Source organism: Anthonomus grandis, chromosome 9, assembly GCF_022605725.1.
Source record: "Anthonomus grandis grandis chromosome 9, icAntGran1.3, whole genome shotgun sequence".
NCBI classification, from domain to species: domain Eukaryota; kingdom Metazoa; phylum Arthropoda; class Insecta; order Coleoptera; family Curculionidae; genus Anthonomus; species Anthonomus grandis.
The window spans coordinates 2,377,190-2,665,547 of NC_065554.1; the positions used below are offsets into that span (position 1 = coordinate 2,377,190).

The following is a 288,358-nucleotide window of genomic DNA, read 5'->3' on the forward strand; positions in this document are numbered from 1 at the left end:
GATGAACTTCACGTGTAAAATCAGCACAATCAGGTCATTTGTACAGCTATTAAGGTAAATTCTAAGCTGTCTACATAACCATTTATCATTTTTTTTAATTAAAAAAATTAAAAAACAATTTACACGTAACCACATACAAGCAAAACGACGTCTACCGGAAAAATCCCATTCTTGTTACCAAGCGCCAAGGCCGCCATTTTCGCCAAGTGCATCATCGGTTTGATTGGCTAGATCCATCGAACGTTGCGTCGACGCCCTACGTCACGCGCACCCGGCAGCGGTACATACGCTATCGGATATTAAGTTTTTTCTGTTTAGTAAATAATTTTATTTAGGGATAGGATAGGTAAGTTATTCAGTACAACGGTGATTCGACGTCAAAAATAACATTTTAGTACCCATGCATGTGTTTTTCTTTCAATTCATTTGCATTTTTGTTTTGTACATATTTACGTTTCATGTACTCATTTTATATATTACTGCATTTTTTATTGTTGTTTGGGCTACTAGCAGCAACATTTAAATCATATCACACACATTTTGACCCATTTTATACATTATCACTGTTTATCACATTTTCTGGTATATTTTTTTAAAAAATTATTGATGAGATGGATAAAAATAACCAAGACAAATCATAAGCAGGTTTAAATCAAATTGAAACCAAAATCACAGGGCTTATTTTTGCTCGTCAGAAAATACTTAATGCACTCTCTCGATTTATAAATTTTATAAATGCATTTTCCACTCATCACAAATAGGTCAGTTGCAGGTCAGACTAGAGGGAGCACAATCACTGTGGTATAAATTTGTAACAGTTCAAGGAGATCTTGAACTATTTGATAATACCCAAGATCATATCGAATTGAATTTGAAGATGAATTTTTTGAGTCTTCGGGTTTGGCTAAAACCATTTTAGATCAACATTTTAGAGATCTTTAGAAACAAGAAAATTCACAAATTCCCCAAATTACACCGCAACATACTCAAAGCTGTACAAAATAATACAAGTTTACCCAAAAATTAAGTTGCCAGAATTTTATGGTTCCTATAAACTTTGGCTGCAATTTGCAGACACATACAAATCCCTCATACATAAAAGTATTCTAAATTAATATTCTAAATATCTAACACAAGTTAAAATTATTATCCAAAAGTAAAATTATAAAAACATTTAATCTGCAACCAGTGGTAAACAGCTTTTTTAAATTGGACTGTAGATTCAATGCTTCTAATTTCAGCAGGTAGCATTCTATAAGCCCTGATGGTCATATAATGAGAACCTCTTTCATAGTAAGCTGAATTATGCAATATAATGCGGAGATCGCTTCTATGTCGTGTAATCATAGTTACATCCTCAGCGTACATTGCCCTATTCTCAACAAACAAACGATTGTGTCTCTTCACAAATAACACCAAGGAAGAAAAGTATAAGGAGGGAAGGGTGAGTATTTTTAGTTTGCAGAAGTAAGGTCTACAGGAAGTTCTGTAGGTCATGCCCAATAAACAACGAATGATACGCTTTTGTATTCTAAATATATCTAGAGCTCCTCTTGCTGATCCCCAGAAACAGATACCATATTGTAAGATCGACTGTACCTGTGCGAAATAAAATAGGCAAAGAGATACATCAGACACTACATCCCTTAATCTTCTAATCAATCCGCACAAGCTAGCTAATCTGGAATAAAGGTTTTTAATATGTTTCTCCCAATTTAAATTGGGGTCAATGTGTATTCCTAAGAATTTAATACTATTGGCTACAGGGATTGACTGCCCACCAGACCACACAAGTAGAGATTCTGAGACAATATTGGCCTTCGAAAAATTAATCAGCCCCGTTTTACCAGAGTTCAAAGACAACTTACTGTCCAGACACCAGGTCCTCATGCGCTCGCAGTGGAGCGCATGAGGATGCAGCCCCGTGAAAGATCTGCCACTGTCTTCCTGGCAACTATAACTGATGTGTCGTCGGCGAATTGACAAATCATATCAGAAGGGAACAGCTCAGGCAAGCCATTGACATATAATAGGAAGAGCACAGGCCACAAGATTGAGCCCTGAGGCACACCTCTTCCTATAATTTGGGGGCGGGAAAACGTTGGTGAGCCGGAATGTGTCACACAAACTATTTGTTCTCTTTGCTCTAGATATGAACTGAGTAATTTAGATGCTGCACCCCTGATGCCATACCGTTCCAGGATGTCCAGCAGTAAAGAATGGTCAACCGTGTCAAACGCCTTAGACAAATCGAAATACAGTCGAGCTACACTGGCCTTTCTCTCAAGATTCTCCATTATATATTGTATTGCACTATAAATGGCCATTTCCGTCGATCTTTTGGGAACGAATCCGTATTGGTGTTTACTTATTATTTGATGGTGAGTTAAATAATTCATAACTATTTGATAGATAACCCTTTCAAATACCTTCGATATGGATGGTAATACGGATACTGGCCGATAGTTGGCAATATTCGTTTTTTCTCCCTTCTTAAAAACAGGCACTACTTTTGCCCGCTTAAGAGCAGAAGGAAAAATTTGGGTAGAAAGACTCTCATTGATCACATTGGAAATGGATCCGGCTAAGTGAATCCCAACAAACTTTAAGACGAATACCGGAATTTCATCCAAGCCAGAGGAAAATTTCGCATCACAATCTAAATAATCATTACGGGTTGCATAACATCGCACTCATCAACTTTAATATTCGTAGTAGTGGTTTATCGGATCATGAAACCGTAAAAAGTTTTAAAATAAATAAAAAAGGGAGACAGAGAGGTAACCGGTATCGCAGATTGAATCAAATAGAATTATTAGATTTGTTGGGGTTTATTTTCAATTGGGGCTTAAGCGGGCGCCACACGATGCTGTGAACATTTGGCTCCAACGTTGGACCGAATGTTTCTCAAATAGATTCGACAAAAGATGCGGCAAGTTGATCTGCTATACGGCGTGGCAAATGTTTGATCCAAACTGGTTTGATTCAACGGTTGACAAGAGTGAGTGTAGTTGGAAGTTTGAACAAAATGGATAATGAAGATGCAATTACAGCTGCGTTTGCAATTGTTGTAGCACTGTCCTGTGCCAACTTATTAATTGATACAAAAAAAAACGTAGACGTACTAAAAGGTGGTGGATGTTATCTATACATAAGAGGAGAGATCAGATTAGAGAGGAGAGAATAAGGAAGAGGTAAATACATAATCTCTAACTTAACTAAATCTACCTATACCTACAGAATAATTATTGCTATTACCCTTTTCTGCAGCAAATTTTTTTTAGATATAATGGTTCAGTTATGCTACAAGATTTATTGAAGAAACCTTCAGGAAAGTCTGAGAACTTTTACTAAAGACTTTAAATATCTTTTAAATAAAATTGGACCAAAAATTAAAAAAGAAGATTCCAATATGAGAAAAATGTCCTACAACAAGACCCTTACCCCTTAACCCCCCTAGCAGTTACTCTATGATTTTTGGCTAGTGGCGACACTTTTACCAAGTAAAACCAACTTGGACTCCTATCTAAAATATTATATCACTCCATAAGCCCCATCGCCCCCGATGTTTGTCAGGCTCTATAATTTTTAATTTTGTGGTAAGAGTTGTCAAAGCATCAGTCGCTTGTTTTAAATACTTAGATAAATTTAATTGGAAAGATTTATTTTAGATCCAGAAGTGCTTTGAGGAACTGCAAAAGTTGCGGGTTTCTTCTACATCGCTGCTATTGGATTGACTTATTTCCTATTCTTCTTCGTCATTCGACACCATATGCTTATTCTGGGAATCCTCTTCGATCTGGGTTTCCTGAGAAAAATTATACTCATATATTAACATATAAAAAAAGTAGTTTAAGATAGTTATACAAGTCGTTCTAGTGATGGTAAAATAATTTATATGTTTCGTTGTTCATAAATAGTTGAAATATTCCTTATTTTATTTTCAGTTACCGCAAGCAGAGGAAGATTGGAAAAGATAGCTAATGGATTTTATCAGCGATGGAATTTTCCTCGCTGTGTGGGTTCCATTGATGGCAAACATGTTTTACTGCAAGCTCCGTTTAATAGCAAATCTACATTTTTTAATTATCGAAAAAACGTTCAGCATCATATTTTTAGCATTTTTTTGATGTTGGTGCCCAAGGACGAATGAACGTTGCTGAAGTACGTAAAGAACTGTTACTACCGACAAATGAACCTCTACCAGGGTGTCACAAGGACGTAGTATGTATTTTTGTAGAGGACGACGCATTCCCTTAGTAGCTCTGTCGGCGACTCCAAGTAATACCGTTAACTACGGCAACGGTGCAAAATCCCTTCCCCGGAGGCCGTGCGGTGGCGCGGGCGGTACGCGAGGGATTGACGCTCTCTTTTGAAGCGAGCAGCGAAAGAAGGAAGACAGAAAGAAACAAATTTTATATTTTGTCGTGCAATTTTTTGTAAATACAGTTTATTTTGAAAACGAGTGTTTTTACTGTCTTAATGTACAACAAAGGAAGTCCAATGCGAACTATTCATAATGGTCCTTCGTCCGAATATTAAGTTAAATTAGAACTGGTGTAAAACGTAAACGGGGTGCTAAATAAAACATTGCTGCTCGCTTTGCCACGTTGGGTAAGTTTCCATTAGCCATTTTATTTCCTTCACTCGGTGTTTCTTTGATTTGTTCGATTGCGGTGTGTTCCGTTTCATTTTGTCTATGAATTAAGCGTTGTTTTAAGTTTATATTTGATCATACGGGGCACGGGGATTATTCGTTATTATATCTACGTCCTAATTCGGAAATTCGTAAACGTTTTTTGTGTTTTATTCTTATGCGGGTTAATTTATAACAATAATATTTTATACGTATAGTTTTTTATTTTATGAGCAGACACTTTTCTGTATATGATTTATTCATTTGATGTTTTTTATCGGTATGCGAGACGGACATTTTAGTTAATTAAATTAATAAATTTAAACAAATTTTATCGGTGCAATAATCTTACGGTTTTATAGGTATTTTAAATTTATTTTTTGATATTTTTTGCAAGATAAAAAAAAAATAAAATGTCAGAAGAAGATATAAAAAGGCTTAAGCGGCAAAGAGCCACAATAAAAGCAAAATTAACAATATTCACAAACTTTTTAGCCTCAGTTAAGGAGATTAATGATGAGATTTTTCTTCAACTAGAGTCTCGTTTTGCACAAATACAAGAATTAATTCATGAATTTAACGAAATTCAGGGAAATTTGGAAACTTTAGTTGAGGAAAAAGATTTGCAGAATGAGTTTATCGAACGCGAAACATTCTTTAAATCTTATTACAGCGAAATTGCTAAAGCAAAAAAGGTTATTGCACAACACCAAAAAGATTCTGTTAGCTGCGCCTCAGAAAGTAATTCTGATAATGGTCGCATTCAAAACAATATTAGATTGCCACCTATAGAAGTACCGAAATTCCGCGGCGATTATGAAAGTTGGCTTCAGTTTCGCGAAACATTCGAGTCTTTAATTCACACGAACAATGCCTTAAGCGATACTCAAAAATATCATTATCTAAAAACTTCACTCGTGGGTAATGCTTCAGAAGTCATAGCCTCTCTCGAATTTTCTTCAAATAATTACATCGTAGCTTGGGAGCTTTTATGCGATAGGTTTAATAATTCAAGGCTTCTTATCCAAAACCATGTCAAGGCATTGTTTAATTTGGAAATATCTGGAAAAGAGTCGGCTAAATCAATTCGGGGCGTCCTTGACAGTATCTCAAAACATTTAAAGGCACTTAAACAATTAAAACAACCTACAGATTCCTGGGATACCCTCATCATTTATATTACTACATCCAAATTCGATAATTCCACCGCCCGTGATTGGGAAGAGTACATTTCTTCAAAGGACTGTCCTAGTCTTGATGATTTAAAATCGTTTCTGAAATCCAAGGCCGACCTTTTAGAGACGTTAGAATTAAAACGAGCTGATAATCGAAATAAATTTAATAAAATTAATACAACTAGATCCTTCCTTACTAATGAAACAACCAATGCTGGCACTAATAAGACTTATAATCAAAGCGAAAATCCTCATTCTAAAATAAGTTCAAATATAGCAAATATTACATGTGCATTTTGTAAACAAAATAATCATTACATTCGGAATTGTGCCGATTTTCTTAAACTATCTACGCAGGATAGATTAGACCGCGTCAGACATTTAAACTTGTGTATTAATTGTTTGAGATTCGGTCACAAAAATACGATTTGCAGACTAACCAATTGTAGAAAATGTAACGGGCGTCACAACACTCTTCTTCACCATACGAATCCTGAGAGAAGCACAGAAAATACGGAAAATATTGCTAATACGTCAACTTCTTTAACAACCTTTAGTTCAAATGCTAACCAAGTCCTTTTATCTACTGCGCTTGTTCATATTATTGATACTTTTAATCAAGCTCATACTATTAGAGCTATCTTAGATTCTGGCTCCCAGTCGAGCTTTATTACTTCCGAATTATGTTCAAGGTTGAATTTAGAAACTAAGGTCGTGTCCATGGCCGTCATGGGAATTAATGATGCTTGCTCGGAAATTAAAAATAAATGTGATGTCATTATAGCATCTCAACATGGCCCATTTAAAACGGACATCACTTGTTTTGTCATCAGGCAAATAGCTGGAATCATCCCTAGCTATCCAGTTCATTCGGATAAACTCAATATACCTCAAAACATTGTTTTGGCCGATGCTTCCTTTGCACAACCTGGTCCTATTGAAATGTTGATAGGTGCTGATAAATTCTGGCAACTCATATCTATTGGGCAAATCAAGTTAGGTCCCAATCTTCCAACGTTACAAAAAACAGTTTTAGGGTGGATAGTGTCAGGTCCTTGTGGCCCCAATATAGGCTCTAAAACACTGTGCAATTTTAATAAAAACATTGATATACAAACTCAACTTTCTAAATTTTGGGAGCTTGAGGAGTGTGAATCTAAAGCTAATTTATCTAAAGAAGAAGAGCTCTGCGAGGAACTCTTTGTTAAACATACAACCCGAGACGAACACGGTCGATTTATGGTAGCAATTCCATTCAAGGATTCCTTAAGCAAGCTGGGAGAGTCAAAGGTTCAAGCAAAAAGGCGTTTTTTATCGTTAGAACGAAAGCTGTCTCATGACATAAATTTTCATAATGAATACAGTAATTTTATGCGCGAATACGAAAACCTTGGACATATGCGAAAAATTACAACCGAAGATAATATCACTCAAATTTCTTATTACATGCCTCATCATGGCGTATTCAAGTAAGATAGTTTAACTACACGTTTAAGGGTTGTATTCGATTGTAGTTCAAAAACGACCACCGGTATTGCATTAAACGATATTCAGATGGTTGGGCCGACAATACAGAATGATTTGCTATCAATTCTGCTTAGGTTTAGAACTCATAACTATGTGGTTGCCGCAGACATAGCAAAGATGTATCGGCAAGTTTTAGTAAAGCCTGAACAAAGATCATTGCAAAGGATTTTATGGCGAAATAATCCATCAGATCCAATCGAAACATACGAATTGCAAACTGTCACTTATGGTACGAGTAGCGCTGCATTCCTTGCGATTCGAAGTTTATATCAGCTCGCACTTGACCATGAGAAATCTCACCCTGCTGCGTCCACAATTATAAAAGAGGATTTCTACGTGGATGATCTTTTGTTCAGCAGTGATTCTGTCGAGGAAGCATCTCGAATTGGTTTAGAACTTATGCACATTTTAAGGTCGGGATGTTTCGAACTTAGAAAGTGGCATTCAAATGCTTCCATAATCGTTAAAAACATTACTTCAAAGGCTTCTATTACGGACAACGTTATCGAAATTGGTACAAGTGATTCATCAAAAACTCTGGGCTTGGCTTGGTCTAGTAAAGACGATACTTTAAAGTATAATATAAGTCTAAAACTTCATGAAACTAGGGTCACTAAACGCATCATCCTTTCCTGTGTAAGTCAAATTTTTGATCCACTTGGACTTTTGAGCCCTTGTGTGGTATCAGCAAAAATCCTACTTCAGAAATTGTGGTTGGAAAAACTTAGTTGGGACGAGTCAGTTCCACAATCTATTCATACGGCTTGGCTTAGACTTAGAACCGAAATTTCTCTACTCGACGTTTTCCAAATACCTCGTAATACGGTATGCTGTAATCCAAAATTCATCGAAATTCATTGTTTTTCGGATGCCAGTGAAGCAGCATATGGTGCTTCAATTTATGTTCGCTCCATTAATCAAGATGGACAAACTAGTGTTCATTTGTTGTGCTCTAAAACCAAGGTAGCTCCCCTAAAGGTGATCACTCTTCCCAGATTAGAGTTGTGTGGAGCAGTACTATCCGCTAGACTGGCCAAGAAAGTCCAAACTTCTTTACGTCTTCATGTCAATAATATCATATTTTGGACAGATTCCACCATTGTCTTAGGCTGGATCAGATTGCCCCCAAACGTGTTGAAAACTTTCGTTGCTAATCGTGTCTCCGAAATCCAGCAACTGACGAGTGATCGACCTTGGAGGCATATTTCAAGTAAAAGTAATCCCGCTGACATCCTTTCTCGTGGCATGTCCCCAACAGAATTACAAAATTGTGCTCTTTGGTGGCATGGTCCACAATGGTTAAATGATGACGAATACGCGTGGCCAGATTCAAAGATTATAATCGAAAACACATCAGAATTAAAAACACAAGCTCTCATCTCGCTTAAACACGAAAGTATAATTGACTTTAATAAATTTTCATCATTCAACCGTCTTAGGCATACTGTAGCTTATGTGTTTAGGTTTATACATAACTGTCAAAACTTCAAGGAGAAGCTTACTGGAATTTTATCCGTTGAAGAACTACAAAATGCTTTCTCATTTTTATTAAAAGAATCTCAACGCGACTCTTTTGCGGATGAAATTAATTTTCTTTCAAAAAACAAATCTATCTCTGCCAAAAGTCAAATATTCAATCTAAATCCATTTTTAGATAATTCAGGGTTGTTGAGAGTTTGTGGTCGTTTAAAAAATTCAAATTTTCATCGTGATAAAATACATCCCATCATTATTCATGCGAAACATCCCCTATGCAAATTGATTTTCAAGTATGAGCATGTAAAAATGTTACATGCAGGACCCCAGCTATTACTGTCTAATATTCGAGAAACTCTATGGCCAATAAGAGGTAGAAATTTAGCCAAACTGATTGTGCGAGAGTGCGTTATCTGCTTTAGATTCAATCCCAAATCTATGTCTCCATTAATGGGTCATCTTCCAGAAAGAAGACTAGATGCCGGTTTTCCATTCAAAGTATGCGGAGTGGATTATGCCGGTCCCTTTCTAATAAAAAACAAAGGCGGGCGCAGTGCGATGTTATCAAAGTGCTATTTGGCTTTGTTCGTGTGTTTTTCGACAAAGGCGATCCATCTAGAGTTGGTCTCAGACTTGAGTACTAACGCATTTCTTTTGGCGTTAAAACGTTTTATGAGTAGAAGAGGTAAACCAATCCGAATTTATTCAGATAACGGGACCAACTTCGTAGGCGCGAACGCGGAATTGCGGGACCTTGGTAATTTCATAAAAAATAACGGCGAACAAATGTCCGAATCGTGTGCCGAGGAAGGCATTGAATGGAGATTCATTCCAGTGAATTCGCCTCATTTTGGGGGATTGTGGGAGGCAGGGGTTAAGGCTAGCAAGTATCATTTAAAGCGGGTAATCGGAAGAAATGTATTGACATTTGAGGAAATGTATACCGTTTTTGTGCAAATCGAAGGAATACTAAATTCCCGTCCAATTTCTCCTCTTTCAACCGACCCTAACGACCTCAGTCCTCTCACTCCTGCCCATTTTTTGATGGCCAAGGCAATGACATGGACGCCAGAACCTCCCCTTGAGCATTTACCAGTTAACAGACTTTCACGATATCAGCTCTTAGAGCAAATGAGACAAAATTTCTGGACGCGTTGGTCAAAGGAATACATCTCCGAACTGCAGCAGAGAACGAAATGGCGAGAAACTCAACAGCACGCAGCCCAAGGAACCTTGGTCCTTATTAAAGAGGACAACCTTCCACCATTGAGATGGAAAATGGGCCGAATTGTTTCAATCCACCCAGGGAAGGACGGAATACCCAGAGTTGCTTCCATACGAACCACAAGCGGAATCACCAAACGGGCTTGTCAGAAGCTGTGTCCCTTGCCAATTGAGGACAACGTTGAAAGTGGACCCTTTCAAGGCGGGGGGCATGTCGGCGACTCCAAGTAATACCGTTAACTACGGCAACGGTGCAAAATCCCTTCCCCGGAGGCCGTGCGGTGGCGCGGGCGGTACGCGAGGGATTGACGCTCTCTTTTGAAGCGAGCAGCGAAAGAAGGAAGACAGAAAGAAACAAATTTTATATTTTGTCGTGCAATTTTTTGTAAATACAGTTTATTTTGAAAACGAGTGTTTTTACTGTCTTAATGTACAACAAAGGAAGTCCAATGCGAACTATTCAAGCTCACTTTTAAAACCCTATGCGGAAAATCTTGCTACCTCTTGCGGAAAAAGGCAGCATTGAACGAATATTGAACTACTGTCTGAGTCGCGCACGAAGAATTGTAGAGAACATATTTGAAATCTTGGCTGTTTTCCGTGTTTTTAGAAAACCGATGTTGTTACAGCCTAAACAGCTGCTATAATTTGCATGACATGTGTACTACTTCATAATTTTTTGCGAAGAAGTAATATATCCAGGCAGATATATACCCCATAAGGCAATTTGGATTACGAAGAAGATGGGCTTTTCTACTCAGGAACATGGCGCGAAGATATCAAAACTTCGCTTACCCCACTTTCCAAAATACCCAGAAAACCGTAACAGGATGCATAAGATATTCGAAAAGAATTTGCAGAATGTTTTATAACCAACGGGGCGGTTGAATGGCAAGATTATATTAATTGAATATTAAATTTGTAAAAATAATATTTTATATTTTAAATAAATGGGTCATTAGACTGTAATTATTTCAAAGACAGAAAATAGACTTTTTTGTACTTTTAACATGCTGTAAAATCTAAGCAGTTTAATTTAGTGTACATACCTAATTCACAGATTGCTGTCAAAGAATAGCATATGAATAGTTAAGACAGTTATCACTTTAAATTTTACAGCATGTCAAAAGTGCAAAGGGGTGGATTTACAACTGTTAATACTTAAAAAACAATTAGGTTTAGGTATATAGCATCAGACACGAAATGTGAATTCCAAAAATATTATAAATATACGTGATATGTAATGGGATAATTATAGACTAATGGTACACCCCGTATAAATAATTTTTACTAATAAACATACCAGAATTCATTGACGGTGTTTTCGTTCCTGTGACTCCAATGAAGCGGCCTATAGTAAACCACATCATATGTGAACTACATTGGTTTTTAAAGATCTTTTGCTCGAGATCCAGTTATTTCAGAATCTCGAACTTTTCTTGCCAATGTTCTATACGTTGCCATAAGCGACTCCTTTTTTGTCTTAATTCCCCAACGGCCACATCAATGCTAAATTCATTACTGATCTCTTGCCAAGCGTCATTTAAACGGTTTCGGTTCTTATGATTTGTATGTTTCGGATTGCAAAGTACTGCATATTTTTCATATAAGGAAATAAATTCCATAAGTAATTCATTATTTCATTTCATAGTAAATACAAAAAAAACAATAAACAAGCCAATTAATAGTGATCACTGACCACTCAGACCACGTTGTGCCTGCTGGAAAAATCACTTGCTTCTGAAGAATCGTGTTATTATTTCAGATTGAAAGAGAATTGTATAATTATTTCAAAGTGACCAAACCCGATATAGTATAATATTGCGAGGAGAATAGAGTGATTTAGCATATCAAATGCTCTAGTGTAATCGAGAAGAATCAGAACACTTACTTGACCATCGTCTACTGATTTAATCAAGGCATCATATCCATGGCGAAGACCAAACTGTCTGCAAGGAAGGACATTATATTTGTCAACAAAACGTCTTATTTGCCTTTCTAACACTTTCTCATAAATTTTCGATGAAGATGGAACTATGCTAACAGAACGTGTAGATGACTCATGTCATCTATCGTGGGTTTATCGAATTGACAATTTTATGAATTGACATCAAGGCAAATATTTATATTATACTGAACAGTGAATTGCCATTTCACGTTCTATAAGAGAGAATTATTTATATTTTTAGAAATTAAAAAAAATTAAAACGAACAAACCCTTTAGAAAGTAAAAGTTTAAAGCTATTTAGCCGTGTTAAAATTACCAGTTTTGAAATCTAAACATATTTCGTTAAGATCCAAGGTTAATATCCCGGAAAAGCAGTCTTGCCTTCACCTTGCGATATATGAACCTATTGCAATAAAATAAAGTTCGTTTTTTACTTTACAGAAAGAGAATGAATGAAACACTTCATTTTCTGAAAAAAAAGCTTAAAAATAAAATAAAGCTTTAAATCTTTCTAGTAGTATAAAAAATATTAAACAAAAACTATTTAGGAATGACATATAATACACTTTTTCTAATAAAACTGTTTATATTAGTATCACATATAATTACAGTTTTAAATATTATTTTTAATCCAATGCGTTTATAAAGCTAATTTAAACTCAAATTTTGTATGCATTGTGAAAAAATTTAAAAATCTTATTGAAGATTAATTTCCAACTAGTAAAAATAAAATCTTGGCCACCAATGTCGCCGTGTTTCATATTTTTAATTAAAAATCTAAAATAAATATATATACGTATTTAATGAACGAGAGTTTTTCAGTGTCTATTAATTCTTATGGTTATAAGTCTGTCTCTATAAATTAACTTATATTTAGTTATTTCTAACATTTAGATTATATAAGTTTAATAAATATTTATTTACAAAACATAAAAAAATACAAACTAATTATTTGTTTAAATTAAATATATATAATAAATTTATAGTGGTATTATCATTTGAAATATCTAATACTGAATAATGCGCATTTGTCTTAAAAATCTACAGTTAAAAGTTCGCGTGGCAAGAACAATCTTTTTGTAGTTCTTTGGTTGAAGAGCTACACAGTTACATTCTACAGTTTTTAATCATTAAAACATTTAAATGTATTTAAACGTTTTAATATATAACTGTCTGTCATGTGAACTTAACTTTACCAAACAGAAGAGTTTTAGAATGCTCATTTATTTCTTAGTCAGAGAGCAAATGACGAAAATCTATCAACAGCAAATACATTATACAACTCCCACTATGTAACTTATATTATTTTTTAATGCTTATCAATTTGTAATAGTTTGAACATTATTCTTAATATTCGTCCGTCTTAATAATGGATCGATTTCCACAGGAGTGACAGGAGTTGGCATATCAGCAAGACCCAAATCGTTCTCCGTAACTTTTTCCTTATTTTTGCCGAGTTTTTGTTGTAGTTCGCGTCTAGTGTATTTATTTCCTACACACGCCAGGAATGTTACTACTCCTAAAAAATAAAAATATCCAAAATACTAAATGTAAAACTCGCAAAGAGTTTTTACGCACCTAATGAGGCTTTAATTACATCAATTGCCAAATGGGTTTTTCCAATTTGCTCTGGATCCATCAAGTCCAACAACCAGAAGGCTGCAACGAAGATAATCATGAAGTATGTTCTGGATCTAAAAGAAATATTTTAAATTTAATATGCTAAATTTTAAAGGGGTTATGACTTAAATAATAGGCAGTTAATGGCGATTTTAAATATTATAAAACGATTTATAATACGGAAAAAAATCTATTTAATACTTGGGGTTGCAACTTGTCTCTAAGGTGGATTACACTTATACGAATGCGAATTTAACTCGCCTTTTCAACCGAAATGTCCCCTAAAATATTACCTTAAACTTTTATTTACTATCACAAATTTATTTTTTTAGTTTTTGTGCAAATGCAAACTAAAAATGCAAATCTTGGTAGCAAAATTTAAAAAAACTTTGACAGTTTTCTTTCATTATTGTTTAAAATACTTCTACAAAGTTTTTCGGAACTATTGCTCGTGGTTAAGTTCCAATTTTCCACGTAAAGCGTATAAGTATTTTTTTATATACATGGAATCGTACTAGGGCCTTAAAATCTTAAATAATTACGTTCTACACGAAAGCACAGTAACTATGAGTTAAGTACGACATGTTCCATAATAATATCACCGGCTGCTATATTTATTTACTTTATTACTGATAATGTATCGTCTCCCTGCATTCAATATATAACTTTTGTTTGTCAAACCAACCGAGATGGTTACCGGATAATGTGGCTAACTCTGTGAAATCAGTGTCAACAACAGTTTCATCACAATTGTATCGAACAAACAACCTCTAAAATCACGGTGATTAAAAGTATTAAAAAATCAAATGTTAAAAAAGTCTCCATTTGTTGCTTGTTTTGCAAAAATATCTGGCTGTCTGATTTTCACAAAAAAAAACGCTTCAGCTTTTAAGGATTCATCCTGACCTGCCCCTAGCGGCAACGTAATGCAAAACCAAAAACGTCCTCAGAATTTTTTGTTTTTAAATTTAAATCTGAAAGACAATGAGCCTAAAATCCCACAAATATCTTTCATTTTAAGTGAAATATTAAGACAATAGGAAGCAGTCAGTAGTCTAGAATTGGCAAACGGAATGATAACGGTCATCAGTCTCCAAAAATTACTTTGCCTAACCGTTATTATCGTCAATTGTTTTTAAAAGATAGTAGCAAGGATTCTTGCTATGGGCAGATTTATATTGAAACCTACTATTGCAAAACAACTAACTGAGCTAAAGGCTAGGTTGAACAGACATACAGCTTATGGCAAGAATAACCTAGCTTTAAAAAACGTGAAGGGAATTTTAGTGAATGTTTAAATAAAAACTCACTAAAAACATTTTACTTGTTTATATCGAAATTAGCGTGGTTAATGTACTAAAACTCTGTAGTATATAAAATACTGAAGTATTAATTTTAGTCAACAATCTTCAATGGCCACGAAATAGTTCAAGGTAGTGAAACTTCGACCTAATATTCTAAACAGCTAATTTTTTCAGGTCCGATACCAAAGGTATACCGATGTTATCGAAGAACAAAGAAAACTGGCACCAATAAGGGCGAGGTGTGCTACTTGTCCGAGGTAGTGATGAAGTTTGAGATCTGGTCTGGTTTTATAGTCTGAGTTTAGCTACTAATCTGAGTAAAATGATACTTGAAAATCTTTAGTTATGTTTGCCAGCATCTTTTAATTAAAAAAGCCATGTGTCTCCAGGTGATTCCAATTCTTTATTATTGGTTTGTTGCCACTCTATCAACACAAGCTGCACAACACATGCTCACTGGCAACAAGCGGGTGCATATGCTGGCAACAAGTAAGTTTTAACTTACTTAAATTTTTTCTTTAATTATACGTAAATGGTGCCTGGCTCTGGGGGAAGCTTATGTCGGTGTACTATTAAGTTTAGCTGAACATTTATATTCTTCTTCCCATAAATTTTTTGGATTCCCTGACTTCGCTATTTTTATTCTAACTTATAAAAAATATCCTATTCATTCTTTCAGATTTGCCCTTTGATTGAATGCTGTAGGGTACAGTAATTCATAGAGAACTTATGGGATCAAGTGGAAGTCGGTGTTAGGAGTATAAATAGGGACAAACTTAAAAAAGATATTTTCTTCGTCGCTCTATTAGAAGCTAAGAAGCTCTGAAATAAGATATCTGAGGACGAAATTAAGAAATTAATTGAGTCAATGCCCAAAAGGTGCCATGCAGTCATCAAAAGTAAAGGCTATGCAACCAAATACCGAAACTAGCGCCAAAAAATTTATGAAAATATATCATTTTCCCCATTTTTGTCCCCACAAAAATCTGTATTCGTTTATTTAATTTAATAAAGGCTTTGCCCAAAAACATCTTGAGTACATATTTATGAGATACTTATCCTATGTATAAATACATATGGTTTATAAACATTTTATTACATTAGCAAATAAATATTAAGTTTCTTCATTTTTGGCCAGTACCGTATGAACTGGCAACTGATGCATTGCATTATATTGTCTCGGGTTGTATCTATGTAGGTACATATGTAACGAAATTTTAACGATCTTAATTTTCATTGGTGTGTAAAACTCTGATCAACTTTAAAGCCTAAACTGAAAAGTTTGAAAATAGAATTTAGGTATGTAAAATTAAATTTAAACTTTTTTGAAACTTTGACTGCATTAGGCAAGAAATGAGAAATATTTCAATAATAATCGCTTAAAATATTTCTTCGTCTCACTACTGCTTCAGAATTTTTTTTTATGAGAATCTGAAATCCTAAATACCAATTTAATGACACATTTAAGCGGTCATTATAATATTAAGCCTTTGCTGCTTTAATTTTCTTTCTGTATAGACTACTGCATCTGATGAGAAAAAATAATGTATTTATTAGTTGTATATATTTGCTTAACTTAGTCATTAAAAGAAAACTTAAGATGGACATTTTTTGCAGAATCACAGAGGCCTGCTGTGACGGTTTTATTTTTATTAATTAACCTGAAAAAATTAAGTAAATGCGTAGAAGTCATTGTTTTTGCATTCTAATTTATCCTACATAATGAGAGAAAGACAATCTTAAAAGAAAAGGAATCTTAGCAACAATTGCTTCATGATCAGTAATACCAGAAGAGAGTACTGTACATGCCACATCATTTAAATTTGTACACAAATAATTACTAGTAATTACAGATGAGGATGTTATACGTGTGGGAGAAAGAACATGCATTTTTAAGTGGTAAGACTCCAACATACTTAAAAGAGAAGTACGATTTAGCAAAGTTACGTCACTGAAGTTAATACGAACTCACCAGCCAATATATTATTTATTTAATAACTTTAGAATGTAGGGACCATTGGGATACCAGTAGATGGATTGTAGATACAAAGAACATACAAATTAAAACAAATACAAAAACAAAGGGAGAATTCAAAAACTTTCTGTAACAGAAAATTATCAAACTTTAACAATATCAGGGAAATCGCATGAATAGTAGGGGATATATATTTATATCATCTGCATATTGCTGTGTTTTAGAGTTAAGTAACTGATCTATTCAAATCAGAAACATACATTGAAAATAACAATGGCCTTACTATCGAGCCTTGTGGAACACCCATTTTTAAAGTCAGAAAATCAAAGTGCTGCCTGAATGTACCATTACCACTCAATAATACAGACTGAGATCTATTATTTAAGTATGCTTTAAAAATTTGTGAGTGTTGAGCTGAGGAACCAATATAATTTAATATAGCACAAAAGCATAGCACAGGCAATGGTATCAAACGCCTTGCTAAAGCAGTATAGCCATACAGGTAGTTAATTTATTTTTATTTATTTTTTTATTGCATCTGATATCATTGACCATATTTACCAGAATTCTTATAGTGCTGTAGTTTAAAGCCTGACTGAGATGAGAATAGTTAAATATTATTTTAAGTACCTTATTTTGTATTACTTAAACGTTATTGTGAAGAAATAGAAATCAAAATGAGCCATCTCGGTTTACCTCCATACAAGATACTTTAATTGCAGAGAATATGGACATGTTTTTAAATACTGCCCAAAGCCACGCAACCAGTGTATCTCTTGCAAGCAACACAGCTAAGAGTAGACTTGTTTGGTGCTGATGTATTTGTGGTACCAGACAACTTGCAAATCAAGCCAGTTCCTATTGGCTAGTCAATTTTAAATAAAAACAGGGCCATTACCATTGTACGAGATGGAAATCTTAGAGTAGTTTCCAGTGATGTCACAATTACCACAAATTGACGAATTTTCTCCAAAAGCTCCTACAAATATACCATATGACCTGATATGGTATATTTGTATTGGTTTCGTCAGCTGTATTCCCACGAATAGGATAAAACCTGAAGTCTTTATAGAAATGCGGAGATGTTTGCAGCCAAACAAAGAATATGTTTTACTCAGATGTGTTATATCTTTCGCAACTCCTAAGATTCCGGTTCTCAATTTGTCTAATGAGACAATACATTTCAGACAGCGTCAGGTGAACGCGAGAGGCGTCCCCTGCATATTTGAAGATGAAACTGTAAGTATTTGTCACAAAATTGATATGAAAAGTCTCTTAAAATGAACTAGGTAAAATTTAACAAGCAGAGATGAAAATTCGTTTAACGGACAATAAATTGGTAATATATAGACCATATAGGCTTTCCGCGTGCGAGAGGGATCGTGTTAGGCAACTAGTTAATGAGTTGGCATCAGCTGGTATTCTTCAGGAATTAAATTCGCCTTATTCGAGTACAATTATTTTGGTTAAGAAGAAAAATGGGGAAACTCGAATGTCTGTCGATTATCGTGGCATTAACGCAAAAACACTAAAGAACAGCTACCACTCTTTGTGTAGTAACATGTTTGCTGTAAACATTTTACTACACTGGATATGGCAAGTGGCTATCACCTGATCCCAATGGAAAAGAAATTCAGGGAGAAAACAGCTTTCGTAACTCCAGTTGGACAGTACGAGTATCTAAGGATGCCGTTTGGGTTGGTTAACGTGCCTACAGTTGTCCAAAGAACAATCAATCACATTTTGGGTTTCATGAGTTCTCTACTGCGCTTGCGTACATGGACCATATTTTAGTGCCTTTTTTCAGCGTATCATTAGTTTAATAGCTCTTGGGAAGGTATTACAAACATTCCGAGATACCTGTATTACTTCGCTGTTATCCAAATGTAATTTCTTCGAAGAAAAAATCGACTACTTGGTACATGAAATTAGTGCTGCTGGGATACGTTCTGGTACATCAAAAATTGCCCAGTTATAAAAAAAGGTTCCCAATAAAAATTCCAAGTAGCCGGAGTATTGCAAGTAGATATTACGCAAGATGATTGGGTTTTTTCAGTGTAATATAAAGATGCTGAATGCACGAATATAATGGAAATTCTGTATACAGCTCCTAAAAGCAATAAAGAAAAACAAATACACCAATATTATGTTTTAAAGGATGATAAATTTTACAAGAAAACTCCTAACGGACCGAAATGGTATGTACCAAAAGTTGGCAGAAGGGTAGTAACAAGATATCATCAAGACAACATGGGTCATTTCGCCGTGGAGAAAACTCTGCAAAATATAGGCAACCAATATTGGTTCCCAAGAATGCGCAAATATATAAATCGCTACATAATTTCTATTATGTGCCTATAACAAAGTGCCAATAGGAAAACAAATGGGGTATCTACATAGCATCGAAAAGGTTGTTATTTCAATGGACACTCTCCATATCGATCATTTGGGACCATTTGTTAAAAGTACAAAACTCGTACTTAATTGTGGCAGTGGATGACTTCAGAAAGTTTGTTCATGCGAAAGCTGGACAAAGCACTGGGACAAAGGCAGCGGTTAACTTTTTGGGATAATTTTCTCTTTTTGGCACTCCAAGACGCACAGTATGTGACCAAGGTGCCAGTTTTATAAGTCATCTTTTTGAGGATTTCACAAAAGATTTGGGTATAAAGTAATTTATAATGCGACAGGCACTTCACGAGCTAATGGGCAAGTAGAGCGTTATAACAAAACCTTGTTGAATGTGGGATGAATCAATAAGTTCTGTTGTATTTGGAATCAACTCAGCCGTAAATAGTTTCACTGGGAAGAGTCCCTATGATCTATTAGTTAGGTATAAACCGAGGGCTATGAGTGACTCATTTTTTAACATAGCTGTAAGAACAACGTTGAGAAAGACCTTGAAAAGTTGAGGCAGGATGCTTCTGTTCGAATTGATAATGCTTAAAGTAGGCAGAAGGCATACTTTTATAGTCAAAGAAAGAAGTGTCAAAAGTATAGTGAGGGGATCAAATTATTTAGTTACAGCAGCTTGAATAAACAATGGCAAAAGCAAGAAATTATTGCCGAAGTTTAGTGTTCCTAATTGTTGTCTTTTTTTGTATCTATATATTTAAACAAAGGTTGTAATGTTTGGCTAGTTTAAAGTTCTAGTTTTTATTTTAGTGCATGAGAAAGCTGGAATTAAACCGGCGAAACATCGCACTAAACTAATAACTTTTCATTCCTGCTCTTAAGTTCCGACTAACACTAACGTTTTTCAAAGAAGTCAATTTAAGGAGACGAAACTTAGTATAATTTATTTTATAAGTTATTAATCTAAGTTATTTAGAGTTAATAGGCCTTTATTATAAGTAACTAAAGTACAATCTTTTAATAAATTATTATTAAGATCTCCAACAGTAAGATATTTCCTAGGATATTTTGTAAGAATATTTTCTAAGTCTTCTATCAATTCAATATTACTATATGAGGGTGGCTTATATAAAATACTTACTTTTAAGACTCTTTGATTGGGTTTCTTTGATATATAGTGACATTTCAATACTTAATTGTCTTAGACCTTTTTAGTTTTTGGTACCTTCTTTGAATCCACTACTATAACTTTTGACCTATCATCTGTCCTTAAATAATAGTTTCATCATGCATCCATAGGTATTTAAAATCATGAGCTTTTTAAAGTTTAGCATTTTGTTTTGTTCTGATTCAAATATATTTTGTTTTTTTTTTCAGTATAGCCAAAGTTCTTCAAATTTAATTTGTATCTTTTTTTCGATTTAAACATCTGTTCTTCAACCTTTTTACTTTGCCCAAACGAAAGAATTATTTTCTATTGGTAGATCTAGTTTTTTTCTTATTTGTTTAATTAAGTTGCACATTTTTACCCACTTTAACGGAAATTTCCTGTAAAATAAGACTGTTGTCCAATTCGTTTTATTCCTTTTTGTTAAATTTGTTAATTTGGCTTGCATTGTTTCATTCAGTTTTTACCTGCTCTTGATATTTTGAAAACACGCTATTGTATTTTTGATCCATTTCATCCAGTTTTGCGACTTCTCTAAGGCGTTTGATAGTGAGCCATAGACACCTAATTCAGAAAATGCGTGCGATGGGTCTGAGTGATAGATAGTCTTTTGAAGTGGATTGATGAATTTTTGTCGATTCGTACTCAATTGGTGCGTATAAATAACATCAATTCTGAAAAAAATCAAGTTTTTTCCGGTGTACTTCGGGTTCCCACACAGGCTATTTTATTCATTCTATTTATTAATAACCTTTGTTTTGTTATACGCCATACGGAATTTTTATTTTTTGCAGACAACCTAAAACTGTACAAGGGGATAAAATCTGCAATTGATGCACAACTTTTACAAGCTGATGTGGATAGTGTTTTTCATGGTCAGTAAATAATGATTTGGAGCTTAATAATAAGAAATGCTCAAGCATTTCTTTTGGTCGTTCTCTAAGATTAGCTGTGCATCATTATACAATAAATGGCTTGGTTCTCAAAATATGCTACTGCTGTTAGAGACTTGGGTGTGTTACCGGACATATGGATGTATGCGTAAGCTTGGTTATGTTAAACGTAGCTCTGGTAAATTGTCTGCCTTTTGTTTCAAGATGCTCTACTATTCAATTATTCGTCTGGGCTTGAATATGCGTTACCTGTATGATCACCTTTTTATTCTGACCATGTAGAAGCAATTGAAGCCGTCAAAAAGCATTTCTTTATTCCCTAGCTTTCAAAGCTGACATTAATAATTACCAAAATTTTCATATTAATTATAAGGTAATAGAGGATATATTTAATATTGATAGTCTTAAAGCAAGAAGGACTTAGGATTAGAAAGGAGGATCAGATTTAGTTACATTTTATAAAATAATAAATGAATTTTTTTATTGCCCTGATATTTTGAAAACGATTGATAATGTCCATATCAATAATAGATGTCAGAATCCTGCTATGTTTCGTTTGCCTTTCCACCATAGTAATTACGGATTCTTTTTTCCAATCACCAAAATGATAACAGCATTTAATGAGCTTAGTCTTGACCCCGTCGTAGATAAGTCTGTTATTTTATTTAAATTAGGACTTTAAAAACTAAAGTGCTGAAATTGTCTGTAGGGTTATGTTTTATATTTTTTGCTTTTTTTATTTTCTATTTTTGCTATAGTTAACTTCATATTATTATTTATTGTTATATGCTTTACCACTTATTGTTATTATGTATTTTATTATATTCTTGTAAACTGACTGTGCCGTTCAAATAGATAAATAAATTAATTCATTAATAAGACGTATTAATAAGTAATTTTTAAAATGCCTGGAAGTGAACGTAAGATAATAATTTTTGAATTTTTTAAAATACCTTTTTGAACACAAATATTCCTTTTTTAAATATAAAAAGGATAATAGAAGAGGTGGTCTTATTTAAGAAAATCAACTTTTAATGTTTTTTTTTTAGATCAAATTTAATATAACTCAAAAACGGTTATACTTATAAACGGGTGCGTATAGAACACTAGACATCGAAAATATGTCCAAATAACTTTTCTAAAAAATCGAAGGCCACAATAACCAGGTATTTTATGAAATAATTTAAATAAAATGAAATTTATTTGGTCTACTTGCATACAAAAAAAATATAATAACTTTTATTGAATTTTAGTGACTTAGTGAAAAGTGACAATGTTAAGGTATACATTCCATCGAGTTACATCACACAAAATTAAATATTTCGTTTTTTTTAAGTATAATCCTAGGATGTACCCATTTGTAACCAAATCTCAAAAAAAAATAAAAATCGTAAAAAAAGGCAATAAAAAAATATGTTATCAGAGGCCGGATTTGTACACCTGCATATTAGACTGGTAACTGCATTATGGAATTAGGAGATTAAAAAAAATTACGTGGGTTTTATTGCATAAAAAATAGTGGTATTTATAACTCTTGGTTTACGTTAAATATAAAGCGAATAAAAATTCTTATACGTTCGGACTATTCCTTTCAGATAAAAGAAATTGACTATCGTTAATATTATTATTATTATTATTATTATGCATTGGAAAAGTCCTATTGAATGGCGTCCGCTATTCTGTACGTGGTCACTTAAAAAACAAAATTTATTCTTTACGCAACTAAAATTCATTAGAAGGATTAAAGAAAAGAATTACAAATGAGAGCTATTAAATGAATTCTAATATGTTTTAGAATGTGCGGCGATGATTTAAGAATAATCTTTATTGCCGCATGGATTGTATATAGTGATGGCCAATACGTAGGTAATTTAAATAATTAGAATTCTATGGATACAATTCATTACCGAATAAATTTAGTCTTATTCGTTAATTAACTAATAAAATAAGTTTTATTTATATTTTTCGTTTTAAATGCAAACATTATTACCTTAAAATACCTTATGAAATCCTTAGAAAGCGAATTAAGAAAACGTTTATTAAAACGAGGTATCATTCAATTACTTTTCACATGTAAGTTTACTGCAACTATGAAATTTTTAAGCATCTTTTAATTTGGATTATGTTTATTCAAATATTAAATCATTATTTAAATTACACAAAGTTCAATTACGAGGAGCTCAGTTTTATAATGTGAATTTACGCTAAATCAGAAAACATAACTCGCACTAAATGTAAGAGCAAAAGAGCAGAGGAAGAGCGAGGGTGAAAGGACCAGTTTATTATATACTACCATCTAATCCATCCATCTAATACAACGCGACAAAAACAAAAAAAGAAGAAGGAATCGTGAAAATGTTTAATTTCTGTATAAAATAAACATATTAAACCTTAAGCTAAATATATTCATTATACCAACAAAAACTGGGAACAAAAACTCTCCTAAACATAAATCTATGTCAAAATTTTAAATTTTACTTTTTTTGGCCCAGTTTTCTTGTTTCTAATATTGAATGCTCTCTCGGTCTTAGTTTGAAAATATTTTAGTTGAGGAAGGTTAAGTATACGCATCTATATACAAACAGTCACGAAGATAATAAATATACCTGCACTGCCAATTCAATGAAAAGTAAATGACCACTAGTAGGTGGCGGCCATTTTACGTGATTGTGTCCTTTCGATGTTGGTTACTCTGACAAATTTCAGTTGTGCCAATAGTACGGAAACAAAACAATTAAAGTTTTTGAGAGGTTATGTTTACAAATACAAAATAGAAAATTATATTTAGTTAAGAATTTAAGATAGTTGCGTTAGATCTGTGATTTTTCTTGTACTTTTTTAAGAATTTCGTTAAAATATATGAAAGAAAGTAATTCTCACCTAAAATAAGACAAAGTTTCAAATAACTTGGGATAGATGCATGCACTTTAAAATATTTGTTTTATTATTCTGATAATGTTGAATCTTACAAATACTATTACCATGAAAATGATGATCTTTATTCAATTTTTTGCTTGTATTTATTTAACAAATTTGGTTAAAACTGTCACTTTTATTTTCTTTCTATTTTTACTATTGCGACTTTTACTTTCCTCCTTTGTACAGTGTTTTCACATTAATAGGTACAACCATCTGTAAAAATCAAAATATACATTAGTTTGAGTTTATAAGGATTTGTAATTAGCAAGGGTTTATATAGTAAAAAGAAACAACTCTATAATTTTATCATAAACAACACAGACAATTCGCAATAATTCGGTTTTGAGAAACAGTGAACCAAATACGTTTAAGTAAGGATAGTGATACATTATTCACGTAGTAAATAAGGAGGAAGCTATGTCGCCTATTGCTGACGACATACCTAAGCGTCGTTTACAAATCGCCAAAAATTAGGCAATCCGCTATACTCATAATTAACAATGTTATTTAGAATAAGTCATATCAAGTGATTAACGTGTCGAGTCGAGATTTTAGAAGCGAGTAAGCGCCTATAAGCGTCTTTAAAACAAGTCGAGCAATCAAGTCATGACGTCACCGTATAAGGCGCTTTAAGCGTTTGTTAGCAATCTCCCGAGGCCACTAATAAAGTCGATGTGTTAAAAGCGAAGCTATACAGATAATAATAAACAGTAAATTGATCTCAAATTTTTGATATTTTAAATTTATTTTTCAGTTAAAAGGCATAAAATTTTTTAGTAGTACTTTTAGTTAATTTAGTATTAATATACATGAGACAATTAAAATATGATTGATCGATAATAGATTTGCAAAAAATACAGATAAGAATGTAAAGATGAAGTTGCACAATTGCATAAATTATTTTTACGCCAGTAACTTTTTCATATTTTCTCTTGAGCAGCAAATGTTTTATCTTCATAATCGTTTTTATGGCGAAATAATAGAGCTCAAAAATATAATGACGTAACGCTTAAGACATCGTAAGGCAACCGAGTAAGGCGCTTACTCGCTAAAATATGGCTTTAGTTCGTGACAGGTCACACGTCAAACGTCGTCAACTTCATTAACGTTATTTAATATATTTTTGGTTGGCAACACTAAAAATGTTCAGAGTAACAAACATCAAAAGGACACAATAATTATAAAAATGGCGGTCATTTTTGGGTATTGTGGCCATATGCATTAGGAGTCCAGGTATATTTATTAAGTTCGTGACAAACAGTGCTTTTAGAGGTTACATATTTGTCTCTTCATATCGATGCTTCAAAGGAAAAAAGGTCATAAACAACATTTAAAAAAAAAATATTTAAACACTACTAAATGGCTTTTCTTTTCTGCGTCGGTTGGTCTACTTTTGACCTTGCTATGATTATTTTTACGTCGCTTCTGTTAAGCCAGATTTTCGAAGAGTAGCATAATTTTTTTTTATCAAATGACCATTATTCTGCTATGTTTCAATAAATTGTTACTTAAGATATCATTAGATAATCACATATATGCCTTTAAGTCTTTTTAAAATACTGCACTTTTTTCATATATGGCGTTAATCCTCTTTTACCCTGAAAGCATTATTTGAAGGTTCTGCACTTAAACTGTTTTCCCTTATAGTCACAAGAAATAGAGTTATTTAAGTACGTGAATTAAAAATTTAACCAATATGGCATTTAGACTGCTTTACTTAAAGGTAATTTCTAATTTAGGGGATGTTGGATATTGTATTATTTGTTTTGTTTGTTAATAATGTTGATTCGTTTATTTGCTAAATTGCCATAATCTTAACCTTAATTTAATTTTGAACCGGGTGTCTCTAGTATCCCGATAGCGGCAACAATGTTGCCATGTTGCTAACAATAATTATTATTTATGACTTTTTATCACTTTTAAATTACCTTGTGGTATTACCGCGCGAAAAAATTAAAGTTAAAAGTAGAAAATAAAAACAAAATAAAGGCGTTTTTAAACTTAATAAAATACCTGTTACAGGTTTAATCTCCAACAGATATATTAATTGATTTATTAATTTTTTTACCAAGATAAAGTAAATCGCAACCATAGTTTCATAAAATAATTTATTTAAAAATCATACATAAATATACATACTACACAGATATGATACCGTTAAGATGGTCCCTCCTAACATACCCGATCTGAAACGCAAGGAAAACCATTATTGGATGAGGAAAGTAAATAATAATATGGGATATTGTTTCATTGTTTTGTTGATTGAATAGAATTAAGAACTGCCATTGATTTTGCATTGATTTTACCTTGCAGGTCAATTTGGCCTATTTTAGATTTTAATGAATACTGAGCACTTATTAACTAATTGTTTATTTTGTTCAAATCATAAGGATCAATAGTGATAAGAATGTTAATGTCAATCTGGTCTGTCAGTTTTTTTTTGTAAATTATTGTTGCTAAACCATGGCCTCAAGTTATAGATTGCTCCATAGTTGCAAATTACTTAAACCAATGTTGGTAGTGTTGGTACCAGATAGTACCCAGTAGTTAAACCCAGCATGTCAACACCTAGGTACTTGACAGATAAATGCATTCCTTAAAATTTGGAGGGAACTGACAATCCTATTTTTAATAGATTCATTCTTTATCTGGTTCTAGAGTATGACAGATAGTTTCGCTTAATGCGGATGTGAAAAGGTAGACCCTATCTTAGCCTAATTTTTTTTGTAGTTACTAGTATGTGCTAGGATAGCTTAATTGCTGATTTTCTAAGTAGGCCTAAGAGTTTATAGGGCTCCTTGTTTTTGTTGTGTTAAATAAACCCCAGAAAAGGCCACATTCCATCTTCGGTAAGTTAGCACATGTTACATGCCTAAGTCATTTTCCTATTTTTTTCATCTAATTAATTTCTTATTTGCATGCTTTTCGGTTTAACTCAAAAGAACATCAATGCATCCAACTTTTCAGAGAGCAATTTTATAAAATTTAACTTACTTACCCACACAAAAATGCCATAAAATTGACAGCCATGTCGAACCTCATGTGTGGTCCCCATTTTTAGGCCTTCCTGTACCTTTCTGCTTATCCTCTGCTTCTGCTTTTGCTGCATTTTTATTGTTACTGCTTCCACCTCACTTGCTACTCCACGTGTTACCACATCAAGTCGCTTGGATCATCACCTCCGGAACCTGCATTCCTTCCAATCGGCTACACCTAATACCGATTGCCCTCCACTACCTGCTAGACATTCTGGAAGCATCCTAACTGGTCGATCTGCTGCTGCCTCTTTTGACCCAAACGTATAGTTGCCAACAAAGGAGCCCCATTCAGATCAGGTGGGCCCTGCTACCAGTCGGAGATACTCAGAATTTCAGGTAGTCCCTTTTTCTTTTTGGCTTGGTTTCTCCAGGTATTGATTTATCGGTTCGTCGCAATTTATAGATTATTTTTTTTTTTTAATTAATATGTAGAAATGATCACAGATTTTAAATTCAATTTAGTAAAATTGTTTATATAACCACCATCACTGATTTGATTTGAAATTGGGAACTGAGTATATACGTATATGCGAGGTATTATCAGATGTACAATTGAATAAGTATTAAGTGCTAAATTTTACTTTATTTTCTTTCTCATGATTTTAAATTTCATAATTATAACTTAAGTATTAGAGCATTACTGTCTTTGTATTTATTTTTTTTTTGAATTGAGGTTATAGATTAAATTAGTTGTCAATTATGACATTGATTTATCTTTCAATACTAAAGCTGGGTTTAACGATATAAAGCTGCGTTTTCTTTGCGTGCCCTAATAAAGGCTAATAATCATAACCCTGGAACCCACATTTAGGCATTGTGCGAGAAACAGTGCAATAAATTTGGCGCCTAACGTGTCAGTTCATGCTTTACCAATTTTTTTTTTTTTCTAATAACTTTTGATTATATTAAACATTAGCAGTTAATTTTGATTAGTTGTTTTAGAAGGTTGACTTTACCATTCTTATTTTTTTTTGACGTTTTCATCAGTTCAGTGTTTCTTCTCATTTAAAAAAAAAAAAAGAGAATTATCAATACATTTTATTTAGGTTGGTGACCAATTACCAAAAACCAAGGAAATATCTTCAGGTGTTGTAGGGAAGGATAAATGATTCAAGTGTTATAGGATTACAGGGTGGTGTGAAGGTGAAAAAAGAAAGGGAAAGGAAAAAGAAAGAAAAGGGAAGAAGGGGAAAAGCATTTTTTTTTTAAATTCTTGAATAGAGGTATTGTCAAGTTTTTGAATATTTTGTTTTTTTTTTTTTTTAATATTTTTTTTCTTTGATTTTTTTTTAAATCTGTTCATGCGCAGTACTCTAGTAGGTGTGTATAATAAGCTTATTTACTGGTATTACCTTTGATTGATTTTTAAGATTTCTTTTGTTTTTTTTTTAAATTTATTTATTTATTTTTTTTGAAGTACCTGACTATTCTTACTTCTTATTAGTAGGTCTGAATGATAAATATAACTATAGTCTTAACTGCTCTTATACGTAGTGTATTTGCTGTTGGACTTTGATTCCTTTTTTTTTTAATTTTTTTTTCTTAGGAAAGGGTGGGGGTGTCCTTTGGATACTTATCATATTTTCCTTTTAATTTTTTTTTTAGCTTATTTATTTAATTAACGTTATTAAACTATATATAATATATCTATAAATATATATATTTTTTTGTCCCTCTATTTTGACATTTGAAATGGATGTTAATTATCTAGGTGGTGAGGAACTAAAATATGAGTTACACATTCGAGGTCTCCCATTAACCGGTTCTTTCGCTCAAAAACGGACCAGTCTTCGTGAGTCCTTGCGGTTGGAACGGGAGAAACACATTGATCCTCCTAGTTCCACTGCCTTCGACACAGATAGTGAGCTTTGCCTTTGTCGCAGTAAATTAATATCTATTGAACGGGATATTAAGACTCTCGGAAAGGATTATTGTGATGGAGAATCCAAACGGATTAATACCCTCTTGTTGCATTTGTACCAGCGTATCAATCGAGTCCATGCTGTGTCAGAAGTAGAGTCGGTTTTAAAAAATGAGATTGTAAGTTCATGCACTAAACTTTTTGGTGATCTTAATCTTGCTTCTCAAGGTATCATGCCTTCTTGCTCTTATGCCAACAAACCACCAGCCATTACCCTAACAGGGGCCACTCCATCTCACGAATCCCATGAATCCTTAAATACAGGAGACAACTTAGTAGTTTCAAATGACTTAATTGTTTTGAGTGATGAGGAATCTACACCTGTTGAAGAACTTGAAGCGGAACGTGTTAATTCCAATGTTGCTGCCGCATCGACTTCACAATGCGAGGTTGCAGAGCAGTCGAACAATTTGAATAATTTCCAGTCTGGTACTTCTACGTCCTTTGCACATTCAGCTATTAATAGGGAGTTGCCTCAGATTGAATCTCATAGCGATGCAGTACCCTATGGGACTACTTCCAATCCGTCTTTGACACAACAGTCTAGACCTCCACTCCAGGATTTATTGGAGCTTGCTCAAAGCAGTTGTCCTTATTTTAATCCTCAGCAGAGAACGTCAAGTACATCTGAGTCAAGACCTTCCTATGGTCGTTTCATGCAGCGCGACGGATCCAGAGTCTTTCAGTCTTCCGGAAATGAACTTAATGCAAAGTCCTCAATATCTTCGAATCCTATATTACAACCTCCTGTAAGTCAAATTAACTGTTATCCAGTGAGTTCAGCAAATGAGTCTCAATCAATGAGTCGTCAATCACAGGTTCGTTTTGGACCCCCCGTGGTTCATGCATCTCCTCCAGCAAACTCCACTGCTCATGGAGACAACTTGTCCCAGTCCATACCAATCAACGACTTAGTTCGTCATTTGGAAGAAGTCAATTTTTCTCCGACGGACACATCGAATCGAACTTACGGGCGTGAGCCGAGACAACTATCGCATCCCTCATACCATACACATGATGTGTTTCGATGGAATATTAAGTTTAATGGACAGACTAGTGTTAACGACTTTCTAGAGAGAGTTGAGGAAATACGTTTATCTCGAGGTGTACTTAAGGAGCAGTTACTCCGGTCTGCACCAGAGTTGTTTACTGGCGATGCCCTTCTTTGGTATCGTACCAATAAATTTGCCAGTTGGGATGATTTAGTAACTAAATTGAAAGATTCCTTTCGGCCTTATGACTATGAATATGGTTTGTGGGATGAAATACGTAGGCGCACCCAAGGATCACAAGAACGCGTCCTTACGTTTATTGTCGCAATGGAGAGTCTATTTCGAAAACTTTCAGAAAGTCCCTCCGAATCAGTCAAACTTAATCTTATTCGTCGAAATTTACTTCCTTATATTCAAAGTAGGCTTGCTACCCATGAAATCCATGATCTTCACGAGTTGACTAGGTTAAGTCGAGCAATTGAAGAGACCGAAGCCAGAGTGCAGAGATTTGTCCCACCCCCCACAAACATTAGACAGCTATTAGAACCTGAACTTGCCTACAGAAAACCCAGTCATCACGTAGCGTCAATTGAGTCTTATTCAGAGCCTAGTGATGTTAAGCCCATTATTCCTAATAATCATTCGGCTTATTCAACTTCTATAGATGCAGTTTCTTCTGTTGTAACCTGCTGGAATTGCGGTGACAGCGGACATCGTTTTCGTAAATGTTCTAAGCCCAAAACGTTCTTTTGTTTCCGATGCGGAAAGAGAGACGTTAGTGCAAAGACTTGTCCAACATGCTCAAAAAAACGAGGCATCGGCAAGAGCATAGGCCGTCCCTCTTGCCTATCTTTTGAATCGCAATCGGCCATTAGTCTATCCAAACATGTTCGTACTTCTGCCGTCCTTGATTTCGTCTTGGCACATGCCAAAGGTGATGAGCGTCCTTATCTGCACATAGACATTTTTGGAAAATCACTATTAGGTTTACTTGATAGTGGAGCATCTCGAACTATTATTGGTTCTGCCGGATGGTCTGTTTTGTCTACTTATTGCACCCTTAAACAATCTGGGGCCACTGAGTGCACTGTAGCCAATGGACAACAATGTTCAATAAAAGGAATTGTGACCTTACCTATGAGGCTTCGCACTCGCGTAGTCCTTATGGATGTTTTGGTTGTTCCCTCCCTACCCCATTCCTTGATCTTAGGTATTGATTTTTGGACTCGTATGGGGATCATACCTGACCTTAACACTGGGGAATGGCATTTCAAAGATGTTGCTCCATACTACTGTCACGAAACTGCCGCAATTCAATCCGTTGATACTCTGACTCCAACACAAAAAGAAACTCTCGATCGACTTATCGAGGATGTCTTTTCCAACATGAGTTCAACATTGGGTTGTACTAATTTGGTCAAGCTAGAAATCAGGACAAATTCAGCACCTATCAAACAGCGCTATTATCCTCTTTCCCGTGCCCTTCAAAAGGATGTCAATACTGAATTGGAACAAATGATTGCCAATGGTATTGTAGAACCATCTATTTCACCCTGGTCATCTCCAATAGTAATGGTTAAGAAAAAAACTGGCGAATGGCGTTTTTGTGTCGATTATCGCGCTTTAAATCGTGTGACCATCAAAGACAGTTATCCCATACCTTTTGTTTCTGCCACTTTAGATAAATTAAGAGATGCCAAGTTCCTTAGTACGTTGGATATTAAGTCCGCGTATTGGCAAATACCTATTGCACCAGAATCTCGCCCTCTTACTGCATTTACAGTCCCTACTAGAGGACTTTTCCAATTTACCCGTATGCCCTTTGGGTTGACTAATGCCCCTGCAGTGTGGCAAAGACTGATCGATTCTGTTATTGGTGTTGACTTGGAGCCATACGTCTTCGTCTATCTTGACGACGTAATCATTTCCACCCCGTCGTTCGAGGAACATATTCGTGTTTTACGTGAGGTCATACAGAGGATCGTTAAGGCAGGTCTAACTCTTAACAGAGAGAAGTGTACCTTTTGTAAACCCGAGTTAAAATATTTGGGGTACATTGTTAATTCTTCCGGTCTACTAGTGGACCCCGATAAGATTGAGGCTATTCTGCGTATACCAACCCCCAAGACTGTTACTGATATTAGAAGAATTGTTGGACTCGCATCTTGGTATCGGAGGTTTGTCCCTAATTTTTCCACGATAGTATCTCCCTTGACCGCATTGACCATGAAGAACGTAAAGTTTGTATGGAGTCCTGAATGTGAAAATGCTTTTAATACTATTAAAGAGAAACTGGTCAGCGCACCGGTTTTATCATGTCCAGATTTTGATCTTCCTTTTATTATCCAATGTGACGCTTCCAATTTTGGACTTGGAGCTGTCCTTTATCAGGTTCAAGGTGACGAAGAGCACGCTATTTGTTTCCTAAGTAGGTCTCTTACCAAAAACGAGCGTCGGTATAGCACAACAGAAAGGGAATGTTTGGCTGTCATTTTCGCCATCGAAAAACTCAGACCATATGTGGAAGGTAGCCATTTTACAGTGGTAACTGACCACTATAGTCTGAAGTGGCTTAATTCAATCAAAGATCCTGTTGGTCGCATTGCTCGATGGGCTGTAAGGCTACAACAGTACGATTTTGACATAGTTCATCGTAAGGGTAAAGACAACATCGTCCCCGATGCATTATCTCGTTCGGTACCAGTGGTAGATGAGGTAGCACCTCTGAATGACATGTCAACGAACGATTCTTCTTTCCTGATCGACAAGTGGTATTCCCGCATGCTAAAACGCGTTAAAGAGCAACCATCTAAGTACCCACTATGGTGGATTTCTAATAATAAGCTCTATAAGCGTACTAAGTCAAAATACCCCGCTTTAGATAATCCTGACGATGCTTGGTTGCAGATTGTACCACGAAATCAACGATCTGATGTCATAAAGGCACATCACGATCCTCCCACCTGTGGTCATCTTGGAGTGTTTAAGACTCTTTCCCGTATTTCACAGAAATATTACTGGCCAAATATGAAGTGTGACGTAGCTAGGTATATTGCCCGATGTCACACTTGCTTAAGGACTAAACCTCTTCAAAAAGTCTCTTCTGGCCACCTTCTTAGTCCACAACCAACCCTGACTAGACCTTGGCAAATCCTCAGTGTAGACCTTGTGGGTCCCTTGCCTCGTTCTCGTTCTGGATATTCCTTCGTATTGTCAGTATATGATTTGTTCAGTAAGTATCCTCTCTTCTTTCCTTTACGAGTGGCTACCGCCAGCAGTATATTAAAATGGCTCGAGGACCATGTACTTTTGGTTTACGGAATCCCTGATAGAATCATTGCCGACAATGGACCTCAGTTTCGTAGTGGGGCTTTCCAAAATAAAATGCAAGAGTATGGTATCCAAATACGTTATACTGCTAATTACCACCCGCAGGCTAACCCTGTAGAGCGTGTCCACCGTGTTCTAAAAACCATCATCTCAAGCTATGTTGATGAGGATCATAGGACGTGGGATCTAATTTTGGCTAAGGCAGGTTGTGCAATCCGATCAGCAAGACACGAAGTTACGGGTCTAACCCCAAACTTTGTAATTTTTGGTAGAGAACTTCGATTTCTGTGTCCCACCCCGACTTTAATTTCTCCATCTAACCCTAATGATTCCGATCCAACTTTGCGATCGAAAACATTGGAAAAGGTATTTGTCGATGTTCAGAAAAGACTAAAAAGGGCTTGCGAGCAACGTAGTAGGCGTTATAACTTACGGCATCGCGATGAGCGCTTTCAACTTGGTCAGGAGGTATGGCAGAGAAATTATGTTATCTCTAATGCTGCCAAAAACTTTACTTCAAAGTTCGCGCCTAAATATCTTGGGCCCTACAAGATCAGCAAAATTCTCTCTCCATGGTCCTACGAAATTTCGGACTTGACAGGCCGTTGTCGTGGAGTTTGGCATGCTAAAGATTTAAAGGCACATCCACCTGATAATAACGTTCAAGATCAAATCTAATGTTAGTATCTAAGTTATAAGTCAGCGTAAATTAATTATTATAATAGATTCGTTTCTTTGTAGTTATTTTGAGGGCTCTTATAATGTTGTATTATATTAAGTATTTTCAAGTTAGGATTTCTTTTATTAGTTATTTAGTTAGATTAGTTTTTCTTTATTAGGGATTGAATTTCCATTGCAAGTTTCAGGTAAACTTCCTTTTCAGGAAGGAGGGGTGTGTTACAGGTTTAATCTCCAACAGATATATTAATTGATTTATTAATTTTTTTACCAAGATAAAGTAAATCGCAACCATAGTTTCATAAAATAATTTATTTAAAAATCATACATAAATATACATACTACACAGATATGATACCGTTAAGATGGTCCCTCCTAACATACCCGATCTGAAACGCAAGGAAAACCATTATTGGATGAGGAAAGTAAATAATAATATGGGATATTGTTTCATTGTTTTGTTGATTGAATAGAATTAAGAACTGCCATTGATTTTGCATTGATTTTACCTTGCAGGTCAATTTGGCCTATTTTAGATTTTAATGAATACTGAGCACTTATTAACTAATTGTTTATTTTGTTCAAATCATAAGGATCAATAGTGATAAGAATGTTAATGTCAATCTGGTCTGTCAGTTTTTTTTTGTAAATTATTGTTGCTAAACCATGGCCTCAAGTTATAGATTGCTCCATAGTTGCAAATTACTTAAACCAATGTTGGTAGTGTTGGTACCAGATAGTACCCAGTAGTTAAACCCAGCATGTCAACACCTAGGTACTTGACAGATAAATGCATTCCTTAAAATTTGGAGGGAACTGACAATCCTATTTTTAATAGATTCATTCTTTATCTGGTTCTAGAGTATGACAGATAGTTTCGCTTAATGCGGATGTGAAAAGGTAGACCCTATCTTAGCCTAATTTTTTTTGTAGTTACTAGTATGTGCTAGGATAGCTTAATTGCTGATTTTCTAAGTAGGCCTAAGAGTTTATAGGGCTCCTTGTTTTTGTTGTGTTAAATAAACCCCAGAAAAGGCCACATTCCATCTTCGGTAAGTTAGCACATGTTACATGCCTAAGTCATTTTCCTATTTTTTTCATCTAATTAATTTCTTATTTGCATGCTTTTCGGTTTAACTCAAAAGAACATCAATGCATCCAACTTTTCAGAGAGCAATTTTATAAAATTTAACTTACTTACCCACACAAAAATGCCATAAAATTGACAGCCATGTCGAACCTCATGTGTGGTCCCCATTTTTAGGCCTTCCTGTACCTTTCTGCTTATCCTCTGCTTCTGCTTTTGCTGCATTTTTATTGTTACTGCTTCCACCTCACTTGCTACTCCACGTGTTACCACATCAAGTCGCTTGGATCATCACCTCCGGAACCTGCATTCCTTCCAATCGGCTACACCTAATACCGATTGCCCTCCACTACCTGCTAGACATTCTGGAAGCATCCTAACTGGTCGATCTGCTGCTGCCTCTTTTGACCCAAACGTATAGTTGCCAACAAAGGAGCCCCATTCAGATCAGGTGGGCCCTGCTACCAGTCGGAGATACTCAGAATTTCAGGTAGTCCCTTTTTCTTTTTGGCTTGGTTTCTCCAGGTATTGATTTATCGGTTCGTCGCAATTTATAGATTATTTTTTTTTTTTAATTAATATGTAGAAATGATCACAGATTTTAAATTCAATTTAGTAAAATTGTTTATATAACCACCATCACTGATTTGATTTGAAATTGGGAACTGAGTATATACGTATATGCGAGGTATTATCAGATGTACAATTGAATAAGTATTAAGTGCTAAATTTTACTTTATTTTCTTTCTCATGATTTTAAATTTCATAATTATAACTTAAGTATTAGAGCATTACTGTCTTTGTATTTATTTTTTTTTTGAATTGAGGTTATAGATTAAATTAGTTGTCAATTATGACATTGATTTATCTTTCAATACTAAAGCTGGGTTTAACGATATAAAGCTGCGTTTTCTTTGCGTGCCCTAATAAAGGCTAATAATCATAACCCTGGAACCCACATTTAGGCATTGTGCGAGAAACAGTGCAATATACCATTTAAAATTTACAAAAATTTCATACACTTTTCCGGTTATTATCGGGTCCCTTTAAAATATAAAGACTTGTCATTAGATTAAAAATTCCAATACCTAATTTAAAAAAAAAGAAAGCCAAATGTGCCTTATTATTTTGTTATTCTAAGTGGAAAATCGTTTTAGAAGTCCGGATTCATACAAAAAATATTTAGTCTTAGTCATAATCACAGTTTTAATCATAAAAGTTAAACATGTCATAAGCATAACCGATTTACATATCAAAGTGGTACTGTAATACTGATTACAATTACGACTATGCAAAATGTTGGATAAAACCTGCTTTAAATAATTTTTTTTAAAATTTTTAATAAACGGTTCCATTTCAGATAAAAATGAATGGCACTGGAATAAAAATGTTATGGTTTTAAGAATATAATTAAAATATTAGTTAATTTAGCCACAACGTCAGAAATACCTTGTTAAATCCCTTCCAGCCATTCCATTCCACTATTCTCGAAAAGATTCAAATCGTGTATATTTGCCGCAGGAGTTCAAAAACTTATCCAATTTACTTCAAAGATGGATCATCTTTCGTAAAGAAAAAATGTCGTCGACGAAAAAGTATTTGAGAATATTTTCACCGAGGAGTACAATATTGGATTCCACATACCTAAAAAGGATTTTTTGTATGTGGAAAGGAAGTGCGGACAGTGTCTCCGATTTAGTCAGATTTTAATGATGAACACAAAAGGACACCTTGAGAAAACAGCTATACTAATGTTAGTTAGACATTTTAAGACGAATAAATGATCGGTGATACATAAATTTTGACTCAGTGCGTAAAAAAACTTTAACTCGCTATAACTTTAAAACTAGGAAATACATCATCGTCTAGTTCTTACAAAATTTGTGCAATTTATATTTACTTTTCAAATATGATGCCAAAAATATACCGTTCCATTTAAATTTTTTTTTTAATTAAATTTAAGGGAATCCCCATTTTACAAAATAAATGTACAAAATAGATTATTGCATAATAGATAACTTAACCTAGTGAGTTGATACAATGTAAATAAATATATATAGATATATATATATATATATATATATATATATATATATATATATATATATATATAGATAGATAGAGAGATATATATATATATATATATTTTTATAACGGAACACCCTGTATATATATATTTATATAATATATATACAGGGTGTTCCGTTGATCATGTTACAAACTTCTAGGGCAGATAGAAAACGTCAAAAGAAAAACAAAAGTTCATATAAACATGGGTCCGGAAAAGCTTCCTCAGGGAGCTAGGGCTCTTTGAAAATAACCTTTAAAAACTAGTTTTTTTTTAATAGCTCCGGAACTACTTTAGCTACCGCAACCAATTTTGGGAGGCAAATTATTGTTAGTACGTTTCTTCTTTTGAACCTACTAAATAAAAAAAAAATTACCAGGGGCTTCAGAATCAGAGGGGTATTTGGTAAATTTAGGCCCATTTCTTGAAGACTTTAATTTCTGCCCGTTTGGGCTTTAGATTATGATGTTCCTATGCTTTTTACATAAAAGAGGTGCTCTTAGTAAAAGTAGGTAAATGGTAAATATCACCGTTTTTGTGAAAATTGACGAAAAGCAAGTTATGAGATACAAAAATGAATTACCTATTATTATTAATAAACAATTTAAAAAAAAAATCTGGCATAAATAAAAAATAAATGTTTAAAAAAAGTTAAGGTAGCCACTTTATTAAATTGGTACTCAAATTAATTAACTGTCACTTTAATTACCTTGAGGCATAAAATGTTTAAATGATTTTAAGTGTAATAAAAAACCAACAAATTAATAATTTTAGAATCGTAAACAAATTTTATTAAAGATTGGTATTACAAAAATAAACTTAAAATATTAATTGCTCAAAATGCCGGCCGCCACGATCGATACATATATCGTATCTACGCACCATATTAAGGTTGATATGGTTAAAAATATCAGGGTGGTTTGGATTACTTCAGCAGCTGCGGAAATTCTGGCCACCAGGTCTTCTTCTGACTCGACTGGAGTTTCATATACGAGACTTTTCATCCCTTAAGAGAAAAAAATCTAAGGGTGTCAAATCTGGTGAGCGTGCTGGCCAGGTGACAGGGCCTTCGCGGCCAATCCAGCGCCTTCCAAAATTTTCATTTATAAACTCGGGGCCAATAAGTGAAAAATGAGCTGGCGCTCCATCGTGTTGTAGCCATAAGTTCTGTCGTATATTTAGGGACAGATCATATTATAGTTCTGGCAGTACATTTCTTAAAAAATTTAATATTTCCCGTTAAACGAGGAGGCAACATAATTGGACCAATTAAGCGTTCTCCAACAATGCCGGCCCACATATTAACCGAAAACTTATGTTGATAGCTCCTAAAATGAATACCATAAGGGTTTTCCTCACTCCACACATGATTATTCTTAGAATTTAAAAATGCCTTCTTTTGTAAATGAAGCCTCGTCAGTAAAAAGGACATATTTTGGAAATTGAGGTTCTTCTGTACACCGGTCAAGAAACCACTGGCAAAAATTCACGCGGGGCATAAAATCATTGGGTCCTAATGATTGCACCTTTTGCAGGTGGTAGGGCCGAAGAAGCTGTTCATTAACAACATTCCATACCCTAACATGATTTACATGCATCGCTACAGCTCGAGTACTTACTGATGGGTTATCTTCAAATCGCTGAAGCACTTCTTCCTCAAAATCCGGGATTCGGATGTTCCTTTGCGCGCCATTATCTTGGCGTTTTATTTTAACAGAGCCAGTCTCCCTGAGCCGTTGATTGACCCTTTCAAAAAGTGTGTGAGCTGGGATTCGCCTTTCGGGAAACCGCTCTTCATATAGTCGAGAAGCAGCTCTACCATTACATCGAACTTTTCATTCGTTCCCATAAATTAAAAGCATATCGGCGTATTCAGCCAAAGTATAATCTTCCATTACTTAACCGTAATAAAAAGGGAATTAATATCATGTAAAAAATACTGACAGTGACAAATTTAAAAAATACTGACAGTGGAAATGAAATTAGCATTATTATTATTATTAAAATAATTAATTCAGGTGCTGTATCTTAGTTTGGTTTTAGTCAATTTCCACAAAAACGGTGATATTTACCGACTTTTACCAAGAGCACCTTTTTTATGTAACAGGCATAGGAACATCATAATCTAATACCCAAACGGGCAGAAATTAAAGTCTTAAAGGAATGGGCCTAAATTTACCAAATACCCCCCTGATTCTGAAGCCCCTGGTAATTTTTTTTTTAATTTAGTAGGTTCAAAAGAATAAACGTACTAACAATAATTTATCTCCCAAAATTGGTTGCGGTAAATAAAGTAGTTCCGGAGCTATTAAAAAAAAACTAGTTTTTAAAGGTTATTTTCAAAGAGCTCTAGCTCCCTGAGGAAGCTTTTCCGGACCCATGTTTATATGAACTTTTGTTTATCTTTTGACGTTTTCTATCTGCCCTAGAAGTTTGTAACATGATCAACGAAACACCCTGTATATATATATATATATATATATTCTAAGAACTGAGTTAACACCATTACATCCATAGTCTGCTCAGGCTATTCGAGATCTATCGATAGGAGAATGGCGGCCATATTCAATTCTGTACATGATAAAGGTCAAAATTGCGTAGAATTCTATTTGGAACATTGAGACCCACTTTAGAAAGCAGGTCAGGAGCATTAATCATGCCATTAACCAGCTTAAACACAAAACAAAGATCAGCGTTCACACGCCTTTTGGCCAATATGTTCATCAGGTTAAGTCTTACTCACATGTCCTCACGATGGTACTCGTCAAAGCTAATACCCATTCTAAATGCAGCACACCGTAAAAATCCATCTTGCACTCTCTCAATCATATCTATTGAATTCTGATATAGAGGAGACCACACTACTGAAGAGAATTCAAGATTAGATCTAACCAGCGAGACATAAAGGAGTCTATAGGCTTGCAGAGAGAGACGTGAATTATACCTATTTACAGCACCCAACACTCTTAGTACCTTTAAAGTTATTTTAGAGATGTGATGAATAAATCTCAGATGCTCATCGAACCACACGCCCAAATCCTCGACTACATTCACATACTGCAAGAACTTGCCAAGGATACTATATGTAGAATTGAATCTCTTCGAACCTCTATGAAATGATATGTAGCAACACTTGGAAATATTGAGCCTCAATCCGTTTATCACTGACCACTCACACAAAACATCAAGGTCTTCCTGAAGTTTGACTATATCATTCACCTGCTTAATTTGCATGTAGAGCTTCAGGTCATCAGCAAACCTACTTACAGAACTATGATTCATCACATTAACAATATCATTCACAAATAGATTGAAGAGCAGAGGGGCACAGTGAAATCTCTCAGGAACCCCCGAGACTACATTAGTAGGTGCAGAAGTACAGCCATGCACCTTCACACTCTGAGTTCTTCCTATCAGAAAACTCTTTAGCCATTTTAAGAGGGAGTCATGAAAACCAGCACTTTCCAACTTGGCCAGCAAGAGACCAAAGTTCATCCTGTCGAAGGCCTTGAAGAAGTCGGTATAGACCGCATCAGTCTGAACTGTAAATCTTAATGTAAATGTAATTGTTAAGACATTTGGGGTATTTCCCAGTGGTACACAATTTTTGAACCAGCGCGACAAAATCCAAGACCCTATACTCGTAAAGTTCATAACTTGACAAATAAATTTTTACCTTAAATGGGATTCCGTAGAAGATAAATGTTTTAAGAAAACCTCTTTGCAAAAAAACGGTAAAATCCGGTTTTGCACATTTAAGAAGAGAGATTTTAAGAAAATATTTATTTTAAATTCTATGGATCAGAAATCCAGCCCTTCCCAACCCTTTTTCATAACGAATATATTAGCTTTCCCTCTACTAGTAACGTAAAAGATACGTTAGATGAAACAGATACAGAGGATTAGTAGATTTGCAAAATATAAATATATTATTTTGCCTCAAAATTAAAACTATTATTAGTTAACATTTATAACCATAGTAATAAGTAGTTTAATAATGTAAAAGTCTTAAATTGATACGACTACCCAGTACCTACGGCTTTAAAGATTACAAACCAACAAAAATTTCGTTCCAGAGGTAGGGTTTGTTTCCTTGGTTATGAATTTAAGAAGTCAATGTTTTTTTGCATTATTTTTAGTTAAAGGTTAAATTTGTTTGGATACTCTTTTGGTTTAAAATAAAATATTGTAAGCTGTTTATCCCAATTTTATTATTAAAATGCTCTATATTATTCACTTTAAAAACCTTTAGTTAGTCATTTTTATAAGACATTTTTAATTTTTTTATAATGGTTAAATCATTATTCTTTCTAGCATTCTGTTTTTTACGTGGCACTTAAGCTATAAGAATATCTCGGTGGCTAAGATTTTTATCATTACTTGAAATTTTTCAATTATTAGATTTATGCCTTTTTACTTGAATTTGTTCTAAAGACTTATTGGCTTAACCTATATTATCTAGCTTCCATATAAAATTATTAAGTATTAATGAACTAATGATCATTAAGAGAACGGTTCAAAACACAATATTTTAGTTGCAGTTGGCCGTTTTATTAATTGCATAAAAAATTATAAATATTAAAAAGAAAATTAAATGGTTTTCTGTAAAATCAATAAATTGTCGCTTATGACCTTTCTCCTGTCAATCATCAATTTAGTGTTTCCGTGAAGTAGCGTCGATTTTTTAAAAGATAATTTACTGGCTACATTTTGCCCATATTTGACATTATATTTTAATACTTACAGAAATTTGTAACTATTAAAGTTAAACATCCAGTCTACGTGATTTCTTATGTGTCCGTTATTTTCATTTTTATTAAAGAATATCTGCAACACAATAAGGCTTATTATTGACCCAACTATTGAAATAATTATTGGTGTGAATACAATATATGCTCTGTCGGCTGAGGCTAAAATTTTAAAATAGTAGTTAAAAAATCTTCTAAATATTTTGGTTTTATTAGACTTACTATCAAACATACAAACATCTGGATATATTCCATAGTATTTAATTATATTGCTTGGTACATCTGGGACTCCTAAACTTCCAGAAACTAGCGAAATTATAAACAGAAAAATTGAAATTCCCACAGACAATCCTGTGTACCATTGCCATCTAGTCTCCTGGCGTTCTTCTTCAATAGGATATCTGAAAAAATACTTTTAAATGAAAGAATTTACATTTATTGACAAACATGTACTTACTTCACCAAGTATAGTAGTTCTAGGCACAAAATTAGCAGCCACAGAAAGGACATTACTAACGTTAATAAAAACACAGATCCTAGAAAAAAAAATAGGTATATATTTTCTTTTAGAAGTATACAATGTTGCAATGTTAGACTCGAAAAATTTATATAAAGACATTTTTAAGTTGTTTTTTTCTTCTACAAGAGGGGCCGGGGCTCGTAGATAATTATGACTGTATGTTCAAATGAAGAGGTACGCCTTGTTCAAATTTATTAACTGAAAATTATCTAGTTTTGGGATCGTAAAACTTATTTTTTTAAGGTGAAATTGATTTCACTTTCGAAATTAAAATTGTAGTGAAATAAATTTGCATCATGTTGAGGCTACAATACTTTTATAGTGCAAATGTATTTGTACTATTATTCGAATTAAAGGCGAAAAAATAATACCGCATAAGGCTAGTGACCATGAGGGTTCTTCTAACTTTGTATGAATTGTTAAACGTAATTAAAAAATAATAAAGGTGAGAATGTTCTCATTCCTAAATCTACACAACATTCTGCAAAAAGATTTAATGCGTTTCCAGGCAAAAAAGAGAACAAGTCATGCCATTGGAACATTTGTTTACACAACAGAGTAAAAAGCCATTAGAACCGTTTTACTTAATTTACCAGAAGCTTTTGATTATTTTAATAATAGATTTGCTGCACAAGTTTAAAATATTTGGATTTTGGGGAACTGAATTAAAATGGCTCAAGTCTTTCTTAACGGGTCGCTCTCAAAAAGTTTCCTTCGGCGAGCTTTCGAATTAGTGGTGCACTGTCGATCTCTTGAATTGAAACACCTGAAGAAAAGTTTAAAAGATAAGCCGTTTTGTTAGAGAGGTGATACTATTGGCAAATTAAATAACTACAGGAAAAATGTTATGTTTTGTATTTATGGATGTTGTGTGTACTTATAATGACGTAGGTACATGTTTTAGAACAAGCTGTATAAATGTATGTAAGTAAGTATATAAAAATGAAAATTATAATATAACGAAGTGGTATATTTTAATGAAAATAGAAAAACCAAACAAATGTAATACAAAAATTATCATTTACAGCTCAAGTTCTAGATGGGTTTCGAATTTCCATGCCTTTATTATGCCTAGGATCTATGATTCTACAGGCAGTAGACATTTAAAATAAAAAATCTTTAATTTTTCTATAATTTTTCTTTCCAAAATGAATCATTTATTTTCATTTATATATAAATAGTAAAAGCAATGTGGCATTCTTATTCAATATTTGCAGCCATTCTAGGCCTAAACTGATCCTTTTTTGGCTTCCTACCTTTTCGTTAGATTTTTTTATTTATATTTATGGTTTTGAAATAAAAAATCGAAATTTTAGAAATTAAAAAAACTAGCATCTATCGACTTTTGAAAAAAATATGTACATTTCATTAGTGAAAACCGCATTAAAAAATATTGTAAAATAAAAAAGTTATCCAGGAAACAGAAATTTTTGGGTGAATAATCCCCTTAACTCTGCATTCCAATTGTTCTCTTCCTGTTCTATTCTTTTAATTTTATGTACTGTGTTGTATTGTATGGGTATCGAACCTGCGGCTATGAAAGAAATTGGACGAAAATTTTCAATGATGCCGAGAGCTCAATTGCAAAAAAGAAATTGAGCTAAGGAGAAAGTTATTTTTATTTAAAGGTCAATGTTGTAGTCTGAAAGAAAAAATAAATTCAATTTGCTATAAATCATAAAAACAATTTTTAAACACCTTGAAAAAATTCAATTTGCAATTGGATATAGATACTGCGTGCCCCACACGGTATTTGTTTGTGTTTAGTGTTCTTTGATTATCATTATATAATATTGCTTTGTCATAAAACTGCCTCTCCTCTACTAATGCCCCATAGTCGCAGACTGGGTTTCCAGACAATATATATACAGTGCGGATAAATATAAATCTAAATTAAAGTTTGGTATTTTGGCTTTTTATTATTTGAAAGATGATTTTGATAGCCGAAATGAATATTGTGAGCAAATGCAGCAATTATGTAGCAACATTTACTTTAAACGGCCATGTGAACAGAAAGAATTGTCGATACTGGACGACCGAAAAGCCTCATTGCTTCACAGAATGTCATACACAACACTCTCTTCAAAATGATCTTACCCCGCTCTAACTTTGTATATGGATTTGGAAGAACTCGGCATGCACCAACGTGATCTTTTTTTCAGCAAGATGGAGCCCCGCCACACGATGCTTTACCCGTTTGCAATTATCTAGAAGAAGCTTTTCCAAATCGTTGTATAGGTAGACAAGGGTTCATTGAATGGCCACCCAGACTACCAGATTTAACTCTCCTCGACTATTTTTTATGGAAATATTTATAAAGTAAAGTGTATGTCATTAAACCAGTGAGTTTAGAAGATTTAAAAGAACAAATGCGCTAGGAAATTGGAAATATTACTCCAGATGTCATTGACAACGTTCAAAAAGAATTTTTAAATCGCCTTGGTTATTGTCAAGTTGTTAAAGGTGCTTAGTTCGAACATTTAATTTAGGTAAGTATTTCTTTAATTTTAATTTTTTTAATAATTTTTTGTTCAAAATTGATTATGTAACCACTATTCATTTGTACCATATCCTTCCTTTGTCAAAATGGGTTCTTTCTGATTCTGCAATAAAAAATGGTGGTTCACATTTCAAAAACATATTGATGGCGTCATATCTTTTTCTTGAGTCACCCTGTATATTTAACTGCACGTAAAAAAACCCTAAACCAAATATTAAAATTGACGGATTCAGGCATTTTTTTAGAACGTTCCATTTAATTTTTATTCAATTTTACCGCTATTTTTACGGATGCACTGTATATGTATATATAATATACAGATCGTGTTATCGTGAGCTACGTATTACCCAAAATAATGGCAACACCGCTTGGTTGCGGCTTGCAGGCGGCGAAATCTTTCGTTTTTATTTTTTGAACCGGGAGTCAGCAGACCTCACTTTGGAGTGTGACTGCACGTTGCATTAATAATTTTTGAGCGTTATTTTCGTGTTTTTTTCACTATGGCTGTTTATACCCCTTCCGAAAGAGTTCAACTAATGGTTCAATAATAATGGTTCAATAATGGTTTTATGGAGGCAATTCGGCAGTACAATGTAGCTGAAAAATGTCACTGAAAACAAATCTTTTCAGTGACATTTGAGAATAAACCGATTCCTTGTGCAAAAACGTTTTAAATGTGGTTACAAATTTTGAGACATCCTTTTGTCTTCAAGATTGTAAAATGCCACACAAAACGTCAAGAACCACCTGTTGAAGTGTTCCAGGATATATTAGAACGGCGGGAAGAAATGGTTGGCAGTACCCTAGAACTTGATTCGACACGGTCCACTAGAAGTGTTGGAGAGGAACTGGGAATGAGCAATAAAACTGTTGCTCGTATCTGGAAAAAATATAGGTACAAATGTTTCAAGTATTCAAAAACTCAGGAAATATTTCCTGAAGACCAGTGGCGAAGAATGGAATTTTGTGAAACCATGATGGAAAAGGCAAATGAAAACGATTATTTTTTAAAAAATATTTTGTTTTCTGATGAATCTTCTTTTCCATTACATGGCAAACACAATCCTTCCATTGTTCGTTATTGGTTTCAGGAAAACGAGCACAGAAGTTTTCAGTTTCGTACCCAGTATCCTCAGAAATTGAATGTTTGGCCAGGTATTTTGGGCGACAATGTTATAGGGCCGTTTTTTATTGATGGCACTTTAAACGCCAAAAAGTACCTTGAGTTGCTGCAAAACCAAGTTCTTCCTGCCATTCAAATCCTACCTGATATAGACCTGGGATCAGTTTATTTTCAGCAAGGTGGCTGTCCTACTCATAACGCGGCTAGGGTAAAAGAATTTTGAATAAATACTTTTCCTAACCGCCTTATTAGTGGGACTGGCAATATTAAATGGCCTCCTAGATCTCCAGATTTAACCTTAACCTTAAGCAGACCATTTACAAGCATGAATTTAGTAGGCCAATAAATTTAGAGCAGTTCCAAAATAAATATGTCGAAGGTGCCAATTCCATTTTACCTGAAAGTCTTTTGGAGGTACGAAATAGCTTTTACGATAGGTTCAGTTTTTGTTTAGCAAAAGAAGGCGGTTTATTTGAGCCTTTTATTTAAAAAATGATATGTTGTTAAGTTTGTTTATTAGAGTTTTATTTCTGATTTTTTATTATATTTTTATCAGAGTTGATATTTTATTTTTTAATAGAATAACGCTTTAATTTTCATTATGCAAAACACAGCATATTAAACATTTTAAGATTACAATTCTATGTGGGTGTTACACATTGTCATATCTGTAAAACCCGCATTAGAATAAATATTTTAAAAATGCCTGGATGTTCGCGTAATATTTTGGGACATTTTGTTGCCAAACGACGCAGCTCCCACGAAAGTCAGATGTTTACTAATCCCGTCCTCGGGCCGACTGGGGCGGTGCTCTGTCGCAGGCACTCGTACACGCGCGACGTTGCAAAATTTCGCCTCTATGCGGTTTCCTATAAGTAACGAACGAAAACACGATCTGTATATTATATAAGAACATATAAAATATGAAGCTGCTTTTAAATTTTGGCTTGTGTTATTAAGTTTTTCATTAATGTTTTAAATTTATAAAAATGTCAATATTTTAGATATGTAGGTACGTATTCAGGGCCGAAAATAAAATATTAAGGTTCAAAGAAATATGGGTTCGCAAGGCCTTCTTGTTCGAAATACAGGGTGTTAAAGTTGTTACTTTATTTTTCTATTCTTTAAATAAAATCTATGATAATGAATCCAAACTTAGTATGGCTCTTATTTGTAGGTAGCGCCACCTATGCGTCTTAATACTATTCTAAATGAACACAACGTTTTAGTATGGCTCTATATTAAATTTTTTAGTAAATTAAATAATTCTTTATCATTCTTACGTCAAAATAAAATGCATGTTAAAAATTGATATTAGTATCCGTTTTCCACATATTAAAATTTCGACATATTCGAATTAAACAACAATTACGACAAGTCTAATTTTATTATAGCAAAACTTAAAAAAAAAAATAAATGTATAGCAAAATAATTTTGAATAAAATTAAATTATAATAATAATTATAATTTTCAAGAATTCCAGCATTTCACCAGCTTAGAAGTAAGCACATGTCGTTTTGTGATAGATTGGGCGATTTTCTTAAAGTTTATGCTGCGTTTGTTATCCGACTTTATGCTTCTCCTGTATTAGCTTTATTGAAATATACTATCAGTGATTTGAACCATCCCTACAGGCAATAATCCTAAGGATTAAGGTCTGGCAATCAAATCAAGTCAAAAAATCTAGGTGGCCAATTCTGCGGACCACCCCGACTAATCCATCAATTTTGGTTTAAAAAATCTCTTATTATTATCTTCGTAAATTATAGCGTGAAGCGGCTTTATCATGCTGCAAATAAATGTTTCGTCTTACATTAAGGGGGATATTTTCTAATAGATTTTCCAAGTGGTTTTCAAGAAAGTCTAAGAATTTTTCTCGTGTAAGACTAGTGTCGATTATAAATGGATGAATTAAATAACTATTTAATGCTCCACACCACACATTAATGCTACATTTAGGTTGGAAATTATGGTTTACCATAGCCTGAGGGTTTTCATAAGATCATTGCTGTTCAGTGTGAAAATTGTTTATACCATCACGAATGAACTGTACTTCATCAGTGAACAAAACGTACCTATATATTATAACGGTTAGGGAGGGTGGGCAGACTTTTGTGTGTAGAAAAGTCTTCCGGCCCTCCTTAACCCGCTATATTGTAGCCACTTCACTTTAAAAATAGACTTCTACAATATGACTTTGATTTTTATTAATCAAATTACAGAATTGCATTCTCAACTCAAAATCACCCAGCTGTAAGTAATGAACCTGTTGTAAATAAAATGGGTATAAACAAATGATGTGAGGATTTCTCTAAACATACGATTGCGTAGCTTGGTAAGTCGACGGCACTAAAAATAGCCTCTTTTAATTCAACATCAGGTCTCGCTTTTCTTTCCTTTTCATACTTAGAAATATCTCAGATTCTCCAGCAGTAGCGAGAACTTGTAAAAAACTGTTCTATCTAGCACGTACCCTTCTGGAAAACGACGCTGGTACTCTGCGACAGTTTGAATTGAGACCCCATTACAGAAGCCATAGACGAATGCATATACACGATCTAAGAATTTCGCAGGAATAATAACGTATTTAGATCTAATGTTTTTTAAATAATAAGATAATACATGTTATGAACAGAATTTGACAGCAACAAAATTTGATCTTATTTATTATAGGTATTTAAAATAGATTTGGTCTATTGAGTCTTCAGTAGTTTGGCTTTCGTGAGTCTGTGATCACAAATGATGCTATCTTTAGCTTTCTAGAGCACCTGTACAACCGACTGAATGTTGGTGAAGTTGCAGCAGCGGTATTCTGTGACTTGTCCAAGGCATTTGACTGCGTGAGTCACAGAGTGCTGCTGATGAAACTGGAGCTCTATGGTTTCAGAGCAACTGCCCTTGAGTGGCTTCGTTCCTACTTATCAAATCGTGTCCAGGCTGTCAAATTTAATGGTGGTATCTCTAAGGAACTTAATATAAATGTGGGTGTTCCGCAAGGATCAGTACTTGGTCCTTTACTTTTTCTCATTTATGTGAACGATCTGCCACAACTGCAGGTAACTGGCAAATTTACATTGTTTGCCGATGATACCACCATCCTCTGGCACGACTCTGATGTTTCTCAAATGGAGGCCAATATACGTGCAGATTTGTTAAAAATAAAAGACTGGTGTGATGCAAATTTTTTGACATTTAATGTTTCCAAAACAAATATCCTTAATTTTAAATGTAATACAAATGATATATGTTTAAATAATGAAGCCATTACCATGCCACCGTTCAGTAAGTTTTTGGGTCTTTCCATAGACAAGTTCTTAAATTTGAAGACCATATTGTGAATGTATGTAGAAAAGTCTCATCAGGCTGCTACGCCCTAAGGGTTATAGCCACCAGTTTTAATTTCTCCATCGCCAGATCTGCATACTTCGCGATTATCGAGTCGCACCTTCGATATGGAATTTGCTTTTGGGGTTCATGTTCAAATTCACTTTTTAGTTCAGTGTTTGTACTCCAGAAAAGGGCCATTAGATATTTATGTAGGGCCAAGCCTCGTGACTCATGTCGCCCGCTTTTTGTAAGTTATAATATTTTAACCCTGTGTTGTATTTTTATTTTGGAAACAGTTTGCTTAGTTTTTAGAAAATATAAACAGGAACTCCACTTAGGAAGCCACTATAATAAGCCACGCGACAAAATTATTTGTTGAGGCTACCCATTCCTCATTTTGAACTTGTCCGTAGCTCTATCATATATGGAGGTAGAAAGCTGTTTAATAAACTTCCACTAGAAATAAGACAACTTAAGACTGAAAAAAGCCTACGTACAAGGACGAAAATATTTCTTGCTAGTAAAGCGTACTATAGTTTAGGTGAATTTTTTAATGATTAGCATTTAAGTATTTTTCAAAGTTTTATGTAATTTTATTTTATTTTAAATTAGTTTCTCGTTTTTATTCCTTTAATGTACAGTCTATTGGCTTTGTCTACAACTTCTATGTTTATATTGACAATAAAGCATTTTTGAGTCTGAGTTTATAACTTAATGCGCTCGCTTTTGCTTAGTAACAGGACAAAAGATGACAACGCCAACCAGAAGTTGTTCTGGCACGCAAGGCATACTTTTATTTTTTTACAGTATATGCATAGGCAATTTCTGGGTATTTGAAGAAATAATCATTTTTAAGAAATTAGATGAGTCGTTAAAACCCCCTCAGACCAATTTTTACTCTAATATTTACATTATCATAGATTTTATTTTAAAAATAAAAAAATTAAATAAAAACTTTAACACTCTTTATTTCGGAAACAAAGACCTTGCGAACCCATATTTGTATAGATTTTTATTGCTGGGTCCTGAATACGTACCTGAAATATCGACATTTCCTTATGAATCACCCTATATAATGTAGCGTGATCAATCGAGTTTTTGAGAGGCATTATCTTAGTCGGTATAAACCTTGCAGCTTTTCAAAAAATTGTATAAGATATCATCCAGATTAGAACAAATACCTTATCCTCGATGGCTTAACAAATAATAATTTTTCGACTTGAATTTGGGTTCTATTTTCATATAGAGCGTCGGGTATTTTGATAGCTGATATGTATTTAAAATATACCATATATATTTTAATCGATAATCCCAATGCATTTTTACAAGGGAGTACAACTGAATTAGACATAGTGCGATATATAAATACGTATACTTACCAAATATATTACAGGCTACATGATTGCTTTGAATTTGCATTATTATCAAGGATATAAAAGCAATACACATGGAAGAGCAGAAAATAGCCAAAGAAATTTTGTGTAAATCTTTAGCCTTTAAAACTAATCCATAAGCTATAGCTGATAATGCAAAACCAACCACCGACAAACTCAACACTAAAATAAATAAAAAAAAAAAAAATAGAAAGGTTTTAACCTACAAAGCGATGTTCTTACCTGGTAAATAAAAATTTGGATCAGGATTAACCAAAGGTATATAGTGACAATGACAGATCAGGTCTCTGGGATAGTCGTCTATAACAACATCAATGCAAAAATTCTGATGAGATAGTATGCCAAAGTGTTCAATAATTAGTGAAGAGTTATAAATGATTCCTTGTATATCTATGGTTTCTACTCTAAAGGGAATTAAATATTTAGTCAGATCTCAACAATTATTTGAGTGGCTTACAGTCTGTAAAATTCTCCTAATCGTGAACAATTGGGCATTTGGTAATAAGGCGCCAATTGATATTCAGAAGGATTAACTGTAACGTTTGGATCTAGACCGGTATGGTTGCTCTCAAAGAGGGTTATATTGAGCTGCACTTCTCTTACGGCCTGAACGCAACCTTCCGTTGAAAAATTGATATATTGGTCCGGTGGGCAACATTTTGGTAATCTGTAAATTGTATCTTTCTGAAAAAAATAAAATTTCGCTATAGTTTAGCAGGTTGTTACTTACTTCCGATATTATCATATAAAAATGTAAACTATTTATTTAAAAAGTGTTATATTTAACTAAAACCACATAAATTTAGAAAACAATTTAAGATCCTTATATGAAATGGTCTTATTTATGGAAATAAAAATAAATTATTTTTTAAGCTTTTTGCCTCGGAATTTTATTTTCTTCCTTATTATTTTTAAACGTTCATTTACAGTTTTTTATTAATTTATTATAAATGATGATTTCTTAACAATTCACCGTGTCAGTGGCGGAATGCTAAAACTAATTTAGATAGAGCAAATAACGATATTTTCTGAGAAATTCTACTAGTATTTTATATTTTTCATAAACGTGCCTATTCTAATTGATCTCGTTTTCCTCGTTTTCGTCATATTAAATATTTTTAGCCACAAATAATTCGTATTGTGCGTGTAATATAGGTTTCAGTTCAAAAGAACTCTTTGCATGCAAAACGAGTTTCTTTATTAGTAAAACTTTGAATTAGATATATCATATTACCAGAGTAGTTTTAGTATGATGATATTAATCGTAAATCGTAAATATACTTATTGATATCGGGATTTAGAGTAAATATTAATAAGGAGGACTCCTTACGATTATGAGATAAAGATAAGAAATCATTCATTTTTGTAATATGTAAACATTTCATAAGTGATATGAAGCAAAAAGCATGTATTTAAACTCTATTACCTATAAATGGTTAAATATAATAAAGTGAGCGTGTAAATAAGTAATCGTAATAAAATGTACAAACAAATTCAGACATAAATTCATCTTTAGAAAGATAAACGAATTTAATTTTAGATAACGAAATGAGTTAGTTTGGTGTATTTTTTTATTTTTATCATATTTATTTCATTCAAGTACTAACCTGGTTATGCTGATTATAAGTTGGTATTGCGGTCCTATTAATTTCACTCAAATTTACATATGCCAATGACTGATTGTTCAAAGATACTTCTAAATAATTGATGACATCTAAGCTCAGATCTGTCGGTAGAGTGATATAAATATTAGACGACACAGCTGAAAAAATAAACAAGGAGGTAAATATGTATAAACTCTTGCGTTATGTATTATTATGACGTAAATAAACTTGAAACAGTTCTTTGAACTTGTTTCAGGAAATTTTACTAAAAATAAAAAGTAAAAGAACCAAAAATTTACAAACTGTGTATAAGTTTGGAACGTGGACCTAATTTCGAACATTTTAAGTCATATACACTTATACAGTACTTTTCTTTAATGCCTCCTTTAATTTTTATTTTTTGAACGAATCAATTCAAAATATTAAAACTTGAGTAAATGCAATTAATGAATGAATACTATGTTTTAAAGCAAAAGTGAGAGATGAAAATTTCAAGATGGTTGCTGGGTGCTATATTGGAAAAAAAATTAAATGGAAAGGGTAGTCTTGTGGCACATTACTTTGAAGCTCCTGACGAGTACTTTATAACCCTAAAATTGTATATCTTTACCTACTACAAAATGGTGGTAAATTTAATAATTACCTGAATACATTAATATTTAACTTGATATATCGAATAAATACATTGAGTTCAATGGGCTTGGAAAATTTTAAAAAGTATATATATATATTTTCCCAAAAATCAATACAACATAAGTCTATAAGAACAATGACGTTTATTTCAAATTGTTAGAGTAAGTATTTGCAAAGTTATAAGGCTGCTAGTCTGGGGTTTTTTATAGCTTTGTTTTGGTTCATCTTAGAATCGTCCTAGAATTGTTTTGCACATGCGCAGATTGTTTTATGCATTTTGGTTAAATTAGAATTGATTCCGAATTGAAAATTTGGTGTTTTGGTTTTTTTTTGGACCGGTTCAGAATTGTCCTAGAATCGTCCAAAAATCGTTGCTCGAGAGTAGGGATCAATTCAAAATCAGGCAGTTCGCACATGCGCAAAAAATATATCCTTACAATTTTACTCGACTTCACCAAATTTGAGAAGAAGAAGAAGAAGAAGAAGTAAATAAGTTATTTTTTATGCTTTGTTAATGTTTATTGTTTTTCTTGTAGATAGATTTCACTTAACCTAAGAAATATCTATTGATTTTTTTTAAATCTATTGACATTTTTATTCCAGTCCTAATGTTTAAAAAAATATAAAGGTCCAAAACCACAGCAATAAGCAATATTCAAAATTTCAAAACAAGTTGTGTTTAGTAAATAAACAATCAGAATCAGCTGTTTACTGTCAGTGCGTCAAGCGTTCGGGTTCCATACTTATACCTCCCGAGATTCCGTCCCAATTACGCGCTACGTCATAGACGCCGACGCGACGCGACGGTGTATTATAGAGCGCTCGCTAACCAGCCAGCCACAGCCTAGTGCCCAGGCGTTATTTTGACAGGGTGGTTTTGTTTGTTGACATTTTGACTTTTAACTTTTATTATTGACGTATTTTGCTTGTTGACTAATTACAATGGAGCAGGGATTTGTTCGTGGTCAGTCACACAACTTACCCATTATATAAACGTAAATATTTTAAAACTCTAAATTCTATTCAAAAATAATTAAAAATAAACTTTTACTTTGACACCCTGTTTTTCAAAAACTAAGCATTTTTCTTAAATAAGACAAGGAAAATGAGTGGACCTGTAATCACGCACCTGAAACGAGCCACCAAATCTGCAAAAATGTCATCTGGCAATTATTTTTCCTACGAAATTTAAATCAAAACTGAACATCCCACTTTGATAATATCCAAAAAGTATAGATTTAACCAAAAATTTTACTTAAAAAAAACCAAGAATCCCTTAAAATACACTCAAAAACATGTAAGCGAGTCACCATAATGCGAGAAAAATTCTGCTCACTTCGTTAACATTGTAAATATAGGCTAATACCGGTCCAACCATTTTCCTTGTCTAAGGCGTTTTTCGACATAGAACATATGTACATATGAACTTATTAAAATACAATACAATATTTATAGCAGGTATGTGGAGCCGACATTTTGAAAAACACAAACAACGGCAAAAACATGCATAATAATATTAACAAAGCAGCGTGCGCGGTCGACATGCTAGCGTCGGTCGTCGCGTTCACTTGGGCGCCTGTGACGTATCATCCCGGCCGCGCTGGTACAAGGAAAAAATTAAACATGGCGTATTTATTCGAACTTTGAAAATTAATTGTGAAGTAACTATAAATGCTAGAGAACTGAAATAAATTGCTAAATTTAAGTTGGAGCCTGCTCTTTTTTACTAAATATCATCGAATTGTCGTTTCCAAGCTCATTGAGAAGATGCTGGAAATGGTTGCCTTGAACTTCTTGACACAAGAACAGTCGGTCCGAAATTTCACACAGAACATTTTCAAATACACTAACATCGATATTTCTACAAATGTTCGTTATTATCTGTCGTAAATCCAATATTGAAGCAGGTTCAATTTCGTATAGCTTTTGCTTCAAATAGCCCCATAAAAAAAAGTCTAGAGGTATCAAATCTGGCGAGCGAGCTGGCCATTCTACAGATCCTCGACGGCCAATCCAACGACCGGGGAAGTTGTTACCTAAATAGTTCCGAACTTGTTTAGAGTAGTGTGGTGGAGCTCCATCTTGCTGGAATACATATCGAGTTCATTAGGATTTGTTTCGACAATTTCGGTGATTAGAGGGTCAATAGTATTTTCCAGAATATCCAAATACAGTTCCCCTGTTAAATTTTGTTCGATGAATAGAGGCCCCATAATATGGTTTATATCCCTGCCCAAACGTTTACTTTTTCTAGATATTGAGTATGAGTTTTCCGAAAGGATTAGTGTCACTCCAATAAGGACAATTTTGTCTATGAACATTACCGTTGAGAAAAAATGTACATTTATCACTAAAATAAATATTATGAAGATAGGTAGGATGCCGTGCAATGGTTTCCGTCATAGTTTCGCAGAATTTTGTTCTGATTAGGGTCATATTCAGTTAACTGGTGTACCATTTGGATTTCGTATGGATTTTGATTCCTTTTCAAAAGTCTCCATACAGTAAAAGGACAAACCTCATGTTCATTCGCGACGGAGGAAGTTGATTGTCGGAATTAACTATCATCTCACCAATTATTGGAACTTGCTTTTCTTCCGAAATGGACGGACGTCCTGGGGGCCTTTTGTTACCAGTAGTTAAAAATTTAGATACGAGTTCTCATAAATATTTTCTACAAATACGACGATTCAGGAAACGATCGTTGAAAATCCTTTCGGTTTCGTGAAAGTTACGCGTCGCACCGTAAATCAAAAGCACTTCGATTTTTTCTCCCAATGGATGAGAATTGGCCATTTTAAACTACTACCACTAAAACCGAAAACTACATGAGAATATGTTAACTGCACAATGATATTTGTTTTCGTACTGATATTTTTGTCACTACCAACAAAAAACAACCAAAACAAACTTTTATCGAAATTATCGCTTTGTCACTGTGGATACGGCAGAGAATAACAATTATTTGTAGAGATATGCATGTCAGTGTTTTGGTATTCAGGTAATTATTAAATGTACCACCGTTACAAAACGGTAGGTAGATAAAGATATTGAATTTATATTCTAGGATTATAAAGTACTCGCCAGGAGCTTCAAAATGATCTGCCATAAGACCACCCTTTTCATTTAATTTTTTTCGAAGATGGCGCCCAGCAGCCATCTTGAACTTTTCATCTGTCAATTTTGCTTTAAATTATAGTATTTATGCATCAATTTCATGAGATAGTAATTTCTAAATTGATTTTTGCTATAAGTGACGTAATACCCAACAAAATAAGAAACTCATTACTTTACCTCAAGTTTCAATATTTTGAATTAATCCGTTCAAAAAATAAAGAAGGGGAGGGGGCGTTAAAGAAAAGTATATATTGATAGTCAGGAATTACTTAGACGACTGTTTTGCAGAGGGTATGGATCGGGAGTGGCGGACTTTCCTTGGCCTTCTCGATTGCCTGGCTTAACTCGCTTGGATTTCTTCATCTAGGGCCGGGCAAATATTGCTGTTATTAAGTGACTTATGTACTTTTATGTACCATCTTTTTGACTTTATTTTGATTAAATAACGACAATGACGCTATCCATGAGGTCTGCTCCTCCCATATGTTGATTATATTCTTATACCACATTAGGGCAAACGATATTTATTTTTTCTTTCTTTTTGAGACCAAATCTTGTAATATAAATAAAAATCAAAATTATATACATACTCAATTAATGATCCAAAGTTCATTTTCCTTGCAGCAATGGCAACTTGTAGTTTAAAATTCGATTTCGTCTAACTTTTCTAGCAAATAAACTAATATATTTATAGTACTTTATTTGCAAGAAAAAGTCAAAATTTAGTTATGAAAAATAATTGTCAAAAATACCTAACATAATATTGGTCGTAATTCTAAATCTTACAACTACATTGGCACTAGTTTATATCATTTTCCATACTAGTGTTGTAAATGAAGCTGGAGTATTTTCCAGGGTGGAGTGGCATATTATTAAGAGAAAGAAAATTGGTAGACATTTGCATTTTTTGCAAACAGTGGGGATTTGATTTTTTTTGTTTTTTTTTCTTAGTATTGTAACAGTTTAAAGTTGTGATAATATCCGCTAACACTACATAAAACAAAAAGTTTGTAGCCCCATTAGCGAGGTTTAGCCAGCATGTATTGTTATACTTTTATACAGTGACCGCCTAAAATTCCACATAAATTCGATAAAAATTAGAGACACGATTTTTTGAAAAAACGCTCGGACCCGTCGATTTTTATTTTAAGTTGCGCATTATTTCACATAAATTTTTGTATACAGGGTGGAACAAAAAAAATATATGACGTCTAATAGTAAAGATATTTAAAAAACAAATAAATTATGAATATAAGCACTCTGGAAGTATTTATTTAAATAGTCTCCATAATTTAGATTGAAACTTATTATTGCCAAAATTATCATTAAAATTTAGACCTAAATTTTCTTTAACGTAATATATTAATAAATACGACATTTTAGTAGGCCAACAAATTTAAAGGAGATGCAAAAGAAAATTAATTGTTGAATGTGCCAATTCCATTTCAGCAGAAACTCTTGGAAGTATGAAATGGCTTTTATTATAGGTTAATTTATTGTTTAGCCAAAGAAGGTCTGTTCGAGTCTTTTATTTTGAGAATTAATTTTTGTTAATTAATCAAAGTTTATTTTTAAGATAGTGGGTTAGAAAGAGCGGGAAGACTTCTCTCTATAAATGAAAATGTCAATCTTTTTGTCAAGATTTATGCATTTCGATGAGTTTAAGCATCATTATCAGATTCTAATTTTTTTTTCTTGAAAGGAACATATTAAAATAACAAAAGTTAAGTTAAAATTCAAAGGTACAATTATAATAAAATTAAAAAATTGTAAAAATCACGAGATCTAATGAACCCAGTTAAAACTAAGGGTTGAACATTGAATGATAAATCTATAACGATAAAGGCGAAAAAGCTGGAATTATTATTGAACATCGATACTACTATAGCAGCGCGGGAAAAGCATTTGGTGGAAATGAAAATACTTGTAAAGGAGATAATTTAAGAAAAGGGTGAGTTAAGAAGAAAGGAGAGAGGGAGATGAATAGTTAGTATTTCTTAAGAAGGATATTATTTATTTGTATTACTTTATCGGAAGGTTGTGTGTACTTAAGGAGTAAAAAAATAGGTTGATATTAAATTTAGTCTATTCATTGACACAAACATCTGGTGATTTTATGGCTTTATTAATTTCGAAGATCCTAAAAGGTCCAACCTCAAGCCTTTCTGCCTGTCCTCAATGATATGGTTGTCAAAAGGAGAAGAAATATTAGTAATGAATTTATTAATGTTATTTTCAATTAGTTTGGTATGTTCTTTTACTCTTGGTTTAATTCTCCTACCGCTTTGCCCGATGTAGCATACATTACAGTCAGGATGAGAACATTTGAGTCTATAGACCCCTGATCCTGGTTGCAGGAGTTTTATCTCTGGTGTTAACCAAGTGCTTAGGTACATTGGAACAATAATTTATTTTCCTTTGCAGATCGTTCTTCTCAACTTCCTTGGTGGTGGATAGGTTTGGTACAAGACCGATATTTATTGTTTCCTTACTAGGAGCCCCCATTACTTTATTCATCATAATTATTTATGGTAATAAATGGTAATAAAAGAGGATACAGAGTGGGATTTATCAAATGCAAGTTCAGTGCCTAGATTAGGGTTGTTATTGAATATCATGTTTTTTAGTATAACGATTAGAAATGTACCATAATTGTTGGTTATGTCAGAGATCGTCGTTTTTAGAAACGTTTACGTTACTAAAGTTAATTAATCTATCGTGGAATTTATGTGCGGCAAGTTGACAGGATCTCTGTGAAGTATTAATAAAAATGTCTTACTAACTATTTAAACGTTTTTGTCACACATAAAGGTGAAAAACATCGACTAACATAAAACAAAAAACGTCAAATTTTAAAAACTAAACATAAGCCTACATTTATTAATTCGATATTAAACTGCTTTTCTAACCCTGTTTTCATTAAAACTTCTTTCATCTGGCACAGAACTTGCCTCATATAATTATACCTTCAAACTCCTTTTTGACGTTTTCAATCTATTCCCAAGTATCCCTTCCGATGAATGCTTATCCAATATATAAGATTTATTGTTCTTAAATTTTAATCTACCTACCCATATTATTTTAGAAATTTGTTCCCTCACAGATATCGTTTTAAAACAAAACTTCTTCCAAATTTCAGGTTCTGGAAAAGATCTATAAGTTTTTTAAAACACCTTAATTCCGCTCATAGGTGCATTAAATTTACCTATGAAAAAGACAGTGACGGTCGTCCACCCTTTTTAGATTTATTGATTAGAAAATCTAATACAGATTCATTGAAGTTTGAAATTTATAAAAAGCCTTCGGCAACTGGCACCATAAGAATTATCCCTTTTCTATTTCATTATCCTTTCAACCCAAAATTCTCAACATTTAATTTTTTCACAAACTTTTTAATATTTCTGTTTCTTTAAATGACTTTTAAAAAGAATTAAAAACTATATTTTAAATTTCCAAAAACAACGGACATCCTAACAATGTCATTATTAAAATTTATTTTAAACACCTCAATAAATCGTTAAACAAAAATCTCTTATGTAAAGATAATAAAGCCTCCGTTTATAGAAGTATTACATATTTCGATAAATTAATCAACCAAGTTGCCAAAAGTGTTTTGAGACATGCTATCATACTTCTAATAACTTATCTAAGCATCTGGTTAACACCAGAGATCATACTCCTGCAACCGGGATCAGGGGTCTATAGACTCAAATGTTCTAATCCTGACTGTAATGTATGCTACATCGGGCAAAGCGGTAGGAGAATTAAACCAAGGGTAAAGGAACATTCTCTCCTTCTTCTTCCCCTTTCGCCAATCATATCATCGAGGCTAGACAGAAAGGCTTGAGATTGGACCTTTTAGAGATCCTTAAAATTAATAAAGCCATAACATCACCAGGTTTTATTTGTGTCAATAAATAGACTAAGTTTGATAGCAATCTATTTTAAACACCTTAATTACACAGAACTTTCTAACTTCCAACAAATAAATAAGATCCTTTTTGAGAAATACTAATCATTCATGCCTCGCCTTGCCCTTTTTTCTTAACTCACTCTTTTCTTAAATAATTTCCGTTACACATATTTTCATTTCCACCAAATGATTTCTCCGCGCTGCTATAGTCTAACGACGTTCTCTAATAATTCGATCTTTTTTGCTTCTATCGTTTTAGATTTCTGCTCCAATGTTCAAACCTTAGTTTTAACTACATTCACTAGATGTCGTGACTTTTACCATTGTTAATTTTATTATCTAAAACGTTATTTTTCGTGTAAACATCACAGCTATGTAGTGTAAGGTAAGGTTTTTTGAAAACTTTTTTTAAAATTTTATGTCTAACTTTGACTTTCAATTGTAATTTCGTTAATTTTTGTTGTACTTTTAATTCTGACTTACTTTTTGCTATTTTAATGTTTTTCTATAATGACAAAAAATTAATTTTAGAGTCTGATGATGATGAGTGAACTCATCGTAATGCCTATCTCTTGACAAAAAGATTGGCATTTTCATTTATGGAGAAAAATCTTCTCGCCCTTTCTAAACCGCTACATTATAGCGACTCCACTTTAAGAATAGACTTCTACTTGCAAAAAAAAATATTTTTAAGATTCATGTATTTTTATCAGAATTTATTAATTATTTTTATTAAAATAACGCATTAATTTTCATTATGTAATATTTTAATTTTAGATTAGGGTTCTCTGTGGGTTATTCACTGATATGTAAGGCTTGCATCAGAAAAATATTTTATAACTGCCTCATCTTTCGCGTAATATTCTACGAAATTTGATTGCAAATAACACATCTACTCCCAATAAAATCAGACGCTTAGTACTTACTAATCATAGATTAATACTACTTAGATAAGAAACTCCCATAAGAGCCGATGAATGTTGCGCCCTCTGAATGTCGAGGAGTAGTACTAACAGAAAACGAAAATAAATTTGTTACGTCATAATGGCGGGAAAAAATTTGATTATGGCGCCAAATTTAAATTTCGCTTTATTATACCATGGCACTTAAAATTAGTGGGAAATGTGTGGTTCTTTCTGAAACTAAAATAGACAGATTGAAAAAGTGTTAAATCGGGCCCTTTTTTATCTCCATAATAAACAAAATCCTCCGTTCATCACTTTTTCTATCTGCGTACTCTAATTTCTGAAAGACCCATACATTTCCTACTAGTTTCGTAGGTCTGGGTTTCAGAAATTAAACAAAAAATATTCACCAAATGTCTTGCTATATTAGTATAAGAAGAGATTATAGCAAACAAATCGATTAACAAAGTTATACAATAAAAATTATATAAGCATAAAATACAAAACTGTTAAACATTAAATAAAATTTAAAATTCGCCCAAATTTTACAATGTATAAGCTTGATTAGAAACTTTATTGTATGAAGAACAAAGACTGTAAAGTATAATAAATACAGAGTGTTACAAATAGTAAATATATAAAGGTCAAACAAATTTCATAAATCCACCAAGTTACTACGTACTTAATTCACGAGTAGTGTTCCTCAGTAAATATTATAAAGTGGATAACAAATTAGTAATGAAAGAAGCAATATTACACTTTACAGACTTTGTCCTTCATACAACAAAGTTTCTAATTAAGTAGTAAGTTTATACATTGTGAAATTTCGACGAATTTTTAATTTTATTTAATGTTCAGCAGTTTTCTATTCTATGCTTATATAATTTTTTATTGTATATATAAGTGTTTTCTATAATTTCTTTTTATATTATAGTAATAATAATAATAATACAAATAATAATAATAATAATATTAACCTTTATTCAGCTGATTTATACACTTATCCTTAAGGAGAAGTAGATATACATTTCTTCAGTAAAATAAAAATAAATCCTAAAGCTAACAAATTTAAGAAGAAAAAAATTTTTTTTTTATAATCTATCATAAAATTAGATGATGTGTGGGTACAAGATTTTATTATTGGTGGAATTAGCTATTAAATTAAGAAGCTTGGGGTAAGGACGAGATATAGTTTTTAATATGGTTAGAGAAAGCTAAGAGAGAGCAGACTTGTAGGGCAGAGGGTAAACTATTAAATACTTTAGCCAGGTCATATCTAAAAAATCTCTAGAATTTTGCGGATTGATGTCTAAGTATGATGATCCCATTGAATCGAAAATTAAGAGTATTAACATCTCTCCTGAATATGATTTTTTAAAACAAGTATTGAGGAGACTTTATTATTTTATGATACAATACACATCTACGAATAAAACGTCTCTGTTTCATATTTACCCAGCCGGTGGCCTCCAGTTAATGATCTATTTTCTCACAATACTCTGCAGTTAAACAAGGTCCATAAACAGCATCACAATGATTAAAAAAAGATAGAACCATTAAATCGCATAAAACTTTTTTAGTTTTTTTATTAGGAAAATGTCTGGAGTTATATAAGGTACGTAGATTCCCTATATATTTTTGAATGCACATAGAAATATGTTTTTCAAACCTTAATTCATTATCTAAAATAATCCCCAAATTTTTGCATTCTGTTTTCATAGGAAGAGTCTCATCGCCAATCTTTAGGATAACTCTTTTAGTCAGATGTTTTACATCAATAGGCCTGCCAAAAAACATCACAAAAGATTTACTTGGGTTCAACTGGAGAACATGGTAAGAAATTTTGTAGTGTGTTCATCTTCAGTTACAGAGAATTATAAGCCAACAACGAGGGCGAAAAAGAGTAATATATTTGACTGTCATCTGCATACTTTTGTATTTTGCAATGTTCTAAAAATTTAGGAAATTGAGAAGTATATAAAATAAAAAGAATTGGTCCTAAAATTGACCAGGAGGGAGACCTGAATTAACGCCAAGATAATACCCTTTGCTGGCGATTCATAAGATAACTTTGAATTAATCTGACTGAATTACGTAGACTGACAAACGACTTGAAATAATCGAGTAGAACCAGAATAGTACAATTATCCTCATCAATAGATCTAAAAATGTCATCCGTTACATTAAGAAGAGCCGTAGCACAACTGTGACTTTTTCAAAAACCTGACTGCGTGTCGTCAATCAACTTTTCAGACTCCACAATGTCTACAATTTGATTCTTCAATTCAATAACCTAAGACAATATTGGAAAAATGGAAATGGGCCTTAAGTCATTAAAACTCTTTACAATATTCGTTTTCGGAATTGGCACAATATCAGCCCGTTTCCATTCAGAAGGAAATCGAGAATTTGCTATACAATTATTTATCAGATTACAAATATATTTTAAAAAAAAGGACAGAATAATATAAAAAAATTTACATGAATTCATGAGAACCAACAGCCCTAGTCTTGATTTAGGTTAAGACACTTCAGTTCCTTCAGTTCCTTGAGACTATGGGAAATTTAAATTTAATTTATTTTGCACCAATAACTGGTTTTTTATAGTATCTATGAATTTCAGCAGAAATATTACTTGGGGGTATGTTATTTACGAAAAAATTGTTAATGTCAATAGGATTAAATATCGTACCAGATAAACTATCTTTTTTTGTTTTTAAAAAATATTGAAATTCTTTAATGTCTTCCAGAATATTTTACTATTTCCATTATTAAGATGTTGCTCTAAAATAATTTTTTCTCTCTACGTATAGGCTTAGTTTTAAGTTCTTTATATTCATTCTGTGATTTCACAGTCTTATTCCTCTTAAATTTAAATTTTGACTTATCTCGAAGTTTTATCCTAAATTTTACATTCTGTGTTATCCATGGAAGATTTTTTTTCTTTAATTTGAGGGTCTTTATAGGAGCATAAATGTCCATAAGCAAATTAATATCATTAAAAAAATGTACTTTGTCATCAACATTATCCAAATCAAAAATATTATGCCAGGGGATCGATTTTAAAGAATCATAAATGCCCAATAGAATAACATTCCTTAAATCTTCCACAGATTCCACTTCCTCCTTTACAGTCTCCAAGCTGAAAGATGCATAAATCAATTCGTGATCAGAAATGCCTGACCGTAAAATGCTAAAATTCTGCGTAATTATTTTATGATCTATTAGTTTGGAGGATGTTTCAGTATTTCTCATCGGTTCATCAATAACTTGCTTTAGTCCCAAATAGTAAAGCAACTGAATGTACAAACCAACGCCATATTCTGCTGGATCAAATAGGTTAATATTGGTGTCCCCAAAAGAATCAAATGATTAGTTTGTGGGAGCAGATTTAGAAGCATTTCATAGATTTCAGGCATAAACCGCCTTACAGGAAAGTCAGGTGGACGATAGACACATCCTCTGGTTAAACTTTCACCTTTTAAATGTAATTAAACCCAAAGACACTCAATACAACCAGAAAGAATTTTAACTAAATTGAAAGATTCCTTTCGGCCTTATGACTATGAATATGGTTTGTGGGATGAAATACGTAGGCGCACCCAAGGATCACAAGAACGCGTCCTTACTTTTATTGTCGCAATGGAGAGTCTATTTCGAAAACTTTCAGAAAGTCCCTCCGAATCAGTCAAACTTAACCTTATTCGTCGAAATTTACTTCCTTATATTCAGAGTAGGCTTGCTACCCATGAAATCCATGATCTTCACGAATTGACTAGGTTAAGTCGAGCAATTGAAGAGACCGAAGCCAGAGTGCAGAGATTTGTCCCACCCCCCACAAACATTAGACAGCTATTAGAACCTGAACTTGCTTACAGAAAACCCAGTCATCACGTAGCGTCAATTGAGTCTTATTCAGAGCCTAGTGATGTTAAGCCGATTATTCCTAATAATCATTCGGCTTATTCAACTTCTATAGATGCAGTTTCTTCTGTTGTAACCTGCTGGAATTGCGGTGACAGCGGACATCGTTTTCGTAAATGTTCTAAGCCCAAAACGTTCTTTTGTTTCCGATGCGGAAAGAGAGACGTTAGTGCAAAGACTTGTCCAACATGCTCAAAAAACGAGGCATCGGCAAGAGCATAGGCCGTCCTTCTTGTCTATCTTTTGAATCGCAATCGGCTATTAGTCTATCCAAACACGTTCGTACTTGTTCGTACTACCGCCGTCCTTGATTTCGTCTTGGCACATGCCAAAGGTGATGAGCGTCCTTATCTGCACATAGACATTTTTGGAAAATCACTATTAGGTTTACTTGATAGTGGAGCATCTCGAACTAATATTGGTTCTGCCGGATGGTCTGTTTTGTCTACTTATTGCACCCTTAAACAATCTGGGGCCACTGAGTGGACTGTAGCCAATGGACAACAATGTTCAATAAAAGGAATTGTGACCTTACCTATGAGGCTTCGCACTCGCGTAGTCCTTATGGATGTTTTGGTTGTTCCCTCCCTACCCCATTCCTTGATCTTAGGTATTGATTTTTGGACTCGTATGGGGATCATATCTGACCTTAACACTGGGGAATGGCATTTCAAAGATGTTGCTCCATACTACTGTCACGAAACTGCCGCAATTCAATCCGTTGATACTCTGACTCCAACACAAAAAGAAACTCTCGACCGACTTATCGAGGATGTCTTTTCCAACATGAGTTCAACATTGCGTTGTACCAATTTGGTCAAGCTAGAAATCAGGACAAATTCAGAACCTATCAAACAGCGCTATTATCCTCTTTCCCGTGCCCTTCAAAAGGATGTCAATACTGAATTGGAACAAATGATTGCCAATGGTATTGTGGAACCATCTATTTCACCCTGGTCATCTCCAATAGTAATGGTTAAGAAAAAACTGGCGAATGGCGTTTTTGTGTCGATTATCGCGCTTTAAATCGTGTGACCATCAAAGACAGTTATCCCATACCTTTTGTTTCTGCCACTTTAGATAAATTAAGAGATGCCAAGTTCCTTAGTACATTGGATATTAAGTCCGCGTATTGGCAAATACCTATTGCACCAGAATCTCGCCCTCTTACTGCATTTACAGTCCCTACTAGAGGACTTTTCCAATTTACCCGTATGCCCTTTGGGTTGACTAATGCCCCTGCAGTGTGGCAAAGACTGATCGATTATGTTATTGGTGTTGACTTGGAGCCATACGTCTTCGTCTATCTTGACGACGTAATCATTTCCACCCCGTCGTTCGAGGAACATATTCGTGTTTTACGTGAGGTCATACAGAGGATCGTTAAGGCAGGTCTAACTCTTAACAGAGAGAAGTGTCCCTTTTGTAAACCCGAGTTAAAATATTTGGGGTACATTGTTAATTCTTCCGGTCTACTAGTGGACCCCGATAAGATTGAGGCTATTCTGCGTATACCAACCCCCAAGACTGTTACCGATATTAGAAGAATTGTTGGACTCGCATCTTGGTATCGGAGGTTTGTCCCTAATTTTTCCACGATAGTATCTCCCTTGACCTCATTGACCATGAAGAACGTAAAGTTTGTATGGAGTCCTGAATGTGAAAATGCTTTTAATACTATTAAAGAAAAACTGGTCAGCGCACCGGTTTTATCATGTCCAGATTTTGATCTTCCTTTCATTATCCAATGTGACGCTTCCGATTTTGGACTTGGAGCTGTCCTTTATCAGGTTCAAGGTGACGAAGAGCACGCTATTTGTTTCCTAAGTAGGTCTCTTACCAAAAACGAGCGTCGGTATAGCACAACAGAAAAGGAATGTTTGGCTGTCATTTTCGCCATCGAAAAACTCAGACCATATGTGGAAGGTAGCCATTTTACAGTGGTAACTGACCACTATAGTCTGAAGTGGCTTAATTCAATCAAAGATCCTGTTGGTCGCATTGCTCGATGGGCTGTAAGGCTACAACAGTACATTGCTCAAGCACCAAATCATGTGACAATGAAGAATTTACATAGAGCCCAACACCTCCCTCATGAGGTCCAACTCAATCCCATCTATAAAAATTATAATCTTCAATTTGATATATGTGGCTTTAGATTTGTTTCTCCTATCCCAATTACATCATAATCCTTATCTACACCATCGTCCCTAAACTCGCGGAAATGAGCTGTTAAGCCCGCTATGTTTAAATAAGAAACCGTCAATTTTCTTGCATGCATGAAATTTATAAAATAAAACAAAGAAAAAAAATTAATTTAACAAATAAATAATTTTTCCTTAATGGAATCTATATTTACCCCCTATTTTAAATAGTGCACCACTAACAACACAAAAAGGATATTATTAATTATATATTTAATTGTCGAATTTTTGCCCCAAAAAAAATATTTTTCTTTTATTTTTTTAAATTTATAAGTATGTAATTTATATATAAGCATATCGACTCCTCAAAAAAAAGCAAAGACAATAAAATATAAAGACTGAAAATTTTAAATCAACTTCTTCAACGCTTTCAGTATTACAGATGTATTGAAACTTACAGTTTATAATAAAGAAACTTACAATTGAAGGTTGATAATCCAAAAGCTACAATAGATATTGGTTTTAGATATTTCACTTTAAAGATTAATCCACTGTGTTTCGGACTTAATTGCACTTTTTTATTATTGTGAAAAATATAAACAAAAATACCTTCAGTTCAACAAGTATTTCCCATAATTTCACTCTTTACTTGGTCTTTTCATTTATACACCGTTTTTCACACAATATTTGGTCTCGCTTCCATCGATGCATAAACGCGACTAGAATGGGACGAATATTTTCCGCATGTTTATATTTATTTCTCATGCGGTGATATTCAGACATGTCGGATTTTTCAATACCGACATTTAATTTGGTCGATATGAAATTATTTCGTAAATATATGAATATATTTTTGAATATTTGTTGTTTAATTTCTAAAATCCAAACCTATGTATTTAGTAGGATATGTATGAAATTATAGTACACAGATAGTGATAAACAAACGTATTAACTTTGTTTAATATGGAAATTATAAAAAATCCAAATTTTATACTTTTTCAATCTGTCTGTTATAGTTTCCAAAGGAACCACACATTTTCCAGTAATTTAAAGTCCACCGCATAAAAAAGCGAAATTCAAATTCGGTGCGATAATCAAATTTTTTTACGCCCTTATGACGTCACAAACTTATTTTAATTTCCTGTTAATACTCCTCGACATTTAGAGGACGCAAATTTTCATGGACGTTTTAGTGTTCTATTGGCTTTTATAGGAGTTTCCCATCTAAGTGGTATTAATCCATGCTTACTAACGTCGTTCGTCGTACTGAAAAACAACGAAGTAGGAGAGTAGCAAAGCGTACAAAATGCAAGGGTGCGCGTTGCCATATTTCGGTTTTAAGCACATCTCTATGCGTAATGAGCGTTCTCCCAACTTGTACTAAAATTGATTTAATTTAACGCAGAGTATTAACGTAGACTTACCCAAATCCGTTTTATTTGCTACGAGTTTTTTGCTGCTATCGTTCTCTGGACTATCACCTGCACCTGCCCAAAATTCTAGATTAATACTTCGAACATTTTTCTGATAAATATCTGCAATAAACAGAGTTCTTTCATCCACTAAAACTATTATTCCAGATGTTAGATTTGTACTATTAAATCCTTTTATTTGACTGTCAAGGGAGAAAGATGGTGTGACCTAAAATCAAATAAAATAAATTTAGTAAGCATTTAGGCCAACATGACTGTTTAAATATAAAATATATAACCTTAATTTTCCGGTAATTAAATCTTAAAATTTAAGTAATTTTAAGTAACAAGAAGATGGTCAAATTCAATAGTTAGGAAATTAAGGAATTCAGACCTTATAGCAGAGACATGGATAGTATGAATCTTTTAAATAATGGGAGTATAAGTTAAATTTTCTTTGCTGTAGCTATATTACATAACTATTTGTACGGCCTTATCAGCTTATCTGTTTAGTGTTATAACCAAACAAATACAAATTCTTACTACCGGCTATTTAGAACAAAGACGGTTAGGTAACAATTTCAAATTTATGATAAAAATTTTTTTTGTGTACGTGGTTTTATAAACATCACTAATGTACTAACTGGTTTCTACAAGAATAATAAGCCATATTTTTATCATTACTGATGAAGGATGAAATATAAATATTTTATGTTGCAATAATGCAGTAACCAACCACACAAATTTTTTATATACAAGTGCGTAAAGCAATAAAGTTAAACTTAACAATATGCACATTAAATTAAGTATCCAATCCATAATAAATCTGGAGACTCATTTTGATATAATGAAAAAATTACAGAACTTTATTAAATATATAGGTGTTATTAAAGAGCTAGAAATAAGAAAGAATTAAAAAAAATACAAAAATTACAGTAAAATTATTTATGATTAAAAAAGGTATATTACTTTGTAGCTCATAGGTGTTTCTTTTTATTGGCTATGTATGAACGAGCCGAATAAAAAAGCAGCAATTTAAACTGTAATGGAAATTATTAGCACCAATTTAACATCAAGTCTTCTGTGTGATACGTCTTCACTGGAGAATAATGAACGAAGTAGAAGTAGAAAAAAAAAGAAAGTGTATTCAGAAATATACAAGTTGTTTCACTAAGCGTGGATTGTGGAAATATCTTGGTAACTGTCAGTTTAGTTTTTTTTTCTTCTTATGGGCTTATTTATCAACCGATTTAAAAAATAATAATTTCAAAATATTGGGAAAAACAAACGGCATTTCAAAAGTGGTTGTTCTCAATAATATGCTATTTAAAAAAATAATGTAAATGCCAAAATTAATGGTTTGAACATTTTAAATAGGCGTGTAAAAGATGTAGGTAAGTCATAAAATGTAGTGAAAACTATTTTTTCGGGATTACTTGAATAAAAATTAAAACTTTTAACGCATTCATGGCATCCTACTTTAAAATAAAAAAATATTTTTTCTATGAGTACAAAACAAAAAGTAGAAAATAAGTATTATTGTTTTCAGAATATTATTTTTTATCAATTTTTTATCTAGATATGTGAATGCCTCTCTGAAGTGTCATTTCTTATCAGTTTCAGTTTATTGTTTATTCAATTCAGTCAGTTATTTATTTCAAATATTTTTTATTTAGAAAACCATAGAAGTACATGCATTGTTAAAACTGTAAAATATAAACAAACTTCTTTAGTGGCAAAACAACGAAAAAAATTAAAATCTTTATGTTGATTTTCCATTCAGAATATTATGCGTTTTACTTCAGTAGAGTTTCGATATTTGACGTGATTTAAGTTCTTGCAAAATTAATTCGCCGCAACGAGAAAACCGCAATTTATCATAAGCTAACTGTGTTAAAGTTGATTCTCTTTACGAAGAACGATAAACCCAAATTCAGCTTGCTGAAATATTTAATGTCAAACAGTCAACCATCTCCAGAGTTTTGAGTCGGTTTGCACAAACCGGTAGCAACATAAGAAGACCAGGCCAGGGTCGTGGGAGAGTTACAATCTTTACTGAAGACCGATTTTTACGAATTCATACTTTGAGGCAACGGTTTTTGACTAGCACTTCTTAACAAAATGAGTTCCTGGAGCGTTACAATTTTAGAGTAGGTGGGTTAGGTGGTCGGTTGGTAGGAAGTTGGGTCAGTTTATATTTATAAACCGGACACGACGTGCTTATGGAGTGATGTTGGCCTCCGAAGTGGGCCCATTTTGGCTCTATTTCTGCGTTCGTCTTTTTTCATACCTGCCGTAATTTCTTGTCTACTGCATTTCAACTTTCTGTTGCATTTGGTTATAGAATGTCTCCAGAGTTGGCATCAGCGCGGGTATATAATTGTCTTTTGATTTTTTTACAGTTTTTCATTGTACAAGCACCTACATTAGGACGCTCACTTCTTTGTTTAGCTTGGCTTCGTTTTGTTCTGTCGCTGTTTCTACCAAATAGACGGGGCTAAAGGTGTTTAGCATTTTGAAAACATTGTATCCTGCTTCACATTATGCTCCTAAGAGAATTTAGTCTTGATTGGACAATTAGGGTGAAGGCTAGTGATGGCTTCAGATGAGAGTTTAAAATTGCATTAGGTGTACTACAGGGTGAATCATTAAGCCCATCGCTCTTTAACCTTTTTATCTCCGATGTTGACCATTTTTTCTTGAGTCAGGAGGTGAGCGGCATTAGTGAGCCCTTGGTTTAACTTCAAGGGTAAAAATTAGATCATTTGCATATAGCAAAAAAATTATTTAGACTACCATTCTTAAATTATTTACTGAGTGCTTACCAATCTGGGGACTAAGAGATGCCGAAAATGTAAAAAAATACAAAATAGCTTTTTCAAAGCTCTGTTACATCTTCCTCGAAATACAAATTCAGCTCTTGTCAGGCTTGAAGCTAGCGTAATACACTTAAAGTTCGTTATTTTTAAATCAGCTATTAATTTTTTCGCTCTCTCTTTCTTTCATCGCTCTGAGACGAGAGATCAGTGGAAACACCATTTGGCAGCATGACCACAGTACCAGTGTTGCCAATTTAGCGGCTTTGCCGCTAGATTTAGCGGCCTTATACCTTTTACCCAAGCGGAGAAAAAATCATTTTAGCGGACAGCGAAATTTTTAGCGGAATAATTTTATAATTAAGCGGATTTTGGCATTTTAATAAATTATATCTTTCTCATCTTACTCTTCGGACGCCCATGCTGAAGTGTAGGCACTAGGCAGCGGGAAAAAATACATTCGCCGGAGCAATTCCTTTCGGTCAATGCGCTGGTGTTGAGCGCCCTCTGAATATTTGAACAATAAGCCGTGTTCGGTGATTCCCCTGGTCTGTTTATTGAAATTGCACTATTGATTTAATTGTGTTGTAAGAATTGCGTTTCCACATGGTTAATAACTAGTTATTCTAACTTCTACTGAGTTAAAATAACGGTAAGTTTTGGTAACAATGTTTGGAACTATTATACATTTTATTAGTTGATAATATATTTTAGTTAGATCCTATATTTTGAAATGGCAAATACGTATAGTAAAAAGTTTAGAGAAGTTTGGATGAAAGATCCCATTTTATCGCCATGGTTAACTTTCGTTGAGTCAACCAACGGTAAATTGGCAAAGTGTAAATTTTGTATGACCACAATTGGAAATAAATACTCTGATTTGAAGAATCATGCAGTTAGCAAAAGGCATAAGAACAACGCAACGATTGTTTTGGAAAATACCAAATTGCCTTTTAAGCCAGAAAGTCCACTAGACTCAGTAAAAGAGGCCGAGGGCAAACTAGCAATATATATTGCATGTCATTCTTCGATATTAAGTATCAAACTTGATTCCCACTTGTATATCCTCATTTAAAGGTTTTTTGAGTGTTACATAATAAAAATACGTTTATTTATTGTAATCTTTTTTAGGTTTTGAAGCTGAACAATTGCAAATGCTTATTTTCGAAATGAGCTTACAGAGGATGTTGGAGATATACTTTATAGCATATTAATTGATGAGTCCAATGATATTTCTTTTACCAAATATTTAGGTATATCTATTATATATTTTAGCGCAAAAACCAATAAAATTATTTCAACTGGCTTGGGACTAGGAGAATTGGATTCTGGTAATGCAGACGGGATTTTGCAATGCCTTTTAGGTATGTTAAGAAATTATAATTTTAAAATTGTATAAAACTATTACTGACGGTGCTGAGCTTCTTAAGATAGTGCAAGCTTATGCAACTAGATGATTGTCTATTGAGCCAGCTGTTAGTCGCATACATACTCAGTGGTTAGAGTTGAAAACTCACTTTCAAACAGCTAAATTAAGTAACGATAAATGTTATACTGCGGATTTGTTACATCAAATGTACTTAGATGACTTCAATTATGCCTATTTTTTTTTTTAAACCAATATTAATTGATGTTAATAGAGTTAATAAAGCTTTTGAGGCAAACAATGTTGATCCAACTAAGTTATTAGATGATCTGATGAATTTACTGACCTCATTAGTTAATAAAGTTGTTACACCAAACTCAAAATTTAATGTATTCACCGATAAGCTGGAGAATTATATCGATAAAAGATGTAACCTCGGATACCTCTTTGAAAATCAATAAAAAACTATGGTAGCAAAAGGTTTTATCGACGAAGACGGCCTACGCGATCGATGTATAAGGTTCGTTGTAAGCTTAATTACCGAAATCAAAAGTCGAGTCCCTGAGAATATAGAAGTTTAAAAAAAAATTCATTATTTTCAGTTCAAAATTGTTTAAACCATAATAAGAGAGATATTATAGACTTATTAAAATTAATAAATAAAAATAACGAAGAAATAGCACTGATCGAAAATCAATGGAAAAAACTCCATTTACTTCCATGGAAAAGTATTGACAATACGCACAATTTTTGGTTCTAAGTTTTTATGTACAAGGATTCTCAAAATATTGTTGTACTTAAAGAACTGCCTCTGGTAGCCTTAGGGTTTTTATCCTTGCCGCATTTGAATGCCAAAATAGAACGACAATTCAGCCTAATGAACATTATTAAAAATAAGCTTAGAAATCGCATGAAACTCCCATTACTTAATTTAATTCTCGCTATTCGTAATGGACTACGAAAAAATGGTATTTGCTGTAAAGATTTCTTGCTGCCATTAAAAAATTATATTAAAAAGATCAGAACCAACGAATCCTACTCCCAAGCAATAGGCATCGGTGACACGGCTGACCTAGAAAATGATATATTTTTTTTTGAACTAAAATGACTTATATTAATATTATTTAAGTATTTGTAGATTGTAGTTTTAAATACATAATGCGAATTAATCAAATTATCTCTTTATATTTTCCTTGGAATTTGGTAATTATAAGTTTCGTTACTCTACTCATTTATTTGTTTTATTTTTATAACTAACCAAATAAAATATATAATATACGTTTTATAACAAAACTTTTTGTCCAACCCCCCCTCCCCCTGCCGGCCGCGACCGTTTAACACCATGTTTTAGGGTCTAGCGGATTTTAGCGGAATTTCTCCTCATAAACAACGGAGAAAACATTCAGCGAGTTGGCAACACTGCACAGCACCTTAGCAATGGGGAGATTCAACTGATTGGAAAAGGGTAAGTATCAATTTCCTTTCAAACCCATTCCCTTACTTTGGATTAAGCAAGTGTAAAGTTAGTCTTAAGTTATTGTTAATTTACGAATTTTATTGATACACATATTTGAAAAACTTATTTTGAATTTATTTTTACCAAATTGAACTTTTTTTTGAGCAAATTTTATTAGAATATACTCTCTCTTTATCGAAAAGGAAAAAAGATTCAAATCATTTAGTAGTATAATTAATTTTAGAATTGAGTTTATGCTATTTAATTAATGACTTTTTATTTATAATTATTTTTAAAAAATATTTTACTCTATGAGTTAACCAAACGTTGACGCTGAAGAATTTTTCAGAACTCTTAAGTTACAACAAAAAAAATCCCATTAAGAAACACTGAACAATCCGAATTATCTAATACAATGACTACCACACGATCAAATTCTATAAATTACACCCTTTTAAAAATGTATGTTGATAAAATTCACCCTTACAATGGTGATTCTAATACTCTTAACAATTTCATTTCTACCGCAGATTTTCTATTTGAAACATATGAAGCCAAGAAGAGCCTATTTTAAAAAATTATCTTATTAGAACTGTTAGAATGAAATTAATTTACCGTAATATATTAGTAGGTTGCCGTATGGAATTATTATCCTGGGCAGATATCAGAAATGCTTTATTAGATTGTTTTGGTAATATAGGTAGTATAGAATGCCTTAAACAAGATTTGTTTGTAGCTATCCCAAATAAAAATAAACAACCGTTAGATTTTGCAAAAAGACTACAAGTCTGGCGTAGTGCTTTAGCTCAAAAAATTAATAATATTGATGATAATTTTATGACAGCTGAAACAAAATTTATTCATTTTAGACAATACAATACTATATGCTTAAGAACATTTATAAGAGGATTAAGCAACCCCTTACAAAGTATTATATAATATAAATCACAACAAACAACCAATATTAATGCACAAACCACCAGCATATCCACAAAATAATTCGCAACACAGAAATTATAATAATAATATACAATATCCAAATCAAAATAATTTTAGAACCTTAAATAATAATTTTAATCAACAACATAACTATTTATATACCGAATTTTATTCCACCTAATCATCAAAATTTTAATCAAAATCCAAAGGTTTCCACGAGGTCCAGTTCCAATACAACCTAGGCCAATGCCTCAGCGACCTTTTCCAACCAATCGACAAGTTTTCGGTACCCCAAAGAATGTTTTCAAACCCACAGGTCAAACACCCCTTGACAAACCTGAGCCAATGTCAACCAGAACATTTTATACAATGCCAACAAATTCTAACACTCCCCCAATAATCATTTTAAGCCACCAGGCCCTAGAAATTTTATCCCACAAGAACTTTTCCAAATGGAAAATAAAAATCCAGAAGAAAATATCATAACTAATTACCACCCCAGTGAAAATAATGACGATTATTATGGAAATAATTGTGAAAATCCTTATGAGACAAATTCCTACGAAATAAATAGAAATAACCCCTGTGCATCAACAGATTACAACGATTTGGAATATGAACCAGAATATTCTTATGATGTGAATCCATTCCCTATTCCAGACCAACAAGTAAAAAATGAGAATTTTCATATTACCAACCCTTCGAACACCCTAATATAACATATGAAGTAAATACACAAGTCACTAATAGCCTCCCTTACCTTCAAAACCCACCAACTATTATGGTGGTATTTTAGGCCTTCGAGAATTAACTAAATTCATGTTTAACATTGACTTATATCATAAAAGGTTAATAAAGTCAGACGGTACTACAATCTTGTCATTCAGATATCGCGAACCTTACTCAACATTTAAAATCACGGTCAACGCCCACAAAATTCTAAGCACAAAGGTATCCGTAACAACACATGATACTATTGACATAATTATACCTAAAGGATCAATACATAACTCACTATATATACCAGAAAAGCTCTGCATAGCAAAAAATGGTTTTACACGTGTTGATATTCAGAACAACACAGATGAGAATATTACTGTTGAATAAATGAGTCCAATTGACTGGAAAATTTTACCAGATTACCATAAAGATAACTTCGAATTATTTCACCTAGACAATTTAATTCATTTAAACCCAGAAATATCCCATAATAATTACAATACATCTAATAAGAATCTCGATATTACCCAATTTATAAGACATGACCATCTTAATAAAGAGGAAAAGTCAAAAGTTTTAAAATTAATCAGAGAATTCTCGGACATTTTTTCATGAAGAAACGGAAAAACTATCATTTACGAACAAAATCAAACACAAAATCAAAACACACGATGAAATCCCGATACACTCAAAATCATATGGATATCCTTTCATACACAAGAAAGAAGTTCAAAAATAAATCAACAAAATGCTGAAAGATGGAATTATAAGACCCAGCCAAAGTCCATGGAGTAGTCCAATATGGATAGTAAGTAAAAAGCCCGACGCAAGTGAAAAGCAAAAATGGCGAATTGTCAATGACTATAGAGGAGTCAATTCTAAAACAATTGGTGACAGATACCCTCTGCCAAACATCAATGATATATTAGACAAATTAGGAACGTAAACGTACTTTCCACCATCGATTTATCATCAGAATTCCACCAAATAGAAATGGCATCAAACTCTATTGAGAAAACAGCGTTCACAGTGGAAAATGGCCAGTATGAATACGTAAGAATGCCATTCGGATTAAAAAACGCACTAGCCACCTTTCAGAGAATCATGGACAATGTATTGAAAGATGTTCAAGGAAAAACCTGTTTAGTCTACATGGATGACATTATTGTCTTTTCAGCAAGCCTAGCAGAGCTCATAAAAAACCTGCACCATGTTTTTCAAAGATTAAGAACAGCAAAATTGAAAATTCAACTTGATAAATCTTAATTTTTAAGAACAGAAGTTGAATTCCTGGGACACGTGATAACGAAAGACGGAGTTAAGCTAAATCCTAGAAAAACAGAGGCGATCCAGAAATTCCCGATCCACCAAAGGACATAAAATCATCCCTAGGACTCTTAGGTTACTATAGACACTTTATAAATGGATTCGCGAAATTAACAAAACCATTCACGAAATGCCTAATGAAAGGAGCAGTAATAAAACACAACCCTGAATACATACAAACCTTTGAAACATGTAAAAATTTGTTATGTAACGATCCTATACTACAATACCCAGACTTTAGAAAACCCTTCATTTTAACCACAGATGCCTCAAATATAGCAATAGGAGCCATATTAAATCAAGGAAAAATAGAACAAGATCTTCCAATTGCATACGCATCTAGAACCTTAAACCAAGCTGAATGTAATTATTCGACGATAGAAAAGGATCTTTTAGCCATAGTATGGGCTACGAAACATTTTAGACCTTACCTATTTGGCAGGAAATTTATAATTGTTACAGACCACAAACCCCTGCAATACCTCTTCAACCTAAAAGAGCCAAACTCGAAGAATTCGGTTATGAAGTCCAATACAAAAAAGGAATCCAGAATACAAATCTGATGCTCTATCAAGAATAGAGATTAACATGATAGAAAATGATTCTATACTTGGAAGCCCGGGAGACATCACTGAAGAAATCGATCAATACATTGTAAATGAAAACGCTACTTTGGATGATTTGGATCAATTACCAGATCTATTTAACCCTGCCTTAAATCTAGAACCAAAATCGAATAAAATTAAAATTCTTTTCGATATACAAATATTACCTCCTCGTGACCAACTTCCACAAAATGGAGATACTATTCACTCAGCAATAGATGACCCAATGTTACAACCATCAAGTTCTAATTAATAACCATACAAATAAACAATATCGTGCCTTTAAAACAAAACATTTTGAGCACAAAATCAGATAGCTAGCAGACTAGTAACTATATAAACGAAATTGTATACCTTTTCCGAGAATATATCGATCCTAAAGTGGTATACTGCATGTATTGCATTGAACAATCTGAAATTGAAAATTTAGGAAATAAAATAGGAGTAATCTTATCTAAAACATTTAAACTTATAAATAACTCTTATAAATTAGTAATCTCCAATACATTCTTAAATGATATAACAAACGTGGAAATGCGAACGAATTTAATAAAGAACCATCATGAGAAAACTTGCCATCATCCTAAACATACCATAAATACGACCGCCATCGTCCAAAAATAGAATTTTCATTAATACCCACACCTAGAGAACCTCTAGAATCCATCCACATGGGCACTTTCCAAATCTCTAACGTAAAATTCCCAACGATAATAGCTGTTTTTTCACGTTACGTCTAAGCTTACCTCCTAGAACCTAGTTGCAACGCAATTACAGTTCTAGATAATTTAGCTATTTTTATAAGTCACCATGGCCTACCTTATCAGATTACCTGTGATAATGGCACTGAATTTAAAACTTCCCTATTAAATGATTTTCGCAAACTTGACCACCTTAGAGTTTTAAAACTAAAATTCCCAAATGCGACAATGAAACAATTAATGATTTACGCGATTACAGGTTACAACCTCGCTGTACCTCGCTGTTATTAAACAAAAGCCCTTTGAGGTCTTAAATGGACGTCCAAATGCCTTAGACCCTTTTGACTTAACTGATGAGATTATACTAAATAAATATGTTAATGATCGTATCTATGACGAAAACTATAATCAACCTCTTAATACTAAATTACACTTAAATGGAAAACAAAATAAAAACAGAGAAACCCCCATAGATAGCCAATCAGGATCAAAAATCTTTGTAACCGACAAATCCGCTGCGAGAACTAAAGCGCGTAAGAAAATAGAATACGTTCAAGAAGATATAGGTAATAAAATCATTATTAAAAACAAGAAAGTTCTACATAAATCGATGATACAAAAACCAAAAAAACACTTTCTTTTCCCTAGAAATAATGAACCTTCGGACACTCCAGGAGAGCTTCGCAGTTCACCGGAGTAATGTTAGCAACGGAATACCAGCAACGGCGGTTGCCGGGTGGTCACGATGTCGAAGCGGCGCTTATGAAAATTGATAGTTTATTCAACACATGCAAAACTTTATAACTTCCATTAGATGCATTTTCTCAACGCAAAAAAATCCTCTTTACTAAATTTGTTATGTTACGGCACAATTAAAAAAATTATGAAAATTTGAATTATGAATACCGAATTTGGTCTATTCTTTTATCATAGTAAAAAAATTATAGTTTTTTAAAATTGAGTTGTCATCCCTAAAAAAATCCTCAAATTGCGACCATAACAACGGTGTTTTTTTGCTTTTTAAACGACTTATATCGAGTTTAAAATCATTTTTTTCCGATAAAATTTTTCATAATTTTTTTAATTGTGCCGTAACATAACAAATTTAGTAAAGAGGATTTTTTTGCGTTGAGAAAATGCATCTAATGGAAGTTATAAAGTTTTGCATGTGTTGAATAAACTATCAATTTTCATAAGCGCCGCTTCGACATCGCGCGCGACTCGTGACCACCCGGCAACCGCCGTTGCTGGTATTCCATTGCTAACATTACTCCGGTTCGCAGTTCTCCTACAATCTACAACACTACTATCGACAACAGTGATAGCGACTACTCCTATCATAACCCCAATCAAATCCCCTTTATTCCCATTTCATCTAGGAAATGCGAAAATTATTGAAAGTAAACATACTTTCCTTCATTATATATATCCTTTAGATAATCACAAAAGTAAATAGGGCAATTTAATCAGGAAAAAGGGCTCTTTTCAATGAGCGTTTAAAAAAAGTGGCTTTCCATTTGAAAAAAAAAAGTTTGGGTTAATTTGGATCCCCCCTGTAGGTGAAAAAATACAAAAACTATCTTGAAATGTGAAAAAAAAATAAACAAAAATCGACGGGTCTCAGGAATTTTGCGAGATAAAATTTGATTAGTTTTAACTGAATTTATTCCAGTTAAAGTCACCACACTGTATATAAATATGCAAAGAAATAAATATGCAAATGTCATTAACAAAAGATTTAATTAACAATAACACCATATATACTCTAAGTAAAAATCAAAACTCTTTGATTGAAGACCTGTACGTCTGTCAAAATGCCCTAGGACCCCAAGTGGATGACTGTACTACGTCACTCATAAAAAAAGCAGAAATCTAAACTGCAAGCTGCTTAAGGTTAACGTCACTACCCCTATTATCCATCCCATCAATCAACAATACGTTTTAGCTATTCCTGCTAGCACCAAAATAAAAGCACAACAAATGTGCCAAAACATGCAAATTTTCTTCATTGATATACTGAGTTTAATAGAAATTTAACCATTTAAATGCGGTATAAGCCTGCTAGTATCACAATTCTGGAATCAAGAGGATATCCTAAGAATCAACCCTTTTCATCTACCAGATGTAACATTCAACGACTTGAAAATGCATCTGCCGGAGGAAACAATCTAACTGGATTCAATCGACTTTAACCACATCAGATCGTTCCAACAGCAGAACATTCCAATATCCTAAAAACCCTTCCAGAAGAAGAAGAAGAAGCAAGAATTTACCCTGCAGCCTGGAGCTTTGGTATAGTTCTTGGAATCAGGCTAGCCATATGCTGTATATTCTTCGCTATCTACAAACTTATCAAAAGGAAAAGGTCTATTAAAGAGGAACTAGAACTTCAAAACAAAGAAGCTAAAGAAGGTGCTACCTCTGGTACCTCTAGAAACAACACATTATCCCTGTTGTTTTCGACTTAGGCGGGAGGAGTTATGTACACAATTATGCCAGATACGTAACGTGATAGGAAACCTAACTATTATGATATGGCTAGTTTTTGTACCGTGGACTCTTTAATAGTACAATAATAAACGAAATAAATCAGAAATATTAGAATTATTTTAAGAAAGATGTCTCAAAGCAGATTTTGCAAGAAATGCAACATATACTGTGTTTTAGCCGTCACTCAATGTAAAAGTGCTTACACCAGCAAATTATTTGGATTTTAAAAGTGAATTATCATTATTAAGACTTATGGCACACATTCGTACACCAATTAAGGTTCTTGTAAAGTCACGATTAAAAACACATCCTACCAGTTTAATCCAGACGACCTATGTTTAGTGAGTAATTCTCATGTAAAAGACATTTTTGTACACTTATTTTTTGTCACTTTGGACAGATCCTCAACATTTGGCAAATCTAATTAATGATCTAACTTTGGAAAACTTAAAGAGATATCTTTTACTACAGAAAATATTGTAACACTGCGTACTTTTTTGCGAAATGAGTAAGCCCGATCTATTATTATATTGCTAAAAACATCTATCTAATTCCTGTGGCGCATATACTACACGAACATTTTGAGGTCTTATTTTGATCATATTAATTTAATTAATAGTCCAAATATCGTTGTTTTTTTCTCTGGTAGGTAATGTTTTGGATATTATTATTTATATACTTTTAGGCCAATTTATACTCGATGTCTTGGAATAGTTGTTTGACTTTCACAAATTTCGTAGGTTTCTTCATCCGTTCGAAGTTGTTGCTTTAGTGGTCAGGTTAGCGAAGTTTTGTTGGAGAAGTGATTGGTTTGCTAGTGAATGTTTGACAAGGGACATGTGTGAACATTTGAGGTGCTGCAATGCAATGGAGAGAAGATGATTTCGTTGATCTATCGCAGCTGAGATTTCGTAATTTGTCGGTGTAATTGGAAATTATATAAGTATTTGGTAGTGTTTACATGTTTTTTATATAAGTTATCACTATGGTAGCATAGCTATGATATCCCCCGACGTGTCATCGTTTTTGGTTGTTTTTCTTTTTCTGTCCCAAAAATGGTGTTACCTAATTTTAGCGAAGGATTCAGGGAAGCTTATTCTTCTGAAATTTAAGAATCTTGCAACACCACGTAGTTGAAAAAATGAAAAAAATCTAAAATGTTTATCTCTTGCATTTTTTTGATACAACTAATCGTTTTCGAGAAAATCGCTGATAAATAAAAGAGCAACATATTAAACCCGCTTACAATATCAAATTAGAAAAAACGAAGTGGGCCATGACTGCTTTTATTTTTTGTTTAATAAGTTTTTTGACGTTTTGTATCAAATAGGTCACAATATTATCAAAAGTTGTGGTGTTTTACGTTTGAGTTTAAATTTTCTGTTTAATAAAACTAAATGAACCATATTTATTTCAACATCTGGCTGATCATTTTGTTTATGATTTACCTAATGGTAGTGCGCTGGAAGCACGAAGGTTGTACGCATTAAGATTTCCTAATCACCGTGTCCCCAACAAGCGAACTTTACAAATTCTCATCGGTACCTTTGCGAATACTGGAGCTGCAGACTTCTAGAGGCGAAGCCGATATAGATCATGCGGTAGAAGCCGATAGAAGTGCGGACTTGCAACCCAACCCAGCGACAGAGGAGTAGATTTTGAGTGCTATCGACGACAATCCTGGCTTGATTACTACAGAGATAACAAGGGATTTGTGTGTTTGTCATGTAATAGCAGTTTTGCATCACTATAGCTTGTATCCTTATATTGAACGCCCCCAAGGTTTGCTACCTCAGAATTTCCCGCTACGCTTAGAATTTTCCTCGAAATTCTAAAGGTATGGCCAGGGATAGAATAATTGGAATGTAAAATGCCTAACTTATAACGCAGGACAGTGCCTTCAATCTGGGTTCTCCATCAGCGCATCATTAATGTCTTCTAGGTAGTTATAAATTTTCCCGGAATTTTAGGGTGTCTAAGAGAGTCTATACGGAGGAGAATGGAGGGCTGTATCATAGTAAAGAAAGGCTATTTCCAGCATGTCCTAATATCAATTAACTTTTACATTAATATATTTTTTTATGGTTTATACATTTTCGTTTAATAATAAGATATTGAACAGAAATAAAAATTCACGGTACAATTCGTTTTTTCTAGTTTAGTCGGGTTCAGTAATGCTCCTCTTTCGTTTACAAGCGATTTTCTCGAGAATGATTAATTATATTGCAAAAATGCAAGAAACGATAATTTTAGATTTTTTTTATGGTGAACTAGATGAATGAACTGATTTTCAAGCCCCGCTGAATACTTCCCTAAAATTTAGTTTACACAATTTTGGTATGGAAAATGTCAAAAAGAAAACGGGGACATGAAAATTTTCAGAAGTTTTGTCGCATAACTGCAGTCACTTCGAAATAATCGATTTTCTTTAAACAATTTATGCGGACTGTCGTTCTAAAGGGGTGCATTTTAGGACACATGTTCATGAGAAAAAAAAGTCTTGTTTTGGCTCCAACAATACGCTTTTAAAATATTTGCACCGAATTTCGTAACACTCTTTATAAATCTCCGAATCCAAAGAAACACGCCGCGCCATCGCACCAGACACTTATTCGCATTATCCACATTTTGTTTCGGTGGATAATAGCTGGACGTATATTTTGAGAATTTTTAGTTTTCATGTTACTCTTAAAGTGGGAATAGACTAAGCAAACATTGTTGAGTAACAGTTGATCAACTTCTGAGTTCGGTTAATTTATACGTGTTGTTTAACAGTTGTTCTAACTTTTGGCAAAATGTGGCTTAATATTCGCCTTAGAGGCGGAATCAAATGAAATGTTGATCAACAGGGCGCAAACAGTTTCACCAGTGTATACGCGTGCATCTTGTCAACACGCTTTTTGACCTTAAGTTTAGTTTAGCTTAACTTAGGCACTTGTGTCTTTTTTTTCACACCGTTTATTATATTTGAAAAATGTCGCACGGTTGGTCAGAAGATCAAGTTCTACATTCAATTGAACTTATAATATGGAATTCCAAAGATAAAAATTATAATATAACGAACTGGCACTTTTAACAAATTTAAGAATAGCGACTGTTCTAGAACCATCCTGAGAAGTAATGTAATGGAAATGGAAAGTTTTACAAACCTGGTTTAGGCGGGAATGTCTAAAAAGTGTCACAAAATTCGGCCAAGGAATAAAAGAATTATACGCGTCTCTTTGGTTTGGATATAAAAATTTAATGTTTTTAAAGGACAAGAAACACCAAAACATATAAGAGATAGTCAAGAACAACTAAGTATTTTTTATTTGTTTATAATGATACATATTATTTTACTCCATTCGGTCTTGCCAAGGCACTCTTCGATGGCCTACAAAATGATGTGCAAATTTTTTGCCAACTTCCTATCTTACTCTTGTTATTTTTTATTAATTCCATTTAAATTCAAAAATGTAGTTAAATGTTCTGAATCGATACGCCAAGATCCATGAACCAAAATGGCCACTAAAATATCTTCATTGCTGCCTCACTCCCAAAATGTAAATTTGGCTCGGCATATTATAGTATACCCTTACTATAGGTACAGGGTCTTTTCCCATATATTGACCCCTCCCCCCCTACAGGGGTAATGCGAAAAGTAAAAAAAAAATTAATACAAAACTTTTGGGGTTTAGAAACGTCAAATTTTGACAGATGATCAGTTTTTTCTTATGGAACACCCTGTATATGACTTCATAGTTAAAAAGAGCCGAATTTTCTGATTTCAAATATATATAGTTTAACTATGTTTTATTAAACTGTTTCGGAAATATCGAGTTTAATAAAACATAGTTAAACTATATATACGAGTAATGAGTATAAAAACCATCACCAGTTAGGCCTGAGTTGTTAAAACAGGTTTGACCTATAATTTTAAAGGATAGAGGTGGTTGGTGGACGTCTTCTGGGAGGAGGGCATCAGCCTTTAAAATCTCAGTCGGATGACGGATCCTGCATGCAAATCCAGCAAATTGTCGTTGGCGTTTCTGACTGTTTTGACCTGATGAAATTTGTGGTAAGAACATAGGTGTAATAGGGTTTAATTAGATTCAACTTCCTCTGGTGCCACTCCAACCCCATGGGACACACAATATGGGAGATTAAAATCACCCAGTATACAAGTTTTATGTCCTCGGTGTTCCTTAGATACAGTTTCAACATTCTCGGCAAACTCCAGATATTTATCAGATGTACTACGTGCATAGGCTGTTGCAATGATTAATTTGTTCAGGTTAACGTAACCTTCACAATCAGATGCTCGTTATTCCTACTGGATGTCAAAAATTAAAAAAAAAAATTATAAAGAAGATGCAGCTTTGTAGGCCTCTAACATTCTGAAAGTACAGAAATATTATGGGGTTGGAATTCAATCCTGGTTTGGAATAGGAATTTAGCTTTTTGTAGGTAATTTAGGTACACCATTAACATACTTCAAAATGAGATTGCTCTTCGTAAGCCGGGCCTCTCCCTCGGGTTCATTTCTTAAAGCTCAATTCAGCTCTCCGCTCATATCCGCATCTAAAAATATTTTAAAACTTCTGTATAGCTGACGCTATTTCCTCAATAACAAGTGGACTGTCCCAGGTCAATCCACAGTTATGCTGCGTGATTGATGTCCATTCTTGTTGCGATTCCGAATTCTTGCTAAGCTGACAATAATTACTTAACAGTCAGCTAAGCCTGACAGAATATCTTTGGATTTCGACATGTCTTAGAGTTCTGTATTGTCGGAAAAATTAAAAAGCATCAGGTTGCTAGACCGTTTTTGTCTTTTCGACACCTCCTGCCTCAGATTTCCATGTACAACAGCTACACAGTAGCTACCATCATTTGGTCCAGTTTTGGTTGTGGTACACGCTTTTATTAAGGTAATGTGGTATAATAAGTAAAGTGGTAAGAAAACTTCTCATACTTTTACTTCATCTGTAATTTCACGAATCTGGATTTTGATTTTTGGCGGATTGGCGATTTTAATATTAATCACTGCCTCTTCCAATGCTCTCACTCGATTGGTTAAACTTAATGACGCTTTAATTCCTGACACACAATCCCCACAAAATTCGACTGGACGGAAGAAGATATCTAATTTCAGTAGAGCTTCATTTTGTGCAGTTTCTACATAGGTTCTTCTTGAAGAAGTCGCAGTGGTAACCAAAAACTTCCCCAGACAATTTAGGCGCCTTAAAGATGCACTTAACAGAATAGTTGTTGCATGTGGCAGCCATTTCGAGATTAGAAATAAATTTATGGGTAAAACAAGGTGCAATGGACAGTTTAACACTTTATCAACAAAAAAAGTAGACTATTGTCCCAAAAAAAATAACAGTTTAAAATTTTCAAGGTAAAAGAATATCATAAATCGACTTTTCAAACTGATACAGAAAGTAAATAAACAAATTGTAGGCAATATTTTCTAGGCTACTAATAAAGGAGAGATTACCATACTCATTGTTTAATATAATAGCAAAACGTGCGACACGCGTGAATAACTCCTATGCACCAGAATTTTTGCGTTTGAAGAAACACATTGTGGCTGAAGGCTTATGCTATTTATACATATATCAATTCTATTGTAGGTTTACAAAATGTAAATATACACCGATGATACCCAAATATATACCAGTTTTTTTAAGGCAGGTCAAATGAGGCAGTGCTAGTCTGAATCATTGCTTATCTAAAAGAGAGTACTTCCCAGTGAGTCACTTGTGCTCATTTAACTTATTGTAAGTTCGTCTAAGGACTATAACCGGATCCAGGGTCCAAAGTGAGATTACGTTACATTCAATTTTTTTGCATTTACTAGGTAAAGCGAGATAAGCTACGAGAACAAGATCATGTAAGGCAGAAAATAGTGAAATAGATAATATCCAAGATTACGAAACTCTGTATGTTTTTTCTATAAAATATTACCAAGATATAATAGCAGATAACAGAATACCTGATCTCTTAAACATACCAATATACCATTATATAAGCATAGTTTTTCCTACTTAGTACTAATCTGAATGTGTTAAACTTTTTTTTGTGTTTGTAATATAAAAAGGTTTTTTGTCAGTTTTGCCAACACTATAATATTAAAAAAAAATTACATATGTGACTGGGTACTTTTTTATATAAAAAGCTCTGTATTTTTAATTTAGCCCACCATTTATTAATTTTTTTATTTATGTATTTAAATTTAGTTACTTTTTTTTCTTTGTCATATTTCTATAATATCATTATTTAGTTTTATATTTTGCATGTTTACTACGCAAATAGCCTTAACTGTCCATCCTTGAATTTGGTATGTATTATTGCTAACACATTTTTAAAAAAGATCTATTAAGAAGCTGTAGCTAGATGGAAACACTGCATATCTACATAAGAAGCGACTAACTGCGTATTGAAATTAATGGTTTTAAACAAAGCTCTTAGCGATAGCATATAACACCTCTACATTATATGTATTACCTACGGCCAAAACTAAACTATGCAAAATAATGTTTTAAAAGTAAGTAAAAAAGAATTACACAAATTAAGATTTATAGGGAGTATGTTTAGGTTAATACATAAATAATTTTTTCACCTAACAAATATAAATGATTTTGTAGTAAATAAAATAGTCATAATACGTAAACAATATATTATGATGGTTCAAACGATAAAAAGTAAATATTTTGAATCAAATTTTAAATATTTACTATTAAATTTGATCTTATAAATAAGTTTTGTATTTCTGATAACACAAGGAAAAACTGTTTTAAAGAAATGCGGGCTTTGCGTCAGAGAAAACGTAAAAATGGTATTGTATATGTGTTTAAGGAGATGTGTTTGAAATTGGAAAATCGTAAAGCATTGAGTCAAAGCCTAGAAATATAAAATTGCCAATAATTATAGTTTTTGTTATAGAGATGATTAAGCTGCTTGCTTACACGCTCTTTGATTTCAGTTTTAAAATAGATTTTAATAAGTAAAATTTGTTACCAAATCTTTCCAACATAAAGCATAACCTATATCTAATCTAATTTTATGAAGTAAGTGCTAAAAGAGTAAAGTTAATACTTTTTGGTAGCTTTAAATTTAAAAGTCAAATAATAAAACGGAAGTGCGGATTTTGCTAGTTCGCAAAACTACATGATATTACCTAACTGATGGCGTCCTAGTTTATTATTGTTATAAAACAATCATGACACCATTTTAAATATTTACACAAAATATATTAAACTATTATTTTTAATATGTAGTAGTTTTTTCATTCAGAAATAAAATAAGTAAAGTCCAAAACTCTCAGCAAGGTTAATATTATTTTGTATTATTGCGAAAGTGGAAGTATGCCGGAAGAAGTATGACAAAGTACGCATTTTGTTACTTAAATTATCAAGTTTTATTACAATATAGATATATAAAATTATTCAAACTCTGTTTTAATGAATCACTGTGTAATATTTCTAAGAATTTATAGGAAAAAATTTTACTCTAATATTTTAGTAGAATGAAACCAAGAAAGTGCCTATCAACATATGTCCTAAAGGTCTTATATTTTAAACTCTCAACAAAAGGTTGCGACGCTTTGAAAAGTTGTCAGCAAAAAATTTTTTTTGTAAATTTGATACCACTGTAAATATTTAATTTTTATCTTATTATTAGATCATTTCCGGTTCAGTAAAAAAACACAATAAAGCAATAATAAAAATAATATTGATGATTCTCATTCAGATTCAAGTATTAAGGCTATTCACAGAACGGTTTTTATTTTTTATGCGAAAACCATGCATTAAGGGAAAGAAGATTAAGCGACCAGACATGCTATAAAAGAAATAAATAACAGATCAATAAGCAACGATGTTTTTATTAAATGAAAAACCAATAGCCCACTGTTTTCATTTTTAAAAAACACTAAAAACCTTTAAAAGCCATTTCACAATATTCACGTAACTAAACAAAAATTTCTAGGTAATACTTATAAACATGAAAATAAAATAGTAATAAATTAGAAGGCAACAACATAGAAACATCTCTCTGAGAAATCGAACCCGGCATCTAGACCTAATACTAAATTAATTAGATGTCATTAAAATTATCCAAGATAAGGATACGTACCATGAAAAATAAAGAGATACGAAGAAGGTTAAATTAGAGAAAAGGTGCACATTTTCAAGCCTAATAATATGCCGTTCAGAAAGGTATATAATTCTGGTTAGTACCGGAGATATGCCTAAAAAAGCCGAAATTTGCCGATTTCGATTTTATTTTTTTCTGACGTTATTTAAAGAAATATGAAAAAACAAAAGAAACTTAGTCGTGGTCACTTGTTAAGCTCTACAAGATAACGTTGAGAGATTTTCCGTACGACGTTTCGTTTCGGAGAAATCATCATCAACTTTATTCTTTTATATTACGCGTTAAACAATAATTATACCCTGTGTTAAATAGGTTGTTTTATTACGAATAGAACGATGTATGACATAATATTATTCTGCAATATTTAAATTGAAAAAATGAGTGTTTTTCTAAAATTTCTAATGAGTTAGTGTAATAGGCGGTGAAATGACGAGCATGGAGTAGTTGGTTAATATTATTCTTGTTTCAAAGTATTAAATTAAAATCAAATTATTGACGATTTAAAAAATTTATTCATATACGTAGGTACGTCATATGTTAGTTAATTAAATAAATTAGTTAAGAACTACTTACTATAAAGCCAAAAGAACAATTTAAATTATAGGTAATATTCGAACAAATTAATATTATTCTCGAAACACAGATAACACCATCTAATTGTCAAATTTAAAACAATTAACATATCAGATGCACTATTTAACGTTTTAAAAACTATTCTCTTTGGCTGATCCGCAAATTTAAAAACATGGTTGTTAACATAGTTTTCACAATACCCCCAGGGAAAAAATCAAGCTGTGTTATGTCTGGCGAACAAGGGGACCACGGAACTATTGTATGTGATAAATACTGGCACATAATAAGGGCATTGTGCGCGGAAGCACCATCCTGCTGAAATCAACAGTTTTTAATCTTTGCAAGCGGCAACTTGTCCAAGGATTCTTCCAAATCGCGTTTCAATAAATTGCGATAATGCTCCGGAAAAGGGAATTGTTTTTAAAATGCCCTTTTTAAATCTTTTTGAAAAATCCAAACGCACATATTAAAATCAAAACGGTGCTGATGTCTATCCATTTGATTTATTGAGGGATTATCCCTTAACCAATAATGGATATTACTCCAGTTAAAAATTCCATTATTTCTAACCATACCCTCGCCTGACCAGATAATCCTATAGAAAAATGTGTGAATCTTCTTGACACTTCTTGGTGTATACACTACCGCTCAAAAGTATTTGCCCACTATGTATTCTTTTTAATATTTTAAATTAGATACAAAAATCTTATCTTTATACCTATACTTTAGATTGTATCTCTTTTGTAAATTGCATATATGCTTAAACAGCACAGCTATTAACTATGGTTCGTTGAAAAACACTGAGTATTTAAAAATAGTCTTTCAAATAACAAACAATGTAGTAAAAATAAGCACTCCTTCTAAAAAACTAATCTGTTTACAGCTCGTTTCCGTTGAAATTTGAAACTTTTAAAGGTGTTTAGTCTTCAAGAATTGATTTTGTGTAACATTGGTAAATAATTTCGCTTGCTTATTGACGATTGTCACCGTTTCTTTGCTGGTTTTTCAACATTATTTAAAATGGCTAAAACAAAAGAGTTATCGGTAGAAACAAAAGGTATTATCATGGGACTTCATAAGGCTAGAAAGACTAACCGTCAAATTTCGACGGATTTGGGAATTCCAAGGCGAACTGTGGATTCTAATATTAGGAAATTCACCAGAGAAGGGACTATTAGCAACAAACCTCGATCGGGAAGGCCAAAGGCAACAAGTTCAAAGGAGGATTTAAATATTATAATTTCAAGCAAACGCAATTGACGCCTTACCGCCCTTGAAATCACAGCAGAAATCAACAAGGAGCGTAAAAAAGCGGTCAGTGTTTCGACAGTAAAACGGCGACGTTTAGCTGTATCAAAACCGCTACTGAAGGATGTTAATAAGAAGAAAAGACTTAAGTGGGCCCAATCACACAAAGAATGGACCATTGATGACTGGAAGAAAGTTCTCTGGAGTGACGAGTCGAAATTCGAGGTTTTTGGAACGAAGAGGCGAGTTTTTGTTCGCCGTTATGCCAATGAAAGAATGAAAGGGTCGCTGAGAACTGTACGGTGGCCTCAGTTCAACAGGGTGGTGGTTCGGTGATGGTGTGGGATTGTTTCGGAGGATCTGCAGCGGGCGATCTAATTAGAATAGAGAGAATTTCTTCGAAAAGAAAGTCACAAAATAATTTTAAGTGACAATATACTTTCTTCTGGTACTCGAATATTTGGGGAAAACTTCATCTTTTAACATGTTCAATGTTAAAAGATGAAGTTTATTCAATGTTAAATGTCATGACAATGACCCCAAGTACACGTCGAAATTGTGCAAATTTTCAAAGCAATATTTAGGTCAATTACAAAGGCAACATCTTCTGAAAGTTATGGTATGGCCCCCACAATCACCGGACCTCAATCCTATCGAATTACTGTGGGATGAACTGGATAGACAAGTGCGAAAATCATGCCCCACATTAAAAGAAGACTTGTGGAGGATCATCCAAGAAGAGTGGCACAAGATAGCTCAGGAAACTTTGGACAAATTAATACTCTATGAAGCTGTTATTAAAAATCGAGGCGGACATATAGATGAATCCAAAATTAGATTTTCTTAGATCTAATTAATTGAAAAATGTATTATTTATATTCATTTTGTTATAAATAAACCGTTTCGTAAGAATAACTGAAGGGTTTATTATTTTTAGTTATAACTTTAAAACAGTCATATTGTGGGCAAATACTTTTGAGCGGTATTATACCATTAATACAATGTTCTTCGCCTTTCCTTGTCACCTGGTCTAAGGCCTTGATAGATTCTAAATTTCAACGAGTTGAATTTCGCTTTTCTCAAAATAAAATGGGAACCAGATTTCGATATCCCAGTGGTATTATCAACTTTGCTAACAGGTATTTCTGGATATTTAATTACACCTAATAGTGCGTTACTTTCTTGTTCTTCAATGCAGGGCTTAGCAATATTGGTTTTTTGAATGCACCATACTGCTTAAGATTCGAAGCCAATCGTCCTAAAATTTTTGTACTGGATTGTTTCTTCTTTCGACAGTTATTTAAATACATACGACCAGCTACAACGGTATTGCTGTAATATAGGATAACATAACATTTCAGCAAAACAATTTTAACCTTTGAATAAAATTATTTTAACATTTTCCCACCGCCATTATTTCACTGCCTACTATACCAAAACATTAATAATTTATTAAACCCACTTTTTTTAATTTAAATATTACAGAATCATATTGTATCCTACATCGTTGTATTCGTAATAAAATACGCTATTTAATACAGGATTTACTTTTTTTATGATGATAGTTTCTCAGAAATGAAACGTCGTACGGAAAATCTCCCAAAGCTGTTTTGTAGAGCTTAAGGTGTGGCCACGAGAAAGTGTCTTTTGTTTTTCCATACCTCTTTAAATAACGTCGGAAAAAAATAAAAACTAAATCAGCAAATTTCGGGTTTTTAGACATTTCTCCGGAAGTACTAGGAATTTTAAAACTTTTTTAAACGACATATTGTTACGCTTGAAAACCCGCAACTTTTCTCTAATTTAACTATCTTCATATCTCTTTTGTTTTTTAAGATCCCATGATAGAAATCCTAATTTTGGACACACTGTATATAATGATAGGGTAAATGATAAAAAATACTAAATAAAATTGTTAAAAATTTAATTTGGCTTCGAAAGTATGAAAGTTATTCACACACACAACAACAGAACTTTAGCATTTATAATTTCCATTTTCTCTAGAAGCTTTTTATTTTTATAATGAATGAAGTACTTCAGCTCCCACCCCTTGAGAAAAATTATAAATAGAGACTAGTAAATGATTTGGTATCACTGTCCTTGGTATTTTTATATTTTTCAAAAAACGCTAATAACGATTTTTCTACCAGATTGGCCAATGTATACTGCGTTAAAATCAATTGCAATTTGTAAATACAAAACTAAACCTTTAATTTAGAAAACATGCTTGCTGTGTTTATTACCCTGTGGGCTTACGATATATTTCAAAAATATGTTTGCTGTTGTATTTCTTAATTGGGAGGTCTAGGAAAAGTTTTTGTTCTTTAATGGTGAAAGAAATATTTGGATGTGGGGAATTTACAAATCTAAGGAAATTTGGCAAGTCTTCCTTCCTGTCATTCCAGACTATAAAACTGTAATCCACCGACCTCGTATATACTATGAGACAATCTCCAAATCTACCCTCAACTATTTTTTCTTGAAGGTGACTCATGAAAATCTCGCTCAGGAGACGAGAAAAACATGAACCCATAGCCAAACTGGAGACTTGTCTGAAAATGTTATTGTCAAACTGGAAAAAATTCAAGTCTAAAAAATCATCAATGACAATGCGACTAAGAGATGCTTTTAATAGAAAAGTTCTCACTTACTCTAAAAGGTCTGTAGGAGGGATGCTGGGAAAAAATACTTTTTACATCCAAAAAAATATGTTTAGATCTTATTCTTTAGAAAGAAATTAAGGTTTGTTAGACTGTTGGCTAGATCTGTAGAATTTTTAATCGAATAAATCATTTTAAAGTTTGTCACCTCTCTGAGAAAGTTTTTCAACCAAGAAGATAGATTATGGTATAGAGCGGTAACAAAAGAAGCCACTGTTCTTATGGGAATTTTCATTCTTGTATATTTTAGAGAGACCACACAGGATCGGAGTTCTAAGATTCATAGGATACAGTTTCCTTTTTTAGTGTAACAGAACTCGAGAACTAAAGCTACACCTCTCCAACATTTGATTTTATGTTTAAAGATTCGTGTCTTCAAAATCTTGAATCAATCGGGAATAGAGTTGTAAAGCTTTGAAATATTATTGGAAACACTCCGTTCATGAATAGATGTTCGATGTAGAGGAGGTGTTATCAAACGTTCAAATATAATATTTATATTATGTATGTACATTCGATCTATAAATAATTTTATTGTAAAGATATATTATATTGTATAGGTGTCTTATAAAGTAATAAGCTATTATAAAAAGATGCGCAGTGCACTGTACGCCTGGTTTCCATTTTAACCTAGTTCATTTTTTCTTCATTTTCTAATCAAATATGAAGAAAATGTTTTCAAATCGAGCTGCGTAAAGATGACTAATTAAAAACATCTGTGTATTCATATTCTTCTAACATCTAATTTTCTTAAACATAGGAACCGACTTAATCTTAATAATGTTTAACTGGCAAAGAGAACTGAAAGAAACCACAAAAAGAGACAACTGCCGATCGATCCGAGTAATCTTAAGTAATAGCTATACTCCCAATGAACAATTTCTTTCTAAACCTAATCTAAAGAGTGGGGCTAGGGTACTATTTCAAAATAATAGCCCTAGCTGAAGACTTAAATTTATTTAAAGAAGTACCGAAAAAATCATTTGCAAAGATCTTTTGCAAATTTATTCACTGTAGAAGCTATTCCGTTAATAGACTATTTAGTAAATAGGATGTTCTGCAAAAGGGAATATGCAGAAGCACCTGACCTCGTTTTATTTAACATACAACATATAACATAACACAACATACATATAACATTTTGTGTACATATACAGGGTGTCCGCTAATTAATGGTACATGGAAAAACCACAGACTCCTGATGTAAAAATATTACGATTTAACTATCTTTACCTATATCCAAAAGTTGATAATAACTGAGATACAGGGTGTTAAACTTAAAACTTTTTTTTGTTTTTCCCCAATAACTTTAACAAAAGTTAACTTTTTTTCACAAAAATTTGTAGTTAGGGGTTTTTTAGGTCGAGAAATTCATTTTTTTAACAAATTGAGTGTACAATGTAGGGGGCGCTGTCTGCGACATCTTTTTCTCTTTCATAAGGTCATAACTTTTTTGTGCTTAACTGTATTTAAGTTATTATTGAAAATAATACTTTTTTCATATTTTTTACATAAAAAAGGTATACTACTTTCGGGTCGCTCAGAGTCGCCGTTTTCGAGATATCTGCCTTCAAATTATTTAGTACAGCAGCTCAAGCAAGCAATAATGTCTTGTTACTCTTTACCAATCATTTTTTACATAATAAATAATGTTTTAGTATAAGTCATTGAGAATAATGCAGACAAAAATTGGATTATCATTTAATTAACTTTATTTAAAATAACTATGACACTAGAAAATCTATTGAAAGAAAATAACATTAACGAAAACAAACTTAACTATGCGACTGATAACTTTTCCATTTTGAAACTGTGATGAGATTTAGTAAAAAAATAGATCTGCCTTTGACAAAAACTGTTCAAAATGTCTACCATTCACTTCAATATATTTAACAGTTCTTTTGCTGAAAGATCTCCTAATTTTAAAAAATAATTGTTCGTTTCGTAGCTTTTGTGCAGCATATAAAATTCTCTGCCATAGTTCTTCTCTGGAATTCACTATTTCTTTGTAAACGAGCGACTTCATATAGCCCCATACACAAAAATCCAGCGGGTTAAAATCGAGACTTCGCGCCGGCCATGCCCTCTGGCTCCCACGACCTATCCAGCGATTAGGAAAACGGTTGTTCAGGTATTCTCTAACAGCTCTAGAGAAGTGTGCTGGCGCTCCGTCTTGCATGAAATACATATGTTGCCTTATGTCCAGTGGAATATCATCGAGAAAATCTGGTAAATGTGTTTCTAGGAACTCAAGGTAGAGTTCCCCGTTTAAATTGGGCGGTAGTTCGAAAGGGTCCAATAAATGATTATCGATTATACCACACCATACATTAATTTTGAATTCATGTTGGAAATGACGTTCGTGTACAGAATGTGGACTTTGTAATGCCCATGTGTGTTTATTTCTAAAATTGAAAATGCCTCTACGTGTAAACGTTACTTCATCAGTAAATAGTATCTTATTCAGAAACATGGGGTCGGCATTTATTTGGGCACGGCAAAAACGGGCAAATTCTATCCTGGGCGCAAAATCATTTTCTAATAAATTTTGCACAGGAGTGAAATGATACGGATAAAGACCCTCTTCGTGAAATATTTTACAAATGGATGACTTGCCTACTCCAGTTGCCGCAGCAGCATGTCTTGCACTTATTTCCGGATTTTTAGCCACGCGGACCAGAATTTCTTCTTCTTGTTCTGGAGTTATAACCTTCGGGCGCCCTGCGGAATTCCGTTTAGGACGAAATGTACCTGTTTCTCCTAATCGATCGTAAAGATTTTTGAAGATCTTGAAATCAGGTTGTCTTCGATTTGGATAGAGTTCTGAATATCGTCTATAGGCTTCGCGTCCATTAAAATTTGCCTGCGCATATACACACAACATATCCCTCATTTCGGCATTTGAAAAAAGATTGTGCCTCGGCATTGTTTCTCAACTTACGAAAAATTCAACAAAACAGTAAACTGGATGCAAAATCACAGAAAACACTAATTAAATATTTTCTGACAACTTTAAACTAATCAACAAACAACAACAACATGGCGGTTTCCTAACAACTGCGTCTCTAAAGTTCATTTGCTTTCTCATAGCTTACTTTAAAAAAGCGAATTATTTCCCGATTATATTAATTATTCAGCCGGGGTCGAGTGCATGGTGCACTAAATAATTTAAATAAAAATATCTCCAAAATGGTAACTCTGAGTGACTTCAACTTAGTATACCTTTTTTACGTAAAAAATATAAAAAAAGTATTATTTTCAATAAAAACTTAAATACAGTTAGGCACAAAAAAGTTATGACCTTATGAAAGAGAAAAAGATGTCGCAGACAGCGCCCCTACATTGTACACTCAATTTGTTAAAAAAATGAATTTCTCGACCTAAAAAACCCGTAACTACAAATTTTTGTGAAAAAAAGTTAACTTTTGTTAAAGTTATTGGGGAAAAACAAAAAAAAAGTTTTAAGTTTAACACCCTGTATCTCAGTTAATATCAACTTTTGGATATAGGTAAAGATAGTTAAATCGTAATATTTTTACATCAGGAGTCTGTGGTTTTTCCATGTATCATTAATTAGCGGACACCCTGTATAGAGAAAAGGTACAAACACTCTGGCTTTCTAACAATATCATTCAGGACATGTATTGGATCAAGATTGGCAAGGTAGGTGCTATGGGAATTAGCAGTCTCTATTTTTCTAAAGATGAGAACAACACTGATACACTCATTTCCGAGCGTTATACCAATATGATTAATAATTTTTTGAGTGAGCAATTAAACAGATTTCCTCTGAACAATCAATCGTGGTTTCAGCAAGATGGTGCTACTTCACAAACGACAAGAGCGGTCTTAAACTTTTTGCAAAGATTGCTTTTGACACGCGTTATTTCTAGACGAGGAGATCGCCAGATCTAACCTCAGAATAGGTAAGATTCAGGCCCGAATTCATAAGAGCATATCTGGCAAACCTGATAAACGTTCGCTGAACATTTTTAAGCCTCTCAATAAAAATCAGAAAATGAGGTGACAAAATTATATTGAATAATTTAAGAAGATATCTCGCTAGAAAATATCTTATAGTGACTTCAATTCTGACACATTTGTGAAGTATTTGCAAGATCTCTTCATAAATCCAAGTAGTTTATATTAGCTCTATTTATGATATACTCAAAGTGGTGGAAAAAAGTAAGTCTCAGGTCCAAAAAGACACTTAAATCCTTGACTGAGTCAAGCTGCTTTAAGAGAATACTTTTAATAATATATTGACAAGGAGGGAAGGCCCTTAAACGAGTAAACCTCATGAACCCACATTTCTCGATATTTAATGACATTTCATTCAAGTTACATCAGGAAAAGACTTGTTTATATCTATCTCTCTGGAGCACCAACTGATCTTGAGGAAGAAATCCGTCGAAAAATCTTCAAACCTTTAAATTGCGTTATTGTGAATTAAAAAATCAACATTAAAATCAAATTGAGAAAAACAGGAAGTAACAGACGCTTCAAAAAATCAACCAATGCAAAATTTGGCGGGCGATACATCATCGCAACACGAATTGATTTTTTTTCTATTTTTATATTGATCCAAAGCTGTACAATGGCGAAAAATTTAAAATAGTAAATGGTACAGAGTTTTTAATGTATATATAAACCCCTCCTCCTTTTCGCATAGGTCTATCTTTTCAGATAAGACTGTAGACTTCTATAAGTATTATCTGATGTTACGTCATCATTCAACCAGGTCTCGATAACTGCAAATACATCAAAATATTGATAAATAATAGTAGCTTTCAAATTAACAAACCTGTGTAGCAAAGCACTTACCTTCAAATGTCCAAATATTTTTTTTCTATTAATCATGTTTCAGCTGTAATTCTATTTAGAGAAAGTTATCTGCAATTTAAAAATAACACACCTAACTTTATTTGGGACTTAAAGCATACAATGCAGACAAATGTTTCTACGTCAATAAAAGAAAAAATTTAAACCTGACGGACGCCAGTTAAATGGGCTTACTTAGAGATTTTACTATTTGAGATTTTATTGTTTTTTTAGCATTAAAAGTTTTTGGGTTATAAATGTGGTTTTTTCTTTTACGTTTTTTAGCGTCCTTCCCTGGTCTTCTGATTTCCCAAGACAACAGGTATGAGTTTTTCTTCCGAGTCTGATCCACTTTCCACGTGCAAAGTTTCCAGTTCCCAAAGCTCACTCAGAAATATATGACTTTCTAATTTCTAATAGAAAGCTTGTCACTACTCATTTTAAGATACAAATATCTCATCCATTCCTCTCGAAGAGACCAACATACGCAATTAACAAAAACAAAGAAAGCACACAGTCACGGTCTCACAACATAATAATAAATGAGTAGAGCATGATCAAGCCTAAAATAAAAATAAAACTTCTTTAAACTCTTTTAGAGTTCTAGAAACTCTAATCGTTCTTAAGCTACCATTAGGTTTGATAACTTTAGAGAATCTTAAATAAAATTGAGCCAACGTCAATTTCTGTGACTCTCACTGATGTTATATTAACCTCTGCCGAAGAAAGCATACTGAACCTTAACCTTAGATTTAATCTCCATTTTAAGGTGGAATCGCATACACGAGAAACTTAAGCTGTAAAGGCGGAAGGTTTTTTGCAGACAACTGACATAAGAAATAACATCTTACGCGCTAAAATAATAAACCTTTTCAATCTTAGCTGTAGCTCAAATAGTATAAATAATAATATTAAAAAAAAGCGCCTAACTTCGCTAAAAAATAAAATAAAGAGTAACGATTTGATATTATCAAAAGCGAACAATGTTAATTCCTTAGTCATTTTGAAAAACAATGACTATGTTGAAAAAGTATTGGATTTTTTGGGTTAAGAGGATTTTGTTGCAGTTAATAGAGACCTCAACTTATATTTTACTTTAATTATTATTTCCGGCAGGAGAGTTAAGTTAATAAAAAAAATATGCCTATAATAAAATTTCAACTTTTTTTTTTCAAACTTTTTTTTATGTCCCCTTTCTATTTGCTGTTTAAAAATTAGTCTATTTTTGTTCCATTTCACTAAATTCTACAACTATATATGTATACTATAACTATATATTATGCTCTATTGACAATATATATTTATATAAGTTTTGTAGATTTTTCTCATGAATTAAGGAACTATGGATATCTAAGGTTAAGTAGAGCAGGGTAGATAAACTTGGACCAGACATCAACATAAAAGAATATCAGATAGCGTAAAGATGGTGTATGACCCATTGGCCATCTATCACATGGTGTTTTCTTCATTGGTTTATAGTGAACACGATTTAGATCTGTTAAGAGTGGACGAGCGAGTAAGTGCTACTATAAAATTAATTTTAAAAAGTGCTCAAGAACAAACACCACCTGGAGTAACAACAACAAAATTAAGAATAATGTTACGTGATACTCAACCTGTTGCCAGTAAACAAATTATAAACAAACTATTAAAAGAAATTATTCTACCAAGTGAATCGGCCCAATTGTGCTTGTTAACAAAAGACACTAGGCTGTGTGTCGATTTTCAGGCTGTAAACAAATTGGTATTATATAATAATTAACCTATTCCTCGTATTCAAGATCAGTTTGACGGTCTTGCAGAAGCTGTTTATTTTTGTACACTTGACATGAAATCGGGTTTTCATCAGGTTGAAATTGATTTTTCTTCTTCATTCCCCTCGTCGGAAGGCATTTTAGTTACACTTATGTAAGACATCTATTTTTTATTTAATATAATAATGCCTTTATAGATTTAATATTATGGTCAAAACTTAAAACAACAAATAAAGCCCAGATGATTTATTACCTATGCGGAGTAGCATCAAAAAGAAATAATCAACTTTTAATATTTCAACGGCCTCTTGTCACGTGTCAATTTTGGTTGTTAATTATTTTAATTTTGATATTAGATTTTAAGGATTGGGTTATTAAACTTTATTATTTCATTGGTTTATATCTCTTACAGTGTAGGTGTTGATGGACTGTAAGTTATTTTTAATTTTTAGGCCTACTATTCGATTTTATTTATCGCAGTGTTATATTCCGTTGATTTAGCAACAGTTTCTCTCGAGTCATTGTGAATGCGGCTTTATTTTGACATTTCTGTGTGTAAAACAGGACAGGCATCCTCTAGAGTGTTTGACATTGGTATTTCTTCGACCGCGTTGCAGGACACACTTTTCTTCTGGTTGCCTGTGGTTGAGTGCCTCGACATTTTTGTAACCCGATTTTGGAGGCTCACGGCTCACCACATTTGCACAGGGCTTTGTTGCTTCTTGTGTATATTTATAGCTCTGTGGATAACCGCCTTGCGGGATTTATTGGGCAACTATACCAGAGGTAAGTGTCCTTTGTCAGCTTTTTTTATTGTCATTGTCGTCCCTTACAGAATGTGTCAGGAGCCCCTTGAGAAGGTTCCACTAAAGCCACTGCTGCCAAACGCCGGTGCAGACTACTAGAAAACCAAACCCTGTAAACCAACAGGTTGCTCTTTTCTAATTACTTTTTTTATTCAGTTAATGTGATCACACATTAATTGAATAAAACTAACATGATCACATTTTTATTCATATCTTTTCATATTTTATACTGGGGTTCGCAACAATCATTTTAATGTAAATTGTTTAAAATAAGACGTTAAATTATAAGTATTGTAAATAACATTAAGAAATGATTGATTGTATTCTTTTTTCCTTCTTGATTTTAAGGTTTCTTCTATAATGTACTGTGATAGAAACTCGTAACAGTTTTTCTCATAGGGTTCTTCTACTTCTTATTCTTTTTTTGTCATCTTTTTTTCCCTTCGTATTTTATCTAACGTCCAACTGCACCTACAAGCTGCTGTAAGACCCTGTAGTAACTAGTATTAATTTTTTTATAACTGTATTGTAATTGTAAGTGTGTGTTTGACTCTACCGACCTCAGTGACCTAAGGTTAATTTTTTTATTCATTAATAATAATAATAAAAGTGTGTAAAATTGTTATAAATTGTGTCATTATTGGTAACTAAGTTCTGGGACCATCCAGGGAACTCTGGCTCATTTTGCCTTGAACCAGTGGCGCCCACCCTATGCTCTGGGCTGTGGCATAAATTTGTTACCACTGGAGCAACTTACCTATCAACTTTCAACTTAGTATTTTATTTCATTTTTAATTACTTTTTTTAAATAATATGTAAAAGGCAATAAAGTAATTTTAAGAGATCATGTTGCATAAGCACTAACAGAAACCGATATTATAATTTTGTGGAGCTTAGTAAATTGAGTTTATATATTATTTATCAGTTGAAGAGTCTTGAAAGTGGTTACTTGATTCCTGTATTATTTTTGAAAAAACTTTGTGTTTTCCTAAAATCCATTAATTGGGTAAGTGTTTCTCATAGAGTATACTTTAATGCTTCATTGCATCACTTGCTACGTTTATTTACTGGTCTTATTATTTATTTATTGGAAATCTGCTTTGAACAATTTTTAACAATTTAATTTGGTTCTAATTTATAAGGAACTTTTAAAGTAAAGGGAAGTAAGAAAAAACGTTTACCTACAATTAAATAATGTAGTCTAACCTTTAAGTAGTTGATTGTTCTATTATTAGGTTACTGTCGCATATCCATCCCTTCAGTGTTTAATAATTATTTGCGACGAGGTATATCTTGCTTGCCATACCCCTGATACATTATCTCTATGCTAACTAACTCGATGTTAGCTTAGTTTGTGATATTGAAAGGTGGCCAAATACTTCATCTAACAAGCAATAATGTCTAAAAACATCCTCTTCTCATAAATAACAACTATTTAAATAATAATACTTCAAAGTATAGTATTGTTCCTGTTATGTTTTGTGTAGATTTGTTTTTTTATTACCTTTTTAAATGTTTAATCAGTTTAATTGATGTTTTCAAATGGACCCAATGAAGAATTAAAATAATAATATTTTACCTGATTTCTACGTTATTATCCTTCTGACGTTTCGGTTATACTCAAATTATTTTTCTCTTATTGCAGATGTATATCAAAGAAAGTGGGACTCACCTGGAATGACGGCCTAAGCGACAAAAATCTGTTTATTTATCTACTAGTTTTATTTTGTTTATTATTAACAACTATGTTAAAATAATTTAAATATAAAATAAAATGTTGTTTTACACACTTTAATCATCCTGGCGTATTTAGATTTTTTAGTAATCTTCAATTTTCATTTTTATCGCCCTACACTTAAAATCAAAACACGTTCAAATTATTGCAGACGTAACTCTGCGAGTTTCGACCGGAATGACCAGACACAAATGAGCATTTTATTGAAGCAAATGCTCTTCAGTATAAGTAAATCATTATTCATAGCAAAGTCGTCATTCTCCCCACAATGACATAAAAAACATCTTTAAACTAATGTTAAGGTATAATGTTATAATGCATTGTAATAGACTACAGAACTATATAAAACACATCATGTAATATATCTGACTATGGCTATTACAATAGCCGAAATGCATTATATATTAGTTTAAAGATGTTTTCGATTGCAAAACATTTTTAATGAGTTATTTATTTTCTATAAATTCGTCACAACAATACAGATTTACTTAAAACATCTTTATTTTGATGTCAAGAAGAAATTAAATTTTGTAGTGTTTTTTTGTAAAAAATAATAAAATAAAAATAATTGTTTTAAATAGTATAATAATATAGTGCTTATAAAAGTTTTATAAACTAAATATGTGTTTTGGTCCACAAAATTGTTGTTTAAAAAGATTAAATGACTTTTTCAAGACTACGCTTCAAATTAATTTAGGATATCTGCTAGAGTAGAATCTGTTTTATTTTTTTTTGCAAGCCAATACTTATTTATAAACTATACTTTTTTTTTAAAATGGTTAGAATTTCTTCTTGGAAAAACGTAAAAAATTAGGAAATTTTAAAACGATACTAAATAGGAATATTTTAAAAAACATATAATTAAAAATCATTTATTCGGATTCAAATATTAGTGAGGCAATTAGATTGCCATTTTTATCAGGATCAGAGGACATTTCTCAACCTGAAATATTGGAAACTGGTAAAAATGTTGACATATCAGATCAGATCTCGATGATAAAGTGATTTAGGTAAAGGAACTTACTGATATACATATATTTAAACATATAAATTAAAAAACGACAAATTTTAAAACGGTGATTAAATAACTCCTTTGCTGATTTCTTTCAACGCCTAGTCAAATATTAATCCAATTTGACTGAAAATAAGTTTATAAAATATATCCCTAGATAGAAAAAAAAACTTTGTTTAGCATTTTTTCCAATTTACCACAAAGGCTTTGAACTATTATAAGAGGCACCTTTTAGAGAATGCCACCTACAATTGTAACTTAAACTTGCCAGATTAAATGATTTCACAGTGACCCTTAAAAATAACGAAAAAATTTAATTGAATACTGTCACAAAAAAATTATTTAGTCTAACATAAATGTTTTATTAACGAAAAAAATAAATGATAATTGATATTAGATATTGATTATTTTTTGCCTACTTAAGACATATTACTTACGGACAATAATGACGCCTAAAAATATAATATTTATTAACACTATTACCTTATAAATCAAATAGATTCTGACCTTTTACTCACACAATACTATAATTCTACTCTCTATTAAAAATAAATGTTTTTTTATCCGGTTTAACTAAGATTACTGTCATTGAATTTTACTTTAATGACGAATAAATTACCGCAAAGTAAAATAATAACGTATTGTTGCTGTTTTCAACAATACTGGGAAGAATATTAGATTTGAAAATCTTTGTTAGGTTGCATAGGCCGCCTCCTTATAGTTCCTTAAATTATGGTATATACAGAGTGTTTTCAAAGTTAAATCATTTATTTTAACTGCTTGTAAGAATCGTTAATGAAGTTGATATATTAAAAATCACCTATATAAAAGTTGGATAATAAAAGAACAGTGAATCATAAAAATTAAAAAAAAAAGAATGTTAATAAACAAATTTTTTGATATTCTCGGCGAACGCCGTGTAAATTATGACCGTTTTTTGTTTACTGCTCTTATCATTTATCAAAATTTGTGTTATTGTTTCAGTACGAATCTTTGGTTCGATCAGTTGCATCAGTATTTTAATATTGCGTATTTCATTTGTCTGATTATGTTGTTCAGAAAAATTGCCCATGTTTATAAAAATAATCAACTAGTGGACAGTTATGTTGTGAGTGTTAACTTAACTATGGAGAGTGCCTGCAAAATATAGCCGCAATATACAGGTCGTATGCGGAAAGGTTTTCTTAAAAAAATCATCCAGCACCACTATAACACATTTTAGAAATGGGCGAAGACGACTCAACAATAAAAAAACAATACGACGAGAAACAGAATATGTGGTTCTTACATGATTGAGCTGCACCAAAGTTCAGACGAGAAGTTCATGAACATTTAAATAAAGTTTCTGAAGAAACTGTTACGACACAATGGGCCCATTTCTTGGCCTCCTCGCTCCTCAAATTTAACGCATTGCAATTTTTCTGTGAGGCTGTTGGTGTATCGTGATGGAGTAGTAAATAATTCGAAACAACTTCAAGAGCGCATTAAAAATTCTTGTGAATTAATTTGTGGTGATTTAATTTTTTTTTACAAGCTTGTAAAGTCGTCGATTTGCTGAGCAAGATTATGGGTTAATCAAACAAATAGGGATAATATTAAACATTTTTTACAGGAACCGTTGATGAACCTAATAAAGGTTTTTTTTTGAATAATTTTCAATAATATGAAGTAATTTTCTTATTATGCAAGTTTTATATACAATACCACCAAAAATAAAGCAATACCTTATTTATTAAATAAAAATCCAGATTGCTAACTATTAGCCACAAATAAATCTTTATCATTTTTTGTACACCACAAAAAAGTATTTGCTTATCTTTATATTATAAGGAGCAAAAGAAGACAAACATTTATAAAGTCAATAGTATACAGTGACCGCCTAAAGTTCCGCATAAATTCGATAAAAATTAGAGACATGATTTTTTGAGAAAACGCTCGGACCCGTCGATTTTTATTTTAAGTTGCGCATTAATTCACATAAATTTTTGTATACAGGGTGGAACAAACAAAAAGATATGACGTCATCGGTCATTTTTTTAAATGGAATGCTAAATTTTTTATTGCAGTTATGAAATATAGACGAAATTCCAAGCAAGTTTTGTATTACACACCTTATCTCAAAATTCAACTGTTTCCGAAATATTTACATTTAAATAACAAGAAAACAAATAAGTACGTCTATTTACAAATTAAGGTAAAATCGAGGATACAAATAATGTTATAAACACTGCCGATTGTTTCTATTTCTATGGTTGCACTTGTAAAGAATCTCCATTTTCGACTGTCACTGTCAGTTCGAAAATTAATAGTTTTTATCAGAATGAATTAGGGCTAATTTTACGGAAACCCAACGAATTGAAATTTTGATGATGCTAGGGTACGGGGGATCGAGTGCGCACGCAAAAAGAAGTAAGTGAACTGTTTAATGCCAAATACCCAAACCATCCTATTTCTCAGTCAACAGTTAGTAGAATAGAGCACAAATTCATAACTTCAGGTCATGTTAGGGATTTGCCAAGATCAGGTCGTCCAAAAATTTCTGAAGAAACAAAATTAAACGTTCTGCTCTCCGTCGAAGAAAATCCAAACAATGCAACTTCACAAATTTCAGTTGATAATAATATAGCCGGAACGTCAGTAAGACGCAGACACCCTTATAAAATTAGATTAATACACGAATTAAATGAGGACGATCCTGATCAAAGAAACCAATTGTACGAGCAAATGATGAACATTTCCAATAATAACCGTCAGTTTGTGTTACGAGTTTTGTTTTCGGATGAAGAAACTTTTTGTTTAAACGGTGTCGTAAATCGGCAAAACTGTCGGTACTGGTCAGTGTCAAATCCACACTGGGCAACTGAGGCTCAAACACAGTACCGTAAATCTATTAATGTTTGGGCTGATATCGTGGAAAATAAAGTAATAGGGCCATACTTTTTCGAAGAAAACTTAACAGGACAACGCTATTTGAATTTTCTTCAAGAAGATCTTATATCCCTGGTTTGGCTGCCCTACACGCAGACGAACAAAACCCTGCTGTCCCGACAGATAATTTGTGGTTTCAGCAAGACGGCGCACCGCCACATTTCTTTCGAGATGTCCGTAATTACTTGGATACAGTGTTCCCAGGAAGATGGATAGGACGAAGAGGGCCAATAGAGTGGCCGGCCAGGTCACCAGACCTAAATCCCTGCGACTATTTTCTATGGGGGGTACCTGAAAGTAAAGTTTATATTAAGAAGCCAAATAACGTAGAAGATTTGAAAAATAGAAATAGATATGAAATTAGACGCATATCACCCGAAATAATTGATAGTGTTTTACATGAGTTTGTAAACCGTCTTGCTTTTTGCCAAGAAGTAAATGGGGATCAGTTTGAACACTTGATACATTAATAAGAGTTTTCACAGTTTAAAACATTTTATCCTCCATTTTATCTTAATTTGTAAATAGACGTACTTACTTGCTTTCTTGTTGGTTAAATGCAAATATTTCTGAAACAGTTGAGTTTTGAGATAAGGTGTGTTATACGAAACTTATATAGCATTCTATTTAAAAAAATGACCGATGACGTCATATCTTTTTGTTTGTTCCACCCTGTATACAAAAATTTATGTGAAATAATGCGCAACTTAAAATAAAAACCGACGGGTCCGAGCGTTTTCTCAAAAAATCATGTCTCTAATTTTTATCGAATTTATGCGGAACTTTAGGCGGTCACTGTATATTGGTTATTAAATGTAATAGACAATGACACCTCAATGTGGTTATTACCTGAAAAACGGCCTATCAGACGATTGATTATTGAGATATAAAAGTATGGATGAAAAGCTTAAAAAGCTGCTGGATATACTCTCCATTTAAGAAGACGGCAAAAAGAGTTTTTCAAACAGATAAATCCACTGTAACGGATACCTTAATAGATAGCGACACTAACATTATCGGCGAAAGTGAACTTTGTAAATGATACCGATGTTTACATTTTGATCCATCCAATAAAAATATGATTAAAATAAAAATGGAACACTACTACGCAGTTATCTAGGACATATGGTATGTTGGACGAGTGCTCGAGAAAAATGAGACGTCTTGTGTCGTACAGTTTTTGAAACGTAACTTAAATCAATGTAACTGGCCCAACGATGAGGACATTCAGAATGTTCCAAAAGATTTTATTTTTTAAGGGCCTATCTCGTTAATGGGTTCTTTTTGTTGAAAAGATTGTAAAAAATTCAAATTGACAAAGCATTTAGAAATATACAGGGTGGTCCGGTCTCGATTGCGGAAAATTAAATGGCCGACGGAGAACGAAAAAATAATAAGTTTGCTATTATAAATAATATTCGAAAAATGATTCGTTACAAAATTACAGGGTGTCAAAATTCTATTTAAAAAAATCAATTTTTTTTATTTTTCTTAAACCACTTTAGATATTTTAATGAAATTTGGCACGTTTAGACAGTCAATCAAGACGCATCTTTTTGTGCAAAAATTATTAATTTTATTCACCAGTGGCGTGTGTGCGGGCCGATCTTCATACAATTTTAATTAAAAAAATGATGCGCCACTGTTTTTTTTTAATTTCTTTTTTTTATGAAATCTTTGTTTAATTTAAAATAAAAAAAAACATCTCTTTACTTTTTATCGTACGACACACCGTTTGCAAGTAAAAATGCTGATTTATAAAAACACATAAGAAGATAACACATTTAAATTCGTTTAAAAACAATGAATAATTAAAGAAGTTGTTCAAAATGCAGCCCACCGACCTCAATACATTTTCTACACCGAGTTATTAAGGAGTTTATTGCAGCCATTACCACAAAATTTTGATTTTGCATGTCATTACATGCTTCCTGAATTCTTAAGATTAATTCCTCTCTGTTAAATACAGGATTAGCGTAAACTTTATCGTTAATGTTTCCCCAAATGTAAAAATCTAGTGAATTAAGATCCGGTGACCTGGGTGGCCAGGGTATTGGTCCAATACCATTTTGATCATTACTATCATTCCTCCCTAGCCGGCCAATCCACTTCGAGGGTAATTATTATTAAGCCAGTTTTTTACACCTATTCCAAAATGTGGGGGAGCTCCATCCAGTTGTATCCAACTTTCATGTCTCAAATTAATGGGTAAATCCTCAATGTAATCTGGCAGATTATTATCTGGCGATAGAAACGCTCTTGGCCGAATTGCATGAGGATTCTGTTGTGCCCAAACATGAATGTTATAAAAATTTATCACTTCGCGTCTTGTAAAACAAGACTCATCCGTCCAAAATATCTTGTGTAAAAAGTCGGGATTTTCCTCTGTTGAGTTTAAAAGTCACTGACAAAATCTTACTCTCTTTTCAGCATCACCAGGGTGTAAACCCTGAACAGGCTGTAGGTGATATGCATGCCTGTGGTCAGCGTGTAAGGTACGCAATATTTGAGATTTAGGAATTTGTAGTTGTTGAGCTGCCTTGCGAGAGCTCAGCCTTGGATTATTATCAAAAGTGCGCAGTACACGATTTTCAATATTATTTCTCTGGTTTCGGTATTGTTCATTATTACGACATAGACGAAAGTTCCTAAAATTTTGATGTGTTCTAATGAACAAGCGAGCATCTGGAATTCTTCTATTTGGATACCGTCTTCGATATTCACGAACTGCCGCTTCCGCATTTCCATCACAAAATCCATAACAAAAATGAATATCAGCGTATTCATTACTTGAAAAACGCATTTTTTACTATACTTTTAACAACACTGTTAACAATAGCAAAATTAATAAGTTAACCAACGCAATAATTTGACTTACTTAAATAATTAACTGTCATAATAAAATACAAACAAACCGTCTTTTGTTTTATGCATGCATTGCCTTCTTGCCGGCATTATTATATTCATTATTTATTTGAATTTCGGAATCCAGATTCTTGTGTCTTTTTTAGAACCCAACGGAATAATTTAGTCTTTAATTAAATTTAATATTTTCATATTTTTTGTTTAATAAAAAAAAATCAGCATTTATAAAAATTGATTTTTTTACTCGCAAACAGTGTGTCGTACGATAAAAAGTAAAGAGATATTTTTTTATTTTATATTAAACAAGGATTTCATAAAAAAAAGAAATTAAAAAAAAAAACAGTGGCGCATCATTTTTTTAATTAAAATTAATTAAAATTGTATGAAGGTCGGCCCGCACACACGCCACTGGTAACAAAAATTATTAATTTTTGCACAAAAAGATGCGTCTTGATTAACTGTCTAAACGTGCCAAATTTTATTAAAATATCTAAAGTGGTTTAAGAAAAATAAGAAAAATTGATTTTTTTAATTAGAATTTTGACACCCTGTAATTTTTTAACGATTCATTTTTCACACATCAACGATTCATCATTCACATCATTTTTCGAATATTATTTATAATAGCAAACTTATTATTTTTTCGTTCTCCGTCGGCAATTTAATTTTCCGCCATCGAAACTGGACCACCCTGTACAAAAAATACTCGTAAAAATACAACAAAAAAATAAGTTTTAAATAAGTTGGTCAGTTTTTTATTTTAAGGAGGTAAGACAAATTGAAATAAAACAAAACCCGCATTACTTCCAGTCCATTACTTTTAAAATCAAATGCCTCAAAGTCGTCGTTTTTACCGTCGTTTTTACCAACGACTTTTAAAATCGTTCGTATTTTGTAACTGAATTACAAAAAAATTAAGTAGGGTAGTTAAAATCTGTAAAGCCAGTTACAGTCTCAAAGATGGTGTCTTTGAGATTGTTGGAAAGTTATTTTTATTATGGGAGAAATACATGTAAATATATAAAACACCCCTCAAAGACCAAAAAATATTGATTGTATTTGTACAATATTTAGAATGCAAATATCAACATGAAATTGACTTTCCAACACTCTCCGACTATATTAGATTTACACAATTTTTTTTTAATAAAACTCGGTTAAAAAATAAACTCAAGATCACTTACATGATAAACCTATCAAAAAGAAATTTGCTGTGAAGCTATATGCTGACTTCTTTTTCTTAATGGCCAAATGAATTTTAATATTTTTTTATAACAGGGATACTAATTTCTCAGGTTGGTAATAACATAACCTATAAATTTTGAAGTTATTCATATTTTGGACTATAGCTCTGGCTACTTGTTATTGTTTGTAAATATTCACACTTTTATACTCCTATCTACAGTTAAAATGTGTAAATACTATTATATTATTCAGGCCAACTGTGAAATCCCTCGGATCAAATCTCCTTCGATTTGAAATCATGATTTAAATCGTATCTGAAACTCTTTTGAAATCCCGGTGATCTCCGAAATCCATGTAAAAATACACTGTTAAGTGTGAAGGTGTAAAATTACAAGTTTAAGGTTGCTTTTCTGGTATTGAAATGGGCCCTAATGTTAAAATTAACGTTATTATAAATCAGTATAAATTTTATTTTTATTAAGTGATAATATTATGTAGCCGATGCAAAGAAAAATATGCCATTACAATGGCGGTTTCTACACGAGACTGATCCAAAGCATGTTGCTAAAAAAAATTGTCCTAATTTAAAGACCAAAAACCTTAATTACCAGATTCTGACCTTAATCCCATAGGCAACCTAATAGGATTTAGTTTAACAAAAATATTGGAAGTAAATATCCCGAAAAATTTTGGAATGGAGCCGTTGTTGAAGTAGTAAAAGCTGCTCGGTTCTCTATAGCCAAGAAGACCTTAAGGAATCTAATTGAATCTATAAAGAGGGATATGCAACTAAATATGAATTTTTATGATATTTCATTTTTATGTGTTTCTCTATTTGTTGTTTATTTGTTGTTTGTTTTGTGCTGTTCCCTATGTTTTAATATTAAATAATTAGGCTTTATAACAAACAGAATTATCTTCTACATATTTTGTTTTTATTATCTACTTTAGTATAGTGTCAAAGTAACAATTTTTTTTAATATTTAAAATAATAATAAAAAAAATTTAAAAATTTTCAAGTTTTAAATTTTTTTAAAGTCAAAAATTTAAAAGTTTCTTTACTCTTGCTCGGCACTGTAACTCGTGAAAAGACGATTAAACAAAATTATTTCTTCAACTTTGAAAACACCCTGTATAATTAACTTATTTATGCTCTATTATTCATTTTAAAGTAACTTATATTTAAATAAAAAAATAGCATAACTTAAATATGCTCCAGTGACTAGAATTGCACCTATGCCAGTAATTTGGTAAGCAAAGATAAGGCAATTTTGTATAAGAAAAGTATATTTATCGGGAAAATCGAATGAAATAAAGACACACATATTTAGCGTAAGAAGCTTCTTACAAGTATTTACGCCAATTACACCGTACAGCTGACGAAATCTATTAAAGTATTTCTAGTAAGTCAATTCTTAAGAGAATTACAATATTGTATTTTGAAATAACCCTAAAACATGTAAATCTGTTTTATTTAAATTATCGTCAGGGAAATTCTACAAATATTTAAATTCTTTATCTAGTTTTGCCTACGCATATATTATAACATTTTAATACTACTTTAACACGATCCAAAAATAACTTTCAGTTCAAATTATCATAATTATTTTTTCCTCACGTGGTAGTGGAAATTACTGTAGGTAATATTAACCTGAAAAAACAAGCCAAGGAGTACTTATTCATAATTATTGGAAATCACATACAAATACGAAAAACGTTTTCTGGGTAATAAACATATTTAAATAAAGAGAAATACTAAATGTCGGGGATTATTTCAAGAGATGATAGATATTAATTTAGAAATCTCTCCGACATAGATTGTTGTAACATGTATATAATATATATGTATATGTTATCAATGATAATTTGTGGCAATATTGGTTTATCTATTATTTAAACTTTTTACGATATTTGCTAATATTTATAACAGTTATATGATTCACTTTTATGTTATTTGATTCCACTTTACTTCTATTCTCTAAAACCTTTTTATTTTTTCTTATTATTCAAACCTTTCAGATTTAGATAAAGATGGTCAAGCCAAAATATTTTAAATTCCATATATTGTTCTTGTAAGTATTTTACAAACCCGGAACTCCAAACCCAACATTCCAATCACCTTATATCCATGTTTGGAAAAATTGCTGAAGTAAAATTTTTCTCTCCCATATAAACAACTAGCATAATTCCAAGTGATTTAAAAACTAGTGTAATGATTCCAATACCAAAGGTAACCACTCCAAAGATTCCTGCAGATTTTCGACCAATAAATTTATTGCCTGTCATTGATAAAATTATAGAGACAATTGTATGCCAGCAGTTGAGACAATACTTTGAACAACATAAACTGTTATATATTGGACAGTCAGAGTTTAGGAATAATCACTCTTGTGAGTCTGCTCTTCAGTATGTGTGTGGGACATGGCGAAAAGATATTAACGAAGACAAATTAGTTATTAGTGTATTTGTGGATCTTCAACGTGCTTTTGAGACATTAGACCGTAATATTCTTCTTAAAAAACTGTTATATTATGGTGTATGTAATAGAGCTTTGGACTGGATTAAAAATTTCCTGGATAAGAGGTATAATAGAGTATCTATAGGACAAAAGTTTTCAAATAAAATAGAAAGTATCGTAGGTGTACCACAGGGTAGTGTTCTTGGACCGCTGTTGTTCGTTATATATAAAAACGATATCTATACTGTTTTACAAAACTCTTTCGTAAATTTATTTGCAGATGATACAGTAATTTGTGTGTCAGGTAAAAATTACAAGGAAGCTACAAATATTTTAAATTCAGAATTGAATATTTTGTATCAATGGGTTTGTAAAAATAAATTAAAACTAAACGAATCAAAAACAAAGTGTATGCTAATAGGTACCAAAGCAAATTGTAAAAAATTTTTAGATCAAGGTTTAAATATTGAAATTAATAAGTCAAAAATTCAATTTGTCAGTGAAATAAAATATTTAGGAGTACTCTTAGATCAACAATTAAATTTTCATGGTCATGTAAATTATATTTCTAAAAAGATTGCCAAGAAAGTTGGGTTTTTTAGGAGAATTTCTAATTGCTTGTCTCAATGGACTAAAATGTTAGTATACAATACAATTATTTTGCCGCACTTTAATTACTGTTCCTCGTTACTTATATCATGCTCTCAGGAATATATAAATCAGTTACAACTTTAACAAAATAAAGTAATGCGAATTATTCTTAACGGTAATAAATATACACCTATCAATCAGATGCTTCAAATATTAAAATGGCTTTCTGTGAAGCAAAATATTCTTAAGGCAAATTTAATTTTAATTTATAAAATAGAGCATGGATTTATGCCATCATATCTGCAACATTTTTTAGAGAAAAGATCCAACTTTCAACAATATAATATAAGGTCAAGAAATGATTATCATATATCAAGAGTTAGATCAACTTTATTGCAAAAATCATTGTTTTTTGAAGGGTTGCAAGCTTTTAACTCTCTTCCATTAGAAATCAAGAATGCAAGTAATTTAAGGTTATTTAATAAGAATGTTAAAAAACATTTATTTAGAAATAGCGTTATGTGATGTAGAGTTTATGTATTACTATAGGTTTTACTTATTTTTTATACTACTAAATTTAGCAAATTGAATGTATTAGCCAAGTGCTAAATAAAGAATATTATTATTATTATTATTATATTATTATTATTATAAAAACCCATATCAGATAAGAACATATTGTCTTTAGAACAGTGCGAAATTAGCTAATGTTTTAATATCGAGAAAGCATTTAACAGGATTTGAACATATGTTATGTGTTCAGTGAACATTTTTTACTTGCATGAAAATTTACATCCGCCTATTAGAAGAACTCTTAGAAACTTTTTGCAGCAACATAATATTCATACACATTATTCATGGCCTATAAGCAATCCTCTGACTTAAATCGTATCGAGCACATTTCAGATACGTTGAAAAAGTGTGTTTTACATTAAAGAATAGTGTTCCAGGCAGGAAAAGAGCGGCTGGAGTGTATGCAGGAGTAGTGGCTATAAATTGAGCAAAACGACATTGACAATTTAAGTTAATTAGGAGCATGCCAAAATATGTCGAGCTGAACAACGATTGTGGTCATTCAATCTATTAACAAACTTTTTCTTCTTTATTAACGTTCCTTTCAAGTTTGTTATTTCGAATTTTCAATAATTTTTTTAAATTGCCATACACTATGAAACCCCTGGTATACTACGATTAATTTTTTTTTTGATAAATTGATATTCCGCAGTGTTTCGAAAATGAATGCATATGTGTATAATTTCAATATTTTTCAAGTGAATTTTCAAGTCTTTCATATAAATGTCTTTTAATACTTTTGCCTCTAGAACATTTTGATGTGTGTATAGTAATCAGGTTGTTTCATAATTAGTGGGATAAGTTTGGAGGGGTTATAGAGGGCCTCAAAGTAAGTAAGTTTGCGTAATAAACCCCTATCCGAAAATTATTAGATTTTGAGATACACGATAAATTTGACATCCCTGTAGATGTTTTCCTGTAGGTAGTTTCTATGCATTTAGTACTATTTTTTTAATATACCGGGTGGCCAAATAAGCGGCTGTATCTCAGGACCTGTACATCTGGCAATAATGGAATTTTTTTTATTATTATAAAAGTGGCCATGGGAAAATTCTGGAAATTATTTTTAAGTTCCGTATTTCACCGCAAGAGGGCGCAATTAAAAATGAAATAAACGAAACGTCTTTTTCTCCGAAAACTTAAATATTAACCTATACTTTTGATATTATTTTTAGTAAGCCTAGATAATTTGCTATAATTTTGGTTTATGAATTATTGACGAACGAAAGATAGTAGGGGTGGGGGAAGCTATTGAAAGTGGAATCATTAAAATCGGTGTAAATTATAAACCACTTATTCGATTTGAGCAATTTAAAATTTATTTGCAAGATAAATGTAGCTGCTTTAAAAGTCTGATCTTATTGCTACCCTATAGTTCCTAATAAAACCGCCAGAGGGCGCAATTTGTTATAATTCCTGTTTTTTTCATTTTGCTCTAAAAATTCAAATTGAATGGTATATTTTTGACATTCTATTTAAAAAGTAAATAAAATTTGCAAAAGTACTGTAAAAACCGCACGATGATATCTTTGCTCGTTTTAAAGTTATAGCGAATTAAAGTTTTTTACGCACCGAGCCTAAACTTGTGTGTCCCGCCTAAAAATCTCTAATTAATATTACCACAACTAGAATACCATGATGTTGTCATAATTAATAAATTATTATATTAATAATTGATTGATAAATAATAAATTAATAATACCTATGTATCACAGAATAACTGGAAGTTTATGTGACTTTCTTAAGGCGAATAATTTTATTACCGAATTTCTTTTTATATTTAAATTATGGTCCTGAAAAGGACCGATTTTAAACCCAATCATATTTGGTATTTAATGCCTCGATAGGTGCTCAAACTGCCTTTCATCACATTCCAAACAAGCTTCCTATCTTCTTTGCGTGGATAAAAACTGGTGTTTCGATTTCAGCAGCTGATATTTCATTTATTGCACCACGGATTCAGTTTTCCATATCCTGTCTTGTTGTAGGTGGAGTTTGGTGCACCATATCTTTTAGTAGTAAAAGTCTAGGCATGTTAAATCGGGTGACCTGGCCGGCCAAGGATATAGACTCCCCCTTCCGATCCAGCGCCCTTGAAAGTAATTATTTATATGATGCCGCACCAAACGGGAAAAAATGTGCTGGGCACCCGTCCAATTGGAAATACATGATCCGTCTTACTTCCAATAAAATAGCCAAGAAATTTGTTAAAAAATGCAAAAAAACATTACCGGTTAATGTCCATTAAAAAAATAAGGACCAATAATTTTCATTCCGATAATGCCACACCACATTTTTACACTCCAGCTTGGTGCTGGACTTCTTGCATCCAACGAGGATTTTCAACCGACCGATAATGCATATGGTAAAGTGGCTTCATCAGTCCACAAAATCTATGACAAAAAAAATCCCTGTTTTCGCGAATCATTGCTAGTATCCATTGGCAAAAATCAATTCGGCGCTCAAAATCATGTTCGTTTAGAGCTTGATGTATGATTATATGGAAAGGGTGTAGCCTTAAAATAAAAAGAAATGCCTATATTCGAGAAGAAAATTATAATAAAAAGATGTATTACCTGTGGTCTTTAAGTATATTTTGAACAGTAGTTCGAGCTATTCTCAAATCTAAAGATAACGCACGAGTTCCAATATGCCTATTAAACTCTACGTTAGCCAACACATTAATAATGTTTTCTTCAGTTCTTTTAGTAGGGCGACGCCTTCTAAATTTGGGCCGATTAAAACTCCCAGTATCGCGTAGTCGCTGTACCAACCGTGGAAAAATTCTTCTGCCATAATGACGGCGATCTGGATACCGAAGGGCATCCTGTCTTTCAGCTATTGCTGCATTTTAAAAGCTCTCAAAGAAAACCGCAATCAGATCCACAGCTTCATTATTTGTCAAAGGCATTTTACAAAAAATCGAGCAAAGAAAATTGAAAAAAGATTTAAACTGGCCGTCTAATAAATATTTGACGTTTCTTTTGTTTTTGCCGCCTACTATACGTTAACTAGAAGCCGAGCGCTAGATGGCGGTACATAAGTTTGGACTCGGTGCGTAAAAGAATTTAATTCGCTATAACTTTAAAACAAGCAAATATATCATGGTGCGGTTTTCACAGTATTTTTGCTAATTTTATTTACTTTTTAAATATGATGTCAAAAATATACCATTCAATTTGAATTTTTGGAGCAAAATGAAAAAAACTGGAATTATTACAAATTGCGCCCTCTGGCGGTTTTATTAGGAAGTATAGGGTAGTGATGAGATCAAACTTTTAAAGCAGCTACATTTATCTTGCAAATAAATTTTGAATTGCTCAAATGGAATAAGTGGTTTAGAATTTACACCGATTTTAATGATTCCACTTTCAATAGCTGTCCCCACCCCTACTATCGTTCGTACGTCAATAATTCATAAACCAAAATTATAGCAAATTATCTAGGCTATAATTTTGGTTTATGAATCTAAAAATAATATCAAAAGTATAGGTTAATATTTAAGTTTTCGGAGAAAAAGACGTTTCGTTTATTTCATTTTTAATTGCGCCCTCTTGCGGTGAAATACGGAACTTAAAAATAATTTCCAGAATTTTCTCATGGCCACTTTTATAATAATAAAAAAAATTCCATTGTTGCCAGATGTACAGGTCCTGAGATACAACCGCTTACCTCGCTTATTTGGCCACCCTGTACAACTTAATTTTTTATTTTACCAGTGACGGCCATGCGGGCTAGAACCTAGTAAACTGTTTAAAAAAATGGTACGCCACTGTTTTTTCTTAAAATAAACAATATTTTTAAAATCCTTATTTAAGTTAGAGTAAATTTTGTCTTTTGGCTTTATTTTCTTCGACGTACCGTTTTCGCATAAAAAAAATAAAATCCAATGTGCGAAATTTATTTCTCACTAAAGTTTAAATTTTTAGTTTCACCCTTTTGATAATATTTACGAAAGGTATTCATTATTGGAAAAAAAATGCAATAAAATTGTTTGAGGTATAGGTTTATTAAATATTAAATATCTACTGATATCAAATTAAGAAAAAAATCAAGACAGGCATACATCTCAAAATCTTATCATTTTCGGATAAGGGTTTATTGCGCAAACTTGCTTATTTTAAGGCCCTTTAAGTTTGTCCCTAACTATTTTTTAAAGTTAAAATAGATTTCAGACAGTTTTAAATGCAATAGGTATTCTACAAAATACTAAGATAGTGGTAGTAATTGTTTGCAATAATATATTGTTTTAAATAATTACTTATGATTATTTATGGTTAAGTTTCTATACCTATATCCAACTGTAATTTAGAAATGCTGCATTATTTAAAAATTTGAACTTCGACAAAAATAATATATTCAATTAAAAATAGTTCAAACTTTTATTTTTAAACTGTATTTTTGTCATAAAAAGCTATTTTCTTAATAAGAAATCACTAAGTTTTAATAAATCGTCCTGAACTATTAACATACGTACGTATCTACAAAGTTATCTCGGTGATATCGCAAGTTTAATGCATTTCTATATATAAAATTACTCATCATCAGATTAGGATACTATTCGGTGTTGTAACATAAAAATATCAATACGATATAGCAATAACGTGCTAATTACTTTAATATAATTTAATAAGTTCATGATAAAAAAGGAAAGGATTTTTGGAGAGTAGCTGACAAACATCATCTAACAAGAAATAAAAATCAAAATTCTATACCAACTAATCAATTAAATCCAACCGTAATTCATAAAATTTTTAATAGTATTAATGCCCTTCCGGATACAGTAAGGACAGAAGCAATAAGCAATAGATTACTATAAAAATAATCTAGCCTGTAATGAAGTGTTAGCATTTCAGCTTCTTAAATATTCTAATTTAACTAAAATAATCTCTTCAATAAATCCAATGCAGTGGGAATTGATGGTATCTCAATTAAGGACATTAAACTTTGTTCTCGATTTTGCTTAAATCCTTATTTTATGAATGCATACTTAGGCGAAAATATCCAAATTTATGGAAAAAAGCAATAATCAAACCTATTGCAAAAAATTCAGTACCTAAAGAATACAAGGATTTAAGACCAATCAGTATATTGCCTGCAGTGTCAAAAGTGTTTAATAAACATATTTATGTTTTACCTATACAGGGTGTTTCAAAAGTCATGGTCCAAACTGAAAGGGGGGGTAGGGGAGGTTATTTGGAATCACAATAGCCCCCTATGTTGTTATCCGATTTTTGATGGTTTAGAAGTTATAGCTGTTTTTCAGTTTTTTTTTCTATAATTTACTTCTGGCTTAAAAAAATATTTTTTTCTATGTCTGGGGCTTTATTTTTTAAATATATTTTTTTGTTTTTATTCCAACAAATGTCGAGTCTCTTTAATAAAAGTGTAGTGTACATTTTTTTTTGTTTCTCTGCAGAAAATCTCGTTTAATTTGTTTTTGGATTCTTTAAAAATGAATTTTAACAATTTAATGAAGCACTACACAGTACACAAAGACCTACAGGAATTTAAACCAATGTTTAAAAACTTCCTACTATTTCTAGTCTTTCAATAAAAACATTTACCTTATAGTGTTTATTATTTGATCAATGTATGTGAAGAAAATTTTTAGAGAAATGAAACGTAAAAGAAATAAAATCATACCACATTTTTTGCTTGCATATACCACAAATCTGGTACTATTTGAGTGCGCTTGACCTTCAAATTGGAATTCAGAATGCTATCAAGAGCCACAAACAAAAATGGTATTCTCACATGGACCATTTTAAATAGCCAAACCGACTATTGTTGGTATTTTGTATTGTTTTCTGTTTGTCTTTAGCTAACGTGTTAATCGATTTTTTTCTGTTTTCTGACCTATTATACCATTAAAGTAATAATTAATCTGCATCGAGATGCCGGATCGGTATACCCCACGGGAATATGCTGAAATGCATTACATTTATGGATTGTGGGGTGGGAACGCTTGCCTTGCTGCAAGAGAGTATCGTGATTGTTATCCGGATCGTGAACACTTTCCCGATCACAGAGTGTTCATACGAGTACATAACTCATATTTGCGGGGAGAAATACCTGGTGATGTACAACAAATAGGCAGACCGCGGTTGGATGATGAAGAGGTGCTTGCTTTGATAGAGGCGGATCCTTCTACAAGTATTCGTAGAATTTCTAGAGCTACTGGATTAGCTATAGCTACGATACATCGCATGTTGCGGAGGAACAACCAGCATCCATACCACGTGCAACGTGTTCAAGCCCTCTTACCCCGTGACTATGCACCTAGAGTAGCATTTTGCAGAGAAATGCTTCGACGCTGTCTGCAAGACCCGGACTTTTTTTACTGCATTTTGTGGTCCGATAAGTCTTCATTTCAAAGACTTGGTATATTTAATATTCATAATCTTCACTATTGGGCTGTAGAAAATCCGAGAATAATAAGACAAGATCGCTTCCAGTACCAATCTGGTGTAAATTTGTGGGAAGGAATTCTCAGTGGTAAGCTGATTGGCCCTTTCGAGTTACCGGTCAGATTAAATTGAGATAACCTAGATTTTTTAGAACACCAACTTTATGACCTTTTGGAAGATGTGCCTCTGGAATTACGGGCAAGAATGTGGCTGCAACACGACGGAGCGCCAGCGCATAGTGCATGAATAGTCAGAGACTATCTAAATGGTGCTTACCCAAATCGTTGGATAGCCAGACGAGGAGTGGTATCATGGCCGCCGCGCTCACCTGACCTTAATCCTCTTGACTATTTTTTATGGGGATACTTTAAAGAACTTGTATACCAAATGGAAAATAATACTGAAAATCAGCTTCGTCAAAAACTGCGAGATGGAGCAACAAGTTTACGAAACAATGCTGGAGCATTTAGAAACTTAAAAAGAAATTTTATAAGACGATGTCGTTTGTGTATGAGAGCCGGCGGCAGCCATTTTGAACATCTTTTTTAAATACATGCCAATGAAATATTTGAAGTTTTATTTTAGCTTTTATTTCTTTTATGTTCCATTTTTTTAAAAATTCACTTAACTTATATTAAACAGATAAAGACCTTTAAGTTAAATGTTTCTATTGAAAGGCTATAAGTTGTAAGAATTTTTAAAACATTGGTTTAAATTCTTGCAGCGCCTTTCTGTACTGTGGTGCCTCATTAAAACGGTAAAATCTGTTTTTAAAGAAACCACAAAAAAATTAAACATGATTTTCTGCAGCGATAATACAATTTTTTTATAATATACTTTTATTAAAAAGACTTGACATTTTTTAAATAAAATACTAAAAAAATATATTTAAAAAATAAATCCCCAGACATAAAAAAAAAATAATTTTTTAAGCCAGAAGTAAATTATAGCAAAAAAGTGAAAAACAGCTATAACTTCTAAACCATCAAAAATCGGATAACAACATAGGGGGTTATTGTGATTTCAAATAGCCTTCCCTACCCCCCCATTCAGTTTGGACCATGACTTTTGAAACACCCTGTATATAATTGATTTATAATACCTTAGAAACGGAATATGTTATGGTAGCAATAATACCTGCTATCACACCTAGGGCATTATATTATTATTGCTGGAAATCCTGGCCTCTAGAAATAGTACCAGTTCGCATTCTAAGATTGGTAATTGCACTTTTTTTCCGATAAGAAGAATACGAATCGGGAATTTCATAGAATTGTACATATTAAATAATTTTACAAGTTAATGATATCTATTTAATTTAATACTTACAGAAAATTATGTTAAACTATAATTTTAAATATTCTTTAAGCTTTTTAAAGAACCTTCTATAATTTTCAATTAAGCTAATGGTGAAAGTTTATTATATTGTAACGAAATTCGGGAACACACTTTTATTGTCAACGTCAAAAACACTAACCTAACTCGCCTTGACTGTCGTTTAATTGTTTCCAAGGTAAAAACTGACTAAACAAATAAAACTGAATGAATTGTGAACGAAGCGCGTCCTTTTTAAAACCCGATGGAACAGTTTCGAAATATTTAGAATTATCTTCATTGTTTTTGCCCAAAGAGACCAATAATTTTAGGAGAATACTGACAATCAAAGCAAGCAAGTATACAAATTCTAGAAAATTAGAACTACAGGTATTTACAATAATATAACCTAAATAACCTAAATTGGGGCCAAAATGGGGCTCTCGAACAAGATGAACTACTTAAAAACTAAACACTATATATAAAAATAAACCAAACGTAAGTAGAACCCTAAAGAAACCCTACGAATCAAAAATGCGGTTTTCCCTTAAAAAGAAAATAGAACTTTTAGACATAGTTCAAAACATTATCAAGGAGAAGTAGAAAAAGCCCTTTAAAGATGGACGCCCAGGCGAGAAATGGTATGTGTTTCTTTTTTAAAGTTCATGATATTAAGGGCCAAAACACCTAGATTAAGAAAGGCAGTGATAAAGAAAATGTAACTGGGATTTAAACATATTTTCGTTTACTTCAATATTAAGTATAAAATAAAGCCCAACTGGATGGTAATATGGCAAAGGATGGTAATATAGTTAAGGTACCAGCTGTACTTAACTCTGGGTCTCAGTCTAGTTGCATAAGTATAAGTCTTCTTAAAAAATTGAATATCCAACCCTATCAAGAATCATTAATGGTAGGTGGTGTTCGGGCTAGTGTTACTCAGGTAAATGAAAAGCAAATATTCAATTGGTAGTAGGGGATGAAGGCGAACGGATTGACACTAGGTTATTATTATGCCTTGGAAACTGTGACATGTCTTTTACCACATGTGTCAATAAATATCAATCAATTAAGCATTCCTCATTGGCTTAAGTTAGCAGATCCAAGAATTTTTCTTTTTGCAAGAAACACAATTGAGGCGGTTAGTTTGTGGAGCAGCTCCGGCCATGGTGAATTGTCATTATAAATCTTGATATTTTCAGGTTTCTCTGTTCGGACAGTCAAATTTTATTAATAGTGACCTTAATAGAACAATGGCAAAGTGTTGAGAAATTTAACTGATAGACCAGAAAATAGGTTCATTATTTTGGAAAAGATGTATAAAGGTACAACAGGCCTTCTGGAAACGCTGGTCAGTTAAGTATTTGAATGGATCGCAGAATCGCACGAAAGGTGTTCTGCTATTAATAATATAAAAGTAAACTCGGTTGTGTTAGTTAGACCATAACTTACCGCCATTCAAGTGGAACCAGGCACGTATATTAGGGCTGTTCCCAGGTAAAGATGGCAAGGTACGCGTTACAAAAATAAAAACCAAATATTTTTTTAGGTATTTTCTCCGGCCAATTGTAAAATTATGTCTGTTGCCTTATGAGGCTTAATCGTATTAGTTGAGGACGTTGCCTCAAGGGGGAGGGGAGAGAATGTTGGAATTTAAACAAATTTTCTTTAACTTTCAATATTAAATATAAAATAAAAACCAACTGATAATCTAAAAAATGATTAACCATTTATACATATATTCCAGGAACTGAAAAATCGTTTACGGTCGAATTTACACTTTCCGTCCGTGCCACCCTTCGTTCGCTTCGTTTCGCTCGCAATTAATTGCATTTTTAACATTGCGCAACTATGGAAATTTGTTCTCCTGTTTTTCCCCTTTTTGGGATTATTACTTTAATTCGTAATTCAGATTGTGTAATTCTTCAAGGACTATTTAGTTAATAAATGCAGAGGTATTACTCCAGAAAGACTTTTGTTGAAATAAGCTGTCAGAAAATGGCAATGACAATAATTTTTGTCCAATTTTAAAACAAACTTCTTGACATCCTAATAGCAAAATCAACATAAAAAATGGATTTTGAGCATGTGGGCTTTACCCATATAATCCTGATGCAGTCAAGTAAACCAAATGTGTGCAAAATGCACTAGAAAATACAACAGATGCAGGTCAAAGAAAACCCAGCCATAACATCAGAAGAAATAACCAGCGCAACAAAAGTTACTTATCTTAAATCCGTTCTAATAGAAAACAATTTTAACCTGCTGATGTTTCTAGTAAATACTATAAGCCCTAAAAATAGCAGCAACAATAATACTGGCACTACAATTTCATCAGAATTTGAAGTTAAAGAAGATGGATTTTTATATCCTGTACAACGCAGTCCCGCAACAGTGACGAAATTGTACATCCTATGTAAAGGTGAATTTTAGAACTTTTAATATATAAAGAAATTGTTCTCTTCATCCTATTGCAACTATTCAATCAGCTCTATCTGAAAACAAACTATTATTATTTTAGAAGACCAAGTACTTTTTTGAAAGTCGAACATCAATGCTAATAAAAATTTGGAAAATGCTGAAGAGACAGCATCACAATAAAGTCTAATGAAAATAAAAAAAGTCGATGAAGCGAGAGAAGCATACAGAAGGAAAAAGAAAATATAGCATTATTACCAGTTAAATAAGAATAAAAGTAATTAAATTAATGTTTTTTTTTATTAAAGACTATTGATTCCTATTTTTATAGTTTGTTACAAAACACCATTTAAAGTTATAAGGTTAGGCAAAGTAAAACATATTTTTTCCATTAATAATCCCTTAGTATATACCAATGTATAATAAATTAAGGTATATTATCTTTTCATCTTTTTTGTATGTTAATTGACTGAAATACCTACCTGTCTATTGTTGGAATTAATATTCTTTTATATTTATACAAAAACCAATAAACCAGGTTCCGAAAGGAAAATAAAACCCGCAAACATAAATTAGACATATAGGGCTCATAGAAAGTAATAGAAAGGCAAAAGTGGCAATAAACTTTAGTACTCTAAAAGACCTTTTTTTGGTTGTCAAGAAAATGGTTCAGTTATACAAACAAACATATTTGATTTATTTGACATTTTGAAATGAAGCAAAAAGGCTTTTGGTGTGAGTTTGTAATTTTAGTCTTAAGCCGAAACGTGTTGAATACAGATGTATTAAAATATACTTTCATTTAATTTAAATTCCCATATACCATTATATTTTCGTTAAAATTTAATAGGTTATGGGCCCAGGATCGCGTAAAGTATATTAGTAAACTGTATACGTTCGTTTAATTGTGATAATTATTTGCCAGTACCGGACTTAGTGCGGTGGCATTAAACATGTGTAAAAATTTCTTTGTGTCTTTGTGAGTGTTGTTTTGGTGTTTAAAATAATGGAGAAAACCAAGCCACGAAATGTCCAACCATTTAACGGTAAAAAGTAAAGTATTTGGAAATTTCGTGTGAAATTATTATTAGCGGAAGCACAAGTTCTTTATGTTGTTGACGAGGGACTCCCGAATCAACCTGACGAGAGATGGAAAAGGCATGATATTTATGCGAAGGGAATAATCACTGAATAACTAAGTTATTCTTTCTTGAACTTTGTCAAGGATAAACCAACTGCAAGAGACGTTTTTGATGCTATGGATGCAATATATGAAAGGCGAAGTTTAGCTACCCAATTGGCATTACGTAAAAGACTTCTCAGTTTTAAATTTCGAGATCAACAGTTGCTTCAACATTTTGCTATTTTTGATGATACAATTGCAGAATTACTAGCTGCAGGAGCAAAATTAGATGAGATGGATAAAATTTCTCATCTACTTATAACAATGCCTTCCGCTTATGATTGTAGGTGTAATCACTGGATTGGAAACCTTGGGAGAAGAAAGTCTAAACTTGTCATTTGTGAAAACTCGACTCCTGGATCAAGAAGTAAAACTTAAAAACGACAATACTACAACAAGTTTTAAAGTACTAAATACATTCAGAGATGCTTCAACCACCCAGGGTACTTTTAGAACCAAAGACAATACACGACACAAAAAGAAGAAATTTACACACAATAAACACAAAAGGCATTTCAAAAAGGGCTATAAAAATAATAATAAAACCTCAAACATGAAATGCAATTATTGTGGCCGAAATAACCATTTAATTAAAGATTGCTACTTTTACAAACAAATGCTTGACAAGCAACGTACAATCCAAACTGTTTCACGCACCAAATCAGAAGAAAATGGTTTTGCTTTCATGCTTCGAAATGAACTAATGACAACATTGGAGAAGACTGAAAATACATTGTTCGTGCTTGATTCTAGGGCAACGGACCATATTGTCAACCAAGAACATTTCTTTTCAACAAAGTACCACTTACCAAAACCAATTTCTATAGCTTTAGCTAAGATTGATACAGCTGTTCTGGCTACAAAAGGCGGGTCAATAGATGTGGTGACAAATCTTGGAGTTAAGGGGACATTGGAAAATGTCCTCTTTATACCTGAAGTACCCGACAACTTGATTTCTGAGCCGTGTCTCCAGAAGAAAGGAATGGTGATCATTTTTGATGAGCATGGAGTGAAAATTCAAAACAACTCACAAACAATAGCTACAGGTAAGCCCACAAATGGTTTAATAGGTATTTATTTTAAAATACCTAAAAACCATGGAAATCAAATTAATGTGATTGATAATAAAAACTAGCAAAAATGGCATGAACGTTTGAGACATCCCAATGCACAATCGTTCTTAAAATTAAAATTTTTTAAAATGGTAGAAGATATTGATCATATTAATAATATAGTACCGGTAAACAATATGTTGTGTGAAGCATGCATAAACGGGAAACAAACTAGACTACCGTTTGCAAAGTCCAAATTAAAATCACATATTCAAATACCATTGTTTATTATTCATTCTGATGTTTGTGGGCCAATAACTCCTCCCACTGTCGATAGTAAAAATTATTTTGTGACATTTATAGATGAATTTATACACTACTGTAATATATTTAATTGAATTAAAATCTCAAGTCTTTAAGGTTTTTAAAGATTTTGTTGCTAAAGCAGAAGCACACTATAATTGTAAAGTAGTAAACATCCATTGCGACAATGGAGGAGAATATTTGTCTACTGAAATAAAAGGGTATTATGTTCAGAAGGGCATTTCATATCATTTAACGGTACCTCATACTCCCCAACAAAATGGTGTATCAGAGCGGATGAATCGTACTATAACTGAAAAGGCGAGATCGATGATTTATACATCGGGATTGGATAAATCTTTTTGGGGTGAAACTGTTTTAACAGCTAGCTACCTAATAAATATTTTACCAACTGCCGCTCTGCATATTAATAAAACACCATATGAACTGTGGCATAATAAAAAGCCCAGATTGGACAATTTAAAAATTTTCGGTTCAACCGTCTATGTCCATAATAAAAGTCGAAAGACAAAATTTGAAGAAAAATCAAAAAAGGGTATTTTAATGGCGTATGTTTCTAATGGGTATAAAATATGGGACGTTGAAAAAGAAAATTTTATCATAGCTCGCGATGTAATAGTTGACGAGGTAAATTTCAAAGTCACTAGACCTCTTAAAAGTGACATGGAATTAACACCCTCGCCCAAAACTAATAAAACCGATTTAAACTCGGAAAAATTACTAAATTCTGAACATGAAAATATCCATGTAGACCAACAAACATCATATGAATTAGAAGCTTCCACCTTAAGGAAAAGAGAGAGAGTCAAAAATCATTCATTACCTCTGTACACTGATGACGATGATTATGATATAAATAATGACACATTTTTCAATCATTTTTTATGTGCACATCTTGTAAAATCAATTCCAAAATTCTATCATGAAATTAAAACAAGGGATGATCGTTGTCAGTGGGAGGCGGCCATTAAGAATGAACTTGATTCTCTTAATTTAGACAATACTTGGACTATTGTAAACAAACTCATAAAAAAAAACATTGTTGATTGCAAATGGGTATTTACTGTCAAAACTGATGAACAAGGAGTACCAATAAAATATAAAGCTAGATTGGTAGCAAAAGGATTTAGTCAGCAATATTTACTTGATTATCAAGAAACTTTTGCACCAGTTGCCCGCATTACAACATTTAGACTAATGCTAGCAATTTGTATTGCTAGCAAATTCAGTACAATTTACTTGTTCATCATATGAACGTAAAGACTGCATTTTTGCACGGTAGTTTAGATGAAGAAATATACATGAAAATTCCCGAAGGCCTAAAAGCAGATAATAGTAAAGTTTGCAAATTAAATAAATCAATTTATGGCCTAAAACAATCTTCTAGATGCTGGTATGAATATTTTGATAAAAAATTAAAAACATGTAATTTTAAAAGTTGACTGGTTGATCCATGTTTATATTTATTACACAAAGGCGACTTAAATAAAAATATTTATGTTATTTTATACGTTGATGATATTTTAATTTGTACCGCAAAACAAAACACGATGGTAACATTTAAAAATTATCTTATGAATGAATTCCAAATGAAAGATTTAAAAGATGTAAAACTGTTTTTAGGAATTCGAATTTTGAGAACAGAAAACACCATAACCTTAGACCAAAGTTTTTATTTAAAAACCGTATTAAATAAATTGAATATGTCTGAATGTAAATCAGATAGCACGCCATTAGAAAATAAATTAAATTATATAAATCTAAATAAAGACGAGAATTTGAATGTTCCATGTAGAAATTTAATTGGGTGCCTTATGTATGCCATGCTTTGTACAAGACCATCTTTGCATTGCAATTAATATCTTAAGTAGGTTTCAAAGTAAGAGTAATAAAGAACTATGGGTGTGCTTAAAACGAGTGTTAAGATATCTTAAAGGTTCTGGAAATATAAAATTAACATACAGGGTGTCCCAGCGAAAACGAAACAGAGCTATTTTCGGTATGAAAAAAAAAAATTTTTTCAAAAATCTCGGACACGTCGATTTTATTTTTGAGGGGGACAACTTTTCCTTACCAAGGCACCCTCATACCAGCAACCCCCTTCGAGGGGGTGGAATCACCCCAAAAATCCTAAATGGAAAGAGGGATCGTATGATACCTTATTTTAAAGGTCTTTTAATTCTGAATATAACTGCCAAATTTGAAGTGGCTAAAATTATTTCTCTGGATAAAACAGCTTGTCAAAATTGCGGAAACAGCGAAAATGAAAAAGGTATTATGGACTCTTTCTTGGATAATATTTTTAAAAGAACAAGGAAATCCTATTTTCGGAGGGGTCACTTATTAATTAAGAGGCCACCTAATACCTGGAATCCTTTACGAGGGGTTGAAAGCACCCCTTAAATCTTAAACAGAAAGAGGGATCATGTTATACCTTATGTTGAAAGCGTTTTCACTTTAAATTTAAATGGTGACTTCTAAGTGACTGATCGATTTCTTCTGGATATAAAAGCCAAATAAAATTCTGGAAAAAATGCTTTTATAATAAAACTTTATGCCTGAAACCCTTTCTTACAATTTTTTTTATTGGATCATTAAAACATGATTAAAAATTTATTAGTATTGTTAATATTATTGTTATTACACCTTATTAGCATATCATAAATAAAAACAAAATACCAAATAAAATGCAAACACAAGTATCTGACGAATTTATTTAGCTTGCTAAATATCATTGGTACTTTTTTCATTGTAAAGCAGCATTTATTTAAATAGTTTTAAATTTAGTTTTAAATTAGTTTTAAATTCTTTTACGTGTTGAAACACTGTTAGCAATGGTTTATTCTACTGCAGAGAGGGTTGAGATGATAAAGTTTTTCTTTCGGCATAACAATTGTGCCAATAGAACGGTACAAGAATTTAATGACCTTCATCCAGAAAAACGAGTCAACAGAAAATACGTTCTAGAAATAGTTGCTAAATTTAGGGAATCTGGCAGTGTCTTAAATAAAAAGCGCGAGGTTCAAAATGCTGTTGTTGTGTTGATGTTGTTGATGAAGCAATGCAAATAACTGTCCTAGGTCAACTTCATGCCGAGCCAGGAATAAGTGTCAGAAAATTGGCGACGAGTACAGGAGTAAGCAAAAGTAGTGTTCAAAGGATACTTAAGCATAATAAATTCCATGCTTACAAAATTCATCTGGTGCAAGAACTGAATGAGGACGATTTTGACAGACGAGTGCAATTTTGTGAATCGCTTAGTGATATGATAACTGTTAATCCGCGTCTTATTTACAACATTTGCTTTTCAGATGAATGTACTTTTTTTCTTAATGGCAACGTAAATCGTCATAACTGCCGCTACTGGTCAAATGCAAATCCGGGCCAGTTTCGTGAAGTTCATACCCAGTTCCCTGAGAAGTTAAATGTTTGGGCGGGAATCTTGGGCGGCTCCATTGTTGGTCCGTTTTTCTGCCCGGAAATTTGAATGGAGAAATGTACCGAGATCTCTTGGAAAATGCCGTATATCCAAGAATAGTAGAAATAATGGAAGGCGGAAATCATTCTGATGATGATCAAGTCGTTTTCCAACAAGACGAAGCGCCTCCACATTATGCTGCTGGTGTGAGGCAATATCTTGATGAGATATTTCCTGATCGTTGGATTGGAAGGAGAGGACCTTTTATGGAATGGCCAGCTAGGTCACCCGGTTTAACCCCATTAGATTTTTTTTATGGGGGCATTTAAAAACAAAAGTTTACGCTACCCAACCAGACACCCTAGAAGACTTATGCCAGAGAATTATAAATGAGTGTCAGATGATAACACCTGAAGTTCTACAAAACGTCAGGCATCGTTTTGAGCAAAACCTGTATTCCTGCATGGAAGTAGGCGGGGCACAATTTGAACATTTAATAAATTGACGTAATTTAAATAAACTTGTTTTATTTAAAAGACACAAAAGGAAAAGGGTAGGTATTTCTTATCTCTAAACGTTTACTGGCAGTAAAGATATTTCTTGCTATTTTTATATCCACAAGATATCCATCAGTCACTCAGAAGTCACCATTTAAATTCAGAGTAAAAAGGCCTTCAAAATAAGGAATGACACGACCCCTTTTTCTATTTAAGATTTAAGGGGTGCTTTAAACCCCTCGTAAAGGGTTCCAGGTATTAGGGTGGCCTCTTAATTAATAAAATTATATATTTAATTATATAATAATTATATTATATTTAATAATATTAATTATATAGTTAATAAATAATTTGAAATTAGGACTTCCTTATTCTTTTAAAAATATTATCCAAAATAGAGTTCAAAATACCTTTTTCATTTTCGCTGTTTCTACAATTTTGACAAGCTGTCATATCCGGATAAAAAATTTTAGCCACTTCAAATTTGACGGTTATATTCACAATTAAATGACCTTTAAAATAAGGTATCACACGACCCCTCTTTCTATTTAAGATTTTAGGGGTGATCCCACCCCCTCGAAGAGGGTTACTGGTATGAGGGTGCCTTGGTAAGGAAAAGTTGTCCCCCTCGAAAATAAAATCGACGTGTTCGAGATTTTTGTAAAAAAAATTTTTTTTCATACCAAAAATACCTCTGTTTCGTTTTCGCTGGGACACCCTGTATACACGTAATGATAATTATGTCAATATAGTTGAGGGCTATGTTGATTTAGATTGGGAAAATAATGAGTTAAACAGGAAAAATACAACAGATTATTTATTTAAAGCCTTTAAAAAATTGTACAATATCCTGGAACTCAAAACAACAATCCTCGGTAGCTGCTTCTTCAACAGAAGCAGAATATATGGCTCTTTTCGAATGTGTTAGGGAAGCTATATGGCTAAAAATTTATTAGAAAGCATTATTTTTAAAATGCTAGAGCACCAACAATTATTTTTGAAGATAATAACGGTTGCATAAATATAGCAAAAAACCCTATAAATCATAAAAGAACTAAACATATTGACATAAAATATCATTTTACACGTGAACAAATCTTACAGAAAATCATACTATTAGAATATATTTCCACAGGTGAACAATTAGCTGATGCATTTACCAGACCACTCCCAGCAGTAGAATTCCTCAAGATAAGATCCGAGATAGGGTTACAGTAATTTTTTTTACCTAAAATATATTATGAATAAACATCTTTTCTATTATTATGTTATAATGTTAATTAATATGTTTGTGTATTCCTTATATTCACATAGATATAGGTATATGTAGGTATAATATTAGTTTTTTTTTTATTTTAACTTACTATAAGGAAAATATTTTACTTTAGGATCATAGGATTGCAGGGATTTATAAAATGGTTAATTATGTTTTTGAGTGGGAGTGTTGGAATTAATATTCTTTTATATTAATACAAAAACCAATAAACCAGGTTCCGAAAGGAAAATAAAACGCGCAAACATAAATTAGACATATAGGGCTCATAGAAAGTAATAGAAAGGCAAAAGTGGCAATAAACTTAAGTACTCTAAAAGACCTTTTTTTGGTTGTCAAGAAAATGGTTTAGTTATACAAACAAACATATTTGATTTATTTGACATTTTGAAATGAAGCAAAAAGGCTTTTGGTGTGAGTTTGTAATTTTAGTCTTAAGCCGAAACGTGTTGAATACAGATGTATTAAAATATACTTTCATTTAATTTAAATTCCCATACACCATTATATTTTCGTTAAAATTTAATATCTATTTGTTTCTTTTTTATAATTAAGTATAATTTGTGGTCATTTTTCCTACTTTACTTCTACTTTTTACGCATTAGTGCCTAAAAAAGTCTTTTTTAAATAATTTGACATTTAATTTATAATTTGTCAACAAATGTTTTGACTTTTTTTTTTTAACGTAAAGTCCTTGAAGTGCGTAAAGTAATTTGGTATTTTTGATACACATGTTTACACGTGTATAAAATCCCCTTTTTTATTGTTGAGAATTGTAGTATGAGCCGTAGGCGAATGTTTCCGACAAGTTAGACAACGACTATATTTTTAAAAAAATACTATAAATCTTCAAATTTAGTTTTTTGTCATAAATAGACACCTGCCGATATCAATTTCTTTTTAAATCAATTTTGTGGCTGAAAAAAATTTTTTTATAGAATTTGAAACTTAGGATTTAACGAAACTGTCCGACTACTGGTGTACTGAATGTGAAATACTTAGATCTAAAATTTAGGTGTTCAATTTGCTTAAAATTATGTCACGGAACTCTAGAAAATGGCTAACTACACTATTCTTACAATCCTCCCTATGGTTAACTCCTTATTGTTTAACTTAAAAGTTAAAAAAGAAAAATACTTTATGAACTTTATTATTTTTTACGTTACTGCTTTAACACTTTTAATTTTGTTATTAACCCTATATATTTTTTAACTAATTTATACAGTCTAAGTTTTGCATAATTTAAACCTTTGTGTCGTACAAAAAGTCTTATTGCTTCACCATATTAAAAACCTCTTCATTTATGCAAGTATTATTTTATGTTTGTGTATGTTGTCTTTAGGGCTATATAATGAGGTATCTCATTACTATTACTTATACCATAATTGAGTTAATTCTTTATACGTCGCTTTATTAAAATGTTATATGATACATACATTTAATATAATAGGCATTCAATTTTAGTATAACCTGTATGAGTAATCTGAAAAAATTAAATAAACAATGAAGGATATATATTACGTTAAACTTTCAAAGAAACTAATAAGGTGTGCTTAATTTTAAGTATTGTACTAATTTAACTACCGGAAACTCAAATATAGAAAGATCTGTTTTTAAAGATCATATCGTAAAATACCGTACGTATTTGGAATTTTTTAGTGAATCATCAACGAATTGACGTACGGATTTGTAGTAGTGATCAAATAAGATATTTTTGGAGGGAGGAAAACATAAGTTAATATAAATATAAGATGTCTTGAATTTGTTCATCATTGCAAAAGTATGTTATAATATATTTTTTTATTAGTTAATTAAAATCTTGCAGCAAGCTTTTCTTACCAAACTTCCGTTGTCAACACTTTCTTCTGGATTAAGTCCATTAAAATATAAACACAGCAGAAACACTATTATAGTTCTAAGCCTATTCATGATTAGGGTTATTTTGGACAGCAAATTTTCTAATTGATCCTTCTGTCCTCAGGAATCAAACAAAATTATTCCTTACTACACATCGAACCAAGCTTTGAAACAGTGTCTCAAGTTTTAATAAAATAATCAATGTTCAATCAAAAACTAAAATTGCTGTTTACTGTCAGCCAGATAACTTTTAATTTTTTCTTTACGTGAAACGTGTAAATTTAACTTACGAATTAACCTCCCATATAACCTCAAACAGTCTACGCAAGATATCTTATCAATATTATCAGATGTAACTCAAGCATTTAGGAAAAAGCAAACTCGGAATTTTATCGTAATATTTTCACCAACCGGTACCCTTAACAACAGACCGCATCCTACTCAACGAGACGCGCCAGGCTAACTGAACTGCAATCCGAACCTAAAATGAATTAAGTCGATGGAGGTGGTTATTCTTAACTTGAGTCTAGTAGCGTTATTCGATAGTTTTAAGGTTAGATTCTCCGATTGTTTATCAGAAACGGTGAGGCGTAATTACATACATACATATATCGATGTTAGTCAATTAGATTTTTAGTTTAAGATTTTTTAAATATCTTATGGATGATCTTAAGGCGTAAATAATAATATAATCATTTTGATAACTATAGGAAAAATCGTCATCCGCAGAGCGATAAGGGCGTTTAATGTTTTGCCGAGAATTAAAGTTTTCTATTTAAAAAAACATTTAGATTATTTGTCGTTAAAACAGCGATGTTGTGTTGCGATGTGTTGTGATGCATTATGATGTGACGGGTTGTAAACAGATTGTTCTGATGCATCATATTAGGTCTGACCAATGTCAGACGTTAATATTTTATATTTAATTGATGCAGTGACAGTATAGCGGTGTGTTGTTTGCGTTTGTTCACCATGAATTCAAGCTCATCAGATGAATTTGATGAAGAAATTGAAGAATGTGCTGTTGCTATTATTTGTTCTACAAAACCTAAGAAAAAAAAATTTGGATTCACGAAATAAACGAAAATAGAGAATCATTTGGCGAATATCATACTTTAGTGAATCTACTTATTAAAGATGCAAATCGCTTCCATATGTACTTTAGGATGTCCAGGGATCAATTTGAAAGTTTACATGGAAAAATTGAAGAAAGAATAAAAAAAAATGATACCACTTTTCGAAGAGCGATCTGTACAAGAGAAAGATTAGCTGTATTTTTAAGGTAAATAACTTTTATTTCTAAATAAGTATCTACAGTAATATTTTACATAAATGGGGTAAATCCGTGTTCATACAGCGATGGAGAGTAGGAAGTACTCGTACCAGATTGTGGACAGCTGCTCTGAGTTGATAAATTAGTTGGATTTCGCAAAGGAGTAAGTTGCACGTAGGAAGTACTCGTACCAGATGATGGACAGTTGTTGTATTGAGTTGATAAATCAGTTGGACTATGCAAAGGAGTGGATTGCAGAGATGATGTTGACGTTGACTGATTATCTGTGGAGATTGTCACCGAGACGGGAAGGCTTTTTGCATCCAAATTCCTGATTTCTGCTTCAGATACCATTCGGCAAAACTCCATTCTAATATATGCCTGTTCCCTTTGTGGTAAGCGTTTCACTGTTTTGGCCATACTAAGGTAAAACATGTCTACCTCATCCAAATTAGAGGAAGGAGAATCTGAATTTATCTTATTGCGTCTCTCATTTCGTGCCTCGGCGTTTTGTTTCATGATACGCACCATTTCCTCTGCTGGATTCAGAGATATATCTTTGCTGGATAAACGGGCTTTTTTTTAGGAATATTTTGGATGGATCGGGGTACTAATAACTGGTGTGTCAGTACTTGAATGTTGTGTCTGTGTCAAATTGTCTGCATTCAAGGTGATACTTTCTTGGAGCGTATTATTAATAACATCGTCACTGGCAGTGCTCTCATCATCAATTACATTTGGTTGATCTTTTTGTGATTCTAGATTGCTTTTAGTTTGGTGACACTCTAGATATGGTATTAAAAACGACATTTCTTGTTCATACTTCCAGGGAACCACTTTTGTTGTCTCTTGTCCACTCTTGGTCTGCCTTCGCTTTTTTGCGTTTAGGAATGCGTTTCTCAATTTAGTCCAAGTCTCTCGAACCGAAGGCACTAAAAGAAAATACAAATTTAAATTAATTAAAAAGTTAAATTATTTATACATATACATACTATTAGGTGTATTTTTTCAAGGCGCACATAGGGATTTCCCAGTTAACTTTTCAACTATTTTATGCCCTGATCTAATAGAAGTAAATAACTGATGCTTGACATAGATACATTTTAGAGTCTCAAAATGCCATAAGCTATCAGTCATGCAAAAAAACAGAACAAAATTAGTGTTTTCTTACATCTCGGTATCTAGATAAAAATGTTAAAAATTGATAGACGTCTGCAAATACGTGTGATAAAAAATTAATTGTTTTTAGAGAAATAATGCATTTTTAAGTGTTTTGTCATACTTTTTTGGTACCAGAAACAAACTAAAGTAATTTGAAAGTAATTTATCTACTCCAAATTTTAGCAATGTCCTTCTATTACAACAGGGCCAAAATCGGGTCGAAAAATTAATACGGAAATCTCTATATAAAATGCAAATGTGATCATTTTGCTAACAGCAGGTTTTCTTTTCAGATTCTTAGCCACTGGCAATTCATTTCGATCTCTTGGCTTCAGTTATAAAATGGGATTTAGCACAGTTCGTGAAATTATCAAAGAAGTAGCAAAGGCCATAAAGGAACTTCTAGCATCAGAATTTTTACCAATACCCACAGAGCAACGATGGGAAGAAATAAGTGCAAGATATCAGTCTATGTGGAACTTTCCTAACTGTATAGGCGCTTTAGACGGAAAGCATATAAATATTTGCTGTCCTATTAATGGCGGATCAAATTATTATAACTACAAAGGTTGTAACTCAATTGTTCTGCTGGCGCTGGTGGATGCTAATTACCGATTCATAGCGATTGATGTGGGCTCATATGGTCGCAACAGCGATGGAGGAATTTTTGCCTTGAAGTCTTCTCTGGGAATTTCGTTAGCTAATAATACACTGAATCTTCCAGCTGATAAGCCGCTTACACAAAACGGTGAAGCTTTACCTCATGTTATTGTGGGAGACGAAGCTTTCCCACTAAAATCGTATTTATTACGCCCCTATAGCCGGCGTTATGTAGCAGGAAATGAGCCAAATAAAATTTTTAACTATAGGCTTTCGCGGGCTAGGAGAGTAGTGGAAAATAGTTTTGGAATTCTTGCAGCACGATGGCGAATTTTTCTTAAGCACATGGAAATACAACCAGATTTTGTTGATGACATAGTATATGCCGCAATTTGTCTTCATAATATGTTATGCTGCAATAATGATTTTGAGCCAGAAGAAATATATCGTAACACCCTCGAATCGTGTTTTACATTAGTGCCACCCTTGGGTCAAAATTCTACTCAAGATGCTTTTCGCGTTCGGGACAAATTTAGAGATTATTTTCTATCAGATATTGGTAGTGTACCATGGCAATTAGAAACTGTACGACGTGGACGTAACGTAATAATAAATTAAAAAAAAATACAGTACCTATGTAACTATGTATGTATATAAAAATAAATAAAATAAATTAAAATAAGCTTACATGGGCTATTAATTTCCTTTGCTATCTCCTCCCATGCTTCTTGTCTCATACTTTGATTTCGGTAGTGTCTTAACTTGACGTTAAATAAACATTCATGATTTCTTACATTTTCAATTAGTTCAATTTCGTTCACCATCGCGGCCATCGCGCTACAACCTACGGCCGAAAACGTTCTGACGCTCTGACGGTGTCAAACAAAAATCTGGTTCACCCGCATTTTATCGCGACACGACAGGTCAGAACGCGTCAGAACGAACCGCATCAGATGAATGTGCACACTGCTCATTTAAATACACGCAAAATAAGCAGTATGATTCACATCATAACGCATCACAACACATCGCAACACAACACGTCAGAGCAATGTGTTCCCGGCTTAATGCCTCTTCCCAAAATGCGTGATGCGGTGAATTTCTTCCCTATTGTTAAATTGAACCTTCACACTTTTTTTTTAATTCTTCATTTGTTACAACTTTAAATTTACTTCACTATTTTATTTAATTCTCTAAACAGTGCTTTAAGCTCTGGCCTCGAGAATATTAACTTTAGAAATATACAGTGTTGGATTGTTATGTATTTTCTACTATACATCTAAATACATTTTAATTTTTTTTAAAAACAAGGTATAAACTTGGATTTCCTTAATATTTTCAGGAACTTTATTATTTGTGTCACTAGCTTGTGCGATTGGATTGCGTAAACCTATGTTTGTCCTTACGGTAAAATTATGGATATTACCTTGAGCCCTAGTATTATGACTATGAATATGAATTGAGTGTACAATATTTACATTAGATTTTTGTTGTTTAGTAAGAATTTTTTTAATTAGTTTAATTTGTTCTAGTTCTAATATTGTATTGAGTTTTGGGATCCCCAATTCTTCATATAAAGCTTCGGTATTAGTAAACCTATCATAGCTATATAATACTTTTAGAATTTTATTTTGTATTATTTGGATAGTATTAAAATGTGTTTTTGCACATGTCCCCCATATCGGCAGTAGATATCTGAGGTAAGATAAAAAGAAGGCATTGTAGATATTATTTTTGGTTTTTGCACTTAGGTAATTTCTACACCTGTATTTAAAAATAAGAAGATATTTGTGATTATAGTGCTTGAAATCATGCTGCGTTAGACCATAGGAATTTCATTTATGTGTATGTACTTTTGTGTTTACTTAACTTTACATGTAATTACCTACTTGGTGTTTGTAAAGTATTGAATAAATAATAAAAATGTCATACCTTAATTTTTAAAGAACATTTTGAGGCACTAAAAATATATTATTGAAATTTTATATATGAAATGTTACTATTCTTTAAAATAAAAAAGTAAATCTATTTGCCTAATCTGAAGGAAAATAAAAATTGCAAAAAGAGGCATTGGCATTAATTTTTTTGTAAAAAATATTAGTTTAAATTAAATTACAGTACATTAACACTACATAAATAATCTTGCCAAATTACAACCAACTTAATTTGTTAGAACATAGTTAAGATAAAAAGCGAATCCTTTTTTTTAGTTAACAGCCTGTATTTTAAAAAAGAAGACTGTTATAAGACTTATGTAGGTTTAGATAAACTTTTTATCTTAAAATAACTAAAAAATTGTATGTTAAATTTATTGTACGTACTTAATTAACACCCTATTATTTAAAAAAAATACACTAAGAAAATAATCTTACCACAACGAGTTTCATTTCACATTCAACCCTACTGCCATGGCTGAACACTTGGCTGCAAACCGATATTTTCATCTTGTTAATTTTGCTTTTATTAACATGTATATCAATTAATTTAGGGCAAAGGTTTAATTTCCCAAAAAAAGAATCCATTTCAAATAGCATTTTTGTATATTCCCATTTTGCTTCCATTTGAATTCCGTCTTGTGTAAAAGGTATATTGTATAAATTATTTCTTAATCTCTTGAGCAAATGTGGGACATCAAATAATGGTACTATTTCGGAAAGTCCTACTTCAAATATATCCTGTTTCCACTCCAAGCCAAATCTCTTATTTCTCCTTTGTGTCATTTCATTGCTTCCATTTCAAGTCAATATAAACCTGAACATGGTTAGCTATTTTACCACTGGTTTTAAATCCATAGTCCTTAAAACCCACTATGGGGCCTGTACTTCTGTTCACAGATATATGAGGCTTAATACTCATCTCATCAAATATGAGGATACATAATTTGTTTTTGGGGTCACCAAAGGTCTTTATTTCTGACCTCAACATAGCTAGAACTCGATTGTCAATACCTGACTTTATATCAATTTTGTTTAGTAACTTACCAATACTTTTGACAGGTTACAAACAGGGCAAATACTTTTGACATCATTTTATAATTAGCACCACTATATTTGTAGAAAGTTAGTGTCAGGACTTTGTCTTCTAAGGTGAATCTTCTGGCTCTTGGCTTCTTGCCTACATTTTTTACGTGACATTCAAAAAATCTTTTTCTAATTCTGTCCATACTTAAGACAGCTTTTTTTAAACCTAGTGTTTTTTCTGTAAAGGCCAATCTTTTTTTAAGGGACTCTTTTGACCTGTTTAATTTAGCAGCCCGTTTTTTTAAATATTGAGTCTTCTCATAAAAGTGTTTGGCCTTCGAAGCCTGCTGTTCTGACTAAATCAACCTTCTTAAAAATCCAGACCTTTTTAGAAAAAAGAATAAAAAATATTAAACCTTTGATTAAATATACAAGAAAAAAAAAAATTACTTTTGACTTACCAGATTTCGTAAGTGCAGTTGTCTCCTTAAATGGTAATTGTAGGCCTCTCTGTATTTGCATAGCAAAAATGTCCACAGACTTTTGAGACATAATCTTAGACTGAGTTATTAAAGGATCTTCAACAAAAATAACAAATAGATATATAAAAAATTACTCTAAATAAATAAATTAAATTCATAAGAGTTATTTTTTATTTCTTTTGGCTAATTTAACTAATTTGCCATAACAAGATTTCAACATAAATAACCTGTTAAGTTTCATACACTAATTTATAAAATATAGCACTATTTGACTGAAAAAAATAGAAAGAAAAAATATGTAGTTAAATTACCTGGCGTCATAGGCCTTCTCATCAAATTCTCATCCCCCAATGAAAGATCTATTTTTACCTTTTTCACACTTTGTAAGCCACTTGGTCCTGGAGTGGGGAAAGGATAAGTTTGGCAAGAATCTTGAGCTAATAATCCATCAAACTTGGAATAATAATTGGAATTTCAATAATAATTGGAAAAATTTTTTGTCAGTAATTGCAAACTGAATATTTTGCAAATCTTCTAAAATAAAAATTAACAATATAGGCTTTTAAACTTCAATGATAACCTATTATTGGGAAACTTATCGTTCTTAATTTTGATGGCACCACAATCTCTAATTGCGCAGTAGAAATAAGACATATTATTCTAAAAAAATACTATTAAAATTTGTTTTGTTTTAAAAATGCATAATTACGAAATTATTAAAAGCAATATTTAGGAATATATAGGACACATTATTAGGTATTTTTACTATATAGATCATTCGGCAAATAGGCTCCACCACTTAGAGTATAATCAAAAAGTAGTGTATAATCACCTCATAAATAGATTAAAAAATATATCAAAAATGTATTAACATATAGTAGATTTACGATAAAGCTAAAGTAAAAATAAACACAAACTTTTGCAAGACTGTATTAAGTAGGCACAATATAATTCAGACATGTACAAGGGCGTCGCCAGCCGGTAAGCTAGGGAGAGCTAGGGGTAAGCTAGGGGCAGCATGAAAGAACTAAAGACAAAAAACAAACATTTTAATTAAAAAAAAAATAAAAACCGAACAAAATATTTACATGAAAATCAATTGAAACATAATCGTAGGGTTCTTTGCGAATTCGTTACTCACTTTGTTAACAAAATCGTCCAAGTTTTTAAAAATGTGTTGCCTGTGTACACTCATCATAGCGAGGCCATTGAGTCGAGTTTCAGACATGGTGCTCCTCAACCAGGTTTTGATTCTCCTAAGGATACTTAATGACCTTTCAACTGTACAAGTCGTACAAGGTAATGCAACAAGGATCTGTAAAGCCTTCTTAATTTCAGGAAAGAAATCATCAGTTTCCTTGAGCATGTCCACAACACTCATTTTGACCGATTCTGGTTTTTCCTCCCATATTTTTTTCCAAAGCTCTATGTCATTTTGGATATTTGTAACACCGTAAAAATTTTTAAATTCCTCGCAAGCCTCTTTAAGTTCTTCCAAAGAAATGTTTTTCATTTGCGCAGGATGTAGTTTTGACAAAGTAAATGATGGTCTATTTTCTTCAGAAAACCTTATTTCTAGGGAATTTATAATTGAGTCCAAATAAGGAATTGTTATGGACCTGCGCCAAAATTCTGAGGGGCTTTTTGATGAGTGGTTGCTAGGGTGTTGTTGTCTTTCAGCAGTACGCGGTATTGATTTCATATCAAATCCAATTTTTTCCGCAATAACAGAAACATCTTTGAAAATTTCTTCTTTTATTTTTTCGGGATTCTCACGATGGTTTTTGATCAGTTTTAAAATACGACCAATATGCTGTGATGCCTGAACTGCATCCGAGGAGACTGATTGGAGCACGTTTACTGTTGGTTCTAAAAGAGCGGAATATTTGGCTATCAATCCAAGGCTAAAAATAAACGAAACTTTGGAAGCTGCAGCATGGAGCTGATATGCATGTTTCCTTGTCGCAATATTGCCATCTTGAGACAAGGTTTCTAGTGCCTCCATTATATCACAAAAGTTCTCTTTAAAAACTCTGATGCTCTTGTATTTCTCGCTCCACCTTGTTTCACACAGCTTGGGAATATTGGGTATTAATTTTCTTCTTAGAACCGATTCACGAAAAAATTTAATTATATCTTTGATGGCCCCAACTGTATTTCGGATCTCCGGCAGAGCATTCAGATCATTGATTACCAGGTTGAGTTTATGTGACGAGCAATGAAAAAATAGTGCTTTCTTGTATTTTTTACGCAAAATAGCCTGAACGCCACCTTCTTTTCCAGACATCGTGGAACAACCATCGAATCCCAAATCAACGCATTTATCTGGATCGAGATCCTCTTTCGTCAGGAATTCGTTTATTGCCGTGGCAATCGATTTAGCGTCCAAGGCTGTAAGCTCAGCAAATCCAAGGAATACTTCTTTAATGTTGCTGGTTTCCTCATCAAAATATCTTATGCCAACTAAGAGATGTTCCTTTCCAGAGATATCCGCTGTTTCGTCTGCTGAAATCTTATACAGCCCTTCCAGAATTCCATCACCATAGCTTGCCTCCCTTAATGCTAGGTCGTGGGATCCGCAAAACGCAATGCAGGAAATAATCGATCTTATAATTTTCCTGTTTTTTTCAAGACTTTCCTGAGAGTATTTGTTAATTTGCACATTATCAAGAAAAGATTTAGCTGCTTCCAATGCCGTCTTATGGAAGTGAGTATCTGCGTGTTTTCTGCAGTATTCATGAACATCTTTAAACTTACAAAACGGCCTTATAATGAACGAACCTAAAACACCTCTAACGGAGCTCAGATTGGGTGGAAATAGTGTACAGAATTTACAGAAGGCTCCTTTTTGTTGGCGGGAGTATGCTAATCATGGTGAGTACATTTCCAACCAGGAATGATTGAATTTTCTTTTCAGATACTGGGCGTCTTTGGCAAAGTCGTACGTTTTCTGTAGTATCCGTAGGTTTTTGGCTCAAAGTGAGCGTAATCGTTTTAATTCGCTTTTCACTTGCGAGCGCTTCGAGCATCCGAAATGTAAATATGTATAGGTATAGTAAAGCCTTATCTTAGATTGAAGTTACCTAATAGCCTAATTACTAAGTGAAATTAGAAATTAATAAGTGATAAGTTACGAAATATACGTTTTCAAAAGTAAAGTTTTAATTAGCCGGATGACTGGTTTAGCGTTAACCTCTAGGCCTCTAGAGGTTAACGCTAGAGGTCTAGAGGTTAACGCTAGACCTCTAGCGTTAGCTACAGGGGGGGGTAGCTGCCCCCCCTGTAGTTAACGCTAAGGTTAACTACAGCGTTAAGTACGGGGGGTAGATGCCCCCCCCTGCCCCTCTCTGGCGACGCCCTTGGACATATATACATTTATAGTTCAATTAATAAATTATTGCATTCACATGACCATGTGATGAAAAACTTCTAAGGTGCTAATAATAATATTCACCCGAATTAACCAGAATCTTATCAACTTATTAAAACTAAAGAAGAACACTATAAGTAAAGATATTATACGCAGTAGTACATTAAATACCTACTGTCCTGATAAATTAATGTACCGCCATACTATTAATTGTATAGTACTAGTATAGTAAATATGATATGTCTGCAATACATAGCATTTATAGTAGTGAATTTTTGAAAATAATTAATTATATAAATATAATATATCCATAAATAAACTATTCATAAATAGAATTATATTTTGTTGGGAGTTGTGGTTGAATAAATTCAAAATGATTTTATTATACATTCTACAATAAATTCTATCTTACCTGGAAACAGAAAATGTTAAAAAGTTAAATTAAAGTCTTTAAATTAGTCGCAAAAGCTAAATAACAATAATAATCATAAGGCACAACACTTAAACTCTAAATTCATCAACTTGAACACTAAAACGTACCGAAAGCAGAAAAACAAAGAAATTAAAATTTCGTACTTGTTTCGGATCTCCCCGATCGCCAGTACGTAGACTCAGCTCCCTCTATAAGAGAAGCTATTAGTTACAGCAATTTCTAGCTCCGCACGTGCGGAGCTATTTACATCTGTGGTATGTCCTATACTTCTTATCTTTTGAGCTACAGAGTGTTAAACAAACTACAAAGTGCTTAAGTTTAAGGAGCTTAAGGATCAGAATCTTATTCTGTAACACCCTGTATAAGGTCCCTTGTCAGTAGTTTTAGTTTCATCTTCTCTGGAAGATGCTAACATTGTTGATGAAATACGTGTCGAGAATAAAATAAAAAGTTTTGGTTAGTGGTAAAACTGTCGCGTGATTAATGGAATAATATGTCTACAAAACTTATCCTATTTCAAATTTTATTTCTTTTTTATGTCTTAATTTCAAAAAATTAAAACTAGAAATTACGGTAAATAAAAGGCATTATTATCAGAAAATGTTTCTTGATTCACGAGGCGAGGCCATTCCAAAACCAAAAAATAAAAAGGAAAAATTTCTGGAGTCAAAAAATTGTCGAGAGTGTCACTAACATCACTACTGTCAAATTTTCCTAATTTCAAGTCAACCTAAGATGACCGTCGCTCAAAATTTCGCTTTGGCGAATAAAGTTTCATAACGTCGTACTGAAAAACAACGACTTAGCAGGCGGGTATCAGAGCGCACGAAATGCATGAGTGCGCGTTGCCATATTAAATTTCACCCTTAAGCACCTCTCCAAGCTTAATGATCGATTTCCCAACCTATATACCCTGATAGAATATGCGCGATATAAAAATATAGAGAAATCATAAAGTATGTTTTTGCTAATAAACAATTTCATTTATACAGGGTGTCCCGAACGTAATGGGACATAGAACAACACTAGATTCCTTACGTCAAAATAATGTGATTGAGGTCAATTTGCCTTATCCTAACTTTAATATTAACTGAAATACAGGGTGTCAAAGTATTATTTGATTTATCTTTTTTTTTCATAGTTCCCGAACCAGTTGATTGAAAAATAAAATTTCGTATACAGTTTTTGTGTTTTCGGTAGAGGTCACTCGTTGCGTTAGTTTTACCTTTTTTAGAACCTCTAACTTTTTTTCAGCCCCGTATATCGCTTTAATAAGTATCAAAAAAAATTCTTTTTTAATTTTACATGAAAAATTTATACCTTATTAAAGTCGACATAATCACCATTTTTAAAAAAAAATTTAAAATAATATTTATTTAAATCGCAGCTTTGGCAGTTGGCGTTGGAGACAAATGTTTGTATTATTTATGTCAAACTTTTTGAATGTCATATAAAACTTTTAAAATGAGTAAAAAAGTTTTTCTCTTAAGTTTAATCATTTTAAATAATAACCTAGGCATAGTTTGTTTACGAATTTGGAGATACGTGATATGCTTTGTGTTTACGCGCAAGTAAATTTTAATGGACGGCATACAAGACGGAGGTATTGTAGCGTTTTATTTTTCTATTCCTTATTTTCACTAACGCTATATATTTATATTTCATTAATTTCAATAATTATATTAATAATTTCAGTCAACTTCTTTTATCGATATTTCTTTAAGTTCACACTGTCAATGACACATTACTACTGTAACGCATCGCTCTCCTGGTTTAAGTATTCATGCTTTTTGTTGACGGTCCGTCACTCTTCTGGTTGGTCTTGATTGATGTTTTCTCTGATTGGATTGACATTGACAGCTCAGGCGAGAGGTGGGGTCGTAAGTTATTTAGTCGGTACTGCATCCATTTTTCGAGGACTTCTTCCCGTGTCGCAGGTAGAAGCGCACGTAAAAGGCCAGTTTTTTATTTCCGAAGTCTGTGAAGCAGGAAGTGACCAATATGGCTTATAATTTATAGTCCTTAATCTTGTTCCTTTAGGGAACTGTTTATTTCATAATTCTGGTGCAGGATGCCCAAGATTTTAATGGATAGATAATGAAACTTAGCAAGGTGAGTGTGTCACATTTTTAACGCCATTCATTTTTTTTATCGACAGTGAATACAATGGCAACCGTTGTTTTAGGGTTTTACTTTTCCGTTTTCCTCTTTATTCTTCTTTAATCCTTGATGGCTACAGGCTGTTGATTTCCCCGGGAAATTGCTGAAAGCGGTGGAGCTGGAGCCAAAGTTAGAGCTAGTATTAGAGATTCCCAGTCCGGATAGCTAAGCTACCAATGGCACACATTTACAGCCTTGATTTTGAAGGCTAACCGTTCATTTCTTGGAGGAATATACAGGCCAGTTTATTCCATTTATTTAAATATTATTAACCATAGATTTGTCTCACATATCTAAATTTTTATTAATATATCTTTAAAATCAATTTATTGCTACAAATATTTAATCAACATCATAATTTAATATGTCAATTTCTTATCTATAATTTTAGTTAATTTTTGTTCAGTATTTTTCAGTACCTTTTTTGGTAGTTAAGTAGATGTAACTCGGGTAAGGCTGATATGCCTTAGGTAAAAAGGTTCATGAACTTTCCCCTGTGTAATACAAATATTTACTAAAAACTTTAACAATTGCAATTTATTTCTCAAGTGCTAAAATCTACCTAGTAGCTTAATCATAATTTAAATGTTACTTTTGACAAACTTATTTTACTTAATCATATCAACATTATTCATATTTTAATTCATAATAAATTATTAACATTTAACAGATTAGAAAATGAGGTGTATACATATCTTAGATGTAAATATAATTTGCTTGTATTGTTAAGATATTTTTTTTGCCTCTTTAAATCTACTTTATCCAGGGTCATTTAATTGTTAATTGAAACCTATATACCAAGTGTTTTTCTTAGTTTTCTTTCATTTATAAAAAAAAAACTAAGTGGCGCCCTCTTATTTAATAGTTATAATCAAGTTTATATTTTTTAATAGCCAGTCAAAAGTGAACCTTCGAACAATCCCAAGCCTCCAATAATTCTGAGCTACCGTCTGCAAACTCTTGGCAAAATAGTAACACTGTAAAGTTAACGCCGCAGAATATCATATATATCATCATATATATTATATATATCAGGAAATACTTCCAGATAGACAACAACCAAATCATAAATTATTCCAAAGAATTTATAGCCAACTAGAAATTGTAGTCCGCGTAGCAGAGAATCCCAGGTTAAGTACTAGGCGAATAGCGGCAGCTACGGGTGTAAACAAATCATGTGTTGGTAAAGTACTTCAGAAAGAAGGCCTCTATCCATACCACTTTACACCAGTTCAGTGTTTGATTCTACCAGATTTTCTAGCCAGAATGCAGTTTTGTTGTCAACTTAAAAATATGCAAAACGTAGATCCAGTGCTTATTAGCAGAGTGTTATTCACAGACGATATGTCATGGCTACATTTACTAGACGCGGCGTATTTAACTTTAGAAATGGTCATATGTGGGATACTGAAAACCCCCATTCAGTTGTCAGTCGTCATTTCCAGCCTGAATTTAAAGTTACCAATTGGTGTGGTATTATTAGAAACCATGTAATAGGCCACCATAAACTACCACCTAATTTGAACGGAGACTCGTACTTAAATTTCTCACGAAATGAACTTGGAGCTCTTTTAGAAGATGAAATGTTAGGCAGCATATGTATTTTATGTAATATGGGGCGGCAGCGCATTTTTTACGACAGGCACGCAATTACCTTCACAAACAATATCCCGAACGGTGGATTGGCCGTGAAGGACCTTTGCTTTGGCCTGCGCGTAGTCGAGACAACTCCATTGACTTCTTCTTCTCCATTGACTGTATTTAGGGATATTTGAAATCAGTTGTTTATGATAGTCCTATAAATAATCTAAATGAACTAAATGTAAAAATTATAAATTCTGTAAATATGTTAAAAAAGTAATGAGGATCTTCTTTTTAAAATACGGCAGTCATTTGTTAAACCAAAACCAATCAAAATGCATTGAAGTTAATGGAGCCCATTTTGATCATTTGTTATAGTAGTGTTATTTATATGTTTCTTTATTTATTATTGTCTTTGGTATATTCGTTTGAAAATAAAATATTACAAAAATTAATAAATATTCACAATCTTAGGTATTAATTTTATTCTATTTAGAATTGCATTGTTAAAAACCAAGTGAATTTCAGTCATTCACATATTATTAAAACCTAAAAAGCCGATTATTTTGAAAATAATTGCTCCTAGCGGCTTTAATAAAGTATATCGTGGTCGTACAAGCAAATCCCTTTAAGTCCACTTTTTGACGAACTTGAGTTTTTCGTACCACTAAGTCCGCGCGATGAATTCTCATCAAGTCAACAATCATTTAAGTCCATTTTCCCCATACTTTAAAAGATATAGGCCACATGTATTTGCCTAAGTCCAAAATATTTTAATTTTGAACAAAAAAAATCAGTTATGTGCACTTAAGCGATTTTTATTAAGAGCATGAGACAAGTTTAAACAGGAAAAAACCTGTAAGTCCATTTAAGTAAATATTTACGCGTAAGTTATGTTTTATGTCACGTTAATAACGTTTTAAAAAACTTTTATTTTGACAAGCCGCGATACAGTGTACTCTAAGCAAGAACGAAGATTACCTTAACTTAATATTACAAGTGATTATATAGACTAAATAATGCAAATAAAGCATGAAATACAATATAACTGAGTAAGCATATACATAAGCAAATATTATATATAGGGTGGCATAATTGTGTACATAACTCCTCCCGCCTAAGTCGAAAACAACAGGGATGGTGTGTTGTTTTTCGAGGTACCAGGGGTAGCATCTTTTTCTTCAGCTTCTTCTTTGTCTTGAAGTTCTAGTTCCTCTTCGGTAGACCTTTTCTTTTGGATAAGTGTGTAGATAGCGAAGACTATACAGCATATGGCTAGTAGGGTTCCAAGAGTTATACTAAAGCTCCAGGCTGCAGGGTGAATTCTTTCTTCTTCCTCTGGAAGGGGTTTCAAGATATTGGAGCGTTCTGCTAACGATCTGATGTGGTTGAAGTCGATTGAATCTAGTTGGATTGTTTCCTCTGGCAGCTGCATTTCCAAGTCATTAAATGTTACATCCGGTAGATGAAAAGGGTTGGATCTCAGGATATCCTCTTGATTCCAGAATTGTGATCCTAGTAAGCTTATACCGCATTTATATGGTATTTCTATTAAACTAGGTGTATCAATAAAGAATATTTGCTTGTTTTGGCACGTTTGTTGTGCTTTTATTTTGGTGCTAGCAGGAATAGCTAGAACATATTGTTGATTTATGGGATGGATAATAGGGGTAGTTACGTTAACTTTAAGCAGCTTGCAGTTTAGATTTTCTGCTTTTCTTATGAGGGACGTAGTACAGTCATCCACTTGGGGTCCTAGGGCATTTTGACAGACGTATAGGTCTTCAATCAATGGGCAGGCCTCTTCTTGATATTGGTGTAGATCAGTGCCAATTATAAGGTAAGGAAGTTTGGGAATTATAATGGTTTGGTTTGTTGGAATAGCAAACAGGTGGAAAAGTTCGAAAGTTTCTTTTATAAATATAGGAAAATGAATAGCAAAAATTATTTTATCATTTGAAAAACTTACTTGAAGTCCTGTTAATTGATAATAATAATTTAAGTCGCTAAATGATATTAGTCTTTCCTCACCATAAAGGGTAGTTAGATTCAAAATTATTTGTTCTAATTGGATAGCTGAAACTACGGTACTATGTAAGGTATTGAGTTTAGCAAACATTATCGCATCCTCTAAATTGTCTAGGAAAGTAATAAAACTCTGACAATTTATAATTAATTGACTTATAGTATTTTGAAGTTTTAAATATATAGAAAGATCATTAATTGTTTTATTCATTTGTTTTTTGAAAAGGTCAACATGATTTTTTAAAGAGTTTTGATTTTTACTTAAAGTATGTATGGTGTTATTGTAACTGTTAATTAAATCTTTTGTTAATGACATTTGCATATTTATTTCTTTTTTATATGTATTTTGACTATAGCGTAATTCTTCAATTGCTTTGTCATATCTTTCTCCATCATCGGAGTCTAATGTACCAAAAAGCCATTTTGACGTTTTACCTAATATATTTACTAAGCCTCGTTTTTCACGGCTATGTGGTTTAATGTTATTAAGTTTAGTTTTGATTTCATTAATAAAGTAGCTAGCATGTTTAAGCATATCTAATGTGTTAATATGATGTAAAAGCAAAGCGTTAATAATATTTGTTTCATTACAAGCAGCAATTAAAATTCTAAAATTATCTTCTAGTTTAGTAAGCTCTATAACTAATGGTTTAATTTCTACATAATGGAGGAAAGTATGTTTACTTTCAATAATTCTCGCATTTCCTAAATGAAATGGGAATAAAGGGGATTTGATTGGGGTTATGATAGGATTAGTCGCTATCACTGTTGTCGATAATACTTGTAGGAGAACTGCGAAGCTCTTCTGAAGTGTCAGGAGGTTCATTATTTCTAGGGAAAAGAAAGTGTTTTTTAGGTTTTTGTATCATAGATTTATGTACAACTTTCTTGTTTTTAGTAATGATTTTATTACCGATATCTTTTTGAATGTATTCTATTTTCTTACGCGCTTTATCTTTAGTTCTCGAAGCGGATTTATCTGTTACATAGATTTTTGATCCTGATGGGATATCTATAGGGGCTTCTCTATTTTTATTCTGTTTTTCATTTAAACGTAATTTAATATTAAGAGATTGATTATAGATTTCGTCATAGATAATTTTTAATCGGTCTTTACGATCATTAACATATTTATTTAATATGATCTCATCTGTAAGGTCAAAAGGGTCCAAAGCGTTTGGACGTCCATTTAAGACATCAAAGGGTTTTTGTTTAGTAACACTATGTACAGAGAGGTTGTAACCTGTAATCGCGTAAATCATTAGTTGTTTCATTGTCGCATTTGGGAATTTAAGTTTTAAAACTCTAATGTGATCAATTAAGGTTGAATGGACTCTTTCGATAGGACTATTGCTATTTGAATTTCCGGTAGTAGTGAAATGAATTTTTATTTTGTGAAGTTTACAAAAATCAATTAATAGGGAAGTTTTAAATTCTGTGCCATTATCACAGGTAATCTGATGAGGTAATCCATGATGACTTATAAAAATTGCTAAATTATCTAGAACTGTAATTGCGTTGCAACTGGGTTCTAATGGATAAGCTTGGGCGTAACGTGAAAAAACATCTATTATAGTTAGGAATTTTACGTTAGAAATTTGGAAAGTGTCCATGTGGATGGATTCTAGAGGTTCTCGAGGTGTAGGTGTTAATGAAAATTCTATTTTTGGAGGATGGCGGTCATACTTGGCTTGTTGACATATGTCACAATTGTTTATATACTGGGTGAGGTCTAATTTCATATTGGGCCAGTAATATAATTTTTTCAGTGACATCATACATTCATTAATACCTCGGTGGCAAGTTTTCTCGTGATGGTTCTTTATTAGATTCATTTGCATTTCTACATTTACTATATCGTTTAAGAATGTATTGGAGATTACTAATTTGTAAGAGTTATGTTTAAATGTTTTGGATAAGATTACTCCTATTTTATTTCCTAAATTGTCAATTTCAGATTGTTGAATATACATGCAGTGTACAACTTTAGGATCGATATATTCTCGGAAAAAGTATACGATTTCGTTTACATAGTTGCTAGTCAAAGTTAAGTGATATCTAATTTTGTTCTCAAAATGTTTTGTTTTAAAGGCACAATATTGTTTATTTGTATTGTGGGTAATTAGAACTTGATGATTGTAAGTATTTAAACAATTTTCTGTTATAGGTATATTTAATATTGGGTCATTTATTGCTGAGTGAGTTGTATCTCCATTTTGTGGACGTTGGTCACGAGGGGGTAATATTTGTATATCAGAAAGAATTTTGATTTTATTCGATTTTGGTTCTAGATCTAAAGCAGGGTTAAATAGATCTGGTAATTGGTTTAAATCATCTAAAGTAGCGTTTTCATTTGCAATGTATTGATCAATTTCTTCAGTGATGTCTCCAGGGCTTCCAAGTATAGAATCATTTTCTATCATGTTAATCTCTATTCTGGATAGAGCATCAGCATTTGTATTCTGTGTTCCTTTTTTGTATTGGACTTCATAGTCGAATTCTTCCAATTTTAGTCTCCATCGTACCAATCTAGAGTTTGGCTCTTTTAGGTTGAAGAGGTATTGCAGGGGTTTATGGTCTGTGACGATTATAAATTTTCTGCCAAATAAATAAGGTCTGAAATGTTTTGTAGCCCATACTATGGCTAAAAGTTCCTTTTTTATGGTCGAATAATTACATTCAGCTTGGTTTAACGTTCTAGATGCGTATGCAATTGGAAGATCCTGTCCTATTTTTCCTTGACTTAATATGGCTCCTATTGCTATATTTGAGGCATCTGTGGTTAAAACGAAGGGTTTCCTAAAGTCTGGGTATTGTAGTATAGGATCGTTACATAGCAGATTTTTACATGTTTCAAAGGCTTGTATGTATTCAGGGGTGTGTTTTATCACTGCTCCTTTCTTTAGGCATTTCGTGAATGGTTTTGTTAATTTCGCAAATCCGTTTATAAAGCGTCTGTAGTAACCTAAGAGTCCTAGGAATGATTTTATTTCCTTTGGTGTTCTCGGGATCGGGAATTTCTGGATCGCTTCTATTTTTTTAGGGTTCGGCTTAACTCCGTCTTTTGTTATCACATGTCCCAGGAATTCAACTTCTGTTCTTAGGAATTCAGATTTATCAAGTTGAATTTTCAATCTTGCCGTTCGTAATCTTTGGAAAACATGGTGCAAGTTTTTTATGTGCTCTTCTAGGCTTGCTGAAAAGACAATAATGTCATCCATGTAGACTAAACAGGTTTTTCCTTGAATTTCTTTCAGTACATTGTCCATGATTCTCTGAAAGGTGGCTGGTGCGTTTTTTAATCCGAATGGCATTCTTACGTATTCATAATGGCCATTTTCCACTGTGAACGCTGTTTTCTCAATAGAGTTTGGTGCCATTTCTATTTGGTGGAATCCTGATGATAAATCAATTGTGGAAAAGTATGTAAACCTTCCTAGTTTGTCTAGTATATCATTGATGTTTGGCAGAGGGTATCTGTCATCAATTGTTTTAGAGTTGACTCCTCTGTAGTCATTGACAATTCGCCATTTTTGTTTTCCACTTGCGTCAGGTTTTTTACTTACTATCCATATTGGACTACTCCATGGACTTTGGCTGGGTCTTATAATTCCATCTTTCAGCATTTTGTTGATTTGCTTTTGGACTTCTTCTTTGTGTATGAAAGGGTATCTGTATGATTTTGAGTGTATTGGGATTTCATCATGTGTTTTAATTTCGTGTTTGATTTTGTTTGTAAATGATAGTTTTTCAGTTTCTTTATGAAAAATGTCTGAGAATTCTCTGATTAATTTAAAAACTTTTGATTTTTCCTCTTTATTAAGATGGTCATGTCTTATAAATTGGGTAATATCGAGATTCTTATTAGATGTAGTGTAATTATTATGGGATATTTCTGGGTTTGAATTAATTAAATTGTCTAAATGAAAAAATTCGAAATTATCTTTATGATAATCTGGTAAAATTTTACAGTCAATTGGACTCATTAATTCAACAGTAATATTTTCATCTGTGTTATTCTGAATATCAACACGTGCAAAACCATTTTCTGCTGTGCAGAGCGTTTCTGGTATGTATAAAGAGTCATTTATTGTTCCTTCAGGTATAATTATGTCAATAGTATCATGTGTTGTCACGGGTACCTTTGTGCTTAGAATTTCGTGGGCGTTGACCGTGATTTTAAATGTTGAGTCAGGCTCGCGATATCTGAATGACAAGGTTGTAATACCGTCTGACTTTATCAGCCTTTTATGATATAGGTCAATGTTAAACATAAATTTAGTTAATTCTCGAAGGCCTAAAATACCGTCATAATAGTTATGAAAATCATAGAGTATAAAATCGATCGAATCGTTTGTTTGCAATTCTGCAAAAGCTGGAATATTGGCTTTGTAGAGAACTTCTTTTTCTCCAACTCCGGTTTTTAATATCGATGAAAATTGATAGATTTTGTCAGGAAAATATTTTTCATCTATGGAGGGTCGTAATATTGATGGATAACAGCCAGTATCTATTAACAGTTTAATTGGTGGGTTTTGAATTTCGATATAAGGGAGGCTATTAGTGACTTGTGTATTTACTTCGTATGTTATGTTAGGGTTTTCGAAGGGTTGGTAATAGGAAAATTTTCATTTTCTATTTGTTGGTCTGGAATAGGGAATGTATTCTCATCATAAGAATATTCTGGTTCATATTCAAAATCGTTGTAATCTGTTGATGTACAGGGGTCATTTCTATTTGTTTGGTAAGAATTTAACTCATAAGGATTTTCATTATTATTTTCGTAATAATCAACATTGTCTTCACTGGGGTGGTAATTGGTTGTGACATTTTCTTCTAGATTTTTATTTTCCATTTGGAAAAGTTCTTGCGAAATGAAATTTCTTGGGCCAGATGGCTTAAAATGATTATTGGGGTGAATGTTAGAATTTGTTGGCATTGTGTAAGATGTTCTGGTTGACATTGGCTCAGGTTTATCAAGGGGTGTTCGACCTGTGGGTTTGAAAACATTCTTTGGGGTACCGAAAACTTGTCGATTGGTTGGAAGAGGTCTCTGAGGCATTGGCCTAGGTTGTATTGGAACTGGACCTCGTGGGAAATTTGAATTTTGATTGAAATTCTGATAACTAGGTGGAATAAAATTCTGTCTATAGTTATGTTGTTGATAAAAATTATTATTTGGGGTTCTAAAATTATTTTGATTTGGATATTGTATATTATTATTATGATTTTTGTGTTGCGAGTTATTCTGTGAATATGCTGGTGGTTTGTGCATTAATGTTGGTTGTTTGTTATGGTTTATTGGTATAAATGGTTTGTATAAATTTTGTGTATAATGGAAGTTTTCTTCCTCTGATATCATTGTCATTGCGGTTTCTATGCAATCGGGGTTTTTTAATCGAATAATACTTTGTAAGGGGTTGTTTAATCCTCTTATAAATGTTCTTAAACATATAGTATCATATTGTCTAAGATGAATAAGTTTTGTTTCAGCTGTCATAAAATTATCATCAAAACTATTAATTTTTTGAGCTAAAGCACTACGCAATACTTGTAGTCTTTTTGCAAAATCTAATGGTTGTTCATTCTTATTTGGGATAGCTACAAAAAAATCTTGTTCAAGGCATTCTATACTACGCTTATCGCCAAAACAATCTAATAAAGCAGTTCTAATATGTGCCCAGGATAATAATTCCATGCGGCAACCTACTAATATTAGTGCACGGTCAATTAATTTCATTCTAATAGTTCTAATAAGGTAATTTTTTAAAATAGGATCTTCTTGGTTATCATATGTTTCGAATAGAAAATCTGCGGCAGAAATGAAATTGTTAAGAGTATTAGAATCACCATTGTAAGGGTGAATTGTATCAACATACAATTTTAGAAGAGTGTAATTTATAGAATTTGATCGTGTAGTAGTCATTGTATTAGTTAACTCGGATTGTTCAGTGATTGTTTCTAAATGCGAATTTTGTTGTTGTAATTTGAGAGTTCTGAAAAATTCTTCAGCTAATGCGTCAACGTTTGGTTCACTCATAGAGTAAAAAATAAAATAATGTTATTAATTAAATAACATAAACTCAATTCTAAAATTAATTTTACTACTAAATTATTTGAATCTTTCTTCCTTTACGATAAAGAGAGAGTATATTCCAATAGGATTTGCTCAAAAGAAAGTTCAATGGTAATTTCAATAATGTTCAATTGGTAAAGATAAATTCAAAATAAGTTTTTCATATATATGTTTCAATAAAATTTTTAAAATAATAATAATCTTAAAACTAACTTTCCACTCGCTCAATCCAAAGTAAGGGAAAGGGGTAACTTAAGACTAACTTTCCACTCGCTCAATCCAAAGTAAGGGAAAGGATTTGAAAGGAAATTGGCACTTACCTTTTTCCAATCAGATGAATCCCCGCGTTGCTAAGGTGCTGTGTACGTGCTGCCAAATGGTGTTTCCACTGATCTCTCGTCTCAGAGCGATTCTGATAAGGTTTGATCTCAGCTTCCACGTTCGTATCAGGACCGAAGAGTTAAAACTCACGTTTTTACGATTGATCGTCTCGATGACGTGCAAATCTCAATCGAAAACTGCCCTGATCCTACCCGACTGCGCCAGTTATGTTTTCTGTCACGTTAATAACGTTTTAAAAAACTTTTATTTTGACAAGCCGCGATACAGTGTACTCTAAGCAAGAACGAAGATTACCTTAACTTAATATTACAAGTGATTATATAGACTAAATAATGCAAATAAAGCATGAAATACAATATAACTGAGTAAGCATATACATAAGCAAATATTATATATAGGGTGGCATAATTGTGTACATAACTCGTACTTGTGTTATTTTATTTGCCGGCAGTTTACAATATTTTGTTGTTTGTGGCAGTTGGTCAGTATGTCTTCCAGAGGGAAAAAACTTGTGTTTATGGCGTGTAATAATACACTAAACCAGAGAAGTAGTAGTGATGAAAACTCTATTAGTTATAATAGAATAATAGGCTCTAACGTGTCCAGGTTTTATGAAAGGGTTGGGGAACAGCGCGATGCTACACCCAAAGGTAAGTAGATAGAACTTCTTAAATTTTGGATATTTAGAGTTAAAATGCATTTTACAGTTACAGCAAATTATTATCTGTTTCATTTTTATTAGATTTTTATTCGCTAGTTTTAAACTGTGTAGGGACTTCAGTTTTTTTTCTGTTTGTGGTATTCGTAGGTAAATGGACTTAAATTTTTTTCTTATTAAATTAAATTTTAGATAAAAATATAGAAATTGAAAGAGGGTCTGAGGTGGGAAATTTGAATGTATCAGAACCGTCTGTTGATCACGTGTCTCAGCATTCCTTCAATGAAGACGACTTAGCCTTAATTGAAGATAGTGATGACTCGATCCTAGATCCAGATTTTAATGAAACAGATGATTCAAATGACGGTAAGATTTTTAGTTGTCACAGAAAAATTAGAAAATGCCTTAATTGCCTTACTTCTATTTTTTTATAGAGCTTGGAAATAACACACAGCTTAAAAGATGGAAAGAAAGTCAACCTAAAAAGTGGAAAAGAGCTGTGGCGAAAAAAAGAAGAAGCGAGGGACTTGATTATGTGACTAACAACAAACAGCGGTCAGCCAAGAAACCTCAAGCCATTAACTGTGAAAAGTGTCGTTTTAAATGTCAGACAAAATTTTTAGAAGAGGAATCCCATTATTCCCGAATGTCAACTAAAAAGGAATACTTGGACAGCAAATTATCAATAGCTAAGATGTACAACCTTTATGAGGAAAAATGTAAAACAGAAAAAAAAGAAGCTGTATCGTTCATAACGTATAAAAGGTATTTTGGTTCCAAATTTAATTTATCCTTTTTTCACCCTAAAAAAGACCTTTGTCAAACTTGTGAAAAACATAAGACAGGTGATGAAAGTCAGACCGATATTGAAAAATTTGAAAGACATGAAAGTCGTAAAAGGGATTGCTACTCTGCCAAAGAAAAGGACAAAATATGCGCTCTTAACGACCCGACATTTATTTCAGCAACTTTTGATTTGCAGTCAGTCCTTCAAATACCCTGCTCCGATGTAAGCCCCGTGTACTACTCAAGAAAACTATGTGTTTTCAACCTTACTATTTATAACTCGGCCCCTCCAAATGATGCCAACTGTTATTGCTGGACTGAGATTAACGGAAAACGAGGAAGTTCAGAAATAGGCACTTGTTTGTTTGAATACTTAACACACCTGCCTCTGCATGTAAATCGGGTGTCACTCTGGTCCGATACACGTGGAGGACAGAACCGCAACCAACATGTTGCAGCTTTACTGCTTTATTTAGTGCAGGTTACGCACCTTCAAGTTATTCAACATAATTTTATGGAAAGTGGGCATTCCTACATGGAGGTGGACTCCATGCATAGCTCAATTGAACATGAAAAGAAATATGTACCAGTTTACACAATTCAAGATTGGCTTAATATTTTTAGACTCGCCAGATCAAACAGAAATAAAAACAAAAAAAGTCAACCATACAATGTCCAAGAATTAAAATTTAATGACTTCTATGATCTAAAGGCTTTGTCTGTAAAAATACTTCGAAATAAGAGTAGATACAGAAGGAAACACAGTCAATTGGTTACTAATCAAATCATTACGTTACTCAAAAGACAGGCCAGGCATAATTGAATTTAAATACATGCATTCTGACCCTTTTAAGTATATTAATGTTTTTGGAAGGGGGAAAACCCCAACTTTTCCAAAGGTCTTAAAACCATTATACAGCAAGCCACTGCCAATCACTGAAAAGAAGAAAGAGGATCTTCTAAAACTGTGCCATAACAATATAATTCCGGCCGAATTCCATGGATGGTACAATTCTTTGCCAACATTCACAAATGTTGAACACCAGAACACTTGGTCGAATCAGACAGTAGTGATGATGACGATGATGAACAAATCATGTCTACAGCTTTAAAATATCACATTTTCAAAAACAACTTTTACAGGCAAATTAAAAACTTTTTTTCCATTTTTCTCACAATTCACTTTTATGGACTTATACGGTTTTGCTTGTACGCCCACGATATGTTTTTTATGTAATATCAAAAAAGGAAATTATTTTGTTACTTTTCAAACCAATATACAAAGCTGCAAAAAAGTTAGGGGATTTAAAAAAGTAAAAACTAACGCAACGAACGCCCTCTACCGAAAATACAAAACTGTATACGAAATTTAATTTTTCTTTTTAAAAGACTCGTATGTTCTAAATTTTATGTCAGTATGTCATTTGGTTCAGGACCTATGAGAAAAAAACCATAAAGCAAATAATACTTTGACACCTTGTATTTCAGCTACTAATAAAGTTAGGATAAGGCAAATTGACCTCAATCACATAATTTTGATGTAAGGAAGCTACAGTTGATCTATGTCCCATTACTTTCGGGACACCCTGTATACATTGGTTTATAAAGGGTGTCTACTATAAAAATCGCCAAACTTTACGAGGTGAATCAATACAAGTCGTTTGCAACAAAAAAGTTATATAACATTTTTTCGAAAAGTTGTTAGTTCTTCTGGTATTTAACATTTTTTGAATTTATTAAATTTCTTTGCTTTTTTTCATATAAACAAGAATATCTCCGTTATTCTTACCACCACATAAAATTTAGATATACCATCTCAAAGAGAATTAAATTTGCTATAAGATGGCTATATTTAAGTTTTTGAATAATTTTTTATATCGGGTGTTATCAGAAGTTAAATGTAACATTTGGAAAATGTGCAAAATTAGTGGTCTAATGTGATCTTATAAGTGATATATTATTGATTGTTATTGATAGTGATATATAAGTGATTATCTGATAAGTGATCTTCTGCGTTGTCGTTTTTCTAAAATTTGGTAAATGGGGACATGTTTTTTTTTTCAGGAAAAACTACTGTATTTAATATGCTTTCCAATGATATACCTACTTTTGTGATAGCTATCGTTTTCACAGCAATATCATGAGCAAAAGAAATAAAACCACAAAAATTGAAAATTTTCAAATTTTATATTTCTTGAACTTTTAAGCATCAATGCGGTTTTCCTTCTTTTGTAAATAGCAATGAATCCGCAAAAGAAGGAAATTCACAAACCATGTTTGTGGCAAGAAGTTACAAGGGCATAACACGATTTATACCCTTTTAACTTATCGTGCGTTTTTGGATTCAGAAGGTTGCCTTTAACATACTCACAAAAGGTCCTAATTTAATTCCTATTAATAAGCGAGAAATTTTGTAGCAAAAGGGCATAATTCGTTTTTTTTTTGTTACATAAAGTCTTAACTCAACATATACATTTTTAAGTTAATTTTCCAAACCCTAAAAACGGCATGGCTCGAAATATCGCAAAAACTATTTGTTTTTGCGGCTGACAAAAAGACTTAAGTTGATATAACCATATTTTTATTCATATTACTACCCGACAAAAGGGCATAAGTTAAGGTAATTCCCTCTTGTCAGTTACATATTGCAGTGTTAAAGATATATTTAGCTGGAGATATGGCTTTTTGTCAGTGCGCCTCTGGGAATTAATTCATTTTCGGGTGTTCTCGCGGCAGGCGATTTTGTTTACTATGTTGTAATGTTTAGTCTTTAACTGAATCTGAACGGAGGAACACGTATAATTTTATCTGCAAAATGAGAAGAAGTCGAACTCAGCAGATGATTGATGCTTGCAAGACGACTAATATAGATCTTAGGAACGACGAATCTTTTAAAGAAAATGACCTAAATTTGCAGAATACAAAATATGACAACCATAGCAGAATCAATGTGCGCCTTAAAAGGCTATTCGACCAAGATAGTACTCAAGGTAAACTTAATTTAAATTGTGAACATTTTTAAAGCATTTGTAAGTATAAGAAGTTTTTTACAAATTTATCTCGTTTTTAGTATTTTATGAAGTTGTTGAAAATGAAACAGGGACCTCAAGATATATAAATATTATGGAGATATCAGCACTGATCAGCTTTTTTCCAGTTTGCAGCAAGTTTTACATTCCCCAAAAGATCCCAAAGTATATTTTGAGTTACATAATGGTAAGCCTTTAAAATAGGGTGGTAATAAATTAATTGGTAATATTATTGCTACTGGTTTTAGTTGAATTTTCACCATTTCAAACAAATAGCAAAGCTAGGGAGTACAATGAAAAACCGGTTTCCTATTTCCCAACAGATGACCCCAAAGTATATTGCCAGTTGCAAAATGGTAAGGCTTTAAGCTGAAGTGGATTTAAATTGACAGTTAATTTCTACGTTTACTTTTAGTTCAATTGTCACCAGTTCAAACAAATAGCCAAGCTAACGAATGCCTACAAAATAACCCGATCTATGAAATAGCCGGTAAGTATACAAGCTTAGAGACTTATATTATTTTTTTAAAAATATATCTCTTTAAATAGGGTATTCTAATTTTATAGCATTTTTTTTTCAGGTTTTAACTGCTTAGATGATTAACTGATCAGATGATAGCTTAAAAGACCCGTGTTATATTCAAAATTCAGAAAGCGACAGCGAGGACTCGAATACAGTAAATCAAGCATCAGGTTCGTCTACAAACTTCATGAGTAGCAAGAAGTTAAAGCAGAGAAACGAAGCTAAAAACAAAAAAAATAATGAAAAAAATATTGGTCAAAATAAACAGCAAGTTGATCAAAATAGCTGTGAATTAAACGAGGCCGAAGATGTACAAATAATAAAGTCAACGAAAACGCTGGAAAAAAAATAAGAAAATTGTTAAAAAACTCTGGAAAAGAGTATACCTCTAAAAGTGGAAAAAAAGTTGTTGAAAGGAAATCCCGTCCTTTGAAACAAAATTGTCGAAGAAAATGCGTCATAAATATACTAGACGAAGTTAGAATAATTTTATTTAAAGAATATTGGGAAATAGGTGAATACAATAGAAGAGTTATGTATATATCGTCTCTACTACAGATAAAGAGTAAAAAGTCCCAAATGTTAAGCATCTTAAACAAAAGAAATAGAAAAAAGTGTTTCCTACTTCGTTGATTCGAAAAATGCGCGAACGCAAGTCTGCCAAGTATGCTTTTTAAATATTTTTGGTGAAACAACTAAATTTATCCGTAGTGTAATTTTAAAAAAGTCTTCTTCAGAAAGCGGGATTCCTGCTTCTGATAAAAGAGGGAAGCACCAACCAGTCCACAAAATTTCGAAGGAGAGAAACGATACTATCATTAACCACATACAAAAGTTTCCTGCGTACGAATCGCATTATTCTCGAAAACATACCGAGAAAAAGTATTTGCCATGCGACTTAAATAAAACAAAAATGTTCAACCTATACACCGAGGAAACTTCAAATCCAGTATCTTTTAAAATATATTCTCAGATAGTTGATAGTTTAAATTTAAAGTTTAAAAAACCCAGTAACGACACTTGTTCATACTGTGATTATCCAGATTAAATGCGCAAAAGATCAAGAAACCCAAATTTTATTGGAATATAAGCTTCGAGTTCATCATTTTGAAGCCGAAGCTGCATTTGAAGTGAAGAAAGTCGATAAAGCATTAGCTTTGGGTAATCCAAACTTAAAAGTCATAGTTTTTGACCTACAGCAAGTGCTTCCAATACCTTATTTAAGTACAAGAACTGTTTTTTATAAAAAGTAATTACACACTTATAATCTTACCATTCACGAATGCAATACCAATCAATCTTTTCATTTTATGTGGCACGAAGGTATTGCAGGTCGAGGAGCTAACGAAATTGCCTCGTGCCTATACAAATATTTATTAAATTTGGATGAATCGATAAATCACGTTATCTGCTACAGTGATACGTGCAGTGAGCAGAACAAAAACTCTCATGTTGCCAGTATGTTTACATATCTTGTTTCAGTCCACAAGCATTTGCAAAGGGTTGATCATAAATTTTTAATACCAGGTCACACACATATGGAGTGTGACTCGGACCATGCCTTAATCGAAAAATATAAAAAGAAGTCACCCTTTCCTATACATGTTCCACGCGACTGGTTAAATTTAGTAAGATTAGCAGGAAAGTCTAGTAATAAAATAAAGAATAAAAATGAAACTGGTAAGTTTATTGTAAACGAAATGACAACAAAAGATTTTCTGGACTTTTCCCAACTTATGAAAGGCCCTTTAATATTAAAAAAACAAACAAACGACAAAGAAAAACTAATGTGGAGGGCACAGAAGTGGATAAGATACAAAAAAGAATTTGGTATGGTTCAATTTAAACAGTCTTTAGCAGAGAGTGACGATTTCAAATTTTTAAATTTTAAGAGAAAGACCTCAAGTATCAAATTATCTGACATAAAGGTAGCTCAAATATTATCTGGTAGCAGGAGTATCGATAAAAAGAAAAAAACAAAACTTATTAGAACTCCTTGATCTAATTGATGAGGCAGCACGCGATTTTTATGTAAATTTAAACGTCACATCACGGGCACAGGTCCAAAATGATGTCGATCCAGATGTAGATCGAGAATATAGTTATATAGAATTTTAAATATTTTCTTAGAAACTAAGTTTAGAGTTCGTTTCCCATCTTTTTAATTTTTTTCCCTTCTCCTATAATTTGGGTGTTTTTAATTTGGTTTAAAACTTATTTAGCTTTAAAAAGAATACGTCTATCGTTTAGTTTGTTTCATTTACTGTTTCGTTTGTATTTTCTGCTGGGAAAAAATCATGCACCGCGCTTAATAGGGTTTGTTTAAAAGACTCTTTTTTTGGAGAAAAATATTTTTGTTGTTGATTAAGGTTCTTTGTTGTGTCTTAATGTTTAATGTGCGTATCTAGTAAAAATTTAAAGATTGGTTTCTCTAGTTCTGTCAGCAAAAACTTTTTTGTTCTTTTTTAGTAATAAGTAATAGGTACTTGATGAAGTACAATAATAATTTATTAAACTATTTTTAAAACGGAATTTCTAATAAAGTGATAATAATTAATAAGTCTAGTTGTTTTAAATACTGAGTTTTATTTATTTTAAAAACAAATCGGTAAAAGGGCCTATCTTGATTTAGATTCGTTTGACATTCTGTTGGTCATCTTATGTTTTTAAAAGGTCCAATTATACCCTTTTGTCGGCTAGGATTATATGTATCTCTGAATTATGTCCACCCATTTTTTTTAAAAAACATAGATACATTTAGAAAAATAACTTAAATTTTTAGGATAAATTAAAAAATACGTTTATGCAAAAATGTTTTAGAGCGTTTATTTTAAAGATATCAATCAATAATATCCTTTAAATCTAGTCTTTCGTCTATCCTGAAAAGTGAGTAAATTTGAGAAAACCCTTTTAACCCTCTTGCCACAGATGTATTACTTGATTTTAAAACAAAAGCATAGATATTTACAATTTGACAAGAACTGTCATTAAGTTTTCACTTCGACTTAAGTAGTTAAATAAGTAATTTGATTTAAACATGCTTAAAAAAATAATGCCTAGTTTCACAAACATTGAATATCGTGACATCTTATTTATTTACGGTGTCGCAAATGGAAACTCGCGGGAGGCAGCAAGGGTGTATGCGCTTTGTTTTCCTAATAGATGGCAACCCCAAAGTACATTTGCAGAAGTGTTCAGACGCTGTGGGGAAACTGGTTCCTTTCGAGGTTTGCGGATTAGAGGAGGTGGTCAAAATGGTCAACGCTGGAGACAAGAACCTGCGATTATGAGAGCTGTTATAGAAGATAGATCTAGAAGTACTCGCCGCATTGGTGCTACATTAAGGATTCACCATTCCACCGTATATAGAGTTCTTAAAAAAAATAATTTGCATCCGTTTATTCATTTAAAAAAAACGTATGGATAGGAGTAATGAGACGTCGCCTTTTCGGGCCAATTCCAATGAGTTTTCAAATTTATTAAATAATGACCTTGTTGACTTTCTGGAAGAAATCCCCTTAGCCGCTAGACAGGTTTCAAATGGACGGATGTCCAGCCCATAATGGCAGAATTGTGCAAAATTTCTTGAATCAATGCTTTGGGGAGAAATGGATCAGAAGATACGGTCCGGTAAGATGGCCGCCCAGAAGCCCTGACCTTACGCCCCTTGACTTTTATGTCTGGGGCACATTAAAATCTAATATTTATAATATTAACATTAATACTCGAGACGAACTAATTAATCGAATTAGTGTGTGTTGCAATGAAATGCGACAAAAACGCGTTGAACTTAAACGGGTTGTTGATAGTGTCAGAAGAAGATGCATCAACAGCACTGTATTGAAGAGAGAAGACATTTTGAACAATTAATTGTTATAATTTTAGGTTTGTTTAATGAAATGTTGATTTTTTAATTTTGGTCAATCAAGAAATATAAAATTTGAAAATTTTCAATTTTTGTGGTTTTCTTTCTTTTGCCCATGATATTGCTGTGAAAACAAATAGCTATCACAAAATTAAGTATATCATTGGAAAGCATATTAAATGCAGTAGTTTTCACTGAAAAAAAACATGTCCCTATTTACCAAATTTTAGAAAAACGACAACGAAGAAGATACCACTAATTTTGCACATTTCCCAAATGTTACATTTAACTTTTGATAAAACCGGGTATAAAAAATTACTCAAAAACTTAAATATACCCGTCTTATAGCAAATTTAATTCTATTTCAGATGGTGTATCTAAATTTTATTTGGTGGTAACAATAACGGAAATATTCTTATTTATATGAAAAAAAAACAAAGAAATTTGATAAAATCAAAAAATGTCAGAAGAACTAACAACTTTTTGAAAAAATGTTATACGACTTTTTTGTTGCAAATGACTTGTTTAATCACCTCTTAAAGTTTAGAGGTTTTTATAGTAGACACCTTGTATAAAATTAATTAATTTGCTAAAAACCATATAAATAAAATATTCCTAATTATTCTTAATTTATTAAAAATTTTTCAGCAATATTGAATAATTCCTCACGTACCAAAACTTGTACATGTTTACCATGGTCATCATCATATTTTCATAAAAAAAAAAATATGAACTACCTCATGGCGTAGGATGTCATTGGGATTAATAAAACACATATTCTGAATACTGATGAGAGAAATTATTTTGGATTTTACAGCAGTATACAGTTGGAAATTCCAGTGAACCTTCTAAAAAATGATTTATTTAAATAGTATCAGTAAAAGACAAAATTTCACTAGGCGTTCTATAAATAAATGTCCAAAGAACGTGGATTCGCAAATGCTTCCTTACCAAGATTTTAAAGTTTTTTTTTTAAGTTTAATAGTGTTATTGTGCCGAAGACTACAATAATTCCGAAAAATTATCAAACAGTGACGTCCCTGAAAGAATCGATTCTGTGTCGTCAGCATATGATATAATTTTATCATTAATTCATCATTAATATTTAACCCCAATAGTTAAAAAAGGGGTTTCAAGTCGAAATCCCGACAAGGGAACAATGGTTGGCGAACCAAATTAAAGAACCAAATGGTTTTCAGGCCTGGTACCGAGATAGATCATGGATGAAAAGCACCACAGTTCGGCCGGAGCTAGTGTGTACAGGAAGGAAACGAACACAGGGGAATCCTTTCCGCTAGGGAAACACACCACAGTTTTTCAGGCGGACGTTTATGGAAGATAACGGCCACAGAACAAATCTTCCAGGCACTTACTAATTGGGCCTGGGAAAAAACAAGGAAGAATTGGAGAAGAACAGAATGATGTAGACAGGCCAAGGAAATGATACCAGACCATGGCGGCTCTAAAGCAAAGCGACTGCTCACAAAGACTGACAGAGTATCAAAAACTTGGTGGAAATCCTGACTGGGCACAACAGTCTAAACAGGCATCTACACCTTCTTGGTATAAGAGAAAGCATACTGTGTCTGATTTGCGGTACAGGGAAGGAAACTTCATACCACATACTAGATATCTGTAACAGGTGGAGTCGCCTGAGAAGGAGCTTTCGGAGCAACGACACTCCAAGGATCTTAAAGATCTGGACTGGGACAACGTGCAAGCCTTTATTAAAAGGACGGACCGACTCAGTGAAGATCGCGCATTGGGAATGGAGGCGTAGGGATGGGTGATTTTGGGGTTGACGGAAAGGGACTGTTTAGGCCTACTGGCCGAGCTCTAGCTCCCCCACCCTTAATACTACTACTACTACTAACTCCAATAGTGAAATAATATACGTTAAAAACAAAATAGGTCCTAAATTTGTTTTCCGTTTAATACTTATTTTAATATTTAGTGAAGAACTTATTTGATAATTGACTTTGACATATTGTTTCCTAGATAACTCTCAAAAGCCTCGAGCACTGGACCGATAATAGCATATTGTTCTGAAGAGTTAATCAATCGGTCATGAGGAACAGTATTAAAGGCCTTTGAGAAGTCCAGGAAAATAGCCAAGCATTTTCTGTTTTCATTTAGATTATTAATAATTTCAGAAGTGAGGCTTTCTGTTTTTTGAAAATTCTTAATAAACCGAAATTGTTTATCAAAAAAAATAAACGTTTTATAAAATTCACTAGAGTTAATTGGAGATTTTAGATTTTGTCATTTAAAAGACCAATTTTAGAAAGTTGATTTTATTTTATTGTGACACTTTTAATATTTCCATAGGTTCCTTCCTATTAATAAGTGTTTGCACGACACTTAAGCTATATTTTGTTAACTATAGCATTTAATGTGGTTATCTCGTTAATAAATAAAATAACAAAATCTTACAAAATGTATTTAATCTGCTAACTGGAAAAATATTTATTATAAACCAAAAAGAAATGTAATGCTTTAAATGTTTTAATTTCATTTAAAAAAAAATCCGAATTTGACTATTATCTCCTGTCCAAAAAATGCGTCTTTCTATTGTAATAGCTTATTATAATAAAACAAATGATATGTATTAGAAATAATGCAGTCTCCTAGCCCTTCGCTCATGGGAAAATAATCCTTATATAAAAATAGCACAAATTTTCTTAATACCTATATTTACAAAAACAAAATAGTCTTTATTCATTTCAAGTCTAAAAAAAATACAAAAAGACTCCGAGGCTCTCTGGAGCACATTAAATAAATTATAAATTCCAAAAACAAAAGTTTCAACCTTCTAAATTAACATAATGCTTTTCATATGAATTTAATCTCTTAACAGAGAAATAATAATGAAGTGAAGTACCTCAAAAGGTTTAAAGAATAATAATGAATGGTCTGCTTTTCTATAGCAAAGCAACAATATAATACTAATACCAACTTTAGTTACTGATCGCAAAAATAAATTCTTGAATACTCCATTTCAAAAAGACCCGATTTTAAATGTTGTTTTTAAAATAACAGGAAAAAGCGCATTTTAAAAGCATACATTCAAGTAAGTAATGAGGGTACAGGGAAGGATCTAATACAGATTGGCTTCATCAGATTTGACCGATGACTTCTGCGGACAAAAAATAACTATCAGTTGTTTCTTAAATACCGAAGGAGATGGTATTTGTCTCTTTAAATCGCACTTTTGTTAGCTAAACTAAAATTTTATGAAGTTTCTTAGAATAGAGTTAAAATATTTTAACTTTTTATTAACTGTATACTAACGCCAAATATTTTTCTAATTTCCTTCACTTCAGAAACGATTGTTTATCACTAATAAACAGGGTTCTATAATCCATGTAAATTCAAGAAGAATGGTTTCTGTAGGTTCTGAAAGGCAATGGAATAAAATTAATACTTTTAAAAGCGTATATCTGAATAGTACTTTTTTCATTTTAAAACTGAGTGTACACAATCTTGGACAATTGTTGAAGATTTATGACTTATATTACCAACATTCAAATTTATATTGAATAGGTATTGGGATTTTTTCTTTTTGTTTGCTCGAACTGAATAACACTTATAAAACCAGTATATCTCATAAACTTATTATGATAATAAAGGAAATGATTGATTTGTCCTTTACTTGAAGACATTTTATTACGCTTTTATTGCTTTTTACTTCTTATTTAATTATTAATGAATTTTTCATAAAATTAGTGTATGCTAGAAAAATCATATTTCGTTAGAGTAATAAAACACCCTACCGAATGGCATAATATGAATCAATGCACGAATAAGGTTTATGTATGGACATCCTCCCTCATATGCGTGGCGCCCCCAAGGTGTGCGTGCACTGTTCGTATGCCGAAAGTGCGTTCATTAAATGCCGACGGTGTATTTGCTTATTTAAGCACGCCCTAAGTAAAGAGACTACTTACTACTCGTGGTGATAACGTCGAGTCGAATCAAATATAGACAACTTGCACCAACATCATTCTAAGTAAAACACTTTTATCATCATTATTTACTCTGATCACTTTTCGTGCACGTTAAAATTGAATTATATCATATTATAATTGACATATATTAAAAAAAAATACATAAGATTTATAACATATTATGAAAATGTAAAAACGTGAATTATTCTCCTAGTTTTTGTACTATTTTATTAGTTAACGTTGATTCTTAGAGTTTATTTAGGGTTCTACTTACGTTTGGTTCAATATTTTTATCTATAGTATCTAGTTTTTAAGTATTTCATCTTGTTTGAGGCCCCCCATTTTAGCCCCAAATTAGGTTATTTGTGTTATATTATTATAAATCCCTGTATTTTTAATTTTTTAGAATTTGCATACTTGCTTGCTTTGACTGTCAGTATTCTCCTAAAATTATTGGTCTCTTTTGAAAAAAAAATGAAGAGAATTCTAAATATTTCGAAATTCTTCCCAGTTTTTACCTTGGAAACAATTAAACAACAGTCAAGGCGAGTTAGGTTAGAGCTTTGACGTTGCCAATAAAAGTGTGTTCCTGAATTTCGTTACAATTGGTGTCAGAAGTAAAGGATATTTGGAAGTGTATTTTAGTAGATACCTTTAACAAGAAATCAGGCCAAGATGGAGACCGAGAAATTGATGGAGTTGCTATTAAGGAAGTTTGACGAACAGAAATTAGAACAAGAAAAAAGAGATCTTAAATAGAGAAAAGAACAAGAGGAACGAGACCGTAAATAGAAGGAAAAACAAGAAGAAAGAAACCATAAACAAGAAGAACGAGACAAGAAACAAGAAGATTTATTAAAGACAATTAAATTTGACCTGAAAAAAGAAAATGAAGACCTGATTAGGACCATGATAGATGACCTAAAGAAAGAAAATGAAGACCTTATTAAGACCTACTTGAATCAGTTTGAGGCCGCTGCTAGGGGAAATCGCTGAGATAACGAAGGAAAGGCAATCGATCTTAAGGTATATTTTAAAGGAGAAGCTATAGAAATATTAAGAATGGTGCCGTCTAAGGATGAGCTCAATTTTGATGTACTGGTGCGTAACTTAGAGATGAGATATGGTGAAGCACATCTACAACAAGTGTACCAGGCCCAATTAAAATTTAGGAGACAACAAGCCGACGAAGGACTCCAACAGTTTGAGGTCGATGTTGCTCGATTAGTAAATTTGGCTTACCCTTCAGCCCCAACAGAGTTCCGAGAACAAATTTCTATAAATTGTTTTATTGACGGAGTTCGAGATCCAGATACTAACCACGCTCTAAGGATAGCTTTGGCCCATGGACTAGAGTATGAGGCAGGTTTTTAAGCAACTAGAAGGCAGTCACGAATAAGACAGATCAGAACTTCGGAAAGTGATCTCGAAGACCGCCTAAAGAAGATTGAGTCATTATTAGCAAGGAAACCTAAAGTACCATTCCAATGCTGAAATTGCAATGAGAAGCGGCATTTTAAACGTCAATGCCCCAAGCCTTTGAGACACCCAAGGAAACAGGAAAACTTCAACTAGTCAGCTTTTTGGAGCGTAAGCTGGCTGGGTGCTACCAAGCCCCACGTATAAAACTAAACTGGCTGCCACGTCCTGGAGAGAGCTTGGTAGTACCGGGAAAAATATGCGACCCTGAATGTGAGATGGTGGTGGATACAGGATCAAGTCATACTATCGTGAAGCCGAAAATCGTAGCTCACTGTAGGCTTTCAGCACCACCAAATTTAATGCTGGAGTCTGCGGATGGAAAAAGGATCCCGATTCTTGGATTGCAAGAAGCTACAGTCACCATTGGCTTAACAACATTCCAACAGGCAGTACTAGTAGCAGAAATCATAGATAGATGATGTCATATTAGGATTAGATGTTATGAATGCTTAGGAGTTTAAAATGGATGTATATAACCGGATATTGACGACGAGATACACCACCTATATGAAGATAAAGTAAATACCAGAGTTGTTAAGTTATCCAAGGATATTACCATACCAGCAAATTCAGAGGTGGTGGTTAATGCTACAACTTGAGGAAAAGAGAGAGACTGTTTTGATTGAGTCCATGGAAAGCTGCAAGGTAGATGTTCAAGGAATTTTAGGAGTAGTGGCAGTCATGAAAAATGCTGATAGAAGTTTCGTCGTTATTCAAACAGACTTTTTCCTGTATGTTAACAAACCTTATTTGAAGAATCTTTTGCCAATTTAGCCATGGACCAGTATAGTAAAGCCGAATTTACACGTGTCAAGTAGCTAAAGCAAGTTAGTTATTCAAGTTACTAAATTTAGTTACTTGTATGATGTAAACAATTTGATTTAGTACTTGCGCAAGTACCTAATTTAGTAAGATGTTTAGTCAAGTAAATAGAAACAATTTCTTTTTACTTGAGCAAGTTATCTCCCCCACCTTTGCTTTCTAGAAACTAAACCGCCGACTAAACAAGTGTAGACAGGTTTTTTAGTCGAGTTTATAAGTACAGACTGCGACGTGGATTTTTCTTTTATTTGTGGCGTGTTTTAAAAATGTCTCGTTAGAGTGAAGAAGCAACAATAAAATTTGTAGAAGAGTATCGAGAAAGGAGATGCTTATGGGATACAAGGGCTACCATTTACAAAAATAAACAAGCTCGGCGTATAAGGAAATTGAGGAGATCATGGGGATAGAAGGATTCGGAGTGCCTGAAATCAAGAACAAAATACGGGCGTTGAGGTCAACTTATTCTCAAGAACAAAAAAATAAGGGACCCTATGAAGTCAGGAGCAGGATCGGAGGATATTTATGTCCCCAGTGTAAAATGGTTTAAGGATATGGACACATTTTTACGTAACGTAGAGGATAATAAGAGGCCTACGCAGGATAATTTCAATGTAAGTGTATTTAAGTAGTGTTCATATTATAAGTAATTAATCCGATATACGTGTTTTCCCGTCCCGTAAGTATCAATTTGTTTATATAAAACCCTATAGAAAAATAATAGAAAATCCTTTCTTAAAACTCTCTTATCATAAGGAAAACACGTTTACCGAACAATAATTTCCATATTATATTTTTTATATTAAAGTACAGTCAAAATATCATCTGCCATAGTACCGCACCTTCGCCCATAAAGTACTGGCAGAGTCGATCTCATAGATCTCTTGCACTTCTTGAAAAATGATTACCCCCTAAGGTTCTTATTGACGGCAAGGGAGTATTAGTTTCATTTCTCCACGAACCTAGTCTAACCTGACCGGCTTCTATATCTTCTTCATCTAACGATCCACTTGGTGTGTAAGTGTTATGAGAAGTGATTCGCAAATAATTGTGTATTGCGCAACAGGCCATAATATTTTTGTCCACAGTTTCTGGTAAGCATGCCATAGGCTTTTCAAAAATGCGAAATCTGCTAAGCAGAATTCCGAAAGCATTTTCTACTATTCGTCTTGCCCGCGAAAGGAGGTAATTGAATATTTTCTGTTTTTCCGAAAGTGCTAATTTTGAATACGGTTTCATCAAATACGTTTTCAGTGCAAATGCATCGTCACCTACAATGAAACCACCATATGGTAATAAACCATTCTCTAGGGCTTCAAATAGAGACGATTGTTGGAAAACTTCACCATCGGATTGTCTTCCAGGACATCCAACATTTATATAGGAATAACAATAGTTGTCATCTACCAGAGCTAACAAAATAATGCTGTTAGTACCCTTATAATTAAAGAATTTACTGCCACAATTTGCCGGTGCATGAATCGTCACGTTTCCCATTAATCGCACCGTAACATTTGGGGAAATTCCACTTCAAACGAAATTCCTTCTCAATAACGTTCCATTCTTCTTAGGACTCCGGCACCTAAAATAATATGAAACTTACTGCTGGTTGTATTATCAGTATTACGTAAGTATTTGAGTTTGGCTAATACGGTACAAATATTTTTTTTCTCTTTCAGATACAACGCGAAGAAGAAGTTAATGAACAAAAACGAGAAAATGAAGAAGAAATAATGGCTGCAAGAAACGAAACGTCTCAGGAAGTATCGCAGAAAAAAAGTAGAACTACGTCAAAATTGAGGCAAGTTACTGCAGTAGTTAACGACCTAAAAAAAATAAGCGAAACTATGACACATGAACCTGCCAATGAGCATGAATACATAGCTTTTGGTCGCAGTGTTGCTGCACAATTAATGACGTTAACTCCTCTTTCCGCCATACAAGCACAGGAACGCATTCAGTCTGTTCTGACAAGTTTTAAACTACAAGACCTCCAGGCCCAGAGTAACCAGTACGACACATATGCAGATACCAGTAGTGCTCACGCCTCATCTTCCATCTATACACCACTGCAGTCCCCTACATATTCCGACATGCATTCTTCGCATAGCGATGGATCCACAAATATAACTCGTGCAGAATCAGTTGCCGATGATATTGTACGATCACAGATAATAGCAAAAGCTTTTTCCAACATTTAACATATTTTCTTCGTCAGCAACTTTTTCGTAATAAAAATATTTAAAAATAATACCTTTATAGATTCTTTCAGACTTTCATAAATAACATCACACACCTCGGGTATAAATTTGGAGATTGCAGGTGTTGACACATGAAATAACCTCTGCAAAGTTCTATATAACTATTTCCTATGGCTAAATAAGACAATGTGATTTCCAATTTTATTCTAGTTGGAATAGCTGATCTCATTACAGTGTTCTTTTTCGTAATTTGAGGAGCAATTTGAGCCAACAATATATCAAAATGTTCTTTAGACATCCTCGGCCAATTTGTATATTCTGGTACGTCGTCAGCTGCTAATTCTCTTAATAAAGTAGATGAAGCACTATATATTTCTCTTCGACTCAGCCATTTTCTCACCCAGCAACGTTTCTTTTTGGTTTTGTTCATTTCTTCTGCAAGTATTTCGGATAACTCGCCACATACTTTTAAAATACAATTCCGCACTGTTGCACGCGTAACTTTTCCGGCCATGTTTTATCAACACTAAACAACAAATCATGTAAATGCTCACAAAAACAAAAGGACTAAATTTTAGCTACTTGATTTAGTAACTTGCTTTAGCTTCTTGACATGTGTAAATTCGGCTTAAATTGCGACATCTTCTTGAAGGAAATTAAGATGTGTTTTTCCTTGCATGATAATGACCTGGGAAGAACTGATTTGGTGCAGCATTGAATTAACACTGGAGACAATGCTCCGATAAAACAAATACCTTGAAGGATTCTGATAGCTAAACAAGATAAAGTTTCCTCAATGCTTCAAGAATTGAGGATACAAGAAGTGATAGAACCTTCTCAGAGTCCTCGGACATCTCCAGTTGTGCTAGTGAAAAAAAAGGATGGATCCATCAGATTTTGTGTAGACTATCGGCGATTAAATAATATTACCAAGAAAGACAGTTATAGCCTATCAAGCATTGACGACACCCTGGACACGCTATCAGGTTCACAATGCTTCTCAACACTCGATGAATACTGGCAGGTAAAGATGCACTCAGAAGATAAGGAAAAGACCGCATTCTCGACTGGAACAGGACTTTGGCAGCTTACAGTCATGCCGGTTGGACTCTGCAATGCTCCAGCTACCTTTGAGAAACTTATAATAGAAGCAGTGTTACGTGGAATGACTTGAGAGTCATGTTTAGTTTATCTGGATGACGTCATCATACTGAGAAAAACATTTAAAGATTATTTGAAGAATATTTAAAAGGTATTTGTTAAGCTTCGAGAAGCCAACCTGTAGCTATGTCCTAAAAAATGTTGCTTATTTAAAAAAAAAGTCCGATACCTTGGCCATGTAATATCAGAAAAAGGTGTCAAGACTGATCCAGATAAAGTAGAAGCAATTGAAAATTGGCCACGACCCCCTGACAAATACCAGTTAAGAAGATTTCTGGGCCTTTGTACCTATTAAAGAAGATTTGTAAAATTTCGCTAACCATGCAAAGTCTCTGCATAAGCTCACGGAGGACAAAATGGTATTTAGTTGGTTAACAGACTGTGAAAAAGCATTTTAACGGATAAAAACAGCACTGAGCTTATCTCCAATTTTAACGTATCCGATCCCTGGACAAACTTTTATTTTGGATACCGATGCAAGCAATGTTGGAATTGGAGAAAGATGGCGAACAAGTCATAGCTTAAGTGATAGCTTATTTCAGTAAAACGCTATCTAGACCAGAAAGAAACTATTATGTCACCAGACGAGAGCTATTGGCAGCAGTAAAAGCTATTGAACATTTTTATAAATATGTGTATGGTCAACGATTCATCCTTAGGACTCACCATGCTTCTCTAAAATGGCTGTTTCAGTTCAAAAACCCCGAAGGACAAATAGGAAGATGGCTTCAACGATTACAAGAGTATCACTTTACAATAGAACATAGAAAAGGCGAATATCACCAAAACGCCGATGCTTTATCGAGAAGACACTGTATTGAATCTGTATCTGTATCGACATTGATTTAAATAGGAATCAAAACAGTATCCAGAGATAATTACTATATATTACTTGTAATCGTATTGACCTTCACAGTTCTGAAGAGTGGGATGTAGTTAGTTTAATCCAGGATCAGTGTGATGACCCAGCATTTGGTCTTATTTACGAACTGAAATCTCGAGAAATTTCAAAACAAGAATGGAAAGATATTTCTGATAAATTTCCAGAACTAAAAGCTTATTGGTCTCAATGGAATTCGTTGGTTATAAAAGAGTTTGGGAGAGCGTAGATGAAAAAGAAAATACATATCTGACAGTCTAATTTTAGTTTAGTTTAATTCTTTCCTCGAAAACGGATTTCAAAGTTCTTGAAGCTGTTCATGGCGGTGTTGGCGGAGGACATTTTGGAGTTAGTAAGACCCTGGCAAAACTAAGAGAACGGTTTTACTGGCAGCAGTCATGAAGATGTTTAACGCTGGTGCCGACAGTGTTCATCAAGCAAGGGTCCAAGATCCCGGACAAGAGGAAAGATGATTCATTATCTTGTTGGTGTACCCTTTGAACGAATTGCCATAGACGTAGCAGGACCCTTTCCTACTAGTAGCTCCAGAAACCGATATGCTCTTGTTGCTATGGATTACTTTAATAAGTGGCTCGAGGTTTATCCGATTCTAAGCCAAGAAGCAACGTCAGTAGCTGAAGTGCTGTTCCATAACTGGATTTGTCGATTTGGTGTACCCAGAGAGATACATTCAGACCAAGGAAGGAACTTTAAGTCGTAAATATTTCAACAAGTATGCGAGTTGCTGGGAATCAATAAGACTTGTACAACCCCCCTACACCCTCAGTCTGATGGCATTCCTATTAGCATATCGTTCTTCTATCCACAAGTCAACTGGAAAAAGCCCGGCAAAAGTTGTCTTCGGTGATGAACTTCGTTGACTTTTGGACATTATTACTGGGGTACCCCACAAGTCTAAAGTTCTTGAGGAGTACGTAGACCATTACGGGATTACGGGATACGAACAATTACGGGATAAACTTCACCTAGAAAGTAACAGAATGAAATCATGTTATGATATAGAGGCAAATTCTACCCGTTTTAATCCTGGGGATATAGTCTGATTATACAATCCATGGAGGACGAAGGGCAAGTCACCAAAGCTCCAGAAGGATTAGGAAGATCCATTCAATGTGATCACCAGAATCAACGACGTGGTGTATCGTATTCAGCGACATCCGTCAAGAAAGATAAAAATTGTTAGCATGGTCCGGTTAGCGCTCTATCATGACTCAGACCATGTTTGACCCTGGAGGTGTTGATTGATCAGAACGATCAAACTTGGAGCAGTATTATGAAAATGTAAAAACGTTAATTATTATTCTAGTTTTTGTACTATTTTATTAGTATTCTGTAGTTAAAGTTGATTTGTAGCTTTTATTTAAGGTTCTACTTACGTTTGGTTTAATATTTTTATCTATAGTGTCTAGTTTTTAAGTAGTTCATCTTGTTTGAGGGCCCCATTTTGGCCCCAAATTAGGTTATTTAGGTTATATTATCGTAAATCCCTGTATTTTTAAATTTTTAGAATTTGTATACTTGAGTAGTATATTTGTATACTACTTAGTGCTTTGACTGTCAGTATTCTCCTAAAATTATTGGTCTCTTTCGGTAAAAACAATGAAGAGAAAATTCTAAATATTTCGAAATTGTTCTATCGGGCTTTAAAAAGGATGCGCTTCATGACATTTTATTTAGTTTTAATTGTTTAGTCAGTTTTTATTTGTAAACAATTAGACGACAGTCAAGGCGAGTTAGGTTAGAGTTTTGACGTTGTCAATAAAAGTGTGTTCCTGAATTTCGTTACAATATGTATAAATGATATATTTTATTTTAAAAATAATGTCTGATATAGTCCAGTTGTTTCGATCCTATTTATTTCTTACTATTTGCTGACTAACGAATACATCATTAACTTAATTTACAGTTTGCAATTTCTTCTTGGATATATATTAATAAAATTGGAAATATATTTTTTCCTACATCATATCTTGGAAATTTCTGTTAAGAAAAGAACCCAGATGGATAGTTTGCTTGAATATTTAGAATAATTGACAAATGTAAACACGTTTTTTAAGATCCTGCTAGTATGTATTTATTTTTTTTGGATCTCTTAAATCGTGAAATATAGCAATGAATATTAAGTTAACATTTTTTGCTTGAAAAAAAAAAACAATATTTAAATAGCTATAAAGCTTTTCTATAAAGCACTATTACTTTTTTGTATATATTTTTGGAATGTCAAAAACATATTTTCAATTCAATGTTTATTGAGAAAATTATATTAATATCGGGTATATAATTGTGTATCATAAATCAAAATATCTACCGCTCTTAAGAAGTTAATCGTTTTAGAGGTACCATACTCTTATATTATTATTAAAATTCCTTTAAAAATTTTAATAATAATACATTTTTAACTGATTTACTTTGAAATATCAATTTTTACAAAAATAACATTGATAATAAAATGGAATCGGTGAGATGTAAAACAGTATGAATCCAAATTTTTAGGTGAGATAGCCAATCGCCTTTAAATTTGAGTTTCTATTAACGGAGTCTAAGAACAGTACATATTTCATTAGGTACGTTGTTAAGTCCGGACTTGAACTATTATTATTCAACTCATTTAATATGCATCGATGTTTTCTTTATTTAAGTTTGATACTTCGACCACGTTAAATGATGTCCGCCAAATTATTAGGATTTTGCGTAGAAAAAGTGTTTTATTATTAAATATTGGTGGCGAAAGAAAGAGAAATCGGAAAGTAAACCAGAGAAAAATTAGTAGACAAAAGGGTCAATCATATGTTACAAAAAACGGCAAGCAAGTTGAGACCAAATCTGTCGGACCTCCATGCAAGTAAGTTACGACTCGTATGTTGTTTTGGTATTGCTGAGTTATTTTTAAAATGTGTTTATGTAAGTATGTAATGTAATGAATTAGTAATTATAACTTTTTTAAATCTTGTTGCAACATAAAAAAATATTTATATACACGTGTGAAGTCCCAAACAGTATCATACGTCCTACGTATGTAATTTTTATATCATATTTATGTTCACACGTCCATTGTTATAAAATTAATGTATTTATTACGTACCTTTGAATACGTACGTAAATTAGATACGTCCCGCGGACGTTTATAAATGTACATATAAATACTTAAAAAATGTTTTAGCTCCTATGAATTATACAAGAATACAATACAATACAATGAATTTTTGGTTCAAGTATACGTATTTTTAAATACTTCTAAGTTCTATTTTCAATGTCCAATTTCAGTAGGGTAAACAGAAAAACCCATTTGCATGCTTCTTTGCTTCGATAGAAAAAGTTAACGAATTCGGTATAAATGAGACAACTGTCAAATCGAGATTCCCTCTTTCCGAAGGACTAACATACCCTATAAATTTAGTTAATTTACATGCTGATTAGAAAAGTAATTACGTATCGGATTTTCAAAACATCTAAAAGGGAGGAGCAAAGTTGACAGTGTTGAGTGTTAAAGCGACAGTGACAAGCGATAGATGCGAGAACGAACGCCCTTCTTTCCATTGGCTTGGCTATTGGCAATATTGGTATAAGTTATCCCTTTGTAGTTTAGACTATGGCTTTGTATTTTGTGTAATAAGTTTACACTCTTGTGAATTTTGCATATATCAAAGTATTCAGCTTATAATAACATTTTCTTATTAGGATCGATTTACTATGATCTAGGTCAATTCATGGTTAGAGCATATTTACTGATTTTAGTAGTAATGAATTATTTAATTGAGCACTTAAGGTACAGCACTACAACCAGGGTTCGGAAGCGCAAAAAAATTTAATACTATATTTCACAATGGTTGCGTCAATTTTTATTTTCAGAAACAGTTATTTTTTGTTTTGTTTTGTAGGCATATACATTTTATTTCATATTTTTATATTTTCTCTTTTGTCAGCATATTTTTAGTTTTTTAAAGGAGTTCTTTTTTGTCCCGAAAACATTGTCACGTAAACATCCTAGATACGACATATTATGTCCAATACATGACATAAAATGTCCTAAAAGTACGTACAGGGTGTCCCATTAAGAATGTTCCTAGGCTGTATCTCAGGCCCAATAATCGTAGAGCGTTGAAAAAAAAAATTAGTATAAAAGTGGCCCAAAAAAAATAGCTGGAAAATATTAAAGTTCATTGGTCAACCGCTAGAGGGCGTTCTAGCTACTTAAAAACTTTAGTCTATTTTTTCCAAAAAACCTCTAATAACTTGCATCCCAAAATATTACCGAAATAATCTACAAAGTATTCCTGACAAAAATGTTTTGACAACCATTTCTGTCAAATGTCAAATAAAGTGGTGGGGAGAGTTTCTATCTTAAATGAGAAAAATGGTAAGAAGTAGGTTTTGGCTGCACCGATTTTTTTAAAAAAACTTTTATTTAAAAGCTCTTTTATTGCTTTATTTTTCTACTAAAAAGATATTAATGGAAAATTTTCCTAAAACCCACTAGGGGGCGTCTACTTCTAACTTACGCTATTCGACTGATTATTTTAAGAAACTCAAACGCAACCATGTGTGTTTTTTTATGGTATTAAGAGCGGAAAACAAAGCTTAATAATTTAGTAAAAACCGCATTTTGATATCACGTCTATAACTAAAGTTACAAAAAAAATGTGTTAATTAGAAAGTGAATACATGAAATATGGTCGTTAAGTTCTATTTACCAGCCGGGCTAAAAAAACTCGTGTCTAAATGAATCTTTGTGTAGAGAAACAATCTTGGTATACCAGCTTTTTAGAAATTCCGGAAGATAGCGTTTATTTATACACTTTTTTATACAGAAATTTTCATTGGTAATAAATCAGGTAATAAATCAATGTTTATGGGAAAATTAGGAAAACTATGCATAGGAACGTTTTAAATATTTATCAACATCGACGCGTCACTGTAACACGACAAAAATATTTTGATAGTTTTGGCACTTGGTACCGATTAAACTGAACAAAGATAAAAATCTTGCTTATTTTAAATGGAATAAAAAATAGTATTATTTTAATTCCTACACTAATCTAATGCCTGCCGAGGTGTTCGAATTGTCGTCCGTCTTGTTCTATACAATTTTAAATTCTTCGTCGGGTTGATTCCACGGCTGCCTCTATTTCTGCGGCTGGTAAACTCCGAATAGCGCCCCTTATTCGCTGTTTCATATTTTCTCTATTGGTAGGAATTGAAGAAAATACAATGGCTTTTATTCTACTCCATAAATAAAAGTCAAGGCAGGTTAAATCTGGCGATCTGCAAGTATATGCAATGTAATCTAATAATGTTTCTATAACGATAAAATTACCTTGCCGGTCAAGGGAAAAAGGTACCTCTGCCAATCCACCGATCAGGGTACCGCTGATTAAGGAACGTTCACATTTGTACCGCGAAATGAGCCGGGCATCCGTCATGTTGTAAAAACATGTTGGCTCTTATAACCAGAGGCACCTCTTTTAATACTGCTGGGAGCTCATTTCTTAAAAATCCAATTTATCGTTCTCCAGTTAGGCTCTTATCAAATAAAAATGGACCTATAACCTAAGATCCTATTACACCGCACCAGACATTAACACTCCACCTTCCCTGATGCTGGATCTCGCGCATCCAACGAGGGTTAATTTCAGGCCAATAGTGCATATTATGTCTGTTAACTCCTTCGTCACTATTTAACGTTGCTTCGTCTATCCATAAAATTTCGTTGAGAAAATTTGGATTTTTGAGCAACATATTCTCCATCCAATGACAATAATCTAGTCTTCTGTCATAGTCTTCTAAGATTTAATGCCTGGTGGAGTACTATATGGAATGGATGAAATCTATATGCAAAAAAAATTAAACTAAGTAAGTATCTAGGCACTTATTTTTGAAAAATTGTATTATACCTGTGTTCCTGCAAAATTATGTGAACTACAGAACGAGGTATGCCTAAATCGCCTGAAATAGTTTTGATGCTAAAGTGCGGATCAAATTCTACATAGGCCAAACAATTTATTATGATCCGTTCTCCTGCGACCTTGTCTACGGTAGGTTGGATGGACTATACTACCTGTTGTCCGAACACGACGGGCCAAACGAAGAAATATGCCTCTACTCAGACGCCGGTTTTGAGGAAAACGTTCAGCATACAGCCTTGCAGCTATAGTAGCATTTTCAAAACATTCATAAAAAATTTTGATAACATTTACCGACTCTTGCAAAGACAGACGCATTTTAAAATAAAGTCAAAGAATAAACTCCGATCGAAATAAATAACTAAATTTATAGAACCACCGAAAACTTTTAAGCAGCTGTCACAGAGCCTTTTTTTTTTTTTAATAAATGCAAAACCAACTTATTGTTAAAATTGGCATAATTTAATTACCTATTTATTTATACTCTAATAAACTGCTAACCGATAGTCTTATATAAACTTTAATTTTTAGTTCCTTTATGAACACAACTATTATGTTGCTGTATTTTTTTCAACATTATTCTTTTAACTTATTTTAGCACATCATGTGGTATTATTTGTTGCTACGTTGTCCAAAAATTTAACACGTTCCTATGCATAGTTTTCCCATACTGAATAGATTTATTCCCGCTGAAACTCCTTTATAAAGAAGTGTATAAATAAACGCCACCTTCCGGAATTTCTGAAAAGCTGGTATACCAAGATTGTTTCTCTACACAAAGATTCATTTAGACACCAGTTTTTTTAACCCGGCTGGTAAATAGAACTTAACGACCATATTTGATGTTTTCACTTTCTAATGAACACATTTTTTTTTGTAACTTTATTTAGAGACGTGATATCAAAATGCGGTTTTTACTAAATTATTAAGCTTTGTTTTCCGCTCTTAATACCGTAAAAAAACACACATGGTTGCATTTGAGTTTCTTAAAATAATCAGTCGAATATCGTAAGTTAGAAGTAGACGCCCCCTAGTGGGTTTTAGGAAAATTTTCCAATAATATCTTTTTAGTAGAAAAATAAAGCAATAAAAAAAGCTTTTAAATAAAAGTTGCTTAAAAAAAAATTGGTGCAGCCAAAGCCTACTTCTTACCATTTTTCTCATTTAAGATAGAAACTCTTCCCACCACTTTATTTGACATTTGACAGAAATGGTTGTCAAAACATTTTTGTCAGGAGCACTTTGTAGATTATTTCGGTAATATTTTGGGATGCAAGTTAGTAAAGGTTTTTTGGAAAAAATAGACTTCAAAGTTTTTAAGTAGCTAGAACGCCCTCTAGCGGTTGACCAATGAACTTCAAAATATTTTCCAACTATTTTTTTTGGGTCACTTTTATGGGCTGTTTTTTTTTTCAACGCTCTACGATTATTGGGGCCTGAGATACAGCCGAGGAATCCTGCGGAAAGTGGACGTCCCTAGTACGAAATACGTCTTTTGGGGTACATAGTGTGTATGTAAGTAAATTATGTTCTGGAATATGTACAAAATTCGGATTGAGTACGTATCTGAGCTTTTTGGGGTGCAATTTTGCCGCACGACGGTACAAAAGTAAAATTCATGACCTGTTATCCAGACTTAAATAGAAAATGTAAAATATGCGTTTTTTCTAAAATATTTTATCTCCTCAATTCAATCTCTCTAGGAAATTTCAATCTCAAATTTGGACGTCTTCAAGTTGATGTATGCTCTGAGTGTGAACGAATAATTAATGCTAGAGTGAAAGATCCGAATTTTAATGACATTGAAAAATAAGTGGCAGTAGTCAAATTGTTGGCTCATAAGAGGCGAGCAAAACAACTTTTATGCAAAGCTAAAAGAAGTAGAAGAAAAGTGTAATAGTCAATAAGAAGTTATAGGACAACTAGTTGACTATATCCAAAACATGCCTCTTCCAAATATTCTTATGCCTTATTCTTTATAACGTGTCTTTCTAAGAACCACACTATATTTTTAAAAATATGTACTTTTTCAGATTAAACAACTTAAAATGGAATTTCTCTGTCGTTTGAATAATTATCGTATCGCTTAAAAGAAAAATATATCATGTTTTTTTTAATTAAAATAAAACAGCGATTCCTTAATTATTTATTTTTTCCAAAGCGGTTCATTTTATCGATAATGAACAAGAGTGCCTTTTCTCTAGTGTAAGGTTCAAGCTATTCTAATTTATTATTTCAGAGTCCTTATCATACAGAGTGTTAAACGTTTAAGTATTATAATGTACATACATACCTAGTTCGCCCCTGGTCTATTAAACAAGGTAAATGTGTTTTAGTGACTCCGTTTTAAAAAGTGAATAACTTTTATTCACCAGTGGAGGGCCTATAGAAAATGTCTTTATAGGAAGGTTCTATTTAATATTTTTATTTTCTGAGAGATTTCCCACATTTTTCGGGATACCTTGTATAATTTGGAGCGACGTAGCTATTGTTTTACACAAAGGTATGTTTAACCGTAAAAATGTACACTAATGGCCTAATAGAAAAACAAATAAGAGGACTTGCGTTTTATGATGCCTGCCTGCCTGATAATATCTGAAGCGCTAAAAAATCATTTGGATAATGTTAACTTGGAGAGGTGACAACAAATCTATTTCCATCGGAATGGAGCACCTCCCCATCAACTAAATGATGTAAGAATATTACTTAATTTACTGTTTTACGATAATATAATTGAGACACGTGACCCAATTCATTGGCCACTTAGGTCACCAGACCTAATCCCTCTCGACTTTTATTAAACAGATTCGTTAATGAACTTCAAACACATATTAGGCAAATAATTGGATCAATAGATGGAAGAGCAATCTTAACATTGACGCATGTTTAAGTGTGCTCAGAAATGTATTTAATAAAGTGGCGATGTTTTTGATCATTTATTGTAATTGTGATGCAAAAAATAATATAAAAATTACTCCAAAACCAACTTGTCTAAATTTGGTAAAATTATTACATTTTGATTTATGTAAAAATATACAGAGGATTCCATTTATAAAAAGTACATTTTCCGACCTTATCTCTTAAATATTAATAAAGATAGCTGACTTAATCAGAGGCACCCTTTATACTATTGTACTATATAGGATGAGCCAACTGCAACAAAACAAGGCTATATATCCCATGTTAAAAAAAAAAGGAAAGCTTCAACGCCTGAAATCTTAAAAGGGGCCAAGTGATAAATTATATTAAAGGTAATTGAATTCTCTTCTTAACATATCTTTTTTTTAGTTGTATAAACCCTTTTTGAGATACAAAGGAATAATTAAAAAATTATTTCTCTTTATCTAACGATTTATTGCTTCTTGAAAAATGTTAAAACCTGTTATTTATCGGACAAGAATCTTTTGTGCTTTATTTTAAAAATAAATTCGTCACTAACCTCATGCAGGGTTGAGCATCATCCCTTAAATGAAAATCAGGTTAAACTTCATGTGATACCTTAATTATAATAGTCAATTCTATTAGTTCTTTTTTCAACAGGTGCAATAAGAAAATAAATAATAATTTTCTACATTGCAAGATAAGGAAAAAACAAACAAAAAATTGAAAATTTGTTTATGATTCATTGTTTAGTAATGGCATTAGCATTACTTGCATTAATTGTTTAAATACTCATAATAATCTCACTTAAGTAACACTCTAAGTAAATTTTGAATGATCCCTATGTCTAAAAATATGTCTGCTCGCTGACACTAAACTCCCCAATCCCATCCTAAAAATGAACGAGGAACCATGAACGTGAGTGGAGTGGACAAGCACTTAAAAATGAACAATTTTCGTGTATTCGACGCATTTTGTGTATACTGCACTAGCACTCAAATTCAGTGACTAATCCCGTAAAACCTTGCCAAAGTTATCCAAAATACCGGCCAGTAACGGGAGTGGCGGGCAGCTCAAGTATATAGAAGAAAGAAATCAACAGCCTATGGTATGTTCATTTTTATTATCCTTTTTCTCTCATAAATTTATTGCTCTCACCCCCCACATTCATTATTTATGGCAATAAGTGCTCAAAGTGTTTTCTTCCTGCATCCATACAATAATGAATATTTTGTTCAAACGGCCTCGGACAAGATGAAACATTTCTGGTGTAATGGCCTGACATTCATTAATGATGCGCTGGCGTTATTCATTTATTGACTCTGGCTTAGTATTTTAAGTTTGCTGGCCACTCTTCTGGTCCTCTTCGACCGATCCATATACAAGGATACGTCCGATTTAAATATTTTTGAACATTAAGGGTATAATGCACAATCTTGTTGAAATCACTTAGATTCCCTTGGATAAAAAAGATTAATTAAGGGTCTTTCTTAAGAATAGGGACAATTTCATAAACTTAAAAAAAAGAAATAAAAATTTGGAATTTCATTTGTATATTAATAAAACTAATCTGTTTTAACTTAATAATACCAAATATAAAGCGGCCATAAATTAAATAAAACTAATCCAGCTTTATAAAAAAAAATTTAAAAAACACTGTCCATGGAGATGATAACACTTACCATGGAGTTGTTCACATAACTAAAAACCTAATTTGTTTAACATATGAATAAAATTATATTCTAAGAAATATAGCAAATGGATAACTAAGCATTTAAACAAATAATTTATTTTGTATTGTATGACTGGCTTGCAATATCTATCTCAAATTCTATGTTGTCAGTGTATGGATATATATATATATATATATATATATATATATATATATATATATATATATATATATATATATATATATGTAGTTCAATTTGGCTATCTTGGTAAATCAAATTATCCTTTCAGTTAAAGGTAATATGGAATAACCTAAAAGCAAAAAAATTCGTATTACTTTATTTTACAAAACATTCTATTTTTTAATTAAAAATACCTTGTATCTTTTACAAAGGCGAGTCATTAATGTCCATGAGGTTTGCAGTTTCATGCTTTGTATTTAATTAGAAGGAAATATTGCAGCCTGAAAATGGGTCATTAAAATATAATCTATGTAATCCTAAAATCTATAGTTATCTTTTACATTAAAGATACTTCTTATTTCACTGTTATGTAATTCGGAAAAGTATCTTCCTTAAAAATAAATCTTTTCCTTCGTAAAGCTTGAGGGCTTGCCAAAGTTTTGAGTATACCATCCAAAGATACTGGGGCTGTATCCTCTTGTGTTGGCCAAATAAACACTAGCTTATTTTTGAGTGAAGGAAGTCTTCTCATAAATTTTATATCAAAGATTTTGTCAGTTACTGTGTCGATGACTTGCCCAACGTAATAAATTTTAGAGCATTTTGGCCATTCAACCAGGACAAAAAAATTTTTACTTGGTAAGCTTGGAGCTTTTATCTGGTTTATCTCCATAAAGGAAGATAAAGGCTGATCGTCTTCGAAATCTGAATAAATGTCATTGTAACTAACCGCTTTAGAAGGTAAAGACGAAAACTGCGTTTTTATGAGAAAATGTCCTAATCCAAAGTGAGAGCAGTATGTGCCTAAAATGCAGCTTGGGCAACTAAGTCGACGAAGTTGTAAATTATAGTGCTCCCCTTCATTTCAGTATAAATGATGTACACTCATCGTACCCTTAAATGGTTTTAAATTATCGGGTAATAATCTATCGCATTTAATAATGTCTTTTTCCGTAATGCTTTCGATTTGGATTTCAGGACAAGCATCTTTTAGATTAAATATTAGTTGCTCAAAATTTGAAATATTATATCCATAAGCTACTAATCGGTCAGCAGTTCTTTTTAGACAGCCACCAACCCCATCCACTGCTCCTTTTCCGTGTCCGCTTTTGAAGTAATTCTTCAAAATATTTCACCGACACCAATTTGATTAGCCAACTCAGTTCCAATAAACTAAAACATGGTTTTATTTTTATATTAGGTACTTGGCCCATCACTCCAAAAATGTACCCTGTTTAAAAATGGCATGATTTCTCTTATTGTTTTTATCAGTGGTGCTAAATGAGCAACTATAGCAGAGGGGTCATGACCAAGGCATTCTGAGAAGCTGCAAAAACTTTTAGCTTTAATATCCTCTCACACTTTTCGATACCAGACAATAGTGTGCATCGAAACTTGAGGTTTTGAGCCCCCAAAATGAGCACTTTGAACTTTTCGATTATATGCATAAGTAATTTTCAGAAAAATCTATGTGTATGATTGTTTCAGTTTCAGGTTCCAATTTATTTTTTAAATCTTGCATGGCCTTAAATTGATGCTTCATATTTGAAACGTGAGTCATAAATTTGGGCAAGGATTTATTTAACTGGTTAATCATATCACCCTTAGTGGTTATTATATTTTCTTTTACTATTTTTTTACATTTTTTTTCTGTTCCCTTAACTTTAATCAGGAAGTCCTTTAAAATCCACTTTTTGTAGCCAGAAGCCTCATTTAGATCATTTGGTTGAGAGATATTAAATTTTACTTCTTTCTTTCGACAACCATCACATTTTGTTCTTTTACATCGCAGCAAATTGCATGACAAATATCTTTAGGAGTAGTTTCGTTTATGATGTGAAGAAGTTTTATTTTAGTTGCAAGGAGTAGCATGTTTTCATGAACCATACAGAGGCAGGTCTCCCTTTTATTAACTGTCGGTATAATAACCCAAAAAGGTCTAAGTTTACAAAAAGCAGCATAACTGATTTTAGTTTTTGGATTAGTTTCTTTAGAAAACTTTTCATATAAAGTTCTAAATGTATTTGTTAAATACCGCTTTTGCTTCTTGCATTTTTTTAAAGTTATGCAGTCTTTTTTTTCTGGGCACATTCTACTGTTATCATCACTTTCAAAAAAAATCTGCACGGCCTTAATAAGTAATGATTTTTTTGCTTTAGCCTTACTCTCTGGTCTTTTAAAGGCCTTTCTTTGTGACCTGTAATATGACCCTGTAAATGACTATGAAGATTGAATTAAGCGATACTTTTTTATTAAGGGTCCAGAAGCATACTTGAAAAATTTTTTTTTTAATGTACTGGAACCCAGGGCTTTAAAGTTGACGAATACTAGTTTTCGCTTGACTTCTTTTGTTATGTTTTGTCCTTTCGTTAAATGTTCTATTTTGGTTTCCGGAGATGTTAAATTACTTTTATTTTTACGGTTTTTTAGTCTGTAGTATTTTAGTTTATAGCGTGTTACTTTCTTTTCAGCTTTTTTTAATTCAGTTTTTATTCGATTTAATTCCCTAAATGTTTTAGAGCGCTTTCTTAAAACTTTCTTCCTGCCTGCTAAAGCTCTTCTGGATATTACTGGAACTTCAAAATTCGTTGGTGTCGAAGGAGGTGTATTTTTTTCTAAATATGTAACTAAGTTCTTTTGTTCCTTATTTTTTTCTCTATATTTTAGTGCAGCCTGTTTCCATCGCTTTTTATTGCTCTTTTGTTAATGGTTTTTATTTTTCCAACATTTTTTCTTCTGTGGTATCTTTCACGTTCTTTTTTCTTTGCCAACTCATACAGCTCTACGTTTAACTTAGTTTTATCCCTACGCCTTTGCTCTGCTTCTCTTTTTTGTTTTCTTCTTTTTTCATCACCAATTTCCTTTTTTTAGTCATTGTAACAGGCCTAGTAAAAAATATTTATATAAATAGTCTCATTTCTAATACATTTTTAAATTCCGATAAATATATATATACACAAGTAAATCAGCTCCATGGACATCGGTCAACTCCGTGGACTTCGAAATCCACGGAGTGGATGTCCATGGAGGTGATATTTTCCAATAAATTTAAAAATATAAAGTTACTGGTTACTGGTATAACTAACTAAAGCAAAAAAAGCATATATTATTATATATGATTGGTTTAATGGTTAAACGCAATGGAGTTTAACCATTAAACCAACAAATACTTGACACATCACCCACTACAACTAAAAGAGTTTCTTACAAAATGATTCAAAGTTCGGTACACTGCTTGTCACGACATCTATTAGTATTTTTTTAAAATATTAGGGTTGGCCACGGAGTTGATTTATAAGCTGGTTACAGGTATGTTTTAGGTAATATACAAAATGATATTTTTTTTATTTATCGATATTTGTTTTTTTATATATTATTAGCGCCTTTACCGTCCAGAAAAATACAAATAACAAATAATTTCGAATTTTTAATGGTAATATTTGATGAGTTTTATGTCGATGCATTGGTTAGTTACAGTCCATGGGGGTGATTTTATAATTATTTAAAATCCATTTTGTTAAATAAAAAAAAAAAATGTTTTTTTTTAAATATTTCATTTCTATTTATTATAAAGGATATATCGATATTGGTTTAGAACTTAGAATTTTATCTTGAAGAATTACCCTTAAACAATAACCAACCAAAAAAAGATTTAATTTCTTAGAATGTTGAGTGTAAGTCTTATGGACTAGATGTAGATTTTTCCGTCAAACCAGTATCGATAAATTGTGATGGTAAATAGCTTCGTCTAGAAAAAAAGAAACACATTGAATAAACATAAATTTAATACTAAATTTGGATTATTTATTATTTGTTTGGTCATAATCGCGTAAAATTCAAACGTCTTAATATAAATCATTTTTATTTAAGGGATCATCTCTACCTCTGGCTATCGCGATAGTGACGAAGTCGAAAATAGAGCGCAGAAGACTGATATTTTTTCGAGGAGCAATAAATCGTTTAATAAAGAGAAATCGTTTTTTTTTAAATTTTTTTTTCCTCAAAAATGAGGGAAAAATTTTCTCAAAAATGTCTGCATACAATAAAAAAAAGATGCATTGAAATGAGAATTCAATTAGTTTTAAAATAAGATATCACTTTACCCCTAATCTCATTTAAATTGCAAAGCTTTAAGTCAGGTGAATTTCCAACCAATGCAGATAATCTTAATCAGTTCTACTGCTCAGTAGTATCAAGACTCAAAAATCAAATAAATCCTCAAATAGATTCCCTATCGTATACTCGTAATATTTCTGTACACTAACCTTTTTTTTGACACATACTAATCTATATGAAATCAAAAAACTGTTAACGAAATAAAAAATAAAAGAACATCTAGGATTGATGGGCTGTCCATCAGAGTTTTGCAGAGTTTACCTGATAAAGCTCTGGGCTCAATGGTTCATGCTCAAAATGTTTCTTTTGATACTGCAACATTTTCAAGTAATCTGAACGTTTCCCTTGTGACAGCTCTCTTTAAAGGTGGCAAGCCAAATGACTCCATAAATTACAGACCAATTTCACTTTTGCCCTGCCTTAGGGTTATTGAGAAACTGGTCAAAATAAAAATGGTAGCTTTCCTAACTAAAAATAACATATTAAGTAAATGTCAATTTGGTTTTTAAGAGCGCACTAGCACGAGTGATGTAATGTTTTCATTTCTGGAGAGATTATACTTAAGCTTGAATAATGGTCAGTTTGCTGCAACGGTGTTCTGTGACTTCTCTAAAGCCTTTGACTGTGTCAATCATGAAAAACTGCTCGGTAAGCATTCTAGATATGGGTTTAGGGGAGTTGCTCTAGAATGGTTTAAATCTTTTTTGTCAGACAGAAAACAGTTGGCTCGGTCAAATCGCACTTTGTCTGAACTTTCTGTATTGAGCCATGGAGTTCCTCAGGGTTTGGTTCTCAGTCCCACTTTATTTATATTATAGATAAATGGTCTGGCATCTCTCCAAATAAGAGGATTCTTTACTCTTTTTGCAGATGACACCACTATCTTATGAGCAGACAATAATAATGTTTATTTTCAAATGCAATATACCAAAAGAAATACAAGTAAATTTAATAAACATCGGCAATAAATAGATAATGCCCCCAGCCCTCAGGAGCTAGTACGCTGTGCGAGGACTTGCTGGTATTTTTTTTCACCTTAATATAAACCTAAATTGCAAAACAAAACAAACATAAAACATAAATAATAAAAGCACATTAACAAGAACAATTTCTAAAGATTTATTAATGGTTAAACAGTGGTGTGATGCTAATCTGTTGTCATTAAATATAGAAAAGACTAAACTGTTTGGTTAAAAGTTTGTATGGCTAGAGAATGTTGTGCTGTTAGAGTGATTTCAAATGAAGTGAGATTGGAATCTGCAAAACCAGTCTACTTTTCTTTGATTGAAGGTCACCTGCGGTACGGAATAGCATTTTGGGGTTGCTGTAGTCAAGGGCTTTTTAACTCTTTTTATTTTGCAAAAAAGAGCCCTCAGGTATATGTGTCATAAATCTCCACAGAACTCATGTAGACCCCTATTTAAAGATTTATATATACTTTGTGCTTGTTTACTGTTGAGACTGCTTGCCTAATATATAAAAAATATAAGTCGTATGTTGTAAATAATGGATCCTCAAAACATTACAATAGGAGACAAAATTACAATAATCGAATGCCCATCCTGAAAAGTGAACTAACATGGAATTCCCTTGTGTAGTTAAGCATAAAAATCTTCCAAATTGCATCAAAGCCTCTAAAAGTCCCCCTCGCTTTAAAAAATTCTTAAGGAAACTGATTAAAAGCAAGTATTTTTACAGCCCAATAGAGTTTTTTTAAAATAATTGGGAATGGGCCAATAGGATAAAATTAGTTTTTAATAAAGATTTAAAGGTTAGATTTTTTCTCCTGTTATATTTCATATTATGTTTATGATATTACTCTCATAAAATTTTAATTAACTTTGAATTTTAAATTAAATTTTGTGTTATTGTTTATGCTAGTATGTTGAACCCAGTATTGTTTTTGTTTTTAATTATGTATTAATAATATATCGATTTATGTTCATGTTTTATATTATGAGTCACTTTATTAACAAATACCATGTATTTATGATAATAAAGCATGTTTTGAATTTGATTTTAAATTTTATATGCATGAAATCTTTCCTTCTTAGAATAAAAATCGACCAGACCGAGCGATTATTTTTAACAAACGTATATGAAATATCAGCCTTGTTTCGTTTTGATTGGCCCACACTGTATATATTATGGTTTTCGATACTTATATATACTAACTATTTAAGTACCAAGCATTAAAAATTATAGGAATTTTAAAGTCTGTTACCTACAAAATTTGTAAGACTGATCCTGTGTATGAGAGGCTCGTAATAAAGCTCAGCGGCATAAATCTACCCATTGCAGTTATTCGCTCGAGAGCGGAATCTAAGGGATTAAAGGGATATTGTCGCAGTTTTTTACCAATGTAATGTTGGGGAATTTGCAAAAAAACGTTCGCTGTGAGACACACATTTGTTTTCTTTCTGGTAAGACTTGTACGTTATAATAAGATTTTTTTTTAATGATAAAGTAGTTTACAATCAATTGAAGTTTACTATTTCACATCAGAAGTAGGATATTGTACTTTTAAGTGTTAGTGAACGATTAATTGCCGTTGTTTGTTTGATTGTTTTGTGACAATATGGGTAAAAAAAAACATCGTCATCGTGCAAGACACATTAGTTCGAGTTCTTTAAGTGATGTGTTAAAAGAACCTCTAAGCGTTCTTATACCCCAGAAAGTTTGCCTCAAAGCCAATCTCAAGTGGACACAGCTTTAATAGATTTAGTTAAGATGATAAATACTGAAAAACGTATAGCCATGTCAGTAAAAGACGTTAATATTAGCGAGTTTAATCCTATTGTTAGTGACATAATGGTTGTTGAAAATGGATGAACTTTCGAATATTTATGGTTGGTCTAACATAAATATATGTCATTTAGCAATAAATTAAAAGAACCAGCGGAAGCTTGTTACAGAAGTTTACAAACTATTCCAAAATCGTGGGTCGACTGAAAGAAACTGTTAGTTGATACTTTTCCATCCACTCGTGATTGGCACTCATTAATTATAGAAATACGCGTTAAAATCTAAAAATAATCAAAGTTTGTATGAATCTTGCTTTGAAAAGTTGTCATTTATTCGCAAAATGAATTTAAATCTAACAGCCAGTAATGAGGTTTTTAATTAATTGTAGGTAGTTTAGACAATCAAAATGTCAAATTTGCAGTTAAAGCCGCCAATATAATAGACCCTTCGAAGTAAGCAGTATATTTATAAGCTTTTCAACCAGGAACATTTTGTTTTGATACAAAAAAGAGCCTATTTATAAACCTTTGAACAAAAATCCTTTAAATAAAAATGTATTAGTTAGTGCTAGTTTTACATAATAAATTAGATAATTTATTATCTAAAAGATTAGATAATAAAAATATTGGTCAGTGCTATAAGTGTAAGCAACTAGGTCATAAGCAATACAATTGTGCTCAAAATAATATACAGGGAAATCCTAATAAATTATATTGCAATTATTGCCATAATAAAGACATACAATTGATAATTGTTTTAAAAAGCTTAAAAGGCAAACAAATAGTATAGATCGCGCAGTTCCACGTACTTCTAAGGAAGCCAAGCAGGTATTTTATAAGCTAGGGAATATTAATGGAAAATTAATTGAAGATTGCTTCAATTCAACGGATGATTTAGTTATTAGGTTAGGTTTAGATATTATTAAACTTATATTATATATTATTGTAAATCCCTGTAGTTAAAGTGTGTTCCCAAATTTCGTTACAATATTATTATTGGTCAAAATTTCATAGAAGATTATAAAATTAAATATTCACGGGTAGGTCCGTAATTACTATTCGCATCTGCTTCTCTTGATATTAATGTTATACAACAATTTAAACAATATAGTACTTTAAGGATTGGTAGTAATGACTCTGAAGTTCAGAATCGCATCGGGTCGATTATTCAAAATTTTTCGTCATGTTTGCCTCACAAAAATTCAAAATTAGGTTGTATATCTGGAGAAGAGATAGTAATTAAGTTAAAATTTGATATACCTATAATTCAAAGGCCCTATAGACTGGCTAATTCAGAAAAAGCTATTCTGCGTAAGATTGTCAAAGGCCTTATTTAAGATGAAATAGTAAGACCATCTCAGTTACTATACGCCAGTCCTGTTATTATGGTAAAGAAGAAGACAGGTGACCATAGGTTGTGCACCGATTACAGGCTCGTCAACAAACACACTATCAAAATAAATTATATAGGTTTATTAGATAGGTTAACTGGTCACAAACATTTCTCTAGCTTAGATTGCCGTTCAGGGTACCATCAGATTTGTCTTTCTGAAGATTCGATTCGTATATCCGCCTTTATAACCCCAGAAGGGAAATTTGAATATCTCAAAGTACTTTTTGGTTTGACTAACGCACCGTATGTTTATCAGAAAGCCATGGATATATATATAAATAATAGTGTCAATAATATATACAGTGCTTTTCTTTGAAGTTCCTCCCCCCCCATTTATTTTTTGAACGGGTCAAAAAAAAATTTTGAAACTTGGCATAAGTAAATTGGTCTATAGATACTATTTTTCACTGTAAACTAGGTAGTTGTAAATTCCAAGATGGCGGCTGGGCGACATCTTGAGAAAAAAATTTAAATAGAAAGGCGGGTCGTGTGGTACCTCATTTTAAAGGTCTCAATGAGTACTTTATAACCGTAAAATATTAGACCCATATCTTAACTCGTTTCAAAATGGCGGCCTAATAAAAAAGTATTTTTTTTTATTTTAACGTTTTACATTTTTATGATTTTTGAATAGGTAAAAATCAGTGTACGAAAATAAATGCGTCACTATTTTATTTTGACATAAAAAGGACAGTTCTAAATGTCAAAATAACACATAAGCGCCATCTTGAATAAATGCATTAAATAGAAATCTTGTGTTACCTCATTTAAAAGGTTTTATTGAGTACTTTTAATATTTATTACATGGACTCGGTGGACTCCGTTTTGACCTGTCTAAAAGTAACAGCCAAAAAAATACACTGTTGCGATTTTATTAACGTTTTTAATAATAATATACAAATAATTTATAATTTTTGAATTTTGGATTTAAAGATTAACTTTTTGGTTTCTAAAGACTTACTGAAAAATATCTTAAAATTTTTTTTCGAGTTTTTTTAATAGCTATTTGGTTTTTGGAATGTCTAAATAATGTTCAATAACCTTTAACGTGAAATGTGACATACGAGGGCGGTTCAGTACGAATCATCGTAGGGTTTCTTTAGGGTTCTACTTACGTTTGGTTTATTATTTTCATCTATAGTGTTTAGTTTTTAAGTAGTTCATCTTGTTTGAGAGCCCCATTTTGGCCCCAATTTAGGTTATTTAGGTTATATTATTGTAAATCCCTGTAGTTCTAATTTTCTAGAATTTGTATACTTGCTTGCTTTGACTGTCAGTATTCTCCTAAAATTATTGGTCTCTTTGGGCAAAAACAATGAAGATAATTCTAAATATTTCGAAACTGTTCCATCGGGTTTTAAAAAGGACGCGCTTCGTGATAAATCATTCAGTTTTAATTGTTTAGTCAGTTTTTACCTTGGAAACAATTAAACGACAGTCAAGGCGAGTTAGGTTAGTGTAATAAAAGTGTGTTCCCGAATTTCCTTACAATTGGTGTCAGAAGTAAAGGATATTTGGAAGCTCATTTTAGTGGATGCCTTTAACAAGACCTTTAACGAGACCGCAAGCAAGAAGAACGAGACCGTAAACAAGAAGAAAGAGACCGTAAACAAAAGAAAGAACAAGAAGAACGAGACCGTAAACAAGAAGAACGAGACCGTAAACAGAGGGAAGAACAGGAAGAGCGAGACAAGAAACAGGAAGATTTACTTAAGACAATTAAATCTGACCTGAAGAAAGAAAATGAAGACCTGATTCGAACCATGAAAGATGACTTACTATATTTAAAAGATAATCTTAAAAAGGAGCAGGAAGAACGAGACAGAAAACAAGAGGAACGAGTTTTACAACTTAAAGAAGATCTGGAGAAGAATCAGAAACAATTAATGACTAACTTTGAAGCAACAGTAGAAGAAGAATTGGGACAAGTACAAAAAAAGATCCAAGAACTAGAGATGAAAGTAAAACAGACCCCTCTTTATCCCGATCCTAGAATGCAAACAATGACGAAAGTAAAGCCACCAAAATTCGACGGCAAAGAAGCATGGAGTACCTATTTGAATCAATTTGAGGCCGCTGCTAGGGGAAATCGCTGGGATAACGAAGAAAAGGCAATCAATCTTAAGCTAAGCCTTAGAGGAGAAGCTATAGAAATATTAAGAATGGTGCCATCTGAGGATCAGCTCAATTTCGACGTACTGGTGCGTACCTTAGAGATGAGATACGGTGAAGCCCATCTACAACAAGTGTACCAGGCTCAATTGAAATCTAGAAGACAACAACCCGAGGAAGGACTTTAACAGTTTGAGGCCGATGTTGCTCGATTAGTAAATCTGGCTTATCCTTCAGCCCCAACAGAGTTCCGAGAACAAATTTCTATAAATTATTTTATTGACGGAGTTCGAGATCCAGATACTAACCACGCTCTAAGGATGGCTCATCATAAAAGTATTTCAGAAGCTTTGGCCCATGGACTAGAGTATGAGGCAGCTTTTTAAGCAACTAGAAGGCAGACACGAATAAGACAAATCAGAACTCCGGAAAGTGATCTCGAAGATCGCCTAAAGAAGATTGAATCATTATTAGCGAGGAAACTTAAAAGACCATTGCAATGCTGGAATTGCAATGAGGAGGGGCACCTTAAACGTCAATGCCCCAAGCCTTTAAGAGATCCAAGGAACCAGGAAAACTTCAACTAGTCAGCTTTATGGGGCGCAAGCTGGCTGGGTGCTACCAAGCCCCACGTATAAGACTAAACCGGCTGCCACATCCTGGAGAGAGCTTGGTAGTACCGGGAAAAATATGCGGCCGTGAATGTGAGATGGTAGTGGATACAGGATCAAGTCATACTATCGTGAAGCCGAACATCGTAGCACACTGTAGGCTTTCAGCACCACCCAATTTAATTCTGGAGTCTGCAAATGGAAAAAGGATCCCGATTCTTGGATTGCATGAAGCTACAGTCACCATTGGCTTAACAACATTCCAACAGCCAGTATTAGTGGCAGAAATCATGGATGATGTCATATTAGGATTAGATGTTATGAATGCTCAGCAGTTTAAAATGGATGTATATAACCGGATATTGACGACGAGAAATGAAGAAATTTTGCACCCCTATATGAAGATAAAGTAAATACCAGAGTCGTTAAGTTATTCAAGGATATTACCATACCAGCAAATTCAGAGGTGGTGATTAATGCTACAACTGGAGGAAAAGAGGAAGAAACTGTTTTGATTGAGCCCATGGAAAACTGCAAACTATATGGTAAAGAAATTTTTCCAGCCAAGACTTTATCTACGCAGAAGAAATCTACTGTTTTGGTTCGAATGGTAAATTTAAAAGGATATGATCAACACCTGAAACAAGGAGAGAACATTGGCGTATGCTCTGAAGTAGTGGCAGTCATGAAAAATGCTGATAGAAGTCGTTATTCAAACAGACATTTTCCTGTATGTTTACAAAACCTATTTGAAGAATCATCTGCCAATTTAACCATGGACCAGTGTAGTAAATTGCGACGTCTTCTTGAAGAAAATCAAGATATGTTTTCCTTGCACGATAATGACCTGGGAAGAACTGATTTGGTGCAGCATCGAATTAACACTGGAGACAATGCTCCGATTAAACAAGCACCTCGAAGAATTCCGATAGCTAAACAAGGAGAAGTTTCCTCAATGCTTCAAGAAATGAGGACACAAGGAGTGATAGAACCTTCTCAGAGTCCTTGGACATCTCCAGTTGTGCTAGTAAAGAAAAAGGATGGATCCACTAGATTTTGTGTAGACTATCGGCGACTGAATGACATTACCAAGAAAGACAGTTATCCCCTACCAAGAATTGACGACACCCTGGACACGTTATCAGGTTCACAATGGTTCTCAACACTCGATCTAAAGAGTGGATACTGGCAGGTAAAGATGCATCCAGAAGATAAGGAAAAGACCGCATTCTCGACTGGAACGGGGCTTTGGCAGTTTACAGTAATGCCCTTTGGACTCTGCAATGCTCCAGCTACCTTTGAGAGACTTATGGAAACAGTTTTACGTTGAATGACTTGGGAATCATGTTTAGTTTATCTGGATGACGTCATCATACTGGGAAAAACATTTGAAGATCATTTAAAGAATATTCAAGAGGTATTTGTTAAACTGCGAGAGGCCAACCTGAAGCTAAGTCCTAAAAAATGTTGCTTATTTCAAAAAGAAGTTCGATACCTTGGCCATGTAATATCAGAAAAAGGTGTCAAGACTGATCCAGATAAAGTAGAGGCAATCGAAAATTGGCCACGACCCACTGACAAACACCAATTAAGAAGCTTTCTGAGCCTTTGTACCTATTACAGAAGATTTGTAAGAAATTTCGCTAATCTTGCAAAACCTCTACATAAGCTCACGGAGGACAAAATGGTATTTAGTTGGTCAACAGACTGTGAAGAAGCATTCCAACGGTTAAAAAGAGCACTATGCACATCTCCAATTTTAACATATCCGATTCCTGGACAACCTTTTATTTTGGATACCGATGGGAGTAATGTTGGAATTGGGGCCGTTCTATCACAAAAATATGAAGATGGCGAGCACGTGATAGCTTATTTCAGTAAAACGTTATCAAAACCAGAAAGAAACTATTGTGTCACCAGACGAGAGCTATTGTCAGCAGTAAAAGCTATTGAACATTTCCATAAATATTTGTATGGTCAACGATTTATCCTTAGAACCGACCATGCTTCGTTGAAATGGCTGTTTCAGTTTAAAAATCCCGAAGGACAAATAGTAAGGTGGCTTCAACGATTACAAGAGTATGACTTTACAATAGAACATAGGAAAGGCGCATATCACCAAAATGCCGATGCTTTATCGAGAAGACCCTGTATTGAAACATGTCAACATTGTTTTAAAAAGGAATCAAAAGAGCACCCAGAGATATTTACTTGTAATCGTATTGGCCTTCACAGTTCTAAAGAGTGGGATGTAGCTAGTTTAATCCAAGATCAGTGTGATGACCCAGTATTTGGTCTTATTTACGAACTGAAATCTCGAGAAATTTCAAAACCAGAATGGAAAGACATTCTGACAAATCTCCAGAACTTAAAGCTTATTGGTCTCAATGGAATTCATTGGTTATAAAAGATGGATTATTAAAAAGAGTCTGGGAGAGCGTAGATGGAAAAGAAAAGACATATCTGACAGTCCTTCCTCGAAAACGTATTCTGGAAGTCCTTGAAGCTGTTCATGGCGGAGTCGGCGGAGGACATTTTGGAGTTAGTAAGACCTTGGCAAAAGTGAGAGAACGGTTTTACTGGCTGAACAGTCATCAAGATGTTGAACGCTGGTGCCGACAGTGTGAGCAGTGTTCGTCAAGCAAGGGCCCAAAAACCCGGACAAGAGGAAAGATGATGCAGTATCTTGTTGGTGCACCCTTTGAACGAATTGCCATAGACGTAGCAGGACCCTTTCCTACTAGTAGCTCCGGAAACCGATATGCTCTTGTTGCTATGGATTACTTTAGTAAGTGGCCCGAGGTTTATCCGATGTCGATCTGGTGTACCCAGAGAGATACATTCAGACCAAGAAAGGAACTTTGAGTCACAAATATTCCAACAAGTATGCCAGTTGCTGGGAATCAATAAGACCCGTACAACCCCACTACACCCTCAGTCTGATGGAATGGTTGAAAGATTTAACCGCGCATTTGAAACCTATTTAAGGATGGTAGTAAACTCTAAGCAAACCGACTGGGATACCTGTATACAACCATTCCTATTGGCATATCGTTCTTCTATCCACAAGTCAATTGGAAAAAGCCCGGCAAAAGTTGTCTACGGTGATGAACTTCGTTTACCTTTGGACATTATTACTGGAAGACCCCATAAGTCTGAAACCCTTGAGGAGTACGTCGACCATTTACAAGAGCGTTTACAAATTGTTCACGAACAAGCACGGGATAAACTTCATCTAGAAAGTAACAGAATGAAATCACGCTATGACATAAAGGCAAATTCTACCGGTTTTAATCCTGGGGATAAAGTCTGGTTATACAATCCACGGAGGACGAAGGGCAAGTCACCAAAGCTCCAGAAGGATTGGGAAGGTCCATTCAATGTGGTCACCAGAATCAACGACGTGGTGTACCGTATCCAACGACATCCGACAGCGAAGATGAAAATTGTAAACATCGTCCGGCTAGCGCCCTATCATGACTCAGGTGGTCCCATGTTTGATCGGGACGATCAAACTTGAGAGGGGAGCAGTATTATGAAAATGTAAATACGTTAATTATTCTGCTAGTTTTTGTACAATTTTATTAGTATTCTGTAGTTAAAGTTGATTCGTAGGGTTTCTTTAGGGTTTTACTTACGTTTGGTTTATTATTTTCATTTATAGTGTTTAGTTTTTAAGTAGTTCATCTTGTTTGAGAGCCCCATTTTGGCCCCAATTTAGGTTATTTAGGTTATATTATTGTAAATCCCTGTAATTCTAATTTTCTAGGATTTGTATACTTGCTTGAATTGACTGTCAGTATTCTCCTAAAATTATTGGTCTCTTTGGGTAAAAACAATGAAGATAATTCTAAATATTTCGAAACTGTTCCATCGGGTTTTAAAAAGGACGCGCTTCGTGACAAATCATTCAGTTTTAATTGTTTAGTCAGTTTTTACCTTGGAAACAATTAAACGACAGTCAAGGCGAGTTAGGTTAGTGTTTTTGACGTTGACAATAAAAGTGTGTTCCCGAATTTCCTTACAATATATATATATATATATATATATATATATATATATATATATATATATATATATATATTTATTATATAAAATATTGTCACTGACGTGAGGAAAAGTGTCGATAAATCAGTGACCGTCCGATATTTGAAAACAAGTATGAAAATGTTCAACTCAGGATATCGAAAATAGAGCCGAAGAAAGAGAGAACAGAAATCTTAATATTCTACCGAGTGTGGAGGAAAACAAGATGGTTAGTACGAGGGTTCTTGGGCAAGAGGTAAATAAACATCATGCAACGGTATTGCGCACTTTAAAAAAACACAAATATTCGTATAAATTCGAAAAATATTAAGAGCTGCAGGAAGGAGATAAAGAGTGAAGAATGCATTTTGTTTTGAAATGATGGAAAGAGCAAATAATGATAGGAATTTTTTAAGAAATATTTGTTTTACCGATGAATGTACATTTACTCTCAACAATGAACCAAATCTGCCGGTATTGGAGCCAAGAAAATGAACATCGCTTTGTTCATACTCGGACACAATATCCCCAAAAAACAAATGTATTCGTGGGAATTGTCAGACACCATATCATTGGACCCTTTTTTGTGGACTATAACCTAACAGCTGAAACCTATTTGGACTTATTTCAAAATCAAATTGGACCCGCCTTGGAAGAAGTTGTTCAGGAAGATCAAATGATCTGGTACCAAATGGATGGTTGCCCAGCCCATAATGCCCGTATGGTTAGAGAGTGCTTGGAAAATGCTTTTAACGGCCATATTATCGGTCCACGGTACCAGATACTTTGGCCAGCCAGGTCACCTGATCTTTCACCGAATGACTTCTTTTTGTGGAGTCATTTAAAAAGTTTCATTAATGAAAGTTTAAAATTTGAGAATCTAAACCAGTTACAAAACGCTATTTCGTTAGAATGTAATAAAATTTCCCAATATCAACTTAGTAACGTTAGAAATTAATTTTATGATCGGTTAGGATATTGTTTAGCTGTTAATGGGGGTTTGTTTAAACATTTTGATTAATTGATGTTTTTATATAATTTCCTATTATTTTTAAAAAAGTTATTGTATTTTATTTTATTTTTCCACACTTAGTAAAATATTAAGAGTTCTGTTCTCTCTTTTTTCGGATCTATTTTCGATCTTCTGAGTTAAACATTTACAATTATTTATTGCAATGTCTTTGGACTTGAATCTACTAACAATAGGTTTAATGGTTGAAATGGACCAGATAGGCTTGATGGGAAAATAAATTGAAAATATTTCAGATACTGCTATTGGTTTAATTAAATTCTAAGTATGATAAAATACTTTTTTTAATAATCGATAATAATAATTGTTATTGTTTTAACATCTTTATATTAAATAAAAGTTTAGATAAAAAAGTAATGTTAACGTGTTTTACTTTGAATGTATGGTTGTGAGATTGATAAAACGAAAAAAAAAGATTTCTTGTATTCGGTTGTTCGTCAGATTTGACAAAGCCTTATAACAAATTGTTTGCTGGTGGCTAGTGTCTGGTCTTACCTGAACCAAAAATTTGGTAATTTTGCATTTACATTTAATTGAATAATTCAAGATTCGCTTATTAAAATTTTTTGAAACTTTGCACGAGGGTTTGCCCGATTGGTCTCTTCAAAAAGTTATCTTAAATTTTGTCTGCAAACTGTACAGGGAAACCAATAATTGACCCCCTTAAAATTTACATGGGATTTCCTATGTTCCGCTCGGCGACGCACCACCCGGTATATATCTCATGATCATGGAGTCAGTACGAACCTGGAGAAGTGTAAATTTCTTTCTACATAAATAGAATATCTAGGATATATGGTGACGAATGGACAAGTGAGACCTAGCCCTACAAAAATAGCAGCGATTAGTAACTTTCCGTCTCCAAAGAATATTCACTAAAGTCGACAATTTTTAGATCTCGTCGGATATTTTCGAAAATCTGTACTTTGCTTTACACAAAAATCTAAGCCTCTTGCCATTTTGTTGAGAAAGGGGCAACCATGGATGTGGACAGAAGAGCAGCAAAACTCCTTTGAGTACCTAAGGCATCACATGATTTCTACCCCTATATTAACTTTGTTTAATAACTCCAAACTACTTATTCTTTATACTGATGCCAGTGAAGTTGGTTAAGGCTGCTTGTGCAACTGGAAGATGGAATTTAGAAAGTCATTGGCTACTACAGCAGGATGACCTCACCCACCGAGAAACGATGCCATTCTTTCGAATTAGAAGCCTAGCTATTGTTTGTTCTGTGAACCGATTTAGGCATTATTTAATCGGAGTCCAATTTAAAATATATACTGACCACAATGCTGTTAAGTGCTATTAAGAAGAAACATCTAAATCGTCGTATTGGTAGGTTGATCTTAGATTTGCAAGAATATAACTTTAAAATTTTGCATAAACCTGGTTTTCGCATCTGTCATGTAGATGCGTTAAGCAGAAATTCTCTGCTTCATTGTAGTAGGGGTATTTATGCTGCAGTCATTACAGAGAGCGATTGGTTACTTTCGTATCAGAAAAGCGACAAAAATATAGCTATAATAAAAACTATTTTGCGATCTGGTGATCGGCATGAAAACAAGACAAGTTTTTAATGACTATGAATTACGTAGTAGCTTATTATATAGAAAAACAGATCATGAAAGTCGAGAAACTGATGCGAAAACTGATCAAGAAAAAATTAAAATTCAATTACACTTTAATGCGGTGGGAATGCCACGTGGTAATATCCAGGTTGAGCGGTGTAATAAGACCGTTCGTTGAGTCGTTGGCCATAATGGGAACATCATCAATATCCAACTGGGTCTTAATAACACCCTCAATAAGGCCTAAGGCCATTGTGATTTCATCGTCCGAAGCATTATTCGGACAACGATCTGGTCCACAAAATCTAGCCTTTGTAGAACCTGAAGATCTGTCGGTGTTTTGGGATTACGCAAGTCAATAGTAGATAAAATAGAGGACAGTCAACAACAAGTTTTGATGTGCATCGCGCCGGACCAAAATCCTTTAGCACAGGCGACTTGGTTCTCGTAAAAATTTCGTCTATTGTTAGCACCGGCAATAATCGGAAGTTGGTGCCCAAATGGAAAGGTCCATTCAAAATATGCCTTGGAAATGATAGACTTGAGGTGACTGGCCTTCCTGGTCACATAAGGTCTAGGATTCCGTATACCGGAATCTATGCTTCCGAGCAAATGAAGAAATGGGTCACTTTTGATGATATTGTATACATTATACATTATAATAAGATTTTTTTTTAATGATAAAGTAGTTTACAATAAATTGAAGTTTACTATTTCACATGTATAATTGTATAACTTGAGTTAAACCCATTGCTTTAAAAAACCACATCACTGCTTTAAGTAAAACATCAATTGTTTCTTCCACCAGGACAATTTATATTTTTTACCAATCGATAATTAACCGTTAAAATTAAAATAAGTATAATATTATAAAATAAATATTAAAAACTGTATCATTGTCGTCATAAAACTTTGGTAATTCCAATGACATATTTATGTCCGATATCGTTCTTCGACTCGCCGGATCTTGCGTGACACGTTGTGAAATGATAAAAGTTTTTTTTATTTGAGTCATTTTAAAATAATTTTTTTAATATGTTAATTTGCAAGGTCAGGTATTATGAGACCAAAAGAAATAGGAATTATGATTAATAACAAAATGCTTTGAAATTGTTTTTAAAGCCTTCCATGCGAGTCTTTCATTAGAATTCTGTTTTTTTTTTAAATTATAATAATTGTAATCGCACATTGTCGTTAGAGGTTTTATAAATTTTACCGTTTCTATAGGTATAAAATTAGTTTAATTACATTTAAGATTTCGATATAGTTGTACTCTTATACTCTTAGGTTTCGAAACCGTAGTTTTGCCCGGAAAATGATTTTATAATAATTTCTAGGGATTTATTTAAGATCAAACCCAGTACGTAGTATTCCTTAATTAAAAACCCGTTCAAAGATTTATTAGAATATTTGAGGAGCAGAGTTGCAAAACGCAGTTTGTCCAAATTTTCACATTTTGAACTAAAGGTGGCACCACATTATTTAACCGAATTTCTATTATTTCACATCACTTTGGACGTTCAAATCGAATTTTGTACCATTTAAAATATATTGCGAAAATCCCATAGACATGCAAAATGCATTTAGTCCATCACCTTTAGACAAACAAAAAGTATTTTGTCCACAAGACAAACAAATCGTGTTTGGTCCAGATGTAAATATGTTTGTTTCACAACCTAATTTCTCTCGGTGTGGTTTTAGTTTATGTACCGGGTGTCCAAATAAGAAAGGACGCCGGCTGTATCTCGGAAACTATTCATCGCACAGCGGTGAAAAAAAAATTTCTTAAGAAAAGTGGCCAAAAAAAATGGCTGGAAAATATTTGCAAGTTCCTAAGACTACCACAAGAGGGCGTAACTGCACAGTAATTTCAAAAAATTCAAATTTCGTCTAAAATAGCCAGTATTAGGTACCATTTTGAAAACATCAGAATAATCTTCATTAATTTTGCCTTAATTTGGCTAAAGAATTTTCTTCATATCTCCAATAAGAAGGCTGGGGGAAGATCATAAATAATGCAACTTTTTAATCGCCCTGTACTCCGATTCTTTATTAAAAGTAATTCAAATGGGTACTCGTTTAAAAGGAAATTCAAAGGGCTTTCAAAATATGCACCTGTCAATGTCACTTTGTTTTCAGTGCAGTCGTCAGAGGGCGTTGTTTAACAGAGACTGGATTTTTAGAGATTTTCTCTAAAAAGTTAAATGCAATGATATGATTTTTTCACTGCGGTTTCGAAGACTTAAAACATGCTAACAAACCAGTGAAAACCGCGTTTCGATATCTCCATTTGTTTTCGATTAATTTTAAAATAACCTATTTTTCAAATTTTAAATATTATTAGCAATATTAGGGCGGTCTTTGTGACAGAATATTATCAAAAATTACTGAAAATTATTTGAAAGCTCATACTCATATTTCCACTTGAAAATATAATTGGCAATCGAGAATCTCCGAATATAATTTATTAGAGCATTATTTATTAATTCTATTTGAATATTACTATTATATCAAGAGGCCTATGGAAATATAAACAGAAACAAAGGATTGGAAAATGTCATTTAAAGTTACTTAAATTGACAATTGTTAGTTTTAAGTTATTTCTTATATGTAAGTGTTTTTTTACTACAAATTAATAAGTTTAAAAATGAAAATTCCAAATGAAGTAGCCTATAATATGCTAGCAGTTTATTTCGAATGCAATCATAACTCAACGGTTGCCTCTCGAATATATGCTATGCGGTATTCAGAACAGAGACATTATACGAAAAGGACATTTGCAAGATTAGCTACTCACTTGGTTGCGAGAAAATGGCAGTATCCATTTACCTCTTAACAGAAGACGTCGCTCTGGACGATCTGAAGAAAATATTGTTAATGTGCTTGCTTATATTGGATTATACCCTCACATAGGAATAAGGCAAATTTCATTAGATTTGGGCATTACGAAATCAACTGTGCATAACATTTTAAGAGAGCACAGGTTTGTTAAAAAGTTGATAATTAAATTTGACTATTACTAGAATCGAATATTAAAAAATATATATTATTTTTATTTTTTACCTAATTTGAATGTTATTTTAGGTTGCATCCATATTATATGGTGCTGCATCAGGAATTAACAGGAACCGATTTTGATAGACGACTTGATTATTGTAACTGGTTTAGCAATATGATGGAAGAAGATTCCCAGTTTGTCTCAAACATTCTATGGACAGACGAGGCAACTTTCACCAGTGTTGGTAGTGTAAATTTACACAATATTTAAAAAAAAAATATTGCGTAAATTTGCACTATTGAGCTTCCACAAATCCCCACTGAATGAGAGAAGTGCAGTATCAGGGTCGGTGGTCTGTTAATGTCTGGTGTGGGATAACAGGGGGAAGAATTATTGGTCCATACATTTTTTTGAAGAGGTCCTCAATGGACACACCTATTTAGATTTTTTACAAGATCACTTGCCTGTACTGCTTGAAGACATCCCAATTCAAACCCGTGCAAGGAGGTTTTTACAGCACGATGGATGTCCCGCGCATTTTGCGATAAATGTGAGGAATTTTTTTTAATTTAAAGTTTCCTTATAGGTGGATTGGTCAAGGAAGTATATTTCCTTGGTCCCCGCGATTTCCTGATCTTTTACTTGCCTAGATTTTTATTTGTGGGGCAGAGTAAAGGATATCGTTTACCAAACCAGACCTACAACACGAGATGATATGATAGCCAGGATCAGAAATGCGGTAACAAGCATATCAGTTGCCGAAGTGGAGGCTACAGTTCACGTTACTTATCGAAAAATACGCGACTGTATTAGTAACGATGATGGACACTTCGAACATCTTGAAAGAAATTGATTTAGTTATATGTTTTATTTTTATTTATTTTATATTTAGTATTAATTTGTGCTATTTGTTAAAATTGTTAAGTCAGAAGGATTTTGAAGAATGAATAAGAGGTAAACGGATACTGCCATTTTCTGCTAACCAAGTAGCTAATCTTGCAAATGTCCTTTTCGTATAATGTCTCTGTTCTGGATACCGCATAGCACATTATATTATTCTAGAGGCATCCGTTGAGTTCTGATTGCATTTGAAATAAACTGTTATCAAGTCGGGGGAGTTTAATTTTTGTAACGTTTTTTTTTTCAGATTGATCGGCGTTGCCATTCGCCTAAAACGTCTACTAGGCCATCTACCGTGAATCACCCTGTATATTAATGCGACTCAATATATGTAAAAACGCTGAGACAAACTGATTCCGACTTATCTAATCTGTTAATTCCTGCTAATTCTGAATCATTTGTTAAATTAATTATAGGTACTTATATTTAAAATTTGAAAAATACGTTATTTTAAAATTACTCGAAAATAAATGGAGATATCGAAACGCGGTTTTCACTGGTTTGTTAGCATGTTTTAAGTCTTCGAAACCGCAGTGAAAAAATCATATCATTGCATTTAACTTTTTAGAGAAAATCTCTAAAAATCCAGTCTCTGTTAAACAACGCCCTCTGACGACTGCACTGAAAACAAAGTGACATTGACAGGTGCATATTTTGAAAGCCCTTTGAATTTCCTTTTAAACGAGTACCCATTTGAATTACTTTTAATAAAGAATCGGAGTACAGGGCGATTAAAAAGTTGCATTATTTATGATCTTCCCCCAGCCTTCTTATTGGAGATATGAAGAAAATTCTTTAGCCAAATTAAGGCAAAATTAATGAAGATTATTCTGATGTTTTCAAAATGGTACCTAATACTGGCTATTTTAGACGAAATTTGAATTTTTTGAAATTACTGTGCAGTTACGCCCTCTTGTGGTAGTCTTAGAAACTTGTAAATATCTTCTAGCCATTTTTTTTGGACACTTTTCTTAAGAATTTTTTTTTTTCAGCGCTGTGCGATGAATAGTTTCCGAGATACAGCCGGCGTCCTTTCTTATTTGGACACCCGGTACAAGTATTTTGTGTTTGTTTCATAACTTTTTTGTGAAGTTAAAATCACAATGGAGCACCGAGCAGGTAGAGGGGCGACTGAGATATCTTCCGCTCTTATCAAATCCGACAAAATCCGTTTTTTTTTTGCAGATGGGTGTGGAGGACAAAATACAAATAATCATGTTGTGCATGCTTTAATGTTTTGGCTTCAAACGTTTTCATGTGAGTAGATTAGGGACATAGAAATTATATTTCCAATGAGAGGTCACTCTTATCTCCCGCCGATCGTATCTTTGGACGCATTGAAAAAAGCTTAAGGTCATATAGCATTATAAGAACTCCAGATCAATATTGGGATATCTACACCAAAGTGGGTGGTATACAAAAACTTGGAACTGACTGGCATTTACTTGAAATAAAAAAACTTTTGCTGCATCTGAAAAAAGTGACTGGCATTCATTCTTGTCGAAGACTTTTGTTAAAGAAAAAAGTTCCACCCATAATATTTTGCTGCAAACTGAGTTACTATATTGCAATTCAGATGAGACAAAAAAGTTTCAATCACTCCTAAAACCACGAGCAAGATTCGATCAAATAGAATTACAGGAATTAGGTTTGGGTCATAAAATAAAGGAAAAAAAAGTAGATAGTTTAAAAAAATTATGGGCGTCATTATCTGGAGAAAACTGGAATCAGGATCCAGAATTGGAATGGTTAGTTCTAATTTTAGAAGGCCAGTGTGAGGTTGAAACCAATGTTGAAGAAAATGAGGACTGTGATTGTAACGATACGGAAGATGTTAATTTTATTTGAGTTTGTTAAAAAATAAAAATACTGCTTAAAGAAAGTGGTTCTTAATTTTTTGGTGGTAATTTTACCCAAAAAGTTTTTCCAAATGACAATCAAAAGACATTTTGTCTACTTTAGACAGGCAAATAGCATTGTGTTCATATGTTTTTCTAAAATACCAAAGTTACTTTTGCTTCTTCTAGTGTGCCATTCTAGTATTTACTGATCCTAAATTTTCCTAATTTTTTGGTAAAAGTCCTAACTCGGTAAGTAAGACCGATTCGAAGCACCAGTTTTTGATGTTTTCTGAAAATTTACAATTTTGGACAAACCGCATTTTGCAAGTCTGCTCCTCATTTGATGTGCCGCGAATAGTCCGTGTGCCGGTGTTGCTTGTATTGTCACATGGCGTGCATGTTTAAATCGCAAAATTTTATGTGGTGAGAGTTATAAAGTAATATTCTAAGCGATATTTAAATATTTCATTAAATAAATAAATGTTTATTTTTTTATAAATTTATACATTTGATTTGTAAAATTCAACTACAGATGCCCACGTACTATTTTATTAGACCTCTGACCTCAGTCCCAGCCACTTAAGCGTGAAAAGTTGCACAGGTCCGGCCTTAAAATTTATTTATATTTAAAAAAATTTATTGAACTTAAATTATATTAAGTTAAAGATTTGAATTCATATTTCTTTTAAATACGTGAATAAGTCTATTTTCTTCTTCTTTTCAATTTTTGAGCCTGTGAGATAGTATTTTCTAAATTGATTTTTGCTATAAATGACGTAATACCCAATAAAATAAGTAACTCATTATGAATTCGTCAAAACAAAACAGATTTTACTTAAAAACTATCTAGCTGTTTAATCTTATGCGTATAAAAGACACAATTTGCATCCTGAATGTAATATTTATGAATTTGTTTGCCTCATATTTATTTATTGTGCATAATAGAAGCGATTAGATGGAAATTAATAAAAATAAAAGCTTAAACTACAAACTAAAAATCTTATACTTCTTTTTCTTACCATAGCAAAAAAGGGTTTTTTCCCAGAGAATGGAGAAAGAGGCTTTATTGTGTCGCTGAAGGACAAACAGGGGCAGTAAGCTGTAAAAAACAAAATTTTAAACTTGTTTAATTAATAAAAATAGGGTTTTCTTACCATATATATTAATAACTAGTTTAGCCACAGATCTTCAATTTCTGCATGAGGTTCATCATTATCCAAATTTATAATGAAAAGGTCCTCGCCATTCAAAATAATCTGATGCGAATTACGAAATTCCTGTTCATATCTTATAATTTTTTCCTCAGACTCTCTCTACTTTTCCTCTCCTGAATTTATAACTTCCTCTTTAATCAAATCTAATACTTTTTTATCAAATTTTGGATACTTATTTTTCCTGCGAATTCTCCTTTTTAGTGGTCTCCAAATCAACTCGATGGGATTAAATATACAATAATAAATAGGAAGTCTGAGGACAGTATGACCATACTTTTTAGCTATGTTATCTACTACATACTGCTTTTCCCATGATTTGGTATTTACAACTTCCAATAATTGTTTCTTTGTATAAGATTCGCGAAAATAGAGATCAAGTTTTTATAAAAATGTCTCAATTTTCAATTTATTTGAAGATGTATTTAGGATTTTTTCAGAAAGCCTTGAAAGATATGGTGCATTATTCATAAAAATTGCACTGTTTTCCTTTAAATTTGGAATTAATGTTTTCTCAAGGTTTCAAATATATCTGCATGCATGTTTTTATGATAGTCCACATTGCACTCTTCTATTGTTTTCATAATATAAGTCCATCTTTCACCCAATCTTGTTTTGAACCACAATGAATAATGATCATCCTGACAATTCGAGTACTTTCCATGACATCTTTTGTTATCCGTCTTAAACTTAAATCCAAATTTTATTAGGTATCTCCGCAAGGTTGAGACTGAGAAATGTTTGTCTATGATCAGAACCTCATTGTTTTTATATTTAGAATACACAACTTCCCTTAGCAATTTGGCAATATCCGTGTCAAGTCTCTTCGATTGTCCTGCATCTTTCCTTTTTTTTCTGTCTTTAATCCCTTTTTTTTACAAAATAGCATATTGTACTATAGGAAACCCCTGTTAAAAATGCTGTTTTTTGCAAAGCACTACAATCATTTGTAAACATTGAGGATCATTCCTTAGACTGTTATAGACATTTAAACAAATTTATTTGGCATCTGTACTTAAACAATTACATTTTAAAACTGCTTCGTTTTCCCCTGTAGCTTCTACTCTCTTCTTCCTCTGCTTCCTCAATACTAGAAAATGATCTATCAGAACTATGTGAGATCAGATCACTCTTATTGTTTTCATCACAAATGTTATTGTCTTTCTTGTGCACCCACGGTCTCCATAAGACGGCACAGACATTTACCAAATTTTCCTGCTTATTTTCCCAGGGTCGAAACATTTTAAGGTCTTTAGATATAATACCAAAACAAATCCACAAACACAAATAGAAAAAACACACTTCCTCGCAGTAAAAACTGCAAAAAAAATTTAGACAAATACAGGCAAAAATCTAAATTCTCCACTTTCATAAACGTGTAAAAAGCAAAACCGGGAAAATCCATCAAATAATAATAACTTCACATGACTCATTTCCCAACTATTAAAGGTGATAGACCCACCGTCAAAGAACTATTTTAATGGTGATAGATCCATCCTTAAAGATCTTTTCAAAAACACAACGAAAGTAATAGAAAAACAGCCCAAAAATTTATCTGAATACGGACCCGTAATCCTCAAAATCAGTGGGCTAAAAAGAGATACACAATCACTTGCACAGTCTAAAGTAGGAATCGACAGAACGCAGGTGTTTTATCTTTGTTTAATAGACTTGCTAGAGGGGAGAAGTCTGTGAGTGCTGGGAGTGTTTAAAATGTTTTGTAAATTGCTTGAATTTTAGTCCACGGTCGATTTTTGGCTATTATTCTCTTGTGATATTATTTTCTTTCTAAAAATGGATATTTTCGAAAGAAAAAAAGTTAAAGAAAAAAAAGTGTTAAACAATTAAGGGGTTTTACGTATATTTAAAATGATTTCATAGATAAATTTTGCCATTTAAACATGTATTTATTTAATCATGGGACAATAAACACGACATAGGCGCACGGACTCTTTAGTGCGGGATCTGCGATACATAAAATAAAAGATTCTAGTAGATCTCTGAACTGGACTTTAGACATTTTCTTTTAGGTAACCCTCATTGGTTTGCTAGGTACCGTAAAATGCGATGAATAGAAACTGCTTTTCACTTTTAACGACCTGCCTTTGCTAAAGTTTTCATATTTTTAAAAATATATAATGTGCAAGAGTCAGAACTAGTTAAGGACTCTACAGTAGCAAAGTATTTTTTTTTAAATAATTACTCTATTAAAAAAATACACTATTGGACAAAAGTAGAGAAACAAAGTGTATTTTGTATTTATTTTTATGTTAGTGTATTTGATCATTAATTTTTTATTTTTTTTAAATATAATTTTGTTTCTAGTCTTCAGTACCTCAATAAAAATTAAAAAAAAAAACAAATGACAACTAATATATTTTATTCTTGTTTTTACAGGGGACAAAAGTAGAGAAACACTATTTTTATTTATTTTTTTTACACAATGTATTAGTTAGTTATACATACAAAGACTAATAATGTGTAGCAAAACCCTTATTTTTTATAATTTCAGCACACCAACTTCGCATAGAGTTCATTAGGCTGTCAATATAATCTGCTGAAATGGAATTCCACTCCTCTTGAAGAGCTGTAAACAAATCATCCTGGTTTCTAAATTTATCTTTATTTTTTTGTCTGATTTTCCTATCTAAATGGTCCCATAGGTTTTCTATCGGGTATAGATCTGGACTTTGTGCGGGCACATTGTTGTCTTCAAACCATTTCTTTACTACTTTTGCGGTATGCTTCGGATCGTTATCCTGCTGAAACGACCATCGAAGCGGCATATTTTCTTCTGCGTATGGAAGCATATGATCCTGAAGAATTCTTAAAAATTGAAATCTGTCCATTTTTCCTTCAACTTTTCTTAATGGTCCTACTCCTGATCCGGAAAAGCAACCCCAAACCATGATATTTTCTCCTCCATGTTTCACAGTTGCCCTGGTGTACTTTGGATTAAGTCTAGTATTGGCAGGACGACGAACCCATTTCATTTCATCAGATCCGAATAGGCAGAACTTACTTTCATCAGAAAATAGAACCGTTTTCCACTTTTGGGTTGTCCAATCAAGATGTTCCTGTGCAAATTGGAGTCTAGCCAATCTATTTTTTTTAGAAATGAGTGGTTTTTTGGCTGGACGACGGCTATAAAGTCCAAATTCAGTCAAACGACGACGAATAGTACGCACAGATACCGAAACCCCAGGTATTTCATTATAAATTTCTGTAGCGGGCATAAAGGGAGATTGGAAAAATAAAAATGTTGGCAACAGACATTTTTATTTTTCTCTCAATAACTTTATTCGTTTTCCTTAGGGTAGTCACACTATTATATTTTTTAAAAGCAGCAATAGTTTTTGAAACTACGGATCTATTACGATTAATTTTCCTAGCAATTTCACTTTGTTTTACACCAGCTTGAAATTTTGAGACAATTAATTTTCGGAGATCAATAATACTCAGATCTATTCCGCGAGGCACTTTGCACAAATCATATATAACAGTTTAACACTCAACGTTAAGATCAAACTAATGATAAATAATCACTTTAAATACCAAATAGGATTTGTTTGGAATGTTTATTCACTTTTTTCCGCATAAAATAGCATAAATAATTTTTTGATCAACTGATAAGGTAAATACAAATAAGAAGGATGTGTTTTTATGCTGCAATAATAGAGCTAAATATTTTCTACTAAAAATGTAAAATAATATCTTGTATGTTAAGATGTTATTGTTAAATTTGTAAATGTTTCTTCACTTTTGGCCGGTAGTGTATATCCTGTTTGTTCCTATTCCTATACATCTGGGTAGTAAGATTTGTTTCGCTTTTTACCTATTGAAATATACTTTTGAGTTGTTCCCATTTACGTCATCAATCTGTTCCTATTCGCCTGGCACCTACCTACCAATTACCTTTTTTAAAAAAATGTTAAAAAAAATGTTGACTGTTTGCATTTCAGCAAACATTTTCCCCTTAGGAGTCAAAATTATTATTTCTAAAATATATAGTGCGGCTCTTAATTGTCCCCCCCCCTCCTCTTATCTTTTGAATGCGTTTATATAAAAATTTGAAATTTGCCACACATCAGTAGTAACCTAAATACTACTTTTTGGTCCCTAGCTCATTTTGCAAAACGCCATTTTCAAAAATTAAATTAAATATGCATAGCAAAGTGGCAGCCTTTCAAAATCTTATTTTTCGCATTTTTGTTTTCTTTGCTACACCTGTTTACGTGTAATTTGTTTTTAGGTGTGTTGTTGTTTATATAGTCTCTTGATTTTTTTGTTTCTATTTAATTTTATTTTTAGCGACGGGACGCTATTTTGATGTTTTACAAAACGAGCTAAGGACCAAAAAGTAGTATTTAGGTTGCTATGATGTGCCAAATTTTAAATTTTATTTAAACCCATTTAAAAGATAAGGGAGGAGTTAAGAGCCGCATTGATATGAGTATTTTATATACGATTTTGTGCTGTTTCAATCAAAAGTTTGACAGGTACAAAATACACCGGTTTTTCAAAACAAACTTTGAGGTTATGCATCATAGTTGTTCTTATCGTTAAATAAATGTCGGTACTGCCACCTCGTAGTCACGCCATTAGGTTTCATTTAACCGACAAGAAGTTTCCTGCATATTAATTTATTTAATAAATATGAAAAGTAGCAACAATTTAGAAAATGTTGTTCCTAAATCCCTTAAAATTGCCATTTACCCCATTTTACGGTAACTCGTATGATTTCTATTTGATCCTGTCTTAAAAGAAGATAATTTATTTTAAGGTTTATTTGTCTAATACGGTTCTTTTAGTCAGTTTTATTTTCTTCTTCTTTTTAAATTTATACTGTACTAGCCGTCGGGTAACATTTCATGTCTTTTTGGATACTAAGATAAATACTGATTTATCTTGCTTGACTAGTGGTTGAGTTAAGTCCTAGGCTCTTTTGGATTTTCACCAATGCATCAGCTATTTCCTTGATTTAGATCATCCCAGGTAGCAAAATGACGTCTTGAAGACGTCGTTTGTCGTACTTTTTGGTCTATATGACGAGTGATTTTAACGTTCATGCAACCTTTAAGTGACGTTCATTTCTCACATCTAAAATGACGTCTTAAGCGACGTCGCTGAGACGTCCTAAAAAATGGCTAAACGACGTCTATGAGACGTACTAATTAAAGGCTAAAAGACATCTTAAACGGAATTGAAAAAGATGCCTGGAAGGCGTCAAATATTTATATAGGAAGACGTTTAAAGACTATTTTAGGTCTTCTATAACCTTTGAGAACTTCTTCAGTATAAAAAAAATATACTTACTTGAATCGCAAATATACAGGGTGGTCCATTTAACTTAAGACATCGCAATATCTCGAAAACTAAACATGTATCCAGAAAATGTTTCATGTGAAGTTTAAATGGTTTCCAGAAGGCCATAAAATGACGTCATTGGTTTGACCTTGAGTGGACGTATTCAAGGTCAAATGAAGGTCAACTTCACTTTTTGCATAGAAACCTCTATTTTTTAATAGTATCTGATTTAGCGTTAAAAAATAAGTAACTTTCATCTGACACTTTTTTACATGCGATTTCTCCTTTTCAAGATATTAATTCTTGATGCTTTTACGAATTTTTTCCTTGACAATGAAATTTGCCTTCGTAGGTAGTATCTGATGGTCTATCAAAAGGAATGAAAGTATCTTATGATAGACTTTTATTATCAACAGAATCGAAAACAAAACGTACAAAATTCAAATAAAAGAAATTGAAACAAAAAAAGACAATGATTTCAATAAATGTTCAAAGTGTTGACCTTCCACTTCAATGAACTGTAGCTTCTTGCAATGATCAATGAACAGAGTTTAACATCTGTGGAGTTATCTGCCCGCAAACCTCCGTGATTCGCAGCTTCATATTTTTGGGAGTCGTTGGTGGATCGCGATATACGATCTCCTTCAAATAACCCCATAGAAAAAAATCTAAGGGCGTCAAATCAGGTGACCGTGGCGGCCAGTGGACTGCTTCACCGCGACCTATGTAACGTCCATTTAAGTCACGATGCAACACTTGGGGCGCAATGCGTGAATAATGTGCAGGACAACCATCATGCTGGTACCACATATTTAGTATCACTTCAAAACACACATCTTCCAAAAATACTGGTAAAATCTCCAGCAAAAAATTACGGTATTTTTGGCCTGTAAGGACACCATCAATAAAATCAGGTCCTATGACTTTATCATTGATGATGCCACACCGGACATTCACAGACCATGGCCGCATGTTATCACGATTAACTACACCATAGTTTGTAAATGAAGCTTCATCGGTGAATAAGACGCGCAGCAAGAAATTGTTATTTTCATGCAACTGATTTTGGACCCATTCACAAAACAACACTCGATTTTGGAAATCATTCCCGTGAAGCTCTTGATGTAACGACAAGTGATATGGATGGAACTTGTGGCGTTTAAAAATTCTTGGGACACTTGTTTTGGAGATTCTAGAAGCAGAAGAAATTGATCGTAAGCTGACTCCAGGATTATGGGTTAAGACGGGAATTTCATTATTTTGACTAGTAATGCTTCTCTTTCGTGATCGATTTATCGTTCTCACACTTCCATCTTCTATAAAGTGGTTCACTACACGATAAAATGATGATCGCGATGGAAGTCGCCGTTGAGCATGTCGCCTGGTATGCAATTCAATGGCTCTATTAATATTCCGTTCAGACTCACTATAGATAAGGACCATTTCAACTTTTTTATTTATTGTTAGGCATTCCATAGTCACTCAACAAAATAGTCAAATACTTGATAACTGAACGAATACTGTGAACCAAAATAATCTCTCATTTACTTTATTCATCAGTGTTTGTTTACAATCGCCTGAAATACTTGGGATAAACACGTGAAATCTGTTCACTATAGAAAATGTTCGCATCATAACAACTTGCATTGATCATTGATCAACAATGCCTTGTCACAACAATACTAAAGAATTTCTGAACCAAAGCTATTTCTGTTTCTAATGTTATTGTCAAGAAAAAAAATCGTAAAAGAATCAAGAATTAATATCATGAAACGGAGAGGTCGCATGTAAAAAAGTGTGAGATAAAAGTTACTTATTTTTTAACGCTTAAGCAGATACTATTAAAAAAAATAGAGGTTTTTATGCAAAAAATTGAAGTTGACCTTCATTTGACCTTGAAGACGTCCACTCAAGATCAAACCAATGACGTCATTTTATGGCCCCCTGGAAACTATTTGAACTTCACATGAATAGTTTTCGATATATTGCGATGTCTCAAGTTAAATGGACCACCCTGTATATTTATTTATTCATTTGTCAGTAGACCACAAATAAAAAATGAAATAAACATTCGGTACAAAAATACTGACAAGTTTTAATCTTTATATATTTTGGGCGGACATTACCTCTTGAGTAGTAAATATCACATCTTTTTATGAACAATGTAGTTAGATACACTTATATAAAAAATCATACGTAACATAAATATAACAAAGCATACTAATAGAAATTAATGCTTTTATTTCCTAATTTAAAATTCCAAACTGTTAAAAATCTAATTAAATTAAATTAAATAACGGAACGTGAAAAGGATGATTCCCTTTAACAAATGGAGCATATGAAGACCGCTGCTGCAAAAGACATAAGAAAATTAGTTTTATTTCACAATATGGCCGCTCACCATGTCCATGGACACATGGCAGCAAGTAGGTACAACAGCTATTAAAAAATATAATTCCTGTCGATGTTTAAAGCATTAAAATATAAAGTAATATACCTAATTTGATCCAGTTTGGCCATTTGTTAAGATGGTAGACATGATCAACATCCAACACGTAAAACAAACATCGAACAAAAAGAAAATACAACACCAAACAATTACAAAACCGGGGTGCCGGTAATTCCGGTAGAGGCGGTGGTGAGGCCAGCGCCAGCGTCACCTGTACCACCAAATGCATATCTTATTTTAGTCACGTGATCGATTACTGAAAGTTAACATTTTTGGGTATTATTAAACAAAGCTGCTTTGGTGTTTGCTTGTTGTATAGCGAATATGATGCAGGTTATCCCGGGTTTAATTCTCGACATTGTCTCTTCTTTTTTATTTTTTTTACACTAAGATTTTGATTTTTTTTGTTAATGAATTATGTTATAAAAAAAATCAATATTTACCTGTGGTAAAATAAAGCCATTTTAAAGACCACACAGTAGACGCCATTGTGTATTAAGGATATGAACGACTAACCTTACATGACCAATCAGGACGACCTAAAGACGTCTTTCACTGACGCCAAAGTGATATTTCTAAAATTACGTCGCCCGGACGTCATTTTAGGTAAAAAAAAAGTCTTTGACCCAAATGCGATCTAAAAATGACGTCGTTTAACGTTATTTGACGTCATCTTGCTACCTGGGATATCGGCTCTGTAGTGACTGGACCAGAAGGGTGGTAAACTGTTTGATAACATAACTACACTCCATAATAGTTTACCATCAGCTAAGTTTTTAATTATGAGTTCATAATTATTATCTCGTTTTAATCTGTTATTTTAATGACTCAGTAAATTGTTTTTATTTTTTTAAATTTAGTTGGCGATGAAGCCAAATCACCTTTTTTATTTTTTAGCCAATTATCTCGTTTTATAATTTTTTACCTTTCTGTAATTTTTGATTTTGATTAGTTGCTATCGTTTATCAAATGTTTTATTTCCCATTTTAGTTTATGCCCATATTAAGTAGTTTTAACTGGGTAAGTTATTGTAGGTTAAATTCAGAAATTCGATTTAGACTTTTTCATAATATGCTTAGTAGCTAGTTTACTAGTCAGTTTAAGTGACATTAAACGATTTGCCTGTAAAAATTAACCCTATTAGTCCCTTCAACTAAAAATACAGTAGCTCTCATTAATATTTCAATTACTTTGCTTAACATGTTTAAATTTGGTTAAAACAGTTTGGTTAATTTTCGACCTAGCAAACTCATCCCTGAGTAGAGTTAAATATTAAGTGGGTATATATCTAATTCAAATTTTAGTTGAGCACAAGAAAGATTATGATCTTAAACTACAACCCTTAACCTTATTCAGAATAATTTAAATTGTAAGCCTAAATTTTAAATTTATTTATTTTAGCTTTATCTACTATTGGCCATCAATTTTATCGCATTAGCTATTTGAGATGTAAAATTCATGGTTATATAGGCATCTACTATGAATTTTTCTTAAATTGAATTGAATAAATAAATAATTTGCTTTATTGTCACTTTTTTTAAAATTTTCTCAAGAAGGCGTTAGAGATAATAATATTATTAATTCTTAGTCCTAGGGTCAAATCAATCAAAGCTTTAAGGATCACAGGAACCAAGTAATCATTTATGACTATTATTAAATCAGTCTAAAATTATTAAATCAATTCTAAAATAAAACTTGAGGTTAACTTATAAAAGTTGAAAACTCTTTATTATTGTATGAGTAGTAATATAGAGCACTTTCAACATTAACTTGATTAACCTAAATAGAATATTTAGATAATTTTATTAAATTCTTAGGATTTATTAAATAAATTAATCCTCTCTTTAATCTATAAATTTGGGCTGCGATAATTTCCTTATTACTTGTTAATTTAATTTAAAGTTTTTAATGTTTTTAACCTACTTTATACTTAATGTCAATTTAGTTTGTAGTAATAATATTATTAGGTAATATGGTGAAAATGTAGGTAGCGGGATTAGGGACAACAAACCAAACGTCAAGTTTTTAATTAGCCGACGGCGACGTTTCGACGATATATATTTTTTGTCTTTATCAAGGCTAAACAGAGATATAATATTTCCTTTGTTGGTTTCATTAATAATAAGTTTCTTTCATTCTTTTTCTTTAATAAATACATAGAGTTAGCAAAGACACCCTCATACCCTTTATACATTATAAAACACAAATTAAAATTAAACGAACATAAATTGGATGCTGAGGTTTATTTTCAACAACAATCTAATTTGCTATGTAAGTATATTATAAATAAAAATAAAAAGTTTATATTTTATGTATATAAGTACACATAAAAAAGAAGAAACCAGAAAAAACTATCCAATGTTCAACGCTTAGGAACTTACGAGTATGCAACAAAACGTAGAAATTAAAATAAATAAATAATAAAAGAATAAACACAAACACAATAGGTTATTTTGGCTGTAGTTTAGAAAATATGTTCTTTCATTGTGGTGCAAATATGGTACATGTCCGATGAATACCTAGCAAGTTATTAAAGGAAAACGCATATCCCCTATGATGTACTGGTGTATTAAGGGTATATATGTAGTGTAACTTATCCCGTTCTTGCACCACAAATACTTTTCATTTTATGATATAAATACCACATCTCTTCCCTCCAGCAGTAAAATGGTCATATTTGTTTACAAGCGACGGAGTGCGCGAGAACGCTGTTGGATAAGTAGTTAGTATTTTGTTTTCGTAGACAAGAAAGCTTCGCGCGTTGTAATTCAGGTTGGTTTTTGTTGCAGTTTTTGTTACATTGTTGTTTTAAAAATAAAGAATAAATTATTATGAGTACTGAAAGTGAAAAAGAGGATAGTGAGCCTTTTCAGAGTTCGGAGAGCGAATATCAACCATCCTCACTATTGGATATGATGGAATTTTAGGACGGATGGCGAGTCAAACAAAAACACAGTATTAAGAAACACTTCTAGTTTATTAAACATCTAAGATGAACTTAATTTATACTTATTACATACCTTAATTATTATTTAGCACAGAGCATCAAAACAACAAAAGAACCAAAGCCACACACCCACTATATCATTGTCAATTACCACCCTCGCAGCTGTTCAGCATAAGATCAGCCCAATTCACATCTGCAACCATCGCCACGGCATACGTTGTATTAATAAGCCCAATCAATAGGTGGCGCTACCTGAATAAAGTATGTGCAAAGCACTTTATTTCTGACACTCCCTCCCTTTGCGCATACTTCATTTACAAACAAATTAAACAAAAAAAAACTCAAATCTACAATCGATATACGATTATGAACACATAACATTTAACATATAAAAATAAAAAATAACTCTATCGTCTACTGCGCTACTTCTGCTTGGGAGTTAGTTCACTGATCTGTAAACATAATATATAAAAAATATCACATAATTTGAACTTCAAAGAAATCTATATTATTCATCAATCTATTTAAACTTTTAAATTGAATAATTTATTTCGTAATTTAATATGAGAAGTCGATGCTAAAGGCTTTGTCATGATATCAGCTATGTTTTCTTTAGTTGATATCCATTCAACATTTATTTTACCCTGCAAGACACAAGATTTTACATAGTCACCATGGGTCTCAGCCATTGGTGGTTTTCGACCTGTCTTTTCACGTTTTTCCAGGTTTGACTTAATATTTTCAACATCATCGTCAAAATCTTTAAGTTTGTGACTACCTTGCTTCTTAGTGCAGTCTCCAGCTGACTTGTTGTCACACCAAATAGTGATTGGATAATTAGTTCTACCTGTCATGTCTCTAACAGCTTTGTCTAAAGAAATAACTTCTTTACAAGCTTCACTCATAGCAAGATATTCTGCCTGACATGTAGAAGTAGTAGGTGAAGATTGTTTGTGACTTCTCCAAGCTACTGTATCACCATAAAGTTGGATTACATATCCACTTGTTGATGCTGAATTTTCCTGATCTCTAAAGCTAGCGTCTGTCATAGCTTCTAACTTATCAAAATTACTAGTATATTTTAAGCCTAAGTTAGTTGTTCCTCTAAGATATCGGAAAATTCTTTTTACTTCTGTCCAATCTTCCTCTGTTGGCTGGTTTTGTTTTCTAGACAATACATTCACAGAATACGCTATATCGGGCCTTGTAGCTCCTGCTAGATACAACAAGCTGCCTATAGCTTCTCTGTAAGGTATATTTGTTAAAACATACTTATTTTCCTCTACCTCTAAGGTTTCTGTTTTTGACTTGTCTAGTTATCATAGGTGTGTCTTGCGCATTACATGTCTTCATATTGAACCTCTCTAAAATCTTCTCTGTATATTCAGATTGGGTAATCATCATTTCTTTCTTTTCTCTATTTCTTTTGATCTTTAAACCTAAAAAATTTTCTGGTTCACCCAAATCTTTCATCTCAAAGGTGTTATTGAAATGAGTAGTAATCTCTTGTAGCTTTTCAGGATCGTTACTCGCAGTGATCATATCATCAACATATAATATAACGAAAGCAACCTTTCCATCTTTTCTCCAAGTAAACAAACAAGGTTCATTTATGTCGTTTTCAAGACTTAATTTGACTGCTTCTTCTGAGAATCTTTCATACCATCTTTTTGGACTAATTTTTAATCCATACAAGGCTTTGTTAAGTTTCCATACTTTGGTCTTTTTAACTTCTAAGTTACATACATAACCTTCAGGAATTTCCATATAAATGGGATCTTTTAGTTCACCATTTAAGAAAGCAGTTTTAACATCAGATTGTTTTGCATCTAGATTTTCTTTATTTATTATTGATAAAGCTGACCTTACTAATGGAAGTCCTGATACAGGTGCATATGTTTCTGAAATTTCATAATCATTTTTATCTTGAAATCCTTTGATAACTAATCTACCTTTGTATATAACATTTCCCTCTTTGCCCGTCTTTTTAAGAAAAACCCATCTAGAATCTAAAACTTTTATGTTTTCAGGTCGATCAACAATCTCAAAGACATTATTCCTTTCTATAGATCTTATTTCTTCTTTTGTTGCTGCGTTCCATTCAACTCTCTCCTCACTTGACATTGCTTCATTATAATTTTGAGGGTCTTTGTTGATTGAAGCTAGCATGGCATGTCTTATTTCATCATCTACTTTAAATGTTTCTACCTCTTTAGTTATTGTGGCATATAAAAGTTATCATCTTTGTTGGATTTTGCTTTTCTTAAAGAGATTCTCATTTTCTTTGAAGAAACCTCATTTTGTGCATTAACTTCTAAATTATGCTTGTTAGGTCTACCTCTTTTAGCCTTTTTGTTTGATAAACTCTTGTCAGTATTTTCTGATTCTTCCTCAACATCTAACTCAGCCTCTTTTCCATCTACATCTAACTTGTCTTCTTCTTCTACTTCTATAACTTCAGTATTTTTAGTTGTACTCACATCTTTGTACACTAATTTTTCATTAAACCTTACATGCCTCGAGTTTAGAAATTTGCCAGAACTTGGTTCCCACAGGGTGTATCCTGTTCGTGAGTAACCAACTAATATTGCTTTTATGGCTTTCTCAGAAAACTTTGTTTCAACCATAGGAAGTTTTGCATAAGCTAAACAACCAAATCTTTTTATTTTGTCAAAGTGTGTATTGAGTTTCGGGTTGAGTTTATTTATTGGTGGTTCAAATTTGTTGGTTTTATGTGGTGTTCTGTTATACATATTCACAGCTGTTTCAGCGGCAAGGATCCAAAATGTTTTTGGCAATCCTGAGTCAATTAACAAGGCTGTTATTTTGTGCTGTATAGTTTTATTAAATCGTTCTGCAACCCCATTTAACTCTGGTGTATATGGAGGTGCATAATCTCCCTCTATAGATTCTTTTTTCATTACATCTGTAAACTCACCACCAACAAACTCTTTTGCATTATCTGTTCTTATATAACAAACCTTTTCATTTGTATCTCTTAAATTTCTAACTGTTTTAATAAACTCTTCTAACTTACTTCCTGCTTCATTTTTATTTTTAATGGAATATATTTTAGCAAACCTCGAATAATCATCTATAAATACTATCATATACTGAAAACTACCTGGGAATGAAGTTATTTTAAATTTTCCCATAGTATCTACATGAATAGTATGTAATGGTCTATCTGCTCGTACTCTATTTTCTTTAAAAGGTAATTTTTCCATTTTAGCTAAAATACATGTTTCACATTGTAAAATATTTTCATCAAATTTTATATTTTTCAACATTTCGTTAGACTTCTTTAATTCTTTTAAATAATTGAAACTAGGATGCCCTAATCTTATGTGCCATAACATGCCTTCATCTAATTTTAATGTTTTGTTAACATGTTGTGTCTTCCACTCAGTAGATTTAATATTATTAAATTCTTCTATGGCATTAGTTGAATTTAAATCTAAAATCTTTCTATTCAATATGTGTTCATCTAACATGAAATCTGTGCATTTATCTATTTTGTTGCTGTTTACATCGTCCTCTATGAGTTTCTCTTTTTGAATCTCCCTCCCAATCTCAGACGAATTTAAATTTAAGGAATCTCGATTTTCTCCCTCTGTCTTTTGCACTTGTGCATCATCTATATCATTTAAAATTGTATGAGATTGTTCAGGAAACTCATCTAGAGACACAATTTCAGCAATACATGAGTATGTTGTATAATCAGATATTGCATCGTCTATATTAGATTTTACCTCTAAAGTTATGAGCCAATTTGGTTTAACATATTTACCTGTTAGATATTTTTCACCAGTTTCTTTCTCAAAAATTTCTAACTTATCATCATCTAAATATATGCCTAAACCTGCATCAGCGAAACGTCTTAAAGATATTAAATTATTAGCTATGTTTTCAGCCGACAATACATTAGTTAATTTTATTACACTTAATTTTGATTTTAAATACAAGTCACCTTTGCCATCTATCTCTATATCAGCTGATTTATTTTTATTTGCACTTTTTATTACCTCACCTGTACAATGTTCAAAATTACTTAAAATTAAGCTTTTGTTAATAATATGCTCAGTTGCTCCTGAGTCCGCAATAAATGTAATGTTGTTAGTGTTATCATTAATAGTTAAATGTGTACCTGTGTTGTTTGCGTTTGGTATCTTCTCCCCTTCTTTTTGCTTTATTTTCAAGTTCCCTCGACCTCTAAAATTGCCTCTAGCTCTGCCTCTAAAGTTTCCTCGGAACGTAGCTCTACCATTGCCTCTAACTCTACCTCTATCAGTTGTGAAGTTTTGCTTCTTCATCAATCCTCTATTGGACATACCAGCATTAAATTGAAAACATGTTTTTCCATTATGATTTGTTATCTGTTTGCATTTATAACAAAACCATTGGTTAGTGTCTTTCAATGGGCAATCATTTTGAAAATGATAATTTTTATTACATCTGAAGCATTTTAATTCATTTTCTTTGTCAGATTTAAATCGTTTTGCTTGATGTACTACTACATCTTGCTGATAATTTTTATTACTTCCAGACTGTCTTTCTGCTTCTAGTTCCAATAAAGTGGCTTTTAACTCTTCTAAAGTCATGTTTTTCTTTGTGACTCTTCTATATGTTACATCAGATGCCCTGATCTCTGGAACTGCATCACAAACAGCTTGATAAAAAGCAGACCTCTTTTCTTCATCTTCTAGAGGGACAGCATTTACACAAGCTTCATATTCAGTCATAATGCTATCAAATTTATTACAAAATTCTTCTACTTTCTCATTTTTCTGCAATCTTATACTGTATAATTTTGCTCTGACTGATGAATGTGTTACATTTTTCTCAACACGTTTAGATTCTTTTAGCATTTCAATAATTTCTCTGGGATCTTATGTATTAAGAATCTTCTTGTAGTACTTATCATCTATATGACCAGTAATAATTTCTCTTACTATTTGTTTTCTCTTCAGAGAAGTTTGTTCATCTATATTAACTGGACCTTCTACAGTTCCATCTATTACATCTAACAACTCTTTAGAATTCAAATCTGATTTAAGTTTATCAAACCAGATATTTATGTCACCCTTTTGAGTTAAAATGTAATTTCTTTTAACATGATAATTTTGCGACTTTTTATTTGAATCTAAAGTTTCCTTTAATGTTGTTAATGATTGACTTAAGACTTTTGTGACATCTAGTTGTGTAATATTTTGGTCAAGAACTTCATCAGTCACTTGTGGTCGTATTTCTTCTACTCTAGATGAACTCTTCATACGGCTCTGTCCTCTATTTGTAATTCTGAATCTTTCGGCTTCTAGAAAATTTTCTGAAACCATCCGGACATGCTCCATCAAGATTTTCATTGATTCTATACTTTTATTTTGTAACTCTAAGTTCTGCCTTTGCATTTGCAGCAACTTAAACATTTCTGAGCTGGTAGAACTTCTATGTAGAGTCTCTGTAGCCTCTTGGTCTGCAGTTGACTCTGTTGTGGCTGTTGATGTTGTGGCTACGGTGGTTGTATTAGTAGCGATTGACATGACAGAGCTTACAGACACTCCTTGCTCTAAAAAGGACAGTAAACAATTTCATCTATAAAGTTTGGATTTTATACAAACATATGAATTAAATTCATATCCATACGTCTATTAAATTGTTTACTCATCAAAAAAAAAAATTTTACCTGCATTTATTTGGCCAACTGTCAGGTTTATTGGAGTATCAGTTTGAATTACCTCATTGCCATCGAGTGTTGGTTGCTCTGCATTTCCACTCATGATTTATTCTTTCTTTTTTTTTTTTTTTTTCTCTTATCTTCTACAATCTAAGAAAAAAAAATACCAAACTTATTTTGAGGTAATTATTTCTCATCCGTTATGATCGCACAGCAAGTCATAAAAGATTTGAAATCAGTCGTTATTTTTACGTACACCAATATGCAACACGCACACCTTCTTACCCAGTAACGTAGCACAGCATACGAAACATTTGAAAAAGGCCGTACGGGCACATGTAACACATTAGCTGAACGCTCGAAATAACAACTGTGTAATCGAATCAAAGCTACTTTCTGTACCACAGATTTCACCATGAAAACGATTATTTTTATTTATTCATTTTACAATAACTATCCATTTACATACTCATGTCATACTTTAAAAAAAATATATAACTAAATATGCAATGCTCAATACTCTATTTGTAAAATAAAATTAAAACTTTTGTTTCATTTTTTTTTTAAAATACTAGATATAGTTTTTTAAATTGCGTTTACTTCGAACAATTTACTATCTAAACTTCTTGAAACATCTACCACAGCCATCTTTATTTTAATTTAGTAGTAAAGGGGCTGTGCATCTACATCTACAAGTCTATACACATAATAGTATGTGGTAAGTTTTATTTACTTCAACCAATCGATATCTAAACTTCTACTTCTAAAAACATCTATGGATATAGTATGTAAATTGCATTTACATCTAACAATTTACATCCCAATTTCTATAAGCCACTTAATAAAATAAACTATATCTTTTGCATGTCAATTCATCAACAATTTTTGTTTTTATTAAAACATTATTTTAATCATTTCTTCTTAAAGATTTTGAAAATTCTCTCTTTTGTGCAACCCACTATCGTTATTTTACTTTATTGATACATAAAGTAAAACTAAACCACCAATTAACGATAGAATATGAGAATTTTTTTTTTTTAACTTTCTGCAAAAACATCTATGTTTCACAACTATGTTTTTAACCTCACACTTTTCTTGGAGAACTTATGTTCTATTTTTAGACATAAAAAAAATAACTTTTTATTCTAAAAACTATAAATTTTCGTCTAACCTTCTAGAATAGGTATGAACTATGTTTAACTCTGCCCATCCTTTTTTTTCTTTAATTTAAAAAAAATATTCTCAGTGCTAAGCGTGGTCTGAGGCCCATAACCTATTGGATATGATGGAATTTTAGGACGGATGGCGAGTCAAACAAAAACACAGTATTAAGAAACACTTCTAGTTTATTAAACATCTAAGATGAACTTAATTTATACTTATTACATACCTTAATTATTATTTAGCACAGAGCATCAAAACAACAAAAGAACCAAAGCCACACACCCACTATATCATTGTCAATTACCACCCTCGCAGCTGTTCAGCATAAGATCAGCCCAATTCACATCTGCAACCATCGCCACGGCATACGTTGTATTAATAAGCCCAATCAATAGGTGGCGCTACCTGAATAAAGTATGTGCAAAGCACTTTATTTCTGACACTCACAAAGTTCATCTTCTGAATGTGAAACTGTCGAACCAGTAGAAGTACCAGAAGTCCATAACGTCGGGAAAAATAGTACCAGCAAGAACATAAGGCAGTGACTGCAAATGTGAAAAGGAGTGTATAAAAAGGCTTTCTCCTGATGAAAAAAATTAACTATTTTCATCATTTAATGATCAAGCGATCTTGCAGATCAAGCAAAACAGGATTCATATCTAGCTTAATAACGGTTAGCCAGATTAAAAGACGTCGTAAAATACTTTAAACATTAATCCACAAAGAAATTATACCTACAAGTATAAAATAAGCCACTGAGGGTTTTGCATCTTGTTTTATTATTAATATTTTATTTTTATTTTAGCTTAGAAAGCGAGCATTCGAGTTACCAGTCTGTAAGCAAGCTTTATGTTTAATCCACGGAATCGGCAAAAAGCGCTTGGAACGCATAGCAAGTCATTTAACAGCCAACGTAACTCCTGTTCAAGATAAAAAAGGTAAGCACGGTGATAGACCAAATATGATTCCGGAATTTTTAAGAAAGCAAGTTCGTGAGCATATTGAGAGCTTTCCTAACCAAATATCGCATTATTCTCGAGCAAGAAGCAACAAGCAGTATTTGTCTCCTGATTTAAATCTTACAATCATGTACGATCTATACCTGAAAAAATTTGAGCCAGAAAATTACAAACTAAAACTACAGAGACAAACTACCGTTTAAACCTAAAATATGTTATGATTTTTATGGTCGTTATTTTCGGGAAAATTTTAATATCAGTTTTGGCCGTCCAAGGAAAGATACGTGCAAAATGTGATATGTTCGAAAACAAGATTCAGGGAGCTGAATCAGAAGAAGAGAAGAAAAGTTTCGAAACCCAAAAAAAACTACAGGTTCTAAAGTCTGAGTGGTTCTACAAGGAACTGAAAGAAAAATCAAAAGAGGCAGAAGAAAATGATCATGTTGAACTTCTGTCTTTTGACTTTCAGCAAAATATGCCACTTTCCAAAGTACCATCTGGAGATGCTTTTTATTTGCGTCAGCTATGGGTTCAAAATTTTTGTGTGCTTTCGGCGAAAAAAAAAATCGGGACATTTCTTTATGTATGATGAAACTATTTGTAAAAAGGGAGCCAACGATGTTTTAAGCTTTTTACAATATTATATTGAGAACATTCTCAGCACAAACGTAAAAATTCTGTACTTATTTAGTGATAACTGTTGCGCTCAAAATTAAAACCATACCCTGGTTAACTTTGTGTTATATAGGAAGATTTGATACAATCGTGCATCGTTTTCCTGAGCCAGGGCATAGTTTCTTACTATGCGATAGGTTTTTCGGCATAATAGAGAAGAGAAAACGTCGTGTAGATAGAATTTTTTTACCGCAAGATTATATGCAAATTGTTAAGTCATGTTCACGAAAATGTCATGTTATTGAAGTTAAACAATCTATAGTTTTTAACTACACTGATCATTTAAAAAGTGTTTTTCATCCATCTCCAAAATCTGAAATAAAAGAAAAGTTTGCAATTTTCTCCTATAGGGTATTCAAATACTTCAAAAACATGGGTGAAGTTGCTTGTAGCACGTCAGCTAGCGCCGATGCTCCTGTAATAAATTTTGCATTGTTAAAAAAAAAATGTAAATCCTAAATTAACTAATATGGAAAATGCTTACTTAGATAAGTTGGCTTTGAAAGATTTGAAATATAAAAATGTAATGGTGCTGGCCAATGAATATGAAGGAAAAAATGATTTGAACTTTTATTTTTCTCTTAAATCAGATAAGTGTTCAAATAATCAAGATTCGGCGGTTAGCGAATCCGATAATTCAGATGTTGAATAAGATTTTTTATCCTAGGATTTTTGTTGTAAATTTGAACGTACTTTTACAAAGCATTATTTCTATATCTAGAAGTACTGAAATGAGTGTTACTTTTACATTACCATATTTTTACTTTTTATTTTTTAGCAGCTTCGCTCTTTTATAAAAAGTTATGTTTTTATCTAAAGTAAAGTATTAGAAAACTAAAAATAAAATTTCATTTAAAACAATAATATTTTTAACCTATCCCTTTCTTGCACCTTCTTTAAAAAATATATTTAAAAAAGACTAACATATCCCGTTTATGCACCACAAATCTTTTTTCGCAAATTTTTACCTTATTTCTGAAAATAATTTTACATAGTATAGATCAAAACCATCAGTTTTTATAACTCTTTTTTAAATAACATTAAAATCAACCTAAAAAAATAATAATGTTTTTTGCCCCTTCTGTAAAATCTAATAAATGTTACTTATCCCCTTTTTGCATCAGAGCCTTCAATTACCGGGTACCATTGGTTAAGTACTTTGCCTTTATACGTTTTAAAACAAAATTATATTGGCCACTTAGTCCCTGTGTATCTTGTCGATCATTAATTGTGTCGTTTAAATAAATGTGAATCATCTCACTGATGTTACGTTTTAAAAAAGGTTCAGTATCAGTAGAAGAAAGCCTATTTATTTGTTCGACAGTCTGAGCGATCAGTGTTATCGCGACTATATTTTTTGTATGAGAATAGTCTATTATTCAATCCTAGGTTATTCTGAAAACATGTAAGCAATGTTAAAAAGTCAAATACTATTTCTAAACATATGTTGTTAAATGATGCAACTAGTGATGAGGGTAGATATACAATTAATTTATTTGCCAAATATCGGTTCAACGTATATTCGAAGATTATTTGTTTAATGCTTTTGGTAAAGGCTCACAAGTCGATGCTGTATATTTAGATTTTTCGAAGGCAATCGACAGGCAAAGCTCCAAACTTTGGGTTTTGTATGAAATATTATTTGTTTCTAAGGGAATATTTATTGGGTCAGTCGCAATGTATACAGCTTGATAACTTCTTCTCTAGCAGCTTTTCTGTGGCATCTGGCGTTCCTCAGAAGTCGCATTTGTGTCCGTTGCTTTTTACAATCTTTGTTAATGATATAGGATTATTTATAAGAAATTTTGAATTTTCATTATTTGCTGACGATTTAAAATTGTTTTTGTCTATTGATTCAAATGTTCAACGTCAATTAATATTGCTTGCATACTGTTTGCGAATAGCGCAATCTTAATGTGTAGCGATCTCGGACTAATTTTCCATTCCAAGTTAATATTTGTGTCTCATATTGAAAAGTTTAGAAAGCGTATAGTCAAGACTTCTCATGCTCTGTCTATAAAGTTCTGTATTATTCGTAAGTCTGTTTTAGATTGGAGTATACTAGTTTTGTATGGTCTTCATTTTTTAAATCGCATATTGAAAATATTGGGAAAGTAAAATAAAGTCCTTGAAAGAAATTGTTCTTTTAAACTTAAGGTTTCATTAGCTAATTCTCACACTGATTAAAAATTATTAATTTTAGTTCTTTCTTTAAACCCAATTGGATTAAGGCATAATAATTCAGACTTATGTTTTATTTTTAAATAAATATCTGGCATAACTGATTGTGATTATCTTTTAAATAGACTGAATTTTCAGAACGCAAAATTGACTAGACTAAAAAAACTCTTCTATGTCGATTTTGATAATAGTTTTATGGACAGCACAATCCTATAACTAGAATGCAATGCTCTTTCAATAAATATAGTCTTGACTTCAACGTTTCTTTTAGCATCTCTCAAATTCATTAGTGATTCGTGACTCTAACATGTTTCTTTTAATTAATTTATAACATTGATTTATGTCTTACTATCTAGCGTAAGTTATATTAATATTAGTCTCATTTGTATTATTTTATTTTTGTAAAGTTGGTAGATACCGTTAATAAATAAAGAAAACTTGCGTTAACTGTCATGTCGTTCAATTGTTTACAAACTAGGATAGATTCAAAACTAATTAAAATGTTACGAATCGAGGTCTGTTTTGAATCCAATTTAGAAATGTTTATAATTTTTAACACTGTTTTTGCCAATAGAAACCAATAATTTACAGGGACTACTAACAGTCTTTAAACTACAAGACTATACAGGAATATAACCTGAATAACCTAAATTAGGGCCCACAAACAAGATGTACTACTAAAAACTAGATACTATAGGTGAAAATAATAAATTTAACGTAAGTAGCAAGGTTTGTAGATTACGCAGGCTGCCTGGTAACTTTTTGGGTGAAGCGACGTGAGAGGGGACGACGCGTCATCCGGGGTGCCGCATTCGGTCAAACCGCTTTGTTCACATGTGTTTTTAAGTTTGCGTGGTTTATTTTTTGCGTTTGTGGTGATTTTCTTGGACTATATTCGTTAAAAACTATTTATATTTGTTAGCGCAAAGAACTTAAAGACTAAAAGCGTCCCAAAAGACATATTGTGCTTTGTGAATTTTTGTTACAAGGTAGGTTTTATTTTTGAGGTTAGAACTTTTTAATTTATTTTAATGATTTTATGTTTCATAGTAGTTAAATATGCCTGGAGGAACTGTGTGCAGTGTGGCCACATGTAAATCCAACTCGAAAAAGGCAAAAGAAAAAGAAGGAATTATCATGTTCTTTAGGTTTTCAAAAGACCCTAAGCATTCAAAGAGTATGGGTTAGAAAATGTGCTAGAAAAATAAATGGAAATCTATTGAAAAAAGGCTGTGTAGTTTACATTTTAAATCTGAAGATTATTAGGATGAAATGCAGGCTAGGTTGTTAAATTTGCAACCAAGAATGCTAAAAACAGATGGTGTGTGTTAAAAACTCAACTACCTACAATACTTAAATAGTTTTTGCATAAACACTGATGTTCTCTTTATATGTTTATAGTAGTAGTAGTAGGTAGTAGTTTTATGTACATATATAGTTCTTAAGATAAATAAGACAGTATGTACTAATTGTTATACTTTTTTTACAGCTATTCCATCACTATTTTTGCCCTCCTCTGTGGAAAAACCAGTGGGTAAACGTACTCAACAAATGTTGAGAAAAGAGAGGAAAGAAAACGTTGAAATACTGCTTTAAGAGGCCTTTATAAAATCATCACCAATAATTGTTGTGGAAAACCAACGAGAGACATTGACTATTTCTGATGTTCCATCAACAAGCATGGAAACTGATGAGGACATTTGGAAAAGAAAGTGGGAAGAGCTGGAACAAGAGAATGTTATCCTTAGAAATCAAATTGAGGATTTTAGAAATAAGGACAATACTCTAAGAGCTCAAATTTTGCAGTTAGAAAAACAGATAAAAGAAGATCAGGTTCAGTTTGAGGAAAAAGTGATTGTGGCATTTAAAGATTTTCTTACATTAAATCAAGTGGAAATTGTTTTAAAGAAAAAGTCTAAGGCTCGTTGGACCACAGAAGAACTATCTAGAGCCTTTACTCTAAGATATTTAAGTAAATGCATGGTACAAAAATTAACGTCCCTCCAATAGATGTAGAAGTGAAGTATAGCGGGTTAAGGACAGAAATCAAACCTCAAGATTTAAAATTAGCCGACGTTTCGACGTTTATTCGACGTTTGAATACAAAAGATTCAACAAACGAAACAGGAGTTTTTTCAGATGGTAAATAATTGGTTTGATATTATGAAGTCGTATACCCCAGCATCATCCATTCCTACCAAAAGACCATATGGGACCAACTTAGCCGTGCAAAATGGAACATTAGACCAAATGTTGACCACTATTAGTTCAATGAGATGTATTGGAAAACAATCTCTCCAAGTTTTCCAGAAAGGTATAATAATGTCTATTAAATCTTTGAAGGGCTTGTTGGAAAGGATGAAGGAGGTTTATGATGCCAGATACATATTAACTCACAGATTGAATCAGGACCTTTTGGAAAATTTCTTCTCGCAGGTAATTTACAGTAGTATTAGATATTAGGTAACTAGTAGGCTCATATTTTGTTTCTCATTTTAGATTAGAACTCGAGGAGGATTACACGACCATCCATCGCCATTAAATGCAATTTATAGAATAAGAATGATTCTGCTTGGAAAAAATCCAGGTTTGGTACAAACCCATGCCAATGTGGAAACTTCTCAAGGCCTTGAAAATGACCAATATATACTAGCAGCAGCAGTAAAGCAAGCTAGACTTGGACATTTGAAAATAACAGAGTCAGTATCCGAAAATATCAATGATACCACAGAAACTGGAAGTACCACCTCTTCCAGTAGCCTAAGTCTTTATCTGTCGAAAAAAGAACAATCAGAGAAAGACGGTTTGTCCTACATTGCTGGATATTTGGCCAAAAAACATAGAGAAAAATATCCATATTTAGGAAAATACATATACCAAATAGAGGCTACAAATGTACACAATTAGAGTATTCCATCTTGGATACAAAATTTATCGTTTGATGGCCTAATTCAACCTGCAGAAGAATGGCCACAACAGGTAGAAAAAATGGACAACTATTTCCAAAAAATGCACAAGGATAAGTTTCCTGATTCAAAGGAAATTGTCAAGAAAACCACAGCTTATGTAGGAAAAAAAATTACAGATATTCCAAATGAATTGGTAAAATCTTTTTGTTGCCAAAGAGTGTTTGTTCGAATTAAATATCTTAACGTTACCACTGAAGAACAAAAAATACTAACACGAAAAGCTTCATCTGAACCAAAAACAAAAATTTTAAAAGAGATGAAAAAAATTGTCAATTATTTTTTTCTTTTTTAACTGATTTTCTTGAAATTTGGGTTATTATTAAGCGATTATGTCCTTATTGAATAAAACAGACCGCATGGTCTGATTTATTCAACTGATTGTCTGATTTGTAACTTTTAATAAATGACACTGATTTTGAAATGACAAATTACAATCGACAACCATTTATTTAAACTTAAATTTGTCATGTAATATGTAAATCCATTGAAAAAACAAAGTATTATTTATCATATTGTAGGTATAGGGTTTTTTTGCAAATCATCTAGGGAGTACGGAAGCATCGAAGTTAGTTATTTTTTATTGTATCGTATTTTCAAAGTTACGTGCATGGATTTTCTTATATATATGTATTTTATTTTATGCATTAAAAATAAAAGCAACATTATATAAGATTGTATATTTAATAAGCTTGTAGTTTTCGAGATATTGGCAATATTTATTTAAATGTTGCTTTTTGTAAAATGTGTCAGTTCATCGTGGGACACCCTGTATATGCAATTTGAATAATATTTGTATATTCATTCATATTACTTTTTTTTCATATAAATAGTACATAAATATTTTAATAAATTACACATTTTACAGTAAGTACATACTCATTTTTCTTTGTAATGCTCACTAAAGCTACTTTTTAATAATATGTACAAGTGTAACCAGAGTGCTGAACCAATAATAAAAATAATTTTTATTTAAATAAATTTAATTTCTACTTATGTATGTAGGTACTCGTACATACATAAGTAGTATTACCAATACCAATATTTTGTTATTAATACAAAGTTTGAATTTCCTATTTAATATATCTCACACTTTACTTACAATTATCTCAAAAGTACCACACAATATCGCTATTTACTGTAAATAAAATTTGATAACTTAATTAAATTTGAGTTTTAAGAAAGTCTACCTAACCAAGATAAAGCATTTTTCATTATATTCTATACAAATTTAGTCTATGTATTTTACAAATAGAGTTATTAGAGACAGTTTTAATAAAATTTTAAAACATACTAAAGTATAATAACATATAAACCAATAAAGAAACACTAAATACTTCATAATTTCCTACTATATTAAATGCTGTTTATTTAAATGGGCACCCCAAGTGACGTCATTTGCCGCGTTTGAATAACTGGCTCTGATTGGCCAGAATGTTACCAGGCAACCTAACCCATATAACAACCTTGCGTAAGTAGTACCTTAAATAAACTTAACGAATCAACTTAAACTATAAAACATGAGCAAAATAGTATAAAAAACTATTAACATATTTAACGTATTCATATTTTCATAACAATATTTTATATACAGATAATTTGATAACTATTAATATAAAATACGTTATGTCATTAAAAGAAATGAAAAGATCTTTATTTTAAAGGTTTCGCTTAAAAGGTGTTACGAGTGTGTTTATTTAATACTCGATTACTGAGAATTTTTCAAAATAAAAATTGAAAAATTAGCCACAATTATTTCTGTCTTTTCTCGTTCCGCCAACCTGAAGTTAAATTTTTCTAAATGCATCTATTGCTTAAAAATTTCCATCCATCTTAATTAAAAATGTTTTCTAAATTGGTTTGACTAGATAGATTGATTCCTTCAATATTTATATATTTTCATAATATTTTTACTTAGAATTCTATAACTTTAATTAGAAACAATTAAAAACTTATGGCTAACATTATTTAAAAAAATTATATTAGCGCGGAAAATTAAATAAGAAAATAATAGTGGGATATTCTGTAAGGCTTAAAGCAAAAAATATATGGATACCAGGAAACCAAAGGAATTAAAAAAATACATAAGAGATTACTGCTTATTGGCTCTAGCTAATGTTTTCTTAATTGGTGTCATTCTTTTATATAGTTGTAAATCAACTAAATATTTAGAAAGCAAGATACAAGCCTATTTATTTTTTTTTTATTCGCATTGTAAGTCTCTAAATTAATATTTTCTTTTTCCTCACAGTTCAATTAGTTTCAAGAAATTACTCATCGCTTTTGTCTAAACCTAATTAGGGCCGTCGAGGCTTAAAATGTCTTTAGTCATTAGTCTGCTAATGTAAAAGGGCGCGAAGTCAACTAATGAAGTTAAAAACCTATTAGAATATCTTACTGCCAATAAAGATTAAGTTTTAACGGCTGTTTCCTATATTTCAATTCTTGTTAGAAAGTAATCAGTAGAGTCTATGAAACTAATTAAAAATTTCAGTTTATATAAAATTGGAAATTACACTGAAATAATAGAAAAGGTTTCGAAAAACTTTTAATTTCGGAGGTAGTGGAGGATATAAGTAAAATTACTTTTAGATTTGATTCTCATTTATTACTAATTCTGGGATTTGAACCTTAGTTATTTTATTTCCAATTCAAAATTACATATTTTTTACTTCGCTTATTGTTGTCGTACAGTAAGTAAAATCATTTATGCAAACAAAATTATTGTTTTAAACAAATTATAGGTAATGTCTTAAATTATAATCCAGTTCAGAGATCTATTAGAATCTTTGATGTGCCGCGAATAGTCCGAGTCCTGTGTTGCTTGTATTGTCACATGACATGCATGTTTAAATTGCAAGATTTTATGTGGAAAGAGTCATAAAGTTATATTCTAAGCGATATTTAATCATTCCATTAAATAAATAAATGTTTTAAACATATTTTTTTAAATTTATACATTTGATTCGTAAAATTTGACTTCAGACGTCCACGTACTATTTTGTTAGACGTCTGACCTCAGTCCCAGCCACTCAAGCGTGAAATGTTGCACAGGTCCGGCCTTAACATTTATTTGTATTTTTAATTATTCCGGATTTTTGGGTTTAGTTTTATAAAGCTAGAAATTCAGGTTAGTTGATAGCAAAATAATATTTAGTTTAAAGATAAGATGTAAGTACGTAAAATCAGCTTAACCAAAAATTTTAATTTAATAAGTTTAGTTTTTAGCGCCATCAGTGGGATGTTTATTAAATAGTAATTAGTGATAAGAGGCTTAGGCTCATTAATTCTGTAGATTAAGGCATTAAAGATTTACTTTTTGACACAAAAGGGTAAAATGTTTTGGTTTGTCCAAATTTTACATATTTCTTTTTTTTGGGTATTAAATTTATTTTTATTTGGTGGTTATTATTAACGGGGATTTTGGCTGCCACATTCAATGTCCTTTATTATTGTTTTTTTTAAATTTATACATATTATACAGGGTGTGCCAACAAGGTGTACGGCTAAGATAGCGCCTTAACTATACGAGGTAGAGCAAAAAGTTCTACAGCAAAGTTGTAGGGTTAACAAAAACCTACGAACTTAAAATATTTTTATGTGTACTGGGTGTGTCACAAAAAAGTTACTATAAAATATGATTGTTTTTTAAATGGTACGCCCTATATATTGTGGTACTAAAATGTGAGACAAAAAAAGTACTTTACTTTGGTATAACGTTTTTAAAATTTCCAAGCGGCGTTGCAACGTAATTAATTTTTTTTTCGTTATTTTTTGCCTTTTAGACGGTTCGTTTAAAAAATCATAATTAACTTAAAATTTAATCTGCGCCTATGAAACTTGTACCACAGTTAGTCTAGAGTACCTCCTCTAGGCTGACTATGATAATTTGTACTTTTTTAATACAGGGTGTTCTTAAAGAACTTTTAAACTTGATGAAATTAAATACGCAATATCTCAAATTTTTTAAATGGAACCCCCTATATATTTTTATCTAATTAAGTTTGTCCCTCAAGTAGCTTCATATTCTATTTAATATGTCCTTTAGCTAAACCAAGTACTTTTTGAGATATTTAAACTTTTCTGTAAAATACTATGCATAAAACGGGTATTCTTTAGGTTTTGATCAAGATTGCTTAGAAAAAATTATTAAAGAATTAGAATTATTACTTTTCCTACAATTATTATTATTATTATTATTATTACATACTTGAAAAATTAACCAACACAATTATTCACCTAAACTGCTAAAAAAAAACAGCAAAATTAAATTACATATCAGGTAGGTACTTACGTATTTTTGCATAAATGTACATCGTTACACTAATTTTAAAGATCAATTACAATTATTATAAATTGTGTTCAATATGACCTCCTAAATTTTGTACGGAAGCGTTTACCCTTTTTGAAAATGAGTCATTAACCTTTTCCAATATAATTGGCGTGACTGTTTGAAAAATCTCCCGAATTTTATTTTTCATATTTTCATTTGTGGTAGGAGTTGTTTGATAGACTTTTTCCTTCACATATCCCCACAAGAAAAAATCCGGTTTCGTCAAATCTGGAGACCTTGCGGGCCAAGGGACCGGCTCACCTCTCCCTATACACCGGTCATCAAAATGCTCATTTAAAAAATTTCTAACAGCATGGCTATAATGAGCTGGAGCGCCGTCATGCTGAAACCAAATCCTATCTCGAACATGGTCAGGCAACGTTTGTAAAAGGACATTAAAATCGTTTTGTAAAAAGTTTAAATACATTTCACCTCTAAGATGTCCATTAAAAAAGTGCGGTCTAATAACGTAATGTCCTATTATTCCTGCCCAAACATTAAGTGACCATCTATGTTGATGATGAATTTCTCGGGTAAAGAAGGATTGATGGTGTGGTAATAATGAAAATTATGTTTATTAACACTGCCATTATTATGGAATGTAGCTTCATCCGAAAAAAACACAAAATTAAAAAATTCTGGCTGACGAATCTTATTTTGTGCCCACTGACAGAAAGCCATTCTTTTTTCATAATCCTGCGGAAGTAATTCCTGCAACAATTGAATATGGTAAGGATGGAATTTTTCGCTTCGAAGCATGCGAGATATTGATGTTGCACTAAAGGGTAATTCTTTAGCAAGCTGCCTAACGTTTTTATGAGGATCTTCAACGACACTTATAGCGACTATCATCCTATTATCCTTATTTGTAACTGGCTTCACCCGTTCATGTTTTTCATAAATTACACTTCCTGTTCTCTTAAATCTTTCTTTTAGTTTTTGAAACACTTGTGCTTGGGGATGTCTCCTTTCAGGATAAAGTTGCGCATAGATTCTAGATGCCAATAGGCTATTTCTTTCAGCAGCAAGGGCTTATATCATATCAACAAATTCCTCACGAGGAAAATTCATATTGATTACAAAATGAACAATAAAAATTAAAAATCGATTAACTAACTCACTGATAATAATTTCTAAAATGGTTTTTGAAGGAAAAACATTTATTTTGTCTACTGCTGTCATAAAACTAATAATCTGACAATTATTATTTGACGTTTAAACCAATATTTCTAAGCAATCTTGATCAAAACTTAAAGAATACCCGTTTTATGCATAGTATTTTACAGAAGTTTAAATATCTCAAAAAGTACTTGGTTTAGCTATAGCACATATTAAATAAAAAATGAAGGTATTTGAGGGACAAACTTAATTAGATAAAAATATGTAGCGTGTTCTATTTGAAAAATTTGAGATATTGCGTATTTAATTTCAGCAAGTTTGAAAGTTCTTAAAAAAACCCTGTATTAAAAAATTACAAATTATCATAGTCAGTCTAGAGGAGGTACCCTAGACTAACTGTGGTACAAGTTTCATAGACGCAGAATAAATTTTAAGTTAATTATAATTTTTTAAATGAACCCTCTAAAAGGCAAAAAATAACATAAAAAAATGAATTACGTTGCAACGCCGCACGGAAATTTTAAAAACGTTATACCAAAGTAAAGTACTCTTTTTGCCTCACATTTTAGTACCATAATATACAGGGCGTACCATTTTAAAAAAAATCATATTTCATAGTAACTTTTTGTGACACACCCAGTATACATAAAAATATTTTTAGTTCGTAGGTTTTTGTCAACCCTACAACTTTGCTGTAGAACTTTTTACTCTACCTCGTATAGTTAAGGCGCTATCTTAGCCGTACACCTTGTTGGCACACCCTGTATATTATTACAATAATTTACTCATGAAAACTCCATCTCTATATTTAGTACCAACATCTTTTGATACAAAGTAATTATGTAGTCAAAAAAGTGGAATTATATTTTTTAAGATAAGCTTTTACATTAAAAAATCATCTAGCTGCACGTATATATTATGCGTGTAAAAGACACAAGTTTTACTTATTAAAAAAAACACACTTTACATCCTGAATGTATTATTTATTAATTTGTTTGCCTCATATTTAGTTAGAATCTGGCCGAAAGATTTAATACAATTTTCTAAATTCTGTTTTTTTGCCTTTGTTCTTTAGCAGTTTCTTCCATTAAGGAAGGAAACAGTTTCTCTGTTGCCCCTATGGATTCCAACTTTATCTCGCACTGAAGCATATGGATACTAAAACAGATTTAAAAAGTGTACACGAGTAGCAGAAATATTTTTTAAATTTAATTAATAATAATAAATTTACAATATTTTTTTTTTTTTTTAATTACAAGTCAGATGAAAAATAGCCTCTTTTCTTACAGTGAATTATGAAAGAAGTAGTCTTGCCTTTTTGGGACAGGACAAGTGTGGCAGTAACTGTAAAAAAAATTATTAAACTGGTTTTATTGTGTCTGTGAGACAAATCATGGACAAAAACTGTAAAAAACAAATGTTTAAACTTGTTTTCTTAAAAACAGTATTTTTCTTATCATAGCAAAAAAGGGGTTTTCCCGGAGAATAGAGGAAGAAGCAGTCTTTATTGTGTCGCTGAAGGACAACAGCGCAGTAAGCTAAAAAAAAACAAAACTCTAAACTTTTTACGGTTTTCTTACTATAGCAAAAAAGGGACTTTTTTCCAGAGAATGGAAATCATATATCAATCATAAATGTATCATACCATGTTTCGGCTAAATAATTTATGGATCTTTCTTCCTCCCAAATTTTTTTTATTTTCTCCAAATATTCTATACACCACCTGACAATTCCATTACAGCAGCTCTTTTGTTAACCATCTTAAGCTTAAATCTAAGTTTTATCAGGTGTCTCTGCAAGGTTGAGACTGAGAAATATTTGTCTCTTGCCGATAAGGTGTCCTTAACCATCTCTATGGTCAGAACCTCATTATTTTTGTATTTAGAATACACATCTTCCCTTAGCAATTAGGCAATATCCGTGTCAAGTCCCTTTAATTGTCCTGCATCTTTCCTTTTTTTTAATCTTTACCCTCTTTTTTTACAAAATAACATATTGTACTATAGGGAACCCCTGTTAAAAATGCTGTTAGCTACAGAATAGAAGAAATATTAAAAATTATTAACGTTAACCATAAGAATTGTAAAGTTTTATATAGAAAAGAAGTAAGACAAAAAAAATTGCAGGATTATTAAAAATTTGTTAATGTAGAAAAATGCAAGAAAAAATTATTTATAAAAAACCTGCATATAAATATAAAAATTGTATAAGTAATAATTTAAAAACGTCGTTTTCAAAAACCTGTTGTTTTATTAAACTGAATTTAGGTAGATACAACTATACAAGGTATTATTGAAATTGGGTAAAGTTTCTCATGTATACAGATATTAGGGCTATCATAAAAGCTATTCCCTACTACAAAAAGAGTTTCCGGTGAAATGAAATTGTCACATTTAACAATTTTCTCTCGCAATTTCTCTGAACTTGTTGGCCTACTAAATTAGTATTTGTGAATAGTCTTTTTAGGATTTAAAATAAAAGTAAATCGGGGATAAATCTAGGAGTACTAATCTGAAGATCCCACTAATAAGACGGTTAGGAAAAGTATTTGCTAAAAATTCTTTTACCATAACCGCAATATAATCAGGAGAACCATCTTAAAATAAACCGATTTCAGATCTTAGTCAGTGAGGATTTCACTAGGATTTCACTAAGGAACTTGTTTTGCAGCAACTCAAAGTATTTTTGGGGGTATTTTTCGATTAAAGTACCATCAATAAAGAATCGCCCTATAATATAATTCCCAAAAATATCAGCCCGGTGTTTCCCACACCAATATCAAACAACGGAAGGATTATGTCCATGTGATGGAAAAAGAGATTTATCTGAAAATAGAATATTATGTAAAAAATTGTTGTTTCAATTTGCTTTTTCCATCACGATTTAATAAAATTTCACAAAAAGTTTTGGAATATTTTAAACATTTTCAAAATACTGGTAACACTTTTATGGTCCATACCCAGTTCCTCTACAACACTTTTCCTTGATCGTATTGAGTACACTTCTAGGGCACTACAAACCATTTCTTTCAGTCGTTCTTGCCCTTGGATCCTTTCGAGAAAGTTCTTGCACTTTTAGTGTGGCATTTATGACAATCTTGAAGGCAAAAGGATGTCTCAAAATTTGAAACAATATTAAATTTTTTTTTTTAGAAGAAATCGGTTTATTTTCAAATGTAAATGAAAACAAACTCTACATTGCCGAATTGTATCCAAAACATTCAGTAACTTTAACTCTTACGGAAGGAATATAAAAAACCATAATAAGTTCAGAAAAAATAATAGCACTTTGATGATGATAATTCTTTTAGAATACCAGGTTACGGGTTTGTCAGGCGAGATCGAGCTGGAAGAGAAGGTCATTTTAACATTATGTAACATTTGTCGATTAAATTGGAGTATGCCAGTATTAAATTTAAATGTTTAATTTTAAATTTAAACAAAATGTCAATTTTGTCAGTGCAGCGTGTAGTCGGTTTATTCTGTAAAAAATAAAATTAGGAAGTACCTATCAGATGACTGAACGCGGCCGCTTATCGATAAGAGAAAGCGGTGTTGCTCTAATTATGGACAATGCGTATTTTTTAATTCCCCAACCTGTATACTCACCAAGCTGTTTGGTGGTTCACTTTTAAAGGTAGTTTTTACGAATGAATTAGGTAGCAGATTAAGATAAATATTTTCATGAATTATCCTGTCGTTAACCAAACTGTAATTTCATAATGTTATCAGGCTCTTAAAATCTTTTTAAATAAAAGCCATCGTCTTTGCTTTAAAGGTCTGTTTAACCTCGACTATAGCTTTAAACTGACAATCGAATGTATATGACTTTTTTCGTGAATTGGTGAAATCAGAAGTTGTTGCGTATTTAGGTATTATTATAAAATTCTGTATGAACGAAACATAATTCCGAAAAAAATTCTCTAAGGAATATTTTTAGCTAATTTACTTACTCTACAGGGTGCCGTTCGAATTCTTTATTATTTGTCAATATTTAAGATACAGGGTCGGTTAAATTAGCAAACAAGTAAGATTTTTTTCTGTTGATTAAAATGGTGAAAACAGGCAAAAAAATTCGCATTTTCGAGAAAATGTGAAAAATATACTTTTGTTAAATATAATCCCCTGTTTATTTACAGTAATAGCCTAAACCTAAAAATAATAAAATCTTATCATTATAATATAGGTCATGTTTGTTGTGAGTGTGGCACTTTGCATCACTCTAATGCGACTTTAGGTCTATTGTGAATTACTCCTAGGAGTTGATACTCCCCCCATTAAGTCCCCCCTCTTCAAAAGTTCAATAATTTGATTTGGAGAAACATTCTTAATGTCTTTCATCTTATGTAAGGCATTGCCAAAGATGGCGTGCCTGATCCTCTCTAGTGTCGGAAATGTGTATAGGTTGTGCTCTGCATTCTCGTCTTCCTCCATTTATAGTCTGCATTTGGCGATTTCCGCCAAACCAATTCTATTCATGTGGTGAAGCAGTTTGCAGTACCCGGTAGATATTCCTATTAGGGCTTTTAGGTGATTTCTGTTCCCTTATGGTATCTGCTACCTTCCATAGTTGTGTCATTGCAATCCCTCCCAGTAGCGCGTGCGTTGCGCTGTTATGCCCCAGGTTTGTGATTGTGTGTTTTGACGTATTGTAGCCAATGCCTAGTGCTGATTCTGGGTCTATCAGGTTGGATTCCGTTCCTTTTTTAGCTAGCTTATCAGCCGCTTCATTTCCTGTCCCAGAATCCATGTTTGGTTAATTTTTTCTCTTCCCCAAGCAGTATGACTCGTTTTTGTAACTCCATATCGCTCTAGATGTGCAATTCTAACGCTTTTAGAGCTGCCTGACTGTCACTGTAGATTTTGATGGTTCTATTTTCAAGTTGCATTTTGTTAAGTATTCTGGCACAGAAAAATTGATGAGTGTTTCCAAAGGTAGATAGATCTTTCTGTCCTTGGGTTAGCCAGTATATTCCAGCTCCTATTCTAAAATTGGTTTTGGAGCCGGCTGAATATACTCGGATGTCCGCTTTCTCTTAATCGCTTGGTGAGGTATGTTAACCGAATATGAACTTGTGTTAAGTATTTTTTTCGTATACTAAGTGTGCTGTGATTGCACACCAGTTCAGTTGATTTCATCCAGACTTTATTTGCCGAGATGCCATTTATGACATAGTGCAGCCTGTAAGTAATTTTTATGGCTTCTCCCTGTAGGTATATGTGCAGAGGAGTCAGTCCAAGTAGAACTTCTATGGCGGCTATCAGGGCGATCCTGATCCCCCATAATGAGCAAGCAGACCTGCCTTTGAAAGCTTTTAGTTTTGTTTTGGCCAATTGTTGTGTTGCTTTGCTCCACTATACCACAGAGCCGTAGGATATCGTAAATCTGATGACCTGTGTGTCTAACCACTGCATCTGTTTCGGGTTCATTCCCAAGGTTTTGCTGCATATTCTGCAACAGTTCCATTAGCAAATATTGGCTTTCTTGATTGTTTTATTAAGATTCGAGTTAAAATTAAGCGTCCTATCGGTTACCCCGAGATATTTCGCTTCGGTTGCAAATTGGATGATTTCACCTCTCAGGATTGACAGTTTGAGTTCGCCCTTACTCCTTTTTCTGGTAAATGACATTATTACCATTTTATGCGGATTAATCGACATTTCTCCCCTCACGGACCATTCTAATATATCACATATATATATTGATAATTTTATTTATCATTTATATTGAACATTTATCATTTATCTCTAAACAATCTATTTTTTTATATTGTTACATTATTTAGTTGATGGGAAGGTGCTTCATCCTATTGAAAATAGATTTGATGTCGTTTCTTTAAGTTAATATTATGCAAAAAATTTTCCAGTTCTCCATATATTACGAGGTCAACATTTCTTCCGGTCAAAGTGCCATTATAAAACACAGGTCCTGTTATACCAATCGTTTATACTATACTATGTTTATACTATTATTTTAATAAATCTCTACGATTACTGTCATTTTATTATTTAAACTTTGATTTATTTGTTTTGCTCTCAAAACGTTCAAAGTTAACTTCTCTAAATTTAGCAAAATTATTAATATTGCTTTAAATTTGTTATTTTTAGATTTAGATTTAGAATTAGCTATTGGTGTCAATAACATGTTTTATTAAGAAAAGTATTATCTTTTGATTTATGCAAAAATATACGTTTATCGTGTATTGCTTGGGCTGTATCCTAAATTCTAACAAAGACATCAAGTGCCGATTTAACCGGAGGCACCCTGTATAGCAAACATGCGTAGACCCTTAGATACCAGATCACTAGATAATAAAATGTAATATTATTGCAAATTTATTGTTACATCGACTTTTTAAATTTTTTTACTATAAAGGAAAATTAAAATGATGTTCGCTTCACAATTTTAAAATTTAATATTTCATAATAATAAAATTTAAAACTTTTAAACTGAATACTATTTTTTTATTAAAAAAATAACGGTAACTAAGTAACTTCTTGAGTAAAAATCAAATTTTAACACATATTTTTAGTAGTATATCATTAAGGAGATATACTTCTAAAAATATAATAAAATATAAGTCTGTGTCGAAATATAGTTGGTCTTTTGAATGAACCGATTCCCAGCAGAACTACAAAACACTCTTTACAAAGCGCATTTTAATTTTAAGTGTTGAAATGACACATCACATCGTTACAGGCGCACTCATTTTTACCGGAGACATTCGATTATAAATTATTCATCCGAAAGGATGGTGTAGAAAAAAGGTAGAAAAAGACCGTACATCTCTTGTCCATCCGGTATCCAGGGGAGATAGAGCCGGCTGCTGTTTTCCCCTTTTACTTCCCCCTGGGAGACGGATTTGACGTAGAGCAACCAAGTATTGATCGAAGTGGCCTCCCTGCACGCCGGCTAGTCCTGTCAGTGGCGTGACAAGTGAAAGTAATTTATCAGCAGGAGGAATATATGCTGTGTGAGATCAATATTTCAGATATTTTCGTTCTAAAATTAAATTCATAAGTAATATAATAAACTCACCGGCAAAAGTCTTGTATCCCCTATTCATTTTTATTGTGACATAGACATTAATTTAAATACTTTTACAAAAACAAACGTAAAATATTATCGGACAGATGTACCGGGTGTTTCAAATTCGAGCCACATCATTGGGATTTCGGAAACGGTAAGAGATACAGGGTCGGTTAAATTGGGGCAAAGTTGCGTATTCTTATGCTTAACAAAATGCCGTTTTAAAATTAAAAAAATTCCGACTACGTACGAAGTTATTCGGAAAATACCGAAATTTTGGAAAATCGTTTTTATTTTTTTGTGAGGTTATTCGAAAACATATTTTAAAATAATTGACACTTTATTATTATCACTTTTTCTCCTCTACCAGATGGCAATTTTCAAATTTAAAATCGTCAAATTTAAAATCCGACGTTTCGTCTTTTGGCAACCATCATCAACTTTATTTTTTTAAATACGGCCCTGGAATTTTTTTTACTCATTTTAATTCCCCTTTTTATTCTTAGAGAAATGACATATCACATAGTTTAATTTTCCAATATTTTGATGTCAAAAATTTACTTTTATTAAAAAAAAGTTAATACTGTCCTGTTGTTTAAAATAAAAAGTATTAATTTATCTTAACACTATCATTTATTGAATAAATCAATGTTTTTGACGAAATTTTTTAATTATTAACATGGTAAAAATAGTATAAATTTGATATATTATACTAAATTTTAACAATAACAATAGTAACAACTTTAATTTATTACTAATTTGTATGTTGAACAACACAAACTAAAAATAATAGAACTTAATGCGAAAAAATGCAATATTTTAAGTTTAAAGTAAATATTCAAATAGTTGACCCTGCACCTCAATACATTTCTGTATCCTTCTACGTAAATTTCCGGACACTGCCCGCTGGATAGTCCTGGCTCGTATACCCCTTAATTCTGTCAATAAATTTGCACGTAAAATGTTTATATCATTTGGGGTGTTCTTAAATAGTCTGTTCTTTAAATAGCCCCAAAGAAAATAATCCAACGGGGAAAGATCGGGACTTCCAGCTGGCCAGCGCACCACCCCTTGATTTCCAATCCACTGATTAGGAAAATTATGATTTAAAAATCGTGTGACATTCCTTCCATTATGGGGTGGTGCACCATCCTGCTGCCACCACAAATCGCGGATAATATCAAGAGGTTCATTTTCAAGAACATCGAATATATTTGGCAGAATTAAATCTAAATAGCGCTCAGCTGTTAAATTGCCGTCGTATATAATAGGTCCCAAAATTCGATTCCTGTAAAGACCCACCCAAACATTGAAAGAATTATGCCCCTGTCTTCTTACTTCGCGGTTTTGTCTCGGATTTTCGACTGAATAAAAATGTTCATTATTCCGATTAAATAGCCCGTTGGTCGAAAAGTTACATTCATCTGTCCAAATTATTTTGTTTAAAAAGTCTTCATCATCTTGCAGTTTTTCGTTCAACCAATTGCAAAACTGAAGCCTTCTATCGGTATCTCCATGCCTAAGTTCTTGACTGATATGAAGTTTATAGGGGCGATAGCGATTTTTTCTCAATACTCTGTGGATACGGGTACTTGGCATATTCAATTCACGGGAAAATTGTCTGGTTGAACCTTGCGGATTTTGGGTAACCTTTAACGAAAGCTATCTGATAAAAAGTTATTGTGAAAGTATATCGTTGTAAAACTTACAGCATTAATAATCGCCTGCTCGGTTTCAGGATGCACTCGAGTCCCATACATATTTCGAGGTTTGGTGAAACTTCCATAGAGGCTAAGGTTCCTGTCCAAAGCTCCGAAATACGTATAATTAGATTGGGGGCGCTCTGGATATTGCTCCAGATATTGTTGGCAGGAGCATTGCGAATTTCTATTCAAAGAATAGTAAATTTGGACCATATCACGTTGTTCGCTACTGGAGAATACCATTTTTGATTTCACAAAATATCGAAAAAGCCAAATGTCAAACAGCTATAAACAATTAATGACAGATGGTCGTCCATTTTTTTCTAATTCAAAGCCATCTTTGCTAATAAGAATTTTCAAGTTATTCAGCCGGAGACTTAGACATCAGGCCTGCAGAAAAATTTGTGAAAATATAATATAATATAACATATTAGCAATATTTTTACCATGTTATTGATTGAAAAACAACATCAAGACAATTATTGTTTTTTTCAAACAACAGGACAGTATTAACTTTTTTTAATAAAAGTAAATTTTTGACATCAAAATATTGGAAAATTAAACTATGTGATATGTCATTTCTCTAAGAATAAAAAGGGGAATTAAAATGAGTAAAAAAATTCCAGGGCCGTATTTAAAAAAATAAAGTTGATGATGGTTGCCAAAAGACGAAACGTCGGATTTTAAATTTGACGACGCTATCTGGTAGAGGAGAAAAAGTGACAATAATAAAGTGTTAAATATTTTAAAATATTTTTTCAAATAACCTCACAAAAAAATAAAAACGATTTTCCAAAATCTCGGTATTTTCCGAATAACTTCGTACGTAGTCGGAATTTTTTAAATTTTAAATTTGTAACGGCATTTTGTTAAGCATAAGAATACGCAACTTTGCCCTAATTTAACCGACCCTGTATCTCTTACCGTTTCCGAAATCCCAATGATGTGGCTCGAATTTGAAACACCCTGTACGTCAAAAAAGCTCAGCAAAATATTTTTAGATAAAATAATGATTATTATATTAAGAAAATACATATTTAAAAAAAAAGTAATAAATTCCCAAAAAAGCCAACTTAATGTACACATTGTCCAATTAATAGCTAGTGTTGCCCCCTCGACTACTAATTAATGCCCCAACTCTACGATGCATGCCAATTATAAGGTTAATATTAGTGTCTTGTGGCAAATTGACCCATTCTTCTTGAGCTGCTAAAATAAGCTTTTGGTGGGTTATTTCTACGATTTATGGGTCTAGAGAGGTAGTCCCAATTATGTTCAATAAGATTCATATTTGGCGACAGTGGCGGTCAATCTAATCTGATAATTTTAGCATTATTTAGAGCTATTTGAACTATCCTAACCCTACGCGGGCGGGCGTTATTGTCCATGAAGGCAAAATTGTTGCCAATCTCTTGCCTTAATGGTTAAGTAACAGGGCTAATGACATTTTCTCAGTAAAAATTCGCGTTCATTGTTTGTGGAACGTAAATGAGTTTTGTTCTTCCATTGTAAAAAATTCACCTCCAAAACATTCCACTACCGTCATGATATGGAGCAACTTCAAGAAGAGTATTAAGGAGATATTATCTTCCTACCTCCCTCCGAACTTTCTGACGGTAATTGTCTCTGATTAAGCCAATTCTTGTTTCGTCGATAAAAATGTCGTATCTCCACTGAACAAAAAGGCTTGATGTTCTCTAGTCCATTGAAGACGCTTTTGTCTTTGTTGGTGATTTAATGGTGGTACTCTCAGCGGCCGCCTGCGATAAAGTCCACTAATAAAAAGTCTCCTGGAAACCATACGACTTGATATAACACAATTGTACGTGCGTTGAAATTAAAACTGTACCACTCTAATACGAATTGAGCGGTTTCTACCTGCATAGTAAGCAAGATAACTGTTCGGGACAGTATTATTTTCCCCTAATTTTATAATTAGTTTAAGTATAGTGACAACATCGCTCATCTATCAATCTATTTATAATTACGCGCTGTTATTTTTCCGCCCCCGGACAATAAGTCAGTCGTCTATTGTCATCGATTTGTTAACGATTAAGTAACGTCGCGCGGCCGTCATGTTTTGGCCCCCTGTAATCATGCGGTTACTCATGTAAATTTTAAGTTTAATTTTGTTAAATACTCCCGATGACTGTGTAAGAAGTGTTTATTTGTTTTCTCTATCATTTGTAATTCAAGTATAAATAAATTACGTTCTGAGTTCGAGGAATTCGTAGTTTATCATTTGCCCTGTATTCTAAGTGGTTATACCAATAGCAGTCTTATCTCGCCCCCACAATAACGATTTCGCTTACTGGTAACTCGTCTTCTACGACCACTTCTATGTCCAGTTTCTTCAAATCTTTAAATCGTTCTGCTATCAGTACTCCTAACAATATTTTAACAAACAGCAATCTGATGCGGCGATAAATCTTTTTGGTGTAAAGTAATTTGTGCCCTTGTAAATGCCGAAATTTTAGCTCCAGGAATTTTTGTCTTTGCTGTTCTGTCCTCTTAACGCCGATTAACTGAAGTAGGTACTATAACACAGAAAAAATGCCTTGCTAATAAGAGTTTGCAAATAGTCCAAAAATAGTTATTGTATGTTTATTTTTACCATTTTTTTTTGTAGAAATTCCTCATCGCTTTTAAATGCATAGTTGCCTTATTAGCTTTGTTCGCGGTGACAGTCCTGGACAAGCTCACAATTACTTTGCATGTGCATTGTTAAAAAGAGCGTTCGCCGTAACCAGTCCTGAAATTCTAGTTCGAAATCCTGTCGTTCGCGGATGTTTTGTTACTTATGATCAATCTGTAACTAGTTTAATCGATCCTTCGATTTACATTAGGATTTTAGGATTTAGAGTCCTAGACTTACTGGCGCAGTAAATTTTTAATGACATATTTGATGTATTCGGTTGTTTACTCTCTTTGCCTACTCTCTTACTGGTGCTTATTTTATTTTATTTTTAAACTTAAACCAATAATAGTTACTATTACAAAGAATAATTGTATGTCTTACTGGTTCTTATTACAAAACAAAGGTAAGGACACAAAGTCGGTTTTGTTTTGTTTTAGTTTGGTCTCTTAGAGAAAAATGGATGATACGTTTCTATTTGGTTTTTATTAGTTTTATGAGTAGTTTGTTGCTTAAATAGCAATTCCTGTTCTAATTAATTCGATTTTGCTTTAGACTAGTTGTCCATGATAAAATTACCATGTCTGATGACGACTTGGAGATACTTAAAAATGTGCACAAAGAACCTTAAACAAAATAATGAAACGAAAACGAGAACAAAAATAAATAATTTAAAGCACAAAAATAAACATATTACTATATTTTAGATACGTATATTATCTGATATCACAGTACATATAGGAATTAAAAAAACGTAGATAACCCTAAACTAAATTACAAACAAAAAGTTCAAATTCCTAATAATTCTCACAAAGAAAAATTTCAAAATTAAAAAAAAAAATAACAGGAGCTAAGGGAAACATTTTTTCGGTAGTTTCGCCCCCTGAGGGCAAAGCCCTAGCGAGGGTGACAAGGGCCCCCAAAATTTTAAATGGAATGGGGGGTCGAGTGATACCTTATTTTGAAGGTATTTTTATGTGGATTATAACCCTAAAGTTTTAAATCGTTACTATTTGCCTAGTCGAAACAGGGGCTAATAAAAGTTACAAAAAAATGTTAAAAAGTATAATTTTAAATAAAGGGCTTAAAGATAAAATCAATCAAGTAAATGTTCAAAATGTTGGCCTTCGCCTTCCATACAATAATACAGGTTTTGTTCAAACCTTTCCCGTACATTTTGCAAAATTTCTGGGGTGATTTGACGATATTCATCTATTATTCTTTGTCGCAAATGGTCTAGCGATGTTGGCTGACTAGCACACATTTTAGTTTTTAAATGGCCCCATAAAAAAAATCTAACGGGCTTAAGTCCGGGGAACGAGGAGGCCATTCAATAGCTCCTCTTCTTCCAATCCATTGTCCTGGAAACGTTTGCTCCAAATATTGACGAACCCTTGCAGCATAGTGGGGTGGCGCCCCATCTTGCTGAAATACTAGACGATTTTCCAAGTACTCGTTGTTATTTTCTAGTATCTCTAATTATAAATGTAAATTTCTAAATTTGTAGTATCTCTAATTAATAATTGTATTTTCTAATAACTCCAGGTACATCTCTCCTGTTAAATTGCCAGGTAAAAAAAAGGGGCCTACGATATGTTTACCAAAAATGCCAGCCCAAACATTTAATTTTTCAGGATGTTGTGTACGCACCTTACGAAATATTCTGGGATTTGAATCAGCCCAATAGCGACAGTTGTGACGATTCACAGTACCGTTTAGGAAAAAGGAGCATTCGTCAGAAAAACATACATTAGATAGAAAGTGTGGATCATTGGCGGCTTGTTCAGATATAGTTTCACACAATTGTACTCGCCTATTAAAATTGTCTTCGTTTAGTTCTTGTACGAGATGCATTTTGTACGGATGAAACTTGTTTTTTTTATATCTTCTGAATGCTGCTTCTCTTAATACCAGACACGGTTGATAATTTCCTTGTGCTCAGTGTAGAATCTTGCACAATATGGCCTAAAATAGCTACTTCTGAAGCTTCATTCACCACTGGATTATCCATTTCGCGCTTTTTATTAGCCACAGACCCAGTTTCCCTAAGTTTTTGAACCAATTCCAAAATGTACTTGCGATGGACCTGTCGATTAGGGTGTTGTAGTGTATTAAAGAGCTGGGCAGTTCTATTAGCATTTTCAATGTTCGCAAAGAAAAGAGAAATTATTTTTCTATTAAGAAGGAGTTCCCTTGCAGAATTGGCATAGATACCTACGGGTATTAAAAAAAAAACAACAGAAAGTATGGTTCACAATATAGGAGAACAAAATTTTTTGTATTTATTTAACTGCTAAATTTACAAGCATTTCTTTTCATAAAAAATGTTGACATGTTTTTGTAACTTTTATTAGCCCCTGTATCGACTAGGCAAATAGTAACGATTTAAAACTTTAGAGTTATAATCCACATAAAAATACCTTCAAAAAAAGGTATCACCCCCCATTCCATTTAAAATTTTGGGGGCCCTTGTCACCCCCGCTAGGGCTTTGCCCTCAGGGGGGCGAAACTAGCAAAAAAATGTTTCCCCCTTGAATCAAAAATTGACGGGTCCGAGGATTTTTTCGCAAATGCTCTGAGGGACCCAAAATAGGCTCTCTTTCGTTTTCAAATGGCCACCCTGTATATATAAAACTTAAAAGTAAGTGTAGACCTTCACCTTTCATGTATTGGGGGCATTAAAATTTAAAAATTGTTCCATTATAATACCAGAGTAATAAAACTTAATTAACAATCAAAATTTGGCAGAGTGTATGAATATTTGTTGCTTAGTATCAGGTTGAGGCAAAAAAAATATTAAAATATTTAGTCTTATATATTATACTGTGACTAGATTACCTTGAAAATTAGCTTCAAATGGATCGTCATTTTCTTCTTTAACAGTCTTAGGATAGGAAACACTTGAAAGCAAAATAATTGGATTTATATCTTTTTCTATATCTTGGGAATGCTTCCATAACATCAGCATATTCAAAATCCTGCCTTCTCCTGCCTGTTTGCCTACTATTATCGACAAATTTTTTTTATGCCCTTTCCAGCACCTGCCACCTATTCTCACAATTTGTAACAATCTCTTCATATATTTTTTTAAGCTCTTAATACTTAAAGAGTCAACCATCGATTTACATTTTTTTATATACTTCCAAAAACATTAAAGCGTTTTGATGGTCCCACCTAAATAGAGCATATTTTTGTCTGGTATGACCAGAAGTCGATAGGTCAGAATCAGACGCATTAAGTTGCCAAAAACGTGTGATTTTTTTTGCTGAACATATTATTTATATGTGTATTAACAACTCAGTATTAAGTTATTTCAATTTCCGTAACTGCGTTTCTAAAGGATGTTTTGTTTAAAAGATTTCTAAACGAAAATTGCATACGATGAACTTTAGCAAGGACGAACTAACTTTTTGACATAATATTTGGGTTAGGTAAATTTAAAAAGCATTCCCTTTTAGCCTTTCGAATATATGACGGGCGTTATCTTGATAGAAGATGTCTAGATGAAAAATCTTTTCGAAGGTTATTAGCGAGATTCGTTGAGACAGGAAATGTTTGTTACCCTGTTTGTAACCTTACAGACGAGGCAACATTTCATAAAATTTTCACTATTGTTCATCCAAAAACTTCATTTCATGCAGCAGATCGATTACCAGCATAAGTGGTCATTAAATGTGGGGGATGTAATTATTGGAAGCCCTATTATTGATCCCTATTTGTTTAATGGTCATCTTAATGCAGAAATGTACCTTCAATTCTTACACTGCACATATTACTTGCGATTGTTCCATTTAATACTGGAAACCAATGTGGTTTCAATAGGACGGAGCTCCTACACATTTTTCTCGAAATGTCACTGAACATTTGAATGTGACCTTTGAAGGAAAATGGATTGGAAGGATTGGACCTATTAATAGGCCTTAACTGACCTAAAAAATTAGATTTTTTTCTTATAGGGTTTTATAAAAGAAGTTGTTTATAGAAATTCACCTACACTGGCAGTAAAGACGATACCCTCCAATTACCGCCTGATTGCACTAGTTCCAGTATTATCGAAGATTATGGAGAAAGCAGTCAACCAACAACTGTTAAGATATCTGGAATCATCTGGACTAATCAGCGATCATCAATACGGCTTCCGAAAGCTTAGATCCACCGGCGATCTTCTGGCCTACGTCACATACTTGTGGACGGAGGCCATGGACAAGCACGGCGAGTCCCGCTCAGTCGCTCTTGACATTTCCAAGGCATTTGACAGAGTGTGGCATGAGGGACTACTAACGAAGCTCTCCTCAATCGGCATACAAAACTCATTATTGAATTGGATCAAAAGTTTTCGATCGAAGCCGTCGATGGATGCCTCTCCGACAAATTTAACATTAACGCTGGAGTCCCTCAAGGATGCATTCCCCACCCTTTTCTTGGTATATATCAACGATTTGCTAGGAACCACTGTCAATCCAATCTACAGCTTTGCGGTCGATAGCACACTTATTTCCACATTTAAGTCCGCCAAACCAACGACAGCCGCAAGTTCTCAGAATCTTAGGCAGCAACAAGTAGCATCAACCAACAACGATATTAGAGCAATCTTGGAGTGGAGCGATAACAATTTGGTCAATTTTAACGCTAAATAAACGCAGGCTGCAGTATTTACGATGAAGACTAACCTTGGTGGCCCGGAGCTGGTTATGGCAGGGAAAACATTGCCAATGAAATCATCTTTACATCTTCTAGGAGTCGAGGTCACCAACAGTGTGTCCTGGCATGACCACGTTGCCGAGGTTGCCAGGACGGCTTCCAAAAAACTCGGAGTGCTTTTCAAAATGAAAAAACTGTATACACCGGAACAGCTGCTGACTCTTTATAAGGCTCAAATACGCCCTTCCCTCGAGTATTGCTCGCAGGTCTGGAGCTCTGCACCCAAGCATAGTTTAAACCTGCTGGATTCTATACAGAAGAGAGCTATTCGTCTTATCGACAAACCAGAACTGACAAAGAGTCTGGATAGTCTGAAGCACAGGAGAAAGGTGGCTGATCTCTGTTTATTCTACCGTTATTATCACGGTAAGTGCTCCTCTGAGCTGGCAGGCCTGATTCCACCCAGGGCTGTTCCGGCAAGAAGGACGCGTCTAGCAGTTACGGCTCATCAACATCGTGTCCACCTGCCTACCCCAAGGACGTCGGTGTATCGGGACTCATTCATCTGGAGAACATCTTCTTTGTGGAACGGGCTTCCACCTCACATATTTCCCGACGCATACAACCTACAGACATGGAGCAGATAATGCGAGCTGCATTTGCTTGAGTAACTCCACAAATGTAACATGACGTAGAAAGAAGTTTTCAGGAAGGTATGAATTTATTTTTTGAACAAAACGATATCCTCCGCTTTGAACATTGAACACTTGATATAATAACAACAAATTGAATAATATTTTAAATATTATTGTTTAATTATTATGGTGAATATTTGAAAAACGACTAAGGATAGCTAATATATTTACATAACAAAAAAATTTTCATTCATTAATTCTTCATTATATGCATAAAAAATATACAGGGTGATCGATTTAAAAAAAGCAAGAAATGAGATTTGACAAATAGAAACCATTTAAGTCAAAGTAACTCTCCATTCTTCTAGAATCCGCATTTAACCTAACATTGACATTAAATTAACATTTCTGATGTAAAAATGAAATTAAAGAATGTAGTGATTTTTAATTTTTTTTTCTAGAAAAAAAAAATTGCAGTCAAACACATCGTGTATCGTAATTACGATGTAGTCACCAGCTCACGTTTACCTGTAGTATGCTATCGTAAGCGTTCTTTAATGTATGTTATTGTACCTAACTAAGGTCTGATGATGCCTCACGGCCAAATACACAGCGGAGTGGAGGACAGTTAAAAATATTTTAAAACGAAAAATTATCGTAAAAATGTTTGAGGATAATGTAGAAATTTAGGATTAAAAATTATTACTTTAACTTTTATATTCAATTTATTTTTATTTAAATGCTTGTAACCTGTCGTATTCCTGTATAGTCACCAAATAAATAAACTAAACCTGAACTATCCTATAGATTAAGAATTTATATTTAATACATGTAATATTACTAATATAATTTTTCTTGAAAAATAAAAAAATATATTTCATAAGTATATCAATTTTAATCGATCATTGATAGCCGATGTCAAATAGCTTAACTACAAAAAACATATCTATAGGTCCTTTCAGTTTTATACGTTTATTACATGCTATCATTACTTCTCAAGTCGGGCCTTTCACCCTCTTTCAGTTCCGCATGACTATCGCTTTTGATTTTGCCTTTCGGCACATTGTAGAAACCGCACCCTTCTTTTACATGCCGAAATGGTGTGGAACCGACTCTCTTTTAGATACTTTGACATGCAAATACGTTTAACTTGTTCAAAGAGAAAACGATGTTTTTATGCATTCAATACTATAAATAAACAAATAAGATTGAATTTATTTTAATATAAAAGAGGAAGTTTAAAGGAACGCTTAAATACATTCTGTTACCACGGCAAAAATTTAAACAATTCAAGACACGATTTAATTAAATTGAAATAAATAGCGACGTGTTTTAAATTCGGAATATAAACGTATTTGGGAAAACTTGTTACAAAAAAAAATTACATTCCATTTTCATCGGAAGCACAACAAAGAATTATGTAAATATCTATATTTATGTGACACTATTTCAAATGATTCATGTACATTATTATATATTTTTTTCATTTTACATAAAATTCTAGACGCATTTTTTGTTTAATAACCTATTGCTCAACCTTTTTTGAGTAAGTTTAGATTTTATTATATTAAAAAAGTGTGTTTGTAGGCTGATATATAGTCATGAATTTTTGCGAAACCGATACTTTTATATGAAATAAAGTTGGATTTTCAAAATAGAAATTTAATAGACAACAGTCTTCTTTTTGAGAAATCGATCATCATAGTTTGTCGTGGAATATTCTTTGTATTCTATAGTTTTTGCTTAATTGTTTTGCAACTATTTAAAAAATTAATCATTTACTATTTGTTGTGCAAAAGTAATTCGAATCCTGGATGCATACACTCACAATTGTGAATCAATGCAGTAGTTTCTTCTGTTGCATTAATTATCCAAATAAAGTACTCTTGCCATGCATACATTTCCTTTTTCTCTGTACCTAGTATATTACTGTGATTACTGTTTGTTATGCAGTGTTTTCTCGAAATATGTCTTGTAAGTATGGAAAACCATAAAAAACTTCATTCCCCATATCTCTTGATTATTATCGTAAATCATTTTACAACTAGGTTCCAATACTCCAGTTATATTTTCACACAGTTACTGAGATTTTTTGTAATTCCTTAATGGGACGTATTAAGTATTTTGTGCACAATTCTCATTCGAATCATGGTGCTGAGCCGTTCAGATCTCGAAGCTATTGAAAAGATTTTTGCCGAGGAAGCAAGCAGCGGTGAACTCTATCAAAGGTTAGTTGATGGTGTTTTTAAGAAAATAGAAGAAAAGTTTGCTGAAAAGCTAATAATTTTTTGCTAACCATTATGGAAAACGAACTTTCTTCAGCCAAGGGGGAGATATCCGATCTGCGCAACAAAAACAAAGACTTGCGTGTTTTGTGTATGGGCTTTTTCACGCACGGTATTCTGGGTTGTGATTTTTTTTTTTAATAAAACACCAATTTTTTGGTAAATAAGTGTAATTAGAAAAATGAAATAAAGCACTGCACTAACCGTACAATTCTGTTAAAAGTTGTATAGAATATAGAAATAAAAATTTTACAAAGTAAAATTCTGATTCTAACCGAATCTTGTGTTATGAACTGTTTAATGACCTGTTGGCCTGACGTTAAAAGTGAATGTAATAAAAAATATGGATGGAGTGGAGAATGTGGCTGTGTAAAATGCTTACATAATGAAACGTTGCTTTTTGATTATAGGAGGATCTTTGTACTATTTGTCGGCTTTAGTAAGGAAATTGAATAACTCTGTTTATGAAGCTAAGACTATTTACAAAACTTAATATGCCGCCTGTAATAAAATATTAAATTTATATCATGCGGCTGGCGCGGCGACTAAATAAATTATAGTCTAAACATACCGCCCCCTTTGAAAAGGTTAACTTTCAAAAAAAAAAATAAAAATCAAATAAAATAATGATAAAACAACCTTAGTACAAAAAACCAACTAACAAATAATAATATTAAAAAAATGTGTAAAAAGTGAATTGAAATAATGTACATTACGAATATTATAATTAACAAATTGCAATTCAATATTTGAATGCGGTGAAAATCCTATAAACTAAAAAATAAAAAGAGTTAATGCTAAAATATTAATCTTAAAATTAAGTATAAGAACTTATTATATCACTACTGGTCTAGGGGTAAAGCACAAATCTTAGTAATAGCACGTTTCAAAATACCGTTGTTTGTACGAATGTTCACTAGACGCACTATATTATCTTTACCGGGAAAACACTCTACTACACGACCTAGCTTCCAAAATAATGGAGCTGTGTTATCGTCCTTTATTAATACTAGTGTCCCTACTTTAATACTAGGAAATTGAGTGCCCTTTCTGGATTTGGAACTTTCCTGCAAAGTATTTAGGTAACTAAGAGACCACCGACGCCAAAAATGTTGTACTTGTTGTTGAATACGCTGATAGATCAATAGTCTATTATCTGGTATATTTATTATATCCGTTTGCGGTAATGCTGTTAATTTTTGCCCAATTAAGAAATGCCCAGGTGTTAGAGCCGCTAGATCATTGGGATCACTAGAAAGAGGTACCAATGGTCTTGAATTTAATATGGCTTCAATTCGAATAAAGACAGTTAAAAGCGATTCATAAGTTAAGTGTGCATTTCCTACAATTCTCTTTAAATGAAATTTAGCTGACTTGACACATGCCTCCCATAGCCCTCCAAAATTAGGACCATATGGTGGTGAAAAATGCCAAGTTATTTGATTGATTTCTTCTAAAATTTAAAATTCTTTAAAATTTGATCCTTGTATTAATTTTTTAATAGTGTCTTTTAATTCACGCTCAGCACCAACAAAGTTAGTACCATTGTCTGTATAAATATTAAAACAAATGCCTCTTCGAGAAATAAATCTTTTTAAGCAATTGAGGAATGACTATGATGATAAATCAGCTGACAGTTCGAAGTGTGTGGCCTTTGTTGCAAAACATACAAAAATACAAAGGTAACATTTGACCGTAATTCTGTTTTTGGTTTTACCATCCTTTACAATGAAAGGACCAGCAAAATCAATGCCAGTAGAAAAAAAAAAAGGTCTTTGAGGAATAACCCGATCCTTAGGTAATTCGCCCATTTGATTGCATGCAGGTATTGGATTTGAACGAAAGCAACCAATGCATTGACAAAGAATTTTTTGCACGACATGACGACCATTAATAAGTCAAAAACTTGATCTTATAGCTGACAAAGTTGTTTGAGCACCAGCATGTAAATGCCTCAGATGTTCATATCGTATAATTAAAGTTGTGAAATGTCACTAGGAATTAAGATAGGATGTTTACCATTAAAATCTAAATTTGAAAACTTCAATCGACCTCCAACTCTCAACAAGCCATTAGAATCGATAAAAGGATTTGCGCGGAAGCGCAAAATTTTACTTTTCCCTTTTAAAGGTAAAGATGCTTTAAGACATTTGAGTTCATCAGCAAAATAATGATTTTGAATTAATTTACATAAGGTAATAGTAGCATTTATTAGTTCTTGCTTAGATAGAAGACTATAGTAACGTAAACCCTTTAATTTGGTTTTTAAATTATAAATAAATCTTAAACAAAAAGAAATGACCCTTTGAAGCCTTGTATAAGATAAAAAATTATTAATAAAAGTGATGTTACTTTCAAATGTGGTCAAGACGGTTTGAGTATTTTGTTTCACCTCTGGAAGATTCGATGAAATATTAGAATGTAAATAAGGCCATGTTTGTTTTTCATGTTGTAAGAATTCAGAACCAAACCACCAAAGTTTTCAATTTTTTAATGTATCTGGGTCTAATCCTCTGGATATCATATCAGCAGGATTTTGTTGGGTTGATACATGACGCCATTGGGAAAGAGTACTGGACTGTTGTATTTCTGATATTCTGTTAGCGACAAAAGTATTTAATTGACGGGGTTCTAAAGCTAACCATGATAAAACTATACCAGAATCAGTCCAAAAATAAGAATGATTTGTTTTGACATGTTGTATAGCATTTAATACCTTTGAAGATAGCCTTATGAGCAGCAAAGCACCACATAATTCTTAGCGTGGTAAGGACAAAGTTTTTAATGGCGCAATTCTAGATTTAGCACAAATAAGTCGCACTACTACGTCCCCAGAATTATTGCATGATTTAAGGTAGCAACAAGCTCCGTAAGCCTTTTGCGAAGCATCACTAAAACCGTGAAATTCCACTGAATTATAATTTAACCAAATATTTGCCTAGGAATTTTAATCTGATTTATTAAATAAATTTGCTCACAAAAGCTGATCCAGGTTTGATGTAGATCCATTGGAACACTTTCATCCCAATTAAGGCCTAATTGCCATAAAGACTGAATAATAATTTTAGCCCTTACAATGCAAGAACTAGCAAGATCCGTAGGATCGAAAATTTGTGAGGTACTTGCCAAAATGGATAGTTACTGGATTAATATTAGGAAGACAGATCGTATACTGAAAAAACATCATCTTTGGAATTCCACGTAATTCCTAAAGTTTTTGTTGCGTCATTTTCTGTAAGAATCTTTGCTTCTAATGAGGAATTTGAAAAGTTATTAAGAAGGGTATTATCACAGGCAAACCATTTTCTAAGATTGAAACCTGCTGATTTTAAAATTTAGTCAACTTCCTTGATGAGAACTTTTCCTTCTTGAATTGTGTTCGAACCACAGAGCCAATTATCGACGTAAAATGATTTTAAAATTTTGTCAGATGCTACGGGAAATTGAGCTTGATTCTCGATAGCTAGCTGTCTTAGACAACGAATAGCTAAATGAGCTGCACTAGCTGTGCCATAAGTAACCGTATTTAGCTGATACTCAGCTAACTCATGAGAAGGATCAAAACGCCAAATTATTTTTTTAAAGCATCGATGATTTTCCTGAATTAAAATTGATCAGTATATTTTTTCTATGTCCGCTGTGAACCCATACCTGTAGGTTCGAAAACGAATTATAATATCAATTAAATCATCCTGAATCTCACCACCCACTTTCAAGGTGTCGTTAAGAGCTAAACCACTAACTTTTGTTCTCAATGTTATAAAATCTTTTTAGGGCAATGTCATATGAATCTCCCAAATTTGCGAGATTTTGTTTAAAAGGTAAACTAACGACAAATTTTCCCAAATTATTTTTATAGGTAGTTTCAACAAAGTAGGTTTCACATTCTTACTCTTCCTTAGACAAAAAATGTCTTGGCTGACACTCTTCAATTTTCCAAAAAGCTTCTAATTGATTTTGCAAATCAGATGTGTTAGATGTAAATAAATTGCAAACAGAGGAAAAATTTTCCAGAAAATTAAGTAATATGGGCCCTGAAACAATCCACCCTAATTTTGTTTTTTTTGCACAATAGCGCTGGAATTCTGTAATTTGATTTGCCCAACACTCAATAAATTCCAAAAAATTGAAGCACCTATCAATAAGTCAATAGGTCCATTTTGGTTAAAATTTTCATCGGCATGAACAATGTTTTTAGGAATTTGAATGTTTGACATACTAAATGACACATCGGGTAAATTCTTTGTGATTTTGTCTGTTACTAGACATTCAACATTTTCCAATGAAAATGAATTAATTGATGATTTGATATTTATTTTTACACTTTTATGTATATTTGTCACATTATTGCCAAAGCCTTCCACTGAATGACTTATATTTGAGCTTGGTAGCTTAAGTTTATGAAATAAGCTCCTTGTAATAAAATTTAATTGAGAGCCACTGTCAAGCAAAGCTCGACAAAAGTGATCATTACCGTATTTATCTTAAATTAAAATACAAGCTGTAGGAAGTACGATGCATTGAGATTGAGATTTGGATAATAAAGATGTATTAATGACAGATAAAACTTGGGAATCATGGTTTTGTGATTCAATAGCGAACTCTAGAGGCATATTGGACTCTGAAACGACTTGAATATTATTAGGATTTTGTTTATGTCCTATAAATGGTTTTAGAAAATGCAACAAAGTATTATGTTTCAAAGAACATTTTTTACATGTTGCAGTACTGCGGCACTCCTTACCAGAGTGACCTGGTTTCAGACAATTTGTGCAAGCTTTAAGTGTACGAATCCTGCCTAACCTATCTTGGATACTGAGTTTTAAAAAGTCACCACATGAAAAAATAAAGTGATCTTTTTTACAGTTTAAACAAGTTGAGGACGCTATTGAATGATTTGAACTGCGGTTTTGAGGCTTGAATTCGGATTTATGTGAGGTTGAGGAAGGTGCAATATTTTCTAGTATTTGACAACGCTTATTTAAAAATGAAAATAAATCATTCGTAGTAGGCGTGTCTGTATTAATTTTTAAAGAAATATCTTCCCACTCATCTCTAGTAGAAGGGTCTAATTTAGATTTTATATGAAATATGATAAAACAGTCCCATTGATCAACAGGTAAGCCTAATGACTTAAGAGCTCTAAGATGTTGATTTGCATTATCAAGAAGACCTCTGAGTAAAATATGAGATTCTTTATTAATTGGCTGAATTTCAAAAAGGGATTTCATATGGGCTTGAATTATGACCCGTTTGTTTTCATACCTCTTGCATAGAATATCCCAAGCAACATAATAATTAGACTCAATAACCTCCAATGAGAGAAGAAGTTTGGCAGCATCGCCTTTCAAACATGATTTAAGGTACCAGAATGTTTCAATATTGCTTAGTGATGCACTATTGTGTATCAAAGATTTATAAGTATCTGAAAATTGTAGCCAAAGCTCATAGGAGCCATAAAATTCTGGTAGTTTAATTTTGGGTAAGTTTGAATGGTATTGCAATGATGCGTTTTGGAAATTTTGCGGAATCGACTCTGCGATCTGGGATTCCTGATCTGCTTGATGAATATCTCTGAGATGTTTATCAATGATAGTTTTAGCCAAACCTGAAGATTCAAAGAATTCATCCTCAAAGTCAATCCTAAATTGTGAGTGATCCTTAGAATCAAATAATTCCAGATCACCCTGAACTGATACAAATTCAGGCCATAATGATTGTAGCCGTTCTAATCTGACCTGCAATTGGCCAATTTGATTTGGATCAAAAATGTATTTACAACATTTGTAAATCTTGAAAGAGCATCAAAAATTCTATTTCGTGCTAAAGAGAGAACTCTAATTTTAACGTTTAAGTCCTCTGATGAGGATGATTGTGTTTCAGGCATTTTCTTGAAAATAAATTAATTCAACGTTAATTAAAAGAAAAAAAATCAATAAAATTGTTTGAATGCGAAAATAAAAACCAATTAATTATGTTTCTGTGTAAAAAAAAAATAATTAAAGTGTAAATACACTAAAGATTGTAACACTATCCAACAACAAGTACTACTCAAAAATAATGTGCTACTCTAACTTTTATGATATATGACGTCGATGAACCTTTTCCCGCTCTTGACCTATATATCCTAAAGTTAAATAAGGTAATGTAAATAAAAAAATAAAAATTATTAACGACTTAAACTCGGAAAGTGGGCCGAAGAATCGCCAAGTAGTCCCATAGCGAAGTGAAGTACCTAATGTTGTTAAATTAGTCTGCCTCTGGAGCGGCTAAAAACCCGGAGATTCACTGCGTCGTCGAAAGTGTGTCTCAATGCCTGCCAATTGGTACCCCAGAGAAGATCGAAATGCTTGAAACCAAAATCAAAAAAAAATCTCCTTTTTTCGCTTGGGACAAAGGACGAATTTTCTGGATTCGGATGCTGCTTGTTTCCTTGCGTTCACAATTTTGCATGAAACTTGGCGATGTGTGTTGCGATATACAAACAATTTACCTTGTCGACTGCTTGGTATGATGTACCTGTGACTTCTGCCTAATATAGGTATGTATACCTATCTGCTGTCCACCAATCTGCCTATCCACCAATCTGCCTATCCGGCTCGAAGGACCATGTTTTGTGTATGGGCTTTTCCACACACGGTATTCTGGGTTGTGATTTTTTTTTTTATAAAACACCAATTTTTTGGTAAGTAAGTGTAATTAGAAGAATGAAAAAAGCACTGCACTAACCGTACAATTCTGTTAAAAATTGTATAGAATATACAAATAAAAATTTTACAAAGTAAAATTCTGATTCTAACCGAATCTTGTGTTATGAACTGTTGACCTGTTGGCCTGAAGTTAAAAGTGAATGTAATAAAAAATATGGATGGAGTGGAGAATGTGGCTATGTAAAATGCTTACATAATAAAACGTTGCATTTTTGATTATAGGAGGATCTTTGTACTATTTGTCCGCTTTAGTAAGGAAATTGAATAAGCGGTTTTAAGAAATTAAAATCTAATAACTCTGTTTATAAAGCTAAGACTGTTTATAAAAGTTAATATGCCGCCTGTAATAAAATATTAAATTTATATCATGCGGCTGGCGCTGCGACTAAATAAATTATAGTCTAAACACTGCGCATGATGAATGCCCAGGAACAGCACTCTAGGCGCCTGAACATCCACATTTTTGGCCTACAATGTCTCAGCGAAGAAAACGATTCTAAATTGCAGCATTCGGTATCAAATTTGCTGCGATCCAAAAAGCAAGTTAGTGACCTTCAAGATTCAGATATCAATAGATTTAGATATAGATTTAGTTTCCGCGTTAAACAAAACACGTCCGACCTCACCGTTAAACCGCTGGTCGTAATGATAGAATTTACAAACTTAAACTAAAAAATCGTTAGTGTTAAAGAATGGGAGGTACTTAAAAGGTACAGGGGTTATATAAAAGAGGACTTAACTTAAATGAGACAAATAGTGTTTAAAACTGCACTGGTTCGGTTTTCTGAACAAAATGTGTGGATTTCACAAGGCAATGTTTACATACAAAATCGGGGTCTTGTGCATCGTGTACAGAATAAGGACGATTTGAATTCTATTTAAAGATTCTTAAATATCCTTATTATCTGCAGGGGTGGACCACCCTTTCCCTAGTTACTCGTGGGAACATCTAGGATGGACCAAAACAAAAAAACCAAAGAAGGGGGCCAAGAGCAACCTTTGCCAGCAATGGCGGCACCTAAAGGAACCGCTGTTGAGAAGTCAACGGCGGGGCCGCAAGGAACCGCCGCTGAGAAAGTAAAAGAGGGACCTGCCGGGAGGAAACGACCGTCGGGGGCTCAAAGAAGGAAAGCCAAACTGTTGGCGGCCAAGGGAAGGGGGGGGACGGGGCCCAAAGAGGCACTGACACCCACCCAGACCAAGGCCAATACGAGCGAGACGCAAAAACGACATCGCTCGGAGGGAGAAACTCCGCCGGAGTCAAAACGACCCAGGAAAAAGCCCAGGGGCCCAAGACGGGAACCAGGGCTGTCCTATCGGGATGCTGCGGCGGGGCTAAGAATGGCCATAACAGCCAAAAAATACCCCGAGGCATTCGTCTCGGAGGAGCAGGCAAACACCCTAAAGGGCTGGCTGCTCAACAAAACGCTCGCTCTGCAGAGCGGATCACAAATCGCGCCCAAGTTTGCAGGCGTAAGCCACGGTGGGGGAATCCTTCACATCACCTGTGTCGACGAGTCAACTAAAAATTGGCTCGTCGGACTGGTGCAGAAGGAAACTCCCTGGGAAGGGGCTGAACTCCAGATAACGGAGGACGGCAAACTTCCCAGACCGGTGAAGGCAATAACATGGGTGCCGGGACCTACTGAGGAACCGAAAGCACTCCTACACAAGCTGGATGTTCAAAACAACATCAACACCAGCTTGTGGAAAGTGCTCGATATGAGGAAGGACCAGGACGACAAGGGTTGCCTGGTAACGCTCCTCATGGACGAGAAATCCTGGGCCAAAGTAAGGGAAGCGAATCAATCGCTATACCTCAACTTTGGCAGCATAAAAATTAGACTCTTGGCCGGCAGCCAAGAGAAAGAGAAGAGGGACCAGGCAACCCCTATGGAAACAGAGGGATTGCCGGGAACCTCTTCCTCCTAAAATCGCTCTCCGCAATGGGTGCGAGGCTGGTACAAATTAACCTCCACCACTGCAAAGCAGCCACTGCGGTCTTACAAAAATGCATAGCCGACAACAATATTCAGATAGCCCTGATTCAGGAACCTTATACTTATAGGGGCCAGATAAGGGGACTAGGAAACCTCAACGGGAGACTAGTGTCAGACCCAAAAGAGGGACCTAACCTAAGAAGCTGTATCTTTATAAGAAAAGATATAGAGGCCACACCGCTGTGGGAGTTTTGTGACAGGGACACAGCGGCGGTCAAAGTACAAATCAAAACAGCGGAGAGGAGCTACGATACAATAATAGTATCAGCATACTTTCCGCACGATCAACAAGGGGAACCACCTCCGACAACAGTTCGGAGGTTGATAGACCATCAAAGATTGGAAAACCTTATAATAGGCTGTGACGCCAATGCTCACCACACTATCTGGGGAAGCACTGGAACAAACAAACGGGGCGAATCATTATTAAATTACTGTGCTGCCTCCGGTCTAAATATACTTAATGTGGGGGAGGAACCGACCTTCGTCAACATACTCCGCAGAGAAGTAATTGATCTAACCATTGGCAAGGGACGCATCTGCGACCTCGTTAAAAAATGGCATGTATCTGACGAACCAAGTTTGTCGGATCACAGGTACATAAGATTCGATCTAGAATCTATGGATACAAATCCGGAGACCTACAGGAACGCCAGGAAAACGGACTGGGACCTCTTCAATGAGATACTAGGACGCGAACTGGAAAACTGTCCAACGGAGGCAAAAGACAATGTAGAGCTCGAAGTGCTGACAGAGTCAGTCACTGAGGCTATTAAAATTGCTTTTGAAAACTCATGTCCACTAAGCAAACCGCGTCAAGCAGGGAACACCCCATGGTGGAACCAAGAATTGGGCGAGCTAAGGAAGACAGTAAGAAAGCTTTTTAACAGAGCCAAAAGAACTGGCGAGTGGAATCTATACAGACAACACTTAACCAGGTACAATGATGCTATAAAAAGAGCAAAGAAAGAAGGGTGGAGGAAGCTATGCCGGGACCTAACAGAGACACCAGCATATGCTAGACTCCACAAGGCAATATCCAAAGGGCCACGACAAACCCTAGGCTCTTGTCTAAAACCCGATGGAGAATATACGACAACCGAGGAAGAAACGCTTGGCTTAATGCTGAACACGCACTTTCCGGGATCGAAAATTCTCCACCAACCAGAACATACCCAGGACCCAACTCCTATCATTCCGAACAGGGGCAAAAGGGAACACTGGGAACTAGCGAAAAAGGTAGTAACCTACGAGAAGGTTAAATGGGCGATAAATTCCTTCAAACCATTTAAATCTCCCGGAATGGATGGCATAATGCCAGTCATGCTACAGCGGGGTAGCGAACTGCTGCTGCCTGCACTATGTAAAATAATGCGGGCAAGTCTAGCCACGGCGCATATACCAGAGAGTTGGAGGGAAGCAAAAGTAGTATTTCTACCAAAGACGGGACGCGACTCCTATGCGAAACCTAAATCCTTCCGACCAATCTGCCTTACATCATTCCTCCTAAAAACAGAGGAAAAGCTTATAGAAAGGCATATCAGGGACAATGTATTACGGGTCAACCCTCTACATCGACACCAGTATGCCTACCAAACAGGTAAATCTTGTGAAGCAGCGATTCACGAGATAACCCAGAGGGTCGAACAATCTCTGAACAACAAAGAGATCGCCCTAGGAGCTTTCTTAGATATTGAGGGAGCATTCGACAATACGTCATATGACTCAATCAACCGTGCGATAGCAGCACGAGGAATACATCCCATGATTGGCGGCTGGATAACCCAAATGCTAAATCATAGGAAAGTAGCAGCAAATCTCAACAGCACAACGGTTAAGGCCAAAGTGTGCAGGGGAACACCGCAAGGGGGCGTACTTTCACCGCTGCTGTGGAACCTTGTATCGGACAGCTTGCTGATACGACTGGAGAGGCAGCTTATCCTTGCTATAGGATATGCTGACGATATAGTCATCCTTACACGAGGGGGTAGTCAGGCTTATGTATTCGAAAAAATGCAAAGAGCCCTGACTACTGTCGAGCACTGGTGTAAGGAAGAACAACTAAGGGTAAACCCCACAAAAACTACTCTGGTTTCCTTTACCAAAAGAAGGAAACTAGAGCCCATTAGAAACATAAAATTTTATGGAGAAAATCTGCGACTTGAAGACGAGGTCAAATATCTAGGTATAACCCTGGATAAAAAACTCAGCTTCAAGAAACATGTAATCCAAGCTACAAATAAAGCCACGAAAACTCTTATGTACTGCAAGAGAATGTTCGGTAGATCATGGGGACTGTCACCAAAAATGGTACATTGGATGTACACGACAATGGTTAGACCCATCATTACATACGCAGCACCTATATGGTGGCATGCGGTAGAAAAAAGGACTGTAATACAGATACTCAACAAAACACAACGAATAGCATGTCTGGGCATAACAGGAGCGATGTCAACAACGCCGACTGCTGCCCTAGAGAACCTGATAGGACTAAGCCCGCTACACTTAGTGGTACGGGCTGAAGCTATAACGGGGGCGAAAAGACTGCTGTCAAATGGCGCAACAATCCTATCGAAAGATGGGCACAATGCCCTATTTGACAAAATACAGGACCTTGGGCGCCTGGCCCTAAGAACAGACAGAACCAAGGTCACATACCTAGACAAACCTTTTATCATCAAAGAAAAAAGGGGACCACTGGACGCAGAAGCGAACAGGCTCAGGCAAAGAGGTTACTCAGTATGGCACACGGCAACCAAACGATCCAAGATCGGGGTAGCTGTGGGCATGGTGGAGGACGAACAACAGGGCAGACAACTTATGCTAAACCTGGGCCTCGAAACAACAAATTTACAGGCAAGCATAATAGGAATTCAAACCTGTGTCTAACTGATGAGAGAAGGGCTGCCAAGAGGCAAAACCTTCGCAATTTTCACAGGAGACCAGGCTGCAACACTTGCACTACAACAGTTCGAGACTAAGTCAAGGACTGTGCAAAGCTGCTGGGAGGAACTCAGGAACCTCGCCGAAGCGCAAAATAGGCCAGAGATAATCCTAGCAGAGAATATGGGCAACAATAAGGCTTCAAGAAGGGCTAACCAACTTGCAACCCAGGGAGCCAGCAACAGCCTGGTAGGCCCTGAACCAACATGTTATGTCAGCGATAAGACCTGGAAGAGGGAAATCGGCAACTGGCTAACAAACCAGAACAAATTCTACTGGGAGCAGCTGCCAAAGATGGAACAATCCAAACAACTTATAGGCAGCCCACCCTTCAAGAAGGGTGAGAACATACTGGGCCTCTCCAGACAACAACTGCGAAAGGTCGCAGGGCTACTTACAGGCCATGCACCCAGCAGGAAACACCTGCATACGCTAGGGAAATCAGTTACCTCGCTATGTAGGGGATGCATTGAGGAGGACGAAACAACTCTTCACATACTGTGCTTCTGTGAAGCATTTAATCAAACCAGGGCAACATTCCTGGGGGAAGAGAAACCCGCACCAGAGGGTATAAGAAATCTACCACTGGGCACAATCCTGGACTTCCTTGAAGCTACAGAATTGAACCTATGGGACTAAACATATGGGACACAATAGGACTGCTTCTTAGCAGACCGCAGTGTAGGGAGCCACAAGGCACCACCCAGCGGTGGAGTTCTAGTGGGTATAGGACGAGACAAACTCGACACTGAGTCCCACACTACTGGGGGCGGCGCCGCGTAACCAGTGTTCATAAAGAATTTCTCCACCGACCCAAAAAAAAAAAAAAAAAAAAAAAAAAAAAAAAAAAAATATATTAAGTTCTTGGCATTTTGGATTATTGCTAGCTTTCAAAAGAATCTATACTTATATCGTTTTTATTTTTGCGTAATATAGTGGTATAAGGGACACAGAGCCACATAAGTGAAAAAGAAACTGTTATTTCACCTTATTATTATTGTTTTTATTATTGAAACATTTTCTCTTTTTACTTTATATAATTCCTAAAGGATATATATTGCCTAAGGAAAAGTCTTATATCTATTCTTTTTTATTTATTTTGTTCTTTTATTTTTTGGATTTTTGGAGAATAAGTTGTTGACCTTCTTTGATTAACTTATAATAATTAACTTTAAGTTTATAATGCCTGAAACCTTAAGTGATGTTAAGTTTGGTCAACTTAACATGCGTTGACTGTCTACAGGTTTTGATCACCTCTCGGATTTGATTGTATCAGCTAGAATTGACGTTATGTGCATCTTAGAGACTTGGCTTAGTAATGATAGATCTTATACATTTTCAATTCCAACTTATAAATTATTTGTGAGGAATAGGAGGGGTAGGGAAGGAGGGGTTGCTATATATCTTCGGCAGTCTCTTGAAAGCTCTTTAACCTTCGAAGATTTCTCCCTTGATCTCGAGTGCTTATTCGTTAAATTACGTTTAGGAAAGGAATTTTTTCTTGTCGGCTTATTCTATAGGCCCTCTAGGGGAGATCTAAGTCATCGTGTTTATTGTTTTGACGATATTTTATCGGTACAATATGATAATGTTATTATTCCAGGTGATTCCAACGTGACTCACTTTTCAGACAATATTTTGTTGGGTTGCTTTTTTGCATATGATTTTGGTCAGGTAATAATTAGGCCTACTCGTTCAGCAGCCAACATACAAACTTTGATTGATGTGATTTATTTTAACAAAGCCGAGTGTCGTACGTTCTTATACTTTGAATGCTGATTTAATTTCCGATCATCATGCAATAGTTTGTGAAGCAGGATTAAGCTTGAAAATGAACAAATTAAATATAGGTCTTACCGCAATTTCAAGTTTTTTGACAGAAATGATTTTCTTGCTGATCTAGAAGAAATAAATTTGGATAATATTTTACATATTTGAGGCCGTTATTTGCAAAAGTCTCTAATCGACAAAATAATCAATATTCACTTTTTTCGCCAAGTTCAACATGTTTTAAATAAGGAACGTATTACTATCGTTAAAATCTTTCATAACTGCCTCTTTCTCATATAAAAGTTAGTACAAATTTGCACGTTATTTGCAAAACTGCTTATTTGCTCGTCAACCAATAAGCACGCTTTTCTTGTTCCTACGTGACTAACACCATGCTTTGTTTACATAGAGTGAATTGAATATATTTTTAGTTCTAATAGCAATTTTGTTGTGTATTGACGTGTAATATTAATTGATTTTTGGTGCGATTTGCTGCTATGGAAGAGTTAAATAATGAGTATAAGATTTTACCTTCTCCAATAGGAAAAGCACGCAAGAAAGAGCGACAACCGAAAAACTAAGCTAGGGCTGTTAAATAAAGGTATAGGTATGGCTTAAAAAAGGCCCTCAATCGGTTTAATAGTAACTAATTAGCTGAAATTATATTATTTTCAGACATACACCACACGTGCTTCCAAACTTTCCAACTTGTGGTCACGATGGTAAACCCAGACAACCGTATTTTTGCAGAACTTTAACAATGAATAAAATTAAACAATTCCATGGATACATGTATGAATCTAGATCTAAAATAGACCAGGATAATCTTATACTGAACTGTTGCAAAGGACATAAACCGAAGAGAGGAAAATCCAATCACGCTAGTCTCGATTCAATACAATGTTCGTTTGAAAGATGCAAAATTGATAGGAGTGTGCAAAAATGCGTTTCTAGGCATTACGAATTTTAGTGGAAACCGAGTGCAAAGAATACTTCGTAATTTTGTCAAAAATGGAGAGCTCCCGAAAGAACGAAGAGGAGGGGACAGAGTAGGTCGCATGAACGATGAAAAACGTAAACATATAAAAGAATTTATAGAATCTTTAACATGTGCAGAATCTCACTATTGTAGGAGCAAGACTAGTGTGCGTGTCTATCTACCTTTAGATTTGCACGTTAGAATCAGTAATTTTAGAAAATTCGTGAATGCAAATTACAATATTGCGTTTGGAACTCCACTTACAGATTACTGTTCAACGTGCCTACGGTTCAAAGAGCAACTAAAACTGACAACGTCAGCTGAAAAAAAATATAAGTTAACAACAGAGAATCGCGTTCATTTATTAAAGGCAAAGGCGTTCTTCCGTCTCTTGAAACATCCAAAACCAAACACAGTGTCTTTTTCCTTTGACTGCCAGAAAAACTTGGCCCTGCCTCGATTACCAGACCAAGCCGCATATTTCAGCCAGCAAATAAATTACAACAATTTTACTATAGTGTCTGGGACGTCTAACACCAAGTTAACACCTGCAAACGTGAACGCGTATTTATGGACGGAAATTGATACTCAAAAAAATGCGAACACAATAGCCTCGGCAGTTAGGCATGCATTAAACACCAAAATATTTGAGCCTTCTATCACAAAAATTAACTTGTTCGCTGATGGGTGCGGCGGACAAAACAAGAACACAACTATGATGACAATGTTAGCTTACTGGCTTCTTAAAGAATCTCCAGAAAATATTAAAAATATTGATCTCACATTTCCAATTGTAGGGCACTCTTTTATCCCCCCAGATAGAGTTTTCGGATTAATAGAAAAGGAAGTAAAAAAAAAAACCCGTTATTGTAGAATCCAGTCATTACGACGCTATAATAAGTAAACATGCTACAGTTAGAAAAATAGGTGTTGACTGGACCGTACAAGACTGGGAAACTGAAGCAAAAAAAATCGTTAAACTTCCTGAAGCCTGGCATTTCAAATTTAGCAACGCAAAACGATTTATTTTTCATAAAAAGGCACACACAGTTTTAACTCAAGGTGAGATTAATTACTTGAATAACACAGGAACGCCTAAAAGTGTTTGTAAATAAAATTGTTCGTTTTCATCCCTAGAGCCAGGTGAAGTACCACTAAGCAACAAACATAAAGGCGATAAAGCTTCTATTATTAGTTTACTGGTTAAGCATTATGGTGAAGACTGGAGAAAACTACTAGAGTAAGGCTTTTACAAAAATATCCTAAAGCAAACTGCTGCAAGTACGATAACAAGTGATGGTGACCAAGATTTGTGTGAAAACGAAACCGACACCAAAATTATTTAATTTTTTTCCTATTATTTCTTGGTTTTTTGAATAAGAAGATACTTGAAACTTAATGTTGTTATTTGAAAAACTTTTTTTAATATTTGCAACAAGTTATTTCTTGTTTAATTAATAAACTTTTCATTTAAAAAAACTTTAATGAGTTTCTGTCATTATTTTATTTGGAAAAGTCTCTCTTTGCAAAAAAAAAATATTTTTTTCAAAAACTGTAAGAGATTCAAATTTACGATCATTATTACTTATTATTAATGAATATTTTGTATTGATTAAAAAATATAACAATCCGAAAATATAATTTACATGAAAGCTGAAATTTTTTTTGTTGCTCCTGAAAAGTAAATCAAATAGCAAAGGGGGAGTTTTGCAAATAACGGCCTCATTTATCGTTTGGGTGAAAAGTCGAGTTTGTCCAGCAACATTTTTTCATTATTTGAGAGACATGCCCCATTAACTACCTCAAGGATTTCTAAAAAGCGTTTCTAAAAGCGCGAAAGCGTTAAACTCTTTATAAAATTTATTTGGAACTTCAAAAAAGCAGCAATGGTAAAAAAACTAAAGAAAGCAATAAAAAACCTTAGTCTCAGAAATTATTCTAACCGTTCTATACCTACCTGTAAACCTTAAAAATCCTGACAAAATACATGATTATTTTTTATCAGTTTATAGTCCTTCAGATAACTGCCCAGAGACAGTCGAATATTTTCTTAATCATACATTTAGTCCCGATCTCCAGTTTTCATTTCACTTAGCCACTGTAGCAGAAATTTTAAAAATAGTTTTAGATCTTAAATCTTCTGCCTGTGGTAATAGCGACTGAATCTTAGCGAATATGCTCCAACATCTATATTCATCATCTTCCTCCTCACTTCACTCATGTTATAAACTCCCGTTTGGAAAGAGGTTGTTTTTCAGATGCTTGGAAAATTTGTCTTATAATGCCTTTAACTAAAATTAGTAGTTCAAAGAACTACTGCAACCTTAGACCTATATCCATTATGCCAGTCATTTCGAAAGTTTTGGAAAAGCTTATTTAGCCACAGATTTATGATTTCTCTATCACAAATAACATATTCCCGCAGGGCCAGCCTGGTTTCCGAAAGCGGCACAGCACCACATCTGCCTTGTTAAAAGTTACTCAAGAAATCATTAAGTCTTTGGATAGACGTGATACTACGGCGCTCATATTATGCTTGACTTTTCTAAATCTTTCGATACGCTGGATCAGAGCCTGCTTTTCGCAAAATTGACCCATTATGGATTCGATAATAATTCATTAAAGTTCTTTAGGTCGTATCTTTCTGAAAGAAAGCAACTGGTGGTATTAGAAAATCAAGCTCAGTCGCTCTTCTATAAGTTCTGGAATACCACAAGGATCCGTGTTGGGTCCTATCTTATTTCTAATGTACATAGCAGACAATCATGTATAAGGTTGTTAAATATTGCAGTATTCAGGGCTTTGCGGATGATTGGCAAATTTATTATTCTTTTAAAGCGTCTCGTCGAGCAATAATTTAAAATTAAATCCTTGCAAGTGTTCTGTAATGTGTTTCTCTTCAAAAAATAAGAAAAAAATTGTCTTGGATAATTTACAACTATTTGGGTATTTAGTGGGGGGAACGCAGTTAAAAATTGTTGGTAACATTAAGAAACTTGGTGTAATTTTTGAGGAGGACTTGAGATTCAAAATACACGTTTGCGCTCATACCATTCTACGCTAATAGAAGTATCATTAACTACAAAGTACGCAAGGAATTATGCGAGTCCTTAGTACTTCCTATTATGAACTACTCTTACATTGTTTATGTCCATTGTTTAGATAAAGTCACCCTGTACCATTTGCAGAAGCTTCAAATTCAGTGCTGTAGATTTATTTTTAACTTAAGAAAATATGACAGAGTTTCAGAAAAAATGTGTGCTCTTGGATGGTTGAGTGTAGAGAATCTTTATCTTCATCAGTTGGCTGTTTTTGTGCATCGATTGCTTGGTACATACTCCCCTGTTTACCTTCGTTCAGATTCAAAATTCAGTTTTCCAAGAGATGTGCATTACATCAATCTAAGATGTATAAGTAAATTATCGGCTCCTCGTTTTTATTCTGCGTTATTTCACAGATGTTTTCTTTTTAATGCTGTTTCAGTATATAATGAAGTGCTTGTGCATTGCTGATTTTAAAGTAAAATCAAAATCGCATTTTCTCACCTTACAGATGATATAGCATATCCTTATAATTTAAAGAAAAAAATGTACATTTTTTTGCTTTCTTTTAAGCTTTATGTAATTGCTTATTTGCCAACTCTCAACAATCTTCTTTCTATAGCTGCTATATATTTTTGTTCATGTAATTAGAGGTTAAGTTGATTAGCCCTAGGCTAGACTTCGCCTTTATACATTTTGGTATAATAATTATTTATTTATTTATTTAATAAGCATCTACAAATAGTAATTCGCGACTTGTATAATCTTCTTGCTAATGCCGATTTTTTACAGTCCTATGTCCTTATATGGTTTTTGTAGTTCATCTGTTAGTTCTAGCCATACCAAAGCCTATATTTCCTGTAATGGTGGATGTAATAAACGTTTTCATTTTGTACTCTTACAGAAATTATTAATCTTAATTAACCTGTCGTAATCTCCATCTCAAAGACGTAAGTACATAAGCGAAGTTTAAGCCCCCATCCAGGGGCAGAGTTACACGAAGAGGTGAGGGGATGGCCATTAAAGAAAAGTCCGCCGCAGGCGCCGCCGCGCCGCCGGAGGTAACAAATTTTTTGGTGGGCACCTTCATTTTCACTTATGAGCCGTTAAAATTATTAAAAAAAAAGAATAGTCTTAAACAGCTTCTATTCTAATTTGCTGTACTATATACCTACATAATATCATGAATTTATTTTACTTTTATTTTCATGTTAGGTTTCATCCAAGGAACACGTTTCTGAATTTTATTGCAATATCCATAATGTATGAACCATTCTGTATACGTATTGGAGTATATTGCATACACACCAAAAGTCAAAAGTCGCTAGTTTTTGAAAAAATTTTAAACTTTCAAGAAAAATTTCAAAGTTCAAAATAATATCATTTTAATATCTAATTGTCGGACTTAATTAATTTAGACAAAGTTAAACACGACGTTTCGGTTGGTAAGTATCTCCAACCATTATTATATTAAAATGTTATATTAAGTGTAAACTAGCAGTTTACACTTGGTAACGGTTGGAGATACTTACCAACCAAAAAGTCGTGTTTAACTTTGATTAAATTAATTAAGACAATGCAAATCCGACAGTTAAATATTACTTCTCCATTGTCTGCCACCTTCAAAACCAATATCATTTTAATAAAACGCAATAATTCTTCAAAAATAGTAAAAGCAAAATTTATTTAAAATGTCCTTAAATAAAATAAAATCCAATAAAATTATCTTATAACTACTCTAATAAAAGTTTTCGATTTCCTTTTTTTAAAAACTCTTTTAAAATTTCATCTGGCGACAACCACTTTGTTAGACCACTTTCATTACTAAGAGTGGTTAGTGCTAAAGAACTAAATCGATCCTGACCCATCGTTGACCTAAACCAATTTTTAATTCTTCTCATTGTTGAGAAAGAGCGTTCGCAGGACGCTGAAGAAATTGGCAAAACTAATACTATTTGCATAAGGGTATACGCATTTGGAAAAGTCTCTTTTCTTAATACAACTTTAATATCAGAAATGGTAATATTGTGGCTCTGGCTTTTATTTATGCAATTCCCAATAACGGTCATTTCAGCTTTTAATAGCTCCTTATCGATTCGATTTCCAAACTACCATCAAAATCCATCTGCAATCAATTGAAGACAGATTTAGCTAATTTCTGACTTTCGGAAGAAAATCTTATTTTTAGATGATTTATTATATTCTCGATAATAAATTGAAATTAGCCACAACTTTTGTGCCTCATTTTTTATCAAAGGTGAATTTAAAAACGTTTCTTCGTGCACTGCGGAAGTGGAAGCTTCAACCACACATTCTTTAAGACTTATACTTTCTGTTTTTTTACGTTTTGAACAATTTTTTTGGGGGGGCTAATTTCATTTTAAAGGGGGCTAAGCCCCCTCAAGCCCCCCCCTAACTCCGCCCATGCGTAAGTATGATATACGAACTCATGTTAATCCAGCCAATGAAAACATCCAAATAAATAAATTAGGTTAGGCGTGTAGCTGGTAGAAGTGTTCTCCTTACTGCCGATTTAAAAAGTGCAAATCGAATGAAAACTCTTGAAGCAGAGAAACCGTCAGGCTATGAACGGCGATGCTGAACTAAATACAGCGATGCCAATTTTAGGATTACGGGATTATTGAAAGCTTATCCGATTACACTTTAAATAAAGATTTATAATTTATATTAGAATCTCAAAATATATCTTTTGATAACATGTTCATTTTAAATTTTTTTAAAGTTTGGTTCACAAAAAGTAATGAAAATATCCATCAGGCAAATCTGCGACTAGGTAGTGGAATTTGCACGCTAAACACGTACATAGCACATATATCACAAGATGCTTTAAATATTATACTTTCGACCAGTCTGTATAATTGTATAATAGTCTTATGAAGTTATGTCTATTAAAGCAAATTTAGAAACAGGTAGTCAGACTGACATTGTCTTTGTTTTCGTACAACACGACGTTTCGGTCGGTATCTCCGATCGTTATACTTGATAATACCGACCGAAACGTCGTGTTGACTACCTGTTTCTACATTACCATTGTCTACCACTTTCAAAAAGCAAATTTAGTTTCACATTTATTAATTAACTTTAGAAATTAGCTTTTATTAAATAATTAAAAAAAAGCAATTAGAAATATGCCAGCATTGCTCTATTAATTTTAATACCTCTTAACAATCACAGTCACATCCAAAAATCTCAACCATTATTCTCTAAGAGAACAACATACAAAATTGACGAAAAACAAATAAAAACCCAAAGTCATGGTCTCACAATATGTAATTAAACGGGCTACACGTGTTTCGCTCTAGTTAGAGCATCATCAGGCCTAAAATAAAAATACTACTTAAACAAAACTAAAAACTTACATAAAACAATAAAAAACCTTTAGAAGCCATCCACACACTTCACAGTACATAAATAAACAATAATTTTAAGGTTATAAATTGTAAAAAGCAGAAAATAAAAAATAAAAAGTGGAACGCAACAACATAGACTCGACGAGAATCGAACCCGGTACAACAAGGTTATAAGTATAAGTGTAAAACCTATCGGCTATATGGACCTAATGCTAAAACAACTTAACACGTTAGCCAATGTAAATTGAAGAAAGTGACTACAAGGAAAATGTTAAACGACGCTTAATTAAATTGTTAAAAATTAAATTAGGTTCAAAAGTAAACACGTCATTCACACACACGAGAACAGGACTCTTATTAGCTTTTGTAATTTCCATTTTCTCCAGAAGGTCAAGCTTCTTACCTTTAGGGCATTCATGAAGCATTTCAGCTCCCACCCCCGAAGAAGAAAAATTATGAGTAGAGGCCAGCAAATGATTCGCAAACGCTGATTTGGTATCACTGACATTGGTATTTTTAAATTTTTCAAAAAGCGCTACGTGTTCTTTAATGCATGTAGAGATTTTTCTTCCAGACTGGCCAATGTATACTGCGTTGCAATCGTCACATTTTAAAGAGTAAACTCCCGATTAAGAAAGGATGCCTGCCTTGTCCACTCTACTGACTAATTGGTTCTTTAAATTATTGACTGTGTTAAACGCGATTTTTACATTTAGGGATTTAAAGAATCTTACTAAATTTACGGAGATAGAACCAAAAAAAGGTCAAGGATCTAAAGGAACTTATTGAGTCGTTATTATGAACAATATTGTAGGTCAATTTATACAGGTTGTTTCACTTTTTTGTAGCAGGACTTTAACAGTATTTAGAAAAATTAATTTTAAGGTAGGTTTCTCATATAAATATTGATCGTCAAACTTTTTGTTTCTGAGATACAGGGCGTCAAAGTTTCCCAGAAAAAAAAGTTTTTATTTTTTAATATCCGAACTATCAAAGATATTGAAATCAAAATTGGTATAAACAATTCTAGGATAAAGGGTCATAATCGTAAATAATGTTAATGTGACTAAAAAAGTAGCACGCCATTGGATTAAGTCGATTAAACGATCATTTCTAAATAGTGCATTTAATTGTAAACAAAAATGCCCTCTTGATATTTTTTTGAAACTGACTCCGTTTTCTCCTCAAATTGGGTTGTAAAAATCACTTAAGATTTGAAGATAAATTTATTTCAACCGTCTAATAAATCGCAACATAGAACAATACCACAAATACTTATAACTTATTTATAACAAACAACGGATTACAAGAACACAACAAACAATTAACAAATTTAAAGAAGGTGAATGAACGAAATGTGAACCATTTTCTACAATACATAATTCACATCGACGAATAACCGAACGTGAAATGTTATTTATATAAATGTATTTTAATAATTTGAATAGTGTGCCATGAAATAAAAACAGTGTCATAAAATGTAAATGTCATATTAGTATTATCGTGTCAAATTGCAATTGCGTTCTCAAAAAGTGTTATTTGTTTATTTCTTCTTATCGTTTTTGTGTCAAAATGCCATTTATGTTTTCAAATCAAGAGTTAGCGGATATCCACTTTATTTATGGGGTTGCAAATGGAAACTCCGCAGAAGCAGCCCAGGATATCCGATATGCGCAGATATCCGATTAGAAGGCATCCACATCCTTCTGTATTTGTAAGAGTCCATCGACAAATTATTGAGAATGGTTTAGGCAATGTACGAGGAAATGAAAATAATGTAAATTTTCGAATAGAGAGAAATAGGCAACAAATTTTGCGTGAGTTCAACAGAGATCCTACAACAAGTATTAGAAGAGTTTCCGCTGGTTTAGGAATTTCAGCTTCCCGTGTTTACTAAGTGTTAAGACGGGATCATAGACGTCCTTATCATTTGCAGCCTGTTCAGGAATTACAACCAGGAGATGAAGAACAAAGAACTGCATTTTGTCGTTGGATTCTTAATGCAGCTAATAATACTCCAGGTTTTTTAAATAACGTGTTGTGGAGCGATAAGTCGTGCTTCACTCGGCGTGGAGTGGTCAATTTCCATAATCAGCACATTTGGGCGCATGAAAATCCACATGGAATTCGACCAAGAAACTTCCAGCATGAATTTAGTGTTAGTATCTGGATTGGTATTTATGACAATCGACTTTTTGGACCATATTTTTTGCCACCACGGGTAAATGCTGCAGCCTTCTTGGAATTTTTTGAACGGGAGCATGCGAATATGTGGGAAGATATTCCTTTAAATTTAAGGAGACGGAGTTGATTCCAGCTTGACGGTTGTCCTGCGTATTATGGGAGAATTGTGCAAAACTGGTTGGATACCCATTATCCAGAAAGGTGGATGGGTCGTGGAGGGCCAGTAGCGTGGCCTCCACGATCCCCAGACTTAAACCCCTTAGACTTTTCAGTATGGGGATTTTTAAAAGAAAGAGTGTATGCGACACCTGTTCCAACAAGGGATGACCTTATAAATAGAATTAGGATTGCTTGCAGTGAAATAGTACCATTTTTAAATAACATTTCACGTTCGGTTATTCGTCGATGTGAATTATGTATTGCAGAAAATGGTTCACATTTCGAACACCTTCTTTAAATTTGTTAATTGTTTGTTGTGTTCTTGTAATCTGTTATTTGTTATAAATAAGTTATAAGTATTTGTGGTATTGTTCTATGTTGCGATTTATTAGACGGTTGAAATAAATTTATCTTCAAATCTTAAGTGATTTTTACAACCCAATTTGAGGAAAAAACGGAGTCAGATACGAAAAAATATCAAGAGGGCATTTTTGTTTACAATTAAATGCACTATTTAGAAATTATCGTTTAATCGACTTAATCCAGTGGCGTGCTACTTTTTTAGTCACATTAACATTATTAATTAGTCATATCTCCGCCACTGGCCAACGTAGAAACATGACATTATTTACGATTATGACCCTTCATCCTAGAATTGTTTATACCAATTTTGATTTCAATATCTTTGATAGCTCGGATATTAAAAAATAAAAACTTTTTTTTTTGGGAAACTTTGACGCCCTGTATCTTAGAAACAAAAAGTTTGACGATCAATATTTATATGATAAACCTACCTTAACATTAATTTTTCTAAATACTGTTAAAGTCCTGCTACAAAAAAGTGAAACACCCTGTATTTATTTTAAAATTTGTAATAAATTTTGTCTATTAAATGAAGGGGAAATCCGTTGTTGAGAGCAATATGTTGGTTGACATTTTTATAATCTGGAATGGCAGGGAGGAAGACCCGATAAGTGAAAATCCTCAAAAACTTTTTTTGTACAAAAACAGCATAATAAAAATAACATTGGAGGCTATCGTCCGATAAGCATTATTATTGTCTTCATTCGTTGTCCTGTTTAGGCCTTCCTGTACCTTCTGCTTATCCTGTGCTTCTGCTTTTGCTGCACTTTTATTGTTACTGCTTCCACCTCACTTGCTATTCCGCGTGTTACCACATCAAGTCGCTTGGATCATCACCTCCGGAACCTGCATTCCTGCCAATCGGCTACACCTAATACCGATTGCCTTTCACTACCTGCTAGACATTCTGGAGGCCTCCTAACTGGTTGATCTGCTGCTGCCCTTTTGACCCAAACGTATAGCTGCCAACAACAGAGCCCCATTCAGACCAGGTGGGCCCTGCTGCCAGTCGGAGAGACTCAGAATTTCAGGTATCCCCCTTTTTGGCTTGGTTTCTTCAGGTACTCATTTCAGGCTCGCCGTGATTTATAGATTATTTTTTTTTGGAATTAATATATAGAAGTGGTCACAGATTTTAAATTCAATTTAGCAAAATTGTTTATATAGCCACCATCATTGATTTGATTTGAAATTGGGAACTGAGCATATACGTATATGCATGGTATTAATAGATGTATAATTCAATAAGTATTAAGTGCTAAATTTTACTTTATTTTCTTTCATAATCTTAAATTTCATAATTATAAATTAAGTATTAGAGTATTACTGTTTTTTTTTTAAATTGAGGTTATAGATTAAATTAGTTGTCAATTATGACATTGATTTATCTTTCAATACTAAAGCTGGAGTTACCGATAAAAGCTGCGTTTTCTTTGCGTGCCCTAATAAAGGCTAATAATAAAAACCGTGGAACCCACATTTAGGCATTGTGCGAGAAACAGTGCAATAGTCCTAACCCCGCATGAACAGTCTAATTAATATTTATCAATATGGATTTTTAAAGGGCAGGTCTACACTCTACAACCAGAAAGCTAGTTACCATCACTGACTTTATTTCTGTGAATTAATGTTCCAATATAAATTAGTTAATAACATTATTGACGCGCCGAACTTGTTCGCATTTCTGAACTTTCGCCTTCCAAGAGTTTAAATAAGAACCCACTTCTCGTTTTATTCAGGAATGGTCAGAACTAAGGCATAAAGTTTTCTACTTTGCGCAGGGCGGGTAACTTGTACAACTTAATTCAGGACCAATTTGACATATTTAATTACAGCATTAGAAACGTTAAAACTGATGTAACAGAAAATAATCAAAGCATAATTATTGATCATGCGTTATTAGATCTAGGTTCAAAATTAGTGACTAATAATGAAATTTACCCCGGACAGAAGCTGACGAACTTCGCTGTAAAGTAAGGCGCACCCTGGACCAACTGACCGGTCCGGTGAAGCAACCAGCGAAAACGAATATCTCCAAAGCAAAACAGACCGCACTCAGAGACCTAAAAAGGAACAAAAGATTAAGATCAGACATCGAGATCTTTCCGGCAAACAAGGACAACGCAACAGTCATAATGGATATGGATAGTTATAACAACAAAGTTGAAGAGCTCTTGAACAAAGGTGAATACCAGCTGCCTACTAAATATCCTACGTCAAGACAGGAGGAAAAAATCTACAGGACACTCAAGAAGTATTCAGTTCATATTTTAGATGCACTGCCGACCAAACTCACTTCACAACACAGCCAGCTACCACACTTCTATGGACTTTCCAAAATTCATAAAGAACAGATGCTGTTATGACATATTACCAGCTCCAGGGATTCGCAAACATTCGAACTTTCTAGGTTTTTGTCGAACATCATTGGATCACTGCAAGGGAACATGGAATCATTCGTCAAAAACTCAACCCACTTCGCCGAACTACTTTACGTCACCAACATCGGACTCGGTGACAGCCTAGTAAGCTTTGATATTAAAAGTCTATATACGAATGTGCTCATCGAGGAATCCTTGAACATCATTAAGGGAAGGCTCAGGAAGGACACAACTCTAGCTGAACGCACTAGTACCACTAAAGGAAGTGATGGGGCTTTTGGAAGTTGTCTTCGTAATTCCAACTTTCAAGTCGAAGATAGCTTTTACGCCCAAGATGATGGACTCCCAATGGGATCCCTACTATCTCCAGCCGTAGCCAAAATTTACATGGAGTGGTTTGAAAAACACGCTATAAGAACAGCACATTTTTTTTCGATGGAGAGTCAACCCTATCCATACGTGCTTCTGAAAAACGATAACAGCCGCCTTAAGATTTCAGTCGACCGCACTATAACTCAAATTATCCGGCGTCAACAAAGGTGATAGTCATCAAGTCACTATATAAAAGGGTGGCCACAAGTTGCGACAACAGTGACAACCTGAACAAAACAACAACAAAATGGGTACCCACTAAAGTTGAATAAATCAACAATTTAGAAAGCAGAGGTAACAAAAAGAAGAGAACCATAAAAGCCAGAGGAATTCTCAGGATTTTTAAGGATCTCGTACATCAGATGAACTTTAGGATAATTGTTAGGAAGTTGAACGTAAAAACTGCCTTTACGTCGAATAGAACCATACGAGGTTTAGTATCGAAAACCAAATCAGAAAGCCAGAGGACACCAAGAACTGTATATATCAAATACAATCTGAATGCGGGGACTCATACATTGGTGACACAAAATTACCCTTAGAAGTTAGGAAAAAGGAGCACTAAAAGTAAACCCGAGCAGGAGAAGTTTCCAGATCAAAAATTGCAGAACACGCTTGGTCCAATAGCCACAACATACATTAAAACAACAAACAAACAAATAAGGCTACATAGCTTTATTTGAATTAAACCCCTTACCTTGATTAAATGAAGCATTAATATGTTAATGAACATGCACGCATTCTGCAACAAAATAATCGCTGCGACTGAATGATAGAAGACGCTGATTTGAATGAAGCATACCGACTCGTACGCTCGCATTACGATTATTTAGCAGTACGATTTTCGTTGGGTTGGACAGAAATATGCGCAAATCTTATTTCAAAATGGCATTAACTATTAGGTGGAGAAAGAAAAGACAGAAGTAGGTAGATTATATTTTTATTACTTTAAATAATACAAATTTTAGAAAATTTGAATTAAATTTTGTCATGCTGTCAAGCAACTGAACCTTGCGGAGAGTTAAAGTAATTTGCAAAATAGTCTCGGACTTGCATACCCGATGTGTTAGCTGTTGTTCCATCATGTAGAACGGACTATAAGGGGCATTTGTATAAAATTTTTTTATTCTTTGTGAAATTTTATATCATCGTGTTTTTTTACAAAATGATGAAAAATGTAGCACGATTTAATGATTTCGTCTGAAAACTCTATTCCGACATCTAAGGGACGATGGAAAATTCTCGACTTGTTGCTCATAATTCCAAATCTATATTCTACCATCTACCGAGCCCGGGTTAATCGATAGTTATAAACTCGTTGTTTTGGGGTGAAGTTTATTCGAGGATATGGTTTGGAAATCTGTTGTGTTAAAGCGAATGCCTCATCTCCCATAATGACAAAAGGCATACACTTTTTTCATCGTGAGGTAATGTTTTCGGGTTAGGAATGTTTAATTGATTAGTTGTTAGTCTTCGTCCAAAATTCGAGTTTTTAAATATATTGGAATCAGTGTGTCTACAACATCTATTGAAATAAAACAATAATCGGCATCAACCACGGCAAGTTGAGAAAAAATTCTTATAATTGTAAAATTTGTCTGAGCCTATTGGCTCTAATTGTGTTTAGCATCAACAGCTCCAATACAGTTCGGGAAATTAGTACGGCCATGAAATTCCTTGGAAATAGTTATCTAGTTTTCTTCAAATTTTTCGAATGTCTTAAAAGGTTGCAACACTGTCCATAATTCCATTAAGGCTATCACGGCCGCAAAGGTAAGCTTCAATCTTGTACTAGAGTGCATAAAAGTCCTGAAAAAACTGGTGCAGGTTGGCTGCAGGGTCCAGCTCGTCTGGATACTTGGCCACGCAGGCCATGCAGGTAATGAGGAAGCGGACTCTCTTGCCAGACTGGGATCCGCGAATGTTCCGATGGGACCGGAACCCACAATTGGTATTGCCAAATGCGTAGCGGTCGCGTCAATGAAGGGTCTGCTGGACAAGTGGACCCAGCGAAGATGGACTGAGTCCCCTGGTATGAGACAGGGCAAAGCGCACATAGGTGGGCCCTCTGCTTGTCTCACCAAAAATCTACTACGCCTTAAAAGACGCGAAATTCGGCTAGTGACAGGTCTTTTAACTGGTCACTGGCACTTAAGAAGCCATCTCCATACCATCGGTATTGCGGACAACCCGGAATGCCGATGGTGCTGTGAGGAGAATGAAACCGTTGACCATGTAGTCGGGG

The 288,358-nt window shown here is 33.1% G+C and overlaps 4 protein-coding genes and 2 long non-coding RNA genes across 10 annotated transcripts; 5 read left to right on the forward strand and 1 right to left on the reverse strand.

Moving 5' to 3' along the window:
* The first annotated feature begins 5,077 nt into the window (after positions 1-5,077).
* LOC126740435 (uncharacterized) lies at positions 5,078-10,446 on the forward strand. Its single transcript, XM_050446456.1, has one exon. It carries the CDS (start codon positions 7,366-7,368, stop codon positions 10,267-10,269), a length of 2,904 nt encoding a protein of 967 aa, XP_050302413.1. The 5' UTR covers positions 5,078-7,365; the 3' UTR covers positions 10,270-10,446.
* A 2,453-nt stretch (positions 10,447-12,899) lies between these two features.
* Positions 12,900-134,583, reverse strand: LOC126740058 (uncharacterized). 5 transcript variants are annotated; one of them, XR_007661774.1, is made up of 12 exons: positions 134,097-134,583; positions 68,611-68,827; positions 52,554-52,708; positions 51,404-51,630; positions 51,169-51,350; positions 50,932-51,108; positions 42,540-42,618; positions 42,305-42,483; positions 42,079-42,244; positions 35,381-36,910; positions 27,219-34,568; positions 26,312-26,406 (listed from the first exon to the last, which is right to left on the reverse strand). XR_007661774.1 is itself a non-coding variant. In XM_050445909.1 (11 exons), exons 1-11 carry the CDS (start codon positions 134,184-134,186, stop codon positions 13,306-13,308), a joined length of 1,788 nt encoding a protein of 595 aa, XP_050301866.1. In that variant the 5' UTR covers positions 134,187-134,582; the 3' UTR covers positions 12,900-13,305. The 5 variants fall into 5 exon arrangements, 2 of the variants coding, with proteins under 2 accessions (XP_050301866.1, XP_050301867.1); XM_050445909.1 differs by lacking the exons at positions 26,312-26,406; positions 27,219-34,568; positions 35,381-36,910 and adding exons at positions 12,900-13,505; positions 13,565-13,680 and having other exon boundaries at positions 134,097-134,582; XR_007661775.1 differs by lacking the exon at positions 27,219-34,568.
* Positions 25,359-74,222, forward strand: LOC126740061 (uncharacterized). The gene is made up of 3 exons (XR_007661777.1): positions 25,359-25,453; positions 44,765-45,091; positions 74,132-74,222. It is a non-coding gene; the product is annotated as an uncharacterized LOC126740061 (long non-coding RNA).
* On the forward strand, positions 123,152-124,846 carry LOC126740060 (uncharacterized). The gene is made up of 4 exons (XR_007661776.1): positions 123,152-123,233; positions 123,295-123,589; positions 123,642-124,514; positions 124,614-124,846. It is a non-coding gene; the product is annotated as an uncharacterized LOC126740060 (long non-coding RNA).
* Positions 134,584-134,936: 353 nt separating the features above from the next.
* LOC126740059 (uncharacterized) lies at positions 134,937-137,830 on the forward strand. The gene is made up of 2 exons (XM_050445912.1): positions 134,937-135,396; positions 136,842-137,830. Exons 1-2 carry the CDS (start codon positions 135,269-135,271, stop codon positions 137,764-137,766), a joined length of 1,053 nt encoding a protein of 350 aa, XP_050301869.1. The 5' UTR covers positions 134,937-135,268; the 3' UTR covers positions 137,767-137,830.
* A 34,343-nt stretch (positions 137,831-172,173) lies between these two features.
* On the forward strand, positions 172,174-173,892 carry LOC126740511 (uncharacterized). The gene is made up of 2 exons (XM_050446575.1): positions 172,174-172,300; positions 173,366-173,892. Exons 1-2 carry the CDS (start codon positions 172,181-172,183, stop codon positions 173,885-173,887), a joined length of 642 nt encoding a protein of 213 aa, XP_050302532.1. The 5' UTR covers positions 172,174-172,180; the 3' UTR covers positions 173,888-173,892.
* The last annotated feature ends 114,466 nt before the right edge of the window (positions 173,893-288,358 follow it).

Bases quoted from the DNA above. Each gene is read 5' to 3' on its own strand.
- LOC126740435 (XM_050446456.1), top strand. From the start codon at position 7,366: ATGGTTGGGCCGACAATACAGAATGATTTGCTATCAATTCTGCTTAGG.
- LOC126740058 (XM_050445909.1), bottom strand. From the start codon at position 134,186: ATGAATAGGCTTAGAACTATAATAGTGTTTCTGCTGTGTTTATATTTT. The intron at 42,245-42,304 runs GTAAGTCTAATA...TTAAAATTTTAG, and splicing joins AGATGTTTGTATGTTTGATA to CCTCAGCCGACAGAGCATAT. The intron at 13,681-42,078 runs GTAAGTATTAAA...TATTTCTTTTAG, and splicing joins TTTAATAGTTACAAATTTCT to ATCCAGAACATACTTCATGA.
- LOC126740059 (XM_050445912.1), top strand. From the start codon at position 135,269: ATGTACTTTAGGATGTCCAGGGATCAATTTGAAAGTTTACATGGAAAA. The intron at 135,397-136,841 runs GTAAATAACTTT...TTTTCTTTTCAG, and splicing joins AGATTAGCTGTATTTTTAAG to ATTCTTAGCCACTGGCAATT.
- LOC126740511 (XM_050446575.1), top strand. From the start codon at position 172,181: ATGAAGTCAGGAGCAGGATCGGAGGATATTTATGTCCCCAGTGTAAAA. The intron at 172,301-173,365 runs GTAAGTGTATTT...TTTCTCTTTCAG, and splicing joins CTACGCAGGATAATTTCAAT to ATACAACGCGAAGAAGAAGT.